We start from the raw sequence: 279,719 nt of genomic DNA on the forward strand, positions 1-279,719 counted from the left end.
TTATATGTAAAGATGCTGGTCTGCCAACAAAAAAACTGTTTGAGTACTGATGCTAACAGGTCAAGTGAAAAGTCCCCGGCCTACCATAATAAAACACTATTTTTTGGCAAAATTAGTTTTTTTATTCAACATAATTCCCTTCAAGGGTGATACACTGATTATAGCGACTCTCCAACTTTTCGATACATCAATAGGCCTCAGTTTCAGCGATCACCTCTTCATTCGACGAAAATTTCTTGCCAGCGAGCATTCTTTTGAGATCTGAGAACAGGATTTTTGATATGGAAAAAGAAAGTTTTATTTTTCCACAGTTTATTATATAGCCTGTTCAAAGTTATTTTGTATATACGTTATTTAAATTTGTGACATCAAAATGGCGCAAAGTTGCCGCATCATCACTGAGTTTTAGTTCAGTTTGGTTTTGATGTACAACAAAATTCTAATCTAAATAAAATAATTGAACAAATATATTATCAAATTTATCTCTACAATGACGTAAATCTTGAAATGTATTTGTCTGAAAATTTAAAATAATATGGAACAGATTGTAGTACTTTACGAATTTGTGTATTGCACTATTAATAAAAGTTTATGGATGAAATTAAGATCTAACAATAAAATCTAATTCCATGTAAACCGTACTTTTACTACCCTTACACATAAAGTTGGGATCGATGAAGCAATTCCTAAAAATTCCCAATAATGGAAGGGTGGGCTGCTTTTAAGATGATCATAGAGACATTTTTATAGCATAGAGTGAAATAGGTCAGAGAAACAAATCGTCAAAAGAATGCTAGAATCTTTAGGTTGCCTAATGAGTCTAAAAATACATTTTCTTCATTCCCATGATTTTAATGCCACTAAGCCGGCCATTTTCTTTGGCGGCATTTTTGAGATTAAGATTACCCTCACTTATTGCTTATTTTTTCTATGAATTAAGTTTGTTGTAAACCCTTTACCATTAAATTAACATAATATATATGATTTTATAGATTAAAATGAGAGTTGGGAACTATCGACTGTTTTTTACTATCGATTGTTTCAGTTGCTATTTTCAGCTCGACTGATTTGACTACTGTTTACGATCGACTGTTTCAGTTGTGTATTTAGTTGACTGATGTTTAAACATTCTGGCTTTTCCGTCCTAGTCGCGATCTTGAAAATAATATGCCGAATTTATGCTTACATAGATTTATATGTAATATAAATGGTTTTATGTTCTGCTTGTGATATGATTGTAAATAACAATATATTGTACATTAATATATCACCATTATCAACTCCATTTTCAAGATTATTTATTAACATTAAACAACCTTTTGATTCATAAATAGAAAAATAATTTTGACTGCATTTATGTTAGCTTGGTAACTATTGGTTCTTTTTCTATTGGCTTTTTCGTTTTTCTAAGTTTTTCGATCTTTGTTCAAGCGTTTTGAATGTTAACTTCTTTTATTCAAGCTTCAAGGAATAATAATAATAGCTGCTCTGAATATTAGTATGGACACGGTCACAGAAATATCTCAAAAAATGAGAAATATATTCTTGACTTCATCAAAAAAAACCGTCCTCATACGAAGCAGTTAACAAATTAAGATCGTCTTGATGTTAGCTCTATCAAAGGTTAAATAAATGTAATTTATAAAACAGTGAGCAGTTTTTCAATATAAACACAATTTAATACAATTATTTCAGAGGAAACTGTTAGTCTGAAAGGTATCGAAGAGGTCTTTTGGAACTTCCGAATATTGCTTTTTAAAAATAAAATTTTTAAAAGCATATAACACAATGAAGAAACACTTATTATTTTATTTTATGTATTTAAATGAGACATGGATATTTCAAAATGGGACCAATATATCCAACGGTCACTCATGGCAAGATGATAATAAAAATAGTGTTATGAGAAGAAAAGCAGATAGAAAAATGTTAATGTTAGAATAACAATTGATTAGGCTGTATTAGACGTAACATTTATTAATAGTTCATTGAAAATATGTTATACTTCCTGTTGGAAACAGAAATGGTTAATAACACATTCGATTTGGATGAATTCGATAAAACACATTGAAGAAGAAATTGACAAATGATGAAATTGTTAACAAATGTTAGATAGATTAGAAATAACATCTTAGTGGAAATACTTGAATGAAACTTTCTGAATATGATATGAATCAATTCTGCCAATTTCTAAGACAGGGTGATGAGAATGAAAACTAGTAAAAGTGAGTATATAATTAATATATAATAACTGTAGGCAATCTTATTGGAGAGGGTGAAAGATCTTGGTGTACATCAGGAGAGAAAGAATAGTAACTGTTTTCAGATATGGCAAATGGTTAAAGTCTTGTTTTATCAAGGAAAGTGTAACAGAACAAACGAAAGAGAAATATAGTGATATAAAAATGTCTTTGCAAGAAAACGTGGTACCAAAGGACACAAGAACTAAGCGTAGAAGGAACATATGCTTTTTAATGAAAGTAAAATTTGTTCTATGGATATACAATTGTTAATTAGGTTTATTGTGCCTCTAGGGGATACAACTACAAACGCACCTAGAACTCTCAACTCATAGGTGGTATGGAAAAGAGTTCAATGTAAATATAATCAAACACAACCCTAACCTACAAACTGTTAAAACTGGGTAATTGTAGTTTTAAGTCCTTTGATACTATATGCATTAGATTTACTATAATATTATATTTATTTAGTTTAGAATTTTGTTATATGTCAAAGCCAAACTGAACTAACACTCAGAGTTGATACGGCAACATTGCAACGTTTAGACGTCACAAATTTAAACGACGTATGTACAAAATTACTTTGGATAGTACTTTGGATAAATTATAGATATATATGCTTCACTTATGGTAGGGTTGAAAAAAAAAGCACCTGTTGGAATGAAATAGAATAAACCAATACCAATTTTGTTATATTATGTCACTGTTAATTTCCGAATGTTAAAATACGATTAAATATATTCGGTATCATTATTCTATTCCTTTTTTAACACTACCGATTTAACATTAACTGACTTGTATATCACAGAGAATAAAACAAATATTTCCGTCCTTGTCTCGAGTATTGTCTCCTCTCTCAATATTAGTACGGCAAGGAATTCGTACATGCCCGTCTGTTAACACGAATAAGTGTGCATTTGAGTGAAATAGTTTTCAGCCGGTAGTTTTTATACTATTGGCAGTTATTTTATAATATTGATAGTTCCCGACGCTAATTAAAATCAGGTTAACGTAGCATTAACTTCCAAACTTTCTCAGTTCAATACAACTGCTACAAATATTTACGGAGCTAACAGTACACTTTTCTGAAAAAATATCGCTCTCATTCTGATTATTAGTACCTACGTAATTCGAACCCTGTTATTATCGCCCTCGTTCAAAGGAATCCCTTTAGAGGCAACTACCGTCTTTAGCCATGTCTGAGTTTTGTTAATAACCTGCTAAATAGTTATCATTAAACTGTGTCAACTATGAAAGCTCATTCCAGATTTTTGGTCCGTTTTTTGTCCTCATCTTCACCTCTTGGTTCGATCTTCTACGAAGTACTTTTAAGAGGGTTTCGTGAAACCAGTTTTATTGGGCCATCAGTTGGTAAACTGTTAAATCACGACGACAAAGACACCAAAAACGATGGATTTTTATATTTTTACGATGTCCGTTTATGACCCGATGTCGTAACGCTACCGACAGGCCAAAAGAGATCAGCTTTTCATGCCGTTCGGACCGATCTAGCTTGAATATTGTAACTTATGCCATAAATAAACGCGAGACAGTTTCTGAAAGACTTTTAAAATATTTTTTATTTGTATATGGAACCAATAACTACGCCAATGGTAACCGACAATCGTCTAATAACGTCTCTACTAAGACCAGTTAGCCTAATAACTAAATACGAAGCCTTGTGGTCCAAAATATTGTTATTAAATTAATTATGTTTCATCAGTTTGAAGATGATGTCAAGCCTAAACTAGTTGAAAAACTACTTACTGTTTTCATACATCACATATATTTAAACTCTGACAGAGCTAACATCAAGCAAATCTTGATTCGACATCCGTTTGTTCATATTGTTCAGATTTTGAGATATTTTAGTGACCACGTCCATACTAATGTGCAGTGCAGCCGCAACACTCTTAAAAATACTTTCAATAAAAATCGCAGCAAATTAATGTTTAACAGTAAAAATGCTTACCTATCGAACTGGAACGAATTTTACTGGCAAAAGAGCCTCCATGATGTCGTTCCTGTTCAAAGTAACTGATTAAAGACGCAATCTGCTCTGTGTGGCAAAACAAGCAAAGCATTAAAATAATATTTCCTGGTTTATAATTTTTTATCACTATTGTTTTGAAGAATTTGCATACGTTTGACGTCCGGGCGACTTTGACAGGCTAGTTCGGTTACATATTCGAACTAATCAGACAGCAGTGGGTCTCTTTTAAACTAGAATAAAATGAGAAGGAAAATGTTGTCTGCTTCTAAAACGCACTTAGAAATTGCGACAGGCAACACATTAAACATCTTGATGACTTATGTACCAAATACATTGGAAATACTTCCAGTATCTGCTTTACACCACTTATGTACCGTCAAAAGAGCTATATAAAACACGTGTTGACGACACAGTCATTAATGGCATATATCTCCTACACATAACAAGATCCATAAACAGACCAAGAAATACAGTTTAATAGCTCGAAATCTGTTCATGCCAACTGGAGGGTTATCTGATTCCTCAAGCAGAATCAACGAAATATCTCGGCATCTATCTTGATTGTAAGCTAAATTGGAAACATCATATTAGACCAAAAGTAGAGCAGATTGTTTTAGATTGGAATAGTTTATTAGTTTATCAATCAAGTGTAAAACCTATTTAGATTTATGAGTTGTTAATATGGGATTGTACAAAGAAATTAAAATCAACTAGTAATCCAACGCTGTGAGAGCAATATTCTTCTATTAATTACCAATTGCCTATCGCTGGGCAACCAACGGATGTCATAGAAACCAAACCGATTTGCGAAGTTATGCAAGATTTCGTCTTAAATATGGAATAATGTTACTAAATCATAACAGCATGAAGGCAATACAGCTACAGAACAATACAGCACACTAGAAACATTCCTCATAACATTTTATTTTGTGCGATGTTTAGTCTTCGAGTCCTTGAAAGAAAAGTTAACCCCGACATAAGGATTCACCAAGGGAAATAGCTATTACTTGCCAAATATGGATGTGTTAAATTCTATATTGTCCAGGTCATGGATATAGGATTGAAATTAGATGTTTAACAGAAAAAATGTTTTAAAATAAGGTATGTACATAATAATCGTTGTAATAACTGAGTAAAAATAGACAAAAAACTAAACCTATCTACTACACGTATTTTATATTCTACTATATACACACAATTTAGCTTAATACCTACCTAAACCTGTTTAACTATTTACAATATTATTTTAACTACTATCTACTGATTAGTTTGAAGTCGGTGTCGGTAATTAATATATGATTACTGTAGCAAATAGTACTGTAGAGTGTGATAATCTAATAGTTCAGAATATACATGCGTATTTAGTTAAAGTGTGTGACGAGAAAAAGAATACTGTTTTGCAGATATGGCAAATATAGAGTTTAAATTTAGGTTTATGTTTACAGGAAAGATTTATACAACAAAAAGATGTATTCAGGTAGTAATAGAACAAACTAATCAGAAATACCGTGATATCAAAATGATTTTACAAGGAAACACTGTACCGAAGGAAACACCAACTAAACGTTAAAGGTAAGTATGCTCTCTAATGAAAGTAAAATACAATATTCGGGTATACAATTGTAAAATAGGTAGATTTAGGCCTCCAAATGATACTACTACATAAAAATTGAGCCTAGAACACTGCATAATTGCCTGTATAATTAATTTTAGTCGTTTAAAAATATACGAATTAGATGTACTATAATCTTAAAATATATTAGTTTTGTTTCATTATTTAAGCAATCGAAGCGAGCAAGTCGTGTTTGGGTACATTATTAATAAATAAATATTGTGTAAATGCCAGGATTTCATATTTGTATTCATTTTTGTTATTTATTTATAAAAAAAAATATTAAACGAAATCAATGGCCTCTTTTAAATATATTGACAAGTTATATGAACACAAACAGAATAATGGCGAGGATTACAAAAAGAAACTGAATTTGACCACCCATAGAAAAAATCGCTATAGATCCTGATGATTAGCAACGGGCCTATTGGCAGCGATAAATGAGATCTATAAAGTCTACTGAAGCGACGCTTTCTAGAAATTTGGCTTTTTTGGACATGGATACAATGATATTTCAGCATTCCACACTTCCAAAAATTTGGAAATATGCACACATAGTCGTGATTCCGAAAAAAGGAGCAGATTCTTCACCTTCAGACTACAGGGCCATCAGCCTGCTTAGTTCAATGTCCAAGATTATTGAAAGAGCGATCCTGTTTAGATTAAACCGGTTCACTGAGCAGAACCATATCATACCAGATGAACAACACGGGTTCAGAGCCAAACATGTGCACATCAGACCACTAGATTGGCCGCAGAAATTCACTTCGCTATGAAGAAAAAGCACAAGCTCTGCGCGGTCTTTTTAGACCTAACAAAAGCGTTCGACAAAGTTTGGCACGACGGCATAATACACAAAGCCATCGACGCAGGTTTACCCGAAGACCTGATAATTTTACTGCGTTCCTTTTTGTTGGAAAGGTCCTTTGAACTAAACATCGGTATCGGTAACATCGGTAAAGTATCGGTTCACTCTCTAGTCCTAAATCAGTCAAAGCAGGAGTCCTCCAAGGTTCCCTCTTCATATTTCATTATTCAACCTCTTCATATTAGACATCCCAATGAAGAGAGATATTGAAAACGCCCAATACGCAGATGACACAGCTTTCTTCGCCAGTTCCCTTTCTGTAGATGACGCTCAGAGGAAACTTCAAATTCAGTTAAATACAACAGTCCAGTGGTTAAATTTCTGGAGGTTGTAAATCAACCGCCAAAAACCCAGGCCATAATCTTTCACAAACAGGGAGACATCCACGTCTACCAGCTGAGAGTGGAAAAAGTTTCAATCCCGTGGCGACAAAAAGCCCATATATATCCCGGCCTCATCTTTGACCGTAGATTCCTATGGTCAACATAGATAAATAAAGCAATCTCCAAAGGCTACGGTGTCACCAGAGTGCTTAACCCTCTTATCTGCAGAAAAAGTAAATTGTCTCCGATGATAAAAGTTTTGCTTTACAAGTTGCTTATCAGATCCGTCATGTTATATGTAACTAACACTTGGTATCGGTTTGTCAGACCGGAACTAGAGGAAAAGCTTCAGGTAATGCAAAATAAACTTTTCAGGCAAACTCTGAACGCCTTATGGTTGTCAGAAATACCCAAATTCACCGGGAAACTGATACACCAGGCATAAGACGGTTCGTTATCTCATTATACAAAAAATTCCATGCAATCTCAGCTCTTTCCAAAAATTCCCACATCACATCACGTTCCCAATCTGGTAACCCCGAAGATTATCCCCCCAAAAGCGGTTCTCCAAGTCGCCAAAGGTTCTCATACCCCATTAAAGCGCATTCACGGGCTAGAGGATTGCCAGAAAATGAGTTACCATGAGCAAGGAAACCTTTTCAGCTGGTAAATCAGGCCCAAAAACAAAATAATAGCGAAGATTACAAAAGGAAACTGAATTTGGCCACCCATAGAAAAGATCGCTATAGATCCCGATGATTAGCAACGGGCCCATTTGCAGCGAGAAATCAGATCTATAAAGTCTAACGAAGCGACGCTTTCTAGAAATTCGGCGTTTTTTCGGTACCTTGACCCAGTTGTCGAATTCCGAAATTTGGAAGCAGTTCGACATCATTAGTCGTCAATACGTCTGTCGGCCGCACGCTGTTTTACTGCTGACTTCTGTCAAAATATTTTACAACATTGTTCTTGGGAAGGTCGAGCGTGCCGAGACCGGGGGGTCGCTTTTGTAGACCGTACCGCCCGCAGGCGGTGATTCAAATCGGCCGGGGTTGGTCTTGATAAGCGTGCCGATACGACAGAGCGTCGTTGAAGGTCGAATTATTGTTAGTAACGTAAATTAGGATGTTTTCGAAAACGCTTTTCATCGCGCGCAACATAAATTTGTGTCAGTAATTTGCATGAAGAGGAAAGACTTTCTTACGCTATAGTCATTGGTAAAATTCGGAGTTATATTATCGGAATCGTTCTAAATTATTATATATTAGAGGTGTGAAAAAGTAATTTCAAATGTAATTGTCTTACGACGGAATTGGCAACAGCAACGAACTGAAGAGAATAAGGGAAAATTTAATAGAGCAATAAAAGAGCTGAAAGAACTAATTCAAAATAAACAAAGCCAAGGCATACAAGAATACCTAGATAATTTGACACCAACTGAGGCTACAGACTATTCGTTGTGGAAAGCAACCAGAAAACTTAAGAGACCCCAGCAGCATAACCCACTTATTAAAACAAGCGAAAATAATTGGGCTAGAAGCAATAAAGAGAAGGCCGACATTTTCTCAAGACACTTAAAAAATGTTTTTAAACCTTTCCAGTCTCAGCTACATAAAGATGACGAAAACAAAATGACTAGTTTTCTGGATTCGCCATTTCAAATGGACTTACCGCACGAGAAATTAACGGTCAAAAATGTTAAACAAATAATAATGAGAGATTAATATTAAAAAAGCTCCTGGTTATGACTTAATTACTGGTAAAATTTTAAAAGAACTATCAGAAAAGGTTATGAAACTGTTAACATTTATATTTAATGCTATGCTACGAATTAATTACTTCCCTAGTATCTGGAAAGTATCTAAAATATTAATGATTCTTAAACCAGAAAATATACCAGAAGACGTGACCACCTACCGGCCTAAAAGTTTACCGATAATCTCGAAAGTTTTCGAGAAAATATACATCAAGAAGCTAAACTATATAATAGGAAAAAGAAAAATTATTCCAGAACATCAGTTTGGGTTTCGCAATAAGCATGGGACTATAGAACAAGTGCACAGATTTGTAAACAAAATAAATACTGACTTAAATGCCAAAAGATATTGTTCGGCTGCTTTTCTAGATATATCTCAGGCTTTTGACAAAGTATGGCATACGGGCTTGCCGGTTAAACTAAAGAAACTTCTCCCTCATCCGGACTATCAGTTACTAAAAGCGTATCTCACTGACAGACATTTTATTGTAAATCAAGGCGATGAACATATCGAATTAAATCCTATATATTCAGGAGTTCCGCAAGGTAGTGTACTGGGTCCAGTACTGTATCTTCTGTATACGGCCGATCTGTCCACCACTAAAGTAACTACTGTGGCAACACACGCAGACGACACAGCAATCTTGGCATCCCAGTAAGATCCGGTCATAGATAAAATACAAACCCAGAAGAATACAATACAGAATAAACCTACAAACCCACCTGGATCAAATACAATTATGGTTGAAGACATGGCGCATTAAAGTCAATGAAACAAAATCCACCCATGTAACGTTTACCCTGTGTAGAAGAACATGTCCACCAGTGAATATCAATCATCAACTCCCCCAAGCAGAGCAAGTTAAATATCTTGGTATACACTTAGATCGACGCGTAACCTGGAAGAAGCACATCATCTGTAAACCAAAACAACTGGGACTAAAATTATATCAAATGTATTGGCTCATCGGGCGCAAATCCAAGTTATCATTAGATAACAAGATGTTGCTGTATGAGTCTATACTCAAGTCTATTGGTCATATGGAATCACACTATGGGGTACCGCTAGCAAATCTAATATATCCATCATTCAACGGTTCCAAAATAAGGTGTTGCGTGCCATTGTTGGTGCTCCGTACTATATTTCAAATAAAGTGATACAACGCGATATTCCTTTAGAACCTATAATGAGTGTAATTCAACGTGTTTGTGTGAAGTACTTCGAAAGAGTATCGGTGCATCCCAATGTACTCGTTAATCAGCTAAATATGCGACGTGGTAGTGAAGTGCGTAGACTAAAACGTTTAACACCACCTGATCTGATTACTGGACATATATAAACTTTTGAATAAGCTTTAGAATAAGACTAATTAATTAAGATAATATTTTATACAGAAGATCGCTTAATGAAGTGATTTTCTGCATACCATTTAAATATAATATAGACATAAGGAATACTTAGTGCCTATAGGACAGATTGTGGAATCACAAAGAGTAAAAAAAAATGTAATTGTTTAGAGTAAATTTCTGTTGTTTTTATAATTATTTATAGGGATTAGACTACTGTGAATTCCTTTTTAAACTTTTCCTCTAAGAATGGCATTCAAAATCTGCTTTCGAAAGCCATACACATTTTTTTAGCTTGTTGTCCGAGATCTTAAAAATATCTTACCGAAACTTCTTAAAAAGTTGTACGATTAGAAAAAATGCAATAAATAAAGTTCAGTGAATAGTTCAGACTTTTTTAAATATATTTTAAAGTCTCTTTTTTACCAACGAGGGTTTTTCTGTAGACTGGACCTACTGTTTAACGCGGGCTGCGAACCACGGTCCTCGGCATTAAGCCTACGGACTGTCGAGTGACCAACTTAGAACAATCACAAACATTAAACAATCACAAACAAAAATTTACAACCATGCCCCAGCAAGATTCGAACTCGCGACCATCGCAACAGTAGGTGGACCGTCCTGTCGCCTTTTTTACGACTGCGGCAACCAAGTCGGAAGTTCAGACGGCAGATTAAATCAAAATGTCAAATAAAACATGTTTAAATTGACCACTTTTTTAATTAGGCATATTTGATGCAAAATGACGGAAATATCTTGAGAAATTATATTTTTCTAACTTCTACTTTTAAATAATTCGTTAAAAAAAAATTAATATATAACTGCTAGAAAAAATGTACTGACTCTATTGAAATAATAGCAGATTTTTCTAACTGCTAAAGGCCAATCCTAGATAGTAAATAGTCTTTAATTAATTTTATTTTAGGGAATGATCCCGCAGTTGTAGCTAAAGAAGTTGGTATAGCTTGTAATATATGTAATGAAATAGTAATATTTGGTAATGAATGAGTTAAATTATTTATTATAATGTATTTGTGTTTTCTACTACGGGCCACGTTACATTTTATCACAATCTCGAAGAACTTGTATTCATGTAAAAGTTTTTTTTCGTCTATATATTTTTCGTTTAGGTCCTTGTCGGTTAAATATTCATCAAGTTTTCTACAAAAATTAATTTGGTCTTGAGAGAATATTTTGCAAAATTCTTAATATTCTACAAAAATTTGAAAACATCAGAATAACAGTTGATGGCTCATATCTTTCATTTACAAACGAAAGTGTAATGTCTAGTACAGCAACCAAAGAATTCACTTTAAATTTTAACTCTGCGTTTTCAAGTGGCTGATCTTCACTCTCATAGGAACTTTTTACATTTCGTGATTTAAATTTCTGATTATTTTAATTACTCATATATTTCCACTCAAGATACTAATTCTTTGGCATCTACGAGAGCACGTTAATATACTCTCTATATCTGATCAGCATTTCTTTAAAAAAGCATTCATTCTTCACACTATATATACATAATATATACATGATTTATGAAACATCCAAACTTAACTTAGAATAATAAATAAAAAAAGACATAAAAAATCTCCAACAAATAAAAACGTTTTAAAAACATAATTACATTTTCATGCACCTAATAATTGGTCGAGAACTTTCTCTTAACGGCATTAGCTGGAAGTCCTATTTTACGGCACGCTTAACCTTGTAAAGAACAATGTTGTAAAATATTTTGACAGAAGCCGACAGTCTGAACAGCATGTGGCAGTGGAACGTATTGACGACTGATGATGTCAAAGAGCTTCCACAGTCGAATAATCGGTGTCGTTAAATTAGGTCAAGGAGCCTGGCTATTTTCAGCACTGGGGGGTGGTATTCAAAGAAATTGTCTTCGTTCGAAGTTGATCCAATTTTGTCGCACTTATTGTTCGATGACTATTAATAACAATTGTGACGTCTTGTGTTGACAACCATATCAGTGTTATTCTTGTTCATTATTCAATAATGGATATTGTGTTTTCCTTGATGGAAATACGAAGGTTAACTTTAAAATTTGGAATCAATGGAATAACGAATATTTGTTCATTGAATTATTTTTTCATAAGTTTAAATATATTTTGTTTTTTTTTCCGTTTGTATCAACATCTAGAATACCTAGTTGTGGAGCAAAACTTGAATTTACAAGATTTTTACTAGTATTTTATTCAGTGTTTCAGGGTATGTCTTTAATTTCTCTGTGAATTCTGCTATTTGAAATTGGTACTTTATAGACACATTTGATTTCATAAGGATGTTATAGGAGCTTCTTCAGATACATCAAATTGCTTTACAAAGCGTGTATTTGTTTGAATTATGTAGATAATTATTTTTAAATATAAAGTATGTTTCTAGTTCAAGTGAACAATGCAAAAGATTTTTTTTTTTTGTATTTGAATTGAACGAAATAAAACTGAGGTAGTCCAGCGCTACCAAAACAAATTGCTTCGATTATTTACCAGTCCTTATCGCTAGCAGGTCAATTAAAAACTGAAATTGAAGCCAGCAATCCAACCCCATGAAACAGCATCATACCGGCTAATATCACTATTTCCAACAACGTCCAAATTATTTGAAAAACTTCTATTGAACAGGATAAAAACAATGATTGAGGGAAATCCTTTTATTCCGGATCATCAATTTGGTTTCATAAAACAACATTCCACAATTAATCAGGCTCACAGAAGCACCATTGTCATAGAAAAATCACTAGAAGAAAATTAAGTTTGTTCTGCAATATTTTTAGATACTACTCAAGTTTTCAAACAACATTCGACAAAAATGCTTTTCCCGGTCGATATTCAAACATTTTAGCGTCATATAACAGGTCAATTGAAAAGTCCTCGGCCTGACACATAGATGGCGCTACTAGAATTAAATCCATATGTTATTGTGAAGTAAAAAATACAGTTGAAGTAAAAACTTGACTTGAAGCCGAGTTTCCGGACACTGCCCCAGGAAAATTAACCATCAAGGATTGGTATGCTAAGTTTGGACGTGGTGATAGGATGAACCCGCTCCAAAGCGTGGGAAAACGCAACAGTCGGTTGGCAAGGTTATGGCGTTTGTATTTTGGGATAAGCATGGAATAATTTTCATTAACTACTTTGAAAGAGGAAGGACCATCAACAGCGGCTATTACATAGCATTATTGGACCGTTTGAAGGACGAAATCGTCGAAAACGGCCGCATTTGGAGAAAAAGAACGTGCTACTTCAACAAGACAATGTACCGTGTCACAAGTCAGAGAAAACGATGGCAAAAATCCATAAATTGGGTTTCGAATTGCTTTCTCATCCACCGTATTCTGAAGCTCTGACCACCAGCGACTATTTTTTGTTCCCAAATCTCAAAATAATTCTCGCTGGGAAGAAATTTTCGTCGAATGAAGAGGTGATCGACGAAACTGAGGCCTATTTGGAGCAAAGGACAAATCGTACTACAAAAATGGTATCAAAAAGTTTTGAGATCGCTATAATCAGTATATCACCCTTGAAGGAAATTATGTTGAATAAAAAAAAACTAATTTTGCCAAAAAATGTGTTTTATTATGGTAGGCCGAGGACTTTTCAATAGACCTGTTAGAACCCATAACGAGTGTGATTCGGAGTGTTAGTGCGAAGTACTCTGAAAGACTGTTAGTGCATCCCAATGCACTCGCCAAACAGTTAAATGTATGCGCTGACAGTGACGTGCATAGGCTCAAACCCAAACTACCATACAAACTGATTAATAGACACATAGAGTGAGATTTAATAATCTCTAGAATAGTCTTTAAAATAAGTTAGAATAGTATCTAGAAGAACAGATTGTTGAAGTTGTAAAAGATTAATAAAAAAATTGATCTATACCTTACTAGCCAGTTGTTATCAGTCCAATATATCACGAAATTAATGATGCAATGAAAGTTGAAAGGCGTTACAACTCCGGCTAATATTTTACGATTACCTCCCATTATAACCCTCTCGCAGCACTTGTTTAATCCAAACAAGGCGACAACTTACGAAACAAAACAAACCCGTCGTTCCGTGACCATTCCCCGGGGTCCTCGCACCTCCTCCCTCCTCGCCCTTCGACCGCCCTTCCGTGAACGCTTCGCAACATATGTAAAGACAATTAAATTATAATCTCGGCTACGTTGTAATCCTATCGTCATATCCCGGACCCTTTGTTGTTCCGTCGCATGGGGTCGGGGGATGGCTCGCGACTTTATGCGGCTTATCTCCGTTTTTATTATATCGATATTCGGCAATAAAAAGACGGTCTTCCCTGCGAGGGGTTCGAATGAAATTGGTTCGTTACCGATTTTTGATGAGGAACGAATCGTTGTCCGAAGCTGTTCCGGGGACGTTATCTCGAGCGGGGATAGGGGATATGAATTTTTAATGTTTCGCGGATGGGACTGGTGCCATTAGATTTTATGATAACGTCGTCAAATTTAAGAGATATGCATTGAGGAGATATATAATTGTATTATAGGGGCTAGAGAAAATAATATGCACACCTCACATTTCCTCTGTATGTAAAAATGAATTGTTGTTCGTTAATCTTGCTAAAACTTGAGATTTGCTGGACCGATATGGTTAATTTTGGCTTTAATATATCCGTGGATGTCCAGGGTAGGTTTATACTGTGAGAAAATATGGAGTAATTTCAAGGAAAATAGTAATAAAACAATTTTATTTTGTCATTAATAGTTTCGCTATTATAAGGGATCGATATTTCTGTTGGTAGTGAAATATTCATGGAAGAATGAATAGAATCAGACAATATTTTCCTTCTCATTTTATTACTACTTAAAAAAAAAGGATATGTTGGAGGCTCCGTCTTAAAAGGCTTGTAAAATACATTGGAGTATATTATGCATCTGTAGGAATGTTCGTCTGGTCGGTCGGAATGTGTGGCTGTCGATACAGTCGTTTGTTCGAACACTCACTACTATTTTGTGGAAGGAATTCGCACGAGAGCTGGCTGAGGAAATACTTGTATATTAAGTACGGTAGCGCTGTGGAAGTAATACTGTTACAAGGGTGTAGAAAAAAATAAAAGAAAGCGAGACATCGCCGTGGTGGCCTTTTATAGCCGGAAACCACATGGTACTAATCCAACAGCATTGCCAAACTTTGACGTTGATGTAGGTTGATGCGTGGTGGTCTAAAGGGTTGTAGCGGCCGCTACACATTGAATATTAGTATGAACATAGGAACTTGTATATCTCAAAAAATGAAAAACCATATAATATTGGATTCACCGAAAAGAAACCGTTCTCATACCAAGCGGGTGACGAATCAAGATCAGCTTAATGTTATCACTATCAGAGATCAAATGTATAACATGAATAAAAACAGTGAGTAGTTTTTCAATATAAAAACTATTTAGTACAATTATTTTAAAGGAAGCTGTTAGTCTGGAAAGTATCCATTGAAAGTTTAGAAATATGCAGTTATTTGGGAGATGTATAACATCAATTCATAGACTGTTGAGTAGTATAGAATTTAAATGGTATAAAAATAAAGCACGAAGAGGTCTAATGGAACTTACAGACGTTTATTTATTTTATATATTATATATTTTATAACATTCATTTATAGAAAAAGGTAAAAGTTAGAATAACATTTCATCAGGTTTTGTAAATCATAATATTTTTTAACAATTCATTGCGGTTATATTCTTTGTCATGCGACAAAAAGGAATCCAACAAAATGGTCTCAACAAGAGGTCAGCAAAGGCTGTAATTAAGGAATGACTTGAATGACTTGTTTTATGTAGTTTATTTGTTTAGTAATAGGCCTGGAAGACGATACACATTAGTTCAGCTATTTGGACAATATGGCCACATATGGTGACGTCTTTCTCCCTACCACTGCATATTTAATCAACCCGAATTGTTATGTGATGTAGCAAATAATAACTACAGAAAGGTTTGGCTGTAATAACACAGTTTGGATGAACTGCATCAGACACACAGAAGAAAAAAATGACAAATGGTGGAATTGTGAACTGGTTTTTAAGAATTAGTAGCTTAGTTATTGTCTTTCATAGTGGTTCATAATGTGATGGTGAAACTTTTTGTATGTGGTATTATGATTCAATGTTGACAAGACAGGGTGATGAGAGTGGAAACAGCTAAAGGTGAATTTGTAGTTAACTGTAGCGAATAGTATTGTAGAATGTGAAATATTTGTGTGCACAAATATGTGTGTATATGTTCAAAACATATATGAGCATTTGGTTAAAACATACGAGAGAATGAATACTAACTATTTTAGAGATATGTCAAACGAATTAGGGATAACGCGGTGGTTAGATCTAATTACACCAAGAAACATTTACACAGGAAGCAACTGAAGAAATTAAGCGGAAATATAGTGATGTTAAAATAATTTAACAAGAAAGCACAGCAAGGAAGGAAACAAAACTAAAAATAAACAGTTAAATATGTTCTCTAATGAGAATAAAATATATTACTTATATATTTTATTCTCATAAAATATATGACATTTTATAACATTTTTGTTTCATTGCTTTATATTAGAATATTGTTATATATCGAAGCTAAAATAAACTAAATGTTGAAGTTAATGCGGCAATATTGCGACGTTTTGATGTCATAAATTAAGTTGACGTGAGTTCGCTGCTACTTCGGCTAGACTATATTAATACCATTGAGACGAGTAAGAAACTGTCCAATTGAACAGTGATCGACGTGTATTAATCCTATATCCTACTAATTAAATATTTCGCATTAATAGGCTTGGTCAATTTGGTTCGTTGTGGCCTGTATCCCCCCCTCCCCCAAATCCCTTTACCGCCCGTCAACGGTTTCACGTTTATTTACGGACCAATTGCGTCAAAGCGTTTTTAATAAAAGCCATTCGCGTCCTGTTCCAGGTGTTTTATGACCTGCCGCCCCTCCGCTCGTCGCCGCCGCCCGACGAAATAGACTTACGGCCGTTATTTAGTCGACGATAAATCGACTCTATCGGTTAATTTAACCGCCAGTTTAGCCGCGCGCCCTTATTAGGCAGTAAATTACTCTTAACCTGTTCTTTTACGTCTGGGAAGATTGCGAAACGACAGTGGGCGATCCGGGGATAGGCGGTGGCGGCGGCGGCGGCGGGAGGACGAAGGAGGTCGGCGACGGGGTCTGCACGTTCAGGGTGTGGTTAATTTTTTTAACCTGTTTCGGCTGAATCCATTTATTTTCATTCGCATCTATTATTCTTTGGGGTAGAATTTATAACATACGTTTTTCATTTAGTACTTATCCATACAGACGTATAGTCTATTCAAAACAGTAATGACACACGTGACTTGTCAAAACGTCACGATGTTGCCGTAGAAACCCTGAGTTTTAATACCTATTGGCTCTGACATATAACAAAATTATAATCTAAATAAAATAATGAAACAAAAATGTTATGTATTATAATTTACTAGCGACCCGCCCCGGCTTCGCACGGGTGCAATGCTGATACTAAATTAAATACACTACAGAAAAAATATGAACGTTGTATATAAAAACATAGCGGCCCGCTCCGACTTTGCACGGGCATAAAATATATATGCCTATGTCACTCAATGAAAACATGATTAAAATCGATCCAGTATTTTTGGTTCATTCATTACTGCCCTTGGCCTGCACGCATTAAATTTGGAGTAAAACAATTCCTCTTCCCCTATACTTACTATGAAGATTTCCTGCTATCTTTGGAATATCTAAATTCATACAATTTTTATAACATTACACATTTTTAAACGCAAATTTTAAATTTGTAATATCTCCGAAAATATTTGTTTAATTTACATGCTGTAAGGAACCATATTGATCTATATTAATTGCACACTGTATTTAAGGTACTTAATTCGATAAGGATTAATGCCGTATTGCTTAAAATAGCTTCGTAAATAAGCCATTTTCTCACGTAAAAAGTAAACAATAAAAATGGTTAATGTGGGTTATCCCTAAAAGATAAACATATACCATCGCGGACTTTTTTGTAGACCTTTTTATGGTGTACAATACTGTAGTACATTAATTTGATCTAACTCGTAGGGTTAGGCAGCGTTTTTGGTAATTGCTAAATAAGCCTAAAAAATAGGTTAATTTACGACATCACGTTAGAAACCTCTAAAATTAGCAATGTTGCCTTAGTATATTATGCATGTATTATACATATAAACCTTCCTCTTGAATCACTCTATCTATTGAAAAAAACCGCATCAAAATCCGTTGCGTAGTTTTAAAGATTTAAGCGCACATAGGGATATAGGGACAGAAAAGGCGACTTTGTTTTATACTATGTAGTGATATATATACAATTAGGCATGTCGGTCCAGCCGCTTTTGAGTGAGGTGTGTAATATGCAGCAATACACATTATACATCTTGATGACCTGAGTTCACTGTCACTTTGGATAGACTATTTGTATTAAACAATGACGTACTTTTGCTAGTGAAAGCACTTATATGGATGGCGATGATGATGATGGTAACGACATTGTATTTGGAAACAAATAATCAATACGAAACTGACTCTGAGTTCAAATTCATTACCAAATAAACAAAATAGATACTATACGACGTATAACATAATAATGCGAAATGATAGGAGCCATGTTACATGTTACTGGCCGGGCGCCATCCGACCATCTCGCTGAGATCCCCGCCAGTTCGATCCCAGTTCCCCGGAACAAGCCAATTATAAACTCAATTATTTCCGCAGTAGTTTTCTGGAACGACGAGCGCCTTTATTAATAACCGATGGCGGCGGCGGCGGTAGCGGTGGCGGCGGTAGAGGCGGCGGCGGCGGCGGGCTCCGGGCCCCGTCGGATTTATGGGCAGCTCTCCGTCCCGACCGGTGCAGCCTCACCATCATGGCCGATAATGGAACCGGAGTATTTTTATCGGGCCGAGCGCCGCCACGATTGGTCCGGGCCGACGGCTCCGGCGATACGCCATTGGCCCGCGGAAATTGCCACGGAAAAATGACGGCGGTGGAAAGGCACGCGGGTGGGGGCTGCGCTCGTTCGCCGTCGCTTGCCCGTGTGTTGATTTTAGCTCGGTTGTGGATGGAAACTGTTGGATTGTACGAATTCTTATTGGTGAATGAGAAAATAATTGTTTCAATAAATTAACTTTATACTTCGATGTTTTAATTGCATTGTTTCAAAATAAAGACGCCCTATATTACTATAGTTATAAACTACGATATCCCCCTGGAAACCATAACGAGTGTGATCCAAAGTGCCAGTTAGAGTTAGTTTATTGTATTTACATTATTCCCTCCAGGCTCAGTCCGCTCTCATCAACCTGTCTCTTTATTGTCACCATTAACTCACAATCTCACACCCAGAAAATTTCACTCAGTCACTGTCACATTCTGAGCTATTATTCCAATCAATAACTGACTAATTTTAATCTTAATATCTTAAACTAAATATCCTAATCTTAATATCTTGATCTTAATATCCTAATTATAATATTTTAATCTTAATATTTAATCTAAATATCCTAATCTTAATATCTTGATCTTAATATCCAAATTATAATATTTTAATATTAATATCTTAATCTTTATTATCGTCCTATAAGCCTGTTACCAGTGATCTTTAAACTTTTTGAGAAACTATACATTAAGAGATTAAAAATAATCACAGAAGAGCGAAATATAATTCTAGACCATCAATTTGGCGTAATAAAAACGCAACAACAGCACAAATACATAGATTAGTCAACCAAATTAACAAAAACTTAAACGATAAAATATATTGCTCCGCTGTATCTCTATATTTCTCAGGCCTTCGATAAGATATGGCACACTGGACTGCATGTTAAATTGAAAGAGCTTTTGTCCCATATGCTCTTTCAGCAGCTGAAATCATACCTTACAGACAGACATATTATTGCCAAGTAGGGTGACGAATACATTGACTACACTCAATATATTCGGGTGTTCGGAAGGGCAGTGTTTTTGGCCTATAGTTATATCTATTGTATACAGGTGACCCACCGACTTCAAGAAACACTACTGTTGCAACATATGCTGACGACACTGCGGTTTTATCATCACATGATAATCCAATATCAGCCACAAGAAACCTCCAACTTCATCTTAAAAAAGTTGAGTGCATTTTGAATGACGTTTGACTGAATTGACGTTTGAATGAAAGACTATTAGTGCATCCCAATGTACTCGCCAAACAGTTAAATATGCGCGAAGATAGTGTAGTGCATAGGGTCAAATGCAAACTACGATAAGGACTGATTAATAGACATGTATAGTGAGCTTTAATTATCTCTAGAATAAGCTAGAGTCGTCTTTAGAATAAGTTAGAATAAGTTCTTAATCTTAATATTTTATTCTTAATATCCTAATCTTAATATCTTAATCGTAATTTCATATTCTTAATATCTTAATCTTAGTATCTTAATCATTATATTTTATTCTTAAAATCCTAATCTTAATGTCATAATCTTAATATATTAATCGAGTTTGCGCATGTAGTAATCATGTACAGAAACGTTATTAAAACTTGTCAATTTTAATCAAAGGCTTCAAGATATTGGACTATTGTCAAGTTAGGTTTGGTCAAATTTGTCAACGACTGTGGTCGAAGTCAACAACAGTTTATAAATGATTAGTTACTTTGGAGCACTAGCAGTGTTTTGATCTTAGTCGGTTAGGAAATATACAAGATATTGGTAGCCTAATATACAAGGACTTCAATTAAGAGTCGCAGTTTATTGTTCTATACAAGAGTCTATTTTAGACGGCGGTAGAAGCGAAGCCTGAGGTAAATAACTTTTTGTACCCACGGAATGGGAACTTTCTTCAATAAGCAAATTGATTTCAATACTGAAACGTTTACATTGGTTTCTTGTTGATTAATTTTCAACTTCCAAGACTCCCAAATCATTTGATTGTTATATTTATATACCGGAAAGCTCGGATAGATCAACAAATATATAAATAATTCATGTGTTAATGTATATACCATGGAAAAAGATTTTTTGTATAATTTTTAAAGTCTCCTTTGGCTAACTAGGGGTTTATCTGTACCGGACCTACAGTTTAAAGTGGGCTCCGAATCACGGTCCTCGGCATTAAGCCTGCCAACCGGCGATTGACCGACTTAGAAATTATTTCAGAAGATATCCAGTCCTAGAATAATCACAAACATAAATTTACGACCATGCCCCAGCAGGATTCGAACCCGCGACTATCGCAACAGTAGGTGTACCGTCTGATTGCCTTTGCCTGAAGCGTTTAAGCATCCTTTAAGCTTCTATTACGGGATTTCGAAACGTACGCCGATCCGGGCGTCGTACCGGGCAAGCTACAGCGATCGGACCGGCGGCTGCGCCACGTTGCCGGCTCGTATTCGCAATTTATTGCCGCTATTTATTTTCCGGACTAGATTACATGCATATAAACGTTGTAGGGCGCCCCTCCCGCCCCCGCCACCCGCTCCCCTTTATTCCGGGGAGACCGACCGGCTTCGTCGTTCCCCGCCTCGCGCTTCTCCCCCATCCGTCGGAACATTTCGCAGTTCACAAATAGGTTTCCATAAAACGGCAACCCCGGGCGTTTCATTTTGCATTTAAAATGATATAAGGCGGGCTCCGTTTGCATTTTGCACATTATTCAGGATAACGAGGCGAATATAGCGGGGCCGGGCGGGGTAGGGGGCCGGGTGGACGGCCGGGAAATTGGTTCGGTTGTTTTTCTTATTGTTGTTGATGCGCCGGGATCGTTTCGATTCTCGTCTGTCGGACAGTGAATCGGAGGCGGAGAAGCTCACCCTTGTCATCATCGTCTTATCTGCGATCTTTGTATTCTTCGTTTAATAGCGTTTTTGACTCGTGATTTACTGTTTATCGGGTGTTTTGTTCGTGGGTCTGACACATCGGCTAGAAAATTACTTGTCTAATAAGAAAAATAGTTTTTTTAATGCTTGATACACTGTCGTTAGCTCCTATCGTATCTAACTTGCCACTCGTTTCAACTATATGTTTATCTATCTGGCAGGGCATGTTGATCCAAACCAGTAGTGAACACACGTCATCTCAATTTATGATGTTTGTTTTAGCTTCGATATATAAGAAAAATAAAATAATAAAACAAAAGTGTTATGAAATACAATTTATTTCAACATTATATTATCGAAGGACTCTTATATTTACATTAAATTCTTTTCTAAACCTCCTATGGTATCCTATAGAGGCTTCATCCTCCAAAGTAACCATTTTACATCTAAGTAATGTATTTTATTTTCATTAGAGAGCATATTTACCTTTTTATGCTTAGTTCTTGTTCCTTCGCTTTTGTGTTTCACTGTCAAATGATTCTGATATGACTATAATTCTTTTAAGTTTCTTCTGTTACTACCCGTGTAAGTTTTCTTAATAAAATTATATTTATTCACTGCTTTCTCCTTAATATATTTGCCATATCTGCAAAAGAGTTAGTATTCATTCTCTCCTCGTACATTTTAACCGAATGCTCATATATATTCTGAATAATTACACATATTTTTAAACAGGTACATTTTTAAAAGTACAATACGGTGTTAAGCCACCTTTAGTTGTTTTCACTCTCATTACCATGTCTTGGTATTGTCAGATTGTATTGTGAATCATCATCCCACAGCCAGAAAGTTTCATTCACTCACTGTCATATTATGAGCCACTATTCAAGTCAGTAACTAAGCTGTTAATTTCCAATATAACACTAATTCACATTTCTATCATTTGTCAATTTCTTCTTCTGCTGAACTGATGGAGTTAATCCAAACCGAAGGATGTTATTTTAGACACTCTTTTCCATATATCCCAACAGCTCTTGCTTGTATATTTTGTATGTAAAACTGTATTTGTATTTTCTAAGTTATTTCTTAGTTACAGCCATTAACTCGTGTTTTTCAACCAGAGTAATCACAAATATTAAGTAGAAATCCTTGAAATTTATCAAAATACGTAGACACTGCTACTTTGGATAAACTATAAGCTTATCTATATAATTATACTGCTTTCAATAAAACAGCACATTCACGTTATCAACAATTATAATGCAAGGTTGCCGCATCAATTGAAGTTTTTACTCACTTTGAATCCGACAATAAAATTCTAATATATATAAAATAATAAAGCAAAAATAACGTTTAATTTATTTGAACATTTTACTACATCTAATACATATAACAGGTCAATTGAAAACTTCCCAGCCTGACACATAGATGGCGCTTCTAGAATTAAATCCATATGTTTTTTAGTTAGCCCAAATCCTCAAAAGATGCGTGTATAAATTTGACAGCTGTTGGATTATTAGTTTGTGAATTATAGTATTTTGAGTGAAGCAACTTTTGTTATTGTGAAAAAATGGATAAAAAGGAATATCGCGTGTTGATAAAATATTGCTTTTTGAAGGAAAAAAATACAGTTGATGCAAAAATTTGGCTTGATGCCGAGTTTCCGAACGCTGCCCCAGGAAAATCAACCATCAAGGATTCGTATGCTAAGTTTAGACGTTGTGAAATGAGCACCGAAGACGAATGAACGCATTGGACTCTCAAAAGAGCTTCTTACATTTATTCTACAAACATTAAAAAAATTCACAAAATGATTTTGGAACACCGTAAATTAAAATTGAATGAAATAGCAGACACTCTAAAGATATCAACTGAACGTATACATCATATCATTCACGAATATTTTGGTATGAGGGAGCTCTGTGCGAACTTTTGACCAAAAACAACGACGAGTTGATGATTCGGAGCAGTGTTTGAAGATGATCAAGAGTAATAAATCCGAGTTTTTATATCGATATGTGACAATGTATGTATCACCCTTCACTTCAGTGTATCACCCTTGAAGGGAATTATGTTGAATAAACATAAACTAATTTTGCTAAAAATATGTTTTACTATGGTAGTCCGAGGACTTTTCAATTAACCTATTATTATCAAAGAACTTAAACTACAGTTAGTTAATCAGTCACAATTATTTGTTGAATAGGGTTATTTTATTATATTTACATTTACGTTTACGTTTTTATGTAGTGACATCCTCTGGAGGTCTAATCTACCTAATGAACAATTGTATATCTGAGTAACGTATTTTACTTTTATTATTACCATATATTAAGAGCATATTAATCTTTGTAGGTTTAGTTTTTGTTTCCTTGTTATGTCGTTTTAATATCACTGTATCGTCTTTAATGTATTTACCATTACATGGTGATTTCATTTAGAAAATATCCAAAATAGCTTTACTAAAGCTACTTTATGTCGAAGTTTAAAATAATAAAATGTAGTGAATTCTTTTCTGAATATTAATAATATTTATTTGTATTATCTGAATATTTGTAAAATTCATGAAAAGATTATGTATAGCTTAGACATTAATTTGTTAAATCAATATTAGAATATTGCTGTTTTTTGCTAAAATGATCAACTTCACAATTTCCATGATACTCTTATTTTTCTTGTCTTTTTATCGACATCGCTCGTTTCAGAGCCATTATTAAAATAAACTGGAGGTTTAATGTTAAAATATTCAACGAACCTACTTTACTGCTCTATAATTGGGGGAAATGTTCTCGTTTTTTTGCTAAGTTATAGCGTTTTTATAACTTGCATTAAATAGTTATGCCTGTTTTATATTATTAAAACCCAAAAATTGTCTCTGTTTGACGTGACCACGTATTTCATTAGCTTATTTGGTAGAGGTGACTGAGCTGTCATTCTACTATTATTTATGCTTATAATTATTAGTAGATAAATTGTTTAACGTAATAGTTTTTTTGTTCAAAATTGGCTTTATTTATCAACGTAATTTTCATCAAGATCCAGCGTCGCTCTAATATTTCGATACCACTTTCGTGGAACGATTTATCTTTTGGTTCAAAATAGGCCTGTCACTAGTTGCTGCCCACCCAGATGACGATCTTTTTGATTCCAGAGTGAGATGATGGAGCCATGTTTCATCCATTGTCAGATATCGACGAAAAAAATCCGGTTTTGTTGCGTGACGGTTTCTTACGTTTAAACATGGCCAACCACTGCTCAGAATCATCATAGAATGTATATATATATGTATGAATGTATATATATAACTACTGACTGTTTCGACTATTTTCAGTAGATAGTTCCCAACGCTCATAACTAGTAATCATACATGTAGCCATATCTGTTATATTGATGTAAGCGGCATTCGTTTTTTTTTAATTAATGTAATTGTTATATTCTAAAACGTAATCAACTTTAATAACCTTTGTAACTTTTTCTGAATATAAACGTTTTGGGGACACAGTTCCTTAGACTTTTTTTTTATTCAGTTTGGCAGATAACAAGAGCATTCATTCATAGTTATGATTCAAATATATATTTGTTCCATATTAACTTATTTCATATTAACGAATATCGAATTCATGGAAAGTACACAGCTTGTCTGTCATTATTAATGTCATTAAATCAAATTTCATGATTTCGGTTTTTAATGTTTATTGGCAATACTATGTTCCAAAACAACTAATGAGGGTATGTTTTTTCTATATTTATTATAGTATAGTATTTAAAAATAGAAATTAACATATTACGATAAAACATTTATGGCGTTATTATTCCATTCCTTTTTACGGATCCACAGAACATTCAAATATTATTGTAATTCTACTTTCTTTAAAATGAAATTATTGCATGGTAATATTATTTAGTTAATTATTTCTTTCATTCTCCTTTTTAAAATTAGTACGTGTAGGAATATATACATCTCGGTCTCGTTAGATAAGCACATTTGAAATTAACTGCCCCAAGCAATTATCTCCGTTCTTTGCTTTCTCACAATTTACACTGGAAAGAATTCGTACTGAAGAATATTCGTCTGACATCACGAATGGAAAAAAACAGTTGAACCGTGCATCTGACTGAAAATAGTAATTACTAAAACTATAACGCTTATAGTGCGGTTTTATAGTAATTACTATTTTCAGTCGCTAAATTTTTTACTACTGACTGTTTCGACTATTTTCAGTAGATAGTTCCCAATGCTCATAACAAGTAATCATGAGTGTTCCGTACCTGTTATATTGATGTAAGCGGCATTCGTTTTTTTTAATTAATGTGATTGTTATATTCTAAAACGTAATCAACTTTAGTAATCTTTGTAACTTTTTCTGAATATAACCGTTTTGAGAACACAGTTCCTTAGTCCTTTTTTTTATTCATTTTGGCAGATAACAAGAGCATTCATTCATAGTTATGATTCAAATATATTTTTGTTCCATATTAACTTATTGCATATTAACGAATATCGAATTCATGGAAAGTAGACAGCTTGTCTGACAGTTATGAATGTCATTAAATGAAATTTCATGATTTCGGTTTTTAATGTTTATTGGCAACAGTCTGTTCAAAAACAAATAATGAGGGTTTGTTTGTGATATTGGGATGAAACTGCCGTTACAAGGCAAGATTGAACAAAAAAAAGAGAATTTCGAAGAATTTTCGAAAAATTCGACCAGATAACGGTAAATTAAAGGTTAAACTTTTACGATACTTTGTGTAAACCATCCAAATTAAATAATAAAATGGTTAATTGCCGTCGTCATTCAAGATCCTTTTGTTCTGGTAAAGTCCTATTTGAGGTAGGCAGTTCGTGGAGGGATTAGTGACGCTCAAAAGTTGTCTAGATAATTTGTCCCATAATAAGCCATGTAGTGGAAGGCGTTTTTAAGGATTAGGTGGGTCAATATATGAATAATAGACTCGTCATATTTATCGGTTGTAACTTTGAACCATAGGATGGGTCGGACCGACTATTTTTCAGACCTTTTGGATCCCCAATAAACGTTTATCTGTATAATTTGTCAAATATAATCGTGGGAAATGTATTGTGATTAGAAGTTACACGATGGGCTTCTTACGGTTTCTCCGTTGGTTCTGACAGACTTCATATTCTCGGTGTCGTGCGTTTGCAGAGAGAAAAGTTCCGCGTATAACGTACGTTAGCGGCGTTTGGCTTTTGATATTTGCTGCAGCCCACACTCGTTGATGATGGTTTTAATACCACCTTATAGTGTTAATTAGCGATATTTTTTTACACTCTTTTTGATGAATATTAATAATGGATTTTTTTGTTTTAATGATTCATTTGTTTGACAGAATGATGCAAGATCAGTATGGTATTTATGTAAAGAAACAACCAAATAAACGCTGACCTAAATGCCAAAAGATATTGTTCGGCTGCTTTCCTAGATATATCTCAGGCTTTTGACAAAGTATGGCATACGGGCTTGCAGGTTAAACTAAAGAAACTTCTCCCTCATCCGGACTATCAGCTACTAAAATCGTATCTCACTGACAGACATTTTATTGTAAATCAAGGCGATGAACATACCGAATTAAATCCCATATATTCAGGAGTTCCGCAAGGTAGTGTACTGGGTCCAGTACTGTATCTTCTGTATACGGCTGATCTGTCCACCACAAAAATAACTACTGTGGCAACATATGCAGACGATACAGCAATCTTAGCATCCCATGAAGATCCAGACACAGCATCAATAAACCTACAAACCCACCTGGAGCAAATACAATTATGGTTGAAGACATGGCGCATTAAAGCCAATGAATCAAAATCCACGCATATAACGTTTACCCTGCGTAGAAGAACATGTCCACCAGTAAATATCAATCATCGTCAACTCCCCCAAGCAGACCATGTTAAATATCTTGGTATGCATTTAGATCGACGCCTAACCTGGAAGAAGCACATACTCTCCAAACGGAAACAACTAGGACTAAAATTATATCAAATGTATTGGCTCATTGGGCGCAAATCCAAGTTATCATTAGATAACAAGGTATTGCTGTATGAGTCTATACTCAAGCCCATTTGGACATATGGAATTCAACTATGGGGTACCGCTAGCAAATCTAATATATCCATCATACAACGGTTCCAAAATAAGGTGTTGCGTGCCATTGTTGATGCTCCGTACTATATTTCAAATAAAGTGATACAACGCGATATTCCTCTAGAATTCCTCTACTCGAAAGAGTGTCAGTGCATCCCAATGTACTCGCTAATCAGCTAAATATGCGACGTGATAGTGAAGTGCGTAGACTAAAACGTTTAACACCACCTGATCTGATTACTGGACATATGTAGAGTTTAGAATAAGCATTAGAATAAGATTAATTAATTAAGATAATATTTTATACAGAAGATTGCTTAATGAAGTGATTTTCTACATGCCATGTATATATAATATAAACAGAAGAAATACTTATTGCCAATAGGGCAGATTGTGGACTCACGAAGAGTAATAATAAAAAAAAATGTAAAGAAACAATCCTCGTTTTATTATCATCACCATCAATCCATAATCGGTGCTTTGGGAAAGTGTCTACTTCCAAAAAAAAAGCGTTAAAACGTTTGGCAATTTGGAACACGTAATTATAATATTTTGAAGGATTTCGGTAACATGATCGAATGATAAAAAGAAAAGGATAATATTGTCTGACTGTAAAACGAATTTACAACTTTAGACAGGCACATATTGACACACGTGTCACTACGATTACACGTGTCATTACGTTAAACAAAGCGAACGCATTCAGCGAGTGTGATTTCGGATATTAGCTGAGATTAAGCCCAGCAGTCGGCACGCCACTGACCAATTAGCAGCGCGGGTCTATTACTCACACGCCACTAAACCTTGTGAGCTAAATAGTTCAGACGTCCCCGGTATATTTAGGGCTCTGATTGATTTTATGGGGTTTTATGCCGCACGGGGCGCACTTCGAGGGACGTCCGACGGGCCAATCCATCTTCGGATGCGTCGCTATCCGACGCCGCATCGCTCCTGATTGAACCGATGATTTAGTATCATCAAAATGGGAGCTGTCAAAAGGACGGCTCCGATTGTCTTTGATCGGACCGAAGACAGGGAAGGAAACGCTTCTAGATTAAAATTTATAAGTGGGTAATTGATTATTAGGAGTTTGTATCTTTGTTTTTATTTGTTTTATATCCCTGGTTTACGATAGGTACGTGAGAAAGTAATAAAGTTTCATTGGTTATTCTTTCATTAGTTGATAAGAATCTTCAAGTCATTTTATAAATATTAACAGTTTTATAAATGTTGCCGCATGAACTCTGAGTTTTAGTTCATTTTGGCTTCATTTTGACATACAACAAAATTATTATAATTCTAAATAAAATAATTAAACAAAAATACTGTTATAAAATTTATTTTATTTTGATATTACAGTACATTTAATGCCTATTATTACTTAATAACGTAAAACTACAATTAATTATACACTTATAATAGTTTGTAGATTAGGGTTATGTTTTATTATACTTATATGGAACTCTTTTCCACACCACCTATGAGTTTAAGTTCTAGGCGCGTTTTTTTTTATTTAGTTATTCCCTGGAGGCCTATTCCACCTAATTAACAATTGTATATCCAAGTAATTTATTTTACTTTCACTGGAGAGCGTATTTAACTCTTTTTTTTACAATTAGTTCTTGTTTTTTTTGGTACAGTGTTTCATATAGTCATATTAATATCACTGTAATTTCCCTCAGTTTCTTCTGTTACTAGTTGTATACAAGTTTCTTCATAAAACTAGATTAAATCTTTTTTAATCTAATTTAATCACTCAAAAACAGATAATATTCTTTCTCTCTTCACTATATACTCCTCCTAAATATAAGTATCTTCTCAACAAGTACACGCATATCTGTGCACATAAATAATTCACACTTTATAATAAGTATATACGAAATGTAAAAAACAGTAAGTAGTGTTTTCAATCGAAACATAATATAATACAATTAATTCAGAAAAAATTGTTACTCTGGAAAGTATCCATAAAAAGCCAAAACATATACAGCTATTTGAGGGACGTAGAACATCCCTTCATACTCTGTTGGGTAATATAGGATTTAAGTGGTGTAAAGATAAGCCACGAAATGGTTGAATGGAACTTCCAGAGATTGCTTTTAAAGAATGCAATTTTAAAAAAATAGGAATAATATAATCAAGGAAGAATTATTATATCAATTTATATATTAAATGAGATATAAATATTTCAAAATTGTACACTGTGTCGCTCATGGCAAAATGATAATAAGTATAGTGAACAGACAACCAAAGTTGATGAAAAAAGGTAAACGTTGGAATAACTATCGATTAGGTCTTGTTAGTCATAACACTTATTAATAACTCATTGCAGACATATAGTTGTTCCTGCTGGAAACAGGAATCGTTTAATTCCTGGTGCAGAGTTGTTGTTTTCCCTCTAAGTCGAAGGATGACTACCATGGAGAAATGGACCATAACTTGTTTTTGTAGTAGTTTGAAAATCAGCTTTTAAAGAACCTGAAGGAACAAACAACAAAATTATTATAATTCTAAATAAAATAATTAAACAAAAATATTGTTATAAAATTTATTTTATTTTGATATTATAGTACATTTAATGCCTATTATTACCTAATAACGTAAAACTACAATTAATTATACACTTATAATAGTTTGTAGATTAGGGTTATGTTTTATTATACTTATATGGAACTCTTTTCCACACCACCTATGAGTTAAAGTTCTAGGCGCGTTTTTTTTTATTTAGTTATTCCCTGGAGGCCTATTCCACCTTATTAACAATTGTATATCCAAGTAATTTATTTTACTTTCATTGGAGAGCTTATTTAACTTTTACAATTAGTTCTTGTTTTTTTGGGTACAGTGTTTACTTGTATAGTCATATTAATATCACTGTAATTTCCCTTAGTTTCTTCTGTTACTAGTTGTGTACAAGTTTCTTCATAAAACTAGATTAAATCTTTTTTAATCTAATTTAATCACTCAAAAACAGATAATACTTTCTCTCTCCTCACTATATACTCCTCCTAAATATAAGTATCTTCTCAACAAGTACACGCATATCTGTGCACATAAATAATTCACACTTTATAATAAGTATATACGAAATGTAAAAACAGTAAGTAGTGTTTTCAATCGAAACATAACATAATACAATTAATTCAGAAAAAATTGTTACTCTGGAAAGTATCCATAAAAAGCCAAAAGATATACAGCTATTTGAGGGACGTAGAACATCCCTTTATACTCTGTTGGGTAATATAGGATTTAAGTGGTGTAAAGATAAGCCACGAAGTGGTTGAATGGAACTTCCAGAGATTGCTTTTTTTTAATAAATATTTCAAAATTGTACACTGTGTCGCTCATGGCAAGATGATAATAAATATAGTGAAAAGACAACCAAAGTTGATGAAAAATGGTAAACGTTGGAATAACTATCGATTAGGTCTTGTTAGTCATAACACTTATTAATAACTCATTGCAGACATATAGTTGTTCCTGCTGGAAACAGGAATGGTTTAATTCCTGGTGCAGATTTATTGTTTTCCCTCTAAGTCCAAGGATGACTACCATGGAGAAATGGGCCATAACTTGTTTTTGTAATAGTTTGAAAATCAGCTTTTAAAGAACCTGAAGGAACCATCGGTTATTGTTATGTACAATGCACCATTTCTGATATATATATATATATATATATATATATATATATACAGTGTATAATATATATGAAATATTATATATATGAATATATATGAATATCTATCAGAGCCAAAATGTACTAAAACTCAGGGTTGCTGCGGTAACATTGCAACATTTTATCAGGTCACCCAGGTCACTACTGTTTTGAATAGACTATATAAGTTCAGATGGCGTGTACTTAATCAGGCAAAAATTAACGTAGAACCAGACGGCATGTGACCTCTCGCCCGTTCCTCTCACTAATCGATTATGCGACTCGTTGTTATTCGGGCGTAGGCCTCGTTTCCAGGGCGATCCCGCAACCGACGGCCCACGTCGACTCCTTCGTCCATCCGTTCGGGCGAAAAAAGGAACAAAAGACGGCGGCGGCGGCAGAACCGAACGAAAAAGGAGAAGCAGGCCGTGACTTTTCCGCCGCTGAATTATTTTCGTCGCACGCGTCCCCATTTTCCGCCATAATTCACGGCACACCTGAAATTTTCAAGCGGGCCCGATATGCCGTTAAATCGAAGTTTATTCCGCCTCTGGGAAATCAGCCTCAGCCGGTCGAGACTTCCCCCCCTCCGCCGCCCCGCGCTTCCGGCCGCCGTTCCTTCGCCTTTCGCCTCCTACATTATTTCGTTTTCAGTTTTATCCGATTTTAATAATGCAATTTGGACCCGAACCGGGGACTTGTCACCGTATCGCACCGACACGGTCTCGGAAACCGACGTCGGAAAGACGACGCCGATATACGATTGATGAATTCGAGTAAAACCATTCATTGATTCAAAAAAGCTAGTATAGAAATTTGAAAATCCACTTTTTTTATTCTTCCGATCTGTAGTACAACTTGGCATACAGATCGCATTGCGTGCGGACTGTCTTAGCCATCGATTGCATCGACTGTCTATACAATCTATAGTGCAACTGATCGTACCACAAACTGCACAACGTGCGGGTCGTTTAACGGCCCGATTGCATCGGCTGTCTCTCCAGCATGTAGTACAACTTATCATACTACAAATCGCGTGGTGTGTGGCCTGTCTAAGCGACCGATTGCATCCAATGCCTGTCTATTCTGTAGTACGATTTGTTGTACTACAAATCGTATGGTATTTTCCTTCTTCATTGTTCGCATATTCAAATCAAGGTACACGCATTTATTGCTTATGTACCACGAAGTATTAAATATAGTTCTCATCGTTTTGCTTTGAAAGCTTTCTAGTATTTCGATGTTACCGTAGCTGGTTGTGCCCCATAGCCATTTGAAATACGTCAATAGAGGCTTCAGCATATACTAATGGTCATTTTACTTGTGACTGACAATTGTGACTTCCTGGCCAATTGTGTCTTTTTGGTCCATATGTGTTTGCGTCAATTGAGACGCCAGACAAAATATTCATACGATGCTGTAACAGTATGAGTGTGAGTGGGTATATCTGCTGTGAATATTAAATAGTGAACTGGACCGAATCCTTGTGGAGTGACTTAATTTCGTGTATTCGATACATTACATACAAGACGTGCAACCTTTCCAATCCATATCAATATTCGATTTTAATTATTCAATTTGGACACGATCCGGGGACTTATAATCATAACGCACCAACACGGTCTCTGAAGCCTACACCGGCAAGACGATGCCTATATACCATTGACGAATTCGAGTAAAATCGTTCATTGACTCAAAAAAACTGGTAGAGAAATTTGAAGATCCACTATTGTTTATTCGTCCGATCTGTACAACTTGGCGTACCACAAATCGTATAGAGTACGGCCTGTTTTAGCGACCGATTTCATCGACTGTTGATACAATCTGCAGTGCAAGTTGTCGCACTACAAACAGCACAACGTGCGGGTCGCCTAATGGACCGATTGCATCGGCTGTCTGTCCAATCTGTAGTAAAACTTATCATTATTATCAACTACAAATCGCATATTGTGTTGCCTGTCTAAGCGACCAATTGCATCCATTATCTGTACAATGTGTAGTACGATTTGTCGAACTACAAATCGTATAGAGTGCTTAGCGACCGATTGCATCTACTGTTTATACAGTCTGTAGTGCATGTTCTTGTACTACAAACTGCACAACGTATGAGTCGATGAACGGTCCGATTACATCGTTCAATCTGTAGTACATCATTTTATAAATCGCATAGTGTAGCCTGTCTAAGCAACCGATTGCATACAATGTCTGTCCAATCTGTAGTACAACTTGTCGTACTACAGATCGTATAATATTTTCCTTCTTCATTGTGTGACTTCTTTGAACTAAGCAGGAAAACTAAAGTTTATAACAAAACTTATATTGTTGGAAATGGCTGCATATCGTTTAAGTAACATTGTACATTATTTATTTCTTCATGGTTTTATTACTTTTTACTTTGTTCGAAATCAATTTTAATCACTCGGTCTATTGAACTTTTACGGACGTGTTTAATTCTTTTATAGTCGGTCTTTTAACACCCACGAACCCAGTTCAAACATCTGCCCGTTATCTGCTCGATATCCCCCGGCCGCAAATTGACCAACAAGACGCTGTAATGGACGCGTACCAACACAATTGTTTTGCCACCGCACAATTAAACGGTTAGTATCGACACCCCGCCGCCTGGACAATGGACGGCACGCGCTAATGTCTCATGACAGATGCGCGACCACAGCCGCCCACGATTCCACGGGCTAAATTGACCATTATATTCGCGCTTAAATTCCCTCCAGTCAATTAGCAGGGGTGCCGATAGGGGGTATTGGCCCGCTTTGGATGACGAATTTTACGGGAATTTTAGTTACTTTAAACATATCTTTCATAAAATAATAGGAATTTTGGACTACTCTGTATTAAATTAATTAATATATTAGTTTTAATTTTTAATAATTGTAATGAGTTTACCTGCTTTTACCAAAAAAAAGTCATAGTCTTCGGTAGTATAGTGGTAAGTATCCCCGCCTGTCACGCGGGAGACCCGGGTTCGATTCCCGGCCGGAGAGAACTTTTTTTTAATTTATAATACTGATTCAGTGGTATATCGAGCCGAAAGAAATTTGATGCTTTATTTAAATTTTATTATATTACTTCTGCTTGTTCGTTTTTGTTTTTTTTATACAACTTAGTTTACCAGTTGTGTCGATAATTACTTTCCGGTTTTTATAACAGATTTAATCTTAATAATCTAAGAGTGTTTAATATTCCTTCTTATAAAAACTTTTCTGCAAGGAAAATGTAAGAATATTTAACATTCAAATGGTTTGAACAAACAACGAATGATCGAAAAAATTGAAAACTTTAATAGAGCATTTACTTAATGTTTGTTCAGTTGGTCATTTACTTATAAATGAACACGTATGATGTTGAATAAATGTTTTCTTTCCAGGATATATTAAAAGTAGATTATTGGAAAAACAAAAATCACACAATCAGTATAGTAAAACATATGAGATATTTAACAGTAATACTTTTACAAAATTTAAAAAGCAAAAATATTAACTAGAAATAAATAAAGAGAAATAATTAATTATTAAACATCAAGGATATTGGAGTAAAAAAGCGAATATTTTCGAATATCTGGAAACGATTTCACGTATTTTTAGGGACTGATCCTATTGGTGTTCTAATTGGTTGTTAGCACCTGTGTGTCTGCAAGTGTCTTAAACATTGTTAAATGGAGTTATTTCGTTTTGAGTTAGTTATTCCCGTATCGTTGAAACTATTAAAGAGTTATGGCAAGTTTGGAAACGATTAAGAATAGTAGTTAAGACATGAATAAAGTAATGAAAATATTAGCGTTCGAAACTATCGACTGAAAACAGTCGAAAAGAATTGCTATTTTTAAACAATATACTATAATAAATATAGACAATACAATAGAACTTAATATAACAAAACCTAAAAACTAAAGATGTACAATAACCATAAATACTAAATAAGCATTAAACATATACCTAATCATTGGAAAAAGTAATTCATGACACAGTTAAAACTGATCACAGCTTTTTTATTATTAAATGAAATATTACCTATTATGGTCTAAAATAGTCAAAAGTATTTTACTATTTATAATTCACAATTTTAATCTTTTTACCCCATGACATTAACAATCTGGAAAAATATCGTTCGAAAATGCTGCTATATTAATATATTGGTATTTACAAACAAACTACCAAATAAATCATAAAACTATATTACATATAAATCTATGTAAGCATAAATTGGGTACATTTCTGTCTAGGTCGCGGCTAGGACGGCAGAGCCAGAACGTTAAAAATCAGTCGAATGAAAGTGGTAGAACCAAAAATGGTAACTAAAAGTACACGACTGAAACAGGGGCCAGATTTAAGAGTGAAGTAAATAACATTTGTGATTTATCTTATGCCTGGTGTATTTATTGTTTTATTTGATTTATTGACTATATTTTCATATATTGGCTATAATGAAAATATGCATTAGTTGATTTTTTTTATTATTTAAATATTACATTGTTACTAGTCGTTTCCAACTAACCTACAATTTGTCTTTATAATAGTTTAATCTAGGCATATAACTAGGAGGCCCTATCTCAGTCTCTGGTGAACTAATGTTTATACATATCACTGCTGTATATTTTGCATTATATGCACCTCACTACAGAACACCACGCAAGATCAGATGGTTTGATTCTTTTGAGTCTGTGTCCTGCTCTGGTGGCAGAAAATGTTGCATTACTTCAATATTCTTATGAGAATGCAGTCTTTCCTCATGCCCCCTTGCAATTCTCTTGATTTCTTTACTGACTGTGGGTATCCGAAGGTCTCGATGTAGGTAATCAGTCTTATAGTATTTGGGTGCGCCCAAAATACCTCTCAGGACTTTGTTCTGAAAAATATTTATTTTTACTCTTTACAGAACATCCCCCCATAATTGAATTCCGCTTGCGCATATAGGTTTCAGTATTTGCTTCTTTAATAGCAATTTATTATTAGTATTACTTTTTTTTATATATATTTAAAAGTCTCCTTTTACCAACTATGGGTTTAGCTGGACTGGGCCCAAAGTTTAACGTGGACCCCGAACCACGGTCCTCAGTATTAAGCCTACCGACTGGCCAGTGACCAACTTTAGAAATCATCCCAGAAGACATCCGGTTTACCCAGCCTGGTTACTGGCGTGACTGGGATCATTTTCCTTTTCGGATTTTACACTTTTGCCTAGAACATCCACAAATTTTAAACAATCACAAACATAAATTTACGACCATACCCCAGCAGGATTCGAACCCGCGGCTATCGCAACAGTTGGAGGATCGCCTTTACCACTGCACTACCAAGCCGGCTTGTTATAGTTCTGAAAATAGTTTTACTTATGATACATTGAGTGGTATAGTAATTTAAACTTATCAGTATTTTGTTGTTCATCAGTTTTAATGCAATTTGAAAAAGTTTAGTGACCTTAATTATATTAGACTGTTAGTTCCTAAGATAGTTTGCATATATTTTAATATGTTTTACTATACAAACATTCTTTACCTTAATTAAAATTGTATATCAAATATATTTCTAATCTTTGTTGAAACTGTTGTGAAGAAAGCTTTGGTAGAAGAAGGAGGAGGTTCTATAATCGGCTGTATATATATATATATATATATATATATATATATATATATATATATATATATATGTATATAAATAAATATATATATATGTATATATATATATATATATATATATATATATATATATATATATATATATAATATAAATCGATGGAAACGCTCAAATTTTAAAGGCACGTACAAAGTTTTCACAGATTTTTTATCTATAATAATCTACATTGTGATATTTGTACTTAATATTATTACTAAGCAGATGTGACGAAAAATCGGAAGTCATTCAGTTCTTTTTAATCACAAACTATAACATATATGACGTATATGTTATAGTAACATATATGACGTATATGCTTCAATAGCTTTTTGTTGTTGTTTAGTTAGAACATTTATTATATCACTTAGACTAGGTAGCGGACTCATGGGCGTGAAGTGTTCCTTAATTTCAGTCATGGTTTTTTCATTCGTATTTCTCCTCACACGGGCTGCACTTTTACTCGGCCTACCCATCGTAAAATTAAATAAAATAACCGCGAAATTTATTGAATAAATATATAACGCTAAAAAATGAAAAATAAAATATTATTAACAAAAAAATTGAACCGATTTCGAAAAATAAATAAGGAACTCACTAATAATTTTAAGATAATCAAATTTATTATGATTTCTAACAGAAAAAAAACATTTTAAAACAAAATATGTACATAATAAACGTTGTAATAACTAAATTAAAGATAAATTAAAACCTCATTTAACCTATCAAATATACCTATATTATATTTTAAAATATACACAAAATTTAGTTTAATACCTACCTAAACCTAATTAGCCATTTACAATTTCCTTTTAACTACTACCAACTGATAACTTTGAAGTCGGTGCAACGCCAAATAATACAACAATAATAATGTAATTTTGGTACATATACAAATAATTAAATTACCAACAAAACAAATTTATATTAACCTAACTGTCTGGGTTCGGCACATTCAATTGGGTCCCAATATTACAATGTTGCCGCATCAACTCAACAAAAAAAAAATTCTAGCCGCTTGGTGGAGCAGTAGTAAAGGCGATGGGACCGTCCTCCTACTGTTGCGACAGCCGCGGGTTCGAATCCTGCTGGGGCATGGTCGTAAATTTATGTTTGTAATTGTTTAATATTTGTGATTTTCCTTAGGCAAGAGTGCAAAATCCTACAAGGAAAATGATCCCAATCACGCCAATGACCAGGCTGGGTAAGACCGGATGTCTTCTGGGATGATTTCGAAAATTGGTCACTCGCCAGTGGGTAGGCTTAATGCTGAGGACCGTGTTTCGGAGCCCACGTTAAACTTTAGGCCCAGTCCAAATAGACCCATAGTTGGTAAAAGGAGACTTTAAAATATATAAAAAAAATCTAATTAAAAAAAAATAATTGAACAAAAATGTTACTAAATATAATTTATTTTATCATTATAGTACATCTAATACACATATTATCGAAGGACTTAAAACTACGTTAAGAATACAGATATAATAGTTTGTAAGTTAGATTTGTTTTGTTTACATTGAACTCTTTTCCACACCATCCATGAGATAGAGTTTTAGGCGCGTGACTATATGTTACAGATTGTATTGTTTGTACTATATGTTACAGTACTATACTCAGTTTGTTAATTAACCAGGAAATATCTTTTGTAGGTATATTAAAATACTGTTAATCCAATAGACATTTTTATCACTCTTATTATATACCATATTGATTTTTATTTACTTTTGTGTACCTAACCTGTAATAATATCCCTTTTAAATAAGAGTTATAAAGGCAATATAAAAAGCATTTTGAAATAATACCCATATCTTAATGATTCTAACCTTTTCAATTTTTGTTACAATCGTAACTTCTTGTATTACGCCAAAATTTAGAGTCACAGAAATTTCGAGAAGAAATCGACTATTTGTTGGTACCGTTATCCTCATTTATAGGTTTACGACTTTTTATAATCGTTTTTGTCAACATTAGTCAGTTAACGCGCAAGGTACATAAAACCAAAAATATTAGGGGTTATTGTTTGTTTTATGATGGGAGTTATTTTGCTTCTAATGCACAAATTATTTTTATATTAAAACTTGGCCTGGCGCAGTGGTGAAGGCGACAGGACGGTCTACATACTGTTCCGATTGTCGCAGGAAAATGATCTCAATCACGCCATTAACCCCGCTGGGTAAGACCGGATGTCTTCTGGAATGTTTTCTAATTTGGTCAGTGGCCAGTCGGTAGATGTAATGCCGAGGACTGTGGTTCGATGCCCACGTTAAAATGTACTATTTGTTGGTACCGTTATCGTCATTTATAGGTTTACGACTTTTTATAATCGTTTTTGTCAACATTGATCGGATAACGCGCAAAGTACATAAAACCAAAAATATTGGTGGTTGTTGTTTGTTTTATGATGGGAGTTATTTTGCTTCTAATACTCAAGCTATTTTTATATTAAAAGTTGGCCTGGCGCAGTGGTGAAGGCGACAGGACGGTCTACATACTGTTCCGATTGTCGCAGGAAAATGATCTCAATCACGCCATTAACCCGGCTGGGTAAGACCGGATGTCTTCTGGAATGTTTTCTAATTTGGTCAGTGGCCAGTCGGTAGATGTAATGCCGAGGACTGTGGTTCGATGCCCACGTTAAAATGTACTATTTGTTGGTACCGTTATCGTCATTTATAGGTTTACGACTTTTTATAATCGTTTTTGTCAACATTGATCGGATAACGCGCAAAGTACATAAAACCAAAAATATTGGTGGTTGTTGTTTGTTTTATGATGGGAGTTATTTTGCTTCTAATACTCAAGCTATTTTTATATTAAAAGTTGGCCTGGCGCAGTGGTGAAGGCGACAGGACGGTCTACATACTGTTCCGATTGTCGCAGGAAAATGATCTCAATCACGCCATTAACCCGGCTGGGTAAGACCGGATGTCTTCTGGAATGTTTTCTAATTTGGTCAGTGGCCAGTCGGTAGATGTAATGCCGAGGTCTGTGGTTCGATGCCCACGTTAAAATGTACTATTTGTTGGTACCGTTATCGTCATTTATAGGTTTACGACTTTTTATAATCGTTTTTGTCAACATTGATCGGATAACGCGCAAAGTACATAAAACCAAAAATATTGGTGGTTGTTGTTTGTTTTATGATGGGAGTTATTTTGCTTCTAATACTCAAGCTATTTTTATATTAAAAGTTGGCCTGGCGCAGTGGTGAAGGCGACAGGACGGTCTACATACTGTTCCGATTGTCGCAGGAAAATGATCTCAATCACGCCATTAACCCGGCTGGGTAAGACCGGATGTCTTCTGGAATGTTTTCTAATTTGGTCAGTGGCCAGTCGGTAGATGTAATGCCGAGGACTGTGGTTCGATGCCCACGTTAAAATGTACTATTTGTTGGTACCGTTATCGTCATTTATAGGTTTACGACTTTTTATAATCGTTTTTGTCAACATTGATCGGATAACGCGCAAAGTACATAAAACCAAAAATATTGGGGGTTGTTGTTTGTTTTATGATGGGAGTTATTTTGCTTCTAATACTCAAGCTATTTTTATATTAAAACTTGACTTGGCGCAGTGGTGAAGGCGACAAGACGGTCTAAATACTGTTCCGATTGTCGCAGGAAAATTACCTCAATCACGCCATTACCCCGGCTGGGTAAGACCGGATGTCTTCTGGAATGTTTTCTAATTTGGTCACTCGCCAGTCGGTAGGCGTAATGCCGAGGACTGTGGTTCGATGCCCACGTTAAACTGTAGGTCCAGTCCACGTCGTTGTATATAATTACCATCGGGAACTATCGACTCCAAACAGTTCAGACAGTCGATAGTCGCAAAACAGTCGAAACAGTCGAAAAATATTAATTACTATATTCAGTCAAGAATGGAAATTTTCTATGGAATAGAATAATACCCCAAAAGTATTTTATCGTATTTTAATATGTTAATTGCTATTTTGAAATAATATACCATAATAAATATAGACGATACAATAGAACTTAAACAAACCCTAAAAACTAAAGAAATACAATAACCATAAATACTAAATAAAAATTAAACATATATCTAATCATAGAAAAAAAAATTTTATGACAATTAAAAATTATCGCACAATAACTACTAGAGCTTTTTAAATAAAGTAAATGCCTTATTTATTATTGAACGGAAATATTTGTTCATAAACATATATTCGCAGCTTAACTATTTGTTTTTTTCCTATTGCCGAAATATAAATAGTGACCCTCGTAGACTAGACATTCTTTGGTTTTATTCTTACGTCCTACTGGTAATCGGTATTGTTGACTTTATTATTCCTATCATATTCGAGAACCAAACAGTACCCACAGTACGTTAGGGCATGAACTAAATACATCATTCTAGTCGCTACATTCTTCGAAGGTCAAACAATGAATCTGTGGTTTCTAAGTAGCTCTTCGGCGACCGATCAGTTAGTAGGGAATCCTTGAAGTATATCGATTCATCACACATTCAAATGACAGGTCACTGTCGGTGACGTAGCCTGAATAATACGTTTTTGGTCAATTCGGACCACATAAATATCAAGCGTGGCAAATCTCTTTCTTAGCTAGGAGTTTCGTTTACATACAGCGGCATTGTCTAGACGACCAATTAGTTTTACGACGGCCCATCATGGGTGCGGAATGGTTTTGGCAGCGTTTTAAAGCGCGAAACCCATAAAACCATCATGCTGTCAGCAGTGGTAACTATGATTTTATATCGGAACTAATTCTCCATATTTTGAAATGCGTTTTAAAGGTAAATTATTGTTACAGATTTGGATTTGAAACAGTTCAATTGAAAAGTCCCCGGCTTACCATAGTAAAAGACGTTTTTTTTTGCAAAATTAGTTTTTTTTATTCAACATGATTCCCTTCAAGGGTGAAACACTGATTACAGCGACCCTCCAACTCCACTTTTTGATACCACTTTTGTAGTACGATTTGTCCATTGCTTCAAAATAGGTCACAGTTTCGGCGATCACCTCTTCATTCGACGAAAATGTCTTCCCTGAGAGCATTCTTCTGATATCTGAGAACAAGAAATAGTCGCTGGGAGCCAGATCTACAGAATACGGTGGATGAGGAAGCAATTCGAAGCCCAATTCGTGGATTTTTGCCATCGTTTTCACTGACTTGTGACACAGTGCATTGTCTTGTTGAAGTAGCACTTTCTTTTTTTCCAAATGCGGCCGTTTTTCGGCGATTTCATCCTTCAAACGGTCCAAAAACACTATGTAATAGTCGCTGTTGATGGTCCTTTCTTTTTCAAGGTAGTCAATAAACATTAATACATGCGCATCCCAAATACAGATGTCATAACCTTGCCAGCCGACTGTTGCATTTTCCCACGTTTTGGAGTGGGTTCATCGTGTTCAGTCCACTCGGATAACTGTCGATTGGACTTCGGAGTGAAATGATGGAGCCATGTTTCATCCATTATCACATATCGACGCAAAAACTCGAGTTTATTACGCTTGATCATCTTCAAACACTGCTCCCAATCACCAACACGTCGTTGTTTTTGGTCAAAAATGAGCTCGCGCGACACCCACTTTGCCCAGAGCTTTCTCATACCTTAATATTCGTGAATGATATGATGTACACGTTCAGTTGATATCTTTAGAGTTCTGCTATTTCATTCAATTTCAGTTTACGGCCATTCAAAATAATTTTATTGAATTTTTTAAATTCTTTCGTCGGTAACAACCTCTTTTGGGCGTCCACTGCGTCACCGTCTTTGGTACTCATTTCATCACGTCTAAACTTAGCATACCAAGCCTTGATGGTTGATTTTCCTGGGGCAGTGTCCAGAAACCCGGCTTCAACACGCATGTTCTGTTACTACCTGCATAGAACTTTCTTGATAAATCTACATTTAACCACTGCATTCTCCTTAATTCACTTGAACTATCTGCAAAACAGTTAGTATTATTTCTCTCCTCACACATTTAAACCAAACGTTCATGTATGTTGTGAACAATAACACACTTGCTCATAAAGCTTTCACATTTCTATAATACAATTTCCTATAGTAAAAGAATATTAATTATTATAAGTATATTACTGACCTTTGTTTTTTTCTTCTTTTATCACACTTTCTTGGTGACTGTCAGCATTGAATCATAAACCAACATTCATAAAGTTTTATTCAATCACTGTCACTTTCAGAAACACTAATCAAGTGAATAACTAAGCTGTTTATTTCCAATATATCAAAAATTTGCTCAAGTTTCTACCATTCGTCAATTTCTTCTTGAATGTGCCTGATCGAGCTCATCCAAACCAAAGGTGTTATTTTCGACAATGTCTCTTCCCATAAATCCAGACCGTTCTAGTTTGAATATCCTCCGCGACCTGAATGTCTATTATTGTAATAATTCTTTGCATTAAACCAGATCAACTCTGTTGGATTGAATATGCTGTGACAGGGAGGAAGACGTAATACTCCGCGGCCATAACGTTCAGCAAACTGATCTACCATATATCTCTTCTCAAGTTTATTTCTAAAAAAAGTAAATTACATAAAACAATTAAATATTTCATTTATATTTACCGAGTAACAATTTAAAATAGTTCATTCTTTAACATGGTTTCTTCAAAATTTATTGGCTAATTGCAGCCTTTGTTAATGCACTTGTTGGCATCTCCACCAGTTTACTATGATATGGTGCATTGTCAATAACAATAACTGATGGTTCCTCCAAGTTCTTTTAAAACTTTTCAAACCACTGCACAAAAAGTTGTGGATCATTTATCCATGTTAGTCACCCTTGAAGAACTATATGTCTGCAATGAATTATTAATAAATGTTACGACTAACAAAACCTAATCGATAGTTATTCCAATGTTTACCTTCTTCCATCAACTTTTGTTGTCTTTACATTATATTTATTGTTATCTTGCCATGAGTGACCCAATATACAATTCTGAAATATCCATGTCTTATCTAAATATACAAATTGATATAATAATTCTTCCTTGATTTTATTGTATGTTTTTAAAAATTATATTCTTTTAAAGCAATGTCTGGAAGTTCCATTAAACCCCTTCATGGTTTATCTTTACACCACTTAAATCCTATATAACACAACAGTGTATGAAGGAAGTATTTTGGCTTTTTATGTATACTTTCCGGACTAACAATTTTCTTTGAAATAATTGTATTAAATTATGTGTCGATTGAAAAAACGACATACTGTTTTTATACATTTTGTATATTTGATCTCTGATACAGCTAACATCAAGCTGATCTTGATTCTTTTTCGCATAAAGACGGTTTCTTTTTTATGAGTTTAAGGTTACATTGTCTTTTATTTTTTGAGATATTTTAGTGACCGTGGCCGTATTAATATTCAGTGAATCTGCAACGCGCAAAAATATGTTCAATAAAAACCGCGGCAATTGAAATGAAATGTTTATAACCCGTAATTATAATATTTAGTAGAATTTTGAACATGAGAAAGAAAATATTATCTGACTGTAAAACGAATTTACAGCTTTAGACAGACACATATTGATGACGTACACTACTGTGAATAGACTATATATTCATAATTTATTTGCCGTGATAGAAGAGTATATAGAAAAACAAAATTGTTGTTTTTACTGTTAAAAAACAAAAGTCTTACTTTTAGCGAGACTAACTAACACCAATTCATTTTTATCTATGTAGATTATCCCTAACAATAAAGGAAAATCAAAAACTTGAAAATCTGTCATTAGTTGTAAGGAATAATTGAATTCGAATTTATGAATGATATTCATCGGTAAATTATCATCCGTTGGAACATCCTGTTAGAAATCTAGATGATTACGCCTTTTAAAAACCTGCTTGATCTTTAACACCGTCCCGAAATATGTACCGTCAAGATTCATTACATACATCGAAAGCGTCAGAACACCAATCCGAAAGCTCGAAACAATTGGCCGAAATATCCTTCATCGGCCCCGTCCGGACCCTCGGTCGACAACGGCACGGAATTAATTAAGACTGCGTATATCCATTTAATTCGTTTAACAGATGTACGAGAGATACGGTCGGTCCGGGTCGACGGGGATACGCGGCCGGCAATACAGATAACTATGTTATCATTCGCGAGGGCACGACAACGGGGAAATGTGACAAATTGTTCGGATTCGCTTCCAATGTAATTCCTCGTAGTCAGCAATGTAATAGATCTAAGATTAAGCGGTATTAGAGCTGGAGACTGGAGGACGATTTTATTCAGCGTTAAAAATAGACAGGGCCGTACTGATACATTTTTTAAATTTATATTATTAGGTAGAGATGCCGAAAATAACTATAGTGCTATTTTTCGTTCATATTTTAATTTCTGACAATTTTTTTTAGAGTTGTACTAGCACAGGATAAAAGTTGATATACAGGTGTAAAATGTGAACAAAATCCTTAATTTTTAAACAATAATAAAGATACTTTTAAAATTTTAATGCATTGTAACATAGCTGATGCCTATTTGGCAGGGTTTAACGCAAATAAAGTATTACCACTGGATTCAAAAATTGGAATTTACAATATTAACTTCTTGTGTTCAGAACGAGTCATTTAAAAACTTACATTATTTTTACGAATCGCACATGTATAGAATACGTATCGAGAATAGATACTGATGGATAAGGCGATAATACAAAGATTCAAGCTCAGTTATAAGAGCTTGAATGCCACTACAGCATCTATAGTCTATTCAAAGTTTTTTTAGTAATGCGTCATGGATATTTGTGATGTCCAAACATTGTCCAATGTTGCCGCATCAACAAGAATTTTAGTTCAGTTTGGCTTTGACATACAACAAAATTCTAAATAAGATAATTGAACAAAAATATCATCAAATATAATTTATTTATACATTATATATATATATATATATATATATATATATATATATATATATATATATATATATATATATATATATATATTATTCTACTGAAAAGTTATAAAATAATTTTAAAAAATGTATCTTTCTTACCTGCTGATAAAATAAATCCTAACCAAAAAGTGTCGCGACCATCATTATTTTCTTGTATAATAAGCCAAAATAAAATTGAATATTAAAGAAGAGTTTTCCCATTAGAAAATGTATTTATTAGAAATATTTAGTCTAAATACTGAATATAGTTTATCACCTTTTTACCGCTAATATTTTTTTTACGAAATTTAACTGTTACTGTAAAAACTTCTTCAAATCGTTGTAATTTCTGGAACCTTTCGAATCTAAATTTAATTTTCAAGATTTTAGGAAAGTTTTGACAATCAAAATCAAAAGGCTTGAACGGAAATCAAGAGAGTTAGATCGAAATAAAAAAGTCAATCAAAACAATATTACATGTTATTGCCATAGAAAATGCTGCTATATTAATCACTACATAGTATAAAACAAAGTCGCCTTTTCTGTCCCTATATCCCTATGTGCGCTTAAATCTTTAAAAGTACGCAACGGATTTTGATGCGGTTTTTTTCAATAGATAGAGTGATTCAAGAGGAAAGTTTATATGTATAATACATGCATAATATACTAAGGCAACATTGCTAATTTTAGAGGTTTCTCACGTGATGTCGTAAATTAACCTATTTTTTTAGGCTTATTTAGCAATTAGCAAAAATGCTGCCTAACCCTACGAGTTAGATCAAATTAATGTACTACAGTATTGTACACCATAAAAAGGTCTACAAAAAAGTCCGCGATGGTATATGTTTATCTTTTAGGGATAACCCACATTAACCATTTTTATTGTTTACTTTTTACGTGAGAAAATGGCTTATTTACGAAGCTATTTTAAGCAATACGGCATTAATCCTTATCGAATTAAGTACCTTAAATACAGTGTGCAATTAATATAGATCAATATGGTTCCTTACAGCATGTAAATTAAACAAATATTTTCGGAGATATTACAAATTTAAAATTTGCGTTTAAAAATGTGTAATGTAATAAAAATTGTATGAATTTAGATATTCCAAAGATAGCAGGAAATCTTCATAGTAAGTATAGGGGAAGAGGAATTGTTTTACTCCAAATTTAATGCGTGCAGGCCAAGGGCAGTAATGAATGAACCAAAAATACTGGATCGATTTTAATCATGTTTTCATTGAGTGACATAGGCATATATATTTTATGCCCGTGCAAAGTCGGAGCGGACCGCTATGTTTTTATATACAACGTTCATATTTTTTCTGTAGTGTATTTAATTTAGTATCAGCATTGCACCCGTGCGAAGCCGGGGCGGGTCGCTAGTATACAATATATTGCTATTTACAAGAATACTAGAAAAAATCATAGATCTATATATATTATATAAATCTATGCAAGAATAAATACTGTACATTTTTGTCAAGCTCGGGGCGAGTACGACAGAGCCAGAATGTTAAAAATCACTCGAATGAAACTAGTAAATGTACACGATTGAAATAGTTGATAATAAATATTAATAAAACCAGTCGAACCAAAAATAGCGACTGAAATATTTGATAGTAAAATGTAGTCAATTACTGAACAATCGATTTTCAATTTCAGTCGATAGTTCCCAACGTTAAAAATAAGCAATAAACTATAAACGTCCTAAGTGCGGACCTGCATCTAGGAACAAGCAACCACCCCAATATCTGCTGGTTGTGTCCTTTAATAGAGAACCGATCTGGACTGGACGTGATTTATGATGGTTTTATTAATGGTTGTCAGATATTCCGAACTGGATCCATGGGTGTATTATATAAATGGTCTATATCAGAGTGATCGCTTTTATTGGGTTATTGAGATGGCATAGATTAGATAGTGTTCCGATTCATGTAACTGTCATAATAGGAATTGGGCGGATATGATGTCCGAGCGGTCTTGTCCCTTATGGTCTCTCTTCGTTCGTAAATGTAAACATGTAATGTCAATTATCAGTCAGTAATTATATTAATTTATTATTTTATTTTTATAAAAAAATTTAACGGACTTCAAAAAATAAATAAGGAACTAACCAAGAAGTAAAAAATTATTAAATTTAGATTTTTAACACACAAAAAAACGTTTTAAAATAAAATATGTACATTATAATCGTTGTAATAACTAAATAAAAAAGAACAAAAACCTTATTCAACTTATCAACAACACGCAACTCTACCCGTTAAAGGATAGAAGCAGTTGCCTGTAGTATTTCTACGCCTTTTCATATGATATGGTTCGTGCTTAAAAAGAAAACGTAATGGCTTTTACACTGGTCTGTAATGGTTTTATCACACTTTTATCAGTTCAACAATAATATTATACACAAATATCTGATTATTTTAGATTTCGGCGCTACATGACAGTTCTTTTTCTTGTATTGCTGATTCAAAGGAGTCAATTATCAGTACTTTGGTCTTTTTTCATTAATTCTCAATGCGTATAGTACTGCGTTGAGGACTGCTAGATGCCTCAACGTCCGTATCAGCGAAAACCAAATCGGTCAACTTTATATCGTTATATTGAATTGTTGAAAAGTAGTGATACAACTTATACTTAGCAAGCACCAGCTTGCACAAAGATAATAGAACCATCGTAAAGCGCCTTATAAAGTTTATTATCTTTAGGGGACTATGTTCGACTTCCACAGTTCGGCTGTTCAAGGTGAGTGCCTTTGTATAAAGTTAAATTCAGAACTGCAATCACAAGATTTCCACATCGAATATATTCCTCCTTACGGAACTACTACGGACTATTTGCAATATCCTGTCTCACTAGACGCAATTGAAATAATATATGGCCCGACACCACTAATAGGTGCTTTTTTAATAATATACCCTTCAAGTACGTCATTCAGGGAATGTTTAGAACATCCATGTCTGGTAACCGAGTCAGATTTAAACGGTTTTATAAAAATTTATCAGAAAACAAGCCGTATTTATTTTGTTTGCCATTCCATCACTCGTTTTATTCTTTATTGTTTAATATTTTTCCAAGAGGTTTCGTCAATATTCCTGTTATTTTTAAAGTTATAACAAATATTGTGTGGTAGAAAATCATTGATCTGGCCCGCTAAACCGAATGGAACAATAGGCGGTACTGTGTATCTACATGAGAACGAACTTCTTTTCGAAACTCCTTTATACTCCTCCTTATATACAAAACTAATATGTGTACAGAAACTTAAAACTATAACGAATCTTCATATTTTAAATATATTAGTTGTAGGTGTTCACAAATTTGTCCAATACACAATAAATATTTCTTATGATAATTTATACATAAATGACGTACAAAATCATTTCATTAAGTCTATATATGTAAATTAATCAGATTGGATGGCATTAGCTCATTGGCAAGCACGTTAATGTGTAATAACTGCTCCTTCGAAATATTTAACGCAATGTCGAAATCGAATTTTTAAAATTGTGACTGTTAGGAATTCGTACATTTGCATTCAGGTGGCGCGTAAGTTCGAAGTGACCACTCTGAAATGCCAGTTTGTCCCGTGTTCTAACGCACTTCAATAAATTAGGAGGTTCTAGGTTCAGCTTATTGTAAACTGAAGGTAAATTCAGTTTAGCGCATGCGCATTTTCATTTTTTTCATTAATTGATCCGCGCAAGCGCATATACTTTGTTTTGCTTATATTTTTTTTTTTGTATATTGAAATTTAGCCCTATGAAATTAAGAAGCAATAGTCAAACATATATAAATCATTTAACGACTAGCAAAGTTAATTTTTGATGACATATTTTAAATTAAATACTAATTAAAATGCACATTTGAGTTGAGTGTTGTATTTTTGTATACCGTTTAAATAAAAATTGGGAGATATTTGAAGACACAAAGTCATATTCTATTGGATTGCAATATCTTTAAAAAACCGTTGCCGAGCCTGAAAAATACAAAAATAATAATATAATTTTGTCACATTACAAAAAATTAAATTACCAACAAAACAAATCTAATTTATTGTTCGCACCGACTTCAAAATGATCAGTTGGTAATAGTTAAAATAATATTGTAAATAGACAATAGATTTAGGTAGGTATTAAGCTAAATTGTGCGTATATAGTAGAATATTTGAGGAATACATACTGATGTATTTTCTCGTACTCGTCTTGCTTGCTAATTAATCCAAGCACATAGGAAAAGTAGTAATAAATTAATTGTAATAATAATAATAATTAAGATTGTACTAAGCGTATCTAATAAAGATGTTATAAAAAAAATATATAGTAAAATATAAAATACGAGTAGTAGATAGGTTTTTCTACCACATAATATTTGTTATAACTTCAAAAATAATAGGAATATTGACAAAACCTCTTGAGAAAATATTAAACAAAATTCTTGACTTTGAAATTATTAGATAGTAACCATACGGAAGTCAACGAAGTAGCTGAAGTAACCAAATACTTTTATAATATATATATATATATATATATATATATATATATATATATATATACATATATAGGTTTATTGAGGTATCTAGCAGTCTTCAACGCAGTACTATATATATTGAGAATTAATGAAAAAAGACCAAAGTACTGACAATTGACTCCTTGGAATTAGCAATACAAGAAAAAGAACTCTCATCTAGCGCCGAAATAATGTTTTATTTTGGTTCTTTATTTGAAAGAGTGCACTTCTAAGGTGGCCCAATTGGAACCAAGTCAGGTTCAGATTATCGAGGGAAAATCTCAAATTTCAAAGATACGTAGAAAATATTCACATATTTTTTTATCTAAAATAATCAGATATTTGTCTATAATCTTATTGCTGAACTAATGAGACGTAAAAGCGGAAGTAGATGATGATTGATAGGTATAACATATCGTTATTTTAAACAAAAGTTTCTTAAAATTTTATATATTTTAAAGTCTCTTTTTACAACTATGGGTTTATCTGGACTGGGCCTAAACTTTAACGTGGGTTCCCAACCACGGTCCTCAGCCTACCGACTGGCGAGTGACCAACTTTAGAATTCATCCCAGAAAACATCTGGTCTTACCCAGCCTGGTTACTGGCGTGACTGGGATCATTTTCCTTCTCGGCTTTTACACTGTTGCCTAGAACATTCACAAATATTAAACAATTACAAACATAAATTTACGAACATGCATGCAGGATTCGAACCCGCGACTATCGCAACAGTAGGAGGACCGTCCCTTCGCTATCACCACTGCGCCACCAAGCCACTTAAAGCTTTTAGGATTATAATTCAATAAATTTGAAGTGATTTTATAAAGAATAAATAACATAATAAAAGATTAATTTATTAAATATATTTTTTAGTAATTTATTTGTGTTAAAAATATGAGTTTGATTATTTCTTTTTAGTGAGTTTCTTATTTATCTCTTGAAGTCCGTTCAATTTTCTTGTTAAATATATTTTATATATAGCTAATTTTTTTATGAGCACCATCCACTTCGCTGAAACTCGCACGAATTTCGTTCAGTTCAGTTCTCTTTATTATTACTATGTAAAGGTAATGTAGCATTATACTGCTTCTTTGAAAAGTCACAAAATAATTCTTCAACAACTCTGTGATAATTTATACCTCAAATAGTCCATTATATAACATAATTTCAGTCGTTCGGTTTTATGATCCCGACCAGAAATTATCCGTTCGCTACTGTCAAACAAATTCCGAACGATTTTCTGCAACTGACCATTTCGAAAAATGCGTCCGCGCCATTCAAAATTAGTTCTGATATAAAACCGGCAATTCTACCGCTGACAGGGATGATGGCTTTATGGGTATTGCGCTTTAATGTGCCGATACTGACCGCATCAATTGGTCCGACGCTTTACTAGGTCCCATAAAACCGTTACTGGTCAAAGGAACAATAAAAATGTACCAACTAGTCAAGGGATATTCTGTAACATCCCGTAGGGCAATGTGTTGTTGTGGAAAATTGAACCAAAACTAATTTTTGATGGACTATGAAGGAGTTTAAAAACCTTAAGTTTTGTATTAGGAAAATCTGCTTAAAAAAAATATTCAATAATTATAGAATAGTAAAAAATGCTTTGTACCTATTTTTTTGTACCTTATGTAAATGTTAAGCTTCAACAAAATGTATTATTAAACATCTTAACTCTAGTAATTAAACAAATATATATTTTCAACATATTTTTATTATTGCTTAATTATTACATTGTTACCAGTCGTATCCGACTAACCTACAATTTGTCCTTATGACAATTTAAATTTAAGTATATTACTAGGAGGACCCATCGGCCTCATCTCAGTCTCTGGTGAAATAATGTTTATACATGTCATACATGACACAACATTACACAAGATCAGATGGTTTGATTCTTTTGAGTCTGTGTCCTGTCCTGGTGGTATCCAAAAGCTGCAATACTTCAATATTCTCATGAGAATGGAGTCTTTCCTCGTGCCCCCTTGCATTCTCTTGATTTCTTGACTTACTGTGGGTATCTGAAGGTCTCGATATAGGTAATCAGTCCTATAGTATTTGGGCCGCCCACAATACTTCTCAGGACTTTGTTCTAAAAATTTTGTATTTTATTTATGTTACTCTTTTCAGAACGTTCCCATTATTGAACACAGTATGTCCATATAGGTTTCAGTATTTGCTTATTTAATAACAATTTATTATGTACTGATTGTTATTTTCTTCCAATGTACTGGTTAGTACATTTTCCTGTATTTCAATTCCAGTTCGTTTCTTTTCTTCTTTATATGTTCCTTCCAGCGAAGTTTTGCATCAAGATTCATTCCGAGATATTTAGCGTTGTTGCTATATGGAATGATAGTATTATTTAATATTATTGGTGCTTGTACGGTCCGATTTTAGGTGAACTGTGCTTGTGTCCAATTATTTATATTGTCACTTGCCTGTTGTAATTTTCGTGAGGCTTCTTCACTATTGTCTCGAACAGTTATAATCGCAGTATTATCAGCAAATGTAGCCATCGTAATATTCTTCATTTGTGGTATATCCCAAGTGTAGTGTAGATAAAGCATTGGCCCCAGTACACTTTCCTGTGATACACCTGCTTTAGCTTCTTTTTTTGTAGAGTAAGCTTCTTCCCATTATTTGCTTATTTTACTATTATTTGTAGTTTTATAAATAAAGATCCACTAAAATTTAACTTAAATAATTTAACCAAGTGAATATTATATAATAAAAAATTGCATTTTATGCCTCATAATTGGTTAGGTGTATTATGATTAGTGTGTTTTTTTCTTGTCCCATGTGTAAATTCCTCATCCTTCTTGTTTAGTTTTACATGATATTTCAATTAATTAATTTAGTGTTTAGAGGATTAGTGAATCTATAGTGTATTACTAATTTCTCAATTTTTATACACACATATTTAAATGCATTCAGTTGATCTATTTTGACATTCTCAGTTTGATTTCTTATTTATGGCTCTTCAATCACCATTGATCTCGTTCTGGTTTTATTTGTTATACCGTGTGATACCTTAATAACATTAAATTTAAACAAATTAAACATAAAAATGAACATTAAGTACAAAAATCCATGAATTACTTTATTTAGAGATAACTAAGCCGCTAAATCGTTCAATGAAAATCTTGTCTATCGAATTCATTGTCTCTTTATAAGAGTTCTTGTTTGTAGTGCAACAAAAATCCTTCTTTTAATCTAGCACAGTTTTCAAATAAATACATTCTTTATTATTATTATCAGTGGCCTTGACTATATTTTCCATTAAACTAAATTTTATATGTAAGGGTGGAAGAATCACATTTTATTGTGAAATTTGTACAACAGATCACCTACTGCAGTTATCTTCTTACATATTAGGCAGATTGTTGAAGTTGTAATAGATTAATAGAAAATGGTTCATCAAGCTTCTGACCTCACAAAAGAACTGTGTTTGAGAACTCATCCATTATCGGTTTTAGCCCTGTTTTGTCCGACCGCATCAAAGCCAAGCCGTGTAAAATTATTATTTTACAGATCAGTTTCGTTTACATACAGCTCTCGGTTGGATATTCGAAAATATTTCGTCGTTTTCGGTGACGCGGCATTGTTCCATCAACCGATGTCGGTTTTATGAGATCTGTTAATGGGATCACAGTAGATGCGGTCAGTACCGGTACGTTAAAGCGCAAGACCCATAAAACCATCATTCCTGTCAGCGATAGAACCTCCGGTTTCGTATCAGAACTAATTTCGAATGGTACGGAGACCATTTCGACATTGTTAACTGTGGAAAATCGTTCGAAATTTGCTACAGTAGCTGAAGCATAATAAGGTGTTTTCGATTTGGAGCTATTTGGTCAAATTGTAAAAATGAATGGCTGAAATGATGTTATATAACTGAAATGCTCGTATAATGGAGGATTGTGCTAATTTTTTCGTGTATTAGTTAAAAATAATATATCCACATATCAATCGGCTTAACGAAAATATTTCCACATTTGTGGAGGAAAACGGTGACACCTGGAGGTGTGAAATTTATCACGATTAAAGCTTATATTGAGGAAACATTTCTAAGCCTAAAATGATTGTGTAATCTGCCCTAGAAATAATGAATTCCAAAAAAAAAAACGAAATACGCCCAAATCAAACAACCAGGAATAACCATCATATCAGTGACACAAGCAATATATAGTCTATTCAAATTTTTATGCGTCATCGATATTTGTGACGTCCAAACATTACAATGTTACCGCATCAACTCTGAGTTTTAGTTCAGTTTGGTTTTGACATACAACAAAATTCTAATCTAAATTAAATAATTGAACAAAAATGTTATCAAATATAATTTATTTTAACATTATAATACATCTAATACTTATATTATCGGAAGACTTAAAACTACAATTAAGAACACAAGTATAATAGTTTGTAGGTTAGATTTGTTTTGTTTATATTGAACTCTATTCCACACCACCCACATTCTATTCTACCCACATGAGGTAGAGTCTCTAGGCGCGTTTTTTATGTAGTAGTATCGCTCTGGAGACCTAATCCACCTAATTAACAACTGTATATCTGAGAAACGTATTTTACTTTCATTCTAGAGCATATTTACCATTTTACGTTTAGTTCTTGTTTCCTTCGATGATGTGTTTACTTGTCAAGTCATATTCGTACCACTGTATATTTTATTTCTTCTGTTACTATCTGTGTACACCATTCTTCATAAAATTAATCACTGAATTTTATCTAATGCATGTTTAATTTGAATTACAATCATATCTGTGCACACAAATCTTTTACGCCATACAATACCATTTTCTACAGTTATATTCAATTAATTATGTGCATACCTTTAGTTGTTTCCACTCTCATCACTCTGTCTCGGGAATTTCCAGCATTGCACAGCATTATCACATATCCTAAAAGTTCCCTTCAGTCGCTTTCACTTCCCAATTCAATCTCTAAACTGTTAATTTCTATTCTGTCTAAAACATGTTCACGATTCCACTGTTTATTGTTCCAAGTGCTTCCTCTCTATGCCTTATCGAGTTCATCCAAACCGACGGTGTTACGATTGACAATGCTTCCTTCCACATATCCAAACAGTTTTTGATGGAATATCCTTTTCAACCAGAAATATATCTGCAATTAGTTATTAATAAATATAATGACCAACAAAACCTAATCGAATGCTATTGTAACTTTAAATTTTTTTCATCAGTCACAATTTTTTTGCTATTATTTTGCCAAGAGTGTTGCCATGAACCATTTTTGAAATATTCAAGTTTCATCAAGATATATAAATTCAAATACTTTATCTTCCTTGCTATCTATTTATCTTTATGCCTCTAAATATTGAATTATTTTTAAGGCAATATCTGGAAGTTCTATTAAAACTCTCTGAGGATTATCTTTACACCATTTAAACCCTATGCCCTCTAAGAGTGTATGAACGAATAGCTCAAAGAGCTGCATGTCTCTAGCTCTTTTATGTATACTTTCCAGACAGACAATTTCCACTAAAATAATTTTATTAAATTCTGTTTATGTCGATAAAATAATTTGTGTAATGTAATGTGTAAAAAAATAATAATGTTCTTATACATTTCGTATATCTGGTCTCGAATACAGCCAATATCAAGATGGTCAAAATTCGTTACCCACCTTATATATAGACGGGTTTTCTTGGGTGAAGCTAACGTATTATTCTTCATTTTGTAAGCGATGTTATTTACAGTATCCACACTAATATTTAGCGAGGCAACAACCCGCTAAAAACATTTTCAATAATATTGTAGGGACTTATACTGATGCGGCAACATTGCAATGTTTCGACGTCACAAATATCACTATATAGTCTATTCAAAGTTTATTTGTATGTGATGTCATCAAAATTTTTTATGTATTGTCTGTAGCAACTTGCAAATTTGTTTAAGAATCAAACAAAAGAGATATAATGCATAAGACCAGACGTTGCTGCTGTTGAAACGTTGTTTTACGGCTTTGTTTCCAATTGCCGCGGTTTTTATTGAACATATTTTTAGCGTGTTGCATCTGCACTGAATATTAATACGGCCACGGTCACTAAAATATCTCAAAAAACAAAAACCAGTATAACCTTAAACTCACCAAAAAGAAACCGTCTTTATGCGAAACGGATGATGAATCAAGATCAGCTTGTTGTCAGCTGTATCACGAGTTCAAATATACGAAATGTATAAAAACATTAAGTATTTCTTCCAATCGAAACATAATTTAATATAATTGTATCAGAAAAAATATATAAATCAGAAAAAAGATATGCGGATATTTGAGGAACGTTGAACATGCCTTCATACATTCTTGGGTAATATAGGATTTCAGTGCTGTAAATATAATCCACGAAGGGGTTTAATGGAACTTCTATACATTGATTTTAAAGAATACAATTTTTAAAAACATACAACAAAATCATGGAAGAATTATTATATCAATTTATGTATTTAAATGAGACGCGGATACTTCAGAATTTTTTAATTTCATTGCAAGATGATAATAGATATAGTGTAAAGACAACAACAGTTAATAGAAAAGAGTAATCGTTGGAATAACTATCAATTAGGCTTTGTTAGTCATAATATTATATTCAGCATATGTTAATACACTGGTGGAGCAGATCCCAACAATTGCACCAACAAAGGCTGCAATTAAGGAATAGCTTAAAGTACATAAAATAAGTTCTGAAGGAACTATCTTAAAGAATGAACTATTTCAAATTGTTACTAAATAAATATATATGCAATGTTTCATTGCGTTTTTATGCAATTAACTTTTTCCGGAATAAGCCAAAAGCAATACATACAGTAGATCAGATGGCTGAACAATATGGTCACATAGTATGGTAGTCATTTTTGATTCATGATTTTTATCGTCAGCTACGACATGCATATTTTATAAAAAATCTTTTCAATGTTTGTTTGGATTTGTTAAATGAGCCACATAATTGCATAGTTGTTATTACTGTTACAGTTGTAGATGTATAAGCTTCGATATGTCCGTATATCATTTGCACTTTCAAAAAGTCCGAGTATATAAATATTATGTACATATATACATATTTACATGTAATTTTTTTCTTTTTCTGAAACAATCTTTTAACGGCTTAAAACACAATATATAAAACAGAAAATAATAAATTAAACGTTATTGCATCAACGAGCGTTTTTACCAAAGGAATTAACTAGAACGAAGAATCTCGAAGGAACATCAACAACGACATAAAATCTTAAAATAAATTATTTTTTATCATTTTTGATTAATGACTTTTGTCATCAACAACTAGATACATATTTGATATGTATTGAATGTTCAATGGTATTTGGGGTGATATTGAAACAACAGTATTAATGTATTGGCTAGGGGAGCCATATAATGGCATAGTTCTTATCACTGTTATAGTATCGATGTGTCCTTATATCACTTGCACTTATAAAATGTCCACGTATATAAATATTATGTACATATATACATATTTACATGTAATGTTTTTTTCTATATTTTCTCTTTTTTTTTGGTAACAATCTCGATATAAGAGTTAAAATATATAAAATATAAAATAATAGTTTATATGGTTATTGCACAAGATGGTCTTTTCACCAAACCAATTGACTAGAACGAAGTTTTTCTAAAGAATATCATAACGACACTGCCTAAACTTCTGGATTGTAGGGCTTAAACAGTTTCGGTTTGTTCGTCGTCCGGATCTGCACGTGTTGGGGGGACTCTACTCTCGAAGACATCACCAAGTGATCGGACGCGGGGGGACTCAGACTGATATCCGAGCGATGCGACCCGGTGGGCGATACCCTCGCCGGCATCTGTTGCTGGTAGCCGGTCGAGTCCATGAAGTTCATGTTGAGACTGAGCCCCTGGTTGTGCGGCAGCGGTTGGGGGGCCATCGACGGTTGGAATCCCAGAGCTTGAGGATGGTGGAGCAGGTTGGGCGCGGGAAGAGTCATGGCGGCAGACGGGACAGGGAAATTGTGATAGGGATGATAACGTTGATAGGGATGCGGGTACATGTGGGGTGCGGTTGGGTAGTGTACGGTGGAGGCGGCGGCCTGGAGGAGAGACGCCGCGAACATCGGATCGCTGTAGACGGCGGCGTAGGGCCAGGCGATGGCCATCCGTTGTCTTTTATCCTTCATTCTCCTGTTCTGAAACCATACCTGGAACGGGGAACGACGTATTAGTACGGGACGTTTATGATTATTGACATTAAGAGCTCGATAAACTCATAAGCGACGATTATTTACACAGACGTCGGTACAATGAAAGGCGCGGAATCCATTAAGACTCCGAGCGGCTATCGTCTGATGCCGTTAAAAGCTCAATTAGTGCCTTCCTTTGACCGGACGAAGTGCTAATTACACCGTCTATTAATGCCGAAACATTCTTACCTTTATTGTTGCCTCGGGTAAGTTCAGCAGATTGGCTAGTTCGACTCTTCGAGGCCTGGACACGTAGTTCTCTCTATAAAATTCCTTTTCTAACCGAGCCAGCTGTTCCCTAGTGAACGCCGTCCGATAGCGACGTATATTCCCATCGTTAGATTGGTTCGCACTCTGAGGACTGCTGTTCAAGTCGGTTGAAGTTGTGCTGTCATCTGCAAGGAAAAAAACACCAAAAATAAACCGCGACTCTTCAAATTTTACGAATTATTTCGAAATCCCACGCGGCGAGAATATTTCTCCTTACCTTTGAAGGCATTGTTCGGTGGAACCGGCGACAGTGGCGGACTGGGTTGCCCGTGATGGCCGTTTTCCATATACTGAGGAGGTATCAGGTCAACGACGACAGGTAGATTGGCTGATTCCGTTTGTTGCGCAAACACTTTGAATCGATCGGGCGAGTGCATAGCAGTAACACAGACAAAAGTCACTGACACAAGAAACAAACACTGTAAAACCTACAGATCACAACGTAAACATCGACTGAAGATGCTGAGGGAACCGGCGTTCTTTTAATCTGTGTGTGGGTGGGCGTGGCCGTAGCCGAGTGCTATTGGTCGACGCGAAAACGATCGGTGATTGGAGCCGCCCGCAGCCCGTTCTTAAGCGCCTCCTCCTTACGGACGAGATTCGGTCGCTACGTCTTTATGGGCCTTTATTAGGTGTCCGGGTCTATTAGGGTATATACGGAAGCTGAATTCTGTTTCTAATGAGGGAATTCTTTCGGTCGGGCCCTGATCCCCTAGCCGTACGTATTGATTAACTTTATACTCATCTTGTAAATGGCCCGGATTGCGGATATTGGGCCAGTTTTACGACCGCCTCGGCCTGAAAAATTAGCAGATTGTATGGGTGTTCTGTGTGTGTGTGGGTGTGCGTGTGTTTTTTTTTTCGTTCTATGGTCGTTCAATAAAGCTTTATTATTGCTTTATTATGTTCGAACAGGGTGATTAAATAAAACTACTGATCTCATCCATAAATATATGCAAAAGTAATTATATTAAACTAATAGGATCTCTTTATTACTAGACTAATTTCTGTTGTTTAAATATCTCTAATTTCTTTATTCTGTGTCATATTTATATTCGCATATTTAATTTAAATTTTAAAATTTGGCTAGAAAAAATATATACAAATATGGGCCCATTTTATCCCTTTAATATTAGAAGATTTTTTGCATGTTATGTTTTGCATGGGATTTTATTAAGTTCGAATAGTGTAATTACATAAAACTACTGATGTCATCCATAAATATATGCAAAAGTAATTATATTAAAGTAATAGGGTCTCTTTATTACTAGACTATTTCATTTCTGTTGTCTAAATATCTCTAATTTCTTTATTCTGTGTCATATTTATATTCGCATATTTAATTTAAATTTTAAAATTTTGCTAGAAAAAATATATACAAATATTGGCCCATTTTATCCATTTAATATTAGAAGATTTTTTGCATGTTATGTTTTGCATGGGATTTTATTAAGTTCGAATAGTGTAATTACATAAAACTACTGATCTCATGCATAAATATATGCAAAAGTAATTATATTAAAGTAATAGGGTCTCTTTATTACTAGACTATTTAATTTCTATTGTCTAAATATCTCTAATTTCTTTATTCTGTGTCATATTTATATTCGCATATTTAAATTAAATTTTAAAATTTTTCTATAAATAATATATACAAATATTGGCCCACTGTATCCATTTAATATTAGAAGATTTTTTGCATGTTACGTTTTGCATGGGACTTTATTAAGTTCGAATAGTGTAATTACATAAAACTACTGATCTCATGCATAAATATATGCAAAAGTAATTATATTAAAGTAATAGGGTCTCTTTATTACTAGACTATTTAATTTCTGTTGTCTAAATATCTCTAATTTCTTTATTCTGTGTCATATTTATATTCGCATATTTAAATTAAATTTTAAAATTTTTCTAGAAACAATATATACAAATATTGGCCCACTGTATCCCTTTAATATTAGAAGATTTTTTGCATGTTACGTTTTGCATGGGACTTTATTAAGTTCGAATAGTGTAATTACATAAAACTACTGATCTCATGCATAAATATATGCAAAAGTAATTATATTAAAGTAATAGGGTCTCTTTATTACTAGACTATTTAATTTCTATTGTCTAAATATCTCTAATTTCTTTATTCTGTGTCATATTTATATTCGCATATTTAAATTAAATTTTAAAATTTTTCTAGAAACAATATATACAAATATTGGCCCACTGTATCCCTTTAATATTAGAAGATTTTTTGCATGTTACGTTTTGCATGGGACTTTATTAAGTTCGAATAGTGTAATTACATAAAACTACTGATCTCATGCATAAATATATGCAAAAGTAATTATATTAAAGTAATAGGGTCTCTTTATTACTAAACTATTTAATTTCTGTTGTCTAAATATCTCTAATTTCTTTATTCTGTGTCATATTTATATTCGCATATTTAATTTAAATTTTAAAATTTTTCTAGAAAAAATATATACAAATATTGGCCCATTTTATCCCTTTAATATTAGAAGATTTTTTGCATGTTACGTTTTGCATGGGACTTTATTAAGTTCGAATAGTGTAATTACATAAAACTACTGGTCTCATCCATAAATATATGCAAAAGTAATTATATTAAAGTAATAGGGTCTCTTTATTACTAGACTATTTAATTTCTATTGTCTAAATATCTCTAATTTCTTTATTCTGTGTCATATTTATATTCGCATATTTAAATTAAATTTTAAAATTTTTCTAGAAACAATATATACAAATATTGGCCCACTGTATCCATTTAATATTAGAAGATTTTTTGCATGTTACGTTTTGCATGGGACTTTATTAAGTTCGAATAGTGTAATTACATAAAACTACTGATCTCATCCATAAATATATGCAAAAGTAATTATATTAAAGTAATAGGGTCTCTTTATTACTAGACTATTTCATTTCTGTTGTCTAAATATCTCTAATTTCTTTATTCTGTGTCATATTTATATTCGCATATTTAATTTAAATTTTAAAATTTTTCTAGAAAAAATATATACAAATATTGGCCCATTTTATCCCTTTAACATTAGAAGATTTTTTGCATGTTACGTTTTGCATGGGACTTTATTAAGTTCGAATAGTGTAATTACATAAAACTACTGATCTCATGCATAAATATATGCAAAAGTAATTATATTAAAGTAATAGGGTCTCTTTATTACTAGACTATTTCATTTCTATTGTCTAAATATCTCTAATTTCTTTATTCTGTGTCATATTTATATTCGCATATTTAAATTAAATTTTAAAATTTTTCTAGAAACAATATATACAAATATTGGCCCACTGTATCCATTTAATATTAGAAGATTTTTTGCATGTTACGTTTTGCATGGGACTTTATTAAGTTCGAATAGTGTAATTACATAAAACTACTGATCTCATCCATAAATATATGCAAAAGTAATTATATTAATGTAATAGGGTCTCTTTATTACTAGACTATTTCATTTCTGTTGTCTAAATATCTCTAATTTCTTTATTCTGTGTCATATTTATATTCGCATATTTAATTTAAATTTTAAAATTTTTCTAGAAAAAATATATACAAATATTGGCCCATTTTATCCCTTTAACATTAGAAGATTTTTTGCATGTTACGTTTTGCATGGGACTTTATTAAGTTCGAATAGTGTAATTACATAAAACTACTGATCTCATGCATAAATATATGCAAAAGTAATTATATTAAAGTAATAGGGTCTCTTTATTACTAGACTATTTCATTTCTATTGTCTAAATATCTCTAATTTCTTTATTCTGTGTCATATTTATATTCGCATATTTAAATTAAATTTTAAAATTTTTCTAGAAACAATATATACAAATATTGGCCCACTGTATCCATTTAATATTAGAAGATTTTTTGCATGTTACGTTTTGCATGGGACTTTATTAAGTTCGAATAGTGTAATTACATAAAACTACTGATCTCATCCATAAATATATGCAAAAGTAATTATATTAATGTAATAGGGTCTCTTTATTACTAGACTATTTCATTTCTGTTGTCTAAATATCTCTAATTTCTTTATTCTGTGTCATATTTATATTCGCATATTTAATTTAAATTTTAAAATTTTTCTAGAAAAAATATATACAAATATTGGCCCATTTTATCCCTTTAACATTAGAAGATTTTTTGCATGTTACGTTTTGCATGGGACTTTATTAAGTTCGAATAGTGTAATTACATAAAACTACTGATCTCATGCATAAATATATGCAAAAGTAATTATATTAAAGTAATAGGGTCTCTTTATTACTAGACTATTTCATTTCTATTGTCTAAATATCTCTAATTTCTTTATTCTGTGTCATATTTATATTCGCATATTTAAATTAAATTTTAAAATTTTTCTAGAAACAATATGTACAAATATTGGCCCACTGTATCCCTTTAATATTAGAAGATTTTTTGCATGTTACGTTTTGCATGGGACTTTATTAAGTTCGAATAGTGTAATTACATAAAACTACTGATGTCATCCATAAATATATGCAAAAGTAATTATATTAATGTAATAGGGTCTCTTTATTACTGGACTATTTAATTTCTGTTGTCTAAATATCTCTAATTTCTTTATTCTGTGTCATATTTATATTCGCATATTTAAATTAAATTTTAAAATTTTTCTAGAAACAATATATACAAATATTGGCCCACTGTATCCCTTTAATATTAGAAGATTTTTTGCATGTTACGTTTTGCATGGGACTTTATTAAGTTCGAATAGTGTAATTACATAAAACTACTGATGTCATCCATAAATATATGCAAAAGTAATTATATTAATGTAATAGGGTCTCTTTATTACTGGACTATTTAATTTCTGTTGTCTAAATATCTCTAATTTCTTTATTCTGTGTCATATTTATATTCGCATATTTAAATTAAATTTTAAAATTTTTCTAGAAACAATATATACAAATATTGGCCCATTTTATCCCTTTAATATTAGAAGATTTTTTGCATGTTACGTTTTGCATGGAACTTTATTAAGTTCGAATAGGGTGATTAAATAAAACTATTGATATATGTATATATGTATGTAAAATATATATATAAAAATATATATATGTAAAACTAAATATATGTAAAAGTAATTATGAACGCGAAAACCAACTGATGAAAACCTATTCGTCATCGGCGGTAGATAATCAACTTTGCTTGTTCAAACAAAACATGTCTTGGGACTATCGACTGTTTCTAGCTTAAAACTTTGGTTGATGATTATTTTATTTAAACTCTAAACACATACTCTTTTAATTTTAGTATTCATTTTATATGGCAAATTTTCTTGAAGATATTTTATTACTAATTCTATATTAGCATCACTTTTAAGTCCCCCTTTTTTATATTGATCATATGAACTATATTTTACTATATGCCTTCTATGATTTTCTGATTTCTGTTGTTGTATGTGTAATTTCTAAAGTCACGATGGCCAAAACAATTTGAAATCTACGAAAATGTTTCTTTTAATTTTCATTTTACACTAGAAATTGACTATCGATTATTTCAGTGGCTATTTTTGGTTCGACTGATTGTATTACTATTTACTATCGATTATTTGAGTCGTGTTCTTTTAGTTACTCTTCTGGTTCTACTAGTTTCTGCCGAACTTAGGCTTATATAGATTTAAATGTAACATATATAGTTTTATGATTTTTTTGGTAGTTTCTTTGTAGATAACAATATATGGTATATTACTATTATAGCATTTTGGTATGATATTTTTCAAGATTGTTAACGTATTAAAGTAAACTAATTAAAACTGTGAATGATAAATAATAAAACACTTTTGATTGTTTTTATGGTATTTTTTTTTTGATTGATTGATTTTGAAAATATTTGATTATATGATTTTTAATTATGTTTTTTTCTGGACTAGGTATATGTTTAATATTTATTTAGTATTTACTGTTATTGTACATTTTTAGTTTTTAAGTTTTGTGTAAGTTTAATTGTACTATTTATATTTATTAAAATATGTTATTTAAAAACAGCAATTAACATATTAAAATACAATAAAACATTTATGGGATGTTATTCCATTCCATAGAAAAATTCCATTGCTTTTTACAGATCCACAGAACGTTCAAATATAAAAATAATTCTACTTCGTTTAAAATGGAATTATTAATAGCATGTAAATAATGTTCAGTAATTATATTTATCCCTTTATTTTTTAAAGTTAGTACGTGAAGGTATATCCCTCTCCTAATTTTTACGGAGAAGCATTCGTTCATCTTTGTCTGACATCATGAATTGAAAAAAGACAGTCGAACCCAGAATATTGCTAGTCTTTTGATTATCGACTCTTTTCCGACTATCGACTCCTTCGACTGTTTTCATTCGATAGTTCCCAATGCCACTAGAAATTGTGTAAACTAGCGGATTATCCTAGGATATTTTATTTTTATATTATAGTAATAACTGATAAATTGAAAATAATCTTTATAATTTTCTCTGCTTATTTTGAAGGGGTTTTATGGTATTATTCGCGTTTCTAGCGATCAAAACGTAGAAAGTGCGTTTAAAGAATATTCGTTAGCAGGTTTTGAATATGTTTCAACCTTAAATAATGACGTTTTGAGTGTAATTTTGTTTATTATCTTATAAACAATTTACTTATATGTGTTTTAATTTATTATTATACAGGCGATTTGATTATAGCAACATTTCATTATTCAATTCAAATTCAATTAATCATTAATAAAGTAACTAGGATTTTTTTAATATACTATATATATATATATATATATATATATATATATATATATATATATATATATATATATATTTATATATATATATATATATATATATTTATATATATATATATTTATATATATATATATTTATATATTTATATATATTTATATATATTTATATATATTTATATATATACATATATATATATATATATATATAATATATATATATATATATATATATATATATATATATATATATATATATATATATATAATTTTAGCAATAGGTCCAGTCCAAATAACCCCTCTTTTGCCATCGTTGGTAATGTTATCTTCGTTGGATGAGTAATACTTTAAATAAAATACATTCTGTCGTTTTTTCACGAATTAATAAAGAAATCCTTTGAAACTAATTAATGGACATTCATATAAGCATTAAAAATATTTTTCAAAATCCTTACTAAATCAAAAAAAATAGTTAAAATCAACCTCTGACCATCCCAGAAGACAAACTTCAAAGTCTTAGTCAGCTTGGCTACTTTTGTCATTGCTTTAGGTTGTCAAAATTTACTTTTAATATAAAACTACCATCGAACTAGTAGAACTAGTAGAAGTAGTGTCCTGTCGCCTTGGACTATTGGCCAACGACTGTGATGTTAATTATTATTTACTATAGAACAATCACTCGTAATATGTACTCATTCAGCTACCCTGTATAAGCAGAACCATTTTAATTCGTAATATTTAATGACTATGCAATAACATTGACTATTTATTGTCATTTTTTCTTTATTTACATTATATTGTTAATACTACCGCTTAAAGGTTTGGAAACATCTTATTTTTATTCGATGCAATATACAATTTGTTCTTTTTATGACCGTATTATACCGCAAAGGTTATAACTACACCCCCATTTATAGATTTCTTAGAATTGCTAATCCTAAATTTACAACATGATTATATTGATTATTTTGGATATTAATTTAATTGTCTAAAAAATAAATAAAACTCGTCAATAAAAATTTAAAAGTAAAGTCAAGCAAATATATTTAATGTTAATGTATAAGGAAAATTATATATTTCTTATAAGTATGCATCGGTAATAATAAAACTTTCCATATAATTGGAACTGAACAACAAAGGTTATATATAAAATATTCTAAAAAAATATGTCCTTTTTGGAATTAATTTAATTACTTAAAAAATAAATAAAATTTGTAAACAATTAATTAAAATTAACATAGTAAATGTGTATATAAGTAAATTTAATTAATATTATACTTATATAATTTACGAATCTCTAATATATAATATATATAGCAACACCTCATAATATCTCGGAATGAATTAAAGCAAAACTTCGCTGGAAGGGACATTTTAAAAAATAAAAGAAAGGACTATAGTTCAATTATAGAAAAATGTATTGGTTAATATTTTACTATTATACTATTTATATAATTACTATTATACAGGCAAGAAATGAAATCCATATGGACATATAGAATTCAAATAATCACTACATAGTATAAAACAAAGTCGCCTTTTCTGTCCCTATATCCCTATGTGCGCTTAAATCTTTAAAACTACGCAACGGATTTTGATGCGGTTTTTTTCAATAGATAGAGTGATTCAAGAGGAAGGTTTATATGTATAATACATGCATAATATACTAAGGCAACATTGCTAATTTTAGAGGTTTCTAACGTGATGTCGTAAATTAACCTATTTTTTTAGGCTTATTTAGCAATTAGCAAAAACGCTGCCTAACCCTACGAGTTAGATCAAATTAATGTACTACAGTATTGTACACCATAAAAAGGTCTACAAAAAAGTCCGCGATGGTATATGTTTATCTTTTAGGGATAACCCACATTAACCATTTTTATTGTTTACTTTTTACGTGAGAAAATGGCTTATTTACGAAGCTATTTTAAGCAATACGGCATTAATCCTTATCGAATTAAGTACCTTAAATACAGTGTGCAATTAATATAGATCAATATGGTTCCTTACAGCATGTAAATTAAACAAATATTTTCGGAGATATTACAAATTTAAAATTTGCGTTTAAAAATGTGTAATGTAATAAAAATTGTATGAATTTAGATATTCCAAAGATAGCAGGAAATCTTCATAGTAAGTATAGGGGAAGAGGAATTGTTTTACTCCAAATTTAATGCGTGCAGGCCAAGGGCAGTAATGAATGAACCAAAAATACTGGATCGATTTTAATCATGTTTTCATTGAGTGACATAGGCATATATATTTTATGCCCGTGCAAAGTCGGAGCGGGCCGCTTTGTTTTTATATACAACGTTCATATTTTTTCTGTAGTGTATTTAATTTAGTATCAGCATTGCACCCGTGCGAAGCCGGGGCGGGTCGCTAGTAATATATATAGCAACACCTCATAATATCTCGGAATGAATTAAAGCAAAACATCGCTGGAAGGGACATTTTAAAAAATAAAAGAAAGGACTATAGTTCAAACATAGGAAAATGTATTGGTTAATATTTTACTATTATACTATTTATATAATTACTATTATACATTCAAGAAATGAAATCTAGAAAAAAATTCTGGAATGTATGGTAGGTGTGCCCAGATTATACAGAACCCATTTGATGTTGTTTTCGGTAGGGTAGGTCCATTAAAAAGCGTTAAAAGATAACAGATTTAAATTATTGTAAAGATAAGTTGAAGGTTAGCAATGTAATAATTTTAAAAAATACTGTATAATAAATCCGAAAATCTGCTATACCCCGAAATGGATATAAGCATGAGTTTCGAACATACAATGAGGTCTTACAAAATATTTATAAAAGGGTAAGGGTAATATTTTAGTCAGTAAGTATAACTCTGCTGTTTTGCTCTATTTATTTCATATAACAGATTAATTGTAATCCATATGTTTTTTAGGTAGCTTTTTATAGCATTTAGAGAAGCAACTTTTGTTATTATGAAAAAAATGGATAAAAAGAAATTCTTTGTGTTGATAAAATATTGCTTTTTAAAGGAAAAAAATTAATTTGAAGCAAAAACTTGGCTTGATGCCGAGTTTCTGGACACTGTACCAGGAAAATCAACCATGAAGAATTGGTATGCTAAGTTTAAACGTGGTGAAATAAGCACCGAAGACGGTGAACGCAGTGGATGCCCAAGAAAGGTTGTTACTGATGAAAATATTTAAAAAACATCCACAAAATGATTTTGAATGACCGTAAATTGAAATTGAATCAAAGAGCAGAAACTCTAAAGATGTCAACTGAACGTGTACCTCATATCATTTACGATTATTTGGATACGAGAAAGCTCTGTGCAAAGTGGGTGCTGCGCTAGCTCACTTTTATCCAAAAACAATGACGACTTGATGATTCGGAGTAGTATTTGAAGGTGTTCAAGGGTAATAAACCTGAACTTTTACGTCTATATGTAACAATGGATGAAACATGGCTCCATCATTTAACTCCGAAGTCCAATCGACAGTCATCCGAGCGAATTGCACACGCTCCAATGCATTGGAAAACACAACAGTTAGCTGGCAAGGTTTTGGTGTCTGCATTTTGGGATGCGCCTAGAATAATTTTCATTGACTACCTTGAAAAAGGAAGGACCATCAACAGCGACAATTACATAGCGTTATTGGACCGTTTGAAGGCGAAAGCGCAGAGAAAAGGCCGCATTTGTAGAAAAAGGTAGTGCTGCTTCGACAAAACAATACACCGTGTCAAAAATCCATGAATTGGGCTTCGAATTGTTTCCTCATTCGCCGTATTCTCCAGATCTGGCCCCCAGCGACTATATACGTCAATTATGGTTAGTACTAATTGGAGATATTAACAACTGTAAGATAAATTTGAAAAACTAAACATATAAAATAGAGCTAGAGTAGCTTTCATTTATTTTTATTTATTTTCACATAAGCTGTAAAAGGAACATTATAGCCGCTTGAAATGGTTTTACTGATTGGTTAGGAAATGTATTTTCATTATATATAGTTATTTATTATATATAAAATTACTGTAAATTAATGTTATTAAAAAGAATTCGAAATATTCTAGAATTCAAACAAAACGGGATGTCGAATCGCATCCTTACAAATAACCTATTGCGCTTTGTAACTTTATCATGAAAACTATTTATTTAATTATATGGTATATGAACAAACACTAAAATCAATATTCATAAAAGATATAATAAAACGGGCAATTAACTAGATCCTTTCTATTTTAATTAAAAATGCATTGTAAAATAGATAACCTAATAATTATAAATCATAGAAAATTAAAATAGTAATGCAATTTTAAATTCATGGTTAAGAACAAAGTATTTTTTAATTATAATGCAATAATAGAACTCGTGAAAACTTAATATGAATGATAATAAAATATTTTTAACAAAAACAATCGAACCGACTTCAAAATATAAATAAGCACCTAACTAAAAAATAAAAAATAATTAAATTTTAATTTTTAACAAAAAAAAAGCATTTTAAACAAAATATGTATATAATAATAATTGAATAAAAATAAAAAATTAACCTTGTTTAACTTATCTACTACACGTATTTTATATTCTAATATATGCCCACCACAAGAAATAACTACTGTGGCAACATATGCAGACAACACAGGAATCTTGGCATCCCATGAAGATCCAGTCACAGCATCAATAAACCTACAAATCCACCTGGAGCAAATACAATTATGGTTGAAGACATGGCGCATTAAAGCCAATGAAACAAAATCCACGCATATAACGTTTACCCTGCGTAGAAGAACATATACACCAGTGAATATCAATCATCGTCAACTCCCCCAAGCAGAGCATGTTAAATATCTTGGTATGCACTTACATCGACGCCTAATCCGGAAGAAGCACATACTCTCTAAACGGAAACAACTTGGATTAAAATTATATCAAATTTATTGGCTCATCGGCCGCAAATCCAAGTTATCATTGGATATCAAGGTATTGCTGTATGAATCTATACTCAAGCCCATTTGGGCATATGGAATCCAACTATGGGGTACCGCTAGCAAATCTAATATATCTATCATTCAACGGTTCCAAAATAAAGTGTTGCGTGCCACTGTTGATGCTCCGTACTATATTTCAAATAAAGTGATACAACGCGATATTCCTCTAGAACCTATAACGAGTGTAATTCAACGTGTTTGTGTGAAGTACTTCGAGAGTGTCAGTGCATCCCAATGTACTCGCTAATCAGCTAAATATGCGACGTGATAGTGAAGTGCGTAGACTAAAACGTTTAATACCGCCTGATCTGATTACTGGACATATGTAGACTTTAGAATAAGTTTTAGAATAAGAGTAATTAATTAAGATAATATTTTATACAAAAGATTGCTTAATGAAGTGATTTTCTACATGCCATGTATATATAATATAGATATAAGAAATACTTATTGCCAATAGGGAAGATTGTGGACTCACAAAGAGTAATAAAAAAAATAAAAAATATTGTATTTTTTGGATTCGGCACCGACTTCATAGTAACAATTATTGGTAAATAAAATAAAATTGTAAATAGTTAAATAGATTTAGGTAGATATTAAGGTAAATTTCCGGTATATAGTAGAATATGGTAGTGGATGGATAAAACAAGGTTTTCGTTTATTTTTTTTAGTTATTACATCGATTATTATTTATATATTTTGTTTTTAAAAGGTTTCCGTTTTGTGACAAAAATTTTTGAAACTTTTTGAAGTCGGTTCAATTATTTTATTAAAAATATTTTATTTATATCAAAATTGACCACTATGAAATAAAAGACCGTTTATTGCTTGTTTTATTCTCATTATTATTGATGATATTGCTTTTTGTTCATATTCATTCGACATTTGATAATATATTAATCTTATTTTGATTTGATTACTATTACAGTTGGTCAATTGCTATTTGTCAAGACTATGTAATTAAATATTTTTTATTTAGTTTTTAACCATATTAAATTTCAATAGTTATAATGATATAATCACATTTTTTTACATAGCTATAATCTTCTTTTATAGCTTATGTCAAGTAAGTAAAAATATTTAGCATTTTTTCATGCGTTTTCAATATATACACTCAAATAAACGATATTTTATTATTCTTATGTGTTTTTATTGTTACTATTATATTTTATATTTGCTTGTTATTCATATTTGGCGCCATCTCTCGGCAAATATGTAAGCATTTGATGAACTGACCTGAAATATTTGTAACTTAAAGAAGGAATTTTCTCATTTTTTATCAAATATTTCATTTTTATCAATTGAAATTTCTGGAGACAGTTATTAACCATCTAACGGTTGCCTCAGTTCTTTTTAAATGCATGAATTAATTTAAAAGAATGACTATGGAACGGTGTATGTCATGTAATGGTCCGATTATGATGACATCTCATAATAGAATTTTTTAATTATATCTATATAGAGCAATAAACTACGATAATTAGTTATAAGTAATAAAATAACACTGTTTGCTCAGCAATATGTGTGGCACTGAATATATTGGACAAATACTACGTCAAGACAATTTTTGCAAACATTACATTAGACAAAAAATTTTTATGAATTTAGAATGTCGAACTGAGTTTAACGACTTGTCGTAGAGCTTGCAGCACAGCTTCTCGTACAAGTTATGATGCAACTTCTCGTACAACTGTTGGTACAACTCGATGTACAGCTTCAGATGCAACTTGTGGTACAGCTTGTCGTACAACTTGTTGCACACCGTGTCGTACAGCCTGTGATACAGATTGTCGTACAACTTGTTGTACAAGTTGCGATACAGTTTGTCGTACAACTTGACGTACAGCTTGTCTTACAAGTTGTCGCACAGTTTGTCGTACAGTTTGTCGCTCAACTTGTCGTACAACTTTTCGTAGAGCTTGTGTTACAGCTCGTATAGCTTGTTACATAACTTGTCAAACAACTTATCATATTATTATAATAGGAACGATATTTTAATATTCTTATGTGTTTTTTTGTTACTATTATATTTTAATGCGCTTATGAGCAATAAATGCAAATTAATATTATTACTAAAAGAATATATCTATGAATTAACTACGATAATTAGTTATGAGTAATAGAGTAATACTGTTTGCTAAGCAATAAATTAATAATGTACTTACGATCGAGGATGTGGCACTGAATATACTTGACGAATACTACGTTAAGACAGTTTTTGCAAACAATTAACGTTAATTAACTTACGATTGAGGGTGTGGCACTGAATATACTTGACGAATACTATATCGCAGACTAAATTAGGCACCGATTTAGATTTCACCAACCAACTCAGTTAAGTGGTCACTCGGATCACGTTCCGATACGACCAGAACACCGCAATGGATGGAATTTGTTTTTTCCCTTTGCGATATCAAAATATCCCAGCTAGAATAAAGATTTAAACATATGATGGAATTTAAATAATGTGATATTCGTTTTCTATATTTAAAAATATTCAAAATGGATTTCTATCTGAAGTTTTTCAGTGCTGTATCGATCTGAATCCGAACAAATTATAATCAAAGGGCACTAGGTCTTGTGAATACGATGGATGTGATAAAAATATCCATTAGAGCTGATACAGTGTATCCTTCACAAATTTTTCCGAGTGTTGTCATAAAAGAGAATAATTTTTGATTATTCCAGGCACATTAATCATAAAATGTGTAGAGCTTGAAGAACATTAATTAAAATTCTCATCAGTACAGCACTTGACAAGAAATTGTATTAATTATAATATGTGCAATATATTTAATAAGTACAATAAGTAGAAACCAAGTGACTTTTTTTTTTTTTTTTGTGTGAAAATTTTATCGATGAAAAACCTACTGAACATTTTTATGATAATTTGAAGACATAAATGCAAATGTATTTGGCAGGACTGACTGATTAATTTTCGATTGTTGGTTGAAACTACAACAGAAAAAAAAAGCCTTGCAAACATATAAGCATGTGTCACTGCAACATTTCATCAAGTACATTACAAGATCTTTGTTTAGACATATTAAATTCTCCTGTCAATTCTTAAACTAGATCTCTGCTAAGTTTCTTTTACTTTACATGACTTCAGTGACTACATTTGGATTCATTCATCGTCCATACATAAATATTGTTCAAATTATTTTAAACTTTTCTTTATCATAACGCATACATACTAAAGTTAATAAAATCAGACTTTTCAATGAAATATGTATTAAATAAATATTTAGTTTACAGAAATAATTTGTTTAATTAAGGTATTTTTACATGACCATACCCCAGCAGGATTCGAACCCGCAACTATCGCAGTAGTAGTAGGGCCGTCTTGTTGCCTTTACCAATGTGCCGACCCAGCCGGCTAAGATAATTTTTTAATTATTATAACAGATTTGAGGAAAGATTAAGGAAGTCAAAAGGGTCCTAATGCTTTAATTATTATTGTTGATTTGAGATTTTCTCTAAATAATTATGATAATATGATATCTTGTTGATCTAATGGTTTTTAAGGTTTTTGGACCTTTCCTTCTATAATATAATGTAAAGCTACAATAATTTCCACAGATGTTGCTTTATGGCATCAATTAAATAACTATTAATGTAAAATATTTTATTTTCTACTCTCAACGTTGTAAATGAATTATTATATTATATTTTCTAACCCTATATAAAATAGAATATCTCTAGATCTGTCCGTCAATAATTTCTATACCATTCCGATGATGCTTCTGACTGTAACATAAAAATTCTCAATTAATTATTATATATTAAAAGGACACCGCTGTGCAATAAACCAATAAAATAAATATTGCCATAAATCCATTAATATCTTATTAATATTTCACTTAAGTTTCTTTAAAATGTCATTTCGTGAATGTCGTTGAAATAATTGCATTTTTAAGTTTAACATATTTGTATTTATAATTAGTTTGCATTTATTTCACCTTCTGTCCACGTTAATTTTGCATTGAGGCGAAATAATCACTTCATTATATCACTCAATGGATGCCCGATTCCTCAAGCAGAATCAGCTAAATACCTTGGAATCCATCTTAACGATAGATTAAATTGGAAGCATCACGTTAGTATAAATGCAAAACACATTAGAACCAAAATAAAACAACTATACTGGTTAGTCGGAAAATACTCTCAACTTGATCTAAAATGAAAGAGATTGATTTACAATACAATTATAAAACCAATCTGGAACTATGGGGTGCAAATATGGGGTTGCACTAAAAATTCAAATCAACTAGTCATTCAGCGTTGTCAAAACAAGGTTCTTCGATTGATTACCAATGCCTATCGCTACGTAACCAACGAAGAAATGCACGATGACCTGGAAATCAAAGGGATTTGCGAAGTTATTCAAGATTTCGCCTTGAAACACGAAAAAAGATTACTAAATCATACTAACGTGGAAGCAATATAACTGCTGGACAGCGCGCAGGATGTCAGGAGATTGAAGCGAACAAAACCATACGAACTTATATAAAGTGTATACATTTAGAGTAAACTATAACTAATAAATAATTATAATTTTATAACTGAGGAATACATACTGATGTATTTTCTCGTACACATCTTGCTTGTTAATTAATCCAAGTACAGAGGAAAAGTAGTAATAAATTAATTGTAAATAAAGATTGTACTAAGCGTATGTAATAAAGATGTTATAAAAAAATTATTCTACCTGCTATTTTTGAAAAGGTAATGTATCAATATAAACTGCCAAACAATCTAATCTAACTATTACAGTAATGAAGCTGAACGAAAATAGCAACAGGCAAAAGTGAAAATTCAAATAATTAGACCCAAACCTGGAAAGTTAACGAAAGTAAACCTGTGCATGTGCAGTTCACGTGTAATAAAACCTACAACCAGCAATAATAATAAATAATAATAGGATTCCATAGAAAAACAACGCTAAGTATCTCGGAATATATACAGTAAACTATATAATAAATATTCCCACAATTTGTTTTATGGCCTTCATAAAACCCTTATAGATCTATTTAATTTTCATACGGTTAAATATCGATTTCGATTATTTGACGAATATAATGTAATTTTAAGCTATAATAACCATTTATATAATTAAAATATGAATACACTACATTTTCGGGTTATTGACCTGAAGGGCTTGGGGCTTGATAGGATAATAGTTATAAGATTGCGAAGCTATAATAGAAACTTCTGTCTATGGACTAACCAAAAGGATGGTTTTCAGCACAATAACTTAATTTGTACTATTTATTTTATGGTCATCCCTTTGTGTAATAAATTTCACTTGCAGATTATGTTATACCGTCTAAACGCTTTAAGCAAATTATTTTCTTTATAAACGTACAAAATGTAAATATTTTCTTCATCTTTTGTGGGTTTCATAAGATATAATGAAATTGAATATATCTTTTTTTTTTATTATTACTCTTCGTGAGTCCACAATCTGCCCTATTGGCAATAAGTATTTCTTCTGTTTATATTATATATACATGGCATGTAGAAAATCACTTCATTAAGCAATCTTCTGTATAAAATATTAATTATATTATTAATTAGTATTATCTTAATTAATTAGTCTTATTGTAATGCTTATTCTAAACTCTACATATGTCCAGTAATCAGATCAGATGGTGTTAAACGTTTTAGTCTACGCACTTCACTATCACGTCGCATATTTAGCTGATTAGCGAGTACATTGGGATGCACTGACACTCTTTCGAAGTACTTCACACAAACACGTTGGATTACACTCGTTATAGGTTCTAGAGGAATATCGCGTTGTATCACTTTATTTGAAATATAGTACGGAGCATCAACAATGGCACGCAACACCTTATTTTGGAACCGTTGAATGATGGATATATTAGATTTGCTAGCGGTACCCCATAGTTGAATTCCATATGTCCAAATGGGCTTGAGTATAGACTCATACAGCAATACCTTGTTATCTAATGATAACTTGGATTTGCGCCCAATGAGCCAATACATTTGATATAATTTTAGTCCTAGTTGTTTCCTTTTAGAGAGTATGTGCTTCTTCCAGGTTAGGCGTCGATCTAAATGCATACCAAGATATTTAACATGGTCTGCTTGGGGGAGTTGACGATGATTGATATTTACTGGTGGACATGTTCTTCTACGCAGGGTAAACGTTATATGCGTGGATTTTGATTCATTGGCTTTAATGCGCCATGTCTTCAACCATAATTGTATTTGCTCCAGGTGGGTTTGTAGGTTTATTGATGCTGTGACTGGATCTTCATGGGATGCTAAGATTGCTGTATCGTCTGCATATGTTGCCACAGTAGTTATTTTTATGATGGGCAGATCAGCCGTATACAGAAGATACAGTACTGGACCCAGTACACTACCTTGCGGAACTCCTGAATATATGGGATTTAATTCGGTATGTTCATCGCCTTGATTTACAATAAAGTGTCTGTCAGTGAGATGCGATTTTAGTAGCTGATAGTCCGGATGAGGGAGAAGTTTCTTTAGTTTAACCTGCAAGCCCGTATGCCATGCTTTGTCAAAAGCCTGAGATATGTCTAGGAAAGCAGCTGAACAATATCTTTTGGCATTTAGGTCAGCGTTTATTTGGTTTACAAGTCTATGCACTTGTTCTATAGTCCCATGCTTATTGCGAAAGCCAAACTGATGTTCTGGAATAATTTTTCTTTTTTCTATTATATAGTTTAGTTTTTTTATGTATAATTTCTCGAAAACTTTCGAGATTATTGGTAATAAACTTATAGGTCGGTAGGAGGTCACATCTTCTGGTATTTTTCCTGGTTTAAGTATCATTGATATTTTAGCTACTTTCCAGATACTAGGGAAGTAATTAATTCGTAGCATAGCATTAAATATATATATTAATAGTTTTATAGCCTTTTCTGATAGTTCTTTTAAAATTTTGCCAGTAATTAAGTCATAACCAGGAGCTTTTTTAATATTAATCTCTCTCATTATTGTATGTTTAACTTTTTTGACCGTTAATTTCTCGTGCGGTAAATCCATTTGAAATGGCGAATCTAGAAAGCTAGTAATTTTATTTTCGTCATCTCTATGTAGCTGAGACTGGAAAGGTTTAAAAACATTCTTTAAGTGTTTTGAGAAAATGTCGGCCTTCCCTTATTGCTTCTCGCCCAATTATTTTCGCTTGTTTTAATAGATGGGTTATGCTGCTGGGATCTCCTAAGCTTTTTTGTTGCTTTCCACAACGAATAGTCTGTAGCCTCAGTTGATGTCAAGTTTCCTAGGTATTCTTGAATGCCTTGGTTCTGTTCGATTTGGATTAGATCTCTCAGCTCTTTTATGGCCCTATTAAATTTTCTTTTATTCTCTTCAGTCCTTTGCTGTTAACGGTAAGTTTAGAGAGATATTTTGGTCTAAGTTTTCTCTAAATGAGGGCCAGTTAGTTCTATTATTGCACAGAGAAGGGGGTTTATCTTTGATGGTAATTTTTGAAGAAATTGTTACTATTATTGGTGAATGATCAGAAGACAGGTCGAAACATGATTCTGCCTGACACTTTTTTGGATCAATATTTTTTGTAATAGAGAAATCTATTGTATCTGGTTTTTTATTTCTGTCTGAAGGCCAATATGTTGGTTCACCAGTAGAGATATGTTGTAAGTTATCTATCCTTATGGCTTTGAGCAGTTCTCTACCTTTTGAGGTTATTATTCTTGAACCCCACATTAAGTGTTTTGCATTATAATCTCCTCCTGCTATAAATCTATTACCTAACGTACGGAAGAATTCTTGAAATTGTTCTGCCTTGTTGTTATGTTTGGGTGGGCAATAAATCGCAGAAATTGTTAATGGTCCATGGGCTTCCTCTATGGTTATACTGGTGGCTTGCAGGTAGTCTTTGCGGAATTTTTCTTTTTCGAAATGCTTTATATCATATCGAATTATTATGGCTGTACCTCCATGTGCTTTATCATCAGGGTGATTTGTATGATAAAGCTTATATTTAGGAACTTTCAAATAATTTTTGTCCGTAAAGTGTGTTTCGGAAACCATCATAACGTCAATATTTTGTTCAATTACGAACATTTTTAGTTCCCTGGCGTGTTGTTGGAGCCCATTGGCATTCCAGACGGCGATTTTGTAGCTATTGGTTTCAGGCATTAGGCAAGTTTGCTTACGACGGTTGTGAGTAGACCAAGCATCGTACTCATTTGATCCATTAGTTTGGCCATCATATTTTCTAATCTTGAGATGTTGCTAGTTTCAGTAGGTTGAGATATTGTCTCTCGTTTTTGTGCTGAACCATTTTCAACTATTTGGGCATAAGTTATGTCTGGTTGACTTGTTCTGGTGGGTAGATTGGCAGTAGTGGATTGTTTTTGTTGATGCCTTTTTTCCCTTAAGGCAGGATAGAGTTTCTGCTGTAGTTGCTTGTGAACTGCGCAACCCTTGTAGTTCGCTGGATGATTTCCGTTACAGTTAACACATTTCACTTTTTCATCGCGAACTTTACGTGTACAATCTCCTGTCTTATGTTCTCCTGCACATTTTACGCATCTATATGATTTGCGACAGTAAGTCTTTGTGTGCCCGTGCGCTTGACACCTTGTGCATTGTGGTATAATTCTTTTTATATGTGGTGGTTCGCATTTAATAATATTATTTTCCAATTTGGTGATTTCATACACCGCCTTATTGTTTCCATTAGGTTTTATGTCTGTATAAAACATAGGCAGAGGTTTTTTTGTCGTGTGATGTCGTATATTGTGAATATTTACGACCTCGTGGCCTTTTTCAGCTAGTGCTACCTTGATGGTCTTAAAGTCCGTCCCGTGATGTAATCCTTTTAATACGAATTTAAATGTTCTCTCGGATTTTGGCCTGAATGTATGGTATTGGGTGTTTCTTTCATCTAATTCTTTTATAAGAACTTTAAAGTGATCCGCTTCGAACAATTGGATTTTAATTGTTTCATAGCTCACTGTTTTAATTGTGTAGTTCGTAGTAATGGTTTTTAATAAATCATGGATGTTTTTTATTATTCCTACCTTATAGACTGTTATTGGTGGTGGTTTGGGAACAACTTTTTCAGGGCTTGGTTGTATGTTCTCTTCAATTTCTTCCGACAGGTTGCTAAAACTGTTTTTTGTCTCTATCGGTTTCTGCAACCAATAGTCACTGATTCTTGTTTGTTTCCTCGCGATTTCTTCTTCTGGACTTCTCAATCGTTTTTTGTTAATGACTGTAGTCCATTCTGATGGTGGAGTTTGCGTTATTGCTGTTTGTTCTAATCTTATATCAAAGTGTGCAGGTGATTTGGTTGAATCGCTATGGTTTGCCATTTTTTAATTTTTAATATTTTATTTAATTTACTTCCAGAGGATAAAAAAATAAAATAAATACATTGTTTATTTCACGCACTTCATTTTTCACTTACGTTATTTTAGCACTAGTTTTTTACTATAAATACTATAAATGAATTTCAAAAGGACTGTTGCAAAATAAGATGAAATTATTTTAAACACTAATAAAAATGAGATGCAGTCCTTTTGTCTGGTCACGTAAACACGTATTCACTACACTTTAGGTCCACTGAGAGACGGATAGCCGCATCTGTTATGCGTTTTTAACACTCAATTAAATAACCGTAATAAAATACTGGGTTTTTTTAAAGAAAGGTATCTTTTTATAGCTTTTACCGTATTGAAAATACGTCTTCACCCTACGAAGGTTGGAACTGAACTAAATTGAATATATCGATATCGATTTGTTTTTTGGACGATAGATTTAAAAAATATCTTAAATTACAACCAGAATGTTTAGAGTCAAACAAATTCTTGCTGTCGGAGAAAATAGCAAAGAAGCCACACGAACATTGCAACAGGCAAGTAACGATATAAATAATTGGACCAAAGCTCTGGATAATAAAAATGAACGAAAGTAAATCTATGCATGTGAATTTACGTATAAGCAGACAGTACAAGCACCAATAACAATAAATAATACGAACAGTCTATATAGCAACAACGCCAAGTATATCGGAATAAATGTGTTAAAAAATTGAAAAATATATTAATTATGTTAGTGGGAAGCAAATCATAATTATCAGTACATAATAAATTGCTATTACACAAGCAAGTATTGAAACCTATATGGGCATACGGAATTCAATTATGGGGATGCTCTGCGAAAGGTAATATAAATTCAATACAAGGTTCCAAACTCCTGAAAGGTATTACAGATATCCAGTTACCAGAGGACTGATTAATTATATACCTAGATTTAATTTATCATGAAGACAAATTATAGGTTAGTCGGAAACGTGTAATAATGTAATAATTAAATAATAAAAATTACACCGGAGACTAAGATCACGCCAATGGGCCCCTCCTAGATATATACCTAGATTTAATGTATTGTAAAGACAAATATTAGGTTAGTCAGCAACTACTAGTAACAATGTAATAAATAAATTCATAAAAATATTTTTCAGTTCACAAGGAAATGCTGTTTTCTGCCCCAATAATTTTGTGAACAAAACTTCAAAACCTACATTTCGTTTACGTTTATTTAACTAGTGTTTGGATTTCACAACCCTTAAGTAGACTTGCTGGTGATAAAAATTATTGAACTGAATCGAAAATATGATTAATTTCCATACTATTTGGTATTTTCGATAAATACTTATTGCTCTACGATCAACCTTCGGAATATAATATTTTGATAAATCGAATACGTACACACATATCGAACGCAATTGTACAATAAATGTTTTGATTGGCCAAACGTCCAAATGATTGTTGTACAATAGATTATTTATTGTTACAAAGACAGTTTTTGCAAACATTACATTCGACAACTACTTTTTATGAATTTAGAATATCGAACTGGGTTGTACGACTTGTCTTACAGCTTGCAGCAGAGCTTGTCGCACAGATTGTCGCACAGCTTGTAGCACAATTTCCTGTACAGCTTGTGGTAGACTTTGTCGTACAGCTTTTTGTACAACTTGTGGCACAGCTTCACGTGCAATTTATCGTACTTGTCGTACAACTTGTCTGACAGCTTGTCGCACAGCTTGTGTTACAACTTGTCGTAAAACTTGTCACACAGCTTGTTGTACAGCCTGTCGTGCAACTGGTACAGTTTACCGCACAACTTGTCGTACAACTTTTCATACAACCTGTGGTACAGTTGGTCATATAGCTTGTCGTACAACTTATGGTACAACTTGTAGTACACCTTATAGTACAGCTTGCCTTTCAACTTGTCTTACAGCTTGTCATACAGCTTGTCGCACAGCTTGTGTTACAATTTGTCGTACAGTCTGTCCTATAGCTTGTTGAACAACTTGTCGTACAACTTGTAGTACAGCTGTCGTACAACTTGTCTTACAGCTTGTCATACAACTTGCCGTACAACTTGTCGTATGACTTATCGTACAACTTATACAACTAGTCGTACAACTAGTCGTACAACTGGTCGTACAACTAGTCGTACAACTTGTCGTACAACCTGTCGTACAACTGGTCGTACACCTTGTAGTACAAATTGTAGTACAACTTGTCGTACAATTTGTCGCACGGCTTGTCGTACAACTTGTCGCACAGCTTGTCGTACAGCCTGTCGTACAAGTTCTAGTCCAGCTTGTCGTACAACTTGTTGTAAAACTTATCGTAGAACTTGTACAGCTTGTGGTATAACTTGTAAAAGCAACATGTAGTACAGTTTGTCGTACAACTTGCCGTACATCTTATCGTACAACCTGTCGTACATCTTGTCGCACAACTTGTTGTCCATTTTGTCGCACAGTTTGTCGCAGAATTTGTACAGCATATAGAGAATGTATATAATAAGACAGACGACACCAGTCAAGAGATCTAAAAGTAACTAAATGGTAAATGGCAATTTCTTGTGCGCCTTGAGTATTCACCTGACTTGGCACCTTTTGATTACGCTTATGCTAATGTAATTAATAGTACAGTGACTGATTGATCTTAGGTAATTATATGATTGGGTGAATGGTGATAAAACGAAATAAAACGGTGATGGTTAAATTATGTGGCCGTTATTTATTGACGTTACAAAAATATATAAATAACAATAGATATTAGATAAAAGACAGCGGAGCAGTTTTACCTGACTAGACGATTGGGCGGCCAACGGTGGCGCGTCTGAACTGAAAGATGGTCAATAATTAAATTATCTAAAGTGTCCTTCAAAAATATTCCATATCAACATCGCGGATTTGTTATATTTGATCTTCGTTATTGTTTACTGGACGTCGCTGCTGGCACTATATATTTTTATACAATATTTTTTGGGTATTTTGTAGGCCGCTATTCTAAGTTGAAAAATTCGACATGACCCAAAGTCGCTACAATTTATTTACTAACTACTTGTCATAGTCTTGTCGCATCTCGTCGTACAGTTTGTACAACTTGTGGTACAGTTTGGGGTATAGTTTGGAGTACGACTTGTGGTATAATTTGTCATATATCTTGTCGTACTGCTTGTCGTACAACATTTGTACAAATTGTCGTACCGTACAACTTACTGTACAACTTACCGTACAACTTGTCGTACAACTTGCTGTACAACCTGTGGTATAACTTATCGTACAGCTTGTGGTATGCCTTGTGGTATAACTTGTTATACAACATTCGTACAAGTTATCGTACTACTTATCGTACAACATTCATACAACTTGTCGTACAATTTGCCCTAGAACCTGCCATACAATTTGTCGTACAACGTGCTGTACAACCTATGGTACAACTTATCGTACAGTTTGGGGTACGTCTTGTCGTACAACTTGTCGTACCTCTTGTCGCCCAACTTGTTGTACATCTTGTCGCACAGTTTGTCGCAGAATTTGTACAGCATATAGAGAATGTGTATAATAAGACAGACGACACCAATCAAGAAATCTAAAAGTAAACTAAATGGTAAATGGGAATTTCTTATGCGCCCTGAGTATTCACCTGACTTGGCGCCTTTTGATTACGTTTACGCCAGTGTAATTAATAGTACAGTGACTGATAGGTCTTAGGTAATTATATGATTCGGTGAATGGAGATAAAACGAAATAAAACGGTAATGGTTAAATTATGTGGCCGTTATTTATTGACGTTATAAAATATATAAATAACAATAGATATTAGATAAAAGACAGCGGCGTAGTTTTACCTGAAGAGACGCTTGGGCGGCCAACGGTGGCACGTCTATACTAAATGGTTAATAATTGAATTATCTAAAGTATCTTTCAAAAATATTTCATATCAAAGTCTCGGGTTTTCCAGATCTTCGTTACCGTTTACTGGACGTTGATACTATATATTTTCTATACAATATTTTTTTGGGTATTTGGGTATCTAAAATAAAAATTTCGACATGACCCAAGGTCGCTCCAACTTATTTTCAATTATTGGATGAGAATGAGTTTTCTGAGTCGATTAAGCACTTAATGCACTAAAAGGGCATAGAGCAAGAGCTAGTTACCCGTTCAGAAGCCATATATTTTAATCAATGAGAAATTACTGGATTAGTAACCTTTAAAATCTAGTTTATAAGTTCGTACAGGAGATGAAGCACTCGTTTGAAATAATGACTGAATTCCTGACTTTTATATTATAACGAAACGAACAAATCAATCATCTCCTGTATACTCCAATTATACTTAACCATATTAATTAATATGTTTACAATCTCAATCAATAAACCAACATTCGACCACAAATAAATCATATAAATGTAGATATCTGACGTATCATATGTTGATAGAAAAAAGAGCGATAACGTTATCAGCGCACAAACGTTCCTGCATTGTCGGGCAGTTCACGTCTTATTAATCGTTGCTCATTCCACGTGAATGGAACAAAGTTATATTCTCGAAGTGTCTTGAGAGTGTACTGTACGACCCATTCGGTATGGTAAATGGCGGGAAGTGGCGTTATTATCATATCGATTCCCACCGAGAAACACGAGAAATGCCTGCTACAAAAGAAGAAGAAAATCACTATCGTTGAAAAAGGCATATCGCCGTTGGAGAACGACGAACATGATTCGATGGAGAAGGTATAGTTTTTTTAACTTACTTTTTCAAATAATGAACAAAAATAGTTATCCTCTAGATAGACTGAACAACTCAATAACTATATGGAAAATCTCTATTTTATTTAGAAAAATATCAACACTCAGTTACTTCGCATTTTCACCAATAAATTTCGCTGATCAAAATACATACAAGCGCCTAATGGTAAAAGTTTCAAAATAATTTTCAAATGGATTCCTTATTTGCTATATTCATTTCAATTAAATCTAGCTTGATGTTGTTGGTAGCGATTTTTCGAGTTTAGAGAATATTCCAAAGTTAATCAGAGGTAAATCAGGCGAATAAGGTGAAGGTGGCAGGTGAATCATTAATAAAAAAAGATACAAAAACTGATATTGTGTGACATGGCCCATTATCATCGTGGGAAAATCATGACAATTGATAAAAGATTAATGGATACAAAGCGTAAGACATAGATGATTTTCCTAGTAGTTTTCTAGTAGATTCTTCGTGGATTAAACAATATTTTAATCACGGTTATTGTCTAGATTATAAAGCTCACCTTGGAACAATTGGATATCACCAACACCACATGGACAAAGACGGACGACAAGAACCATTACCAGGTGATGTTCCCGATTGAATGCGGTACCAAATGCGAGGACATCCTGACGATTCTACGAGAACACGACATCGGCAGGAAGCTGAACTCCAAAATAAGCGTGCTGCCCTGCTCTATTTACTATCACGGCAACAATTTGGATGAGAACGAGGAGTTTTGGGAGGACGAAACGATGCTGGACAAGTACGAATACTTTGTGGTCAGTTTTTGACGCAAATTCCGTGTACTTATGTTACAGGGAAAATGAGCATAAGAACAGCGGCTGGAATATATTCGTTTCATCAGTGAAATCCAGACTGACCGTGGCACAAGTAGTTGAGAACGTGAAGGCTCATGCTGCGATGACGTTCGATTTTATCATGCTGTTATTAATATCGACGTAAGTATTAGAGATAACATTAGAGTAAATATTAAAGATATTAGAGATGTAAGTAGAGGTAATTCAGATATTGAATGGATGAATTCACAAGAATGTTGAAATATATTTTTAGTTAATTTTGGGAAATGCATACTAATTTATAGTTCTAAAAATAAAACAGTCAATGCACATTATCAACACCGTCGATTGTGTTGCCAAATTCAGTTTATAAAAACGTAAAATCCCTTTTGAACCGGCTTCAAAAAAGGAGGAGCTCAAACAATACAAAAATAATAATATAATTTTGTGACATATACATATAATTAGATTACCAACAAGACAAATCTAAATCAATATAACTGCTTCGGTTCGTCACCGACATCAGAGTGATATGATGAAAAAGGCGACACTGCATTATCAGAAATAAATCGTATCATCAGGTTCATGGAGAATATATATCAATAACTATTTTCATATAATAACAATAATATTTAACATTGAGAAATAAATTAGATCCAAAATATTATCAATATAACGTAATTTTTCATTATACATTTACTTTTCTAGGACACTGTGTGCACTTGGTTTGGTTGAAAACGACAAGTTTTGCATGTTATCTAGCATGCTAATATCACCGATGATGGTAAGTGTACTAGAATTCATGGACGAAAACGATAAAAATATGAACATATAAAATAAAATCAACAGGGTCCTGTAATGGCCGGTACGTTTGGAACCGTCATCGGCGACAGACACCTGCAGAAAATCGGAGTAAGAAACGAGCTAATCGGTTTGGGAATCGCCATGTTGGTCGGGTTCTGTTACGGCTCCACCATTTGCATCTTCACCGACCGTTATGGTACTCAAGACTGGCCGACTTACGAAATGTACTCGAGGTATTGTATGCCGCTAAATCGTGGAGATTAATTCTCTGAAACGTCAATGTCGATTTTAGAGGAGCTTTCAGATCCCTATGGGTTGGAGCATTAATAGCTATTCTGTCAGGTGCCGCAGTGGCATTAGGGATCCTCAGTGACAATATAGCTTCTTTGGTGGGTGTCGCTATATCCACTTCATTGATGCCGCCAGCTGTCAACACAGTACGTAGTAGGGATGCAGAAAAATATCGATATATCGATATTTTCTGAAAAAAAAAATTGTGGTCGTTTTTTTTTGGCCGATATATCGATATTTTCCGCTATTTTTTCAGAATAGATTAAATATAATTTTTAAAAAACTTTAAAGTTGGTACTTAATTTTTTTTAAATATCGATATCTCGAAATATCGATATTTTTTTTCAGTGTCCAACACCCCTAGTACGTAGTTCAAAATATTGTTCTACTTTTTAAAGATATTTTTGGGTAATTTACGTTTTAAGTTACAATGTTTTAATTAATACGTTATTAGAGATAATTTTCTACGTTGTGATTCTCTCCCAGCATCGTTGACCTAAATACGTGATAACACTGTGTGATACAAGTTTTCTAACATAAATAAGAACACGTATGAATATTATTTACGCTTAAAAGCTATATTACTCCACAATGGTAGTCGATATCCTTCCATGCCTATTGTATATTCATTGATTTTAAAAGAAACGTATGAAAACATTAAACTTATTTTAAACTTCATCAAATACAAAGTATAAACCTGGAAAATTGGCGCTGATTTAAAAGTTGTTGCTATATTGCTTTGACTATAATGATGTTTCACGAAATAGTATTGTTCTCTCTATTTGAGGGACAGTAGAAACAGGAAAAGCCACTATGAAGTTAAAGATTGGCTAAAAAGAACTGACTGACTTGTTTGTGGTAAATCAAAAGTTAAATGTTAACCTTCTATTCCACAAGAAAATTCTCCACCCTTAAATATAAAACTTGGTTTAAAGAACAACTTCATCAAGGCCATGATAAATATGGTAAAGGATTTTTGTATTTGAAAGCTCTTTTCTCTAAATTAAGCGATGCTAAATTAAAAGAAGACTTTTTTGTTGGATCACAAATAAGAAAACTATGAATTCGACGAAAATCTTACCGCAAAAGAGTTAGTGGCCTGGTTATCTCTAAAGAAAAAAGCATCTTAAGCTGAAGGTGCGGAGTTTTTAGCGAATTACTTTTTACAAACATTTAGAACTATGTGGTGCAACATTTCTCAAAAAAATACATTTCTTGCGTTCCTATTTCTATTTTGCCCCCTAATCTTGGAATGGTGAGTGATGAACAAAGTAAACGCTTTCACCAGGATATAAAATAGATAAAAGAGCGTTATCAAGGAAGATTGAAAGCTGAAATGCTAGCAGATTTCTGCTGGTTTATAATGAAAGCAGATTCTACTGTTCACAAGAGAATAAGTTGATATTTCGTCTTTTTCTTTCAGAATATATGGCTCATTTCTTCTATTGACCATTTAAACCTGATTTGTTTTGATTCATTGTGTATTTATTAATATATATTGTTATCATTTCTATAAAATTAGTAATATAAATAAATAAGTATGATTTAAAATTTTCATACAGTTTTTATTTATTTATAGTAATTCAATTTATCACAACACTAAAATGGTACGTGTTAGAAAAAAATCGTTTAAGTTTTTGTGTTCAGCAGGTAAAACTTGACCAAAAATTCGGTTTCTTTGATATTATAGAACAAAAAAAAATTGTCACAGAGTGTAATCAGAAAAATGAAGAATGCGAGAACTTGCGTGATAGGATAACAATTGTGTCAGACCAAATTTCAACAAACTCAGGTCTCACCAGTGAGTGTTTTATTCAGTTTTAATAGCTCCGATTGCCTCATTCCTTGTTAACTGGACCAAATGTCAAGCATAGTTCGGTTTAACCAATAATGTTCATCACTTTGGACTGTCATAATAGAAAACGTTGAAATAATCGCATAATTTGCACTAATTATTTCCACATTTAAGCTGAGTTCTTTATATTTCTATCAATACATTTACTATGAAAAACATTAATAAATGTATTCTTCTCCAGCACATTATATTACGCCATTTTCATTTAGAATTATTTTTTAAAAAATTATGTAATGTTTTAAATGCATATTCTTGATGCTCTATAAATATCACCATTGCCGGCTTGGTTGACGCAGTGGTAAAGGCAACAAGACGGTCTACCTACTGTTGCGCTGGCCGCGGATTCGAATCCTGCTATGGCATGGTCGTAAATTTATGTTTGTGATTGTCCTAGGCAAGAGTGTAAAATCTGACTAGGAAAATGATCCCAGTCACGCCAATATCCACGTTAAACAGTAGGTCCAGTTCAGATAAACCATCGTTGGTAAAAAGAAGACTTTAGACTATAATAAAAAAGTCCCCTTCTAAAGAGAGTACAAAGATATTAAAATTTATTATTGTACAACCATAATTATTTTGCTGGGCAGCATTAGCAGAGTTATGTTTCTCTATAACTATAACATAAGGAAAAAACGTGTGAAATTTTAAACCCAAATAAACAGATACACCGGAGATGAAGTTTATTTCTAAGAAGAAACAACGAAAGTAAAAAAAGAACTACTTATCATACCTAGTATTTGTTCTTGACCAATAAGGTTATCGACCAAAAACTCTACGGACCTTGTTTACTTGTTAATGATTTCTAATCTCCCAGGGTTTACACAAACTGGTCTTCACTTCAATATTAGTAAACTATAAATAGTTGTTAATATTTTAATGATAATATTATGAAGTCCTTTTGTTACTTTGAATATTTTTACAGATAACTGTGGCTCCGTTGTTATATAGTTATAGATATTATATATTACTAGCATTGTAAATTAGTTTTGATTGATTTTTTTCAACCTCTCTTATTCTGATACCGTAAGAAAGTAGATTCAAGGGGCAATATCTAGTGAATTGGACGGGATAAGGGTGTAGCAGAGATGGACATTATGGTCTTCACCTCAATATTAGTAAACTATAAATAGTTCTTAAAATTTTAATGATAATATTATGAAGTCCTTTTGTTACTTTGAATATTTTTACAGATAACTGTGGCTCCGTTGTTATATAGTTATAGATATTATATATTACTAGCATTGTAAATTAGTTTTGATTGATTTTTTTCAACCTCTCTTATTCTGATACCGTAAGAAAGTAGATTCAAGGGGCAATATCTAGTGAATTGGACGGGATAAGGGTGTAGCAGAGATGGACATTATGGTCTTCACCTCAATATTAGTAAACTATAAATAGTTCTTAAAATTTTAATGATAATATTATGAAGTCCTTTTGTTACTTTGAATATTTTTACAGATAACTGTGGCTCCGTTGTTATATAGTTATAGATATTATATATTACTAGCATTGTAAATTAGTTTTGATTGATTTTTTTCAACCTCTCTTATTCTGATACCGTAAGAAAGTAGATTCAAGGGGCAATATCTAGTGAATTGGACGGGATAAGGGTGTAGCAGAGATGGACATTATGGTCTTCACCTCAATATTAGTAAACTATAAATAGTTCTTAAAATTTTAATGATAATATTATGAAGTCCTTTTGTTACTTTGAATATTTTTACAGATAACTGTGGCTCCGTTGTTATATAGTTATAGATATTATATATTACTAGCATTGTAAATTAGTTTTGATTGATTTTTTTCAACCTCTCTTATTCTGATACCGTAAGAAAGTAGATTCAAGGGGCAATATCTAGTGAATTGGACGGGATAAGGGTGTAGCAGAGATGGACATTATGGTCTTCACCTCAATATTAGTAAACTATAAATAGTTCTTAAAATTTTAATGATAATATTATGAAGTCCTTTTGTTACTTTGAATATTTTTACAGATTACTGTGGCTCCGTTGTTATATAGTTATAGATATTATATATTACTAGCATTGTAAATTAGTTTTGATTGATTTTTTTCAACCTCTCTTATTCTGATACCGTAAGAAAGTAGATTCAAGGGGCAACATCTAGTGAATTGGACGGGATAAGGGTGTAATAGAGATGGACATTATGAAACAGTAAAGAAATAAGAAAAGACCTCACTATTGAAACTATCGAGAATTATATAGAAAAGAAACAATTCGGTTGGAGACGACTCTGATAACTTCGTGTCTTGTTTCTTGCCGAAATGTCTTGAAGACAGTAACTATTTATATTTTACAATAAAGAATTTAATGTTTTTACTTTTCTCAGGGCTTATTATGGTCACTCAGCTGTATATATTACTTAAAAGGAAGCGATGCAACTACCAGATATTCCTCCCTCACTCACACTGACTACTATTCGAAGAACAGTACCATCGAGCTACTAACACTGGGAGGCGTTAGTATATGTTTGACATTCGTCAACATCATATGCATTTACGCGGCAGGCATTTTGGTATTTAAGGTAATTATTTAAAACAATAAAGTAAAGTTTATTCTATACGGTAAGTAATTCAACACTTTGCAATACTACTTAACATTATATTAAGGTTCAATAATCATTCACTGCTTGTCAGTAAATATAAACCGACTATCTAATAATATTTACAAATTCGATTCCGTTCTTTTTCTGTAAATAAAGGTAAATTTAATTACATTTCATGTATCCAAACGAAATAAAAGCCTACAGATCTATAACATCGCTGCCAGTAACATCTAAGGTTTTTGAAAAACTCTTGTTAAAAAGACTAAAACCGATCATAGAGAGAAAAAACCTAATATCAACACACCAGTTGGGGTTTATTAACAAGCATTCAACAATTGACCAGGTCCACAGAACAACAAAAGTTATTGAGAAAGCCTAAAAAGTAAAAAGGTATGCTCAGCTGTATTCTTAGATGTAAGACAAGCCTATTCATAAACTACAGAAAATGTTACCAAAACAACACACCGAACTATTAAAGCCGTTCATTACAACCAGAATGTTTAGAGTCAAACAAGAAGAAGCTTACACTACAATGAAATAAGTTAAAGCAGGTGTACCACAAGGAAATGTACTGGGACCAATGCTTTATCCACTCTACACTTGTGATATACCACAAATGGAGAATATTACGATGGCTACGTTTGCTGATAATACTGCGATTATAGCTGTCGAAGACAATAGTGAGGAAGCCTTACGAATATTACAACAGGCAAGTGACAATATAAATAATTGGACACAGGCTTGGAAAATAAAATTAATGAAAGTAAATCTGTACATATGCAGTTCACCTAAAATTAAACCGTACCAGCGCCAATAACATTAAATAATACTATCATTCCATATAGCAACAACGCTAAATATCTCAATAAGAACAAAAGAAAAGAATTGGAATTGAAATATGGGAAAATGTACAGGTTAAATGGAAAAAAATCACAATTAGCAGTATTAAAATTCAGTATTTTATATGCAAATACTGAAACCTATATGAACATACGGAGTTCAGTTATGGGGATGTTCTGCAGAAAGTAACATAAACAAAATACAAATTCTTCAGAATAAAGCCCTGAGAGGTATTATGGGCGCAACCAAATACTATAGGACTGATTACCTACATCGAGACCTTCAGATACACACAGTCAGTAAAGAAATCAATAGAATTGCAAGGGGGCACGAGGAAAGACTTCATTCTCATGAGAATATTAAAGTATTGCAGCTTTCAGATACCACCACACAGACTCCAAAGAATCAAACCATCTGATCTTGTATAGTGTTGTGTAGTGAGGTGCATGTAATAAAAAATACAGCAGTGACATGTATTAACATTATTTCACCAGGGACTGAGATAGTGCCGATGGGTCCTCCTAGTTATATACCTAAATTTAAGTTATCATAAAGGCACTAGTAACCATGTAATAATTAAATAATAAAAAAAAACATTTCATGTATTTCCGACTGCATTATAGTATTTCAACATTTAAGTGAAAAATATCATCTTAGTAGTCTTTAATCGTAGACACTAAAAACTAAAAATAGATTTTATTGAAAACTGTAATGAAAATATTATCATATCTCTAGCTATAATTATTCAACTAAGCCATATTAAAGAATGTTTAAAAGGTAAAAAGACAAAGACAACAATATTCGTTAACTCTGTCAAGAGCTATTGTGCTTTGGAAATAGAGATGTCAGAAGGTTTCATCGTCATATCATCCTTTTTTTATTTTCTACAAGAGAAAAATGTAGTGCCGGATGAAAATTGTTGATGCTTTGCCTTGATGCATCCACCCTATAGCCCGGACCTTACACCATCAGACTAGTATTTATTTCGCCAAGATATTTCTGAGTTACAGTGACCGAAAAATGTGAAAAACCCATACATTTATTTCTTTCCAACCTCTCGTATATTGCATACAAGCAGAAATATGTGGGATATACCTTTTAAAAGACTGAATCATATTTGTGTACCAAGTATTTCACGTATTGTTAAAGTATAATTATAGTATAGTTGAAACTAAATTAAGTAATTCAAATAACATTTCATAAAACATACTAAAAAACAAAAATATTATCTATTAATATATATTTCAAGTATTTTATGATCGCAATGTTAATACGTAATAATAATTGAAATAGTTCGTATGTCTGTTAAAGATACAGAGACGCTGAGCATTTGCAACTTATTATTAGTCAGAATTGCGGTTAAAACATTTTTTGTCACGTAACAAATTTTGAAATAAACCAGACGTCTTCTTACTAAGTAAAACATAATCAAGTTTAAGTGTTTGGAGTGTTAATGTTGTAGGATTACTACATAATAATTCCATTATACAGTATTATTATATATTAGCGATTTATATAATTAGAAGCCTTATTTAACTATAAGCTGTAAAAAAACAAATATATTTTATATGGACATAAATGTGATATGATAATTTATATCGAATACAGAAAATATGTATCTATCAGTCTATTCAAAGTTATGTTGTATAAACGTCATATAAAGTTGTGACATCGAAACGTCGCAATGTTGCCGCATCAACTCTGAATTTTAATTGAGTTTGGTTTTGACATACAACAAAATTCTAATCCAAATAAAATAATTGAACAAAAATGTTATCAGACATAATTTATTTTATCTATATAGTACGTCTAAAAACAACAGTTATACAGCCACAATAGTTTATAGGTTAGAGTTATCACCTCTTATCACTATTGCTTTCAAGAATTTTGCATACGTCTGACAACCTGGCGAGTTTGACAGGCTCATTCGTTTACGCGTTGGAACTAATCAAATTGCATTGTGTCTTTTTTTAACTGGAATAAAATGAGAAGGAAAATATTGTTTAATTCTGTTGTAAACGAATTTACTAATTGCGGTAGGCAATACGTTAAACATATTGATGACGTATACATAAAAAAAACTTGACGTAGTCTATATATTGAAAATATTTTCTACTGATATAAATATAATAATGATATGGATATAATACAAATTTTATTACTGTATACGATTTTTTGGATGGTTTCATTAAAATAACACAAAATAAGTTCTAATATCAACTTTTAATATAAACCTTCTCCACAATAGATCAAAGAAGTGGCACCGAATTCATCCAAAGACCAGGCACGGCGTAACTTCTGGAAGCGCGACATCCAAATCACCAGAAACTATAACAGAACTTTCCAGACTGACTGGAGTACCCGCGACGCCCACAGGAACCCTAACATCGGCGACATCCTCCATTACTCCACCGACCTCTCCAAGGAGAACCTTAAGGTAAACGTGAAACGCCCTCAGTACACCTGGTCGCCCTCCTCTCGGATAATGAAGGAGAAATACAATGGAATCTCGAAAGTACTCAATCCAATTGTTAAGATACAGCAGGAGAGCAGGTATGGACAGTACCGCAGATTGTCTCAGATCTTTCCTAAGCAACCGATCGAGGAGAACTTGAACGTCATCAAGGAGGCAGCCACTGAGAAGTCGCCGTTACTGAAATCCTCCACGCCCGGTCGTTCTGGAGTCGTCGGGAAGAAATTCATCGTGACACCTTGCGAGATAGATCCCTTATTAGATAAAGTTTAGGATTAGGCTTTTGTTGTTATTTTATGTAGACTGATTTTTAATGAACATTATTTTTTATATATTTATATGTTTATTATTGTCTTAATAAAAATTTATGGGTTTCATCCGTCATTCTTTTTCCTTAATCCTCAAAATTCAATTACTAAAATCTTATCTCAAGGATAAACAAAGTTATCTATATTTATGACGTCAAAACGCAGCAATGTTGTCGCATTTATATATATATATATATATATATATATATATATATATATATATATATATATATATATATATCCATATTTAATTATTATTTATTTATATATTCAATATTATATACTTATATTTTAGCTTTTTGATACTGTATACTATTTGTATTTATATGGAATTTTATATTAATAAATAGTTTTGAAAAATTACATTTTAGTTTTATTTGAAATTTAATTGGTCAGTAAAATGTGACGTCAGAGGTTAGTCACGTGATGCATATGAAATCGTCGACCAATGAAATGATCTCCTAATAAAATGTTTTCATTACAGATGCCTGTAATGGCAAATTAAATTAACCAATGAAATTCAGCGAAATGACGTTCTCAGCGCCTTCCTGCTGACACCACGCAAAACCATTCTGAAATAATTTGTATTAAGTTAACACTCTATATATTACTCTATGGCTAAGACTCTTCTCTATTACTCTATGATCACTGCATGGATAAGCACTGAAGAAACAACATCTTAATGAACATCATCTTGTGCAGTAAATATATGTTTATATTGTCATCTGTCACTGTCATGAATGTCAAATTTTACTTAATTTTCCTTTTATTTTCCGTGGTCTCTCCCCAGGATCCCTCGAACGATGAAGACAGAAACGCGGGTTCGGACAAAAACCAAAACGGAACCGATAACGTCGAACCGACGATATTTGAAGTAAAAGCGATATTCAGCAAATGCTCCAGGTGTAATTCAAAGAAGCACACCACAGAAACCCAAGGAGAGTACGAAGATGGAGTAGAACCACTAAAAAATTGCGACAAGAAGATTTCCCTCATATTAAGGATTAACAACAAGGGCATCACCAACTGCAAGCCTCAGTATATCGTGCTGGACCACGTGTTTGACGCAAAGACCGACCAGAAACTGAAACTGTTGAACTCCTACGTGTTGAAGATTATGCAGAAACCGGTGATGCAGTCGTACCAGCTTATTTTCGAGAATGTGGTCAACTCGGGACCGGTGGAGAGGATACTGAAGCAGAATAATGAAGGTTTCGGAGGATGTGCGGACGATTCTAACAACTCAGCGTGCAAGAAATTTAAATATGGTGACGGTGAAGTAAGTTTTAATCAGAATCGCGATAACGTAAACACTCATTCAACATCACATCACAACAACAACAAGAAGAAGGGGTATTACTAGTATTTTACTGGAGATAAAACCACACAACTTTCGACGAATATTCGACGTGTTAAGTCAAACACCTATAAGAAGCACTACGAAACATTGACGTCACTTGTTACTTTATTGTACTTAGATCCCTTATAGCAACGGTTTCTGCTGTTCCTGCAACAATAATCAAGATAATCTGCCGTTGAATAATCCAAACAACCTGGTGAACATCATCCTTCCTCCGCCAGAACCGGATATCGAAGCGAAACCCATGGAAGATTTTACCCAGAAGATCACCGTCGACTATGAAAATCCTAATCCGTTTCTTAATAATTCCAGTTGGGCCAACGTTTCTGAGTTCGATGTTAGCGGTGTCTCTGATCGGTGGATGAGATCGGAAAAAGTTAAAAGAAATGGTAAGTTACTCTGGGAAAAGGTTGTTGATGTATCAGAGTCTTGTACTGACTCTCAACAAAATAAAAAGGCTGTCATGAATATAACCCTCAACTATTGACGATTCTGCATCAGCAACGCATTTATGTTTTCAATTCTTCTATTCGAGTGTTGGGTTTCCTTTTAGTTCGAGGTTATTTTTCTTCTTTAACTTGAAAAAATCTGCAAATAAAACACGTCAATTGTTTTTAGAAATATATAATAATATTGACTAAAGCAAAACAAATTTATGAGCTAATGATAAACAATGTTTTGAATACCAATTATTTTTAAATATAAATTTATAATAAGCATTAAAAGTTACAAATAAAATTTCAAAACTTACTTGTATATTCTATATAATTGTATAAATATGACTGTTATTGTCTTCAGTACCTATGTAATCCGAAATTTCTTTTCTTTTCTGCCGTTGGAGGAATAGGTGATAACAGGTCAATTGAAATGTCCCCGACCTGACACATAGATGGCGCTACTAGCATTCAATCCATATGTTTATTAGTTAGCTCTAACCATCAAAAGATGCGTTTATAAGTTTGACAGCTGTCGGATCATTAGTTTGTGAATTATAGCAGTTTGAGTGAATCAACTTTTATTATTGTGAGAAATATGGATAAAAAGGAATTTCACGTATTGGTAAAATAATCCTTTTTGAAGGGAAAAAATACAGCTGAAGCAAAAACTTGGCTGAATGTCGAGTTTCCGGATACTGCCTCACGAAATGAGGTGAAATGAGCACCGAAGACGGTGAACGCAGTGGATGCTCAAAAGATGTTGTTACCGACGAAAACCTTAAGGAAATCCACAAAATGATTTTGAATGACGGTAAATTGAAATTGAATGAAATAGCAGACACTTTAAATATATCAACTGAACGTGTGCTCAGAACGCGCGAGCTCACTTTTGACCAAAAACAACGACGAGTTGAAGATTCGGATTTGTGTTTGAAGATGATCTATCCTATTTTGAAGCAAAGGACTAATCGTACTACAAAAATTGTAACGAAAAGTTGGAGGGTCACTATAATCAGTGTATCACCCTTGAGGAGAATGTTGAATAAAAAAAAACTAATTTTGCGAAAAAGATATGTTTTACTATGGTAGGCCGGGGACTTTTCAATTGACCTGTTATATTTAAAGGTTTAATGGAAACTTTCAAGAACTGAGATGAAAAACACGACAATAAGATAAAATTAAAGCTAATAAAACATTAATATTTCAGGAAATAGAATGCTAGATCAGTACAGATCCAGTCGTCTAAATTGCAGGGACGCTCGAGACCAATCGGACAGCTCGCATTGCATGGAGTTCTCCGATTTATGGTACTCGGTGTACCACATCAGCAACCCCCAGGTCGAATTCACGATATCGATCCAGATATTCGAGAAACTCTCGACGAAACGCGGGAGGATCATTTGGCGGGACCTGACAGGTACTGAACCTATCCTGGTAGGTACCAGTAGACCACAGTTCATCAACAGAAGGCGTAAGGACCAGTAATTCGCGATAATTAAACCTCTATCGATGAGTTTTGGTGGAATTTTAGGAAATATCGTGGCGCGGTACGAGGGGGACTCGAAAAATGAACGGGAATTTTCCTTAGACCCCAACACTCAGCTCCTGCTCATCCCGGACACCAAGGACAAGGAGGAGGACCTGGATAACTACCAGGAGGCTCGCGGGGGGGCGGATGAGTATCTGGTGGTTCAGGAGAGCGACTTGGACTTGAGCGGACGGACCTGCAACAAGGCTGGTAACTTTGCGACGGCGACGTCAAGGGTTCGGGCGTCTAGTTGGTTTTGCACAGGTGTGGGGTACGAGGCCTTCGCCCGCCAGCCGCGCAAGTGCGATGCGAGTCCGAATTCCTGCCTCCAGAATCAGCCCAGGGACTTGTGGAAGCGAGATCACGACCTGGAGGCTAGTGGTAGAAAGGGGAGTTACTTCTTAAAGCACTACGGAGCCCTTCCGGAAGACCCGGTCAGGAGCGGTCAGCGGAACGGCAGCAAGAGCAACAACAATTGCAAGACGCTGTACATGTATTACACATCCTGCTATACGAGTGTGGTCAACATTCAGTACCCTGATAATTTTAATACTGTTATAAGATCAAATCAACGTGCTATTATTACAGGTATTGTATATAGAAGATATGCCAATTAAATGGTTTAACATTTATTTGAAATATACATAAATAAAATAGTTACTATCGATAATATAGAGTATATCAAATAAAACAACTAATGTTTTATGATGACTCTGCCATCATAAAATACAAATATAAATTAAATAATTAAAACAAATCATTATGATTCTTAAATCTGGGAAAAAAATCAGAAGACGTCTCCTCTTATCGTTCTATAAGCCTGTGATCTCTAAACTTTTCGAAAAACTATACATTAAGAAACTCAAAATAATCGCACAGGAGAGAAATATCATTTCAGACTATCAATTTGGTTTCCGTAATAAACACGGAACAACAGAACAAATACATAGATTAACAGGGTGGCGAATACACTGATCTACACCAATGTATTCAGGTATTCGACAGGGTAGTGTTCTTGGTCCATTGTTTTATCTATTGTATACAGCTGACCCACCGAACGCAAGAAACACTATTGTCGCAACATATGCTGACGATAGAGCGGTTTTATCATAACACGAGGATCCAATATCAGCCATAAGAAACCTCCAACTTCACTTACTGAAGTGATCTACAGGTCAGGATGGTTTTATTGCGTAACGTATTATTATGTATAAAATGATGATACAAAAATGTTATCAAATATAGTTTACTTTAAAATTATAATACATATAAAGAATATATTAACGAAGAATTATACAGTCAGAATAGTTTATAGTATTATATTTACATGGAACTCTTTTCCACACCACCTATGAGGTATTTATTTGCGCTTTTTTTATGTAGTGATGTACCCTGGAGGCCTTATCTACTTAATTAATAATTGTATATCCAAGTAATGAATGTTACATTCACCAGAGAGCATAGTTACCTCTGTAAATTTAATTCTTCTTTCCTTTGTTGCTATGTTTCCATGTGAAGTCACTTTGATATTACTGTATTTCTCCTTAGTTGCTTCTTTTACTCCCTATGTACATTTTTCTTAATAAAATTAGATTTAATCACTGCATTCTCCCCAATGCATTGTCTTCTCATACATTCTAACCAAATGCTCATGTATATCCTGAACAATTACACACATATCTATGCACATAGATCTTCCACACTTTACAATACAATTTTCAATAGTTAGCGTATATTAACTATATATTCATATTTAGTTGTTTCCATTCATCTTCACCCTATCTTGCTAATTATCAGCATTGGATCATGATCCCACATCTGTGACTTTCTGAATCACTATTCAAGTCAATCAATAAACTGTAATCTATGTATGTATCTATTTCTTCTATGTGTCTGATGGACTCCATCTAGTTTAAAGATATTATTGTAGACAATTATTTTTCCACGCATCCAAACAGTTCGTATTTGTATATCCTTATCAGCCTGTAGTAGTACTACTTTACCACACCCCAAGAATACTTTATATTTATATTTACTGCTTAACAATTTAAAGTAGTTTACTCTTAAACGCATGGAAGAATTCATGGAATGAACATTTGTTAGTCAATTTAAAAAGAAAAAAAATACAATTTATAAAAATAATAAATTAAAATTATATTATAAACTGGAACAAGCCCTCATAATGATTTTCATTCTCGGAAGACCCATCATCGTTTTCAATCTTAACCTTTTCCCACTTCCCACTGAATATCGTGTAAATTGTCAATTTCAACCCTTAGGCTTTCGTTTCCGTATTCATTAAGACTCTTCTAACCTAACCTAGTTTTTTTTTCTTAAGTGAATTTTCTTTCTAGACAGCTACTTCTTTAACTCTATTATTGTTATTTTTGTTTTCCATTATTTTTTATTACTTTTATAGTCCTTCGATGTTACTAAACTAAAATAAATATTTTCTTCTTAAGTTTTGGCCAAAATGTTTTTAGCGCCGAAGATGAAATGTCCAATAACTTCATGGAGGTTAATAACTGTGAGTTAATTTTGGTAGTACATTTATAAGCTCAATGTTTTTTTGGTGAAATATCATGCCAGCAAAATAATTTTGTCGCCTTGTTGCTTGTGAAACAAGTCATCCTTCCCATAGTTGCTTCAGACATATTAATCACATTCTACCTATTATGATGTTTCGTGTAGTTTGAGGATTTTTCAACTATCAGTATGTTCATTGTTGACATGCCAAGATATTGAACTCATAGCTAATGATGGATAATCATGAATATACATAAAATATATTGTGAAAATTCTCTTAATAAATCCTAAAAATTATGACGACAACCAACCAAACCAAAATGTACTTTTATCCCAACAGAAGTCAACATCGAAGCTTTGAATCCCAAGAAGACCACCGTCGTGGTGAAGGTACTAAATTCCGCTTTAACTACCAGCGTATATCAAGTGGGCCTCGACTCCTGCCCCATGGAACTGCCCGCCAACTTCGGCAGCATCACGTCCAAGCCGGCACGGATCCCCCCTCAGCACCAGCACATGTTCACCCTGGAGATTTACTGCGAATTGCCGCTGAAGGATTTCTTTTGTTCGCTGGAAGTGTTAAACCTCAAGAACCAGCTGGTGGCGGTCAGGAGAATACGATTTCGACGAATGGACCGGTGCGTGTGTTCGTGGTATTGTCAGTGTAGCTGCTGGGCAACCGATTATGGTTTAAGTTGCACTCCATTGGAGATCGATCAGTTTCATTCTGCTGGTTATCAAGGTATGCATCTTTATTTTCTAGAATAATAACATGCCAATTGAAAAGTCCCCACCCTACCATAGTAAAATAAATTTTTTGGCAAAATTAGTTTTTTTATTCAACATAATTTCCTTCAATGGTGATACATCGATTATAGCAACCCACCAACTTTTCGATACCATTTTTGTAGTACGATTTGTCCTCTGCTTCAAAATAGGCCTCAGTTTCGACGATCACCTCTTCATTTCGACGACTTGGTCAAAAATGTCTTCGTTGGGGGTCAGATCTGAAGAATACGGTGGATGAGGAAGCAATTCGAAGCCCAATTCATGGATTTTTGTCATCGTTTTCACTGACTTGTGACACGGTGCATTGTCTTGGTGAAGCAGCACTTTCTTTTTTTTCAAATGCGATTCAAACGGCCCAATAATGCTATAAAATAGTCGCTGTTGATGGTCCTTCCTTTTTCAAGGTAATCAATGAAAATTATTCCATGCGCATCCCAAAATACAGACGCCATAACCTTGCCAGCCGACTGTTGCGTTTTCCCACACTTTGGCGCGGGTTCATCGTGTGTAGTCCGCTCGGATGACTGTCGATTGGACTTCGGAGTAAAATGATGGAGCCATGTTTCATCCATTGTCATATATCGACGCCATAAAACTCGGGTTTATTACGCTTGATCATCTTCAAACACTGCTCCGAATCATCAACTCGTCGTTGCTTTTGGTCAAAACTGAGCTCGCGTGACACCCACTTTGCAAGAGCTTTCTCATACCCAAATATTCATGAATGCTATGATGTACACGTTCAATTTTAATTTACGGTCATTTACGTAGAATTATTTTGCGTATTTTTTTAATGTTTCGTCGGTAACAACCTCTTTTGGGTGTCCAATGCGTTCACCGTCTTCGGTGCTAATTTCACCCCGTCTAAACTTCCTTGATGGTTGATTTTCCCGGGACAGTGTTCGAAAACTCGGCATCAAGCCAAGTTTTTGCTTCAACTGTATTTTTTCCCTTCAAAAAGCAATATTTTATCAACACGCGAAATTCCTTTTTATCAATTTTTTTCTCAATAACAAAAGTTGCTTCACTCAAAATGCTATAATTCACAAACTAATGATCCGATAGCTGTCAAATTTATACACGCATCTTTTGAGGGTTAGAGCTTACTAAAAAAGCATATTTAATTATTAAATAAACAAGATTTAATTCTAGTAGCGCCATCTATGTATCACGTTGGGGACTTTTCAATTGACCTGTTAAAATCTACCTATTATACTTAGACACTCAGATACTGAATAACTGAAAAATTCTGCTGTAGAAATTACTGCAAATGTTATTATCATTATATTTTAATTCTCAGGAGGAATGCCAGTTCCATTTCAAGTCGTCGACCATTCGACCTATGACGACACCGTATCCATCATCCTTCACATTGTGTTGCTGTTTTGTCTCACCTTGTGGTATATGGGTCTAATAAAAGCGTTCCTGGGGTGCTGCGTCCTCTCCATCGGACTCTGGGGACTAGATAAAATTCTAGACCTTCCCAAAAAATTAAAAAGGTAACAATATTAATTGGGATAATGAGATTAACACTAACAAAAATATAATATTTAACGAAATTGGATTAATGGACTTACTGATTTTAATTTTTAAAAAATATAAGCAAATAAAATATGTTTAATAGAATAAATTGAAAACCGAAACCTTCAACAAATAAATAAGAATCTCACTAAAAATTAAAAAATAATCAAACTCAGATTTTTAATAGAACAAAAACCTTTTAAAACAATATATGCACATAATTATTTTTTTTGTTAAAATAGTTTGATGATTTTTTACTTTTTAGTGAGTTTCTGATTTATTGTTTGAAGTCGGTTAATTTTTTTTGCTAAAAATATTTTATTTTTCTCTTTTTAGTGTTAAATACTTACTCAATAAATTACGCAGTTATTTTATTAAGTATAACAATGGGTAGACCAGTAGTAGTAGACTTATTTTAATTTGTACAGACTACATAGGTTACCTTAAACGTTTACATTCTTGTTCTTTTTTTTTTGATGCTTACTTTTTCCCCCTTATATTCTAACTTAACCTAACTTGTTATACATGTTAGTCATTACAACTAATTACGTCGAAGACATCCGAACTATTTTAACCATCGAAGAAAGAAATATTGCCCATCGACGTGTAAAACCTAAATAATAATAAGCGTCTTTACATATAAGGACGCAACAATCACATTAGTTCAGTAATAACATTATACACAAATATCTAATTATTTGAGGTAAAAATATGTGAAAACTTTGTATATGCCTTTGAAATTTGAGGGTTTGCCTCGATTCCCCCTCCCCCCTCCTTCCTCCAACAGATCCTGACTTGGTTCCAATAAGACCTCCTCAGAAATGAATTCTTTCGAATAAGAAATAATTTTGAATATTGATCCATCATTGATAAAGAAATCGGCGAATATACATTAAAAATATTATATATATATACAGTCCAACATAGAACCTCCTCCTTTTTTGAAGTCGGTTAAAAAGCACACCAATTCACTATGACAAGTTATACATAATTACTTCAGTGTTTACCTCACGACCAAAAAAGATCCTTAATATAGAAAATAGAATGATTTGTTAAAAAATATCATCCTTGATACCTTTTCTATGTTCAGAAAAATATAGATATATAATTTACTATATCTATATCTATATATACGGCTAATTATCAGCATTTGGGGAGAATAAACACTGTTTTTAAAAACACTTGTAATGATTACTTGATAAATTGGCCGGTCTGTTCGCTGCTACCTGCGATATCAACATTATTTGAGAAACTGCTGTTAAAACGTATTAAACCATTTATAGAAATACCCGATTTCCAGTTTGGATTTCGAAATCACCACTCCACAATCGACAAAGTGCATAGAGTAACAGCGGTTGTTGATAAGGCATTTAAAGAAAATAAATACTGCCCTGCAATGTTCCTAGTCGTTCCATAAGTTTTTGAGCGAATTATTGTCGAGTATGAAGAAGCAACACTTATTTCCGCTGGAGTTATACAGGCTAGTGTCTTGGGTCCACTCGTGTATCTGCTCTGTACAGCTGATATCCCAAGAATAAAAGAAATAGTAATTACACGATCTGCAGATCGGAGATTGAGGCATCCTTAAGCATTAGTTTCACCAGCATATATGCGATTTTACATGAACATTTACTCAAGACAAGAACAAGACTCGTGTCGATTGATGTCAAGAAATGAAAAGAAATTCAATCGCGGTGCTCCGAAAGACGTTTATAAAATCGTGAAAGTAAGCAGCAGTCGACTGTATAGGTGTTCCAAGATGCACCAAATCCAACTAAAGTTGTTCGCGCACGAAGCACTTCAAAGAAAATGCTGGCCTGTTTCTTTGGGAAAGCTGATCAAATTGCAACAGTGTCTCTAGAGGATCGTAGAACAGTAAATTCTGATTGGTACACAACCATTTGTTTGCCAGAAGCCTTCGGTGAAATAAAGAAAACAAACAAGAGACGCCTGATTGTTCTTCATCATGAGAATGCGAGCTCTCACACATGGGCTCAAACAAGAGACTATTTGAGCACTTAAAACATCGAGTTGATGGGTCATACGCCGTACAGCCCTGATTCGGCGCCCAATGCCTTCTTTTTGTTCCCATCCGTGAAGAATAAACTGCGTGGTCAACGATTTTCATCGCCCTAAGAAGCTATTGAAGTGTTCAAAAACCATGTTTTGAAGATACCTCATTCGGAATGGAATAAATACTTCGAAAATTGGTTTAAGCGTATACAAAAGTGTATCGATCATCGTGGCGAGTACTTTGAAAAAGAATAAAAATATATTCACAGCTTAACTATTTGTTTTTTTTTCCTATTCCCGAAATATAAATAGTGACCCTCGTAAGCATTCTTAACTTTAGCTTAATTAGATTAGTTTTATTCCAATTTGGGAAATACATACTGATGCATAGTAATACATTAATTTGTAAATTAAGATTGTACTAGGCATATCTGATGTAAGATGTAATTAATATAAAAACCTTGTAATGATCTATAAAGGGACCTAAACAATATGAATTATACAAATCTATATTATTTTATGGTTTCTCCATTTATAGATAACACTACTACACTATACAAAGTACCCTAAATTAAAAAATTCAAATTTCAGATATTACGAGCCGGAACTGCAACACCAGAAGGTGGTCTACGACGCGGACGGCTGGCCCGTCCACCCCCAGAGCGGCAAGAAGGTACACGACATAGCACCCGCCACTCAGTTCGCCATCAACATGGCGTTCTTCTTTGTGTTCCCCGTCGTCTTCCTGATCGACACTGTTCGGAAGCTGGTGGCGCCTAAGCACTCGAGGGTCCGGATGTACGACGACCTAGACGTGTGTAAGTGCACGGCGAGCGTCATCAGCCTGGCGAACGATAACGGCTTACAGAAGAACGTCAACAGGAAGTCGAGGATTGGTAAAATTATATTACTTACTTATGAAGTGCTTCATCTAAATAGGACCGGCCCGAAATTTAACGAGAGTCTCGTTAAAGTACATTAACACCGCTCAAGTAAGGCATCTGCCTAAGACATTCTTGGAGAAAATATCAATTTATTCGTAAATATCGTTTTTTCAAGAGATTTTCTCCCATGTTTCTGTTTACAGAGCAATAAATCTTTATAAATGAGGCTTGCGACGTGGCACAATAAAAAAAACCTTTTTTTATTATATTAATTTTCGTCAACAACAAAAATTGATACTAAATTGCTAATTCTAAATTATACTTTCTTACATTAACAATATTAATAAATTAAATGCAAAATAATCAAATGCATGATGGGAAAATGATAGAATATTCCCTAAGTAGATAAGTCGTTAACAAAATTGCAGAATATTTGCCGAAAAGAAAGGAGTAACAATATAGCACCATATTTATAATATATGACAACTAATGTAAAAATTTAAGGCACCCAAAAAAACAGATATACCTAGCATTTATTAATTTGTAAAAGGAATTTTACAAAGTAAGAAGAAAAACACTGTTTATTACATTAAAACAAAGGAGCGGTAAGAAATGCGTAAGAATAATTCATAAAATTTACAAGATAAATACAAATAACAAATACATTATGAACAACAACATAATAGCAAATGACAAATATTTTGACATAGACAATAAGAAATATGAACAAGACGGAACTTTAAGCCCAACCTTATTAATAATATTAATGGATAAAATTATAAATAAATAGGGTAAAACAGGTCAATTGGAAAGTCCCCTGTCTGACACATAGATGGCGTTACTAGAATTAAATCCTTTTTTTTTCAAAAGATGCGTGTGTAAATTTGACAGCTGTCGGATCATTAGTTTGTGAATTATAGCATTTTGAGTGAAGTAACTTTTGTTATTGTGAAAAAAAAAATGGATAAAATCAAACTAAAACTAAAACAAGCAAAGTGCGTGTTGATAAAATATTGCTTTTTGGAGTAAAACAATACAGTTGAAGCAAAAACTTGGTTTGATGTCGAGTTTCCGGACACTGGTTCAAGAAAATCAACCATCAAGGATTGGTATGCTAAGTTTAGACGTGGTGAAATGAGCACCGAAGACGGTGAACGCAGTGGACGCCCAAAAGAGGTTGTTACCGACAAAAACACTTAAAAAATCCAAAAAATGATTTTGAATAACCGTAAATTGAAATTGAATGAAATAGCAGACACTCTGAAGATATCAACTGAACGTGTATATCATATCATTCACAAATATTTGGATATAAGAGAGCTCTGTGTAAAGTGGGTGCCGCGCAAGGTCACTTTTGACCAAAAACAACAACGAGTTGATGATTCGGAGCAGCGTTTGAAGATGATCAAGTGTAATAAACCCGAATTTTTGCGTCGATGGGTGACAATGGATGAAACATGGCTCCATCATTTCACAAGGACCATCAATAGCGACTATTACATAGTGTTATTGGACCGTTTGAAGGGCGGAATCGCCGAAAAACGATCGCATTTGAAGAAAAAGAAAGTGCTGCTTCTTCAAGACAATGCACCGTGTCACAAGTCAGTGAAAACGATGACAAAAATCCATGAGTTGGTCTTCGAATTGATTCATGATCCACCGTATTATCCAGATCTGGACCCCAGCGACTATTTCCTCTTCTCAGATCTCAGAAAAGTTGGAAGGTCGCTATAATCAATGTATCACCCTTAATGGGAATTATGTTGAATAAAAATTAACTCATTTTGCCAAAAAAATATGTTTTACTATAGTAGGCCGGTGACTTTTTAATTGATCTGTTAACTCGGTTACGTTGGGTTCTTCTATTATGCAGTTTCAATTTACACTTCTTAATTTTCGAAAGCAATATACGGAATACATGCAATATCAAACGAAACATTATTGAACAATTTCTTTTTTGTTCATTGGTATGATATACTTTATGCTCCGATTCCAAATAAGAACAACACAAATTCATTTTTCATTTTCATTCACGTTCACAACATTACTGTGAAACTTTTACAGCATATATAACGAACCCAAGAATTTCTCTATTTTTATAATAAAACACCAATGGTTTGCCATAAGCCATAAATAATCTTTACTATAAAACGTAAAATCTAAAAATAATGCATTTTATACAACCGTAAACACAAAAATTACGTTTAGAAACATTCGACTTCAGTGACTTCTGATATATGTTTCTTTCAAAGAAAAGTACATCAAGAAGGAAACTGTCTGTATAACAGCTTATTAATCCCAAATATCATCTTTTGTTGTCGAACATTTAACTACATTTTTACATCTTTATATCTTTTCTCTTAATATTGACATTAAATCAACTTTAATTATCTTCATTGGTTTTTGACCGCTGTTGGATAAACATTTCTACACAGATGTCACTCCAAAGTATCGTTTACAATAAAATTCTTCATCATCAATCGTCATCAAAGTTACTTTATGTGCTTAAGAACGCTCGATGATCTAAGAAATAATTTTGGCATTATCGACTATAATTTAATATTTGTTTATTGTCTGTTTCAGATAATACCGAGGATGAAAATAAGAATGACTAGAACGAATATATACATATGTTATATAGTATGATGAAAATATTAACTACAATTAATTTTATTTTTATCTAGCAATAAAGTTTTTTTTAGTAATACAGATGTCTTACTTAATAACATTGAATTATCCAGTGTAACGTATATTTAAAGAAACCTGCTGTCGAACCCCATTAAACACTTTTAGAAATTTACAGTGATATTTCTCCGTCATATATCAATTGTCGGTATTAGTCTTAATTATTTAAAAATGGTAATTTTGATGTCAATAAGTAAAAACGACACGGATGGTCAAATAATGACAAATACAACGAATTCCAAGACTTGTTGGAGTCTCAAAGAAATTTTAGAATATCTGTTTTCCAGTATGTGTATTTTTCACCAGGTTGAAGGTAAGTGTTATATATTGGATTGAATAAAGTGATTTTATTAAATGTTTACAGCCTGCGATGTGTGTGTTGTGTCAAAAAGAATTTTCAAACATTTAGAGCAATACTTACGTGCAAACACTAATGTTAACATTGAAGTCAAGTAACGTAAAAGAAACTAAATAGAGATCCAGTTTTTAAGTATGTATAGAAGAGCTCAATAACAGGTCAATTGAAAAGTCCTCGGTCTGACACATAGATGGCGCTACAAAAATTAAACCCATACGTTTTTCAGTTAGCCCTAATTCTCAAAAGATGCGTGTATAAATTTGACAGCTATCGCATCATTAGTTTGTGAATTATTGCATTTTGAGTGAAGCAACTTTTGTTATTGTGAAAAAAACGGATTAAAAGGAATTTCGCGTGTTGATAAAATATTGCTTTTTGAAGGGAATAATATACAGTTGAGGCAAATACTTCAACCTGAAAAAACTTGAAAAAAAATCAACCATCAAGGCTTGGTATGCTAAGTTTAGAAGTGGTGAAATGAGCACCAAAGACGGTGAACGTAGTGGACGCCCAAAAGAGGTTGTTACCGACAAAAACATTTAAAAAATCCACAAAACGATTTTGAATGACCGTAAATTGAAACTGAATGAACTGAAGGTGTATATCATATCATTCACGAATATTTGGGTATGAGAGAACTCTGTGCAAAGTGGATGCCGCGCGAGCTCATTTTTGACCAAATGCAACAAGAAGTTGATGATTCGGAACAGTGTTTGAAGATGATCAAGCGTAATAAACCAGAGTTTTTGCATCGATGTGTGACAATGGATGAAACATCCATCATTTCACTACGAAGTCCAATCGACAGTTATCCTAGTGGACTGCACACGATGAACCCGCTCTAAAGCGTGGAAAAACGCAACAGTCGGTGGCAAGGTTATGGCGTCTGTATTTTGGGATTCGCACGGAATAATTTTCATTGACTACCTTGAAAAAGGAAGGACCATCAACAGCGACTACTACATAGCGTTATTGGGCCGTTTGAAGGACGAAATCGTCAAAAAACAGTCGCATTTGAAAAAACAGAAAGTGCTGCTTCATTAAGATAATGCACCGTGTCACAAGTCAGTCAAAATTATGGAAAAAATCCATGAATTGGGCTTCCAATTGCTTTCTCATCCACCGTATTCTCCAGATCTGGCCCCAGTGACTATTTCCTGTCCTCAAATCTCAAAAGGATGCTCGCTGGGAAGAAATTTTCGTCGAATGAAGAGGTGATCGCCGAAACTGAGGCCTATTTTGAAGCAAAGGACAAATCGTATTACAAAAATTGTATCGAAAAGTTGGAGGGTCGCTATCATCAGTGTATCACCCTTGAAGGGAATTATGTTGAATAAAAAAAATTGCCAAAAAAATGTGTTTTACTATGGTAGGCCGCGGACTTTTCAATTGACCTGTTATATTAAAGCATGTCTAAACACAGATACTGTAAAGTACTTGATGAAGTATGTGCTTATAAATTTATAGGCCTGTTATATATATATATATATATATATATATATATATATATATATATATATATATAGGCTTCAAGAGACTCTTAGAAACTATATGTTGTTGACGTAATTGATAGCCGAATGTTATTGTAATCACCGTTGTAATACCTCGTATAGCATGAAGATAGTGACTAATATAAAGTTTTGTTGAACATTTGTATTTTCTTTGTCAAGAAATAAAAGTATTTCTTACATATAGCCTTTTTACGAACTGTTAATGGCATGCTACGTATTACATTGTCGAAACGATCTCTGACCAGACGGACCTAAACATCAACACATCTCCCTCGTACCCATTACTTAAACCATAATCAGATTTAACTACATTTCACGAGACCAATTCTAAGTGCATCCGACATCTTGACAAAATACACCGATGACGGTCTTCTATTTTCTCCTTTCGACGCGATTCCGATCGTAGTCGGCGCTGATTTAACGACGTATTTCTTTTTATCTCGGCCCAATAACCGTTTAAAAGTCGTTCTCGGAGCGGTGCCTTAAGTGTCAAGTGCGGATACGGCCTATGGGAACAACCCCACAAATAAAAATCCAATTTGGCTAAACGACAGAGTGAACGGAAACCTTCCGCCTTCCAGTCATTATAAACACTCTAGTCGGCTACGCGCCCTCTATCAATAAACAATGATAAAAAAGTCGTGTCAGATGCTCGGGCCCGGGAGAAATATGCTCCATTAGTCCGGGCGCGTATGCGTCATATTCAGAACTTTGTATTCTCGATATTTATTTAATCGATTATAGCGCACATATTACCGAATTCCGTACACCACTTGAATAAAAAATCATCAATTTTGATTATTTTCCTGTAAAGTGCGTGTACTTTTTTCTTAAAATTTCATTTCACACATTATATTCAGTTTGAACACACGCCACTTTTCGACATTTAAAAGCTATTGCACTTTTAAAAATATTGTATAGTCTAATGAATATATTATCGAAGGACTTAACTACAATTAATTAAAATAATATAGGTTAATAGTATATAGGTTAGAGTCCTTTTATTCTATTACCGAACTATTTTCTATACAACCTAGTATCCCCTTGAGCCTTAATCAACTTAATGAATAATTTTACATCCAAGTAACGTATATTATTTTCATTAGAGAACATATTTACCCTTTTCTGTCTAGTTCCTTTTTCATTAATTTTTATATTTTCTTGTCAAATCATTTTGATATCACTGTATTTCTTTTTGGTATTTTCTGTTAATACATGTGTACATTTTTCTTGATAAAATTAGATGTAATAACTGCTTTCTCTCTAAGGCATTTGCCATATCTTCAGAACAGTTACTATTCACTACCTCCTTGAAAATTTTAACCAGATGCTCATATATATTGTAAACAATTACACTCATATCTACGTCCAAAAATCTTTAACGCTCTGAAATACGATTTTCTACATTTTTACTCTTATCATCCTGTCTTAGTATTGTCAGATCCTTTTGTTTTTAGTGTGAAGGACAATATATCTACAATGAATTAGTAAAAAATATAATTTACAAAACCTAATCAAATATTATTCTAACTTTTACCTTTTTCCAGCAACTTTTGTTTCCTTTTTATTAGTGTTTTGCCAAGGGTGACCCAACGTTCCATTTTGAAATACCTATGTATGTACACAAGTGATGACTTGTATCCCTTAAGGAGCTAAACGTACCTTAAAAAAAACTACTCACCTTTTTATACATTTGAATAGAGCTAACATCAAGGTATGTAGGATACTGTATTTTCGGTGAATCCAAAATTATATTATTTCTCTATAATGTTGGAGATTTTAGATATAGTGACCATTCTAATATACACTACAGCTGCTACGTCCTTCCCAGTAAAATGCCTTAAAGAAGTAAGTATCGATACTATTAAACATTAAACTGCCGGTATTGTATCTATTTTAATTGGAATGAAATGAGAAGAAAAACATTGTTTGGCACTAAAACGAATTTACAAAAGAGGAATTTTAGAGAAGTAAACAATTTACAATTTTAAATTGCCACGCTTTTTATTGAAAGTATTTAGCGTGTTGCAGCCGCACTGAATATTAATATAGACATCTTCACTGAAATACATCAAAAATGGAAAATATAGTCCTGCGTTCGCCGAAAACAATCGGTCTTCATACGTAGTGGGTGACGAATCAAGATCAGCTTGATATTAGCTCTATCCGAGATCAAATATGTGAAATGCATAAAAACAGTGAGTGGTTTTTTTCAATTTTAACATAATACAATTACAAATACAATTATTTCAGAGGAAACAATATGGAAAGTATATATATCTTCCATTACTTGGATATATAGTTGTTGATTAAGCGGATTAGGCCTCCAAGAGATACCATAGGTGGTGCAAAAAAGAGTTCAATGTAAATATATTAAAATAACTCTAACCTATAAACTATTGTGATTGTATAATTAACTTTAGTTTAAATTATTCAATAATATATACACTAGAAGTACTATAATGTTAAAATAAATTATATTTCATAACATATTTTTTTCATTATTTTATTTAGACTAAAATTTTGGTTCACTGTTACTTTGGATAGACTACAACACATGGGGTAAAAGTTCCGGTCACTTTTGTAGAACGATTTATCTTTTGCTTCAAAATAGGTCTTTCACCAGTTGCTGTCCACTCGGATGACTGTCGATTGGACTTCAGAGTGAAGTGATGGATCTATGTTTCATCCATTGTCACATATAGACGCAAAATATTCTCTTTTGTTATGTTTAAACATGCCACTTTGAGCTTTATCATAGTCAAATTCTCATACAATATAAAACCAAAACGTTCTTTTGATATCTTTACGATGTTAGCTCACGCAACTTCACTTTTCGATCATTCAAAACGATTTTGTGGAGATTTTTAATGTTTTCTGATGTTACCATCTCATTTGAACGTCCACTACGTTCTGCGTCATTGCTGTCTTTACGGATACCTTTGATGCCTTCAAATGTATGTATGCTGTATGCTGTCGCATACGATTGTTTGAAGTCATTGCTTCGCTTGAACGATGTTTTTCCCATCAAGAAGCAGTGGAAAATTAAAACACGAAATTGTTTTTGATCCATTGTTTTGAAAATAAAAAAAGTAGTGTTACTCTTGGCAGAATAAGTCACAAACTTATAAGTAGAATATCAACAAATTTTCACAGCTTTCTTTTGAAGGCTAGTACTAACTGAAAAGACGGATAATGGAATTAAACAAGCTCCATCTATATGTTAGGCCCGGAATTTTTCAGGTCATATATTAGTTTACATTTGCTCCCGCACTAAGAGAGATTCCCTTCAAACCCCGCCGCCCGCCCGCCGTAAATCCCGATGTTTTGACTACTGTTCGGTCGGTAATCGGCCGAATAAAACCCCCAATTTAAATAAGTCCCGATATAAAGACGGGAATCGAAAGGAGAGGCGGCAAAAAAAGGAACGGCGACGAGTAAATATTTTTAGATGCCACTCGAACGCGCCGAGCCACTTGCAATTAGTAGCCCTAAGAGGCTGTAAATTTGGTCGTTTCGGTTTTTTTACTCTCTCTTCTGTTTCGACGGAACAGCGCTGACAGAAACAGGCGTTAAATCGAGATCTATCAGGAGACGGTAGCTGACTGGCCTACTTGATGACAATAAAAATACATCACCGTTAATGGATGAGATATTTATAAGTGGGGTGATATTATAAAACGATATAAGTGGTTATTACACCTTTTTTTCCTTGTGAACCATCACATTTGATTCTTATTATGCGCTCTGCTAAGTTACTTATATGAACTATGTTAAGAAATAATATATGTTTATAACTTTTAAAGTTTATAGCATCCGATTGCTAAAATTTGGAATAATTTCAATTTATTGGACAACACAGATCTGTAAAAGCAAATTCTAAGAGCTGATGGGTCCTGTGACGTAATCTTTATGTTTTTGGAGGTGATAAATGCGAAAATGATTTCCTTTTTGTCATAGGACGACACGTTTCTCGTCACTAAAGACACTAACTATGTTAAATGAGTTATAACATTAAAATAAAACAGAATAGACCTTTTTATCTATTAGAATACCTATTTTTCCATTTCCAAAAGCGTTTTTTTTTCTCAGTGACGCTCCAAATATGATAAACTATGTTCGCTACTATTCTTGATCCATAAATCCAATTAAAGAATTGACTACCTCGATCTTTCGATTAACATGTTGTAAATTTACTAGCCTAAATTGAATCGATTATCGTACTTTTCAGCTGAAAGAAATATCAGTCAATACGTCATTATTTTTACAAAACACTAATTTTAATTTTCCTTGTCATTATATCATTAGGGTGTCGTTGATAATTTTAATTTTGTTTATTTGATCCAGGTCTACTTTTGTTAACAAATTTAATTATTTCATAGTATCGACGTACACTGTTCTTACATCTTAGCAAAATGCTGTCTAGTTTCTTCTTCTCTGATTCTCTGAATTTCACATTCTTCGATTTTCACTCACAACAAATTCTAACTACACCTTACTTCTAAAATAAAATTAACAACTTAATAAACATGGCGCCGAAAGAAATGTTTAACCGAGACGCTGATGATTAAACAGTGATGTAAAAATCCCTAAGAGTTCAAAAGAATGTGAAAGAAATAAAATTTGGACAAAAAATTGAAAAAAAAATGATATGTCAATAATGAAATGAAATTTAAGGTCCATTGTTCCAGCACTAAAATAGAATTTAATGAGGAACAAATGTTTAAATGAATGTAATGCTGAACGAATAAAAGTAAAATCGAGGAAGAATAGTTTTAAAAATATTGAAAATGTTAAAACAAAGAGGCAGCCTCCACATAACCAGTCCAACTCGCTTATTCTTGCGGGTCTTCCCGACCAGATATCCGTAACAGGATTCTCCTACCCGGTTCCAGGCCAAAAAAAAAACACCATGTTGCACGTACCCTCCATTCACGAGTCCAAACCCAATTTTGCGAAACATCACGTCGGGTCACCACTTTAGGGTAAATGATATGGCTCGGTGAATGGAGGTAAAACGAAATGAAACAGTGGTGTTTACATTATGTGACCGTTATTTATTGAACTAGTATAAAAATGTGGAAAATATAAAATAGATAAAACGGATGGCAGCGGTGTTACCTGGAGACGAGGCTTAGGCAGTCGATGGTGGCACGTCTAAATCAAACGATGGTCGGGTACTCGGGCTTGCCAGCTATTCGTTATCGGGTAGAACATCTGAGATTAGATTTCTGGGTATTTTGTAGACCGTTATTCCACTATGTAAAATTCAACATGCCTCAAGGTCGCTACAGCATATATTAACGATGTTTCTTGCACAATGTTCTTTTCACCAACTTTAAACTCCCTCTGCGGCCAACCCTTTTTTATTACTAATTTGCTCGATCTCTGCTATCGCATAAACACAAAAGGCAAGGGAATTTCATAAACCTAGCTTATTGCTCGAACAACATGCACAAAATGTTACAATTATCCCACATCTTCCAACCGTCGTCTTCATATTTTAATTTGCTAAGAACCAATTCTAAGATCTTATACATTTTTTTGAAATGTGCGGAGTGACCTACAGCATGGGAGAATGCAAATATTAAAAATGAAGTTGTCAAGCAGAACTTCTTTAAGGATTATTTTTGTTGAATCTTCGAAAACGTATCGTGTCGGATCTTAAACCATCCATCCATTAAATATTGATAAAATAAACCAACTCGTACTCCTAGACAAAATAGGTAGTGTCTGTCTTCTTTTCTAGATAATTTATTTCATTCTGCCATTCAACATTTCTGTAATACCTCTGATTATATCATTTGAAAAACATAAAAAAATATTTTATATCATTTTAATAACCTATTTTATGTTACGGAAAGAAATGGCGACTGTTGAACGGTCATACAGAACTCAGAGCTTATCATAATATGCAGTCTTAACATACACAAAATAATCTAAACAACCACATATAAAAATAAAGCTTTATGGAATACCTACAGATCGCTGTTATAGAAATAATATAATTTAGTTTTATCCAGAAAATCTAGTATTCCTAGAATAAATAATCATGGTACCTTCAAATAGCTCCATGCGGAAGAATCATAATGATTTAATCTACTTTTCAAGATTTTGCCTTTTCACACGCTTTGGAGCGAGTTCATCGAGTGCAGTCGCAGTCTACTCGGATGACTCTCTATTGGACTACGGAATGAAATGATGGAGCCATGTTTTATCCATTGTCACATATCGATGCAAAAACTGGGATTTATTACGCTTAATCATATTCAAACACTGCTCCGAATCATCAACTCGTCGTTGTTTTTGTTCAAAAGTGAGCTCGCACGGCACTCACTTTGCACAGAGCTTTCTCATATTCAAATATTCATGAATGATATGGTGTACGCGTTCAGTTGACATCTTTAAATGGAACTTTAGTGTCTGCTATTGCATTCAATTTCAATTTACGGTCATTCAAAATCATTTTGTAGATTTTTTTAACGTTTTCGTCGGTAACAACCTCTTTTGGGCGTCTACTGCGTTCACCATCATCGGTGCTCATTTCACCACGTCTAAGCCAAGCCACATCAAGCCAAGTTTTTGCTTCATCTGTATTTTATCCCTTCAAAAAGCAATAGTTTATCAACACGCTAAATTCTTTTTTATGCATTCTTTTCACAATTACAAAAGTTGCTTCCCTCAAAATACTATATTTCACAAATTGACGATCCGACAGCTGTGCATCTTTTGAGGGTTAGGGCTAACTAAGAAACATATGGATTTAATTCTAGTAGCGCCATCTATGTATCAGGCCGGGGACTTTTCAATTCACCTATTAGCACTCATTATTAACGGCCCGTCTAGACAAAAATAAGAAGAAAAAAATCGACCTTATCATCGAAACCAACTAACGAGCAGCAACTAAATAAGGAAGCTGTCATCCCCGTATCGTGGACGTTATACGCTCGTCACCTGCATCCCCCACACCCGCTACGGATATTCCCGTCCCGCACAGATTAAAAACCCTTTCCTGGTCGAAAACAAACACGACTTTTACGACGGCCCTACCCTCCGGGACCCGGCTAATAGGGCGCCGGGGACCGGCCACCCCTCCGACGACCCCGGAGGCGGCAAATCCCGTAGTAATCCGTGAAGGACGGACAATTTTTCATCGGGGTTAATTGATAAAAATTATGCTCGTAGCGAGACCCAGCTGAATCTCTAAGTGTTTAATAATATTCTGTAAATTGCTTTCGTGCCGGGTCGGGAGGGGGAGGCGGCCGTGGAAATTACGATGGGGCGTGGGGTGGCGGAGGGAAAGACGCGGGCGGCTCGACTGTTTTTTTTTCGCTCGGACCCCTAATCCGTACTTCACAATTCCACGTAATCTATCATTTTTACGCAATTTTTGCAGCTGGTACCTGGAGAAAAAATAGGCAGGATCTCGATAAAACCGATTTAATACGTTTTGAAATACTTGATGATGTAAATAATGTATTATTCATTGTATAAAATCTTCTATACATGTTGATCACATCTTGTTACGTCTATAAAATATATCTGCTGATTAATATTAACAACAATGGGAATTTTTATGAATTAATTATTCAGAAAAATTAATATCCAGTAATATATTTTATTCGAAACATCGTTGATTCCTTTCAAAATTCTAAACAATTATTGGTTTCTTCCTAGAAAACAGATACATTAAGGCACTATTAGAATAATTACTTACACCCAGATCAACGAATCTCAACTGTCGTTGAAGAAATTGAGTGATACAATTTTGGTTTGACTTTTTTTGACACTAAAATCGGATCAGGTAAAGTTACCCGCGGCCATAGGGGTGTAGTGCAAGTTGTACTACAAATTGAATAGACTTATTTCATATCGGTCAGACAGTCGGTGCAATCGGTCGTTTAAACTGCCATTTGTAATACGATAACTTTTACTACAGATCGGAGAGACAGTCCATGCAATCGGTCGTTTAAACTGCCATTTGTAATACGATAAATTGTACTACAGATCGGACAAACAGTCGATACAATCGGTCGTTTAAACAGCGACTTGCAATACGATAAGTTGTACAGCAGATCCGACAGACAGTCCGTGTAATCGATCGTTTATACTGCCATTTGTTATACGATAAGCTGTACTATATATTGGACAGACAGCCCATGCAATCGGTCGTTTAAACTACCATTTGTAATACGATAAGTTATACTACAGATCGGACAGACAGTCCATGCAATCGGTAGTATAAACTGCCATTTGTAATACGATAAGTTGTACTACAGATCGGACGGAGAGTCCATGTAAGCGATCATTTAAACTGCCATTTGTAACACGATAAGTTGTACATAGGATCGGACAGACAGTCCATGCAATCGATCGTTTAAACTGCCAATTGTAATACGATAAGTTGTACTACAGATCGGACAAATAGTCCATGCAATCGGTCGTTTATTCCGCATTTGTAAAACGATAAATTATACTACAGATCGGACAGACAGTCTCTAATCCGTACTTCACAGTTCTACGTAATCTAACACTTTTACACAATCTTTGCAGCTGGTATCCGGAGAAAAATAAGCAAACTCTCGATAAAACGGATTTAATACCCTTTGAAATACTTGATGTTGTGAATAATTTATTATTCATTCTAAAATCTTCTAGACATTTTATGATATCATGTCGATCATCTCGAAAACGTCACTTAGAAAAACGCGTTTCAGGTAAAGTTAACCGCGGTCGTAGTGGTGTAATACAAGTTGTACTACCAATTGGACAGAGAGCCGATGCAGGTGATCACTCAGATAGGCCATACATAATGCAATTTCTAGTACGACCAGTTGTCCCACAGATTGTACAGACATTCGATGCAATCGGTCGTTTAATGGCCATTTGTTATACAATAACTTGTACTACAGCAATAACATTATTCACCAATATCTGAATATTTTAACAGGTCAATTGAAAAGTCCCCGGCCTACCATAATAAAACACATTTTTTTGGCAAAATTATTCTTTTTTATTCCCCAACCCTCCAACTTGTCGGTACCATTTTTGTAGTACGATTCGTCCTTTGCTTCAAAATAAGCCTCAGTTTCGGAGATCACCCCTTCATTCGACGAAAATTTCTTTCCAGCGAGCATTCTTTTGAGATCTGAGAATAGGAAATAGTCACTGGGGGCCAGATCCGGAGTGCAGTCCACTCGGATGACTGTCGATTGGACTTCGACGTGAAATGATGGACCCGTGTTTCATCCATTGTCACATAACGACGCAAAAACTCGGGTCTATTACGCTTGATCATCTTCAGACGCTGCTCCGAATCATCAACTCGTCGTTGTTTTTGGTCAAAAGTGAGCTCGCGCGGCACCCACTTTGAACAGAGCTTTCTCATACCCAAATATTCGTGAATGATATGATATACACGTTCAATGGATATCTTTAGAGTGTCTGCTATTTCATTTAGTTTCAATTTACAGCCATTCAAAACCATTTTGTGGATTTTTTAAATGTTTTCTTCGGTAACAATCTCTTTTGGGCGTCCACTGCGTTCACCGTCTTCGGTGCCCATTTCACCACGTCTAAACTTAGCATACCTTGATGGTTAATTCACAAACCAATGATCCGACAGCTGTGAAATTTATGCACGCAGCTTTTGAGGGTTAGAGCTAACTAAAAAACATATGTATATAATTTTAGTAGCGCCATTTATGTGTCAGGCCGGGGACTTTCACAATTGACCTGTTACTTATCTGATCGCCCTCTTATACCGCTCAAATACACGACGATTTTTGTTATTAGTACCAGCAGGTTTTCTAAATACTAGATCTCCACGTGCTTGAAGTTATAAACGTGCATGTGATCGCGTAAATTACACGATCGTTACATTACCTAGGCGGGGTGAAGGGGGCGATTGCGGCAAACTCGCTCGCTTAGCGAACATCCCAGATTATACTCAATAATTAAACAATTACGGCACGTTTAGCCGTTCCCGGGGGAGAGCGCGGAAGAGATTGGCTCGTTCCGGCGCGTCGGCTGGTTCCCTTATGATATTAATAACGGACTAACCTGAGATCACGCCCCGCCATGATGGGGTTTAAAAGGTGGGTAGGACGGGGAGGGGTTGCGTTGCGAAACGACGAGAACTCGAATGAGAGCGACGAATAAATAATAAAACTCAGATTACGCGAGACGTTATTAACTGGAAACTTGTTTTTTGGAGAGGCAGACGAGAAACGATGGTTCAGCGGCCAGATTTTGGTATACCGATTTGATGTCTCGGTTCACTGCTTCTAAAATGTAACCAATCGTAAAAATGTAAGCAGATCGAACAGACATTCCATGCAATGGATCGTTTAAACAGCCACTTGTAATACGTTAAGTTGTATTACATATCGGACAGACGATTGATGGAATCAGTCGTTTATACTTCACGTACGTCATGTGATTTATGGTACAACAAATAGTATTATATATCGGATAGACAGTTCACACAATCGATAGTTTAAACTACCACTTGTAATTTAATAATTCGTTCGACATATCGGATAGACGGTCGATGCAATCGTTCGTGTAAACAGCAGGTACCTCATGTGATTTTTGATACGATAAGTTGTACTACAAATCCGTCTGACAAACGGATGCAATCGGTCGCTTAAACTGCCACTTGTATTACGATAAATTGTACTACATATCGGACAGACAGTCGATGCAATCGGTTGTTTAAACTGCCTTATGTAATACGGTAAGTTGTACTACACATCGGACAGATAGTCCATGCAATCAGTCGTTTGTACTGCCATTTGTAATACGATAAGTTGTACTACAGATTGGACAGACAGTCCATGCAATCAGTCGATTATACAACCTCTTGTAATACGATAAGTTGTACTGCAAATCAGACAGACAGGCCATGCAATCGGTCGTTTATACTGCCACTTGTAATACGATAGGTTGTACTGCAGATCGGAGAGGCAGACCATGCAATCGGTCGTTTAAATTGCCATTTGTAATACGATAATTTGTACTACAGATTAGGCAGACAGTCCATGCAGTGGGTCGTTAAAACTGCCATTTATTATAATACGATAAGTTGTACTACAGATTGGACAGACAGTCCATGCAATCGGTCGTTTAAACTGCCATTTGTAATACGATAACTTATACTATAGATTGGACAAACAGTCGATGCAATCGATCGTTTATACTGTCATTTGTAATACGATAAGTTGTACTGCAGATTGGACAGACATTCCATGCAATCGGTCGTTTATACTACCAATTTTAATACGATAAGTTGTACTACAGATTGGACAGACAGTCCATGCAATCGGTCGTTTAAACTGCCATTTGTAATACGATAAGTTGTACTGCAGATCGGAGAGACATTCCATGCAATCGGTCGTTTATACTGCCAATTTTAATACGATAACTTATACTACAGATTGGACAAACAGTCGATGCAATCGATCGTTTATACTGTCATTTGTAATACGATAAGTTGTACTGCAGATCGGAGAGACATTCCATGCAATCGGTCGTTTAAACTGCCATTTGTAATACGATAAGTTGTACTACAGATTGGACAGACAGTCCATGCAATCGGTCGTTTAAACTGCCACTTGTAATATGATAAGTTGTACTGCAGATCAAAGAGACAATCAAAGCAATCAATCGATGAAAATAACGATATATATTTTTTTCGAACCTCAAGCCATTAATTCGTACTTCACATTTCTAAGTAATCTATCATTTTTATTCAATTTTAATACGATAAGTTATAGTACAGATTGGACAGAGAGTCGATGAAATCGGTCGTTTAAACTGCCATTTGTAATATGATAAGTTGTACTGCAGATCAGAGAGACAATCAAAGCAATCAATCGATGAAAATAACGATATATATTTTTTTCGAACCTCAACCCTTAATTCGTACTTCACATTTCTAAGTAATCTATCATTTTTATGCAATTTTCCAGTTGGTATCTGGAGGAAAAATAAGAGTAATCCGATTTCATACGGTTTGAAGTACTTGATAATGTAAATAATGTATTATTCAGAAACTAACGCTAAGATGGGGTTTCAAAGTTGGCGAGGATGGCGAGGGTGTGCGAAGGGTTGCGAAGCAAAACGAGGAGGACTCGAAAAGTAGAGCGACTCATAAATAATAAAACTCAGATCACGAATCTAATTATCTATTTCACAAATAAAACACATATCTTTTTTAATATATTTTATTAACAGACAAGATAAGGCTGGTGGAAATACAGGTACTTATTTAACATACAAAATCAACTAATTTAAACGCTATAGGACTAATTTATATAAAGCCTACTTATATATATAGTAGTATAAATTATTTTCCGCTTCCTATATTAGTGTGTAAGTTTAATTGATGCAATCTGAGATCGGCTAAGTTATCAATACTGGTTAATATCAAGAAATAAAATAAAACTAAAACCGATCAACAATGTGTATAATGTTTAAAATTTTTATATCTCTCTTGGAAGGTATCTTCTTGAGTTTGAATTATTCGACCAGAAACTTGATGTTTTTTCACAAAAATCAAGCAGAAGATATGATGCTTCGAAGGAAATGTTTACTAGATATGTAGGCAATGGCTGAGTATAGTACAAAGCGATTAATACCTATTTTAAATTAAAAACAAGTGGTAGTGTTTTGAGCAAAGCAAAAAATCCACTTTTCTCTTATAACTCAACGTTTCTGAGTGAGTATTTTAGAAAAGCCTGAAATAGGGAGCCATTGGAATTCTTTATTAGACTAGATCAATTTGTATTAGAATTTCTCAAAATCGGTGGGAATTAGTTCTCAAAAACTAATGCCATTTTATGCAATATTGTAGTGTTAGAATTATTTGCTATTCTCTAGTCCTTCATGTATAAATTCGTTCCCTTAATGTCTCTATTTGGTCTTCCTACTTTAGAATTTTTCCCTATAACTCCTATAATATATTTCTCTGATATATCCATGCCAAGTTCACTTAAATTGATTCCCATATCCTCTTTACCTGTCTTATGTTCTCCATACGCTGTAATTATTTCCAACTAAGTTGTCTCCTTTCTATGTATCCTTCCATTTATTCAATATTGAAGTCTTATCGTATTTCTATACTTCTCATCTTGTCCATCTTTGTTAGACCCCTAATTCCTCTAAGACATTACATTTCTGATGTTAGTAATCTAACATTTTTAAGGCCAAAAAATGGTTGTCCGCCGTAATGTCCGTGTCTTTATGTTAGATTTAATCCACTCCAGACAAAATGTTAACTAAAACTTTATTTTTGTTCATGTTTTTATTCGTTACATATCCATTAATGATGTTAATATTGTGCGTGTTTAAAAAAGGACATTCTGATTCCCCCAAGGATGTCGTTGTATTAATATTACGCTTCATACTATAACAGCTGATATGCTCTATCTAAACATACAGAGTGACCCAGAAAAGACAATTTCAGAGTAGTATATCGTTACGCCGACGGATTTTCTGATATAATAAGAAAAGCAAAGTTATAACAGATATACTTGGCATCAACAGAGAGCCCAAGTATTGCACAGTCAGGAGTCCCAATTTACGTTCAATAATGTTCACAAAATGAATGTCCTTCTGAGCCCTCGTGTTTAACAAGCAACCAAAGAATATCTGGTGTGACTAGTCATGTATCACAGAGTTGAAACAATGATCTCGATGCCTATGGTAGTTGAATCACCGAAAAATCGATACCGAAAAATGCTGTTTGTCGAAAAAATAAGTATCTATCAGTGGTCGGTCAGAACTACAACAGGACTTTGCTGTTGTCCTGAATTTTCAGTGATAAGAAGGCAGCTGTAAATGTTAGGGCTACTGTTATTACGGCTGGGAATAACAAGGCGGTGTGGGCTAAGGCTGCGTAGATTGGCATTGCGCATAACGAAGCGATGTGGTATACGGTGCGCAGAAGACCATGAGCGGTACATCTGAAAAACAACACAATTCTTATTTACAATATGGTTATTACGTATTTTTCAAAATATATCCGGACAGAATTACACAAAATAGCACTCTTGATGACATGTTTCGAAATAATATAGTTCAGTTGGATTGGCCTACAAACGCATTTGATTGATTCATTTCTATAACGCCATTGTTTGTTTCAGTTTGTTTAGGTTGCCATTTTTGTGTCTGACATAAAATACAAATACAATAATCACTATTATTTGATTACAATGTATCTTCATCCCCAAAAGTATTGTGTATCCATTGTATGAGCGGAAATAAAAAAACAGACGTAGTTTTCCTTGCAAGAAACAACCCAAGTTAGCTAGATTAAGGATGTGAATGTGACTTAGCATTGCTTTTACCTGGTACGTATACAATTATTTATATATGTTTATATGTTTATATTTTTATATTTACAGGAATACAATAAATCATGAAAATATTACACCAATTTAAATACAAAATGTACCCAAATGGGGTGATAGCAAAGTGACATTGAAAGTAAATGTGAGTATACTACATGAAACGATTTAAGTTATCGTTTAAAAAGTTGCTTGTAAAGTACAAATATATATTCGTTATATATATTAATAAGGATGTTAATAAAATATATTAATATAAAAAAATATGATACAATTTGTAGACCAACAAGATGAGCTTCATTTTATAGACAAGAAATTATCATACCTGTTTTATTATATTGTTATTAATAGATGCTTAAGCTTCTTGTTAATTCCTTGATATTACCATAACAAAAGCACAACAGCAATTATTATATATATGATACATTTTAATTTTTTGTTGCTGTTCTTTCAAGTATTACTTTTTGTTATGTCTTCTCCATTCTGACGTATATGATACGATTTAACTGTTTTAATTATCCATTCCATAATTTTCGCAATAACGTTGTAAATATAATTATAGCTTGACACAATAAATTGTTGTGTTAAACAAGTGAGGAAAATATTCTCAGACACAGACCTTCACCTGTGATGCGCTGCTTTTAATATGAGGTAACAAAAAGATATAAACTTTAATACGTCTTATTTGAATTGATTGCACTAAAGAAATATGAAATAGGGAAAAAGAGCTATAAACAACGTATTTTGATTATATTTTCCACGAGATATGTTATGTTTTCAATTAGATTTCAGCCATTTTTATATTCACATTTAACTATTAATTATTTATTACATATTTCTATTTCATTGTTTTTTATTTATTATATATTACTTTTTTATTCATTAATTATATTCATTATATGCTTATATTTTAGCTATTTAATATTGTATAATATTTGTTTTTATATGGAATTTTATAATAATAAATGGTTTTGAACAATCACATTATGGTTTTATGTAAAATTAAATTGGTCTCCAGAATATGACGTCAGAGGTTCATCACGTGATGCCTATTAGACATTAGACACCCCATCAATCAAAGATTTGAACAATATCATTTCGAGTCAAAAGCATTACAATCTGTATTTATATAATAGTAGCCCCATTATTTTTGAAGGATCTATTATTTCGATCCCGATAAGACCAAAACTAAAATATATATTACAAATCGGTTAAAACTGCCACCTGTGAGCTAAAGTTACATTTATTGCCAAGAAAACATGTATGCTCCATTTATATTCCCCTTCCCGAAAGATGGCGCCAATGTTTTGTCAGCTCACAGAGAAAACTGTATGTTGAATTCAGACTTGTATCAACAGATGGCGCGCAAAATGGCACAAAAAACAACTCTATGAGATCATTATAACCAGAATATATACATATAAAAAGATAGAATGGGAAGTCAAATCAAAACTAAATTCCGTCCTTTTCAACTTTTATCTAGCCAATCCTCCTTATGACTCTCAGATAGAGATCTAAACTGAATCTGTTAATGAACTGGATGTTTCCAAGAACATGAACAGTAAACACTGTTAATAAATATCAGATTAGATAATGTTTTTTGTGTTTTAAAATTAACTCATTTCAGTTTTAACTAATATATGAATAAATTGGTTTGAAAGTCAATAATGCTTTAATAATATAAAATAAACTTAATTATTCAAATAGAGCTTAGCGCGCCCTCTGGTAACTCACACACCCAACTTACTTACAACTTTTTATATAGTCTATTCAAAATTCTTTTGTACATACGTCATCAAGATATTTAATGTATTGCATGTCGCAATTGGTAAATTCGCTTCACAATCAGACAATATTTTCCTTCTCATTTTATTCTAGTTAAAAAGAGATACAATTTTATCTGTCAAAGTCGTCCGGTTGTCAGACGTTAACTCTAACCTATGAACTATAGTGGCTCTATAATTGATTGTAGTTTTTAGATGTACTATAATGTTAAAATAAGCTATATTTGATAACATTTTTGTTCGATTATTTTATTTAGATTAGAATTTTGTTCTATATCAAAGCCTAACTGAACTAAAACTCAGAGTTGATGCGGCAACATTGCGACGTTTTGGCGTAACAAATTTAGATGACGTTTGTACAAAATAGCTTTAATTATACTACAAAATTTATAATGCAACGTTGCCGCACCTAATTTAAGTTTTCTTTCATTTTGGCCCTGACAACAAAATATTATTGTAAATAAAATAACGATACAAATTAACGTTATAAAATATAATTTACGCTAAGATTATACTACATCTAATGAATATTTATTGAAGGATTCTGAAAGGCCACAATAGTTTTTAGGTTAAAGTTGTTTTATTATATTTACACTAACATATCAAAATGATCTCGACTAGTATCAATATAAATAAAATTTTATAGACTATTTAACTATTAACTAACTAAATAGTTATATGTCCGGACGCAACAGACTCCATTCCTTCTCTTTTTAACTAGAGTAATGCTAATTCGTAGAACGAGAAAGAGTTTACTGAATTTGTCAATACATTCGGCGGTGTTGATGACGTGCTTTGGCGGCTTTATTGGAAGGACTATATGAATATTTTATGAATTTAACTCACCTCAGGTGACAGGGATATGCTTCCACCACCACCAAACTGATGGCGTTCAAAGCGCAAACCAGCAGAACCTTGACGATTACTTCCACCACCGTAAAGATAATCGTGGAGTAACCGAAGACGTGGATAAAGAGGATTTCTGCGCCGGCTTGACTGGCCAACAGCAGCACTATCGCTATTATCTTGGACCTGGTGGTAAACTGCAGTAAAAATCCGAATAGGAACAGAGCCGGTATCATGCAGCATGACCTGAAATGATATCAAACTTAGACGATGTAAATGTCTTTCTGTATACGTCACTCACCATGCCAAGGTTTCTCCGTACAAATCATCTAAATAAATATTGTAGTCAAAATCAACCACGCAGTTTGATATCAGGGACAGAAATGAGTTATTGGTGAGGTTACAGTTGAGAAAATGATGATCGGTTAGATCCGTATCGATAAATCTGAAAAAAATTAGGAACTAAACACAGCTACTATGCATTTTTTATTCGAGATTAGATTTATATAGTGAGCAAATATGAAATAATTGCAAGGAAAATAGTAAAAATAACAGTTTTGTTTTCCCATACAATATACCAAAGTCACAAATCATTAATATCTTTATTGGTTGTCAGATATTTATGTATGCTTTCGGAAAATTATTTTGTGTTTAAAAATGTTGAATACCGGTTAAAACTACCAGCCACTATTATTAGATCGCGATTAGATTAGTATACATAACAGGTCAATTGAAAAGACCCCGGCCTACCATAGTAAAACACATTTTTTGGCAAAAATATTTTTTTTAATTCAACATAATTACCCTCAAGAGTGATACACTGATTATAGCGACCCTCGAACTTTTTTGAACGATACCATTTTTGTAATACAATTTGTCCTTTGCTTCAAAATAGGCCTCAGTTTCGGCGATCGCCCAACGAGCATTATTTTGAGATCTGAGAAGAGGAAATAGTGACTGAGGGTCAGATCCGAAGAATACGGTGGATAAGAAAGCAATTCGAAGTCCAATTCATGGATTTTTGCCATCGTTTTTTTTTGTGACACGGTGCATTGTCTTGGTGAAGCAGCACTTTCATTTCTTTGAAATGAATCTTCAAACGGCCCAGTAACGCTATGTAATAGTCGCTGTTGATGGTCCTTGCTTTTTCAAGGTAGTTAATGAAAATTATTTCATGCGCATTCCAAAATACAGACGCCATAACCTTGCCAGCAGACTGTTGCGTTTTCCCACGCTTTGGAGCGAGTTCATCGTGTGCAGTCCACTCGGATGACTGTCGATTGGACTTCATCCATTGTCACATATCGACTAAAAAACTCGCGTTTATTATGCTTGATCATCTTCAAACACTGTTCCGAATCATCAACTCGTCGTCATCAACAAATATTCGTGAATGATATGATGTACACATTCAGCTAATTTCTTTAGAGTGTCTGCTATTTCATTCAATTTCAATTTACGGTCATTCAAAATCATTTTGTGGAATTTTTTAATGTTTTCGTCGGTAACGACCTCTTTTGGGCACCACTGCATTCACCGTCTTCGGTGCTCATTTCGCCACGTCTAAACTTAACATATCAATCCTTGATGGTTGATTTTCCTGGGGCATTGTCCGGAAACTCGGCATCAATCCAAGTTTTTGCTTCAACTGTATTTTTTTCCCTACAAAACGCAATATTTTATCAACACGCGAAATTCCTTTTTATCCATTTTTCTACAATAACAAAAGTTGCTCTATTCAAAATGCTATAATTCACAAACTAATGATCCAACAGCTGTCAAATTTACACACGCATCTTTTGATAGTTAGAGCTAACTAAAAAACATATGGATTTAATTCTAGTAGCGCCATCTATGTGTCAGGCCTGGGACTTTTCAATTAACCTGTTATCCTCAACAGGAACATCCTTGAGCTTACCTTGAATTATTGATGACGGAGTTTTCAAACGTCATGACCGACGTCTTAACGTTGACAAACTCCGAGCTCTGCACCGAGCAGTTCCAGAAATTGACGTGGATCAGGTTCAAATGCGCGAACGTGACATTGTCGAACGCGCAGTCCCTGAAGAAGACGTTCTCAATGGTCTCGTTGAACTTCCCGGTGAAGTTCTGACCCTCCACGAACTTTTTCCTCATCAGGTATTCCCGTTCCCTCAGTTCCTTGATCAGCGTGGAAGAGAAAGTCGAGATCCCCGTGTAGATAAACCCGACCAGGAAGTGAACGGTGGCCAGGAGGAGCGTGGTTCGAAAGTAGATGGGCGAGGACACTTTCTGGAAAGCTTCCCGGAACTAGAACAGAACTAGATCAGCTTCCACAATACGCTCGGTGCCCGCTCCGGTTACTACCGAACAGAAACTCTGGGAGACGATGTTCCTGGTGGGACTGCTGGGCCGATCCCTGTAGGCACTTCGACTGGGAAGCTCCAGCTCCGTCAGCCCGTACTGGGTCCTAGTTTTGTTCAGTTTGTGCAACCGCTGGTAAACGGCTAACGCCTCCACCTCCCTGGACGCTTCCAGAAGATACCGGGGTGATTCGGAGGTCCATATCAGCCCGATCAAACATCCGACAGCTGGTAGGATACTCAGCATCAAAAACCTGCAATTAAATTTAGATATGATCTAAAAATCTCTGTATGGATTTATATTCTAACATCATTTAGTATTACAAGTTATCGTAATTTGAACAAAATGTATTAAATTAATTCTTATATTACGCGGAGCAAAAGTCCCGCTACCATTTCTAAAGATAAGTAAGATTGAAAAAGAATTTTTCAAAAAATTGAAGTATGATTGAAAAATTATATCGGCTAAACGATGACAGCGTTTTGCTATGCAACTTTCACCTCTTTTAAGGCATTTAATAAATTTGAAAATGTTGAATCGCTTGGGGCTTATTCACATAAACTTTTGATTTTAAGAAACCCCATAAGAAAAAGTTTGGTCCTGTTAAATCCAGAGATCTGGCTGGCCATGCTATATCGAACTTAGTCTTCGTGGAAACACGTAATTCAACAATTGATTTGTTGAACGAGCTGTGTGCGCTGTGGCCCCATCTTACTGAAACCAGATGTCATCTAGTCCTTGCTCTACTATTTCAGGCACACGAAAATTTCGTCTTGAATCAATGAATCAATTTTACCACAGAGCGTTAGGATTGCATTACTGTACTCAACTCGTTAATCAGGATCACTCGGTAGCAATTTTTTGACTAATTATATAGAAATAAATCACCTGTGCCAGGAGCTCCAATGTTCCCGGTTGTCTTTCACTATATCGGCTCCTAGAGTGGGCATGGTGATATGAAATATAATTGCGGTGTATAGAGCTCCAACTGGCCACAAAGAGTGCAGAATGGCGACGTATCTCGACCTGGTGGCGCGTGAACATGTCTCAGCCATGTAACTGAATGCAAGAGGGAAGGCTCCAGCTGCACCCACACCAGAACAGAATCTACAAATAACAAAAGGTTAATGTTATTTAAAGTTAAATGATGTTTAATTAAAAGCATTGGTTATCAATAAATTTTAACAAAACGTTCACCATTGTGACAAAATATTAAATTTCAAGGTATTGTTAATCATTAATTTGACACGTCAAAATAATGATATCTTTTGGAGATAATAAAAAGTTACTCATTACCCGACTTAATTTTTTAACTACACGGCCTGACACATAGATGGCGCTACCAGAATTAAATCCATATTTTTTTAGTTAGGCCTAACCCTCAGAAGATGCGTGTATAAATTGATATATAATTGACAGCTGTCGAATCATTAGATTGTGAATTATAGCATTTTGAGTGAAGCGACACTTGTTATTGTGAAAAAAATGGATAAAAAGGAATTTCGCGTGTTGATAAAATATTGCTTTTTGAAGGGAAAAAATACAGTTGAAGAAGTTGGCTTGATGCTGAGTTTCCGGACACTGCCCCAAGAAAATCAACCATCAAGGAATGGTATGCTAAGTTTAGACGTGGTGAAATGGGTATCGAAAAGAGCGAACGCAGTGGACGCCCGAAAGAGGTGGTTAGCGACGAAAACATTAAAAAAATCCACAAATGATTTCGAATGACCGTAAATTGAAATTGAATGAAATAGCAGACACTCTAAAGATATCAACTGAACGTGTACATCATATCATTCACGAATATTTGTGGGTGCCGCGCGAGCACACTTTTGACCAAAAAACACGACGAGTTGATGATTCGGACCAGTGTTTGAAGTTGATTAAGAGTAATAAACCCGAGTTTTTGCGTCGATATGTGAGACGAAGTCCAATCGACAATCATCCGAGTGGACTGCATACAATGAACCCGCTCCAAAGCATGGGAAAATGCAACAGTCAGCTGGCAAGGTTATGGTGTCTGTATTTTAGGATGCGCATGGAATAATTTTCATTGACTACCTTGAAAAAGGAAGGACCATCAACGGCAACTATTATATAGCGTTATTGGACCGTTTGAAGAACGAAATCGCCGAAAACGGCCGCATTTGAAGAAAAAGAAAATGCTGCTTCACCAAGATAATGCAATTGGGCTTCGAATTGCTTCCTCATCCGCCGTATTCTCCAAATCTGGCCCCTAGCGACTATTTCCTGTTATCAAATATCAAAAGAACGCTCACTGGGAAGAAATTTTCGTGAAATGAAGAGGTGATCGACGAAACTGAGGCCTATTTTGAAGCAAAGGACAAATCCTACTATAAAAATTTTATTGAAAATATGGAGGGTCGCTATAATCAGTGTATCGCCCTTGAAGGGAATTATATTAGATAAAAAAAACTAGTTTTGCCAAAAAAATGTGTTTTACTATGGTAGGCCGGGGACTTTTCAATTGACCTATTAATAACTCATACCTGACAGTCATAAACGTCCCGTAAGTCGGCATCACCGATGCAATAGCTGAGAACAAACTTGTAACAATCAAAGCTAGCAGCAAGGCTTTTTTTCTTCCTACGTTATCCCCTAAGAGTCCCCAGGCGAAAGATCCACACGCCATAGCCAAAATTGTGATGGATACTAAAAATAATTGAAAAATCTTCAATCACCGTTTACTCTTTTCAATTTTTCGATGATTTTTTCATTAGATATCATCTGAAGTGATCTTCTATCACGCAAATAAAACGCAATATGAACTTACCCAACCATTCCTTTTTATTTTCTTCAATGCACAACTGCAGTTCGGCTGCTGGCAATATGAAACTTAACATCGTTGTTTCCAGACATTCAGCCGCCAAGGCAAGGCCCAGGACGATGGCTAGTACCACCTGGGCCTTGCCCATCGCCGCTTGAGACAGCGCGTCCTCGTGGAAACCCACCAGGGCCTCTCCATTTGGTGCTGAAACTGTTGAAACTGTTCTCGTTTAATTACACTTCTAGTTGTTAAATAAGAATTAATATTAAGTTCATTTAGTGAACGGTGTTTCCAGTCAGTTGAACATTTTGCACATCATAAACAAATTTATAAGTCGTATTGGAAAATTTAGCCAAAAGATTTACATGGAATAATAACACTTTTTTGTAACATCATGTTTGACAAAAAATTAAACACATGAAACAACTATACTGGTTAGTCGGAAGATACTCTCAACTTGATCTAAAATCAAAGAGGTTGATTTATAAGACAATCATAAATCCAATTTGGACCTATAGGGTGCAAATATGGGATTGAACTAAAAATTCAAATCAACTAGTCATACAATGCTGTCAAAACAAGGTTCTTCGATTGATTACCAATTCCTATCGCTATGTAACCAACGAAGAACTGCACGATGACCTGGAAATCAAATGGATTTGCGAAGTTATCCAAGATTTCGCCTTGAAACACGAAAGAAGATTACTAAATCATACCAACGTGCAAGTAATACAACTGCTGGACAGCGCAGGATGTAAGAAAAATGAAGAGAATCAAACCATACGAACTTATATAAAGTGTGATATATAGTGTAAATTATAGCTATAAGTTATTATAATTTTATAATTGAGGAATACATATTGATGTATTTTCTCGCACTCGTCTTGCTTGTTAATTAATTTAAGTACAAATGAAATATAGTAATAAGTTAATTTATAATTAATATTGTACTAAGCGTATCTAATAAAGATGTTATCAAAAAAAAACCTTTTTTTGTTTGTTTTTTTTTGGGCCATTTTTTCAGTGATCCTAACGCGCTTTCACGTTTTGGACTTGGCCGAGTTATCTAAATTCCGTCGGGTTACTGTCAATTTTCAATCCCTCAGTCCCCGTCGATTTGTTTATTTCTTTCTGCCCTCCTTAGCCACCGAATAATGGCCATTGACAATTGGTTATTACAATTTGTCTGTGTATTTATGTCAACATTAATTATCAAGTAAGGTCCAGATACTCAAAATCTACTTGATCGCGTTAATTGTTTATGACTCTACCGACACTTCTCGTATCTGATATCTGCCTCAGTGTCCTTCACTTCCCTTAATCTAAATCTGCTGATTTATGCAGCCATATTTTCGTGTCCTATTGGTAGTTGTACCGCCTTTCTGCTTAAGCGCAATCTCTCGCATCCCACCCCCTCGCAGAAGTCATGGACAGTTCTGCCATCGCATGAATTGTTCCATGCCAGCTGCCATCTGTCGATTGTTTCGCTTTTTTTCAGATTTGATCTGTCCCTTATTTGTCCATCCCTGGTTATCCATGTCTACTATCGCCTTTCTTGTTGCTTCTTTTACCAATATGTAGAAATCTGGAGAATATCAAAAAGCTTAGCGGGGAAATTCAAAAAAGACATTCCCAACTGAAATCTGAAGGGTCAGGTAATTTCGCTCAGACAAAAATATCATCAGAGAGGCCAACAATCCAATGAACGCCTCCAAACTGTCTCCAAAACCATCTAATGTCACTAAAAGTACTAAAAAAATCACCAGCTATCTTAAATCCAAAAAGGCACCTGAATACGATGAAATGTCAGTATACCAACTCAAAGAGCTTCCACAAAAGCAGCTTTCGGAATTAACCAACATCTTAAATTCCATCATGCGGCTGCAACACTTCCCAAAAATTTGAAAACATGCACGTATAGTCGTGATTCCGAAAAAGCACCAGATTCTTCGCCTTCAGACTATAGGTTCGTCAGCCTGCTTGGTTCAATGCCAAAGATTGCTAAAAGAGCGATCCTGTTTGCAAAATATAACAAGATACTTTCATGGATAATTATTTCCCCTAAACAAAGAATTACTATTATTTATTTATTTTTTACTGGCATTTTAAAAAGTGAGGTGAAAAGAAGAAACTTTGTTTCTAGTGTTGATATTTTCCAATGGGCTTTTTCGTATCCGATGATCTTCTTTTCATCTTCCTCTTCTTCATTTTTCGTTATGGATCAATCAAATCAAAAATGGCAATAAGTTCATTGGATTATTTAATGTGTAAATACCAAAAACGCGGATCATTTTTTCACCGAGACCTTACCTCTTGGTTCGTTGGTTCCATTAGAAGCCGGTTCCAGCGGTGGCACTAGACAAGCGGATTCTTCGCACATATTCGATCGGCAATCATCGATACCGGCTTTGGCTTGGAACCATCACGGTATTCATTGGTGAATTGAAACTAAAACACTGTATTTATCCCGTTAAATCTTATTATTTATTTACTGCACGACAATTTTAGCACCTTTTAATAATTCAGTGCCAAATTTATAAGACGATTTCTACGTCTGAATGTTTACTTTCACGGATACCAGCCCAACGGTGTTGATATTTATCGAAAAACCGCAAACACTATCACACAACCCTCAAATTCCTGTTACCATCGTGGATATCGATCGTCTAGACGAGTTAAACCCTGAACCCTGAAAGCAAAATCGATACAAATAGAGATTTAGAAAACTTCTAGCATATTTACACAATATTATTGTGTAAATATATGTAATAATCAGACTTATATAATTATATTGTATTTATTTTTAGAAGATGTTTTATTATGGTTGTATTATGCTGTAATAAATATGAAAATAATACGTGTATAGTTTAGGTGACCCAAAATACACGTAACTTTTGAATATCAAGTTTTAGATTTCGTATGTTTCTACATAACTCAAAAATTAATCGACATCGACATTAATCTCATGCTTCACAATATTGCTTAATTCAAACGTAAATAATGATATATATATATATATATATATATATATATATATATATATATAGATATGTATATAGATATATATATATAGAAAGAAAACCTTTTTAATTTAGATGACCCAAAATACATATAATTTTTGTATATAAAATTTTAGCTTCTCTGGGTTTCTGTACACATAACACAAAAATTAATTAACATATTAACTCAAAATAACAATATGATATTATATTTTAACAGATATAAGTTGATATGAACATTTTTTATGATTGTTTGATAAAAAGGAAAGAAATATTCTAAACATTTTGGTTGACTTATAACTTATAGTTGCGATTGCAAATTAATGTTCCTACAATACTCTTTCAGAAAATAAAACATCGTTTTTTTTCTCGGAAAAAGAAATACGTGACTGTATGAATTATTTTAATTCAACGTTTAACTTAAATTCGTCGAGCAGCTTTTAACAAAATATAAAGAGCGTCAAAACAGTGTGGGGCTCCATAATAAATGAATTGAAACAAAAAGTAAATTGAAACTGGGTAATGTTTACCTTCATTTCTAGATAATTAACCGTATAATTTGGTTCAAACTCATATAAAACAATAAAAATACGAGATAAGAACCATTCTAAGTACCTAGCGCGCGCACACTGACTTACTCGTCGAGTGTGAAACCGAATGAGTTTCGTTATTACGAAAAATAACTAGAAAGCAACGTCATCTAAAGTTTTTCTAACAATTGTACCGTATCAAAAGAGTGTGTGGTGTGTTATTGTTCACTGTCACTTCGAGACGAAATCATGGTTGTGAAACTGAAGCTGATCTCCGCAGCTTGCGAGAACTTGGGAATTGGAAAAAACGGCGATTTACCGTGGAAATTGGAGTAAGCTAATAAGACAGTGTTTATTTTATAAATTTTAACTTGTTTAGCATCTCTGAAAATAAAATAATGACAATTTTAGAAAGAGGAATACTTGAAACATCTTCTGAAGTACCAGTGAAACATGCGACAGTCCAGTAACAATTATTGAGTATAGAAGTCTAGTTAACTGTGTAAAACACACGGTTGTTTGTTAAATAGTGTAGTCTTTTGATTCTCCATGTAATTTTAATTAGTAAAAATTCGGTTGAACAGTGTTTGAAAATTAATTAATTCAATTAAGATACTCAAAATATAATTTTGCAGATCTTGCACTATCGGGATTATTTATTATAATCAATTCATTATTAAAAATATAATAACAATAGACCCAAAAGATACAAATATGACAGATAATGCCAACAATATGACAGAGAAATGTCAAAAAAAATTACAAACAACTTGCAAAAATTTGACAGAAAATTGTTAAACATTTAACGGAAAAATGTCAAATTTTTGACAGGCAACTGGTATAAACATTACAGATAAATGTCAAAACTATGACAGACAAATGTCAAACATTTAACAGACAAATGTCTAAAATATGACAAACAAATATTAAAAATATGACCGAAAATGTCCACAATATGACAGACAAACTTCAAAAATATGACAGACAAATATCAAACATATGACAGAAAACTATCAAGAATATAAGCGGAAACTGGTAAAAACATGGCAGTCAAATATCAAAAATGTGACAGACAAATATCAAACATTTAACAGACAAATGTCTAAAATATGACAAACAAATGCTAAAAATATGACAGAAAATGACCACAATATGACAGACAAATGTCAAAAACGTGACAGACAAATATCAAAAATATGACAGACAATTCTCAAACACATAAGGGACAAATGTCAAAAATATGACAGGCAATTGATAAAAGATGACAGCCAAATATCAAAAATATGACAAACAAATGTCAAACATATAACAGACAAAAACATCCGATGTTAAAATTATGACAAACAGATATCAAAAATATGACAGACAAAGGTCAAAAATATGACAAACAAATGACAAAACATACGGAGGAGGACTTTACATTCAAAATTACGGTCGACAAATTGTTCTCATAAAAATTTATTTCTGATCCTTATAAAAAATACTATATGATCATTTTATTAGTTAACCCGGACGATTCTTTACTAAAATATTACGTTACAGAAAGGAATACGCTTACTTCGAGCGCATGACAACCAAAACCAAAGATCCCAACAAGAAGAACGTGATGATCATGGGACGAAAAACGTGGGAAAGTTTCCCGGAACCACCAGGTCCCGAGCGGATATCCATTATCCTATCCAGACAGAACCTGGACGTGGGGAAACACGATCAGGTGTTCGTTTACAATAGTATGGAAGCGGCGATCGACGCCTTGGAAAATCAGGAAACATTTAAAAATATAGTTGAAGACGTCTGGGTAGTAGGTGGCACCACTGTCTATAAAGTATAACGTAATTTTCAGAAGTGAATTTATTTAATTAATAATTTAAATCGTACTTTGCAGCAAGGTTTAGAATCAGACCGGTTCTATAGGCTATATCTTACCAGGATATTTAAAACCTACGACTGTGATACTTTTTTCCCGGATTTACCATCAAACCTAGTTAAAGTACAGTAAGTCGAAACAAAGTGCTAATTGAAAAAAAACACGCTTCCTAGCTTCTATAAGATAAAGACTACATAAAATTATATTATTTTCAGTGATCCAGAAGTTCCAGACGATATTCAAGAAGAACACGGTATTCAATATCAGTTTAATGTATACGAAAAGTAATATACGATATTGAAACTCTTATTGTTTTGTTTCTATTTTCAATGGCATATTTTAATATCGAACTTGTATTATTATTTTAATCTAATTGATAATGTAAATTATTTTTATGGATTTATTAGTCATATGATTGTAGAACTATGTGATCGTAAGGCAACTCACCATACACTGTATTTAAACATTTGTGTACGTTATGTGCGAATTGATAAGACCAAAACGAATTATTACCAACCATTTTATTTTAGAGTATTAACAATGGGTGTTAAATTAAACTTAATCGTTGCTGTAAGCGAAAATATGGGTATCGGTAAGAATGGAGATTTACCCTGGCGGTTAAGGTCAGTTTATAATAATATAACCTATAATATTTCACTGATTAACTATTTATCGATACTGTATCGTTAGAAATGAAATGGCCCATTTTTCTCGACTGACTACAAAAACAAATGATCCCAGCAGAAAAAATGTTGTTCTTATGGGACGACTGACTTGGGACAGTATTCCCGCAAAATTTAAACCGTTACCGAATCGTATTAATTTTGTCTTGACCAAATCGAATCTGGATTTTAGCTCGTATGAGAACGCCCACAAGTTTGATAGTCTCCAAAGTGCCATAGATGCTTTGGAGTCAGATAAATATAAAGCATTGGTTGAAAACGTTTGGGTTATAGGAGGAGCGTCAGTATATAAAGTTAGTGTTGGCGATTGTTTTTCTCAAGTTCTGTGAGTTTTGCTTTTTGTAGGAAGCACTTTTGTCAAAATATTTTTATCGTTTATATTTAACGAAAGTTCAGAAATCATTTGATTGTGATACCTTCTTTCCATCACTACCAGAAAATTTAAAGGAAATCAGGTAGATTTGCAATAAATAATTTAAAAAACGTACATATTTAAATAAATTTGTTTTTCAACAGTGAAGCAAATGTCCCTACTGAACAACAGGAAGAAAAGGGCATAACATATTCATATCACGTATATGAAAATATTTCAGAGGCTGTTTAAATCTTAAATCTGACCTCCATCACTAGGAATAAGAGTTTTTATTAAAACTACATACATTTTCACTTATTTTTTTACAAATATATAAATTCTTTATAATATTTGTGTTTTAGTTAGAACAACCAAAAGGAATACTACATAAGTTTGTTACTGAATATATTCTATGTCCATAACTATTATATTTGATTAACAAACTATTCAATTTTTTACAGTAGTAAATAAATTAATTGTCAACAGTTTTAAAAAAATATATTCCTATATTTACGGATGAAAATAAAGAAAAATATAGCATCTTGATTAACTAGAAAAACATTTGAATACAAATAATTTGAAAATTAATTTATATGGTTTGGTATTCAGCATTTACATAATAACACTAATTTTACAGGGCTTTCTTGGTTCTCAGTCCAATTTTATTTACCTCATAGTATTGCTGAAATAGTATGCAAAAGTTATTATGTATTTTATTCCAAAAAATCACGAAAATGAAAAAAGGACAAAATGAATTTCAGCCAAACCTCCCACAAGTTATTTCTGAATCACTAAAATATTTTTAAAAAAATTCAGTTTGTTCCATATATATGCAAACAATGCTGTCTTTGAACCGCATCTTTTATCATACATCCTTGAGAATTATTTATTGATGTAATAGGCTTCTTGATAATATTTCACAAAATATAGGTTACCCAATATGACTTTGTCAGATAAATATAAAGCATTAATTAAAAATATTGCAGTCATAGGACGTCAGTACCTAATGTCAAATCCAATTGACTTAAAGTTTCACTTGTTTTCCAAGAAGTGCTTTTGTTAAAATATTTTCAATTTGGCTGTAATACCTTTTTTGCATCATTACCAGGAAATTAATTTAAAGTTATAAGAAATTATTGAGAACCAAGTAAGTTTGATTTCCGATTTTCAAACGTTAATATTAAACAAGAGGAAGAAAATGACAAAAAACATTCATGTTACTAATGCGAAGAGATTCCAGATGCTGTTTGTTTAAAGTTTCCTCTATGGCTGGGAATAAGAGTATTAAAACTACATATATTTTTACTCATTATTTTTTTACCTTTCGTAAATATATACATTATAATAATTATGTTTTACTTAGAATAACCAAAATAGATACTATACAAGTTTATTACTGAATCCGTCCATAAACATTCCTTTCCAGTAAGGGACTATTACTCAATTGTTTCCAGCAATAAACAAATTCATGGCACAACGCCCATGAAAAAAGAAAACCCATACCTGAATAAGAAAAAAGCACAGTGTTTTTTTTTCGGATTTGTTTTTATATTTACAGATCAAAATAAAGAAATATATACAGTTTTGATTAACCAGAACAAAAAATTAGAATAGTAATAATTCTAAATCATTTTAAAGTTTATATGGTTCGGTATTCAGCATTTATATAACAATGCTAGTTTTACAGGGCCTTCTAGATTCACGAGGCTTAATTTTGTTTACATCTTAATATATTGCCTAATAGTATGCGAGGAGTACCGTGAACTTTAGTCCAGATACAAAAAAATAAAGAAATCTGAGTTCAAAACGAATTTCAGCCAAAGTTCGTAGTACCGACCTCGCACGGTTTGTTATTTCTTAATCGCTAAAAGATATATTTAAAATAAATCAGTTTCTCTCACATATAAGCGAACAATGCAGTCTTTGAACCATATCATGTCTCACAACATTCGCCAAAATGATTATTTGATATCGCAGGTTGCTTGATGATACTCGGTACAATATTATCCGTCCCAAAATGATATGTTGTTATTTTTAATACCCCATTTATTGAGCAAAATAGGTTTTGTCGTAAATGAAAGTTTGTTGGCGCGATATCAAATATTCATCGGTCCGTTCGGTTTTCATTGCTGGAAGTTATACTGAAATTGTTTATAGGGCCCTTGTAAGCGATTCCTGCTGAGAATGGGGCATTTGTTGTTTCTTGGTCTGCATGCTGATCTGTCGGTCTCCGATGTGGGTGGTTTGATTCGACCAGTCGCCGGTTTGCAAAGTGGACCTGTAGAACTTGGAGGTAGCTTTGTTGAAGATGGGTAGCAGTTCGTTGGCCTCGTTGGAAAGAGCCTGGGGAAACCAACGGGTTAAATAGGTGGTGGTTTCTTTGTTAGCTCAGTCAGTACCTTCATGTAGATGACAGCATCCGTGCCGTAGCCTTCGCAGGAGAGCAGTACCAAATCGCCGTGGAAGTACCTGGCGTATAATCTGGAGATGGGCAGGCCATATCCGTAGCCGGCTAGGGGGACTGTATGGGCGTCGGACTTGCTGGGTTGTGGGGCAGTTGAGTACATGTATTTAAATAGCTGGTCAACCGTTGAACGACTAATACCGCCACCTTGATCTGACATCTGAAATTGATTCTCCGTATGAATACGCCAATAAAAGTAATCATATATTAATAATAACGAAGCAATTTGTTTTAACACTATATCAATATTCTAAAACAATTAATCTCACGTTAAACTGTGATGTGTTAATTACAAGAAGTTCTTTCTGGTGAAAATGACCACATCAAGTAAGGTTACCCTTACACTATACATTTCTTTGCTACTCAAAGTGATAGATTTGTCAATAAAGTATTACATAAGATGAAAAAATAAAGTGATAGATAATTCTAGACGATCTAGGCAAGGGATATATTATCACTAACATACAGAAAAGATATTGTCCTTCCAACAAAACAACCATTAAAATTAGCTAACATCAACTGATCACTTTGAAGTCGGTACAAGCAACACGTTTACGTTTTTATAAACTAAATCTGTCAATACCTTCGATGGTGTTGATAACGTGCATTATCCGTTTTATTTGAAGGGTTATATATGGACCTTAGAGACTCAGCTGAAAGTTTTAGCATATCCACCATATAGCCCAGATATTTCTTCATAGGATTTTTATTTTACCCAGTTTTTGCAATAAGCAAGAAATGTCATGAAGATCAATGGATCTTCTAGGAATTATCTATCAATTATTTTGGCACTTACTGATGGGTTGGTTCTGATAGGAGTATCAGATAAAAATTTAAAATATTTAGGTAAAAAAACTAGAGAGAAGAAAAACTAGAAAATTACAAAAATTAAAAACAGAGAGATGGAGGGAAGTTGGGGAAAGAGATGAAGGAAGAAAAAAAAATGAAAATGAGAAAAATAATTGGAAAAAAGGATTTAAAAACGAGGAGAAAACAAAAGAAAATGGGAATAAAGTGGTTACAGAGAAGACAGAGTACGTGTTAACCGAAAACTAAGAAATAATGCAAGAATGAAGCCAAAAAGCAAATAAAACAGGAGAATTGATGAACGAGGACGATAAACAAAACACAAAAAATGCGTGTAAAACGCACAAAAAAGACAGATAAGGACAAGGAGCTGAATAAGGAATATGGAAAAAAGAAATAGCATAGTGTACCACTAATGAAAAAGGGCAAAAAAATCCATAGAAACTTATCCACTCCAAAAAATCTATAAAACCAATAGTAGTATGAAGATGTATCTCCATATGTACTTTTATAATGTTGATTTGCTATAAACATTATTTTGTTGAATAAACTTTTTTTTAAAAAGACTTTCTCATCATACTTAAAACATATCGCATACCCACCTTAAGACAAATATCTTCTTTTCCTCTGGATACAGTCACGGTGATCGGAGGGAACGCTCCGCTAGAATTATGATACTCCATGACGGCCCTCATCGAATTCTTAAACAACTCAAACAGCATATGGTACAGATGAGACGGTACATAGACAATATTGATGTACGGTTCCTTTTCAAGTTCTAGCGAAAAAAAAGACACTCATCAAAGACTCACATCACAAGATAACTACAAAGCACTTTAGCGCACGAATAAACATATATCTTGGTAGAGTATATTTATCTAACTGTCAACACATTCCTTTAATTTGTACCTCTTGATATCATTTTAAAAAAAATTGTTCTATTAAACCTTTTAATGTAATATAAAAATGAGAAAAACTATTACACACTTACTACATTAACCATTTACTAGTAGAGGTAAGTTTACACAATGTTAACGGACTTAAAATTGCTTTACTGAAGTAAGTATTAATATAAATTTTCAAAATTAAATAAATTATAAATGTATCAAGGTTTTCTGGGCAAGTCAAGTTTATAGAATTTTTAATAATCTGTGTATAATAATTGTATTATCGATGATCAAGATATCCAAGTGTAACAAATGAATCAAGTCAGAATATTCTTGACATAACACAGCTTAATAAGGGAATAAGAGCAATAATTGAGATTTTTAGGTGGCAAATGAGTAGTTTACTCAACTTTAGCTTTTAACAAATAATCGACATCATAACAGTTTTGTTGAGAAACCAGAATTGTTTTATCACTGTAAAATATAACTGAATATAGTTTTTCGAAAAAAAACGAGTCTGATATGATTAGAGATATGGAACCCAACGCTATCTTTGATTAAATAAAAACCATAATTTATTTTAGATTTATAGCATATTGGTTTGACAAATAAAATATCGGTGTAATATGTAAGATAGAAACAAATATTAATAGTTCGAGTTACAGTATTAATTATATATACTTGTTAATACTATACTTAGCTATTAAGAACTCTCTACAATAATTATAAAATTGTTACTGTGATATGGTTTTTTATTTTAAGAGTTGTGAGAGCTTATAGATGCAAGAGGATAATATTTTGCAGATGATAAGTTGTTGAAACCACAGAATGGCGCTGTGAAGATTTAAGGGTATCAACTATTTACTGGTGTAATAATATAAAGAGTGTTTAAAAGAGCTTTGTAATGAATGTATTATCTTTGAAGGTCAATTATTACCAACTGAATCAGACAAATACGAATGCAGTCTTTGTTTAAAAACCATACATTCTTCATGGTTAACCAGACTTTAGTTAGATTTTATGTAGATGATAATAACTTAACCAATACACCAAATGATTGTGATAAACAACACAGTGTCATTATTGCTTATTAGATGAACAGGCGTATCATCATTAATGTTTATTCGCGCTGCATGAACAAAAACTATATAAACACTTACGGTTGTGATGGATTTCGTTCAAGATCAGGTCCGGTGACGCCAGATAGTACTGGTCACATAGGAACCTGGCGTTCTCGTATGCGTCACGTATAACACTCACAATATCGCACTGGGTATCTATGCAGCCTATGTACTTGCTCTTGTTGGGGCCTGGGGCCCTTTCCAATTGCCCGCCGAATATCAAAGCTGCAAACAAATGGACTTGTATAAAATTAGAGAGGTTATAACACAAAATCAAGCTAAAGTGTAATGTATGATTGTGTAATGGTGAAGCGGTTGAATACAAGAGAGAGTGTTAGAGATGGGAAAATATTTATATTGATTAGATCTCATTCACGGTTCAATTTTGGATTGTTCTTTATCAACTTTAAAAGTGAGTACTGAATCATTTTCAGCATATTTCACCTGCTATACTCGAATGTGGATTTTTTAAATAACCCTCATATTGAAAACGTAAAAAAGTAATTAATGTTTTCATATTATATTTACTTAAAGAAAAGTTTATCATTAATTCATTTTCTTGGAAATGATGTATTTACTGGAAGCATGTGCGGTTAAAGCTACTTTGTTACTTTCGAGACTCGTATTGTCAGAGTGTTTTTGTAATAACTCAGTCTGAATTATTTTTTGTCTAGATAGAAAGGGGACGGCAGTCGTTCAGGAGGTGGGAGGCAGAAACAGGGGAATGGTCATAAAGTTCGCAGCTTGCTGGGACGCTTGAAGACATCAAGAGGCCATGAGATAAGTAATAGTACCCCAGCCGCTTTAGTTTTGTTGCATGGTAATGGATAGAATAGGAAGAATTCTCTGTGTCTCTGATAAAGGTTTTATTGATAGGATAGAGAATAGACGTTTTCGATAGAGAGTTGAGAGTGGACGACAGACTTCGTGTGAGTGGAGATACGATTGTAGGAGGATTAGAACATTTAAGAAAGCGATCCAGCGAATTGTGGTCAGAAAGGATTAGTCATTTTCTGTACGATTATGTAGGAACATATATTAGGGCCTGGTATAAAGCGTATACTTGTTGTTCTGTTGTTGTGAAAGAGATAGGGTGCTCTTTCTTGGAGTATAGATTAAGGGTATCTATTGAGGGTAAGTATCTATAAATGAAGCGTGATAGGCCAGGTGGGATAATTGTTGGAGGATGAGTCCATGAAGAAACTTGGTAAGATTTGATGCTCTTTATACCACCTACTTTCGCTCAGAGTCAATAATTGAGATCCCAAAGCTTTCACTTTTGTATACAACAACATCTTCATCAATTTATAATACAAATCATGTTTCTCCTAGTGTTTTATTTGTCAGCCCGTTTTGTTTATACATTCTTTTTGATTTGGAGCGTTTATAGTTCGAATAGTTAAAAATATTTACGCGACGAGAAGCTCCAAATTAGAAAATAGGAAGATACAAACCGACCTTTGTCGCAAGTGAAATGACCGGAAAGAATCAACCGATAAGACGTTTAAATGTCGCATAATATTTTTAAATCCAAATGATAGTCGGTCTCCTTCAAATCTACTTCGACGACCTTAAAACCATCACAAGATCTTATGTAAATTAATCGCTAAGAACAACAACATTATTAAATAGTGTTTTCGCGAAAACCGAACATGAATCATATATATAGAGAACCGGATACCATTCATTAGTATTATGAATTATAACAGCACTTAATGGGTTGGCGAAAAAGTAACTTCGGTATTTTTTAATAAAGTGCTTTAATGTCACATAATACCTCTCTAAAGATGCCATAATATAGTATGTTTGAAATGTAGGGTCATTCATTTATTCAGTCAAAAGTTACTATGCTCTGCTCTACGTTTTCCAGTTGTTATTTGAGGACGTTAGGCAATTTATATGTGGATATACTAAACAGTGATGTAGCAAAACATGGAAATCCTTCCACATCTCCAGTACTCTATTTAACACTATTTAAAGTTGAGAACTGAAACGAAATTACTTTTGGGGTCAAATTAACCTAACTTGGTGGCACCACTATTGGTAGACTCATAAGATCTTTGTAGTGGTTTTAGCAAAGGAAGTTCTGTTACACTCACAAAAAAATGTGTTTTTCTTGGCTAGAGCGGAGCTAGGACTTATTGATGTATTAGGAGATTTCGGCGATGTATGAAAATAAGAAGTATTAGCGGTATTAAGTGTATGAAAAAGTAATCCACGTTTTTTAAAATTATAATTTCTCGAATGTATCAACACTTTTTTTAAATATAAAAGATAATCTGTGTTCTTAAATATATTCTTAGCGACCTATGATTGGTTCTGTTAATTTGGCCGAACCTCCTACCCTTTCCAGCCGTGGCATGGATCACAAAAGGACGTTTTTGGAATCTTGAGGGCATAATCCTCGGTACCACTTCGTACAGTTAACATTCCTCGTAATAAACCTATTTCTATTAATATTTACGTGTTTATTGTATCGCTCTCATTATTCATTTTCTTAACACACTGTTCACATTTGGTTTGTTGTAATTATTAATCAAAAGATTAGATTATTAATTTCTAACAACATAATTTAATATTTTGATTTATTGTATGTTGTCATGGAAATTAGCTCTATACTAAAAAAACTCCTGAATCTATTATATCTCAACGGGTTGATTGAAAAAAACTGTTACAAATTCCCTGTGACCCCGTAGATCTGAACAAGGGAGTAGGTAGAGTATAATAGATCTGAAAACACCTAGAAAGCGATGTATAGGAAGTTGTCCACATCAGCTACATAGTCCAAACACTTCTCCATGTCATTGCTATATATTTTTATCTTTGTTCTTATATTTTATCTAATAGGTCAAAACTAAATTTGATCTTTTCCTTGCACCATCACTATTGACATGAACGCTGACAAAAAAATGTTCTAATAGTTATAACTATATTTATCGAGTATTATTTGCTTGTACATATTTTGATCACGGATATCTATTGGTGAAAATATGATGTATCAATGTAAAGAACTGTTAAATTCGATGGTTTTGACAATTCTATACATAAAACAATAGTTTTTCATTTAATATTTTTGAGATATCCGGTGTATACAGACTCTTACTATATAACTCTCAAAGTTGCATTACTTTACATTAACTAGTGTTAACGTTTGATTTGGATAAATCTGCTGCCGAAGTCCGTCAAACACATTTGGAAACTTATAATAATGCTGCTGCTCATTTGTCAGTCTTGATTTAATCGATTTAACAGTGATGAGTTTTGATATCAATGGGAAAGAACAGAACATAGAATATTGATTATGACACCGATAACGTGGATTACTTTTTAATGAACGTAAAAATTAATATTTGCTATTTAGGCAATTTTTAGCAACACAGGAAAAAAATATAGCTACGCAAAATATGTGAAATTATTACTACTTACTGTGTTGGTTGATCAGCATCCTTATTGATATCCTGGACATGTAGAACCTGTCCAGAAAATATTGTATGCTGTGCTCCGTGTGACAGTCCACGTCGTGGGACTCCTTCAGTTCCAGAACTCCCTGTGCCATGGTCTCCACCACGTCCGAGTGTCGATTTCTGATCTTAACCAGTTCGCTGCAGAAATGCTCCAGAATGTCCGGATTGGGATCCTTCTTCTCGAACTCCAAAATCTCCTGAAAACTCCTAATGTACCTACAGAATAAAATCGTTGAATACTCTACGTCAACCTACTGGGTTGATAATAAAGTAATGTCAGCTTTATAAATCTCATACAAATGATACATTTATTACAGCCCCCCCAAATTGTTTAGAGCTCTATGGACACACCAAAAATAGAAAATGTTACTATGGCTACATTTGCTGATGACACTACGATGCTTGCTATTGGAGACAATAGCAAAAAGCAATCAGAAAACTGCAACACGCAGGTAACAATATAAATAAGTGGACCCAGATATGGAGAATAAAGGTCAAAGAGACTAAATCAGTGTATATGGAATTCACCTGCAATAAAATGTTATCAAATAAAGTAATCTATATAAAGTAAGCTATCACATAACATAAAGTAACAAAGCCTAAGTACCTTTGGTTGAAACTTCATCGGCAGAAGCATATTAAAAAGAAAAGAACTTGAATTAAGATACAAAAAATGTATTTGTGATTTGGAAGAAAATTTTACTTAGTATAGTAAATATTAAGTTGCTACTGTACAAGCGAATAATAAAACTGCATCAACATAATACAAGTACGAGGGTCATTATTTATATTTCAGGGATAGGAAAAAACAAATAGTTAAGCTGCGAATATATTTGTATTGTTTTTCAAAGTACTCGCCACCATGATCGATACACTTTTGCATACGCTTAAACCAATTTTCAAAGTATTTATTCCATTCCGAATATCTTCAAAACACGATTTTTGAACGCTTCTTGAATAGCTTCTTCGGGCGATGAAAATCGTTGACCACGCATTTTGTTCTTCACGAATGGGAACAAAAAAGGATTGGGTGCCAAATCAGGGCTGTACGGCGGATGACCCACCAATTCGATGTTTTGAGTGCTCAAATAGTCTATTGTTTGAGAGCTCGCAGTGTCATAATGAAGAACAATCCGGCGTCTCTTGTTTGTTTTCCTTATTTAGATTATATTATCGCAAATATTATTACAAACAAATGGTTGTGTACCAATCAGAACTTTATCGAAGAAACAGGCCACCAGTGCTTCGTGCGCGAACAACTTTTGTTGGATTTGGTTCATCTTGGAACACCCATACAGTCGACTGCTGCTTACTTTCGGGCTTATACGAATATATCCATGATTCGTCACCTGTTACGATTTTATAAACGTCTTTCGAAACACCGCGATTGAATTTTTTTAGCGATTATCAATTTGTGTGGGATCCAACGCGAACATAACTTTCACGCAGCTAAGTGTTCATGTAAAATCGCATATATGCAGGTGGAACTAATGCTTAGGGATGCCTCAACCTCACAATAGGTGACATGACGATCTTGCTTAATCATTTCGCACACAACATCAAGGTTTTCTGGCACAACAGTCGATTTTGGATGACCTTCACGAAACTCGTCGGACAGCGAACTACAACTACAACTGAATTCACTAAACCAGCGATACTCGGTGATTTTTGATGGAGCTTCATCATCAAAAGTCAAGTAAAGTTAATTGATGCACTCTTGCTGTGATAATCCACGTCGAAAATCGTAAAAAATCATCGCATGAAAATGTTCACGATTTAGTTCCATTTTTTGCCGAGACGAAACTTTCAACTAATTATAAAATAATAAACAAAGAGTCCGTGCGACAAAATGTTCTTATTACGTATATCGTCAAAATGTCAAACTTTACAATGGAGCCGTCAGATGGACTCACATGACAACAGTGTTGCCAATTCCCGAAGTATAAATAGTGACCCTCGTATTTCAGAATAAAGTCCTAAGAAATATTATGGATACACCCACATACTATAATATAAGAATAATTAGTTACATAGAGACCTTAGGAACTGTCATAGAGAAAATTAAGAGATGTGGAACGCAACAAGACATGAGGAAAGACTCTACTTCCATATAATCCTTCCATATAATCCAATATAGAAGTACTGCAATTATTGGACTTAAATTCTTACAATCGTCTTCCAAATTGATAGCTTGTCATAAGTGTGTACCATTTTCTTTTAGATAAATATAAAATGACGAACCCAACCGAACAATATTCACTGAACTGCTTTAAAAATATAACCTTACTAAAATTACTTACCAGTCATTAACGGCCACAACAGATGGCATCCGGAGTAAGTTTTCTGGCAGCAAAGCAATCTCTTTCATAATATTGGCCAGTCGTACCGGTAGTTCCTTGCGGAGGAAAATGAACGACTTCTCTTCAGATGCATTAAGACCTATAAAGAAAAATCTTTATTTTTGTTTAATTTAGTTTCGTCTTCTTCGTTCTAGTTTAGTTAAGTTTTTCCTAATAGATGGCGTTAAATGGTGCAAGAAAATTGTTAATTGGATAAAAGACATGAAAAGTTTCTTTATTTATTACCAGTATTGTATACTGGAAAAAAAAAGTATAATTTCAAGAATATGGAAAAATGTATTTATTCAAGGTCCATTTGATTCTATAAATCTTGTCCATCTTTCAGGCAATTAATGGATGTCATTCAGAAAAAACGATTTGTCTTTCGAGCAATATCACTAATCGAGCCATTTTCTAACTTTTTCGAAATTGGCGAAGTGCGCGTATCCCATTGATGCGAGAAGTTGATAATCGGATGGAGCAAAATCTGGAGGGTACGGCGGGTGCGATAATATATCCGATACAAGTGCTTTCAACGCTTCCCTGACCGGTTTTGCTTTATGAAACGCCGCGTTATCGTTCTGTAAAACCACTTTAGAAGTACTGCAATTATTGGACAACACTGAACTACGAGACAGACGCACCAAACGGTATAATATTGAGTAGTTGTATAGTGTAAAAACTAGCATTGAGAACTTTAGACTGAACTCCAATCGAAGAACCTTGTTTTGACAGCGTTGTATGACTACTTGATTTGAATTATTAGTGCAACCCCATATGTGCACCCCATAGGTCCAAATTGGCTTTATAATTGTATTATAGATCAACCTCTTTGAGTTTAGATCAAGTTGAGAGTATCTTCCGACTAACCGGTATAGTTTTTTTATTTTGGTTCTAATGTGTTTTGCTTTTTGTCTAACGTGATGCTATTAAAATTATATGAAATTATTTTATAATTGTTAATACTATTTACAACATTCATTGTAACTCTTGATGCACAAATTTATTTAACACTAGCGACCCGCCCCGGCTTCGCACGGGTGCAATGCTGATACTAAATTAAATACACTACAGAAAAAATATGAACGTTGTATATAAAAACATAGCGGCCCGCTCCGACTTTGCACGGGCATAAAATATATATGCCTATGTCACTCAATGAAAACATGATTAAAATCGATCCAGTATTTTTGGTTCATTCATTACTGCCCTTGGCCTGCACGCATTAAATTTGGAGTAAAACAATTCCTCTTCCCCTATACTTACTATGAAGATTTCCTGCTCTTTGGAATATATAAATTCATACAATTTTTATTACATTACACATTTTTAAACGCAAATTTTAAATTTGTAATATCTCCGAAAATATTTGTTTAATTTACATGCTGTAAGGAACCATATTGATCTATATTAATTGCACATTGTATTTGAGGTACTTAATTCGATAAGGATTAATGCCGTATTGCTTAAAATAGCTTCGTAAATAAGCCATTTTCTCACGTAAAAAGTAAACAATAAAAATGGTTAATATGGGTTATCCCTAAAAGATAAACATATACCATCGCGGACTTTTTTGTAGACCTTTTTATGGTGTACAATACTGTAGTACATTAATTTGATCTAACTCGTAGGGTTAGGCAGCGTTTTTGCTAATTGCTAAATAAGCCTAAAAAATAGGTTAATTTACGACATCACGTTAGAAACCTCTAAAATTAGCAATGTTGCCTTAGTATATTATGCATGTATTATACATATAAACCTTCCTCTTGAATCTCTCTATCTATTGAAAAAAACCGCATCAAAATCCGTTGCGTAGTTTTAAAGATTTAAGCGCACATAGGGATATAGGGACAGAAAAGGCGACTTTGTTTTATACTATGTAGTGATAATTATTACCTGCAGTATATTGTGGTAATTAATAAAATTAAATTAAGATGATTTCCAAATTTTAAATATCTTGTAAACAAATAGAATAGATGTTCTTGTTATTCTCGAATTTTGTTAATCTATGTTGGAACGAAATTTTCGTATATGTTGGGTTTTTCTTTCACACCTTCCGATAAAGCAGACTCATTAATTTCTTTTCTCTACAAAAAACAGTCACTAGATGACTCTCCGTCCGCAAACTTATTTAACAACCTAGTAGGACAAATATTGTTCATAGTTAACCTACACATTCCAAATGAGACACATATTAATTTCATTTATTGTTTAAAAAATGTTACTTGTTAAAAATATATTAATGATAATTTTAACGTCACGATTTCAAAAAAAAGATAAACGCATTTACATTGATTATCATTAATTAAACCAGATTAAGACCTGACGCATTGTTTATTATCCGGTTTTTGTTATTGCACCAGAATACATTTTATAAGATGATGCACGTGATGTTATTGTTAAATTTAAATCATTAGAATGGTAGAGGAAGCTATTAACGATTAAATTAACCTCTTATTGCTGTTGTTTGGATACATAATATATACCAAGAGGGTCATATACAGGGTTGCCAATAATCCAAATCAAATTCCTCAAATTGGGGAAAAATTTGCTAAATCCCCACAAATTCGCCTCAAAATTATTTTAAAAAATGAAAAAAAGTTTCAACCGTTTAAATAGTATTAATTTTTATCTTTTTACAGCGGTTTTATCATCACACGGGGATCTAATATCAGCCACAAGAAACCTCCAACTTCATTTTAACAAGGTCGAACAGTGGTTGAAAACATGGCGTACCAAAGGAAATGAGACAAAATCTACCCATGTCACATTCACCCTTTGTAGAAGAACTTGTCCCTCAGTAAAATTGAATAATCATGCACTTCCGCAAGCAGACAACGTTAAATATCTGGGAATGAATTTTGATCAACGTTTGATGTGTAAAAAACATATAGTGACAAAAAGCAAACAGCTTGGGCTTAAACTAAACCAAATGTATAGGCTGATAGGGCGTAAATCTCAATTATCATTAGACAACAAGGTTTTGCTGTATTAGTCAATACTTAGGCCCATTTGGACCTATGGTATTGAACTGTAGGGTACTACTAGCAAATCTAACATAGATATCCTCCAGAGGTTCCAGAAGAAAGTTTTGCGAGTCGTCGTCGATGCCTCATATTACGTGTCCAACAAAATAATTCAGCGCGATATCCCCTTAAGACCCATAACGACTGTGATTCGAAGTCTTAGTGCGAAGTACTCTGAAAGACTATTAGTGCATCAGAATGCACCAGCCAAACAGTTAAATGTGCGAGATGACAGTGAAGTACGTAGTGCGACAAAGTGAGAATTAACAATCTCTAGAATAAGTTAGAATACGTTAGGAAAGAGTTTAAAATAAGTTAGAATAGTATCTAGAATAAGACTTAGATTATAAGTTGTACAGCAGACTGAGGCACTTACTGATGTGATCTACATGTCAGGATGGTTTTAATTTTGCAAATTGGTGTCAATTCTATACCAAAATCATTATATTTTAGGTATAGTTAACCCTGCTAAAGTAAAAGTACAAATAAATATGACTCGATGTTCTTTATGCGAGTATATCTCATCAAAATCACAGCTCGTTAATCAAATAGTATTTATACAGCATTAAAAATGAACAAGAAACATTGAAGTTGCCTGGCTTGAACATTTTTAAGGTTGGGGGTTCCTATTTCGCTAAAAATATTACCAGTTCTAAATTTGGGCATAATCAATCACGAACTCTTACACTCTTAACAGGTCAGTTGAAAAGTCCCCAGCCTGACGCGTAGATGATACGTTTTTTAGTTAGCGCTAACCTTAAAAAAAGATGCGTGTATAAATTTGACAGCTGTCGGATCATTACAATTAGAGCATTTTGAGTGAAGCAATTTTTGTTATTGTGAAAAAATGGATAAAAAAGAATTTCACGTATTGATAAAATATTGCTTTTTGAAGGGGAAAAAACACAGTTGAAGCAAAAACTTGGCTTGATGCCAAGTTTCTGGACATTGCCTCAGAGAAATCAACCATCAAGGATTGGTATGCTAAGTTTAGACGTGGTGAAATGAGTACCGAAGACGGTGGACGCAGTGGACGCCCAAAAGAGGTTGTTACCGACGAAAACATTTAAAAAATCCACAAAATGATTTTGAATGACCGTAAATTTAAATTGAATGAAATAGAAGACACTCTAAAGATATTAACTGAATGTGTACATCTTATAATTCACCAATATGTGGGTATGAGAAAGCTCGATGCAAAGTGGGAGTCGCGCGAGTTCACTTTTAACCAAAAACAACGAAGAGTTGATGATTCGGAGTAGTGTTTGAAGACAATAGATGAAACATGGCTTCATCATTTCACTCCGAAGTCCAATCGACAGTCATCCGAGTGGACTGCACACGATGAACCCGCTCCAAAGCGTGGGAAAACGCAACAGTCGGCTGGTAAGGTTATGGCGTCAGTATTTTGGAATGCGCATGGAATAATTTTCATTGACTACCTTGAAAACGGAAAGACCATCAACAGCGACTATTACATAGTGTTATTGGACCGTTTGAAGGACGAAATCGCCAAAAACGGCCTCATTTGAAGAAAAACAAAGTGCTGCTTCATCAAGACAATGCACCGTGTCACAGGTCAGTGAAAACGATGGCAAAAATCCATGAATTAGACTTTCTCATCCACCGTATTCTCCGGTTCTGGCCCCCAGCGACTACTTCCTGTTCTCAGATCTCAAAATAATGCTCGCTAGGAAGAAATTTTTGTCGAATGAAGAGGACGAAGCTGAGCCCTATTTTGAAGCAAAGGACAAATCGTACTACAAAAATAGTATCGAAAAGTTGAAGGGTCGCTATAATCAGTATATCACCCTTGAAGGGAAACATGTTGAATTAAAATAACTAATTTTGCCAAAAAAATGTGTTTTACTATGTTAGGCTGGGGACTTTTCATTTGACCTGTTATGCATCAAAAGGTGAAAGGTGAGACTTATTAAAACCAGATAAAATATTGTTTCATTTTCTCCTTCTTCTTTTAAAATTATTTTTAAATGAAAGATGTTCATAAAAGGTTCTTTATATTACAAATTTAATATTATAGGGAACGAAAAATATAACAAAACATTTTAACTTAGGTCTCAATACAAATATTAGATTCAATTATTTTCGGTTACAATTCACAAAATTTTAACAACAGACAACGTTCCAAATTCAAATCCTTGTGCGCTGAAAGGATTCTCCAAAATTAGGCTATTGTATATAGTCTTCTTATACAAAAATGTTAAAAATTGAATTATGATAATTTTAATGTCATACTTTCGAGAAATACAAGCAATTTTATGTTGATTATCATTGTTTATTTTCCGCTTTTTGTTATTGTAATATAATACATTTTACATGATGTCGGACCCAATAATACGACAAATGACCTTGAACATAATAATGGGCTGAGAAAAAATTATTTTCTACAACGTATTTTTTAGTATTGGGAACAATCGACTGAAATCGACTATCGACTGTTTAGTGACTGACTACTTTTTACTATCGACTATTTCAGTCGCTATTTTCGGTCCGACTGATTTTATAACTATTTACTATCGACTGCTTCAGTCGTTTACTTTTAGTTACTATTTTCGGTTCTACTAGTTCATTCGACTGATTTTTAACGTTCTGGCCTTCCGTTCTAACCGCGACCTTGAAAGTAATGCACAGAATTTATGCTTATATAGATTTATATGTAATATATGTGGTTTTATGTTTTTTTTTGTAGTTTGCTTGTGAATAACTATATATTGTAAATTAATATAGCAGCATTTTGGAACGCTAGTTTTCGAGGGCAAAAAAATTAAATTGTAAATGATAAATAGTAAGATACTTTTGACTGGCATAGTAGGTAATACTTTGGACTGGTATAATAGGTAATACTTTTTTGAGAGACTTTTACGATTTTTGTCCAAGCCTCTTGTTTGTCGAAACTTTTTTCCTAAAATCTTGAAAACCAAAATTAGGTTCCAAAGGTTTCAGAAATTGCATAGATCCAAAAGATTTGAAAAATTTTTTGCAGTAGCAGTTGTTAAATTTCTTTCAAAAATATTAACCGTAAAGAGGTGAATAAAGTATATTAAATATTTGCAATAAATACAAATACAAGGAAAATTCTACTTTAATATTCAACAATTTATTTGGTTAGCTATTAAAAAAGCACCACAGTTTTTATTTGTTAACGAATGGACTATCTTAACAGAATGTTTTCAACTTTTAAAGCCCATTGAAATAATGACCACCGAGTTATCTGGAGAAAGATGTTCCAACGATGTCTTTAATTATACGGTTAATAAGAGGACTGCAACATTCCATCAAATCCAGGATTTTAACAAGTGGATGGAGAAATAATGACAAATTTGTCTATTAGATGTCATCAATAAAAGACAGGCAATTTTAGAAATGAATACGATATGCGGGAAATCCACATTTTTAGATCCTAGATTTAAAAAAGCAGGATTTGGTATTGCAAATAATGCTGTGGTGATACAAAAAGGTATCACAAAAGAGGTATCTTCCGTTCTAACTTCAATAAGTACAAATATTCCACAACTCAAAATTCAAGACAAAACTACTGACCAAGAATGTATTGACATCTGGAGATATTCTGATAAAAAATGGCTAGAATGAAAGAAGTAATTACTCCAAGTACTGCAGCAACTTTACAGATTTAGCAGTATTTGGAAATTCCACTTATTAGGCGTTTAGAAAACACATTGGATTTTTGGCAAACCCATAAAATGAAACTACCTGAATTATATCAGTTACACGTAAAATATTCCTCTATACCCGCAACATATGTCCCCTGGGAACGAGTGTTTTCAAAATCTGGGCAAATAATTAACGATCGAAGAGATCGCCTCACGGGTGAAAAGTTGAACATGATAATACACAGTAATTTAAAAATATTTCCGTTCAAAAATAAATAAAACTTTAATTTAAAAGGGGTTTGATAGTTATTGTACGATCATTTTTAGGTTCATCGTGGATTAGATTTTTTAGTGATTAGGTATACGTTTACATTTTATTTAGTAGTTATGGTTATGGAAAATCTTTAGTTTTTAGGGTTTATTTAAGTTGTATTGTACTATTTATATTTATTATGCTGTTATTTAAAAATAGCAATTAATATATTAAAACACGATAAAAAAATTGTGGTGTTATTATTATTCCATTCCTTTTTATACATCCACAGAACATTCAGTATAAAAGTAATCCTACTTCCTTTAAATTTATTTTATTTTTTAACTTTAAATTTATTTTAAAAAAAAATATAACTGCTCCAAGCATTTATCTCCGTCGTTTCCTATCTCACATTTTATACAGACAAGAATTCGTACATCTTCGTCTGACATCACGAATGAAAAAAAAACAGTCGAACCGTGCATTTGTCTGAAAATAGTAATTACTATTTTCAGTCGCTAGTTTTTGACTATCGACTGTTTCGACTGTTTTCAGTCGATAGTTCCCAATGCTAGTATTTTTCATGTCTCCTAAAGTAAATTAATTCATATAAATTACAAAAACGATTCAATCACGTATCTGCTGCTTTGGTCGATATTTTTTGTTATTTTTCTAGTAAAACCATCATTCTGTCGCTTTCCAGTCAAGTCAGTCTCTTTTGAAGTCAACTTAACGCTCTTGAAATAGTTCGGCACAGACCGGAACAAATGTTAATCGAACGGGGCAAGGCCTGGACAATAAGTTGGATGCACCAATCTCTGTCAATGTTTATCGAGGCTAGTCGACAAAGCCTTTAGTAGTGTTCAGTTATGTCAGTTTTTGCCAAGAAATCGAATTATGACGAAAATGACCTTGGCGAATTTCCATTTTCAAACCGCCATAACTTTTCACTGAGTAAGTGAATGACGCTAGTTTTATATCTGATATGTACTATGGACTTTTACCTTTCAAATGTGCTACATTACGGCCAGTGCTGGGCAGTATTTGAATTATTTGTAATTAAAACACGTTATTGAAATACAAATACATATTAGGTATTTGCATCTCAATTACTCCTTAAAAATGTATTTTGTAATAAGTAGTTTGACGCTAATAAGTAGTTAGTATTTTAAATTAAGCATTCATATTGGCCACGAAAATATCATGTCGATATCAAACCCCGCAAAATTCACCTGATCAGTGACGAGTGCAGAAATCCCAAAACAAAAGCTTGATTTGAACTTTCGAAAACCTTAGGCTATTAATATAATATCCATATAATTGTATGGATTTGCGATTAAATGTTTCTTACTCTCAATTACCACTATCGATACTACAATGCCTTGGAAAAAATATCGATATTATGATTTCAAAATACATTAGAACATATAGTCTATTCAAAGTTATTTTGTACATACGTCATCTAAATTTGTGGCGTCAAAACGTCGCAATGTTGCCGCAACAACTCTGAGTTTTAGTTCACTTTAGCGTTGACATACAACAAAATTCTAATCTAAATAAAATAATTGAACAAAAATGTTATCAAATATAATTTATTTTAACATTATAGTATATCTAAAAACTACAGTTAATTATACAGCTACAATAATTTATTAAAAGTTAGAGTTATAAGCTCTTATCGCTATTGTTTTCAAGAATTTTGCATACGTCTGACAACCGGACGACTCTGACAGGCTCATTCGTTTACGTATTCCAAATATTCAGACAACATTGTGTCTCTTTTTAACTAGAATAAAATGAGAAGAAAAATATTGTCTGATTCTGAAACGAACTTACAAATTGCGGCAGGCGATACATTAAACATCTTGATGACGCATGTACGAAAAAAATTTGAATAAAATATACATTTATCTATCTGGATTTGCGAAGTTATCCAAGATTTCGCCTTGAAACACTAAAGAAGATTACTAAATCATACTAACGTGTAAACCCTACAACTGCTGGGCAACGCCAAAGATATCAGGAGATTGAAGCGAACCAAACCATACGAACTTATATAAAGTGTATACCTTTAGTGTAAACTATAGCTATAACTTATTATAATTTTATAATTGAGGAATACATATTGATGTATTTTCTGGCACTCGTCTTGCTTGTGAATTAATCCAAGTACAAATAAAATGCAGTAATAAATTAATTGTAAATTAAGATTGTATTAAGCGTATCTAATAAAAATGTTATAAAAAAAATACATGGGAAATAGTATTTTGTAATTGGTATTTTAATTAAATCAATTAATTAGAGTCATGTGACTTTACGGCCATCTATTAGGAAACGTATTTTCCCCAATCTCATATGATACAACAATATTTTTGCTACGATTACACTTTACTAATGAAATCGATTAACTAGAGTTACGCGACTTTAAATCCACAAAAAAACGTATTTTCGTCAATCTTATATAACATAATATGTTTACGGCGACTTCGTCCTTAAAAGAACACCAACTGACACCGGCTGAATTTAAATCCAGAACAAACGAAATATCCAGGGAAGTTACCTCGTGATCTCAATATATATGTCCTGCGATATCGTGACGTGTACCTTGTGTGAACAGTGGCGGAACAAGCGCAACCGAAACAACAAAAAAAGAAAATGTTGAAAAAATGAAAATTAAAAGACATAGAAGACGTCAGTGTTCTATACTATAATGTTTAAACAAGTACTGTTTTCATATTATTTAACATAAATATACCCTTGTCCCGAAGAAATCTACAAAATTATAATATTTTACTAATAACTCATATATACCGATACACTTATTTTCGCATTGTATGCTGTTAATTTGTTCTATTACATAATAAATCATTACATTATCCCAACAAACTTTTTTAACCTAAAAATTATTTCCTTACCACAACTGTTGTGAACAACAACGCGTAACTGGAAAATCTGACTGCCGATAAAAGGAATAAAAAAACAACAGCTATCGATGCACAATACTTTGAATAAAATACATTGTACCGATTTTTCACAATAAAGTTTCAAATTAAAAATATTTTAAAACTAATTTATAGGCCCAATGAATTATACATCAATTCACAAGAACTGGCAGCGTATCAAAATAATGTCTGGCGTCTAACGTGTACATCAGAAGTCAGGGATATACAGAAAGTAGCCAATTATTAGGGACATTATTCGTATTTATGTGATTTCTAGTTTATTATATTTATTTGGATAAATTGTGTTACTTTTAAAGGGTTATTTTAGCTTAAATAGGTACTGGTATCATTATTACTATTCTTGTGAAGTGGCAACACAGTAAACGCGTCATTTGTCAATTGTGTGACGTTTCTTCTCATTCAGTCATTGTCTAGATATTATAATTTCACTACTTTTAACCAACTTTTTTGTATAAAACAATCAAAAGTTAAGTAATGTAAGAAAATTATCCCTAATAATTTGGCCACCCACTATAGACTGTCGATTAACCAAATGTAAAGCATTAAGTACCAATACCTGAGTTACACTGCTGGAAACTTTGTTTCAAACTTTTTTCTTGGTACTACAATTTTATAAATTAATTGACGAACATTTTCAGTTCTACTTAAGAAATTTTCTTGAGATGTAGTGGAAATCTTCCTTGTATATATCTCCCTCTATATAGATTTCAGAAATTTTGTTTCGCTATTTTTAAACTGTTAATAAGCATTATTTAAACAGGGCAACATTTTTTAAATTGCAAAAAAATCCTTCAAAATCATTTTGTCTTTTGATGTCTTATTTTCTTTTTATTTTTGTTTTTTGTATTCTTAGAGCATTAATAAAAACCTTGCGCAATTGTATAATATGTTACATTTCCTTAAATCGAATTTAAAATCAAATGCATGTTTCAATACGCGCCTCTGGAGTCGGAATCTGATGTTGTTTTCAGAGATCCTAACGGCGACAGACTTTGACCGGGTGACGTATCGACGGAACACTTGTTTACAAAAATAACGCTTTCCGGGAATCGCTCATTGTTTTCGCGATAATTAAAAACAATCCGACAATATAACAATATTGTTCAATCATAACACATGCGATAAATAAAAACACGAAAAAAAATGTTTGCGGACCAACTTTAAAACGTTGTGTGTCCTGTTCACCGGGCCATCAATAAAATGGATTTAACGACCCGCAATCAAAAAATATACAAATGATAAAGTCGACCGATGGTGATACAAGAAGGCCGTTACCCCGTTAAAAAGTTTATCTGAAGTTGTTTTCTATTTTTATATAAATTGCGTTAGTATTTTAAAAATAGGTACAATATAACATGGAATATATATACGAGCTAAATAATTTTATAGCTATTATATAAGATCTTCAAATAATGATGAAAGAATCGTTCACAAAAAATCATAAACAAAATAATATTTTACAAACAATAAACGTTTTGTTGTATTGATTATATTAGTCGCTCCTGTGTTTGATTATATACATTGCTCCTTCAAATTTATGCACAATTTTTAAAATACATTCTCTGTTTTTAAATTCGACTTGGCAATACACGGAAAATTATATAAGAAGCATTAAATAAACTGCATTCAATCATTGTAAAGTAACAGCTGACCAACAATATCAGTCTCACCGATACTATTTACAGGCTAACGTATAAAATTCGAACACTTGCGTTTCAATTGTTTAGGGTTTACTTTAACCCTTCGTTATATTATGAACTTACCAAAATCAATAAACTTTTTTATTGAAAGTGGCGATGGATTGAACTGGGAATAGAAGTCCAGCATTTTGGAAATGCTTTGAAGTCGCGATATAAGCCGCATTCTGACGCCGAGTCGTGCATTCGACCACTCACCCACTAATAAACGATATCAACGTGTAACAAACACTGTATTTGTAACAAATTCTGATTAATACATCGACTTTGGCGATGAATTTGACCTTGTGTTTTAAGAGACGTGACTGAAAACGTCAAATTTTTTACCAGGTTTAGGCCACACGACATACAAGTACTTTGAGTAGAGGGTCATATATCTTAATAGATCTTGAAAAAATATTATTTGGTAGCAAATTTGTGGTTCTAATTGGTTTAACTTTTATATAAAATGAAATATTGTTACTTTTACACTTTATAATTAAAACACAATGTAGGCAAGTAGCTAAAATCTATATATGTATATTATCCATTATGACCGCCCTTCTTCACCAGCGCCCTCGCCATTCTCTTGACGCACCTTTAAAAATGCCTTTAAAGCAGGGTTGTCCAAATTAGATAGGATCTAGGGCCAATAAAAATGACTAAATTGATTGGGGAGCCGCAGAATTTTTGTAAACACAAAATGCAGGTATAATATCATTATTTTATTATTGTATTACTTTTTCATTAATTTATCTTTTACAATTCTGTTCTCTTTTACAAAACATAAGCGTCAATATTGGTAGTAGCTTGGTTAGTTTTAAAAAAAGCGCTATGGCGAATTTTCATTATTTTATTTATATATTTATATTTCATTATTTTTTATTTAAATTCATTATATATTTATATTTTAGCTTTATGAAATTTTATGATATTTGTATTTATATATAATTTTGTATATTATAAATATTTTATATCACTACATAGTATAAAACAAAGTCGCCTTTTCTGTCCCTATATCCCTATGTGCGCTTAAATCTTTAAAACTACGCAACGGATTTTGATGCGGTTTTTTTCAATAGATAGAGTGATTCAAGAGGAAGGTTTATATGTATAATACATGCATAATATACTAAGGCAACATTGCTAATTTTAGAGGTTTCTAACGTGATGTCGTAAATTAACCTATTTTTTAGGCTTATTTAGCAATTAGCAAAAACGCTGCCTAACCCTACGATCATATTAATGTACTACAGTATTGTACACCATAAAAAGGTCTACAAAAAAGTCCGCGATGGTATATGTTTATCTTTTAGGGATAACCCACATTAACCATTTTTATTGTTTACTTTTTACGTGAGAAAATGGCTTATTTACGAAGCTATTTTAAGCAATACGGCATTAATCCTTATCGAATTAAGTACCTTAAATACAGTGTGCAATTAATATAGATCAATATGGTTCCTTACAGCATGTAAATTAAACAAATATTTTCGGAGATATTACAAATTTAAAATTTGCGTTTAAAAATGTGTAATGTAATAAAAATTGTATGAATTTAGATATTCCAAAGATAGCAGGAAATCTTCATAGTAAGTATAGGGGAAGAGGAATTGTTTTACTCCAAATTTAATGCGTGCAGGCCAAGGGCAGTAATGAATGAACCAAAAATACTGGATCGATTTTAATCATGTTTTCATTGAGTGACATAGGCATATATATTTTATGCCCGTGCAAAGTCGGAGCGGGCCGCTATGTTTTTATATACAACGTTCATATTTTTTCTGTAGTGTATTTAATTTAGTATCAGCATTGCACCCGTGCGAAGCCGGGGCGGGTCGCTAGTTCTCTATATTTTGTGAAACGTCTCTTGTAAAAATAAATAAATGGATAATATCCTGGAACTGGTGGTTTTAGTATATCATATTTGATTTTTATTTAAATTTTGCAACTTGAACTCAATTCTAACCGACCAATTGAAAAGTCCCCGGCCTGACACATAGATGTTGCGCTACTAGAATTAAACAATCTAAAGATACCAACTGAACTCGTACATCACATCATTCACGAATATTTGGGTATGAGAAAGCTCTGTGCAAAGTGGGTGCCGCGGGAGCTCACTTTTGACTAAAAATAACGACGAGTTGATGATTCGGAGCAGTGTTTAAGAGTTTCTGTACCGATATGTGACAATGGATAAAATATGGCTCCATCATTTGACTCCGAAGTCCAATCAACAGTCATCTGAGTGGACTGCACACGATGAACCCGCTCCAAAGCAAGGGAAAACGCAACAGTCGGCTGGCAAGGTTATGGCGTCTGTATTTTGGGATGCGCATGGAATAATTTTCATTGACCACCTTGAAAAAGGAATGACCATCAACAGCGACTATTACATAGTGTTATTGGACCGTTTGAAGGACGAAATCGCCGAAAAAAGGCCGCATTTGAAGAAAAAGAAAGTGCTGCTTCACCAAGACAGTGCAACGTGATACAAGTCAGTGAAACCGACGGCAAGAATCCATGAATTGGGCTTCGAATTGCTTCCTTATCCATTGTATTCTCCAGATCGGGCCCCCAACGACTATTTTCTGTTCTCAGATCTTAAAAGAATACTAGAAAAGTTGGAGGGTCGCTATAATCAGTGTATTATCTTTGAAAGGATATGTTGAACAAAAAAAACTAATTTTGCCAAAAAAATGTTTTTTACTATGGTAGACCGGACACTTTTCAATTGACCTGTTATATAAAATTCAGCATGTTTTAGACATGAAATAATAACTCATTGACGACACGATCATATCAACGATATTAAAATTGAACAAGGGACATTAAAATTTGAGGTTTTACTTACTATTTACGTATTCTTCAAGTATACGTATCATTAGTCTCTATTTAAAAATACGTCTTATCCTTAAATCAAATTGTTCTTTCTTTCCGATAGATTTTATTCGATTTTTCCCATTACTAAATTTACTAGAAATAATTGTAAAAGGGGATTATACGAAACTAATCTCTGTGACTAATCGAAATATATATATCAAGTCGACAGACGTAGGAGAGTATAACTGGACTGTCTAATTCCTTTGTTTGCGCTGTTTGTGTAATATAATGGTTAAAAAAAGGGGTAAGTTTAATATTGATTCATTTTAAAGTAATTGACCTATAAATTAATTTCAAAGGATTTTTGTTACAATTTATATTTTTATTGTGAAAAAGCGATACAATGTATTTTATTCAAAGTATTGTCTATCGATAGCCCCTCCTTTTCCCTACCTCTCGGGCAATTTACCACGAAAGAACTATGTATCTTTCGAGATTATCCACGTATCGATAAATTTTTTTGGTATCTCCATAAGTGGGGTGCCGCCCAGGCAAGTCACTCAGTATCAGTCACAAGTAATCATATATCGCAACGATTAGTAATCAAAAGGGGCAACGACTGGAGAATACGGCTGGTAGCAGAATATAGAAAAAATAAGAATATAGAAATAGAAAGAATATTACACATTACTTCACAAATATCTCCGGATTTGGGGTACGCGCAAATTGAAGTGAAGGTATTCAACAATACGAAATAATAAAAATATAAATTAATATATCTCCAGTCATTCTATTTTTATTAAAACATCATATTACACATCATCATTATTTTTATAAATAAATATACGCAAATTTGATAAATAATTGATTTTATCTTGAAACTATACATAATCCCTCCTTATACATAGTTGGTAGTTAATAAACATTGATTTTTTTTTTAATCACACATATTATTTTAAAAAATTATTGAATAAAATGAAATAATTAAAAATATTGCTATAAATAATAATTAATTTACATATTTGACCAATTAACAAGAAGATCGACTAGAAAAGAATATACCGCCATTAGAAAAGGAAGACAATACAGTTTATTCTTTTTTATGGTTTATTCTATGCCTCACGCATGCGCCAAATCCGGAGATATTTGTGGAGTAATGTATCCTCCGAAGAATAACATTGTTGTGTCTTTGCTCGTGTTCCGGCTGTTTTTCGCGCAGTGCTTGGTTTATGCGCATAAATTCTAGTCAATGGTACACCATACGAAGCTGATCCCACCAAATAAGAGCATTAACTGGGGACCGCGAATAATATTTCTGCCGATGTTTTACGATTTAGATTATCGCAAAGGATAAACTTTTTATCACAATCAATAATACGATGCTAGAAAATAGCGTTGTGAACTATCGACTGAAAACATTCGATAGTCAAAAAACTAGCGACTGAGAATAGTAATCACTATTTTTTGTCATATGTCAGTGCATATTTTCAGTCAAATGCACGGTTCCACTGTTTTTTTTTAATTCGCGATGTCATACGAAGATGTACGAATCATTTTCTGTATAAATATGAAGAGAGGAAAGGATGGAGATAATTGCTTGGGACAGTTAATTTTATATGTGGTTATCAATACATAGTATAAAACAAAGTCGCCTTTTCTGTCCCTATATCCCTATGTGCGCTTAAATCTTTAAAACTACGCAACGGATTTTGATGCGGTTTTTTTCAATAGATAGAGTGATTTAAGAGGAAGGTTTATATGTATAATACATGCATAATATACTAAGGCAACATTGCTAATTTTAGAGGTTTCTAACGTGATGTCGTAAATTAACCTATTTTTGTAGACTTATTTAGCAATTAGCAAAAACGCTGCCTAACCCTACGAGTTAGATCAAATTAATGTACTACAGTATTGTACACCATAAAAAGGTCTACAAAAAAATCCGCAATGGTATATGTTTATCTTTTAGGGATAACCCACATTAACCATTTTTATTGTTTACTTTTTACGTGAGAAAATGGCTTATTTACGAAGCTATTTTAAGCAATACGGCATTAATCCTTATCGAATTAAGTACCTTAAATACAGTGTGCAATTAATATAGATCAATATGGTTCCTTACAGCATGTAAATTAAACAAATATTTTCGGAGATATTACAAATTTAAAATTTGCGTTTAAAAATGTGTAATGTAATGAAAATTGTATGAATTTAGATATTCCAAAGATAGCAGGAAATCTTCATAGTAAGTATAGGGGAAGAGGAATTGTTTTACTCCAAATTTAATGCGTGCAGGCCAAGGGCAGTAATGAATGAACCAAAAATACTGGATCGATTTTAATCATGTTTTCATTGAGTGACATAGGCATATATATTTTATGCCCGTGCAAAGTCGGAGCGGGCCGCTATGTTTTTATATACAACGTTCATATTTTTTCTGTAGTGTATTTAATTTAGTATCAGCATTGCACCCGTGCGAAGCCGGGGCGGGTCGCTAGTTAAAAAATAAAAGAAAAAAATAATTACTGAATGCCATAATAATAATATTAATATATAACATGCAATTTATCGTTTAATCTTAAAGGAAGTAGAATTACTTTTATATTTGAACGAATATACTATATTAAATATAAACAATACAACTTAAACAAAACCTAAAAACTAAAGATGTACAATAACCATAAATACTATATAAAAAATAAACTTATACCAAAACATAGAAAAAAACTAATCCATGACAAAAAATTATCTTTATTATTCTTTATTTATGAGAACGGAGATATTTTTTAACAAAAATCGAGAGAGTAATCGAAATATTACCTGTTATTGCTATAAAACAGTCAAAATATTTTACTACTTATCATTCTCAATTTTAATCTTTTTACCCTATTACATTAACAATCGTGAAAAATATCGTACCAAAATGTTATAATATTAATACACAATATATTGTTATTTACAAGCGAACTACCAAAAAAATCATAAAACTATATATATTACATATAAATCTATGTAAGCATAAATCGGTTAAACGTTTTTTGTTCACAATTCAACGGAATGAAAGGCTTCAACATGAAATTGGTTATAAATCTACCCAATGCCTAATATCTATCGTCGTTTAGGAAAGAAGACTCAGTCTGACAAAAAGCAACCGGTTAGTCCAGGCTCCCAATCTGGACAATCATCGGGTCCTCAAGACCGCGGACGGCAAGGTATATTATTTATATTCATAATTTAAAGATTATTTTCAAGAAACTATTTAAAATCTGAAGGGGCCGCAACGCAGCGTCAGAGTCAGACACCGCAAGATGACAACGCACAAAAACAAAAGGCTCAACAAAATCAACGAAAAGGTGAACCATCAAAACAGTTAGGAGAAAGTTTAGAGCTAGCTGGACCAAGTCAACAACAGAAAGGTTTACGGCAGCTAAGAGCAGAACAACCACAACAAGTTGGGCCATCACAACAACAGCTTCGACCACCTATCCAACAGGGTGTACAACCACAACAATATGGCGGACCAACTGTCCAACCAAGTCGACCGCATCAAAAACTTTTGGGGCAAGCACAACTACCACCATCTTGCCAACAGACTCAACAGCAGAGAAGTATACACCAGCAAAGAGGTGAGAAACGACAACAACAAACACCACCTGTTCAAGAGGGTGGACAAAGAGGTTCACCACAAAAACAAGAGACAGCACAGCATCAACAAAAGGATAAAACTCAGCAACAGGGTGAGCTAAGATAAGGAAGGTCATATCAGTGACAATGTGAAATGATATATATTTTTCCTGAAGTCGCGCGCTGTGCAGATAGTGGTGAAGGAAATTCAGTATCCAAAGTTACACCTGGCAGGGAGGGTAAGAAAATCATGGTAGAATCTAACCATTTTCTTCTGGACTTGAGCAAATTAAACGACAAGGCTTACCATTATGACGTTGATATCGAACCTGTGGAACCCAAAACCAAAACTGTTCCAAAGAAGTTGATACGCTCCATCGTCAACGAATTTACAAGAAGAATGTTTCCAAACAGGTAATAAATGTTTCTTATTTATTATTTTATGTATTTAACTGTTAGCAAAGAGAAACAACGTCATATCGAGATTTCGTGTTAAAACAATAAAACTATTTCAAACACAGGTTATATCCATAAAAGATATATCAAGTATGGACTATTACCAGACGTACCGGGAAATCACTACAGGTTAAAAAAACTATATGATTATCAATAAGATGGAAAAATGTATTTATTCAATTATTTATTAAATTTTTACAAATTATAAGAAGCTTTCTGAAGTTTATCATTATTTACTTTTATTTGAACCTTGACATCGTAGACAATAATACTCATATTATGATTTTGCATTTAACCAAATAATATTTACCTTAAATGCTACAAAAATAACCACGTAACAACAACTTTCCGTCATAGAGTAAATATATTACTCTACGCTTTTCTTATAATCTTATGCAAAAATAGAATCATAGTATAAAATAAAATAACCTGTCATATAGATGTCACAAAATTTGAAATCGAAAGAAAGAAAAGAAATCTGTAATTTTTCACTTACGGCCCTCTTATGATTTGGACGTGCAAAACACGTTGGCCGCGCATGCGTAGTCTCAATAGGAAGGCCCCGACAACGTCATTTGGCTACATTTAATTGGTTATTTTAAATTACCATTACAGACACCTGTAATGTAATTTTTAAAAACAATTTATTAAAATAGAATTCTATATAAATCCATATATAAAATTGAAAACATAACATCTCCTGGCAAATATTATCAAATTGTCTATAGGGATGTTTCCCTTTTTAATATTTCTTTAGTACTATCAATTTAAATAAGATGTATTAAAGTTTCTTTGCTTACTAGTTCAACACAAAAATACATTGAGGCAAGTTATAATTATTTTTACAATATTATTGTGAAAATTGTGGAACGGATAATTGAAACGATTAAATTGTATAATCAGAATGGAGAAAACACCCAAAAAGTAATACTTTAAAGAACAGCAACATTACAATTATTACTGATGTGCTCTTATTATGGTAAAATCGTAAAGTTAAAGAGACAGCTTAAGGACCTATTAACAACATAATAAAACAATCATGAGATAATCTCTTGTCTATAAAATCAACCTCATCTTGTTGGTCTACAAATTGTATTATTTTATTTTATATTAATGTATTTTTTAACATCCGTGTTATCTCGGTTAAGGAGCTTTAAGGCAAAATATTGATTATAAGTATCTTAACCAATATACATTTATTTCAAGAAAATAAACCCCTTCAAAACAATTAAGTTTTTAATTGATTGCACTTTACATACAACTTCTTAAATGGTAAAACGCACTGTAGTAAAATCATATTTATCTTTAATGCAATTTTGCCATCGCCCAATTTGCACATATTTTGCTTTTAAAGTATGGGTAATATTTTCATGATTATTTCTGTTGTATTCCTATACAACGTGGGGCAATAGTCCCGATACCACTTTGATTTCCTATAACTTTGCTCAAAGAAAAGATAAGTAAGTTTGGTTTTCATAAAAAGTTTATGTGGTCTTTACATTTTTCGGTATGATTGAATATGAAACTTTTGAATCTTTTTAAGGCATTTTCATGATATCCTGCATCATCTGAGGCTGAATTCTTGAATTTTGTGACGAATATTGTCTTTAAGATGTTGAATCGTTTGGAACGTATTCACATAAACTTTTGATTTTAAAAAACCCCATAAGAAAAAGTCTGGTGGAGTTAAATCCGGAGATCTGGCTGGCCATGCTAAATCGCCACTTCGCGAAATTAGTATTCGTGGAAAAAACGTCATTCAATAATTGAGTTGTTGAATGAGCTGTGTGTACTGTGGCCCCATCTTGCTGAAACCACATGTACTCTAGTCCTTACTCTTCCATATCAGGCACAAGAAAATTTCGAATCATGTCTTAATACCGTTCGGCAATAACAGTAACTGCAACACCTTGGTCATTTTCAAAAAATAGGGACCAATGATGTTTGCAGCATGAATTCCATACCATACAGTTGTTTTTAGTGGACGCAATGATATTTGATGAATTAATTGATGAGAAAATGGACTTCATCGCTCATTATCAATTTAGACTAAAAATCTTCAGTTTCAAAATTACTGTACTGAACTCGTTAATCAGGATCTCTCGGTAGCAATTTTAGGACTAATTTAATTTTGTACGGGAACATTTTCAAATCAGTTTTCAAAATTCGCCTTAAACTGCTTACAGAAATGTGTAACTGGGACGTCCGTTACGAGACGTCCGTTGTCTTCCAGAACGAAGCCTGACTGCTGTCGTACCGTACTGTCGAAAATTCGCATGTAAACGATAAATTGTGGTTTTGTGGGGCACTGGACGATTAGGACGCAATTAGTGCTGAGTGGCGATAATGGAACGATTATTTTGAATAAATATTGTCCCTATTTATGCTTGTTCTTGTGGCGTATACTTATCAATAATAAAATTTGGACGTCTACACAACACAATGGCTAAAGCGAAACTGAGCTAACCGTCAATACCACATGATAGCGGGATTTTTGCCCCACCTGTTATATATCGTTATATTAATTAAAGATATTTCTTGAACATTATACAATTTGTACTTAATTTTAAACGTTTAGTTTTATTTTGGTCCTTAATTTTAAGGGTTTATTAAGACTATGGAAGTTATCGTAAATAAAACATAACGAACATAAGTCGTAGTAGTATTAATTGCAAAAATTATAGATGTTAATTACTCTCTCACATTGTCCTTTAGGAGTCCTGCCTTTGACGGAAAGAAGAACATGTACACTTCCACTCCGTTACATCCAGATTTGGACATGCTGTTTGAGGAGCAAGTTGCTATCGACGACGAGGGCAGAACCAGGACCTTTAAAGTCAGCGTAAAATCTGCAAAAACCAATCCCATTGACATGACGGTAATCAAAAATTGTTTAAGCATTGCTAGTACGCCTAGAGAGGCTCTGCAGGTTATCGATATTGTTTTGAGAATGGCTTCATCGCGCAATTGTCTACCAGTAGGGAGATCATTTTATAAGATAGAAAAACCGATGGACTTGAGCGGAGGTAAATGAATTCTGCGAGTTGCATTTTTAATTTGTTACCATCACATGTATATATGATGTTGTAGGTCTGGAAGCATACACTGGTTTTTATCAGTCAGCCATAAGAGGTTGGAAGCCATTACTGAATGTTGATGTGTCGTTTAAAGCTTTTTACAAGAGCATCCCAGTGGTAGACGCACTGTTAGAGCTTTTTGTTTATCCAGATTTCCAACCACAAGTTGAGTGTCTCGCCAATTTGCGAAGTTATCAATCAACATCTGCAAACAAATACTTAAAAATGTTGCGAGTACAATATGAACTGCCCAATTGCCGAAGCAGTAGGAGAATTTACTCTGTAAATGAATTGTTTAGCAGCGCGAGTAGACATCGCTTCGACTATCAAGGCAAAACTATTAGCGTACAGGAGTATTTTTCCCAACACAAGAACTATCGAATTAAGTATCCCGACATTCCCTTATTGCACGTTGGAGATCCGAACCGAGCGAATAAAACTTTGATACCGATGGAATTGTGCACGATCGTTCCATGCCAACCATTACGTGGAAAATCGAATAACGCACAAACCAGGAAGATGATCCGGTAATCAAATCAAATCGTTCAGTTTTTAACATAGGCTTTTTAGAACTTAATTCATGTTTTGAATGCCATTCCTTGATTACAGCCTTTGTTGATACTATTGTAGAGATTTTTTTCACCATGATATGATGCATTTTCCATAATAATAACTTATGGGTTCATCAGGGCGTTTTAACAATTGGTTCTCAAACCATAACAAAAGCATGTTATGGTTCATTTCTCCATGGTAGTCGCCCTTGGATTTGGAGGAAGACACTAACTCCGCTCCAGGAATAAAATCATGCTTATTCCCTGCACGATTAACAATATGTCTGCAATTAATTATTGATAATGTCCAACAAAACCGAATCGAAAGCTATTGTAACGTTTACGTTATTTATTCGGTTAACGTTAATTTTTATTGTCTACACTTTTTTTGTTACTGTCTTGCCAAGAATGCCCCAATGCACCATTTTGAAATATCCAAGTTTCATCAAGTTACACAAGTTCAAATAATTTATCTTCCTTGGTCTTACTGTATGCCTTTAAAAACTGAATTCTTTTTAAGGTAATGTATGATGTCTTAAAGTTATCTTTACACTATTTAAATCCTATGCACTGTGAGACTGTATGAAGGTATGTCTTACATCCCTCAAAAAGCTGCTTGTCCCTAATTCTTTTAGGTATATTTTTCAGACAGGCACTTTTCTCTAAAATAATTTTATGTTTATATCGATAAAATAGTTTGGGTACTGACTGTTCTTATACATTTCGTATATTTGATCTCGAATAGAGACCACTTCGTATATAGACGGGCTTTCTTGGGTGAATCTAACGTATTGTTCTTCATTGTATAAGTGATGTTATTCACATTACCCACACTAACATTTAGTGTGTCAGTAACCCGCTAAAAAACATTTTCAATAAAATTGTATTAATATCATCAATAATTACCCTTCTAACAGAATTTATAGGCAAAACAGGTCAATTGAAAAGTCCCCGGCCGGCCATAGTAAAACACATTTTCAAGTGTTCACTTCAAGTGTGATACACTGTTTATAGTGACCCTCTAACTTTTCGTTGCCATTTTTGTAGTACGATTAGTCCTTCGACGAAAATATCTTCACAGCGAGCATTCTTTTGAGATCTGAGAACAGGAAATAGTCGCTGGGGGTCAGATCTGAAGAATACGGTGGATGAGGAATTCATGGATTTTTAACACGTTGCATTGCCTTGGTGAAGCAGCACTTTCTTTTTCTTCAAATGCGGCTGTTTTTTTTTTTGGCGATTTCGTTCTTCAAACGGTCCAATAACGCTATGTAATAGTCGCTGTTGATGGTCCTTCCTTTTTCAAGGTAGTCAATGAAAATTATTCCATGTGCATTCCAAAATACAGACGCCATAACCTTGTCAGAAGACTGTTGCGTTTTCCCACGCTTTGGAGCGAGTTCATCGTATGCAGTCCACTCGAATGATTGTCGATTGGACTTCGGAGTGAAATGATGGAGCCATGTTTCATCCATTGTCACATATCGATGCAAAAACTCGGGTTTATTACGCTTGATAATCTTCAAACACTGCTCCGAATCATCAACAACTCGTCGTTGTTTTTGTGAAAAGTGAGCTCACGCGGCACCCACTTTGTACAGAGTTTTCTCATACCCTAATATTCGTGGATGATATGAGGTACAAGTTTATTTGATATCTTTAGAGTTTCTGCTATTTCATTCAATTTCAATTTACGGTCATTCAAAATAATTTTGTGGATTTTTTTTGATCCCTTCACTAAATAGTGGCTAGTTAGTTCTATTATTATACAGATGTTATATTTTTGCTGATAATTTGTGATAAAACTGTTATTATTACCGGCGAATGGTCAGAAGTATATGAAAATATTATACTTTTATCAATATTTTCAGAAGAACCAAAAATGCTGTTGCGTCCGAGCATATATTCGTTACTCTCCCTCAAATGTCTTGGTCCTTAGAGTGTGATATTGTTATTATATTTCATTAAGTTATTTATGACATTGTTTCAAACAACCAGCGTGATGAAATAACATTATAATATGTTATTTTCTTCCTCAGTTATGCGGCTACTAGTACAGATGTAAGAAAGACAAGGATACAAGACGCTCTCAAGACCGCTGATTATAATTCTTCACCGGCTGTGCGTGAGTTCAACATCACTGTAGGCAACGACTTTCAACAGCTTCAGGCCAGAGTGTTGAATTCGCCAGCATTGAAATATGGCAATGATAGAACGGTAAACGTTTTCAAAGGAATATGGAGCAGTTCAGTTTTTTTCAATCCAGCTACCATTAAATTATGGACTATTGCCGTGGCGGTCGAGAAATTCCCACCACAACGTGATCAATTACAAAAAATGCAAAAATTGGTAATTATGATAATCTTCATATTTTTAATAGATGTCCCCGTAAATTTCGTATCACCTATATGTAGTGATTTGTCTGGTGGTCTGATGACGATATTATTTTTAACATTGCACAATCTGCCCAATGGGCAATAAGTATTTGGTGGGATTTATGTTATACAATGACATGTATACTCTATTCAAAGTTTTTTTTAGTAATGGGTCATGGATATTTGTGACGTCGAAACATTGCAATGTCGCCGCATCACCTCTGAGTTGTAGTTCATTTCGGCTTTAACATACAACAAAATTCGAATCTAAATAAAATAACTACAAATAAAATAATCTAAAAACTACAATTAATTATACAGCGACAGAGTTATAACCTCTTATCACTAGTGCTTTCAAGAATGTTGCATACGTCTGAAAACCGGACGACTTTAACAGGCTCATTTGTTTACGTGTTCGAACTAATCAAACAGCATTGTGTCTCTTTTTAATTAGAACAAAATGAGAAGGAAAATATTGTCTGATTCTAAAACGAATTTACAAATACATTAAACATCTCCATCACGAATGTACAAAAAAAACCTTGAATAGTTTTGTTTTGTTTTTTTAGTATTCCGGTTTTTGTTTTAGTTGGTTTCGGAAGCGAATAGAGCAGGAATGAGTTTCAGTAGTCCGGCCGTCGAACCTTTTCCGACTATAGGAGGCAGGCAGACATATGCGGATGTTTTGAAATTTTTCCAACAACAAGAGTCGAAAAAATACGACATAATTTTCGTGGTGGTTCCGGACAGCGGCCCTCAATATTCCTACGTTAAGAGAGCGGCGGAGACTCAGACAGGATGTTTGACGCAGTGCGTCAAACAAACCACAGTCTGTAGTAAGATGAATCAGGCGACGGCGCTGAACATTCTTCTTAAAGTTAACAGTAAGATGAACGGCACCAACCACGCGCTCGGTGATAGGCCACCAATTCTAAGACGTCCAGTTATGATCATGGGCGCTGATGTGACCCACCCATCGCCAGATTCGAAGAACATCCCCAGCGTGGCCGCCGTCACGGCTTCTCACGACAGCAACGCGTTCAAGTACAACATCTGTTGGCGATTACAAGACCCCAAGCTGGAGATAATCGGCGATCTAAAAAACATCGTCATAGAACAGTTGCACTTTTACAAACAGCAAACGAACCTCATGCCCGAAGCGATTGTATTCTTCCGCGACGGCGTCTCAGAGGGTGAATTCAATAAGGTCGTGACCAAGGAAGTGGCAGCCATAAAAGGCGCGTGCAAACAAATACAGAAGGAAGGTTTCGAACCCAGAGTGACTTTCTTGGTGGTACAGAAGAGGCACCACACCAGACTGTTTCCGAAGGATTCGAGAGATTCGCAAGATAATAAAAACAATGTTCCCGCAGGTAGGTAAAAATTACATTATTAAAATAACAGCGTGCATATGTTAATGTTGTGTTAATGTAAAGTCGTAGTGCGCATGCACTTTGTTTAGTTCCCGTGTTCGCCACAACTACTTTCAGCGCTTGGCGACGAGCAGAACGCAGTTCCGTGACCGTTTTTGATTCAGATTCCGTGAACAATTTTGAGCGAACGTGGGAAAAATTGGCGGGATTTGAACGACATATGTTTTGGTTTTGGGAAAATAACCCTGTTTTTCCTTGTAATTTAATTATTACTATAAAGATGCCTTTGAATGATAAATATGTGTTTTATATCTATTAATGATTAATAATAACACATATTATATAAAAACCTTATAAAAAACACGAAAAATTAAGATATTTATATTTTACTTGCAGGAATCTTATTATATCTAAAATAATATTTAACTTTGATTTCTATTTTGCAAATGGTAATTGCAACAAAACGTGTCAAAATGATGAATTTTTTTCTTATTTTTCATTGGAGCAAAGAACATTTACTAATACTCTCTATAGTACAAAATTTGTGAAATAATATGGAAAAAGTATTTCACAACTGGTGAGAGATGTTTAAAAATAATCTCATATAAAATAATTATTAACAACAGGAGACTAAACAATTATTAGAATTCGTAGTGACAACTCCCATGACAACTTCTGAGGCCAAAAGTGTTTCTCAACACTAAAGCGCATCATCATTATTTAACAGTTCTTTCCAATCTATCTATTAAAAAACAGTTTATCCTTGAAATAGGCAATTTTAATGACAAAAATTGCAGAAGACCTTAAAATTTGTATCAGGAGCCACCACTACCTGACAATAAAAATAGGCAAAGTAATATAACGCAAAGGTTAAGAAGAGAAATTATTGACTCTGAAATCGTTCGCTGATCACTTAGAACAAACCTTTAAACGAAATAAAACAGGAGAGTGAAGTGCGAAAATCTATCAATTGAACTTGAGCCAAAAAAGTCTCCAAAGTTATAAAAAGTGATATCAATCCATAGAAAGCGTCAGGCACCAAGTGCTGAAAAAGACATGAGGAAAGACTCCATTCCTATCATAACACCGAAATTCTGCAACCCTTGGACAGCACTAAACTAGAACGCAGATCCAACCATCAAGAGGTCCAAACCAAGTGGTGCAGTAAAGTGACAAAAACACTGGCAAGGCGACGACAAGTGCAAGTGTAACGACCTAAAAATTGTATTCTATCCCAAGAATCAATAGTATTCCGATATTGTTATATAAGTATATATAATAGTATTATATTATTTTCAGAAAAGCTGATTTGACTGTTTATTCAACAAAATATAATTAAAAAGCAACTATTATTAGCATTTTGGGTTTTCGTCTCCCTGTCTAATTTTCGTTTTTATTTTTTAGGGACGTGTGTTGACACAGATATAACGCATCCCTTTATGACAGATTTCTACTTGGTCTCTCACGTCTGCAGCCAGGGTGTGGCTAAACCAACTAAATACTGCGTACTCTACGACGATAATAATATGGATCACGATCAAATAGAGCAACTGACTTATTATCTCTGTCATATGTTCACCCGCTGCAATCGCTCGGTGAGCTATCCAGCCCCCACTTACTATGCTCACTTGGCTGCTGATCGATGCAAAACATACATCAAAGAACACAAAATCAACCTGAAGAATTTGGAACAAGAATTTAGACGCTATCAGATCAAAGACTCGATTCGAAAGGATAAACCAATGTTCTTCGTGTGAATGTGTATTGTTGGATGCAATTAATTTATTATCAATTTACTAGTTCAATAATTGTTTTACTAATTTGAAATAATGTATATAACATAAATATTGTATATATACTTAAAGGAATGCAAATATTATACTACTTTGACATCGACTATTTTAATGATAATGAAAATTATAAAAGTAATAATGCCACCAGGTATATTTCAGAACAAATGAGTAAAGGTAAGTTTAGAACACCTAAGATTAACTTTTGATTATATTTACTGAATTAGCGAATAATGCTATATATTTAATAGGGGAATATATATAACCAGTCGTTTAGATAAACAAATACATCTATCAATTAATATGGTAAGGTATATATAAATGTTATAGTTTCGTAAGATCTACATCCTTAATTTACATATTTTTCATTCGTATATAGGCCACGACACGAAACCCAACAAACATATCATATTGTCGGTCAGTAAACTCGTTTATGTAGCATTATTTTATAATTCAGTAATACAGCATATTCAATTAAGTGCCTAAATTACTCAATTCAAACTTACTGATTCATATTCTCTAAAACGGGTAAAATCTAATCTAATTTAAGTCTAATCTAAATTTTATATTAATGTAAATAACCACAGATATCCAAAATAAAAACAGTTGTTTTCTCCAGATGCCTTGTAGATAAACGTCAAATATTCTATGCGTCAAGCTTATTTTCGATCTCACTCTAAAGACAGACTCAAAAAGAACCACAGAATAGTAATATAAATTGAAAAATGTCAAACACTACAAATGTGATAATATTTTTAATTTAATCAACTTAAGACTATGTGAAATCATACAGTTAAAATTTGATATATCCTTGCAAAACTATGATTTTTCATTATAAAAATTCAATGCATATATTTATATATAGGTTGAATGTTTTCTAGTTTTATAGTATATAACGGATAAATTAATTCGAAAATAAAGAAGTAGCTACTATTACCAATTTACTGCGGTCGGACACGTGCGGCATTGCCAATTATGCTCTCCAAACTATTATATCAAATACGAGTAGGATAGGAAGATTTGTAGGTGGCGGTAATTTTGGTAACATTTGGAAATACAGTAAGCATTTCGCTTTGTGTTCTTAATGGGGGAATCAAAAAGGTAATTTTGGTAATCAAATTATTACTTAGTTAGTCATTCTCTTTTTTATAATTTTAGATAGTACAATTGTATAGAAATATTGTTTAATTAGTTCTTGATTTAAATGTTTAGTTTATTTTTATTATATATATACTAATTTTTTTCTATATAGCTTTGTTTTATATTACAATATTAATAGAATCGAGTAATTAAATAGGTAAATCAAATTGCTATGGAAGGACGAAACATGGAACAGAAGAATCTTTTCTATTGTGAAAACTGCTCGAAGTCATATTCAACCCACTCTAATTTGAATGTCCATATGAAGAGAATTCATTCAGGTAAATTTTTGCAAAATTTTAATTTTTGACTTTCCTGCTGGATCTTATGATAATTTTATATTTTAGAAAAAACGTCTGCATTAAATTTGAATGGTGCATTTATTTTTAAAAGTGTTACTTATGAAAACGAATATAGCAGCAAACAAATACTGAAACAGTATGGATCCAAAACAAATCATCCTGCTATTAATGAAGATACCGATATAACAAAAACACTGTACACATGTGAGTTATACCAACATACTACAACGAAAGCAAATCTAATGAATCATATAGTCATCTCGTAACATAAATGTTGGGAAGGAGTTATTGAAATTTAACACCTTTAAAGAATTTGGAAAAATGATGTGGAACAGATTCATTTGTCAAGAGACGATATATTGTTGTTGAAATACTACTAGATAAGGGTATGCTTTTGGCCATAATATTTATTTTTTTAGTGCCATTTTAATACGAAATTGGCCCAATATTTATATTACAAATAAATCAAGAGTTTTGAAGGTGTAGTTATGCAGATATTAATTATTTCTTAAACTTTTGAAATGAATAGATAGTTTGAACTTAGAGGTAAAAATCATTTCGTTATAACATCAGCACTGATTGTTTGACTTTCCGTGGCAGTGATGATCAAAGCATCAAAAGAAGATTATAAATTAAATTCATATATAGGTGCCGACGGTGCAGACTTCCCTTGATCTGGTCCCCAAACACGGAACCAATCAGAGCGTAGTCTTGAAATGGACATGTGGCTCCATGAGACAGACGGATCAGGTATTGTTCCCTACATATATAGTATAGAAAAAATATATATATCATATAGGAATAATTAATCACCGGCAGGCCTTTTGTCGGATCTGATATATTGATTGTTTTGACTAAATCGTTGTTCTGACGAAGAAACATCTGTAAGTCTTGGCCAGAAGGTGTACTATGAGTTGAAAATAAATGTATATCTAAATAAACTATCATCATACCGAAGAACTATCCGTCAAACTGTCGATACAAGGGTGTAAACTTAACTAACTAAAATTTACCCGCATAGCACCCTATTCCGTACCAGAGCTTCTTGAAAAATGTTCTCACTTAACTAATATAAATAGATCTCATATCCAGGATGAAATATGCAAAAGCATTGCAGTTCAAAAGCTCTACAGGTAGTAGAGTCGGACTGACAAATGAAGCTGTAATCAATCCCCACAAAAAGAGTTTTTTGGTGAGTTAAATTCCATATGAAACTCAACTTTAGTTTTTGACCTTTTATATTATCTTGATTATTATTATCAAATTTTATTATTAAATACACGTGAATAATAAATTAAATTAGTAAAATAATATGAAATATTATTTATTAAAATCAAGACAAACTGGCCATACTTTATATTTTGATAAAGCAGTTAGTGTATTTAACATTTTTATTCCTTAAAACTTAAATATTCTTAAATATAGAACCTACAATACAATTAGACATAAATCCGAAAATTGTTATTAAACATTTAAAATTCAAGTCGGTCTCAACGATTCTTTAACTGAAGAAAATGACGAAATATAATCGAGAAAATTGCAATAGAGCTAGATCAGATTTTTACCCCCGAAACTGTATGGAACTTAATATATTTGGAATAAACGCAACCTATATTACACTCTCCCATAGCATAAATCTTAATATGTTTTCACAAATCCTCTTTTGATGGTATTTTGGGTTTTAAACACGCAAAGAAACAAATTACGTGAAAAACATTTTTAACAAAATATGTAAATTTTGATTTACAAAATAAAATTTAAAATGTACGTATGGAATGCATTGGCATCGTTTTAGATAAAGTTGAACCTTTAACTTTCAGTTGTAAAATAAAATATCACAAATTCAGAAAATCCCATAATTACAAAAACTATGGTACTATTATGGCCAAAAATAAGAAGATAAAAATTAATTTCAAATGATATTTGATTAGATTATCATAGAATATTGTCATGGAATTCACCAATTTGGGTAGTGCCGAAAATACTTGACGAACTAACAAAATGAAATCCATGTTAGATTTCGTATGCCAAGAAATGAAAATGAATTAAAATAAAATTATTTATAGGCCTTTTTAAATATTATGATTTTATTAAAAATTCGATGAAATTGTGAAACCTCTTATAGTACAATAGTAACTTTGTATCCTAACTTTGATAAATAATTCATATGTTTCAAATTTTGTAACTTGTGTAGTTATTTCCGACTTGAGGGATAATGATAAAATTGAATGACCGAAAGCTTCTCGAATATTAACAATACGGAAATAAAATACTCAATAACCGAAATAGGATTATTGTCAATTGTTTGGAACACTAAATCACTTTAGACCTTATCTTATTGGAGTAAAATTTTAATTAGCCAACGATCACAGAACCAGAAATAATTAAAATCTTGAAATACAAGGACATGTTAATAACCTATTTTTAAAATTATTATTTTAGTTACAATCACACAGCAGTTGTTATCGGCGAATCTATTGTAGGCAAATTTAAATTGTCTTGATACATTTTAGTTCAATTTATTAATTTATGTCCTTTTTTGCATTTGGTTGCACAAAACTGATTTTTTTAGAGTCAAATATATAGTAAATAATCCAAATAAAACCGAAGCGCCCTAAAAATTTAAATGTTTCATATAAATCTTACTACTATGCAAAACTATATTTTATTTAATATTGGGATATTTTAGTATTTGCGAAAACTAATTAGCAAAAAAAATTATTTAGTATTATTGTGAATTAGGTTAACGGATTTCAGGCTTCAGATGAACGGCAAAATCTCAATATGCAGCTGGGGCAAATGTGTAAATCCTCCACTATATCAAGGCTTATTTATATTTTCCCTATATGTAAATACTAATTTAACATATCGGCAACGTTGCAGTTCGTCCGACGTCATTTTGTTTTCGAATGACAGAGGTTGAATGGTGTTTCCATCCACTAGTCGAAAATAAAAGGTTATTTATAAGTGTCTATTTGACAGTATTGCATCAGTCTGTAAAATACCGAAATTTACATTTACTGGATTTAGAGAAGTTTTTTGTAGAGCTATTTATTAATAATGGGCAAGAAAAAGGGTAGGTTTGCTCTTAATTTTTTAAAGGAAACTTACAAATAATTTATGATTTAGGAAAGAAGAGTGATAAACAGCCAGCTAGTCAGGGCACCCAGCCTGGACAGCCATCAGGTTCTCAAGATGATGGACAACGAGGTATATAATTTACAATCATAATTTAAACTTTTTTTAACCATTTGAAATCTGAAGGAGACACACCAAAACCTCAGAGTAGGCCACCGCAACATGGCAAAGCACAACACAAAGGCCAACAGGGACCGGCTCAACAACAGAGAGGTCCACAGCAACAGGGTGGACCATCACAACAACAGAGAGGTCCACAGCAACAAGGTGGACCACTACAACAACAGTTTGGACCACCTGTTCAACAACAGAGAGGTTCACAGCAACAAGGTGGACCACTACAACAACAGTTTGGACCACCTGTTCAACAACAGAGAGGTCCACAGCAACAAGGTGGACCATCACAGCAACAGAGAGGTCCACAACAACAAGGTGGACCACTACAACAACAGTTTGGACCACCTGTTCAACAACAGAGAGGTCCACAGCAACAAGGTGGACCATCACAACAACAGAGAAGTCCACAGCAACAAGGTGGACCACTACAACAACAGTTTGGACCACCTGTTCAACAACAGAGAGGTTCACAGCAACAAGGTGGACCACTACAACAACAGTTTGGACCACCTGTTCAACAACAGAGAGGTCCACAGCAACAAGGTGGACCATCACAGCAACAGAGAGGTCCACAACAACAAGGTGGACCACTACAACAACAGTTTGGACCACCTGTTCAACAACAGAGAGGTCCACAGCAACAAGGTGGACCATCACAGCAACAGAGAGGTCCACAGCAACAAGGTAGACCATCACAGCAACAGAGAGGTCCACAACAACAAGGTGGACCACTACAACAACAGTTTGGACCACCTGTTCAACAACAGAGAGGTCCACAGCAACAAGGTGGACCATCACAGCAACAGAGAGGTCCACAGCAACAAGGTGGACCACTACAACAACAGTTTGGACCACCTGTTCAACAACAGAGAGGTCCACAGCAACAAGGTGGACCACTACAACAACAGTTTGGACCACCTGTTCAACAACAGAGAGGTCCACAGCAACAAGGTGGACCACTACAACAACAGACAGGTTCACATCAACAAGGTGGACCACCACAACAGTGGGGGCCACCACAACAAGTACCACAATCTTTCCAAAAGATAGAACAGAGAACTGCACCCCAGCAAAAAGGACCACCCCAGAAACAAGAACCGGTTCACCAAAGACAGGGACCAAAAAGTCAGCAGCCAGGTAAGCTCAGATAATAAAATTGATTATCTTAGATCCAGACTAAAATGTTATTTTATTTCTATAAAAAAATATTTCTTTTATGAAATAGGACGTCCTGAAGATAGGGGCGATGAGAATCTAGTATCCAAGTATAGAAGTACGCCTGGCAAGAACGGTAGAAAAATCCGGGTAGAATCTAACCATTTTGAGCTGAATTTGAGTAAATTAAATGATGTGGCCTACCATTATGATGTTGAGATTGAACCTGTAGAATCCAAGGCCAAAATTGTTCCAAAGAAGTTGATGCGCCCTATTATCAATGAATTTACAAAAAAGTTATTTCCACAAAGGTAATTAATTGTCGTTTATTTTTTATGTATCTAATTACTGCAAGGGGGAGGACAATTGCCTTGGTTTCCTTTTTTAAAATTTGGCAATTGAATTTCTAGAATTATATAAACCTATTTTTTTAATTAATTTCAATAAATGGTATACTAAATTTGTGACGTCAAAACGTCGCAATGTTGCCGCATCAACTCTGAGTTTTAGTTCAATTTGGCTTTGACATAGGACAAAATTCTAATCAAAATAAAATACTTGAACAAAAATGTTATTAAATATAATTTATTTTAACATTATAGTACATCTAAAAACTACAGTTAAGTATACAGCCACAGCATTGTGTTTCTTTTTAACTAGAATGAAATGAGAAGGAAAATATTGTCTGATTCTGAAACGAATTTAAAAATTACGGCAGGCAATACATTAAACATCTTGATGACGTATGTACAAATACACTTTGAATAGACTATATGTTTTTGTTATAGTAAGATAAGGAGAAATAAATAAAATTATTTCTTTTTTATATGCCTCCTATATATATAAGGCAGTACATTTTTATACAGAGTCTCATCCCCCTGCTAGTAAATAATATGGTATAGATAGTGTTGGTCTAATTATAAAATAAACTATCATTGACGTTATTCGCTAGGAATCCTGCGTTCGATGGACAAAAAAATATTTACACTTCCACTCCGTTACATCCAAATTTAGATATGCTGTTTGAGGAACAAGTTGCTATCAACGACGAGGGTAAAACTAGGACCTTTAAAGTTACCGTAAAATCTGCAAAAACCAATCCCATTGACATGACTGTAATCAAAAATTGTTTAAGCATTGCTAGTACACCTAGAGAGGCTCTGCAGGTTATCGATATTGTTTTGAGAATGGCTTCATTGCGCAATTGTCTACCTGTAGGGAGATCGTTTTATAGGAGACCTGAAAGACCCATAGACTTATCTGGAGGTAATTTTACAGTATTTTTAATTTGTGACCGTTACATGTATATATGGTGTTCTAGGTATGGAAGCCTACACTGGTTTTTATCAATCAGCTATAAGAGGTTGGAAGCCACTGTTGAATGTTGACGTGGCCTTTAAAGCTTTTTACAAGAGCATCCCAGTGATAGACGCCCTGTTAGAGCTTTTTGTTACTCGAAATTCCCAACCAAGAGTTTCGGACCTTGCCCAATTGCAAGAGTATCAAGTAGCAAACGCCAACAAATACTTAAGAATGCTGCGAATACAATACGAACTGCCAAATTTCCCAGGCAGTAGGAAATTTTACCGTGTGAATCGTTTATTTAGCAGCGCGAGTAGTCATCGCTTCGACTGTCAAGGCCAAACTATTACCATACAGCAATATTTTTCCCAACACAAGAACTATCCAATTAGGTATCCGGACATTCCCCTATTGCATGTTGGTGATCCAAACAGAGCGGATAAAATTTTGATACCGATGGAATTGTGCACAATCGTTCCAGGTCAACCACTACGCGGAAAATCAAATGAAGAACAAACCAGGCAAATGATCAGGTAAGACACTTTACAGGTTAAACAAGTAAATTAGTGATACTATATCATATTTTGTTTTTTGGTTTCTATTTTTCTACTATCCAGAGTTGGCCAGAATACATGTTTTGCTATAATTAAAATATAATTAAAATATAAAAAATACGAAAATACTATACGAACATTTTGAAAAGAAAAAATCAAACACTGTGTAATTATTTATCAATATATAAGCATTCCAATAATAAACCATAGTTATAGTTCTTGTAAATTATTTATATCTTGAGGAGTATGTAGTATATATTCTCAAATTAATCTAAAATATCACTTGACACTCAAGTTAAAATTTAACTGATTTTTTTTTTATTTTTCTATCTATTATTTTAAGTATATATATTATGTCCAAGTTATTTAACCTTTTATAAACATATTTAATTTTGAAAGGAAAATGAGAAAATAAAACAACAGGCAAGGTAACGAAAAATTTATTTAACAATCTTTAAAATTACTCAACAATATATCTTGCCACGGCACTGAAAAAATACTTTCATTGTCTCCTCATCGAATTTACTCAGTATACAAAAACAGTATAGAAACCTCTCTCTCAATTCATTCAATAGATGCAAAGAATGCAACTCAAATCAATATGCGTTAGATCTTTGTGAAGAATATGCACGTATACAAAAAATATATCGATACCTTTAAGATAAACTAAAAGTAGTATATATAATATAGTATTAGTCTTAAAATTAAGTACCAATTTTAAAGATTTATTAAGCATTTATAGTCTATTCAGAACAGTAGTGACACACGTGACCTCTTAAACTATATATACATTAAACTTTTTCCGCACTAGTATAGGTAGAGTTCTAGTCGTTTTTTTATGTGGTGGTATCCCCCGAAGGCCTAATCCACCTAATTAGCAATTGTATATCTGAGTAATGTAGTTTACTTTCATTAGAGAGCATATTTACTTTTACGCTTAGTTCTTGTTTCCTTCGATGCAATGTTTCCTTGTAAAGTCATTATATTTACTATGTTTGTCGTTAGTTTGTCCTGTTACTACCTGTATACATCTTTCTTGATAAAACTACATTAAAACACTGCATTCTCCTTAATGCATTTGCCATATCTGTAAAACAGTTAGTATTATTTCTCATACTTATTAACCAAATGTTCATGTATATTCTGAACAATATCACACATAGTCATAAAGTTTTCACACTCTATAATACAATTTCCTACAATTAAAGTATATTAATTATATACTAACCTTTAGTTGTTTCCTCTTTCATCATCCTGTCTTGGTAATTGTCAGCATTGAATAATAAACCAACATTCATAAAGTTTTATTCAATCACTGTTACTTTCAGAAACACTAATCAAGGTTATAATCAAGCTGTTCATTTTTAATCTATCAAAAACTTGCTCAAGATTCTACCATTTGTCAATTTCTTCTCCAGTGTGTCTGATCGAGCTCACACAAATTGAAGGTGTTATTTTCGACAATGCCTCCTTCCATAAACCCAGACAGTTCTGGTTTGAATATCCTCCCCGACCCGATTATCTATTGTAATTCTTTGCAATACCCCATATCAACTCAATTGGATTAAAAAGGCAGTGATAGGGAGGAAAAGGTAATACTCTGTGGCCATAACATTACTGAATGACTACCATGTGTCTTTTCTCAGGTTTATTTCTAAAAAAGTAAATTACATAAAATGTAATTAAATATTTCATTTATATTTACCGAGTAACAATTTGAAATAGTTCTTTCTTTAACGTGGTTTCCTCGAAACATCTCTAACAGCATTTTATTTCTTTTTAAATAGAATAAAATGGGAAGGAAAATATTGTCCGACCGTAAAACGAATTTACAACTTTTGACACACACACCTTGGTCACGTGTGTCATTAGTGTTTTGAATTGACTATATATATCCCATAAAACATGTTCGGATACTCGAAGTATGGAGCTTCGGCTTGTATGGTGTTTTTTGTGTGTAAAAAACATAATATGCATCATTGCGGTCACACGGTTTTGATAAATAGTCTACTCAGGAGGATCGCCCTTTTTCCCGATTTTTCTAGATGGAAACAGAATGTGAATCGTTCCATACTATCTTATTTTTCGAGGTTCCATTTTGGTAGTATTTACAATAGATAGTGAGATTATATCAGTTTAAGTTGTAAGAAGGAAACCACTATAGATTTGGTCGCATATTGGACCTATTTTTGGTTCAAGGCTCGTGTTATATTCTTGTATAAAATGTCTTGTTGTTTGGATGCATAAGACTTTTTCAGACAATCACCATGATTAAATAACATGCTAACATATTACTTTCTTCCTCAGATATGCGGCTACCTCTACAGATGTAAGAAAGAAAAAGATAAGTGATGGCCTAAGGATGGCTGATTATAATTCTTCGCCAGCTGTGCGTGAATTTAACATCACAGTTGGCAGTGAGTTTCAACAGCTTGAGGCGAGAGTCTTGGAACCTCCGCCATTAAAATATGCAAATAGAACAGAAAAAGTTGCAAGAGGAGTTTGGAAAAGTTCAATTTTCTTAAAGCCAGCTACCATTAGCTTATGGACTATTGCTATTGCGGTCCAGAGATACCCACCTAGACCTGATGATTTAAAAAATATGCAAAGATTGGTAATTATAATATGATTTTTCATACCTATTAGACCTATAATTTTTTTACGAAGTTTGCGACAGTTTATTGTTATCCCAGTCGAATTTTTTTAAGACTAACGACTTTGAGTCACATTATCATATCCCTCGTAATTTCCCATGCCATTATTGGTTTGATGTATTTTGAATGATATGGTTGCATTTTTATGTACATGGATGATCAACCAGTTAATCTATGATTGCGTTTCGTTTGACAACTCAAAACCAAACTATCGTCCTTCCAATAAAACAAATAAAAATATTTCCAATAAAAACGCCAGCAGCTTATTTAATAGTATCAATACTTATCTCTCTAACTCATTTGACTGGTAAGAACGGGCCCCCATTACCTCGTTTCCGTTCGATGTTATTAATATTTTGTTATTTTAGCATTTTGATGTAATAATTTTGATGTAATTTTTTTAGTTGGTTTCGGAAGCGAGTCGAGCAGGAATGAGTTTCAGTAGTCCGGCCGCCGAACCTTTTCCAACTATAGGAGGCAGGCAGACATATGCAGATGTTTTGAAATTTTTCCAACAACAAGAGTCGAAAAAATACGACATAATTTTCGTGGTGGTTCCGGACAGCGGCCCTCAATATTCCTACGTTAAGAGAGCGGCGGAGACTCAGACAGGATGTTTGACGCAGTGCGTCAAACAAACCACAGTCTGTAGAAAGATGAATCAGATGACGGCGCTGAACATTCTTCTTAAAGTTAACAGTAAGATGAACGGCACCAACCACGCGCTCGGTGATAGGCCACCAATTCTAGGACGTCCAGTTATGATCATGGGCGCTGATGTAACCCATCCGTCGCCAGATTCGCAGAACATCCCCAGCGTGGCCGCCGTCACGGCTTCTCACGACAGCAACGCGTTCAAGTACAACATCTGTTGGCGATTACAAGACCCCAAGCTGGAGATAATCGGCGATCTAAAAAACATCGTCGTAGAACAGTTGCACTTTTTCAAACAGGAAACGAACCGTATGCCCGAAGCGATTGTATTCTTCCGCGACGGCGTCTCAGAGGGTCAATTCGAAGAGGTCGTGACCAAGGAAGTGGCAGCCATAAGGGGCGCGTGCAAACAAATGCAGAAGGAAGGTTTCGAACCCAGAGTGACTTTCTTGGTGGTACAGAAGAGGCACCACACCAGACTGTTTCCGAAGGATTCGAGAGATTCGCAAGATAAAAATAATAATGTTCCCGCAGGTAAGGTTCTAAGAATATGCATAAGATGGCTAATTAGTAGTAGGTATACAACTATTCCACTCTTTTTTCTCAATTCAAGATTTTATTATGAAAAATTATTGATATCTTGTTCAGCAAGTTTCTGTGCACTCACAAGGTTCTAGCGATTTTTCTCCTGATGTCCTTCAAAGCTCTAATCCGTAGGTTTCCATTTCTTCTTACAAGACGAAAAACAACAAACTAATGAACCTCAATTTTGTTAGGGCGTATTTACCATTTTAAAAGAATTTTATCAGTATATGAGTTCTGTTATGACTTGTGATCTAAATGATTGATTGATTATTTACTTGAACTTGATTATTTTTTTGATTTAATGATTAGTGCAGTTTCTGCATCCTCTCTAATAAAATTAATATCAATTTCCGAGGTTCAGAAATCGGCTAAGGTGCTTATATCTTTTTTGGGGTGCTGAAGAAGATTTCCTCACCAATTACCAATTTTAGTCGCCTCAGCCTCCCTACACTATTTCTTCATTTCCTCTTTCATGTATCTTTGCGATCGATGCTGTAAGGGCTTCAACTCAGAGCGTTGCACTTATTTTGTGAGGATAAATTTGATACAAAAGAGAACACCAAAAAATCGTACGAAAACATTTGGGCTAAAAAAATCTCTGTATGACAAAGATGAATTCTCTACACGAGTTTATTACAGGGTTGTGCAGATACCACAACGTACGGGTGCATACGTCATGCATTACTGAAACGAACAAATAATATTTTCATTCGTCTTGTTTACTTAGCTGTATAACTTGGATCCATCCTTTCATTCTTTACACAATACAAATTGTATACTAACAGGTAATTGACCTGAAAAGTCCCCGGCCTGACACGTAGATGGCGCTACTTGAATTAAATCCATATGTCTTTTAGTTAGCCCTAACCCTCAAAAGATGTGTAGATACATTTAACAGCTGTTGGATCATTAGTTTGTGAATTATAGCACTTTGAGTGAAGCAACTTTTGTTATTGTGATAAAAATGGATAAAAAGGTTGCTTTTTGAAGGAAAAAAATACAGTTCAAGCAAAAACTTGGTTTGATGCTGACTTTCCGGATACTGTCCCAGGAAAATCAACCATCAAGGATTGGTATGCTAAGTTTAGACGTGGTGAAATGAGCACCGAAGACGATGAACGCAATGGACGGCCAAAAAAGATTGTTACCAACGAAAACATTTAGAAAATCCACAAAATTATTTTGAATGACCGTAAATTGAAATTGAATGAAATAGCAGATACTCTAAAGATATCAACTGAACGTGTACATCATAATTTACGAATATTTGGGTATGAGAAAGCGCTGTGCAAAGTGGGTGCCGCGCGAGCTCACTTTTGACCAAAAACAACGACGAGTTGATGATTTGGAGCAGTGTTTGAAGATGATCAAGCGTAATAAACCCGAGTTTTTGCGTCGATACGTGACAATGGATGAAATATGACTCCATATTTTCACTCCGAACTCCAATCGACAGTCATCCGAGTGGACTGCACACGTCGCTCCAAAGCGTGACAAAACGCAACAGTCGGCTGGCAAGGTTATGGTGTCTGTATTTTGGGATGCACATGGAATAATTTTCATTGACTACCTTGAAAAAGGAAGGACCATCAACAGCGACTATTGCATAGAGTTATTGGACCGTTTGAAGGTTGAAATCGCCGAAAACCGCCGTATTTGAAGAAAAAGAAAGTGCTGCTTCACCAAGACAATGCACCGTGTCACAAGGCAGTGCAATCGATGGCAAAAATTCATCATCAAATCTCATATCTTAAAGGAATGCTCGCTGGGAAGAAATTTTCGTCGAATGAAGAGGTGATCGCCAAAACTGAGGCTTATTTTGAAGCAAAGGGCAAATCGTACTAGAAAAATGGTATCGAAAAGTTGGAGGGTCGCTATAATCAGTGTATCACCCTTGAAGGGAATTATGTTGAATAAAAAAAACTAATTTTGCCAAAAAAAAAAATGTTTTACTATGGTAGGCCGGGGACTTTTTAATTAACCTGTTGCATATCTTCAATTGGCTGCCTACTTAAACAAAGTACTACTTAAAATTATTAAGAGATTATTACTATTTCGTTTTTCTTCTGATCTAATTATATTGTTTGTTATTTTTTAGGGACGTGTGTTGACACAGATATAACGCATCCCTTTATGACAGATTTCTACTTGGTATCTCACGCCAGTATCCAGGGCGTGGCAAAACCAACTAAATACTGCGTGCTGCACGACGATAATAATATGGATCACGATCAAATACAACAGTTGACTTATTATCTGTGTCATATGTTCACCCGTTGTAATCGCTCAGTGAGCTATCCAGCCCCCACTTACTATGCTCACTTGGCTGCCGCTCGGGGCAAGACGTACATTGAAAATGTCGACATCGATTTGCAAAATTTAGAACAAGAATTTAGACGCTATCAGATCAAAGACTCCATTCAGAAGGCTAAACCAATGTTTTTCGTGTAAATCGAGTAGTGAAATGTAGTTACAGTTTTTCAGAAAGGCTGAGATGATCTATGCGATAGACGTCAAGTTAGTCTCATATCAGCTAACTGGATAGCTTAATTTCTCTCTAATATCTAAATTCTATTATTTTCAATAATATTTTAATAAATAGTTGTTTCGTTAATTTAATACCATGTACGGTGATTGATATAACGGAAATATATTTATGGGAATATAAATATTGCTCTTTTAACTATTCATGCCTTTCTACCAATTAAAAATTTGGATATAAACAATTTATCATTATTATCATGATAATAAACAACTTCCTTATCAAAATCAAAAATAACCGATATCGAATTTCTAATGAATCTGAGATTTGGGTAGACTACAAAAGGTTGAAAGAGGTTGTCTCAAGTACAGAACCAGAAGTTTCAACATATCTGAAGCTATGAAGAAATAAGACGACACGACGGTAATGAGGAAGCCGAAAAATGATGGCCATGAAGAATATTTAACCGGCAACTCCTAGAAAATAAAGAGACTCTCGTCATAATCCTGTGGAGAATGACAAGCTGTATTTTATGTTAACGAGAACTCTAGCATTGGAGACGTGAACAAACAACGGTGGGTTTGGATTGAAAAGTTTATTTAATAGAGAGGAAACACTTCTAGTATCGCTCTTTAATTTAATTTTTGTTTAATGCATAGTTTGGTACGAATATATGTTTTATATATTTAAGTTGCAAAAATATTAATTATAAATCGCAATTATCTGGCCGTAATATGAAACGATTTAAGGTATATCACCAATAATACAACAGTGGTGAAGCACAATTTCAAGTTGATGAATACTCTGGGGCCATTGTAAATTGGAATGGTCTAGAACAGTGGTGTATTCACTGTCTAAATATTGAATAAAATAAAATTGTATTTATTTGTATAAAACCTATATATGTCTGAATTTGTAATGAAAGTTAGATTTGGGTGGGCTACAAGAAGTTGAAAGAAATTGTTTCAAGACAGAACTAGAAGTTTCAACATATCTGCTATGGAGAAATAGCAGGACAGGTTAAACCAGAAGAAACGACTGGTGTGGAGGTTGAGAATGCCGGAAAATAGATGGCCATGAAAAATATTTAATTGACAATCCCTAGAAAATAAAGAGACTATGACGACTGAGATCTATGGAGAATGACAGGCAGTGTTTGGCTGTGTGTTTTATGTCGAACGAGAACTCTAATATTGGACACGTTAGATATTTGTAGTATTAAATACTTTTATTATGAAATTAACACTTATATTAGTGTATAAAACAAATGTGAATCAGCAAAGGGTGGGTTTGGATTGAAAAGTTTATTTAATAGAGAGGAAACACTTCTAGTTATCGCTCTTCCTTTTCATTTAATTTTTGTTTAATGCATAGTTTAGTAAGAATATATGTTTTATTTTAAAATATAGGCGACTTTATTGAACGCATCGAATTATTTAGTTCCACAAGAATTAATATGACCCTTTCAGCTAGATATAATGTTTGGTGTAAATTTACAAAAGTTGCAAAAATATACGAATAATTAGATTACATGTTTCACAATTATCTGGCCGTAATATGAAACGATTTAAGGTATATCACCAATAATACAACAATGGTGAAGCACAATTTCAAGTTGATGAATACTCTGGGGCCATTGTAAATTGGAATGGTCTAGAACAGTGGTGTATTCACTGTCTAAATATTGAATAAAATAAAATTGTATTTATTTGTATAAAACCTATATATGTCTGAATTTGTAATGAAAGTTAGATTTGGGTGGGCTACAAGAAGTTGAAAGAAATTGTTTCAAGACAGAACTAGAAGTTTCAACATATCTGCTATGGAGAAATAGCAGGACAGGTTAAACCAGAAGAAACGACTGGTGTGGAGGTTGAGAATGCCGGAAAATAGATGGCCATGAAAAATATTGAATTGACAATCCCTAGAAAATAAAGAGACTATGACGACTGAGATCTATGGAGAATGATAGGCAGTGTTTGGCTGTGTGTTTAATGTCGAACGAGAACTCTAATATTGGACACGTTAGATATTTGTAGTATTAAATACTTTTATTATGAAATTAACACTTATATTAGTGTATAAAACAAATGTGAATCAGCAAAGGGTGGGTTTGGATTGAAAAGTTTATTTAATAGAGAGGAAACACTTCTAGTTATCGCTCTTCCTTTTCATTTAATTTTTGTTTAATGCATAGTTTAGTAAGAATATATGTTTTATTTTAAAATATAGGCGACTTTATTGAATGCATCGAATTATTTAGTTCCACAAGAATTAATATGACCCTTTCAGCTAGATATAATGTTTGGTGTAAATTTACAAAAGTTGCAAAAATATACGAATAATTAGATTACATGTTTCACAATTATCTGGCTGTAATATGAAACGATTTAAGGTATATCACCAATAATACAATAATGGTGAGGTACAATTGCAAGTTGTAGAAAATAGAAAGAATATTTGGGGCCATTGCAGATTGGATTGGAACAACAGCTGAAGGTTATCAATACTGAGTGTTGAAGTGGCTAACAAAGAACTTTAAAAGGCTTCTATGGCCTTATCATCATAATCTTAAACAGTAACAAGGAATTAAAAAGTACGGTAATTTGGCTCCGAAGCTTGTTAAATTAGCCCAATACATTTCGTGAGCATTCCAAATGATAAAAAGCTTTAACAACAAAAATCATTTCATCGTGTCATTTTTGTATTTCAATATAAATAAATGAAAAAAGGTTATAGTGTCTGAATGTGAAAAACAAAGTACTATTCTGTATAAACGATTATCTTCAAGTCAGCACAAAAGCTATTATACGCTTTTCCAAAATACTGGCTAATGCATTATCCACGCGAGATCCTGATTGGGTCATCATTAGGAGTCCATGATTATGTCTACGGGTTTTCGGCAGACGAAGAACACGCTGTCGTATTCGTACTGCAGCATGGACAGGGGGTTCTGGCAGTATTTCGTCTTGATGCCCGTGCTGCACTTCTCCATCTCGAAACCGACTTTTTTAATCACATCGCAGAGCACCTTGAAGCTAGGCTCTATGCTTTTTTCGTTCCTCATGTCGGAGTAATGATAGAGCAGAGGCCCCAGGTTGATCCACAAACCGCCCGGTTTGAGTATGTCGTAGATGGTCTCGATGAACTGTACCACGTTGGGGGCGCAGTCGATGAAGAAACACGTGGCCACGCAATGCCACTCGTCGTTGTTGGTGTAGACCTCCAGGAAATCACCGGCGGTCATTGAAAAATTGCCCTTCGGCGACGGCATCGGTTTTACATCAGGAAATCTGTAACGCAATAATTAGATTAATGCGGAGATAATGGGCATGGCGACAGCACCAAAGACTCACAAAAAGTTTGGCTTTTAATAATAATACATATATACATAATATCAATATACAGTCTATTCAAGGTTTTTCTAGTAATGCGTCATGGATATTTGTGACGTCGAAACATTGCAATGGTGCCGCATCAACTCTGAGTTTTAGTTCAGTTTGGCTTTGACATACAACAAAATTCTAATCTAAATAAAATAATTGAACAAAAATGTTATCAAATATAATTTATTTTAAGATTATAGCATATCTGAAAACTACAGTTAATTATACAGCCACAATAATTTATAGGTAAAAGTTAAAACCTCTTAACAGTATTGCATTAAAGAATTTTACATACGTCTGACAAACTTATTCAAAACATTAGTTATTATTACTACAGATTAGGCCTGTGGCCCCAAAAACCCGAAATGGCAAATAAAAATATCCGGATAGCAATTTGGAATGCTAATGGAATCCAGCAACATCACGCTACCCTACAAGTATTCCTAGATATGCAAAAAAATTGATATTTTCCTAATATAAGAAACCCATTTAACAACACAATCCTTTACAAAATTTAGAGGATATATTTTTTATCATGCCATACATCCAGCTAACACCGCAAGAGGAGGAAGTGCAATAATAATAAAAAAAGAACCACCATCAAGAACCTGGGCTCAGTACAGCAGAAAATCAGGTAACAGCAGTAACTATTAAATCAAGCAGATACAAAGTTACAATAGCCGCAATTTATTGTCCTTCAAAATAAAATAAAATAAAGGAAAATTATTTGAATGTAATAAGCAACCTGGGAGAAAAAATTATAATTGGAGGTGATTTCAATTCAAAAAATACAAGATAGGGATCCAGAATGACAACAACTAAATGCAATTAACTGCATAAAGCAGCTGTTGAACTAAGATGCAGTTACATGTCAACTGGAAAACCAACTTATTGGCCGACTGATCAAGAGAAAACCCCAGACCTGTTAGATTTCTTCATAGTAAGAAATATAACATCCAACTATATAAAAGTCGAAGAAAATTTTGAGTTAAGTTCAGATCATACGCCAGTGATTCTGACGTTGAGCGAAAATATAATAAGAAAAGAAAGAAACCCAACGTTAACAAACAAGAGAACAGACTGGGAAGGATTTGCTGAAGAATTGAACAAACCAATTCAACTAAACGTACCCCTCAAGACAACTGAACAATTAAATTGTGAAGCAGAAAAATTCGTAGTAGATATTTAACAAGCTGTTTGGAATAATACTCCAAAAATTAAGAGTACAACTAAAGGAATTAATTATCCAAAAGAAATGAAGGAAATGGTAGCTGAAAAACGTAAATTACGAAAAAAATGACAACAAAACAAAACACCCGAAAATAAAAATAGTTTAAACAATATAACCCAAACATTGAAAAGAGAAATACTGGAAATTAAAAACAAAACTATAAATGACTATCTGAGAAATTTAATACATGATAGAGAAACTGATTACTTACTCTGGAAAGCCACAAAATATCTAAAGGGCTCATGTCTACACAGTCCACCTATAAGAGACTTATGTGGGAAATGCAAAAGCATTTGCTGAATATCTAGAAAAAACCAAACGAAACTAATATTGAACATAATTTGCCGGACATAGAAGCTGAAAATTCGATGATTGAATTAGTCACTTAGTTATTAAAACTGACATTAATTCCAGGAAATCACCAGGCTACGATTTCATAACACGATAATTACTACAAAAACTACCAAGAAAGAGAATTATAAAACTCACCAACCCAGACATTTGGAAGATGGCGGAAATTATAATGATCCCAAAACCTGGGAAGTCAGCAAACGAAATAAATGCTTATAGACCTATATCACTGCTGCCAGTAATATCTAAATTTTTTGAAAAACTCCTGTTGAAAAGAATGAAACCGATCATAGAGAGAAAAAAAACTATCGGGTAGCGGTCCCAGCACCCGCACGAACCTCATGTACTGGCAGAAAGCGTAGACCAGCATCCAGCAGAACTTTCACAGCACCACGTAGTGCAGCACGAAGCCGGTCGCCGTGCAGTTCAAGTGCCAGGTGTCGTTGACGTACATGAAGACGATCTCGAGGAGTATGGCGACGGACAGGTGCAGCAGAATCTGAGTGCCGGCTTATTATTGGGTTTATTGAGTCAATTAAACGTGACGTCAGGACTGTCACGTGCCGCACCTGCGTGGTCAACTTTATCAAAGTACCAATCAAATGTTCTTAATTGGCTAATCAAATTACTTGAATGGTCCATTATGGCACCCTCTGGTTGTTGGGCAAGGCAAAACTTTTTCGCCAAAAATCCCTATTGAGTTCACTCTCTATCACTCTATGTGTATAGTTTTGAAGCCAGATGTGTATAAAATGACATGTGTCAAATCATAACATTGTATACTTAAACCTAATGACATCTGTTAAGAAACCGGTAAAGACTTTCTGGTACACCTGATATAATATAAAAAAGAAAGATCCTATATACTTATATTTGATGCTCTGACCTTGTTATAGTTCCGAAAATAATCTTAACAGGTCAATTGAAAAGTCCCCGGCCTGACACATAGATGGCGCTACTACAACTGAATCCATATGTCTCTTTAGTTAGCCCTAACCCTCAAAACATGCGTGTGTCAATTTGACAGCTGTCGGATCCCATTTTGAGTGAAGCAACTTTTGATATTGTGAACAAAATGGATAAAAAGGAATTTCGCGTGTTGATAAAATATTGCTTTTTGAAGGGAAAAAACAGTTGAAGCAAAAACTGGGCTTGATGCCGAGTTTCCGGACACTGCCCCAGGAAAACCAACCGTTAAGGATTCGTATGCTAAGTTTAGACGTGGTGAAATGAGCATCGAAGACGGTGAACGCAGTGGATGTCCAAAAGAGGTTGTTACCGACGAAAACATTTAAAAAATCCACAAAATGATTTTGAATGACCGTTAATTGAAGCTGAATAAAAAGCAGATACTCTAAAGACATCAACTGAACGTGTACATAACATCATTCACGAATGGTAAGAGAAAGCTCTGTGCAAAGTGGGTGCCGCGCGAGCTCACTTTTGACCAAAAACAACGAGTTGATGAGTCGGAGCAGTGTTTGAAGATGATCAAGCGTAATAAACCCGAGTTTTTGCGTCGATATGTAACAATGGATGGAACATGGTTCCATCATTTCACTCTGAAGTCCAATCGACAGTCATCCGAGTGACAAAGCGCGGGAAAATGCAACGGTCGGCTGGCAAAGTTTTGGCGTCTATTTTTGGGATGTCCATGGAATTATATAAAAATGGAATAACTTTCATTGACTATCTTGAAACGACGACGACTTCTTGAAGGAAGAACCATCAACGGCGACTATTAGATAGCGTTGTTGAACCGTTTGAAGGATGAAATCGCCGAAAAACGGCCGTATTTGAAGAAAAAGAAAGTGCTACATCATCAGGACAATGCACCGTGTCACAAGTCAGTGAAAACGATGGCAAAAATCCCTGAATTGGGCTGCGAATTGCTTCCTCATCCATCGTATTCTCCAGATCTGGCGCCCAGGGACTATTTCCTGTTCTCAGATCTCAAAAGAATGCTCGCTGGGAAGAAATTTTCGTCGAATGAAGAGGTGATCGCCGAAACTGATGCCTATTTTGAAGCAAAGGACAAATCGTACTACAAAAATGGTATCGAAGAGTTGGAGGGTCACTATAATCAGTGTATCACTCTTGAGGGGAATTATGTTGAATAAGAGAAATTAATTTTGCCAACAAAATGTGTTTTACTATGATAGGTCGGGGAATTTTCAATTGACCTGTTACTTACGATACTTTTGTAAAAATGTTTTTGTTAGTTTTTGAGATAGTTTGCGTTTATTTTAATATGGACATATATTACTTCAATTAATGTTATATATCAAATACATTTATGATCTTATGTTGAAAATATTCAACTCTCAACTCTTCCGGGCTTTAATAACAATGTAAAGAAACAATTACTAGAGAGTTGTAGCTAATTATTAATTGTAATATGTGTGCTATAAAAGGGAATAAAAAATAAAACTACGACATATATTAAAAGCAAGTATTTAACGGAGAAATTAAAATTACAATATGAAAATTGACTCTATGAAACTAGGGACATGGACGTGCCGCCCTTGGAGGTTGCCTTGGCCTTATTCAGTACGATCTTGTCCCAGAACGATTTGGTTTCTGGATTGAACACAACGTAGAACAGGAACATGACGAACCCTTGCAGCACGGAGCTGATAGTGAAGATGTAAATGAAGACGGTCTTGACGGTTCCCACCGGCAACACGTTGAACAAGAACCCGATGATCCAGGGAATGCCGAGCACGGAACAGAGCAGTACCGCCAACTTGATATGCTGGGATCTGGCGGTATTGGTACGGCCCTTCTCGAACTGCCCCTTGTTGATGTCGACCAGGATCTTGCAGAACACCGCCAAGTTTACGGACAGAATGAACAAGACGGGCAGATAGACGCCCAAGTATAGGGACAGACCGGTCGGGTAACAGAACCGTATGTCAGAGTTGTAACTCTGGGGATCAGCCAACAGTACCGCCATCGAGGGCATCAAGCCGACACCCCAGCCGACCACGGCCGATTTGAGCACCAGCTGATCGGGTAGCGGTCCCAGCACCCGCACGAACCTCATGTACTGGCAGAAAGCGTAGACCAGCATCCAGCAGAACTTGCACAGCACCACGTAGTGCAGCACGAAGCCGGTCGCCGTGCAGTTCAGGTGCCAGGTGTCGTTGACGTACATGAAGACGATCTCGAGGAGTATGGCGACGGACAGGTGCAGCAGAATCTGAGTGCCGGCCTTGGAACGCCAGGATTTGAAAGCGAGCGCCGTAATGAAGATGCCGGCGATACCGAAGCAGCTCAGGATACTGCCCGTGGCGGTGATCACGGACAGGGCGGCGTTGGTGGTGGAGTCGATGGCCACGGCGTCGCTGATCCTGTCGCCGATCAACAGAGCCAGATGGGTGAGGTGGGAGTAGGAACACAGCTGCAACTCGGAGTCGTTGACGAATTGGCCGCCGTACAGACCCCCCAGGTCCGACCAAGCGCCCTTCTTCGGCTGGGAGGCGTCCCCGTAATCCCAGAAGGCGCAGGTCGAGATCGTCCTGGTGAGAGAGGCGACGCGCACCAACATGGGAACGTCGTTCCTCAGGTAGTTGTCGTAATTGGGTATGTTCAAGTTCACCACGATATTCGGCGCGACGCTGACGTTTCCACTGTGGAAGAAGGCGCTGTTCAGATAGACGACGGCCACGATGCTGGCGTTACCCGCCGCGATTACGTCGCGGATGTCCTCTTCCGAGAGGCACAGCGCCAGGTCCACGTCTGTCCACTCCTCCACGTCGGTAAAATTGCGGATGTCCCGGAAGGTTTGGTTGCGGAACATCAGGAAACCCGACACGTTGTGTGTCAGGGGATTGAAACTGTGCGTCAAGATCCGCTTCTTCTTGATCGTGATGGTGTCTTTGACGGACTCCGTGCGGTTGGTGACCACATACTCTACAGCCCGCAGATAGGCGTCGGTGAGATTGAACAGGTCTTGCGCGTCGGCTAATAGCGTGGAGTTGGTCGATAATAGACCGTCGATCAAGTCCAGGGAGGAGTCGAAGAGGGTGGCGTCGGACGTGGCGTTGGCGGAGAACCTTTCCAGGATCTGGGACACGTAGAACAGGTCGGTGACCGAGACGTTTCCGCTTCGGACGATGCCGGTCACGTTGTCGACTATGTCCTTGGTGATCTCTTGGGAGGTGATGTTCTGCAGCAGCGTCGTCTGCTCGCTCAATTCGGTCACGCTGCAATCGCCGCTCACCTCCATCCAGTCGTAGCCGTGCAGGAAGTCGCCGCCGCACATCCTATAGATAGGCAGGCCGTTCTCCTGCAAACACAACTCCTCCGGCAACACCGATTGGTGAGGCAGCGACGTCGGCCACGTCAGATTGCGCGCCACCTCCCCCACGCAGTGATCGCTGCTCTTCATATACAGCAGCTCGCAATTGTCCAAGGGCCAGAGGACGCCTCTCAGCATCTGGTAGTCCCGCTCGATCGAGTTCGGCGAGTACATCGAGAAGTGCACCAGGATGACCGCGTCAGAATCGACGTCGAACTCGAACACCTTCATCAATCTCGCTTTAGCCACGTCCTTAAGAACTATTAGGTCCAAAAATTCCCGTACTGTCTCTTCTACGGAACTATCGCAATTAACTTGACTGCAAATATCGTCGATCTTCATTTTGGCGGCAATCTCGTTTCCCGGCTTTCTCCTGTAGGCGGTCACGTTGTTGGAGACGTACCCTGTTACGTCGTTAACATCGACGGAACGAGCCTCGCACCAATAGTTCCCGATGAACTCCTGCAAATATAGCGAGTAAACAATCGAGACATTCCTCTTTTGGTACATGTATATGTTCTTGTCGACCGGTTTCTTCAGATCATCGGAGGCGTCGGTGAAACAAGACACGTATGAAGCATCGGCGTGGTTGTAAATGCACTCCGGCGAATAAATGGCTAAATACAAGGATCTCCGTCTCTCGTTGAAGGTAAGCACCATCTTCACCGAAGATGTGCAGGTCGAAGTATTGAAACACTGGGGGCAGAGCAATCGCCGTTCACCGGACACATCATAGGGCGGAGAGAAAGGCGCAAAATCTCCGGTTGGGATCACATCGGATTCTGAAAGGCATATCGATGCGTTCTGCCTGCATGTCGGACAAGCCGAACAGTAGGGGATGAGGTATTGGGCCATTTCAGACGACGGGGCGACGCACTTCACCCTATGATAGGAGCTGCAGTTTGCCGGTATCAAGCGATTGGATTCATAAAGTTTTACCAAACAGTTCGTCGATAAACTGCTGATATTCAGGTCCTTAGTTACTTGGGACCTTCCATACGACCAACCCCATATTATGTCTTCGTAGGGTCCATACGGAATAACTCGTTTTGCACTATACCAGAAAGTATCATTTTCCTTAACATCCATGGACCGATACAACGTCCTATTCCAATCTGCTCCCGAGCAATGTGTGGTACTATCAAATGGCTGCGGCTGCGAATCGTAAAAGAACACATCCGAGTACACATTGTCGCGTGTAATATCTTTGAGGCAATGTGAATCGCACTGCTCCTGTCCATAACCCTGCTCAAAACAAATCGTTACAAGATTACTATACGAAAAATACACTGCGAGAGTGCAAAACTAATCCACATTTTTTTAAAATCACTTTAAACATAACAATATCTATAAAAATGAGTATTCATTAAACCACAGACCCTGTGCATTCGGGTAAAATCGGATTCTGCAATCGGAAATAATCGCCGAACGATCGCCATTTTTGACGCTGCCTGGGAGTCGGTTAGATCGCTGAGCATATTTTTGATAATAAAAGCCATAACAATTGGTTTTAAAAATGGAAGTCCAAAAGTAAGTATCCTTTGATTTTATTTAAATTATTTTGAGTAAATTTATTAAAATAAATATTACATTTATAGGAAAATTTTTTATAAATGTAATAAAGAAAGAAAACATTCCTGGGTATAATCCATTGTTTCAATTAACATTATGAAAACACATCTACAGTACGTCAGCCACCAGCCAGAGGATTAATATTTTTCATTAGTGGAGTTTGTCCGTCAAGAATAATAACAAAAATTGTATTGACTGGTAACAATTAGAAGTATATTTTAGTAGTTATATGTTTTAGTAATAACATCTATTTTAGGTAAAGTATCCCTTGAATACACTGAGACACAGGCCGGGCATAAATATGAGATTCGTTACAAAAATGAACAAAAACCGAAGATCAATTGACTGCAGGTCTAACTGTTGATAGGATTTTGCAGAATGCTGGAGAATAATACTCTTAAAAGGATAAATGTGCTGACAAGAGTTCACAAATCGTTTAAAACACAAAAAAAACACAAACACAAAAACACATAATATTAATTGTTAACGATACTCTAATGATCTAACAGCTACTACTCTAAAGGTAGAAAAGTTGAAGAAAGAGCCTTTCTATTTAAAATAAAATAGGTAATGGTTCATGTTTTGTGCAGTAATGTCTTGACTAATAATTTAATTACTTTTATAGATTAGATACAACTAAAAGGATTTGTAGAATTATTCTAAAAGCAAATTGAAAAATAACTTTTCCATTTTCATAATTTTTTGCAGATTACTATAAAACTTTCCATGAATATTTGTTAAATCTCAATAAAATTTTACAATTCAAAATGTGTTTTTATCCTTGTTATTCATTTACTTTTGTAATTCTACCCTTGTGAACTATATAAAGTGATATATCATTCTTTAGTTAAAATAACAATCAAGTCAACATACATGTTACTTTAATACACTTCCATTCATGTTTACAATTTGATAAATTTATTGGTCTTCATGTCAATGTTTAAATCAAAAACATATTTAAATAAAACCAGATTAAGATGTTGCCTTTGTCATCACATTTAAATTGACACTAGGAAAATCAACCATCAAGGATTGGTATGCTAAGTTTAGACATGGTGATAGAGCTCCGAAGACGGTGAACGCAGTGGACGCCCAAAAGAGGTTGTTACCCACGAAAACATTAAAAAATCCACAAAATGATTTTGAATGACCGTAAATTGAAATCGAATGAAATAGCAGGCACTCTAAAGATATCAACTGAACGTGTACACCATATTATTCACAAATATTTGGGTATGAGAAAGCTCTGGGTAAAGTGGGTGCCGCGCGAGCTCACTTTCGACCAAAAACAACGAGGAGTTGATGATTCGAAGCAGTGTTTGAAGGTGATCAAGCGCAATAAATCCGAGTTTTTGCGTCGATATGTGACAATGGATGAAACATGACTCCATCATTTCACTCCGAAGTCCAATCGACAGTCATCCGAGTGGACTTTACACGATGAATCCGCTCCAAAGCGTGGGAAAACGCAACAGTCAGCTGGCAAGGTTATGGCGTCTACATATATTTCTATATATATATATCTATATTTCGGTATGCGCATGGAATAATTTTCATTGACTACCTTGAAAATGGAAGGACCATCAACAGCGACTATTACATAGCGTTATTGGACCGTTTGAAGGATGAAATCGCCGAAAAACGGCCGCATTTGAAAAAAAAAGAAAGTGCTGCTTCACCAAGACAATGCACAGTGTCACAAGTCAGTGAAAACGATGGCAAAAATCCATGAATTGGGCTTCGAATTGCTTCCTCATCCGCCGTATTCTCCAGATCTGGCCATCAGCAACTATTTCCTATTCTCAGATCTCAAAATAATGCTCGCTGGGAAGAAATTTTCGTCGAATGAAGAGGTGATCGCCGAAACTGAGGCCTATTTTGAAGCAAAGGACAAATCGTACTACAAAAATGGTATCGAAAATTTGGAGGGTCCCTATAATCAGTGTAAAACTAATTTTTCCAAAAAAATGTGTTTTACTAAGCTATTGGTGAATACTTATTTCCAATTAAGTAAATTGTTGAGCCACTAAAAGGTAATTTAAAAACTATCGACCCGCCGTTATGGAAAAATCCTATGATCTAATTAAAAGCTCTTTGTTGCTCCACAATATCATATTGTACTGTCCACCATACGGTCCAGACGATTACAATTTATTTTTATCTCGTTCAACTTTTGGTTAAAGCTGTATTCCTTGATTCCAAGAATCAACATATTTAGGAATTTGACAAGGTGATACGATATGACGTTTTATATATAAACGTGGATTAGATTCACACACATAACATTGAAACCAACACATATCATTTTAAAGCCAAAAATTTCAAGAAATTCTTGTGCTGTTAAAACAGTATAGGAATATATTTGTTGTATTAGGTTGGCAAGCAGTTTAACATCAATTTTAACAGGAATATTTTCGGGAAATTCAAACAACAATTGATGGAAAAGCAAACACTATTTACACCGAGTATATGAGGGTAGTTTAATAAGTTCCTTAAAATTCGATACATTTAGTCCGATGTTTTATGCCCCCCAAACAAAACATTTTCTCAAGAACTTCAAAAAAATTTTAGCGAAAAAGATAAAAAATTAAGTGTTTACGTGGTAAGTTTTGGCGGATGAGAAGTCGCTAGTATTTCAAAGGACAATTCTTCATATAAAATCTTTCATATTAATGGAAAATTGTTCAGTAATGTTGAATGAAGTCCATTTATAATAAATCATATTAATGATATGTTATATTTAATGTTTTAAAGAATAAAAGTTTCAGAATATGAACTTCTTCCAATGAAAATCTCTTTATCTTTCTTTTAATTCAGGGTATAAATGTTACGATCTTATATATCGGAGGACGTCTTCTATGTCCTTAATCTGTGATTAAAATACAAATACCTATTTGACCGATAACAAATTTTTGAATAATATCAACATTACGAAACCGAAAATTGTTTTCTTGCCAACCCAATCCTTCTAAACAAGATTTCATGTGGATATTTAACACCGTGTTTGAATTTCAAAACCAGTGTTCCAGCACAAACTGCTGATCATGATGTTTTTTTCTACGAAACTCTGCCGTATAACATTTAAAATTTAAGATAAAGTTAAAAGAACGTACGTACGTACGTACTGCATGCTTTAATGTAAAACATATATAACACGTCCGTAATTATATTATCTCATCGTGAAAATACAATAATATAATGGTTTTATATCGAATATGCCTTGGTTGTAAAAGAAAGGCATATCGAAACAATTGATGAATAAAAACAATTTCATTCGAACTACCAGTAATCAAATTGAAACACCCCGTAATGTTTACACGATACGAAGAGTTAAAATACATGAAATCTTGTTGAATTTGAATAATGTCTTTATTTACCTGATAACAACTCCCCAGTACAACTACCAACACTAACCGAATCATTCTAAGCTAACAAGTAAACTAGATTTCGGGATTATTATTAAAAAATACGCATAATCAACACTTATTGCCGTAGATATGGGATTAAGTTATATGAGCGTGTTTAAAAGGATACACCAACAAGACTGGAGCGCATGTACTATTGTACTATTTGCAGTACAAATAATTGTTAATCGCGCGCGTATTGTACCACACATAATCGTTCCTTAATTAATAAAAGTTTTAAAACGGCCTAATATTGTTATAATCATAGTGCGAAATTTCTAAAATATTGTATCAAAAAATTATTAATTTATATTGCCATGAGACAAAATATAGTATCAAAATTTAAATTTTAATTATTTATTTATTTAGCATTACTTAAAGTAATAAAATCAATATCATAAAAATAAAATTTTTTCTTTGTACAGAATTTAGTACAACCAAAGTATCTGTTTAAAAACAAAATATTTAAAATATTTGACAAATAATTATAATGAAATTCGTTGTTTAAAATAGATGCGGTCAGATTAAAGTTATAAAAAGAAAATTGATGATTTCTTTGTTTTGCAAAAGAATCATTTCATCTGTACCAAAATCACAATATCCACATGGAAATGGTTTTCGAAATTAATATAGAACATCGTTTTATAAAATGGTTGATTAATAATGATATGAAACAGTATTATAAATAAAACTGGTGATATTGTTTAGTATTTGGTATAAATTAATCGTCATGGTACAGCATATATATAGAACAATAATAAAGTTATACCAAATCTGATATAAGTTATGTTTAACATATAACAAATACAAACATAATAATTAATTAAGTAAATAATATTTATAGTAAAATTAATATACAAAAGAAAACATTTTAAATTTCATGAGCATCAGTATACTAAATTATTTTTTATACACTGGGTATAAAATACAATTAAGTTTATTTACATCAAATAGCCTTTGTTTGCAGAACATATTACTCTCATCCAACATATGATAAAACCATATCTGATATGCTCATTAATTTTCATATTACATATGATTAGGTACCTTATATTGTCAATATTAGTATGAAAATTTAATACATCCCGTTTAAAATGATAAAAAGATTTTTTTTTTTATTATTACTCTTCGTGAGTCCACAATCTGCCCTATTGGCAATAAATATTTCTTCTGTTTATATTATATATACATGGCATGTAGAAAATCACTTCATTAAGCAATCTTCTGTATAAAATATTAATAAAAAGATATAAACACAAAAATTACTTACCTTGCGGTTAGCATCTGATCTTCTACACTTATATTATTACAATACTGATGAATCCAAGGGTATATTTCATATTCGTCAACATTCTGACATAGATTCAATACATAGAAGGAAACAATCAACATAAATAGGTTAAATTCATTTCCTTGGCATTTGAATCCCCTAGAGGCTATTTCAAACGCTAGCCTACCCAGGCCAGCTCCAGGTACTAATATTTGAATTTGACTTCTATCAAATTTGTCTTCAGGATAATTAGCTATTATCTCCTCAATAATAGGTTCGTAGCATTGTTTGCGCTCTGCAGCTCCCAGAGAGCTCCAGTCTCTCATTAATTGTTTAAAAACAGACTGGACTTTATCTAAACCTGTGGTAAAATATAAATGTTAATCAATTAACAAGTTTTTTTTGATATAGGATACCATCTGCCAACAAAGGTACTTCATCGTCCTTTTGAATAATGTCCATATTTGAGTACACATTATCAAACATTGTGTAAGCATGTTCCAAAACTAAAGGTATGAAATTTGAATTCTTCTCAATACCTTCTTTCAACTTTTGAAGATCTGCATTATATTTCTCTAGCCATGTTTTATGGTCATTGGGTAACGATACAACACATCTTTCTTTGCTATGAATTTTTTTTAATGACTGGTCTCTAAAATTAAAATTTTATATCAATAAAATGAACATATTCTGTAGACATCATAAATATTATAATATTCTAGTATAAATACTAGAATTCCATATTTTTATTGCACTTACACACATACAACGTTAAATTACCCACTTACTAGAGTACTAAATAGTAGCCAACTATATTAAACAATGAACACAATTTTATTTCAATTTTACCTGTAACTTTTGAATGTTTTTATTACGGATAGAAAATATGCTCTTTCTTCCCTAACCCCTGCTTCCGTATTCATTGTTAATTATTAGAACTACTTTAGATACTAATGAAAATCAAATAATATTTTACGATTTTCCCTTATATAAACATACATTCAACTTTCTTTAAGAGAGGCCCTAACCTACATTTTAATAGTGAAATGTCATTTTCGATGCATTGTCTATAAGTTCATTTCAATTGGTACAAATTAACTGATATAATTCAATTTCAATATGTTTTCAATACTGATATCTTGAATATGTTATGATATAATTACATTAACTCTATACTTTGAAAATTTCTAACAGTCAATTTTAATTATTATCCTCTATAGTATTAATTCTGCAGCACTTCTGTTAAATAAAAACTCTTAAAATGTCAAAAATTGACGTTCATATAAATCGGTTTAATCTTTTATCACATTTTTACAATTTTGACGTATATTCAGAACATAGAGTTCTGTATACTTTAAATTATATATTTTTGAAACAACTTTTGTGAAATACTTATACAGTTAAAGTAAGTAAAATATAGCAGTATTTAAGTTTTGCTACTTTTTTGTTTCATTAAATTTTTTATATATTTTAACATATTAGTTAACATGTGATCATGATTGTATTGGAATATTATTTATTGTTGTTAGATGTCGAGTCGAGAAGGTGGAAAGAAAAAACCCTTAAAGCAACCTAAAAAAGGACAAAAAGAAATGGATGACGATGATATGGCATTTAAACAAAAACAAAAAGAACAACAAAAGGCTTTGCAAGATGCCAAGAATAAAGCATCTCAAAAAGGACCCTTGGTTGGTGGTGGAATAAAGAAATCTGGAAAAAAGTAATGTAGTATTAACATGAAATGTTCCGTTTTGTTTCTTATTGTTACACTTCAAATGACAAAATATGAATGTAATATGTGTAATTTTTGATACAGATCCAATAAAATAATAGTAATTTTAATAGTTTTGTGTTTTATTTTTATGATACCGATAATTACATTAATATAATAGTGCATAACAAGGGTGCATTAATGTTAATATTGTGGTTTACAATTATTTAATTAATGAGGGTATTTTGGTATGATTTGGCAACCTCGGTCGGTTTCAAATATCCCGCTGTCTATCCCCACTATTTTCGCCATCCTTTCGTTATTACCAATAGGGAACGAGCTTATTGACAAACAGCTGATTAGTGCGAGAGCAACCTCCTGCTCGTTTGGTTCTGTCATTGAGTCCTGGTGCTTTGTTCACTAAAACAACCCACAAGTACCATCCAATTTATTTCATGATGTATACGAAAAAGTTGAAAAAAACAGAAAATTGTGCTGTTATATAGCATATGTGCGAGTTTGTTGGTGAGTTTCCACGAGACAATTGAATGGTAAGTTGGGAGCAATATCATTGTTTTGCATGTTATAAAATTAGGTGCTGCCATTTTGTCTGATTTTAAATTGTTTGGCTTTGTTTATGTTTCATACGGGCCTTTTACATTAATAATAATTATTAAAAATGTATAAGGGACAACATGTCATATATAAACTATACATACACGAACGATGTCCTAAATTATTGTTAATAATATTGTGCAAATTAGTTAATTAAACTCAATAATGACTAATTCGTCCGTAAATTATCGGTATAAAGGCATTTTCGTACTTATTTTTCTTCACATCTGTTACGATCTGTTCCACATGGCAGGTAAAGAGATGAAAAGTAGGTTTTAGTGAAAGCCGCTACGATTCTAATATCTGACCGTTGTTTTTCGTTCATTTCAGTTTTATTTCTCTTGTGCAATTTACAAAACGTTATTTAATTGCTAAATAATTTCGATTCGATATATCTTGACCTGTCGAAAAATGGTTGTGGTGAATATTTGATATTTTCGAAAGTTTAATTAATAACTCATGAATCGCCTACATTGACTGTATGTTGTAGATTAGATAAATAGCAGTTGGTTATTAAAGGCCGATAATGTCGAAGCTGTTTACCCAAATAATAATATTTTGTTTAATTTGACAGTTGCCACCGAACCACAAAATATTGAGAAACCTCTGTATTTTCTGCATCGAACCTAATCATAGCACATTTAAATTTCTTACGGGAATAATAAAATTTTAATTTTTTTGAGGGTTGCCGCTGAATCCCAATTTTTTTTTGTTTTATTTGAATTCGTATTTTATTATCTAACTAGCCATAGTCCACTTTTTTTGGTTATAGAAATTGTTTCAATATGTGTCATCTGAAAATAATCAAATGTGTTGTCCACGCTGTGATAATCCTTGATTAAATGAAGGTGATTTTTGTTTTTATTTTAACGTTCTTTATTATCAAACAATATTGTTGAAGTCCATTTAAGTTTCCCCATTGTTTTTATCCGAGTATTTTAAGATCACCTCAGGTTAAAGTATCGATGACCCTTCAGTAGGTGTTTGAAAAAGTATTCCATGTTGTTTCAGATGGAGTTTTATTTTAGGTACCGCTCTGTTTTTTTTTTGCGTTTTTCATAGATTGAAATAGTTCGATCAATAAATGTCTTATATTTACTATCAATCATACGTCAAAAATTGAAAATTTTAAAATGCATTGCTTTGTTTTCGTTGGATGTCTAAATAACTGTACAAGTGATTAAACGTTTTTCCATATTAACATAAAACATTATTATACAAAACAGTTAATGATTATATTAATATAGAATATTTAGAAGGAAATATTGAAAGGAGGCGAGATATAGATATTAATTTTACTGTATTATTTAAGATATCTGGAGAAAATTAAAGTTCTAGGAAAATATTTATGATTTCAAAATAACTCATTGTAAATTAGAATTCAAATTACAACTGACTTTGATATAAAGTTGGTTGTAATTATAAACTATTAACATAAAAGTAATACTATAAAACAATAATTACTGTAATATATTTATAATCAATTGTTTAAATATTATAGAAAAAGACATATTTTTCAATATTAATTTGGGTTATTTTAAAAATTTCAGAAGACATCTTTATATATAAATTAAATAAAGTTTTGATCAAAGATTATCGAGATGTCTATTTTGCTTTATCGCATGCTTATTATAATTTATTTGGTACGTATCAGAACATATACCGAGACAAAAACGTGAGTGTACGAAAATGCCATGGCCTACTTCAACGATAATTTCACCGTCAGCAACAAAAGAGAGCGGAAAAAATAACCAGGTGCCAAAACGCCGAAAATTATTTCGACTTCAAGATTTAGACGGATACATTGGCACACGGATGTTTATAGCACGTGTCTACCTGTCTTATTCCGTCCATTGTACCGTCCTTGGAACATGACACACACCCAGGCAGGTCGAAATCACGACGGTGCGGTGATGGACCCGGGGCTTTAACCTGATGGGGGAAGGTCATCACACCGATCTGCCAATGTAAACAACCCAGACGGTGGCTGGGTGAGGACGTTCACTCGGCGGGGGTGACGGGGTCACGGGACGGACGAAAGGGTGCGGATAATTTCGGATTGCAAGCTCGCGAAGCAGCAGATGAGTTTTTGCTGGGAGTTGATGGCGAGTGTTGGCTGTAAATGGGTACACGACTGACTGTTGCGGCAACCTCTTTGTGGTTTCCTGCTGTGTATTCTACTGAGCCGTTTGTAATTGATTGTTTCCACGGTCATTATATTTATATAGTATATCCACAGCTGCAGTAAACTCATGTCATCTCAATCTATGACGTCAAAAGGTCGCGGTGTTGCCGCATTTAGCTTTGACATTTTACGCATTTTAGTTTATTTTAAGCCTTGATATATTACAACATTCTAACATTCTATTAATAAATTAATACAATAAAAATGTTATAATATATAGTTATCGAAGGACTTAAACTATAGTCAGTTAAACAGCTACAATAGTTTGTAGGTTAAAGAATTTCCCAGACATTTGACAACCGAACGACTTTTGCTCTGCCGGCATTCTGCAAATTCACTATATTAGGATTGGAGTTGGCAGTTGGTCGGCCAGGTCCAATGAAGATGGTATTACAGTCTATTCAAAGTTTTTTTTATGTATGCGTCATGGAAGTTTGTGACGTCAAAACATTGCAATGTTGCCACATCATCTCTGAGTTTTAGTTCAGTTTGGCTTTGATATACAACAAAATTCTAATCTAAATAAAATAATTGAACAAAAATGTTATCAAATATAATTTATTTTAACATCATACCACATCTAATACATATATTATCGAGGAACTTAAAACTACAATTAAGAATATAGGTATAATAGTTTGTAGGTTAGAGATTACAGCCTTTGTTGATGCTATTGTTGGGATTTTTTCCACCAGTGTGCTACGATATGGTGCACTCTCCAAAATAATAACTGACGGTTTCTCCAGGTTTTTTAACAACTGATTCTCAAACCATAACAAAAACAGGTTATGCTTCATTTCTCCATGGTAGTCGCCCTTGGATTTGGAGAATAACACTAATTCTGCACCAGGAATAAAACCATTCTTATTCCCTGGATGAATAATAATATATCTTCAATTAATTATTAATAATAAACAAATACTAATTAAATGCTGTTGTAACTTTTAACTTTTTCCGTTAATTTTTTGTTGTCTTTGTACTTTTTTCGTTACTGTTTTGCCAAGAGTGCCCCAATGAACCATTTTGGAATATCCAAGTTTCATTAAGATACACAAATAGTTTATTTTCCTTGGTCTTATTGTATGCCTTTAAAAATTGAATTCTTTTTATGGCAATGTCTGGAAGTTCCTTTAGACCTCTTCGAGGGTTATCTTTACAGCATTTAAATCCTATGCCCTGTAAGAGTATATGAAGGGAATGTCTTCATCTTTCAAAAAGCTGCACGTCCCTAACTCTTTTATGTATACTTTCCAAACTAACAATTTTCTCTGAAATAATAGTATCAAATTATGTTTATATCGATAAAATAGTTTGTGTACTCACTATCAATATCATCAAGTTTTCTTAGTTGAATCTAACGTGTGCAATACTGGTGCATGCCGAGGTGGTCCCATTGGAACCAAATCAGGCTCTTCTGGGGGAAAAGGGGAACGCGCTAAATCGAGGGAAACGCGCAAGTTTCAAAGGCACGTACACAGTTTTCACATATTTATTGAGTAAATAACTAACACCAAAAAGAGAAAAATGAAATATTTTTAATAAAAAATTAAACCGACTTCAAAATATAAATAAGGAATTCACTAAAAATTAAGAAATAATCAAACTTAGATTTTTAACACAAAAAAATTGTTTTAAAATAAAATATGTACATAATAATCGGTGTAATAACTAAATAAAAATAAACAAAACCTCTCTACTACAAGTATTTTATATTCTATTATATACACACAATTAAGCTTAATACCTACCTAAACCTGCTTTTCTATTTACAATTTTATTTTAACTACTACCAACTGACTACTTTGAAGTCGGTGCCGAGCCCAAACAATACAAAAATAATAATATAATTTTGTCACATATAGAAAAAAATTAAATTACCAACAAAACAGTCAGTTCGTAGTAGATAAAATAATATTGTAAATCGGTAAATAGGTTTAGCTAGATATTAAGCTAAATTGTGTATATGTAGTGGAGTATAGTTAAGTGTCACCATAAACTATGACAACGATTAAATATGACTTATTAAACAACCTAGGACTAAAGATGAAAACTAAGAACGATTTTTTCTCCATAAACTTTTAAGGACCATTATTTTTATTATCCTAAAATGTACCTGTCATCCGGCCCGAAAAATCTTCGATTTTCGGCAAATGACAAAGGAAACAAGTACAACTGAAAAAGAGCCAACAATTTTCGTTTTTGTAACGGTTGTCTCTAATTACGCAGCTGCAAACGACGGCATTGAAAAGCCATTTCATTTAAAACTACCTGACGGTGTCTATATTTTTCCCTCGTTGGCCTGGCACCACACAGACCGAACACAAAAGATCTCGGTGGCTTTTTCGAAACGGGAATTTTGAGCGAGTACGAGAAACCACAGGACTGGTGTTTCGTAGAATTAGTTGAGGTTTACGGACTGGACCTCGTTCAATATTAGATCAGGATTCAAGAAACTGTCGCTTATACTTTGACAAGAGTTTAATTCCCAAGAATATGGAGTAACAACATAACAAGTATTCTCCCGCGGCGTTTTAAGGCTGAGACAAACACTTTACCTCAGTAGTATTCCCCATCAATGTTATCTTTATGAATTTCAAGCCCATATTTTGTGACTGCTTTTTGTCTGCTTGAAGTATTGAGATATAAAGGGTCATTCGATATCCATTAATTGCATAAAAAATATTTTCAAATAATTATGTAGGTATTTCTTGTAGAAGTGTTCCGGGCCGAACTGTGAATATTTATGATGGGATGTCAAAATTACCGCGTTTTCCTCGCATAATGCCGATCCCCAACCAACATGATATTCCCCGCATACTGGGGAATTCCCCACAAGGTGGCAACATTGCTCTCGGCTCTCAAAATGTAATTATCTTGATAGGAATTTTACCTCAAGAAGGGAAAAAGTCTTTTAAATAAAGTCCGAGAGTTTTCACATCCACGCGTCCTTTTCTATATACGGCTTGTTGTTTGTCACAGTTGTGGTTAGAAGTCACTTTAGGTTAACTTTTTATTTACATTTTATTGAGGTAATATAATTATTTCATAGGCAAAATTAGCGGCAGACATTGACACAGACACAAAATAACTGATTAGATCAAGTGCGCATGTGCAGTTCTAGCCAATCGAAACTTGTGTCGTCTCACTGACTGACAATTTCGAAAAATAGGGGATTTCGATATCTGCCGAACGGGAGTATTATTTCAATAAGGTCACACCTCCTGGGGTCTGTGAAGGTCATCGTACCGAAGTCGCTTTTAATAATAGTACTTGGGCGCTAGCGGGAACGTCATTAATCATCGGCGAATGGATTGAATTCGGACGGACGTCGGTGATGAGTAAGAAACGTCGGGGAAAAAGAAGGCCATTGTCAGTCAGCACAGCTCTGTCGGGTCGGTTTACTGCCGTGCTTCGTTCGAGGAATATGATTTCTGGTTCTTAAGGCTTCTGTCAGAACGACCAAGACGATTGATGAGCCTTCGTTGATTTTGTTAAAGTAAATATTATTTCCAATTACACATCATATGAATTGATGACGTCAAAACTTCGCAATGTTGCCGTATAAACTCTGAGTTTTAGTTCATTTTGGTTTTGACATACAATAAAATACTAATCTAAATAAAATAATTAAACAAAAATCAATGTTAATCAAATATAATTTATTTTAACATTATAGTACATCTAATACATACATTATGGAAGGACTTAAAACTACAATTAATTATACAGTTATAATAGCATTGGACTCTTTTCCACGCCACCGAAGAGTTAGACTTCTAGGCGCGTTTTGTTATGTAGTGGCATGGAGACCTAATTCACAATAGTGTCCAAGTAAAGTATGTTACTTTCATTAGAGAGCATATTATCTTTTACGCTTAGCTATTGATTCCTTCGTTACAGTGTTTCCTTGTGGTTATTTACATCACTGTATTTCTCCTTAGTTTGTTCTGTTACTACTTGTACTACTGTACTACTGTGTACATTTTCCTTGATAAAAATTAGATTTTATAACTGCATTATCCTTGATGCATTTTTTCCATAACTACAAAACAGTTAGTATTCTTTCTGTCCTCACACATTTTAAGCAAATTCTTGAATCAACATTTGAAATAGCGTTGGGAACTATCGACTGAAAACATTCGAAACAGTCGATAGTCAAAAAACTAACTACTATAGAAATTACTGTTTTCAGTCAAATGCACGGTTCGACTGTTTTTTTTTCAATTCGTGATGTCAGACGAAGATGTACCAATCCTTTCCTGCATAAATTGTGAGAGAGGAAAGGACGGAGATAATTGTTTAGGGTATAGGGTTAGTTAATTTTATATGTGGTTATATTTTCCAACCGTAGTATAAGCGATACGGAGATGCACATATTCCTTCATGTACTAACTTTAAAAAATAATAGGAAAAAAATAATTACTGAATACTATTAACATACAATTTATAATTTAATTTTAAACGAAGTAGAATTACTTTTATGTTTAAATGTTCTGTGGATCAGTGGAATGGAATTTCTCTATGGAATAGAATAATACCCCACAAATGTTTTATCGTATTTTAATGCGTTAATTGCTATTTTTAAATAATATACTATAATAAATATGGACAATACAATAGAACTTAAACAAAACCTAAAAACTAACTATATACAATAACCATAAATACTAAATAAAAATTAAACATATATTTAATCATAGAAAAAAAGTAATCCATGACATAATTAAAGATGATCTGAATGAAATGATGTAAATGCTTTATTTATTATTGAACGGAAATATTTTTTAACAATAATCGAGAGAGTAATGGAAATATTACCTATTATTGCCATAAAAACAGTCAAAATATTTTACTATTTATCATTCCCAATTTTAATCTTTTGACCCATTTATTATTACATTAACAATCTTGAAAAATATGGTTCCAAAATGCTGCTATATTAATATACAATATATTGTTGTTTACAACTACCAAAAAAATCATAAAACTACATATTACGTATGGACGACAGTTTATCGTATCAGTTTTGATTACGTATGACGCTAGGACGACAGAGCCAGAACGTTAAAAATCAGTCAAATGAAACAAGTAGAACCAAAAATAGTAACTAAAAGTGTACGACTGAAACAGTCGATAGTAAATAGTAACAAAATTAGTTGGACCTAAAATAGCGACTGAAACAGTCGATAGTAAAAAGTGGTCAATTACTAAACAGTCGATAGTCAATTTCAGTCGATAGTTCCCAACACTAATTTGAAAGATCACACACTCCACTGATAGCTTGTTTTAATGGCTGTCTGAAATATAATACAAGTATAGACGATTTGCCATGATATACTTCAGAATATTCATCGTCTTGTTTTATTGTAATTTGTTATATTTATGTCTTTCTATGTATGTTTCTCAGAACTTTGAGAATATATACCAATTGTTAACACTGTTTATGAAACTCGAACTCTATGTTTCCTCAGGCATTTCTGGAATAAGAACAGCCTTAATAGTTATACCAGGCAAACATCATTATATCCACATGTGGTTTACATGAAGAGGCTTTCTCTAACCTTATTTATTTTAAAAATAACCTGATAGAACCTGATGAATTTATTTCTTTAAAAAATTTGAATAAAAGATCACCATTACATAATCTATTAGTCATTGATGTCCAGAGAGCAATTTTCGCTAAATTAAAGAACAACGTGCGTCTAGACGGGGAAATTACTCTAATAATTTGAATGAATCAACAGCCTACCAAGTAAAAAAATGTGTTCGAAAATTTTTATCAGAATAAATCTAGGAGAAATATTAGAATGTACAGAAAAATGTAGAGGTTTCAGTGAGAATTTGGAAGATTTCGTTTAATTTTGTCAATTATTGTTATCCATCTTTTCAATTATTCATTCCAAGTACTGTGCATCGTCATATTAAGCGTTTCAATTAAAATTGGGTCCGGTGAAAGTTCGTGCCATTTTTTTTCAATAGAGGGCGTTAGTTACCAATAATTCTGGGAATTTTTGCTGCTATTGTGTTTTTTAACATTATTATTATTATTATTACTAACTACTAATTTCTGATTGAAATTCCCCTTTAACCATATGAGTTTATGCATTTTTAAAGATTTTATAACCGTATTTGTAATTATCATAGAAAACGTAAGCGAGCTGGCACAATAATGATAGTGATATAGAATTTCGTCAGCTTATTGATTTTAGGATAATAATTGTTTGCTGTTTTTAATAACAGCTCAATTGAAAAGTCCCCGGCCTACTATAGTAAAACAAACTTTTTTTGGCAAAATTAGTTTTTTGTTCAACATAATTCCCTTCAAGGGTGATACATTGATTATAGCGACCGTCCAACTTTCGGATACCATTTTTCTAGTACAATTTGTCCTTTACTTCAAAATAGACCCCAGTTTTGGCGATCACCCCTTCATTCGACGAAAATTTCGACATCTGAGAACAGGAAATTGTCGCTGGGGGCCAGATCTGGAGAATACACTGGATGAGGAAGCAATTCGAAGGATTTTACTTTCGAATTCATGGATTTTACTTACTATTTTCAGTTGCTAGTTTTTTTTACCATCGACTGTTTCTACTATTTTCTCATCGTTAGTTTTGTGTTAAATAATTACAATACAGCTTACAATACCGCTTGACCATCGTCTAAAATCATACTTTTTTATTAAAATGATTTTTTAATCATAAAAGTAAGATTATCATAGCCAGAGTGCTTCGGTTAAATTACGGTTCCTGCGTCTAGACGTCCAGACGGATAAGCGTTATCTTTTTTACTCCGTTTTCTCGCCCGGTGGAACGAACCGAACGGCCGATGTCTGCAGGTACACTCTCGTAACGCGATCGCCGTCTATTGTCTTCTCCTGCGGCTTCGCCGCGTTCTCTGATGTCGTTCGCCACTTGCGTATATATACGGTGCGTACGTTTCGGCATCTAAAAATAATCCGACGGCATTTTCTGTCTTAATAAAATCGGTGTTATTCTCCTCCTGCGACGCAGTTGTCAAAACGTTGAACACGTCTGGGATCCTGATTAATTTATGTTAATGATGACTTAACCTTCGTGTGACGCTACCGGGGTCCTCGCGAAAGTATACTAGGCAGTTTTCGGATTTTTACTACAGACACAACAAAGTGTATTTGCTCTTTGTTAAATGTCGATGCTATATTAACACATGGGTTGAAAAGTCCTGGGCGTAACAAAGATAACACGGTTTTTTAACACCAACACACTGTAACATTTCAACACCAATTTTTTAGAAGGATTTATCTTTTGCCTCAAAATAGGCCTCAGTTTCAGCAATAACCTCTTCATTCGAGCGAAATTTCTTATCGGTGACCATTTTTTGAGGTCTGTGAACGGCCAGTAGTCGCTGGGAGCCAAACCTGGCGAATGCGATGGATGTGGGAACAATTCGAAATTCAATTCATGTAATTTTGCCATTGTCTTGATGAAACAAAATTTTTTTGTTTGCCATATAGGGTCGTTTCATTACAATTTCAGCCTTCAAACGCTCTAATGACGCTATATAATATTTGCTGTTGGTGGTATTTCCTTGATCAAGGTTCATCAATTGCTGTCCATTCAGATAACGATCGTTTTGATTCCGGAGTGAAGTAACATATCGACGCAAATTCCACTTTTTTACGTTTAAACATGGTCAAACACTGCTCAGAATCATCAACGCGTTCTTGTTTTTCGCCAACAGTGGCAAACCACTTTGAAAAGAACTTTCTCATAGTCACATGCTCATGCAATATAAAACCAACACGTTCTTACGACGATATCTAACTCACGCAACTTCACTTTTCGATCATTCAAAACGATTTAACATTTTTCACACTATTGCTTCGTTTAAACGGTGTTTTTTCTATCAAGAAACAGTGTAAAATTAAAACACGAAATTGTTTTTGATTCATTGTTTTGAAAATAACAAAAGTAGTGTTACTCTTAGCACAATAACTCACAATTTTATGAGTAGAATGTCATGAAATTTTTACAGCTTTCCTTTGAAGGTTAGTACTAACTAAAAAAGCGATGAAGCCAATAAAACTAGCGCCATATATGTATTGTGTTACTGTTTAGTATGTTTATTTACACCATCCTAAGTTATTAAGAGTCTTAATCTTCACTATTTTGTACACAGTAACAGTCACAGTCACATTTTGACAGTAATAGTTCAAACCTTATATCATAATCTATCTTAAACTACATACCATAACTCCTGATGTTTTTTTACCATCTTGTAATTATATTATGGCAATTTTATATCTGTTTTTTGTTGCATCATTTTATATCTGTTTTTTGTTGCATCATTTTATATCTGTTTTGTCTGATTCTGAAACGAATTTACAAATTGCGGCAGGCAAAACATTAAGTATCTTGATGACGTATGAACAAAAACACTTTGAGTAGACTATAGAACAAGTGCATAGACTCGTTCATAGACAAAATAAATATAGACTGTAGAATTGTGATTTGGCGCTTAGAACAGGACATTCTATACAAAGGACGCGGAGAAACACAAATGTTTTTGTGTATAAATAAAATTTTGGTATATATAAAAAACACTAGGCGTAGCCCTGATTGGGCTCTGAAATTTTTCTAATTTCTTTGTTCTAATATAGCCTATAGTGTTTCTATTCTTATTCTGTCAATTGTCTGTTCCAAATCAATAAGAGCTATAACAGTTTTTTCAGGTTAAATTTTGTCTACTATTTGGCTTATGTTAAATATATGGTCCTGTTTATTTCTTTTAATCGACTCTGGATTCTGTTACCGACTTTTCTATTACTGATTTAAACGATTTTCTAACAATTCGCCGGTATATCTTCACGACAGTGCACAAAAATTAATCTCTCCATAATTATTACAGTTTGTGGTAGTGTCCTTTGGTTGATTTCAAGTAGGTGCGTATTTTTTTTCTAATTGAAATTCATCTCTGAGCGATAACAATGTATATAATCGTCACCATTAAAAAATCATCAAGTAGGCCGGATGGCAATTAATTGAAATCTAGTTCCAACTAACCACGCGACGGACTTTTATCTCGAAACGTTTTTTAGATATGAACGAGACAATATGCGACAATATCGTCGATAAAACGACGTTCTGCGACCAAGAATAACATCGATTAGGTAACATATAGATACTGCGAGGCGTTTTTTCTCTCGTGGTGTTGCGTTTTACGACGTGGCGGACGTCGTATTGCGTCGAAACCGTTATGCGAAAAGTCACTTGCTTTATTTCCAGTATGGCTGGAGGACGACCTTAATTTCTTCCAGTAATGAATGAAGAATGTCTGGTACAGGGTGGGCAATTTGTTTTTTTGTCATTTCGAAGCTTCGTTCGGGGGAATTGATGTTGTGGACTTCATACGATACGATACAGAATTGTGATTTGGCGCTTAGAACAGGACATTCTATACAAAGGACGCGGAGAAACACAAATGTTTTTGTGTATAAATAAAATTTTGGTATATATAAAAAACACTAGGCGTAGCCCTGATTGGGCTTTGAAATTTTTCTAATTTCTTTGTTCTAATATAGCCTATAGTGTTTCTATTCTTATTCTGTCATTTGTCTGTTCCAAATCAATAAGAGCTATAACAGTTTTTTCAGGTTAAATTTTGTCTACTATTTGGCTTATGTTAAATATATGGACCTGTTTATTTCTTTTAATCGACTCTGGATTCTGTTACCGACTTTTCTATTACTGATTTAAACGATTTTCTAACAATTCGCCGGTATATCTTCACGACAGTGCACAAAAATTAATCTCTCCATAATTATTACAGTTTGTGGTAGTGCCCTTCGGTTAATTTCAAGTAGGTGCGTATTTTTTTTCTAATCGAAATTCATGTCTGAGCGATAACAATGTATATAATCGTCACCATTAAAAAATCATCAAGTAGGCCGGATGGCAATTAATTGAAATCTAGTTCCAACTAACCACGCGACGGACTTTTATCTCGAAACGTTTTTTAGATATGAACGAGACAATATGCGACAATATCGTCGATAAAACGACGTTCTGCGACCAAGAATAACATCGATTAGGTAACATATAGATACTGCGAGGCGTTTTTTCTCTCGTGGTGTTGCGTTTTACGACGTGGCGGACGTCGTATTGCGTCGAAACCGTTATGCGAAAAGTCACCTGCTTTATTTCCAGTATGGCTGGAGGACGACCTTAATTTCTTCCAGTAATGAATGAAGAATGTCTGGTACAGGGTGGGCAATTTGTTTTTTTGTCATTTCGAAGCTTCGTTCGGGGGAATTGATGTTGTGGACTTCATACGATACGATACAGAATTGTGATTTGGCGCTTAGAACAGGACATTCTATACAAAGGACGCGGAGAAACACAAATGTTTTTGTGTATAAATAAAATTTTGGTATATATAAAAAACACTAGGCGTAGCCCTGATTGGGCTTTGAAATTTTTCTAATTTCTTTGTTCTAATATAGCCTATAGTGTTTCTATTCTTATTCTGTCATTTGTCTGTTCCAAATCAATAAGAGCTATAACAGTTTTTTCAGGTTAAATTTTGTCTACTATTTGGCTTATGTTAAATATATGGTCCTGTTTATTTCTTTTAATCGACTCTGGATTCTGTTACCGACTTTTCTATTACTGATTTAAACGATTTTCTAACAATTCGCCGGTATATCTTCACGACAGTGCACAAAAATTAATCTCTCCATAATTATTACAGTTTGTGGTAGTGCCCTTCGGTTAATTTCAAGTAGGTGCGTATTTTTTTTCTAATCGAAATTCATGTCTGAGCGATAACAATGTATATAATCGTCACCATTAAAAAATCATCAAGTAGGCCGGATGGCAATTAATTGAAATCTAGTTCCAACTAACCACGCGACGGACTTTTATCTCGAAACGTTTTTTAGATATGAACGAGACAATATGCGACAATATCGTCGATAAAACGACGTTCTGCGACCAAGAATAACATCGATTAGGTAACATATAGATACTGCGAGGCGTTTTTTCTCTCGTGGTGTTGCGTTTTACGACGTGGCGGACGTCGTATTGCGTCGAAACCGTTATGCGAAAAGTCACCTGCTTTATTTCCAGTATGGCTGGAGGACGACCTTAATTTCTTCCAGTAATGAATGAAGAATGTCTGGTACAGGGTGGGCAATTTGTTTTTTTTGTCATTTCGAAGCTTCGTTCGGGGGAATTGATGTTGTGGACTTCATACGATACAGTGCTTGGTTTAAACGTATCAGTTTTGATTTATGGTGAACGATGTATGGGTATTTTTTTAGAAAATCAAATATCAATTAAATCAAAACGGAACTAGGTTTATTATACGAGGGCGGTTTGATGTTTTTTTTTAATGTATTTTTGTACTCTTTCCAAATGTTAAGTTTTCTCAGTGCCCTCGAAACACCAAGTGTACCGGAAAGTAATTAATTTTTTTTTTCAAAAAAATACATAAGCTTTAAGACTATGGAAAATATATTTACTCAAAGTATTGGCCTATAAATTAGTTTTAATCTTTATAATATGATTATCAAACCAGGAAAACACCATAATATGTCACCTCCTACCGGACTATATAAGTTTGTTACTGATTGTCTCGAAAGTTTTTGGGAAATTGTGCATAAAAAATACTATTCAAAGTTATTTTGTACATACGTCATCAAAATTTGTGTCGTCAGAACGTCGCAATGTTGCCGCATCAACCCTGATTTTTAGCTTTGTTTGGTATTGACATACAACAAAATTCTAATCTAAATAAAATAATTGAACAAAAATGTTATCAAATATATTTTATTTTAATATTATAGTATATTAAAAAACCACAGTTAATTATACAGCCGCAATAACTTATAGGTAAGAGTTATAACCTCTTATCACTATTGCTTTCAAGAATTTTGCATACGTCTGACAACCGGACGACTTTGACAGGTTCATTTGTTTACGCGTTCGAACTAATCAGACAGCATTGTGTCATTAGCTTTTTATAACTAGAATAAAATTCGACGGAAAATATTGTCTGATTCTGAAACGAATTTACAATTGGCGGCAGGCAATACATTAAATATCTTGATGACGTATGTACAAAAACACTTTGAATAGACTATAGAACAAGTGCATAGACTCGTTCATAGACAAAATAAATATAGACTTAGAAGGCAAAATATTTTGTTTGTCTGCATTCTAGGGCATATCCCTGGCTTTTGATAATGTATGACACATAGGGTTGCAGGTTAAATTAAATAAACGCCTCATCTCTCATTTTCAGTTACTAAAATCTTAGCTAACAGACATTTTACTATAAAACAAGATGATGAATATGACGATAATATTATCAAAGGACCTTCAAACATACCTGAAACCGGAAAGAAGAATCCAATCGTGGGGTACTGTTAGCGAATCTAATATATCCATCATTCAACGGTTCCAAAACAAAATGTTGCGTGTCATTATCGGTACTAATGTCTTTATGAAGTGATACCACTCGATAGGATTTTAGAATAAGATTAACTAATTAAAATAATATTTTACACAAGATCACTGAATAAATTAATTTTCTACGTGCCATGTATATAATATAATCATAAGAAATGCTTGTTCTCCCCTGGAAAAATTGTTGGACTACGAAGAGTAATAGTTAAAAAAAAAACAAATCTTCATATAAACTATAAAGTCCTCCCTTAGTTGAAATGCTCACAGTATCAACTACCTTACGTACATTCATGCTCCGATCATCCAATATCGTGCTATGAATTTCATTTCATCGACTATTTCTGTCTCTTGGAACGACTCAGTAAACCGCTTCTTAACCAATGAAATTTACGATGAGAAGATACTTTACGCTTTTGTTAATACCGAAGTACAAGTAACAATATATCAATAAAAAAACAGCATGAGAATGTCTGGTTACATCTTGCAAATCCTTAAAAATCTACATGGAAATACGAAATCGTATTCACCAAACACTGCCCATTCTCATTTTCCGTTTTCTACAAGTAAGTTCAACTCTCGGATTACCTCAAAAAACGAGATACAGAATCCGTAAAGGCCTGAAAGATTGAAGGTAGACTAATACAGTTACAAAATAAGCCCTCAAAACATCATGACCCGGTTATTGAGTGAGAGGGAAGCCTTCAGTTAAATTTTTAAAATACGCTTCACACCCAAAAAATAAGGTGTGACGTTCTATTAACTGTACATTATCCAGTATAAATCGTCCCGCATTTATTATCTGATACGTATCGCTTATGAAAACGAAACGAAAATCAATTAAATCCATGTCATGATATCCAAAAGAGAGAAAAAAATCGAGGTGGGTGAACAATCGCGAACGGTAGCCGCCGATGCGGTCGTTCGAAATAGGAACGGAAAACGCAAGAAAGAGACAAAGGAACGGTGGATTTTGAAGTAACCACCGCGGCACACGTGTGTTCGTTTTAAACCAGAAAACCTTGAGCTTTTACGCCTCGCAATCTTTGTAGTCCGGTCGGTTTGGTGCCGAAATCGCAATCGCGTCTGTTCGATCGCCACGTGCACGTGGTAATTGGGTCACCTCTAAGGAAGAGTCTAATTCTGGAGAATCCTATCATGCTCAAAAGGATTTAAATTTACAAAGTAGCCAGTTCTGTCAAATCATACGTGCATTTAAGAGTATAATATAGAGTAAATTATGTTGAATTCAAAAATTACAACATCTTGAGAAATGTACAAGAATAAATAAACTATAAACAACAAAGTTCTTAACCTTACTATGGTCAAATCCAAAATGACTACTGTAGTTCGTTGGATTCTATCTCTCGATAGCTTGTAAATGGCAACATCGCCACACATTTATTATTTGCAACTAATAATACAATAGCATTAATATAATCTTTAGTATTTATTAGCATTCTGGTAGAATTTGAAAAAGTTCAAATTAAATTTTGCAGTGTTATCGGTTCTTGCCAATTGTATGTAAAAAGTAGGCGAAAAATTATTTTCGTTCTTTTTTTAAACATGAAAAACATTGATTTAACTTTTGCCGCTTTTCTGGTAAAATAGTAACTCCGTTGGTATATATCTTCTGAGATTCTTCTGAATTTTAGTCTGAAGTCTTTTTTTAAGCCGGCTTTACATCAAACAGTTTTGTAGAGAACGAAATAAATGGTAGTCAGCTGGGCTATACGGTGGATGACTTATCTTAAAATGTTGATGTAATAAAAGCATAATAATAGATTAGAAAAGTATATTTAAATTATTTATTTTTAAATATTATTAAATGTAGATACATTTCTATTAGAAATCTTACTTTCTAAAGTGTATAATATTATAATTAATACCAGCATATTTCTATTGCCACGTATAAAATATTATAATAAAATCATATTGCACTTGCAAAATTATATTTATAATATAATATATATAACCCTCAGCCTCATGAACTTTTATTTATTTGTATTAATTGTAAGTATTTATACTTAACAGAAAGTGAAATAAAACTTAACGTTGACGTATGATCAGTTTTTCCAGAAACAAAAACATTGCGCTTAGATAACATGTTCTAAAGCAGGTTATTACGGTCACATGCGGTAGTCATTTGGCAACACACGACTTTTGTTTTATATTTGCTTATTTTCAATCCAAGGTCTGTCCATTATAGTGTTTCCTAAATCATAGTGTTCAAACGACGAACAAAATATTTTTAGTTTTTTTTAACAATTTAGTATTCGATAAAAATGTGCATTACGTACCTAATACATTATTTAATTTCTAACTATATAATTAAATATTAATTTCGGAATTGTCAGGGAGCAAGCCTAAAATATATTATAAAATATGGTAGCGGGTGTTTTTCTTCACTTCAACCTACCGTTCATTTTAAAATTCATATTAACCGTACTAATAATAACTCCTGTCAAAATGATATCGACTCAGCTGGCTTGGAAATCAGCTGAAACCTCCAACGAACCCGACCAATCGCCGCGCTCCCCTCCATTGACGTCAACGGTACGGCCGATGGTGGGGCGCGCTAATCAGCTGTTAGAAGCTCGTTGCACGGCTCAATGTTGCCAGTTTGTGACGAAGTTCCGACATTGTACGGTCGACAGCCAAATAAACGTGACTTTTTGTACGATTTTCAACTAATAAATGAACATATCAAGTCAGTTTCCCGTCGCTAATGAATTATGTAATTTAAGGTGCATTATGGTGTGGCCGATGTTTGACTTTTCCTTTTTGTTGCAGTTTATATACGCTCGGACAGTGTGAGATGGCAGAAGGGCTGATACAGGGTGAGTCCAAATATTGTTCAGTAATCAACGTTCACGTCCTTGTCAGGTCGAATCGCGTTGAGGGAACAAGACCTTGGAACTAATGACGTAGAATAACAAGAACGGCCCTTTTTTGGACGCGATGTTGCCTATGTTCTCATAGTCGACACCACGGCAATTTAAATTTGACCCACTTAACATTTATTTATATTCTTATCGCAAACCTTTTTTGTTTTGCTCGAGATTCCGTACACTGACACATTTCAGCGATTGCAAAACCGTTCGAATGGAGAGAAAGTCTTTTGTGGGTCCGATTTTTGTTCTCCCCTCTTACCCGCCGTTAATTTTTTTCGCTTTCGGTGGTGTATAGGTAGTTTTTGTAAATTTCTTGGTCGTCAATTCGATCAAGGTGGTACACCTTCATACCACATTGTATTGTTGTAACTATTTTAAAAATATTACTTGTTTGAAAAAATATTGTTTGATATTGTATTCTTTTATCAAACATTTAAATAAAGATGATAAAAATGATAAAAAGTTACTAAAAAAATACTCGTAAAACGCGAATTACTTATTCACTTATCTAATATTTATGAATGTCACTGGCTTGGACTCCCTTGTACAAGACAACCAAATAAGTGCAACGATGATAGCCTTCTATATGTACATTTTTAAAATAACATTAATCATTGATTAAACATTATTACGTAGAACTACCAGCTGAAATAATAATCACTAATAACCAAGTCAGGCTATTGTAGCATGAGTGTGGTTATTATCAAAATCTTTCTTGGAACCTAGGAATCCATTTAGTGATTTTGGTTTTACGCCACTCCTGTCTCTAAAGACGAAAATGTTTATCAGTTAAGATCATCATAATATCCTCAAATCCGTTTTATGACCATTAAATCAAATTATTTTGACTGTAACATTTCCCGTTTACTATTGCCTCATATACACAGTTAAATGTGTGTACATATTGATTACACAAACTCCTATGGTTTGGTTGTTTTTAATTTTATTTCATCAGCTGGACATAATAGATGATATTATACCCTTGTTTTCAGGTATGGCGGATGCGCGATATAATTTCAGCGCATTCACGATTTTTCAGGAAATCTGAAAAAGCTCTTTACGCAAATGTACAGGCAAAAATTTATAGTAGGACCACGTATGGTGTTCTATTTAATTTTTTTCATCACTGGAATATAATAAAATATAAGTGTAACATTTCAGAGCGCCTGCACCATATTTCAAAGATCCGAAGAGAGTTATGAATAATATTCATTTAACCCTTATTATTGTAGAACCTATTTTATAGTGTGGTTTGGGTCTTTTTAACTTTCTTTCATAAGCACAAACAACAAAATAAATATTATTTGGAAATATGGCGAATGCGTCATATAGTCCTGCGCATTCACCATAGTTCTAAAAAATTAAAATAAGTTAGCTACATATACATTTAGCTTTCAAGCATATTCTTATTGCAAAGCCTGGTGTAGTCTTGTTCTCTCTCCTTATATTCATCACAGGTTTTAATAATATAAGTATGCAATATTTTAGGCGTATTCACCATACTTCAAAAATCGGAATAGAATTTCAGGGCAGTTTTATGTCATGAGTGTGCCACGATAAAACGATATAAATATACTTATTTGTAAATATGGTGGATGCGTCACATACTTTCAAATGTATTTACCCTGTGAGAGCTGAGAATAATGATATATTTTATTTTATAGATGCATAGCGCCACGTTAAATCAAGAAATCAGTATCATTCCAAATGACGTCGAGGTATTGTCCGCTGTTGCCACGCTGGTAACGGAGGGACGAATCCCCGGACCATCCGACGAAGACGTTCCCAAATCGAAACACTTCCACGAGGGCCCCCACTGTCCTTTCCCCAAGAAGGGTCAAGTGATTCATCAGTGCAATCGTAAATCGCTTTTGGTGAGTATTAACGACGTGCACGTCACCGACCACTTGTTAAAATATAAACTGTTTCAGTGTCAGAAGTACAAAGCTACGAAGGAGACAGTTTCGAAATTGACCAAAACTTCTGTACCACTCTGCGTCGAAGTATTCCTGACTTGTCCCTGTAATAAAACGGGGGGAATAGAAGTATCCGATTTTGACGACATTTTTCTTTTGGAACAGTGGAATTTTAGCATTAACGATAAAAAGTGAGTCGTCATCCATTATTTCGTGTAACATTAGAATAAGGAATCGATTCTTATCAATGCCTATGTTTTGTCAGTCAAAATAAATTTAGTCCCAATCAGTATTAAAATATTCACAAACTAGAAACATTTTGCACAGAAAATACAGTATAAATTCGTCAATCTAAAGATTCCTAATGTATAATAATCAATATCAACATTATAAATATTGATTGATTATTATTGGACCCTACACTAAATTATTCAAACAATTAAAACCTGATTTTTTTATACTAATTTCGATAGGATATAAGGTATCTATTAGATGTTACAAGGTAAGAAGCAAGTTAAATATGTTTACTAGATACACTACCCAGTTGGTTGTAAAAATGGAATGTGTTTTTAAATTTGAATATTGATAAGATTACATCATTGATGGTGTAAATATATAATAATTTCTCTGATACTAATCAAGGATACAAATATTATCTATTTCCATAAAGTTCTATTCAAATATCTTACAATGCTTTTTATTATCAAGCTAACAAGATAGCTTGTTTATTTGTTATTTTTGTTTTAGTGAAATATTTAAAATTATATACAAATAACAAAAGAACACTTTTTAAAATGTATAACATCGTTGGCTTATGTTATTTTGTCATCTTCATGATTTGTTGAACATCTGGCTCTTTTGCAAACAATAACCTAAACCAAATATAGGTCAAAAAGTGGCAAATTTCTAAATATGTTATATGATCAGATGGTACCAGTTCACGAGTATTTTGAGAGGGATTATGGATAAATATTATTCACTTGTGGTTCACCAAAAACAATGTTATGTTATGACAGAGTAAAAAAGGCCTTTTTTAGTTCAAGACATTTTAAAGGAGGGTATGTGATTGTTGTCTAGCTTGGACAATTTATAGTTTTAGTAATTTTTCCGTTAGTTTGCCTTTGATAACCTGAATAGTACTGTTTTTAACCAAATTTCTATGATATACCCTGTATATGATGGTTTCCCAAGTTTTGATGACTCCAAATACTAATGGTCTACTGCTGAGAAATCAAGCTATTGTTAAATCTAACTTTGGTGGCCTTATACCCTGAACTGCGATGCTTCTGCCAGGAATCTACGGATTAGGAGTATTTTTCAAAGCATGGTTGTTTCCTAATTGTAATAGTTTATAGCTAATGGTCTTTGAGCACCTTCAAACCACATTTTGTGATCTTACAGTTTCAGCTGTGATATTTTTGCCTAAATTCCACTTTACTGTACCAAAGAAATGCTTTTGAGCAACTGCGGAACCATGAATGAAAGCAATGCCAATCCAACATCAGAATTTCTTATTTTGTTGATAAGTAATTTGATTCCGGTTAATTGAATGAATTCAAAATCTTATGAAAAAACTTATATAATTAAATATAGTAATGTAATTGAATAATTTTACTACAAATATTATAATGATTTTTCTTTTTCAGAGATATCCCTAATATACCTTTCAATTTCCACCAATTGGTCAGCGCCGTCCGTTCTCAGTTGTATTTCTCTCAGCTGACCGCCTGGCTAGTCACCCAGGACCAAACGGAACCTCGCATAACCGGGGACAATCTACGTTACCGTCTGACCACGCCGGACCACCTGGAAGCGCCGCCAAAGTTCGGTCTGACCGCCTCCCGACATGACTTTCCCGTGGCGGACCTCGGAGACGGCAGGTCGCTGAACGCGTTCTTTTTCAGCGCCCCCAGGAGCCCTGCCGTGCCCGACATCAGTTGCGCGCAGTGCAGGAATACGAAGGCGACGACGGTCATGGAGGAGAACTCGTCGAGCCTGGTGGACGACCGGATGTACAGCAGGTGTACGTTGAAGGGGAAGCATCGATGCGACGACGTGGAGGAAGGCGAGAATAACGGCCACGAGCCGGGTACCTGCGCGAACAACAAGCGGATATGCCAGTTGCACAAGAAGGAGCAGGGGGAACCGTCAGAGGACAGAGCCATGCTGGATCTCAAGTGGCCGACAGACAAGGGCCAGTTGTTGCTGGATGCGATCGAACGCAGCGGTCGTCATGACCATTCCCATTGTGATATGAATGAACGTGATATCTTTAGCGTTAAGGAGAAGATTAGTAGCATTAATGTACCTGTAAATAAACATTGTGATAACGAAGTGCCGGTGTCGAAGACCGGCGCTCGGAAGAGGATCAGCTTCGAGGGGGAGGACGACGCCGAGGGGAACAAGGTGGGCGGATCTCAGGCCTGCGACATACCGAGCGCGACGGAACAGGCCAAGTTCAGGAGGAATCTGGGAAACGCGGCGTCGATGGTGTTCCACTCGAGGACGGGCCTGCCGTTGACGAGCAGTCCGGCACCGGTGCGCAAAGGCCAGACCAGTTTCGATTTCGATTCCACTTTAAATTCCGTCTCTGCGATAAAAAGGTACATCAGAATTCATTCTAACAACTAACGTTGGGAACTATCGCGGATAGTAAAAAAACTAGCGACAGAAAATAGAAACTACTTGCGTTGGGGACTATCGACATGTACATTTCAACTATTTTTCTATTAACAGGCATCAAGGAATTCCTTCCCGTACTAATTTCAGAAAGAGATAATTGCTGTAATTTGTTGCCTTCCGAAATAATAGAGTTCCAAAATGCTGCTATATGAATGTACAATATATTGTTATTTACAATCATAGTGCAAACAAAACATAAAACCATATATTACATATGCAAGCATAAATTCGGCACATCATTTTCAAGGTCGTGACTAGAACGGCAAAGTCAGAATGTTAAGTCAGTCGAATGAAGTCAATTACTAAAATGTCGATAGTTCCCAACGCTACTAATAACTTACACCGTTTTCCGTAATATTTTAATTTTTTATAAAACTAAATAAATGACTTGTCTAGTAGGCTCATTATTAATAATTCACTGGAGTCTTTTTGAGTAGGCACGCTTTCCTACTAATTTAGCTGCATATTCTTGATAAAAAAACTTCCTTAAAAGTAGAATTCGATGCACACACACAAATGACAGTTTTTCCTCATGTGCAAAAATTTTCTATGGTATTGCATCTAACGGTTGATAAAACTTTTTGATGCCTGTAGATATTAGATGCAGAAAATCTTCCGATTTTTACTGCTGGAGCAGTAGTTCTGTTGGCTCGATTATTGAGTGACTTCCAAGGTTTCAGCGAGTTCCTTTTGAATTTCGTACGAAACTGCTTCGAACTTTATTATCATATCTTCAAGGTTGATATAGTTATGAAATTACATTGATTTTTGTAGAACGAGACGGTTAGGATGACACTTTAACATGGTAGCGTTTTAGTATTAGTTACGCCATCGTTTGTAAATATCTCATATTTACTAGTATACGTTATAGTTTGACAATAATTAAGAAAAAATCAAAAGTGTACTACAAAAAGTGATTAAATTAATCTGTCTGAACCAAGCCAACGATGGCATTTAATCAATGAAAATTTTCATTTTTTCACAGTATCATAAAAAATAAACCAACGGATGCCGTTGTTAGATATCTTAACGAGTTAAATTCAAAACCGAAAGCAATCAACCAACTGCTGGAGTTTCATCTTAATTCGTTTTTCTTTTCTGTAGTGCCCTGTTCTCTAACAGCTTCTCAACGGACGACGAGAGCGAAAGCGAAGGTAGCATCGTGTCGCCCTGCAGCCCCGAAATCTACATCGCCGCCAAGAAGAACCAATGCGCCGCCGTCTATAAACGCAAGGGACAGTCGTCCAGTTTGTTAGGTTGGTAATACACGTTAAGGGATATGCGGGTTTGGCACCGATACGACCCTATGTACGTACTTGATGATACTTTTGCTTTGCACTTATCAGTATACCAACATAACAACCGAAATATCTAACTATAAATATCAGCGAATTCAAAAAACAAAATAGATTCAATAAGATTCGCTATTTTAATAAACACTCTGTATATCTATATATAAATAGGATGCAATACAACAATACCCTAAAACTGAATTATATTGTAACTAGTAGACGCGTGAAAAAATATTCCATATTTTTTAAATTCAATTTCTGATCAATCATGAAATAATTATTGCTTCTAATCAGCTCTAATAAAAATATGAAGTTGATTCTAACACTGCTAAACTTTTTATAATCACCAAACTAAAGAGAAGATATTTTTTTCAATGAAGTCATTATGTTAAACACCAGGTTCATTAAAGATTTGGTTGAGTGACGTGATGATATGGCAAAAACAATGACCTTTGAACACTTGCCACTCAATCTTGAGCACAACTACACCACCAGTTGGAGGAATACTTAAATTATTGTAGACCAAATTAAGTGATTTTTGTCTAGAACCACTGTTTCTGTAAAGAGCCATTTCAATAAGGGTTAAAGTATCAAACACCATTTCTAAGTGTTTCTTCATCTAATTCAATTTTTATTTTTACTGAATTTCAAAAATCTCGGTTTTTGCGAAAATATGACGTTTTAGAACTTGAGAATTAATGTGAGACTCCATTTAGACATTAGAGCAATTAAATAAGATCTTGAAATGCATAAACATAGTCCTTGAGCTGAAAATATTAAGATAAATACTTCTCTCTATCTAGAAAGTTCCAACGGTGGATTATTTTTTCACGCTAATAGATTACATTAAACTAATAAACTTTATTTCCCGATATATACGAATTAAGAACGACGATCTGCTCATATTAAGTAAGATACACTCCAAAAAACATCGTTTTCCCCTAACTGGAGTCCTTTCTTGAATCCGCAGGTAGTTTTGAGGAGTCAGTGTTGAACGGTCGCTTGGAGCCGGTATCCACGGTACACGGTTTCACCGCAGAACTAGGAGCCAGCGGATCGTTCGTTCCCAAACATGTGTTCTTACCGGTTACCGTGTTTTTCTATAGTTTCGGCGACAACGATCAAGTATCGTCCCCATACTTGGTTTGTACACTGCCATTGTTCCGAGATACGCTAAAGTAACATAGCTTGGTGTTTGTTTTTAGGGTCACATCAACCTGGGCAAGAAGGGATACAACGTCCCCAAATCCGGGACCGTGCAGGTGACGTTGTTCAATCCGCTGGGCACGGTGGTGAAGATGTTCGTCATCATGTATGACTTGTCCGACATGCCGCCCAACTCTCAGACTTTTATCAGACAACGCACCTTGTACATGCCCACATCTTGTCAGGGGAACGGTTCAGAATGGGGCTCCAAGTGGCTTCGATATGTGATACATTTACGGTGTGTATTTTTGTAATATTATACATTACTTAAAGTTCTTTCATGTTTTACATATATATATTATCAAAATATTTCATATATATCTAGGTGGATTCGGCCAAGCTTAGCTTTAAATTCAGTATCTGACATTATCCTGTTGGGAAAAATTTCAAATTAAACTATTGGCTGGCTACTGTCCAAGTTCTGTTAGTGTAAATGGGATAAAGCAAGGCAATTTAAAAGCTATTCTCTAAAACATTAAACTAATAGCAACACCATACAATGTTTAATGTTGACGTCTAAAAAGAGTTAAAAAATTAGCACCCTAAACAAAATGAAATATGCCAATAGATGGTATCCATTTTCAGCTAAGAGCTCCTGAAACCGAATTTTGATGTTATGGTTTTATTACTGTTTATGAACACCGTCTGGCTATTGAATAATTCAAAAGAATGACGACCACCAATAGTGAGTAAGTTTCAGTATCATATTCTCGCAGAACAACGTTCTTTTATTACTCGAAAAAAGGTATGACGCATTCACAACGTGATATTTGATTATTATTAGTTCGCATTGGCGTAGAAATGAAGAAGCATCGTGAAAATGAGTACAAGAATGGTAAAAAGTTGTAGAAAATACTTTCATTGAACTTGTTGTCATCATTGAGTCACCATTTCTCTCTTTATCTTAAAACAAAATAGCTTAAGGTTAATTAAAACCATGTGTTTTTTACCTTGTACATTTCATAAATTTTAGACAAATCTTCTAAATCATTGATTCACTATAATTGTGTGATCCGATATCATTAAATTAATCATTTACATAAATTATTAACTCTTGATGAGAAATGCTGATTGTGTGTAATTTTCCAGGTTTATGAGCTCAAAATCGAATAAGATATACCTCCACAGCGACATTCGAATGATCGTATCCAAAAAGTCGGACATGGACACGGCCACCGCCCACGGCATCGACATGAGCTACGAGCTGCGCAGCTTCATCCATTCGCCGACCAATCCACGTTTTTCCCCACGGAAGTAACTAAGAGGCGCTTCGTGCAGAGCCTTCTTCTCGCATCGAGACCAAGACGAGACAACTGCTTCAGCTCTGAAATCGTCCGCCAAGTCAGCGCGTTTCTTCACCTACATGAAACGGTTGCTTCTCGGTTGTTTCGTACAAAATTACACTGCTGTCCAACTATAATGAGGTGATATCTGCACGACTGTTCAGAAATTTGAAATACATTCCTGATCAAACCGTAAACGTTTTCGCTCTCGACGTACTTTGACTTGACCTGAAGAAGCCGCAGCACAAGATGCAAATTTTTGAACAGCAGTGTATGTATTTTAATTTGTTGATTTATGTTAGTGTTATTTTTGTCTGGGCAGGAGTTATCTAATCTATATAAATATATTGAATATCTGACACAAATATATAATAAAAAATCTTGTTTAACATGGTATTTATTTAATAAAGTGTATCCAGAATATAGTATTTCACATTGAACCTTTTCAAGAGGGATCTCACCTGAAATAAAATATTACATTGTGGATACTCTTCAGATAATGTCTGGGGTGTTTCCAGAAGCTGTGAATTGTGACAAAAATAATCTTGCAAGACTAGGATCATAATTACTATATACCTCACTGGAAAGATAGATCTATGAATATTAAGAGTGGTAATTTTGATTAGTCTTGTGAGTTTTCTTAGAACTTTTCATTTTATTCAATACCTTACACACCAGACAGTACTGTTCCTCATAGAGGTATGTTTGGTAGATTACTATCTAAATGGGATAAGATCTAGTGTCTGTAGGAGTGTCTTTTAAACAGTTGCAAGTCACCCAAAGTAATTTCATTCGCATTTTTCTTAGAGGAATAGCTCATTTAACTGCCATTTTCAAATTGTAAATATTTTTTTATGATATGGAAAAAGGAAAAAAAAGTGAAACAAATAATACATATATATATATAATTTGGCAATTTTATTCGATAGTATAGTTTCATAAATTTAATATTAATTGATTGGGTTAAAGTTTTTTGAAAGGAGAATTGTTTTTTTTCTGTTTTCACTATATAAAGTTTTAAGCTCTATTATATGTATATAAACCAAAATGACATACTAATTTTTTATTAGATATTGAACAATAAATGTGTGTAAAATATTACCTTGAGAGTTTTTTTTTTCTAGTGCAGTATATTAATTACATTAGAAGCATTCAGGACTTTGTTGGATCTCCTGAAATAGTCGTTCCTCCACTAGCGGCACTAAGACTTTATCATCATCCAAATTGAAACTCAAATAAACAGGTTTCTCTAATTTCTTGGAAAGCCGGCTGGCAATATTATTTCCCACAAGTTCAGTTAAGTTACCCATTAATGTGGTACTGCACGGAGTATCGCTGAATCTTGTCTTCATCGCCATAACTATATTATCGCAGTTCATGACATCTTGATTGTTGACGAATATCATAACGCTGCTCTGCATCTTTATTACTTGGAAAATAATCTTTTTCTCCGATATAACATCGAAAAATGCGTGAAGTTTCGTTTCAGGCGGCACAAATTCGATTTTAGGATTAGTACTTTTAATTACCATGATTGCTGATTATAAAAACCATTCAACTTCAAGAAAAACGTCAGTTAATGTTTTTTTAATTACAATTTTTAGGGGTTAAGGTATCATTCTTCTACATTATTGATCGACCTCGAACGTTATGAACTAAATAAACGAGGCGACCGCTATGTTTTGAATCAGATTAATAATGACGCTACTTATAAAACAATGTTAACATAGTGGAAAGGAAAATTGCTGTATAGCATTGAGTATTGCATAAAACATTTAACAACATATATAGAATGAAATATATAAATTAATCTATATATTGTGTATTACGAGCTGCATAAACTTATATTATAACAATAATATCAAAATATTAATTAATTGATTCTGTTATGTAATAGGATTAATATTGGAAATACGCTTTCCTTTTTCAAGTCGTGGAGTTAATATATTCGAAATTAGCTAATTATTACTTGAAACCACCTTTTCGATTATTTAGATTTTGCCCAACGAGTTACTATTCTGCAATTGATCTCCAATTTGATGCATGTTATAAGTTGTTTATAATTTATGAAACTATTTCAACTATGTCAACAAACTGTCATCGGTATTGTAATAAATATTTGTACTACGATTTTATCACTCTTATACGAATGAAATATTTGTTTTAGCTTAAAGATAAATATTAAATTTAATTTATAATTTGCTTTTAAAAGGCTCGGTGGTTCTATATGCCATATTAAATTCTTTTTTGGATATGTTAAGAGAAAATAGCCTAGAGGATATAAGAGAGGAGTTTACTGACATATTGTCGAATATGCATGGGTACCCGTTGAAGATACTAGTCCTGGCTAACATGATCCCAATGGATGACTTGTTAGAACCGAAATTAAATTTCTGACTATTGCAAACAATGTTGATGTCCTCGGTGTCGGCAGATCGGTGTTACGATATAATACAACGTTTTGCAGCAAAACTACGGTATTGCGAACGATGGATATTCCAGAAAGGTTGAGCGAAGTCGTGGGGTGGTCATACCCCCATACCTGCAACCCCATTGTTGTATTAGTTCCCCATCTTGAGGATGTAGACGAGTTTTCGTTGAAACTGATAGCGATCCTTCTACATTTCTGTTATGGTACGATGCTTTCCTGCGTCATGGCTTCCTTGAACGGGATTCTTACTTCAAGTCGCGAGGCCTTCTCCGAACAAGTCATGCACTGCCTAGCGGTGCTCTATAGAAACAACGTCGGAGCTTCGAGTAACTCCAGAAAAACCTTCATCTTCACTGGGTGGTTGCTGTTTTCCTTGGTGATGGGAGCGATCACTGAAGTGGGCTTTCTACAACAGATGTTGACCTCATCATCGTCCATAAACATCAATACTTTACAAGAACTGTTTGCCAGTGACATCCCCATGGCCACCTACATTCGGTTTAATTTCACCAACGAGCACGTCCTATCCAAGAGGAAATGGATTCAGAAAATCTTGACCAACAAAGGGACCGAGGCTTTTATCGGTCCTTTTTACGAAATCCAGCTGTTCGTGAAGTACTTCGCGTACACGAAGAAGCAATTTAAATATCGGGTCATGGAGGAGGTGGTATCGCCCACGATGGGAGCTTACGTGGCCAGGCGTCAGTCTCCGTACTTGGCCAAGATCAACTCGCTTCAGATCAAGGTCAAGGAATGGGGGATATCTAATCTCGACCCGATTGAAACGAAGAAGATCATCTTGAGGAGCTCGGCCGTTACATTTGAGAGTATTCGATTTATATTTGTCGTATATCTCATTGGATGTGGTATGAGCGTCAGTGCGTTTTTGTCGGAACTACTGTATCAGAGATGGTATAAGGAAAGGTGGATTCGGTCCAAAGTTGGAAAAGTAATAATCTGGTGGAAATAAAATCTTTATCAACAGAACAAGAAAATATGATAAAAATAGTTATCTGATTTTAGATATTAGATATATATAAAATCGCATCATTTTTTTGCACTAATTCGTTAAATAATCATGTTAGATTTTTAAAGTCTAAAGATTTTGATGTTGTGAATGACAAAGGACAGCGTGGAGATCAAAGAAGTTTGAAAACAATCAATTACATTTTTTTAGAATACTGAACATGTGTTAAAATGAATGGTTGACAAACTGACATCTTTCTTTTGACACGGTATCGCCATAATGCCACATAGATGCACTAATAATCTTTCAGAGTACTTCGCACTAACACTTCGAGACTTCGAATCACAGTCGTTATGGGTTTTAAGGGGATATCGCGCTGAATTATTTTGTTGGACACGTAATATGAGGCATCGACGACGACTCGCAACACTTTCTTCTGGAACCTCTGGAGGATATCTATGTTAGATTTGCTAGTAGCACCCCACAGTTCAATACCAAAAGTCCAAACGGGCCTAAGTATTACCTTATAAAACAAAACCTTCTTATCTAATGAAAACTCAGATTTACGCCCCATCAGCCAAGTGTTTTGTCACTATATGTTCTTTCCATATCAAATGTCGATCAACATGCATTCCCAGATATTTAACGTTGTCTCCTTGCTGAAGTTCATGATTACTCAATTTTACCGAGGGATAAGTTCTTCTACAAAGGGTGAATGTCGCATGAGTAGATTTTGTCTCATTTACTTTGATAGCCCACGTGTTCAACTACAATTCGACTTTGTTAAGATGCCACAAAGATGGGGAAAAATTATAAAAAATGAAGATTAGCATATTTTATACCAAAAAGTCTTCAAGTTTTCCCTCAATAAATCTGGCGTGCTTCGAAATCGCAGCAAATTCATGGTTCTTGGTAATTCCGCAATTGTTATAGTGAACGTTCTAGAGCAGATCATATTCATCAAAGCTTTATCAGATTAATAGGTTGATCTGAAAACATACTAAATAATGTAACAATAAATAAAGAGGAATAGTGAAATGTCAAATAAAAAAACTGGAATAACTACATACAAATCTTCATGATCTTGTGGTGGTTCTTTGGTGATATGAGCAATCTGTGATTTTCTTAGAAGGTGTGTTGGGTTTTTCTCCAACGTTCATCAACTATTTAATGATACAATGTGTGTATTTTAAAACGTATGTAAGAAAACATAAACAATGAATGAATAAGACTGAATTTATTACTAAATTATAGTAATAGTGGAAGAAGATATAGTGAACATAACCATACCATACTTAGTATATTTCATAGAGTAATAGACATCGAAAATATGGTGGGATTATTAGGGAATAATGTATGACGAGCTTGAATCCAAACGAAACTGTTATTGCTGAACTGCAAACCAATCAGGAATTTAAAAAAAAAATAGAATGTGAGGTTTTTATGTTAATGTGTTACGCTTTTGTGTTTATATTGATGTATACGTTTTTGTAAATCAAATTAGTCTATAGTCTATTCAAAGTTATTTTGTATATACGTCATCTAAATTTGTGACAGCAAAACGTTGCAATGTTGTCGCATCAATTCTGAGTTTTAGTTCAGTAGGGCTTTGATATACAATAAAATTCTAATCTAAATAAAATAATCGAACAAAAATGTTATCAAATATAATTTATTTTAACATTATTGTACATCTAAATTATACAGCGACAATATTTTATTGGTTAGAGTTGTCATAGAGTAATAGAGATGCAACTCAATAGGGGACTCTGGCGCAAAGTTTTGTTTTGCCCAACATCCAGAGGGCGACATAATGGGCCATTCAAGTGATTTGATTGATCAATTTAAATCTACATTATAGGTACCTGTAAAAATATTTTACTGTGAAGACATTTGATTGGCTCATTAGTAATGTTTGGCACGTGACGGCTTTGACATCATGTTTAATTGACCAATGAAATTTAAATAAAAAACAATTTTTTTCTGAAATATAATTTATTTAATAAAATTCAATTAAATATAAATGTAATATTTAAAAATAAATAAATATAAATATAATATAAAACAATTAATATAATATATAATTTATCTACATAATATTTATATACATAAAAGACACAGCTCAAAGACCTACTGGCAGTATTATAAAACAATTTTGTTGGAGTCTGGGGCACGAGATATTGTCTTGCCTCTATAGAATCAGTCTCAATTTGTGGGTCTACTGATTTATTCATAATTGAACGTAAACAAAAAGCACATTTAATTTCTTTTTTCAAAAGTTTTACTAAGTAACCTGAGATATACACCACGGTACAACGTAAAAGTTTGCTTGCTTTTATAGGAACATGTGGAATGAAATAATAGAGTCAAATAATTAACGGTAAGAATGGAAAGAAAAGGCGATACTGACTGAATGAATACAAACTTTACCATTACCTTATGGAGTTTGTTCAAATGTCGATGACACTTGCTTCGAACCAGGGTGGTTGTGGGCCTGGAACGATGGAAATAGGCACTATAAGTACAGTTAGACAGTTTAGAAATTAATGGTAATAATTATGAACAGAAATGTGACTGACTCCTTCAATTTACCTTCTATATCATTTTGATTTTGATCCACTTTCATTTATACATATTCTGGGCTCGTGGTATTATTTTTACCATCACTAAATTGTTCGTAAGTACTTAAAGGAAAGTTTAAATGTATTAAAAAAATGTCTCTGACATGTTAACGATCATAAATCTGTTCCAACCAGTTTAGGATTTTTAATGTTTTCGACTTATTTCTTAAAGATCACCGGGTACTTTTAATGGAAAACGATGATGCATTTCCTCACTATCTGTGCATTCGGGCACACAACACTTCCTAAAACGAGAATGTATTTCAACTACCGACTTATATACTAATAAAATAAAATAATAATTTAATGTATAAACATTATAAGAAGCTAACCACACTGTTCTCTATATGAGGCACATTGAAAATGGTGTAACAAATAAACAAACCATAGAACGAAAAGAACCAATCAGATCCTGTCGCGGCTCTTAGCATAACGAATAAAACAAGTAATATGTTAAAAGTGGTATCTACATGTTAGACGTCGCGAAACATTTCCCCAAAATTTCTTATGAAGTTAAATCTCTATTTCTCTATGCCTCTTATCACTAGTGCTTTGAAGATTTTTTCATACAATTGACAATTGGACGACTTTGACAGGCTCATTTGTTTTGCGTGTTAGGTGTTAATTAGATAGCGTTGTATCTCTTTTTAACTAGAATAAAATGAGTAGGTAAATATTGGCATTAAACATCTTGATGACGTATGTACAAAAAAACTTTGAACAGACTATATATCTAATAGCATTATTAAAAAGTAATAGATGGACGGTCCTTTATTAATCATGTTTAAAATATATTTAAATATTCTTTGTTTAGTTAGATTTTTATTATTCAAGACTCATCGTATTATAAGAAAAATGTACACGGTTCTAAAACAGTTTAGATACAAATCGCTTTGTGTAAAGTGTTGTATACAAATAAAGTTAGGGCACAAGCAAACGGACTATTTGTTTTCTCATAAATACAAATCATTTGTCATTTTCTTTCAGTATCGTATATATGGCTGTGTTTTTCTTATGCATTATGTAGTATGTTGACACGTAATATTCAACGGTAAGTAATATTTAAATACGGATTTTAATTTATTTTAAATTTATTTTAAGTTTTATATTTTAGAGTCTCTTTCATAGCAAGAAGGATTTAAGTGGACAGGACCTATTGCTTAATATGGGCTTAGAAAGTAGTGTTCGGCATTAAGTTTTCGAAACATTAAACTTGGAGATTATCCCAGAAGACATCCGGTCTTAACCAGCCTGGTTACTGGAGTGACTGGGATCATTTTCCTTATCGGATTCATCGAAATTATATTATAATTGAGATCACAAACATCAATTTTGACATTAGAGTAATTAATAACTAATTAAAATAAATTTTTCCTAACTGGGCTTATTGATTAATGTGGTCTAAAAACGCTACTAATTCTACGATGGGGTTGGAATCCGAGACAATCGCAGTAATACGAGGACTAATCAGTTGTCTTCATCAATTTTTCTAAGCTGGCTATTTTGCAGTAGCCATAAGAAAGAGAGAGAGAGAGAGGTGGTAGATACACAAAGAGCGAAATAGATAAAAAGGGGGTGAGAGAGAAATTATCTATTTTTAGGAATAGGAGAGAAATAGAGAAACAGAAAACGATAGATAGAGATACACAGAGCAAGATAGGCAGAAAGACAGTGAGATGAAAACAGAGAACGAAAGCCAGATACAGAGAGGGAGATAGATAGATATAACAAAAAACGATAGATAGAGATAAGCAGAGAAAGATATACAGAAAGACACTAAGAGAACGAAAGAGAGATACAGAGAGAGAGGTAGAAATAGAGGGAAAGAGAAATAGAGAAACACAAAACGGTAAATAGAAATAATGAGAGAAATATAGACCGAAATGCAGTGAGATGAAAATAGAGAAAGCAAGAGAGATACAGAGAGTGAGTGTGCAAAGACACAGAAAACGGTAGATAGAGAAAAAGAGAGAAAGAGAGATAAATAAAGAAATAGAAAACTGTAGACAGAGATACGTAGAGCAAGATAGACAGAAAGATAGTGAGACGAAAACAGAGAACGAAAGAGAGATACACAGAGAGAGGTAGAAATAGAGGGAGGGAGAAATAGAGAAACACAAAAGGGTAAATAGAAATAAGGAGAGAAATATAGACAGAAATACAGTGAGATGAAAATAGAGAAAGAAAGAGAGATACGAAGAGTCAGATAGAGAGAAAGAGGGGGCGAAATTTACAGAGAGAGATATAGAGAGAAAGAGAGTGAGAGGAAAACATAAAAGATACGGAGAGTCAGATAGAGAGAAAGAGGGGGAGAAATTTACAGAGAGAGATATAGTCAGATACGGAGATAGTACAGATTACAGATAGAGAGATAGTCAGATACAGAGATACGGAGAGTCAGATAGAGAGAAAGAGGGGGAGAAATTTACAGAGAGATATAAAAATGGATATGGATATAAAAATTTACAGAGAGATATAAAAAGAGATATAAAAATGGAAAGATAGTTGGAGAGAAATAGAGAGAGAGGGAGAGACTGTAAGAGAGTGAAGAAGAATCGCTAGAGAGTACCCAAAACGTTCTTGAAAACGAATTTTTTCACGAATCATGGAGATTGATTATTCACAATTATTCCCTTACCGAAAACCGAAAAAAGTTTTTGTTAGCCCTGTCTCAGATTACAATCAATACGGTAACAAAAATCAAACTTCGGTCATTAGTAAATAAAAATATTCGGTAACAACATTTTCGATTTCTAGATATGTATGTTTTTATTTACACTATGAAAAAAATGTTTCCTTATTTATTTGGGAATCTGATAATATATCGTTAGTTGGTTTTATTGCTGCCCATTGTGTTGGGTATTAAGCGATTATCTCAATGACGATTAGTGGCATTGTTCTATCAATGTTTTTGTTCATTGCATCCTGTCGATGTAAATTGCAGCCTGTGACATCCACAGGAGTAGATGCACTGAGCGATTACTTCGGACAAACTCACAAATTCTCTTGGTGCAACATTATCAAACCACATTATCATGACGAATGTGACAATACGGTCACTCGCTACCTGAATAATAAGTCGCCCAAATTTATATCAGATATCCGGCATATGGATCGTGTTTTCAGAGATTCCACCACCGCACTTCTTTGGGTGACCATTCGAGACCTGAAGGACTTCAAGCATGTCCTCGTCGAGCTATACAAAAGCAGTTTCTTTGAGAATTTTGGAAAAATACGGTTTTTGCTGTGCGAATCTCAGTTTGACTTAATCAAGGCGTCTAGGGAGGCTTGGCTATTTGGACTGCTGGATTATGTATTTGTTTTTGAGTCTGATCAGTACCAGTTAGCCTCTTACAACCCGTTCTATGATCGACTTACAGTGAGGAATCTAACGGATGTGAGCGAAGAGGATGAGTTTCCTAACATGCTGTCGAATATAAACGGTTATCCTCTGAGGCTGATGACCTTACCGGACGTAAATTATATTGCCAGCGGGCTTAGGATTAAAACTAGTTTTGATCGAGTTGTTAAAGGTTCCTTGCGTAAGTATTTCAATGCAACAGTTGTGAAAATCGCCGTAAAAGATAACCTGGATACTTTTGGGATACGGCGTCATTTAGCGCTGACCAAGTCTGACTTCTGCATTCAAACGACCATCATGAGAAGGTTTAATATACCACGCGACCTACAGAGAACCACCATTTACTCATCTCCCCATACCACTGATCCCTTGGTGTTTTTGGTGCCCAAGTACTACCAGATAAAGGACTTCGACGTCAGACTGCTGCTTCTCCATCATTCCGTTATAATTTGCGTCGCCTTCATCGTCGCCCATTTGGATACCGTGTTGAGGCTTAACAAAAAGAAGACCTCCACAAATTTTCTATATTACGTCGCTGTACTTTACCGAAACTCATTAGGAAACACTCACCTGAGAAAATCCTTTGTTTTGGCCGGTTGGATGATATTTTCCGTAGTGATGGGAGTAATCACCGAAGCCAACATCCTTCAACAAATATTAACGTCCACCACCAGCAGCACCATCAACACCGTCAAAGACCTGGCGGCCAGCAATCTTTCCGTGATTACTTACGTACGATTCAACGTCTGCAACGAGGTGGTGCTGTCGAAGACCCACTGGGCCGAACGGATCCTCGAGAACAAGGGGACGGAGGCCTTCGTCGGGTCCTTCTACGAGATGCAGCTGTTCATCAACTTCTACGCCAACCTCAAGATCAAGTTCAACTATCGTATAATGGACGAGTACTTGCTGAACACGATGGGGGTTTATGTGGTGAAGCGTCGGTCGCCGTACTTGGACCGGATCAACATGCTTCAGATCAGGGTGAAAGAATGGGGCATAAAGAATCCAGATCCGCTGAAGACTCACAAGATCACGCTGAGGAATACGATCGTCACTTTCCAGAAACTGAAGATGTTGTTTTGCTCCTACGTCAGTGGAGCCTTCGTCAGTTGCATCGCTTTTATGGCGGAACTATTTCTGAAGGGCGGAAACCAAGGAAAAAAATAAAGATTTTTTCCAGCTGTTCAGAATTATCAATGTTATGAATGCTGCAAAATAAATAAAAACTTTCTTGTTACAGAGTTAAAAAAAATCCTATGCTCACTATGTCAATGTAAGTTGTAGCAAACTTCGACGCACTGAGCACTCATTTCAGAAAAACTCAAACATTTTCTTGGCGCCACATCATCAAACCACATTAAATCGCCCAAATTTATATCAGATATCTGACATATAGATTGTGTTATCAGAGATTGTACCACTGTACTGTCTATAATAACCATTCGAGACCCGAAGTACTTCAAGTATGTCCTCATCGAGCTATATAAAAGCAGATTTCTTGAGAATTACGAAAAAATAAGTTTTTTTCTGTGCAAATCTCAGTTTGATTTAGCACAAGACGTCTAGGGAGGCGATTTGGACCGCTAGATGCATTTAGCCCCTTATAATCCGTTCTATCACAGATTAACAGTGAGGAATCTAACGGGCGTGAGTGAAGAAGACCAGTTTCTTAACATGACATCGAATATAAACGGATATCCTTTGAGGCTGATGACCTTACTGGATGTATATTACATTGCCAGTGGGCTTAGTATTAAAAATAGTTTTGATCGAGTTGTTAAAAGTTCCTTGCGTAAGTATTTCAAGGCAACAGTTGTGAAAATCGCCTTAGAGATAACCTGGACACTTTTGGGAGGCGTCAGTTAGCGCTGATCTCTGCATTCAAACGACCATCATGAGAAGGTTTAATATACCATTCGTCCTACAGAGAACCACCATTTATTCATCTCCCCATACCACTGATCCCCTAGTGTTATTGGTGTCCAAGTGCTACCAGATAAAGGACTTCGACGTCAGGATGCTGCTTCTCCATCATTCCGTTATAATTTGCGTCGCCTTCATCGTCGCCCATTTGGATACTGTGCTGAATGTTAACAAAATTAAGATCTGTGCTTTACCGGAACTCATTAGGAAACTCGCCTGAGGGAATCCTTTGTTTTGGTCGGCACGGGAGTGATCACCGAAGCTAACATCCTCCAACAAATATTAACATCCACCACCAGCAGCACCATCAACACCGTCAACGACTTGGCTGCAAGTAATCTTTCCGTGGTCACTTACGTATGATTCAACGTCTGCAACGAGGTGGTGCACCAACTTCTATGTCAACCTCAAGATCAAGTTGCCCAAGCATATTATTACCCGATAAAGGATTTAGACATCAGCCTTCTGCTTCTCCATTTTTGAAAAGTAGAAATAGAAAAGATATATTTTTTTCTCTGTTATTAGCAATATGATAATAATGATCATTAATAAAAAAATTAATGTGTCTTTGTCTAGTGACACTGCATGAAATCAAATCAAATTCTCTTTTCAAAATGATTCACGAACATTTCCATTATGGTTTATTGTTCATTATTGATCTTATACGTTACAATGTTGCAAAATAAATGGATTTTTTAATATGCCAAGAAGAATCACTTCAATACACGTTCACTAGCACGCACTAAAACCTTTTTTCCCAACGAAATATCACTATTTGTACATATTCGCCTATGGGAAGTATCCGGAAGATCTCTCTGAACTGTCTCTATTATCAGACCTGTTTCATATCGTTCATATGCTCCATTTTTCCTAGCATCTTGTCTGCATCTTTTTAATGTCCTGATAATATCGTTTACCTTGCTTTTCACTCACATTTCCCAAAATTTCCGGAAAATAGTCTAGATGGGAAGAAAGAATAGTTTTTGACTTTTAAACTCTAATTTTAAACTAAAGCTTAAAATGTTTTTGGTACTATTTGAACGGATTTTTTTATAGTTGAGTGTTTATAACTGCCAAAAAATTCTCGATGAGCTCCTTAAAAGCAATCAAAATTTCTTATTGAGGATCCGTCATCGTTGCTATGACTTCTGGGTCAGTCATGTATATGCATGCTAATGTCTTTTCTGATATAAACACCTTTCTTCGCCTATGCCTGAGAGGTTTGGAAACTTTGAAATTATGCGTTTGAAGCAATCTCCATTTTTGAGAAGTGATTTTAAGAATCGCTTCATTGATCTCAACTTTATGTGATGTTAAAGGAATTTTATGTGGTACCAATGTTTATTGGAGGACGACCTCTTATGGGTGGATTTATGAATGTGAGAACATTGAATTAACTCTAGGTTATAGAATATAGCGGAAGACACGACGCCTAATTGGAGTGCAAACCAAACGAAACGATCATGGCAGATCGATTTATATGGTAATTAATGTGTTTCGGATGAGTATTGAAATAAACAATCATTTTTCCTAGATGACCTTTCAGCTCTTACCCTACCTACTATATTTGCCGGATACTGTTCCTTCTGATTATTGAGTTTTCCGATGAATGAAATGAAACTTGAATCGCTTCAAAAGGTGAGATAATTTTTTGACATAGAATGCGATAATTGCTTGAATAATGGACTTTAATTTTATTTATTAATTTATTTTGTTTTAAAATAAGTTTATTTTTGTTTATTATTCAATTATTACTTTGTTACTAGTCGTTTCCGTCTAACCTACAATTTGTCTTTATGATAACTTAAATCTAGGGATATAACTAGAAGGACCCATCGGCCCTTCTCAGTTTCTGATGAAATAATGTTTATACATGACACTGCTGTATTTTTTATTATATGCACATCACTACACAACACTACACAAGATCAGATGGTTTGATTCTTTTGAGTCTGCGTCTTGTTCTGGTGGTATCCAAAAGCTGTAAAATTTCAATTCTCTCATGAGAATGGAGTCTTTCCTTATGTCCCCATGCAATTCTCTTGGCTGACTGTGGGTATCTGAAGGTCTCGATGTAGGTAATCAGTCATATAGTATTTGGGTACCTCTCAAGACTTTGTTCTGAAAAACTTGTATTTTATTTATGTAACTTTTTGCAGAATATTCCCATAATTGAACTCCATATAGGTTTCAGTATTTACTTATATAATAGCAATTTATTATGTATTGATAATTTCGATTTTCTTTCAGTTAGTCAGTACATTTTCCTATTTTTCAAATCCAGTTCTTTTCTTTTCTTCTTTATATGTTCCTTCCAGCGAAGTTTTGCATCTAGATTCATTCCGAGATATTTAACGTTGTTGCTGGCCAAGCACCAATACGGTTATTATGGTCTGTTTATAGGTGAACTGCACATGTACAGATTTACTTTCATTAATTCTTATTTTCCAAGCTTGTGTCCAATTATTTATGTTGTCACTTGTCTGTTGTAATTTTCGTGAGGCTTCTTCGCTATTGTCTCCGACTGCTATAATCGCAGTATCATCAGCAAATGTAGCCATCGCAATATTCTCCATTTGTGGTATCACAAGTGTAGGGTAGATAAATCATTGGTCCCAGTACACTCACTTGTGGTACACCTGCTTTAGCTTCTTTTATTGTAGAGTAAGCTTCTTCTTGTTTAACTCTAAACATTCTGGTTGTAATGTATGATTTTAATAGTTCGGTGTGTTGTTTTGTTAACATTTTCTGTAGGTTATGGACAAGGCCTTCATGCCAAACCTTATTGAAGCCTTGTGCTACATCTAAGAATATAGCTGAGCATACATTTTTACTTTCGTAGGCTTTTTCAATAACATCTGTTATTCTATGGACCTGGTCAATTGTTGAGTGCTTGTTAATAAACCCAAACTGGTATGTTGGTATTAGGTTTTTTCTGATGTTGATTGGTTTTATTCTATTCAACAGGAGTTTTTCAAAAACCTTAGATATTACTGGCAGCAGTGATATAAGTTTATAAGCTTTTATGTCGTTTGGTGACTTTCCAGGTTTTGGGATCATTATAATTTCCCCCATCTTCCAATATGCCTGGGACATATTTTAATCTAAATGCTGTATTGATCAAGTTGGTGAGTTTTATAATTCCCTTTCTTGGTAGTTTTTGCAGTAATTCTCCTGTTATTAAATCGTAGCCTGGTGATTTCCTGGGGTTAATGTCAGTTTTAATAACTGTGGTTAGCTCTTTTGGCGTGACTAATTCAATCATCGAATTTTCAACTTCTATGTGCGGCAAATTATGTTCAATATTAGTTTCGTTTGTTCACTATACCACGACATCAGGTTATCACCACAAGACGAACATATAAAATACTTGAGACTTTACTTAGATTATAGATTTTGCAACTTTGCAGAAGCACATCTGGACCAAGCGGAAACAACTCGACAGCAGGCTCTGTAGTGTACATGGGCTAACAGGTCATCATTACCAGTTAAGTAGTGAGAGCTAAATGATGAGCCACCATCAAGCTAGTTTGGAAATACTGCATTCAACTATGAAGCACAGTAAGCACTATCAATATTGAAATACCAGAAGGGTTCCAGAGCAAGGCATTAGGTAATATACTCAATATTCTCCAAAGCAACAGATCTCAATATGAAAACTGTGAAGCATATATACAATCCACTAAGAACATACAACGAACTAAGCTGACACTGTACAGTGCGCAAGACTGATATGAAAAGATATGTTGCCCCTGCAGATGCCCGTCCACAGTTGGGATAATTTCCAAAAACATAAGACCAAAATATTTAAAAAACATGAATTGATGTTACAGCTTCAAAATTTGTACTTGACGGAGGAAAATCGATATGTAATTATGATTCCGACCGCAACGATGAGGGTACTAATCTATAAAATCGCCGAACTCGATACATATCCAATACCCGCATCATCCTGCATGTTAAGCACCTGTCAAAGTATATAAGGCCGTACGCGACGAAGTACTGTCGTTATATCCAACGCTGAACCAGAGCATCATCATGATACGAGCGGTGGTAGCAGCTTTCATTACCTGCGCAGTCATGATGGTCATCGCTGAGGATCCCGATCCGTTTTTTCTGACGGCTGCCAAGAGCGTGCCGAGGATCGGTCGCAGTCCCAACAGGAACCCCAGCTTGGATTTTGAGAAGTTCTTCTTGAAAGCCTCCAAATCCGTACCCAGAATTGGAAGAGGGAATGATGTAAGTATAGAACTATAATCCGTTCAATAAAACAGTAAACTCACCTCATCTGAATTGATGAGATTTAATTTTAGTGCATTTTGGCTTTGACATACAACAAAATTCTAATCTAAATGAAATAGTTGAACAAAAATATTGTTATCAAATATTATTTATTTTTATATTTATCGAGGGACCTAAAACTTCAATTAATTATACAGTTATAATAGTTTGTAGGTTACGGGTGGGTTTTATTATATTTATATTGAACTCTTTTCCATACCACCTATGAGTCAGAGTTCTAGATGTGTTTTTTATTTAGTGGTATCCTTTGGAGGCCTAATCCACCTAATTACCAACTGTATGTCTCAGTAATATATTTTACTTTCATTAGAGAGCATATTTTACATACTTTTACGCTTAGTTTTTGTTCTCTTAGGTACAATGTATCCTTGTAAAGTCATTTTGATATCAATAGTTTCTTTCCTCATATTTTTTAACCAATTGCTCATGCATATTCTGAACAGTTACACACATATCTGTACATATAAATCTTTCACCCTCTACAATAAGATTTCCTATAGTTATAGTATATTAATTATGTACTAACTTTTAGTTGTTTCCACTCTTATCACCCTGTTTAGAAAATTATCAGTATTGAATCATATATTGATTTCAAATTTATGTAATATTTATTCAGGATCCCATTATTTCTCAATTTCTTTTTCAATGTGTGTGATTGAGTTCATCCAAATCGAGGGTGTTATTAACCATTACTGTTTCCAGCATGAAGTGCAATATATTTGTAATCAATTATTATTCCAACATTTACCTTTCAACCAACATTTCCATCAACTGTTGTTTTCTTAGCCCTATTTTTAATATCATCTTGCCATGAGTAACCATTGTGTATATAGGTCACATTTTAAAATATGTCTTTCTCATCTAAATACACAAATTGAAATAAAAATCTTCCTTGATTTTATTATATTCTTTTAAAAGCAATATTTGGAAGTTCCATTAGACCTTTTCCTGGGTTATCTTTACATCATTTATATCCTATATTACCCAACACTTTATGAAATAATGTTCTAGAACCCTCAAAAGTTTATGCGAATAAGCCCAAACGATTTAACATCTTAAAGACAATATTCGTTACGAAATTGAAGAAATTAAACCTCAGATGTTGGAGGATGTCATGAAAAATGCCTTAAAAAGAGCCGAAAGTTGCATAGCTATTCGCGGTCACCATTTAGCCGATATAATTTTTCAATCATAACGAAAAAAAAATTTAAAGATTACATAAACTTTTTATGAAGACCAAACTTAATTATCTTTGCTTTGAGCAAAGTTTTTGCTTAAAAATGCTTACCTCTCAAGTTTTTCGGCGGTTTGAAATTTAGCAATTTTTGAAATTTAGAAATTTTAAACTGTTTTCAGACGATACTTCCCAACCTTAATTATAATATTAGTATTATCATATTCATTATATTATTCCAGTTACAGAAATCTTTAATTACATACCATAGCTCCAAGATAAACTGTATGAAATTTTCCATACATTATTTTATTTAAATAAAAGTGAATTTAATTCTTGTCTATTACGCTCATATTTATTTTAAATTCAATTGAATAATTTATTATTTAATCTATTACAGATTTCTTTAATATTCTTTATAAGAACGAAGAACTTATAATATCCCTACAGATATCTATAATACATATCCAAAATATAGAAGGAAACTGCAATATAATGTACCAACTAATATGCGGTTACCTGCATAGGTGGCGACACTAGTTACACAATTTCATTTCAAATGCCTGGAATATTTTTAATTAAATTTAATAATTTCCCGGAAAGATATTTTTAGAAATTCTTATTATAATAATAATACAGAGGTAATATTAAACGAATAACTAATAATATCATTACAGATATCTATAATTCATAATCCAGGTGTTAACGGAAACTATAATGTACTTCCCCAGTTAATTTACAGTTACCTCTGTGGATGTCAGCATAGTTGCTCTGTTTCATTTTGTTCCTATATTACATAAACTTTTTATGAAACCCAAACTGAATTATCTTTCCTTTGAGCAAAGTTATAGGCGATCAAAACGGTAGCGTGACTTTTGCCCCCACTTTGTAGTAAAAATGCTTACCTCTCGAGTTTTTCGGCGGTTTGAAATTTAGCAAATTAAGCAAAGTGTTAAACGTTTGCCAGTTTATAACTTGCAGTTATTATAATTAATATTTTGAAGACACTTACAGACGTTTGACAAATGGACGACTTTTACAGACAGCACTGTGTCTCTTTTTAACTAAAATGAAATGGGAAGGAAAATATTGTCTGAATCTAAAACCAATTTACAATTTGTGGCAAGCAATACATTAAACATATTGATGACGTGGCTTCACTGTTATTTTGAATAGGCCATATAATAGATTACTTTTTATTTATATTTAAACTGATGTAACTATTCGGGCCATCTCGATCGTCATCATGACACAAGATTACGAAGTTTATTTTTCAGGTTCCATTTCCCAATGATCAGGACATTTGGGACAGTCCAGTGGCGTGTAAGAATTTTAATCATAAAATGGCGACGGCGAATAGTAAATTTTTATTTTTTTATAGATCGAACATGGGGAGATATAGCTAATTTATATGAGTATCATCCTGAATTGTTCACCAATTCTGATTTGGGCGCTCAGGACCTTTTGAGCGATCGTGTCTCTGAGGGAGGACGGTTCAAACGAAGCGCCCCCACCAAATCAAAAACAACTTGATCACGAAGCTGTTTTATTTTTAAGGAAACTGGCTTTATTACATTGTTGCATTATCGATTTAGTTGCTTATGTGTAATGGTTTAGTGTATTCTGGTTAATAAACTTATTGCAAATGTATAATAATTGTCGTTTCATTTAGTTATATTTTATATATCACAAATTATTCATGATATATTTCATTTAAATTATCTCTTCATATGACGACACAGTCTTATTCTTGTTTGTATTACTATTTTTTTATATATTTGTTTAATAAACTAACAATATATTTTATAATTTTTCAGATTGTTATAAATTAATATGATTATAACTAGTATTGAGAACTATCGACTGTTTAATTCGTACTTTTAGTTACTATTTTTGGTTCTACTAGTTTCATTCGACTCATTTTTAACGTTCTGGTTTGGTCGTCCTAGCCGCGACCTTGACAAAAATATACCCAATTTATGCTTACATAGATTTATATGTGATATATGTAGTTTTTTAATTTTTTTGGTAGTTTGCTTGTAAATAACAACATATTGTATATTAATATTATAACATATTGGTACGATATTTTTCAAGATTGTTAATGAAACTTGGTAAAAGATTAAAATTGGGAATGATAAATAGTAAAATATTTGACTGTTTTTATGGAAATAGGTAATCTTTCCATTACACTCTCGATTTTCGTTAAAAATATTTCCGTTCAATAATAAATTATGCAGTTATATCATTTCATTCGGATCATTTTAAATTATGTCATGGATTTTTTTTCTACGATTAGGTATATGTTTAATTGTTATATAGCATTTATGCCTATTGTACATCTTTAGTTTTTAGGTTTTGTTTAACTTCTATTGTATTGTCTATGTTTATTATAGTATATTATTTATAAATGGAAATTAACACATTGAAATACAATAAAACATTTGTGGGGTATTATTCCATTCCATAGAAAAATTCCATTCATTTTATAGATCCACAGAACATTCAAATATAAGAGTGATTCTATTTCCTTTAAAAATTATTAATTGTATGGTACTATTAACATTCTAAAACTTTAGTAATATTTCTTTCCTTTTCTTTTTTAAAGTTAACAACAAGTTAATACACAATTAACCGCTCCAAGAAATTTTTCCTCCAAGTTCTTTCCTCTCTCATAATTTATACAGGAAAGGTTTCGTACATCTGCGTTTGACATCACGAACTGGAAAAAATATTGAACCGTGCATTTGACTATCGATTGTTTTAATTATTTTGCGACCATCGACTGTTTCAATTGTTTTCAGACCATAGTTCCCAACGCTAATTATAATATTACTATTATCATAATCATTATATTATTCTAATTAGAGAAATCTTTAATTACATACCACAGCACCAAGTTAAATTGTATGAAATTTTCCCTACATTATTGTATTTAAATAAAAGTTAATTTAATTCTTATCTACTACGCTCATATTTATTTTAAATTCAATTGAATAATTTATTATATAATATATTACAGATTTCTTTAATATTCTTTACAAGAACGAAGAACTTATAATATCCCTACAGATATCTATAATTCAGATCCAAAATATAGAAGGAAACTGCAATATACTGGACCAACTAATATGCGATTATCTACATAGATGACGCCACCAGTTACACAATTTCATTTCAAATGCTTGGAATATTTTTAATTAAATTTAATTATTTCCTGAAACACATTTTTAGAAATTTTTATTATAAAAATAATATAGATGTAATATTAGACGAATAACTAATAATATCGTTACAGATATCTATAATTCAAAATCCAGGCGTTAACAGAAACTGTAATGTACTTCCCATGTTAATTTACAGTTACCCCTGTAGATGTCACCACAGTTGCTCTGTTTCATTTTGTTCCTATACTACATAAACTTCTTATGAAAATCAAATTTAATTATCTTTCCTTTAAGCAAAGTTATAGGCAATCAAAGCGGTAACGTGACTTTTGGCCTACTTTGTAGTAAAAATGCTTACCTCTCGAGTTTTTCGGCGGTTTGAAATTTAGCAATTTTTGAAATTTAGAAATTTTCAATTGTTTTCAGACGATAGTTCAAAGGCTAATTATAATATTAGTATTATCATATTCATTATATTATTCTAGTTACAGAAATCTTTAATTACATATCATAGCTCCAAGTTAATGTGTATGAAAATTTCCTTACATTATTGTATTTAAGTAAAAGTCAATTTAATTCTTATCTACTACGCTCATATTTATTTTAAATTCAATTGAATAATTTATTATATAATATATTACAGATTTCTTTAATATTCTTTACAAGAACGAAGAACTTATAATATCCCTACAGATATCTATAATTCAGAACCAAAATATAGAAGGAAACTGCAATATACTGGACCAACTAATATGCGGTTACCTACATAGGTGACGCCACCAGTTACACAATTTCATTTCAAATGCTTGGAATATTTTTAATTAAATTTAATTATTTCCTGGAAACATATTTTTAGAAATTCTTATTATAAAAATAATACAGATGTAATATTAGACGAATAACTAATAATATCATTACAGATATCTATAATTCAGAATCCAGGTGTTAACGGAAACTGTAATGTACTTCCCCAGTTAATTTGCAGTTACCTCTGTAGATGTCGCTATAGTTCCTCTATTTCACACTCTTCCTATAAATATTCTTTTTAAAGCTGTTTCTTTATATGAAATACAATGTTGACTAGCAGATTATTAGATGAATTGTAATTTAAATAATTTTAAGCGTATAGTGTTAGATTCTTTGACAAAAATATGCATGAAAATAATGTATTAACTTTATAAATTGTTTTGAATTTTTAGGCTAAAAATATGGATACTAATGGCAACTAGGCGTGAAGAAAACTGTATTATCAGAAATACAGAAAACTGTTATATTAAAATTAAGATTGTATAATCAATAATTAACTAGTTTTTGTGTATATTGTCTGAGACATGAACTATGGTAATAAGTGAGAAATTGGTTAGTTGTCTGTTTTACCAATAGATGTTGCTTTTGTTACTCTAATTCGGTTGGAATACTCGGAACGTTTTTATAGGTTGCAGGGAGGTTATCAAACTGCAGCATTTTCGTTCGTAATTTATTAACGTCCATAAAATAAATCGTTAAACAGATTCCTGGTTTTATACGCCCACAATTTCGAATGGTATGTCCGGCTTACTCGCCAGATACGGGGCCGTTATATGAACGGCAACCGATCGAGAAACGCGAACGGCGAAAAAAAGAAAGACCGACACGTAACAACAAGAAGAAACAAAAAATACCCACCCAAAAGCGGTCCATGTTTTTTCCAGTTGCCATGTTAAATCGTCGTTGCCATGTGCATATTCGCGACCAATGAAAGGGCTCCGTGCTGGGTCGGGCGGTCGAGGACGTCGTTGATAGGAAGGGAGACTCTGGGTGTTGGGCGGGGTTGCTGTCCGTTTTGTGCGCGATGAAAGTGGGGGGATAGGTCTGATTTTCCTGTCTCGGTCGATAGATGGCGACAGGCATCCGGATCGAGACGCGTACCGCGGCCAACTACGGGAAAACGAACGGAGTAATTGCGGGGAATTAAGTTATTAGTATTAAATGGAAATTATGATATTCGACGTTCACCTTTGGCTTAGTTTGGGCAGCAATTGTCGTCGCTAATGGATAGTTTTGTAACAGTACAACTTGCGAGAGGTGCGAGTGGATCCTATGATAATACGTCCTAATTTCTGGGGTCGTTTATCATTGTTTATACTAATTTATTTAAATTGACGTCGAATGGTGAATTGTTGGACGTGTCCAAAGGATACCGGTACTATTAGAAAGTGGTCTAAGACTAGACGAGCACAACACATTGATCCTAATCGTCATTGATTGTATTATCGTTATTATATTGTGTATCACTGTCGTCTACAGTACCTCCATTAACCCAGAAATTAAGAATAGACGATTATTTGTTTAAAATATGGGGTACTAATGATATTATTAACAGGATCTTTTATTTTATTTTTGAAAATTGGTTTTTCTCATGTTATGTTTAATTTTATTGGATGGGATATCAGTTTTTGATAGTAATTTTGAAATTAGGCGCATAACTTATTAATACAACAGTACAGATTTCAGTTAAACGGCTATCGTGGTAGTAAGTTGTTTTTTATTCAATTTTGAAACACATTGTGGGTGGTTTGTTGCTCTACTTTACATAATGCTTGATTAATATATTCTCTAAGTGCCTCAGTTGTTTGTGGAATAAATATTTTATTAAATTTTTAGAACTTCGACAATCTGCCCGTATATTGACATGTAGAAGACCGCTGTACAGACTTATAATCTAAATCTTAGTGTAGACACTGCTCTTTTTCTAAAGTCTGTTCTAACTTATTCTAAAGAATATTCTAATTTACTCTAGAGATTATAATATTTTATTCTATGTGTCCATTAATCAGTTTGCGTTTGAGTCTACGTAATTCACTGTCATCGCAAAGATTTAACTGTTTGGCGAGTGCATTGGGATGCATTAACAGTCTGTCAGAGTACCTTATACATCTCGAGTCACACTCATTATGGGTTCTAAAGGGATATCGCGCTGAATTAGTCTGTTGGAGACGTAATATGGGGCATCAACGATGACTTGCAACACTTTATTCTGGAATCTGTGAAGGATATCTATGTTAGATTTCTTATTAGTACTCCACAGTTCAATACCATAGGTCCAAACGGTCGTAAGAATTGACTTATACAATAAAATATTGTTATCTAAGGATAATTGGGATCTACACCCTATCATCAGCCAATACTTTTGGTTTAGTTTAAGCCCAAGCTGTTTGCGTTTTGTTACTATATATTTTTACATGTTAAGCGTCAATCAAAATGCATTCCCAGATATTTAACATTGTTTGCTTGCGGAAGTTCATGCAAGGGCAAGTTCTTCTACAAAAGGTGAATATCAAATGGGTAGATTTTGTCTCATTTGCTTTGATACGCTACGTTTTCAACCACTATTCGACATTGTTTAGATGAAGTTGGAGGTTGTAATGATAAAACCGCTATAGGTCGGTAGGTCAACCGTATACACTAGATATAACAACCAGGAGCTTCTTTAGTATTGATTTCTTTAACTATTGTTTGTGTTACTTCCTTAATAGCAAAGTTTTCATGTGGCAGATTTATTTGAAATGGAGTGTTAAGAAAGTCATTTATATCTTTTTCTTTTGTTGCGGATAATTCAGACGGATACACATTAAATATATTTTTTAAGTGTTTAGAGAAAACTTTGTCTTTATCATTGTAGAACAATAGTAAATTTTAGTTGTTTGTTGATCAAGGATCACCGATTATCAAGCTTAAATGATGGGTTATTTAGAAGTGATGCTATATGTTATATCATGCGGCTAAAACAAGAATTTGTTTTAGTCTCAGTGGTTTAGAATAGGTCACTCAAAACTGATCTAATTCATTTCTTCATTTTTTCTCAAAAATCCATTTCAGACAAGAAGCAACCGAAGATCAAAAGGAGAGGATTATCAGTCAATTTGGACCTAAGGGTGTAAATATGGGTCTGCAGTAAAACATCAAACTGACTAGTAACTGCCTACATTGCTGTGTTTCGATAAATTATCAATGTCTATGACTACGTAACCAACGAAGAACTGAATGATGATATCCAATTCAATTTCGTCTACGAAGTTATCCAAGATATCAGCCACAGGACAACTCACAGGAAATCAGAATATTCCAAGTAAGAAGATGCGGAAAATCAGATTCCATATCAAAAGCCAATATATTGTTTTTATTATTCAACAGGAACTTAGTGGTAAAAATGTCTTTTTTTTCATTATATCTGCTATTGTATAACTTTATTTTTAATTTTTTTTGCAAGTGTGATCTTTCTAGAACGTAAGTAAGCAAATGTACTTTCGTGATAAAACAACAGTGTTTTCAGTATAATTTATATTTTTATCTGTGAGTTCAAGTACGTAGAAATCTACTATTTATTATTAAGGTCTTGCAAAAGTTATCATCAAACAGAAGAGAAGCAAACTATTAAAATACGAGGTCCCAGTGAATTTTGGCTTTCCTAACAAACAAATTAAATGTGACTATAATTCATAATATTTTAAATACTTTATTTCAATCTTCATGGTATTAATATTGAATAATGTAGAAATAAAGTTTAAAATAACTAAATAATCGCAAACAGATTTTAATAATAAGATCAAAAAATATAATAGTATATATAAATAGTTCAAAATAAAGTAAATTAACTACAAGATGAATTCTATTATTAATTATTTATATCATAAATTTCTAAACAGAGATAATTCATATTTTTATAACATTTATTTTTCATTGTATAAGAAATAAATAGTCTTTTGTAAATCTAAGAAGATTGATACACATAATAAATATTGGATAACATAATATCCGTCATTAAAATTAGTCTTATAATTTTTCTATTATATTTTACATTAGATATGATTAGTGCAATCTTAATGTATAAGTGAATTTGTGACTATTGTTACAAGTTCGTGTGTTTTGGTTCGTTTTAATCTTCTTATTTCGTGGCGTTATACATTAGCTGCGTATGCCTTCATGTTGCAGTGATTTAGTAAACTTTCCTTATTGTTTTAAGATGAAATCTTGGATAAATTCGTAGAAAAGAATTGCTAATTAATCAAAGAACTTTGTTTTAGTACAAACCCATATTCGCACTACTTAAGTTCAAATAGTCTTAATAGACAAAGAGAAATAAATCAAAAACAATCCTAACCTACAAACTATTATAACTGTGTGCTTAATTGAAATTTTAAATCCTTTGTTGTATATCAAAGACAAACTAAACTAAAACTCAGAGATGATACGGAAATATCGCGACGATTTGACGTCACAAATTTAGATGACGTATGTGCAAAATAACTTTGGATAGACTGTAACTACATTTGCTAATGATACTGCGATTCTTCCAGTCAGCGACAACAGAGAAGAAGGCACACGAAAATTATAACAGACAATGGAAGACGAAATATGGAAAATGAAAATTAACGAAAGTAAATATGTGCATGTGCAGTTCCTTTCAGATCGCACAAACACTAATAACAATAAATAATATCATTCGATTAGCAAAAACGCTAAGTATCTCGCGATGAATCTTGATCCAAAACTTCGCTAGAAGAAATATGTACCAAAAAAATAACTGGAGTTAAAATATAGGAAAATGCATTGGTTAATTGGAAGAAAATTATAATTATCAGTACATATTAAAAGGCTACTATCCAAGCAAGTATTAAAATTTACGAAAATACGAAATTCACTTGTGGGTATGTTTCGCAAAAACTAATATAAATACAATACAAGTTCTTTAGAACAGAGTCCTAAGAAGTATTGTAGGCGCACACAGATACTACAGGACTGATTACTTACACCGAGACCTTCAGATACTGGCTGTGACTCAGGAAACTAAAATAATCTTGAGGATATATGAAGAGAGACTCCATTTTCATGTCAATATTGAAGTATTATGACTCTTGGATAACAATAGAACAGGACACAGACTCAAAAGAATCAAACCCTTTGTTCTGGTGTAGAGTACAGTACTGAGGTGTATTTAATTAAAAAAAAACAGTAATATTAATAATACATCTCCTAGATATACCTTGATTTAAGTTAATGTAAAGACAAATTTCAGATTAATCGACAATAACTAGTAACAGTATAATAAATAAATACAAGAACCCAATATATTAAGATGAGATGCTAAATGTTACCCTAAATAATTCGATACCATGCGAATAATCAAGAATGGACCGAATAAAAGCATCCAATCGCCATGCTTCATATATCTACGTGGGTTCCGCAGTCATCGACGCTTATCCGAGAGTGTCGACAGGTAAAAGGGGTCCCCTCCGTAGAGTACCCCCAGGTATATAGCGGTCGCTTTATTCGCAGCGTCACTCTCTTTAATGAATGTCGATTTGGCCGCGCGATGATGATGACGCCGCTCTCTAAGCCCGGTAGCAACGGCCGGCGTGTTTTTTTCTTTCTTTTTTGGTTCTCTGCGTTCTTATCTTTGTCGGAAATAATTGATTTGACGCCGCGGTACCCATAGCCCCGGGGCCGCGGGGACGGGGGGGTAGGTTCAACGGTGGTTTCATTGGTCGGTACAGTCGACAGCGACCATTCAATAAATTCGTGGGGTTTTTGGATGGTGGAAGGCCGTGTCCGTTCTACTGGTATAGGTTAGATGACTGTAATAAGGCATCACAACAATATTGATTTATTAAAAATACATTTGTTTCAAAATTAAAAGTGGGATTGCTAAGATTTTAACAGAAATAAAAATACGACATTTCAAATTTGGCCATTTTTGGCCAAACACCTATCATAATTGCTAGGAAACATTGACGTCAGTTATCATTTCCTAATCATCATTTCCACAACCCAACATTTAAACTTTTTAGTGCGCTTCGATTTTATTGGATTATTTATATTATATTTTACAGTTAAAAAATGGTACCAAACCCATAGTTCCTTCTTTGCTCAACATCTAGATGGGGTTATAACGTCCATTCAAGTAATTTGATTGGTTAATTTTAATCTCCATTATAGGCACCTGCAAGAGAAACATTGTGTTGTTAAGATATTTGATTGGTACTATGATAAAGTTTGGCACGTGACAGCTCTAGCGTCACGTGTAATTGACCAATAAATATTAAATAAAAAACCATTCAATTTCCGAAATTTTCAAAGCAAACTTTGAATCTTTCCCTGTTAAAATTCTTTTTATTTTATACAAAAGTATACCTTGTTATTTTTAATATTCTATCTGCAAGATCACATCATGTAGTGCAACAGGTCAATTGAAAAGTCCCCGGCCTGACACATAGATGGCGCTACTAGAATTAAATTCATATGTTATTTAGTTAACCCTAACATTCAAAAGAAGCCTGTATAAATTTGACAGCTGTCGGATTATTAGTTTGTGAATTATAGCATTTTGAGTGAAACAACTTTTGTTATTGTGAAAAAAATGGATAAATAGGTATTTTGCGTGTTGATAAAATATTGCTTTTTGAAGGGAAAAAATACAGTTGAAGCAAAAACTTGGCTTGATGCCGAGTTTTTGGACACTGCTTCAGGAAAATCAACCATCAAGGATTGCTATGCTAAGTTTAGATGTGGTGAAATGAGCACCGAAGACGGTGAACAACCTCTTTTGGGCGTCCACTGGCCCAAAAGAGGTTGTTGCCGACGAAAACATTTAAAAAACCCAAAACATTATTTTGAATGATTATAAATTGAAATTGAATGAACGAATCATATCATGACGAATATGTACGAGAAAGCTCTGTGCAAAGTGAATGCCGCGCGAGCTCACTTTTGTGCAAAAACAACGACGAGTTGATCATTCAGAGCAGTATTTGAAGATGATCAAGCGTAATAAACCTGAGTTTTTGCATCGATATGTGACAATGGATGAAATATGGCTCCATCATTTCACTCCAAAGTTCAATCGATAGTCATCCGAGTGGACTGCACACGATGAACCCGCTCTTAAGCGTGGGAAAACACAACACAACAGTCGGCTGGCAAGGTTATGGCGTCTGTATTTTGGGATGCGCATGGAAAAATTTTCATTGATTATCTTGAAAAACGAAGGACAATCAACAGCGACTATGACATAGCGTTATTGGACCATTTTCAGGACAAAATCGCCAAAAAAAACGGCCGCATTTAAAAAAAAAGAAAGTGCTGCTTCATCAAGACAATGCACCGTGTCACAAGTCAGTGGAAATGATGGCAGAAATCCATGAATTGGGCTTCGAATTGCTTGCTCATGCATCGCATTCTCCAGAACTAGCCCCCAGCGACTATTTTCTGTATACGGTGTAAAAATACGATGGATCTGCAACGATCATAAATGTATTTGATACTTTATCCAGTCAGTTTGGAATTTTTAACATTATCAACCATGTTTTAAGACAGCCGAATAGTTCTTGGAAGTAAAACGATTCTGCCATTCTTGACTATCTATGCATTTTGGTACACAACACTTGCTAGATCGAGAATTCACTTTATGTTACTTATTGAACTACAACTACCGACTTATATATACTAATGAACTATTAATTTAATCTCTAAATATTATAAAAGTCTAAACATACTATTCCTTATGTCAGGCAATATCAGATCCTGTCGCGGCTCTTAGCATAGCGATTAAAGCAAGTAATAAGTATAAACTAGCGACATCTAGATGTTGGAGGTGGCGAAACATTTCCCCAAAATTTCCTATAAAGTTAAATCTCTATTTCTCTGTGACCAAATCAAGAAAGAATAAATAAATGAAAAAAAAATTACTGGGATTTATTGAGGCAAATAACTTAAATTTGTCCACCATCGATTCGTCGATAATACAGTTGTACCCTGTGACCGTAACTGAAATAAAAATTTTAAAAAGAATATTAGAACTTTCATGGAATTGAAGTGAGTGAAATGTGGTAGAATATTGAAGAACATTAAGTAAAATTACTATCAGTATAATATTTAACAAGAAAATTAATATATGCAAGCAATAATAGCACAATCGCCACATGCGAACTGTGGAATAATATTCTTGCAATCAAGCGTTCTAACATATATTTGCTAAGACAAATAAAAATTGTTTCGATGGCAAATCTACTGAAATATTGTATGATGATAATATGAAGATACAGATGTAAAGGTATTTAACAGGGCTACCAAAATATTAATATTTCATAGTTAAACAAAATTATTAGGGACTTATAATTAGACACAATGAACAACATAAATGAGGTCCAGTCTAAAATATCATCAATAGTGTTATTTACACCAACACAAAAACGGTTTAAATTAAAAAATACCTGGTAATATTTGGATAAATAAAATGTATAAATTGTAATTTTGAAGTTAATTCTAATAATAGTCTAACAATGTTATAACTATGCGTAACTACAATATTTTATTAAGCACTTTACAAAATCTGTGTTTAGACATGTTTTAACATATCAATTTTTTCTATACATTCTTCAACTACATATCTGCTTAGCTTATGTTATTTTACTTGACAACATTTGGTTCATACATTGTCAGTATGTAAATATTGTTCGAAATTTTTGTTTGCTATAACATATATAAAAATTTAATATGAACTGTAAACATTGTGACATGCTGACATCATGTGTGTTGTTTCATCACAGTTAATTTAAAAGAGTAGATATAAATTAGACTATCTAAAAAAAAGACGAAGTTACAATTCATGAACGTTTACAGAAGAAGCTAGATCATGCGGTCAAGTGGTTCAAATTTTGGAGGTTGCAAATCAACCCCCTGAAAACCCAGGCCATCATTTTCCATAAGAAGCGTTACGCACTGCGCGTCTCGCAACTTAAGATCGACACCGCAATGACTCCATGGCTGGATAACGTCACGTACCTAGGTCTTCACTTCGACCGGCGTTTCGGTTGGTATTCCCAAATCCAGAAAGCAATCCAAAAAGGTTCGGGGATAGCAAACCTGTTATTTTCTCTGATCTGCCCTTCTAGCAGGCTTCCCATCTCCATCAAATGCTTATTTTACAAGATGTTAATTCAGTCCGTACTCCTCTACGGATCTAATGTCTACTTCAAGTTTGTCACACCCAACCAGGTCAAACGGCTTCAAGTTTTCCAAAATAAGCTCCTCAGGAGAATATTAAACGCTCCATGGTTTGTCAGAAATAATCAAATTCGTAGGGAGACTTACATTCCAGAAATCAAGCACTTCATATCTCACTCATTCCACAAACAACAACTCAGCTCAAGTTCTTCTGAAAACGCGCTTTAATTTAATTTAGTTTTTAAAAAAGATTTTAAAAACACCAGAAGGTGACAGTGCTACATCACACAGATGATCAAGCGAGAGACAAATTATAATAATCACATTGGTAAGTCACAATTGCGTTGTGAATTGAAATGAATGATAACAAGAAAAGAGGAGATAAAATTGAATGATAACAAGAAAAGAGGAGATAAAAGAAATTAAATTGAAATGAAGAAGAAGAAATGATTCTTGTTGTGTTGAAAGTAGTCAAGTTATTAATGAGGTTTGTCCATCAGAAATAGTAGCAAAAATTGAAGTAACTGGTAATAACTAGACACTTATTTTAAACAGAATATAATTCACTAATGATATAAACTAGAATTTGTTGAGAGTGAAAGTCGAATAATGTGAAATTCAGGGAGTCAGAGAAGAAGAAATTATACAGCATTTTGCTAAGATGTAAGAACAGTGTACAGTGATACTATGAAATAATTAAATTTGCTAACAAAAGTAGACCTAGATCAAACAAACAAAATATAAAACTATCAATGACACCCCCTAATGATCTAATGAAAAGGAAAATACAATTCATTATTATATATAAATAAATAAAATTAATAAATTATGGTTGTGTAAAAATAATGATGTATTGACTGAGATTTCTTTCTGCTTAAAACTACGATAATCCATTAATTTTAGGGTAGTAAATATACAATATGTTAATCGAAAGCTTGAGGTAGTTAATTCATTAATGGGGTTTGTGGATCAAGAATAGTGGCGATCATAGTTGATCAAATTTGGAGATTTTTAAGAGAGTTTCACTGCTTTCATATATAGTGGTGGCTTTTTTGTTTGGTTTTAACTATATTGGCTGGGTTTGATCTAAAAGATTTTGACCTTTTTTGTGGTAATGGTTATTTATTTGGTTCTTGGACTTCTTGTTAATTGTTCAAATATGTAAATTAATTTATCAATATGGTGTTTTTATAAAAATAGAAAGGCATATAGAAATTATTTTATTATTTAATTTTATTTAATAATTTTTTATATAAAATGTATTATTTCAAACAAATTTCAATGTTAATTTCCCCCCTTGCCGGCTTGGTGGCGCAGTGGTAAAGGCGATGGGATAGTCCTCCTACTGTTGCGATAACCGCGGGTTCGAATCCTGCTGGAGCATGGTCGTAAATTTATGATTGTGATTGTTTAAAATTTGTGAATGTTCTAGACAAGAGTGTAAAATCCGACAAGGAAAATGATCCCAGTCACGCCAGTAACCAGGCTGGGTAAGACCGAATGTCTTCTGGGGTGATTTCTAAAGTTGGTCACTGACCAGTCGGTAGGCTTAATGCTGAGGACCGTAGTTCGAAGCCCACGTTAAACTTTAGGCCCAGTCCAGATAAACCCATAGTTGGTAAAAGGTGACTTTAAAATATATATAGAAAAAAATCCTCTTTATATATAGTTTAAACATTAAATCAATTATTTATCAAATTTGTGTATATTTGTTTATAAAAAATAATGATGTGTAATATGAAGTTTTTATAAAAATAGAATGGCCGAGCATATATTAATTATATTTTTATTATTTCGTTTTACTCAATATTTTTTAAATAAAATGTGTTATTTCCAATCTTTTACCATTTTTATTTGCCCCCTGAACCTATTTACCAGCTTATATATATTTTCGACATCAAATCTAATAATCACAATAAAAAAAATTAAGTAAATAAAGCTGTATGTACGCATGCGCCAAACTCGGATTATTATATGTTTTAAATCGAATCCTAAAGTCAAATCCCAAGATATTTGTGGACTATTGTATCGTCCTATACTCTCCTATGAGTTCCATTTCAAGGAATTTTCAGTTGAAATTGTTTGAAGTCTGCATTGTTGACGTCGACATAAATTTGTTATATCCTGCAAAGATTTTTTTGGAAGGTTCGAAATAAATTTGCAAAAATTCGTTTCATTATTTTTAATAACGTTTGTTCAATTTCTATTTTGCAGATTATTGAAATTCTAATGGGAGAATTCTACTGTAAAAATTACTAATTTTCTACCCACTGAATGTTTATGATGAAACCTTTTATTAAAAAAAAATTGACGTGTTTTTTTCCTTGTAATTGACAAGAGTATTGTCTTTTCGCTTCGGTCGTGCATTGTTACACTTCACACCAAAAAAAGATCACTGATTTTATCACTTGATATCCATCGACAAGGACGTTCAACAAAAGACCTTCGCATAGATAATTCTTTTTTTCATTTAGAATATAATTGGCGTTTACATATGTATAAGGGTGAAAAATTATTCTACCAGGGGTACCGGAAAGTCATTACCGTTTTTTCGAGAAAAAAAAACTACATAATTCTCGAGAAAATGGAAAAATATATTTATTCAAAATATACTTTTAAGGAATTGATGGATATCATCCCAAAAAAACTGTTTGCCCTTTGAACAAAATCATTCATCGAGCTATTTTGTAACTTCTTTGAAATCGGCAAAGTGCTGCTCATCAGGTGCGTGTCACATTGATACAAAAAGTTCATAGTCGGATGGGGCAAGGTCTGGAGGATATGGCGAGTGCGATAATATGTCCCATTGTATGCGGCGCGTTATCGGGCTGTAAAATCTCTTAACCGTATCTTCGAGCACATTTTGGATGATTTTCGATCAATTCATGGATCAAATTGATCATTGGTTGTCGGTAACGAACACTATTAACTGTTTTACCAGGTTTCAACAGTCCGTAATATACCATGCCAAGTGTGTTTTTATGAATCTATCGGCCGGCTTCGCCAGGTAAAACCAGTGATATTTGCGTTTAGGATTTTCAAAATAAATCCACTTTTCATCACTCGTCACTAGTCGATGCAGAAATTACTTCCGATCATACCTTTGACGCAGTATTTTACAAACGGTTTTCCCATTTTCCATTTTTCTGTTATTCAATTGATGTGGCGCCCACCTTTCCATCTTTTGGATCTTCTTCATTATTTGTAATCACTCACTAATCGTTTCCTGGGCTACACTTAATGCTTCTGTTAATTAATTTTAACTTTGGATTGAGTCTTCATCTAATAACTCTTAACCTTGTAGGAATGTTCGTTTGGTCGGTCGGTCGGAATGTGTGGCTGTCGATGCGATTGTTTGTCTGAACACTCACTACTATTTTGTGGAAGGAATTTGCACGAGAACTGAAAACACTGGTTTAATAAAAAATTGTTTATTATGATGATAAATTGTTTATTAAAATGATATATGTTGTCGACGGGAGAATGGACAGGATATTAGGTTAGGTAGAGGAAATACGATAGCACTGTGGAAGTGGTAATGTTACAAGGGAGTAGAGAAAAGAAAAGAGAGCGAGACGTCGTCGTGATGGTCTTTTATAGCCGAGAACCGCATGGTACCAATCCACCAGCGTTGCCAACCTTTGAACCTGCTGTAGGTGAATGCGTGGTAGCCTAAAAGGTCGTAGCGGTCGCTACATCACTACCCTCCTAGTGGAGCTGCCATGGAACGTACCTCTATGTGGTGCAGGTTCCAGAGTGCACCCGCAATTACGCAATGAATCGCCTAGGGACTGCTTATGAGATGGGGATTCCAACCTAACCGAGGAGTTTTATGGGATCAGCTGCCATCGAAGTTGTATGCAAGGGTGTTCATGTGTTTGTGTTATGCCTGATGGTTTTCTGCGGTTTTTGTCCATCAGACTAGTCTCGTGGGATAACGTCGACCATGTGATATTGATGGGTCACATTCCTCATGCTATCCTTCCATGCACGTGTCGAGCACATGTCGAGTTACTTATGTTGAGCTGGTTTACCTGTTAGGCAATTCGATCGCCTCAGAGTCATCTATTGTAGGAATTTGCACGAGAACTAAAAACACTGATAGAATAAAAAGTTGTTTATTACGATATTGAATGATACATGTGGTCGACGGAAGGATGGACAGGATATTAGGTTAAGGTAGAGGAAGTACGGTAGCGCTGTGGAAGTGGTACTGTTACAAGGGGGTAGAGAAAAGAAAAGAGAGCGAGTTGTCGTCGTGGTGGTTTTTTACAGCCGGGAACCGCATGATACCAATCCACCGGCATTGCCAAACTTTGAACTTGCTGTAGGTGAATGCGTGGTGGCCTAAAGGGTCGCAGAGATCGTTACAACCTAGCTTAGCCTAGCGACAGCTGTTGAAAAATTTCTTAAATTGCTACTATATAATTGAAAAGTCACTTTTTTTCTGTTTGTATATATGTTTTCTGATATATAAAGGCATTATGATTTAGCACTTTGGGTTTTTCTTTATATATTCGTCTATATAAAAATTACCTATTATCTGTTTGCTTCTTTTTGCCCTGAAAAGAATTCGTTTTATTGTTTGACTGAAACTGAGATAGATGGGCTTTGACATGATCTGTTAGTCTTTGTATGGTTTTATTACTAAAATTCAAGTTGTCCTACACAATACCCCTATATTGTTGGAAACTATTTAGCTTATTATCAGAATTTGTTCATTATTGCTATCAAATACTCACTGTATCAAGGCAAATCAAGACTGTCAAAATGAATTTAAAACTTTCGACAGGCGCATATTGATGACGTATGTCGCTACTGTTTTGAATATACTATTGATTTATACTATCAACTATCTAGTAATACTTAATTAATATTTTTCTTAAAGTTCAGATCTAAGATTTCTGGCCCAAACTTTATTAGCATTTGAAGGCTCAATCATGCACTTCACACAAGTTTAAAATATGGTATAGTTTTCAAACATAGCATAATTGTACTACTTCAAAAGGATATTGTCCTTTCAACTTCCTGATAGGTCCACTGTTTGACAACCGTTTGCAGTATCTTGACGTTTTAAGAACAACTCATAGAATAATTTGAATGATTGATGGCACTAATAAAATATGATGTTTTATCGTTGGATCAAAATGACACAGGAATTGTAATAATTTCAGCAACCTTCTATTGCATAGGCAGATATTGGTATGTGACAACAAATGGAACATGGTTTCGATGTCTAAATTAAATCAGGCTAAGTCAAAAATATCATTAACTGAATGGAGAGTAGCCAGCAAAAGCCGCCCAGAGCTATTAAAAACAAGTGGTTGTATAAAAACGATATCTAAAAGCTACAAAAGCTTTGTTTTTCTTAGTTACGGGAAATTAATCGAGCGATATATTATGGTATTTTATATTTGAACGCTTAAAAAATGGACTATTCTTTCACCTAACGTTTGTGAATGATATCGTTCCAGATAGGAAGCAGCCAGTAGAGAAAAAAACGGTCGTTTCGTCGCGCTATGAATTAGTTGTCCGCATGTCCCGGCCACCGCGTATGACATAAGACATAAATAATTTTAATAGACCAAATCCGCCAAGATGCAGCTAATAAGGAAGTTTCTGTTAGTCGAGAACGTTATAGGCGGAGGTGTCTCTATCTGTGTTAGTGATGGCAAAGCGGTGAAATTAGATTAAGGTTCTGGTCGGTATTTTTGCCCATTTCAATTAGCCGACGTATTTATACCACTTCCTATTTAGATCGGCGCGAGGGTGCGTCAAGTAAAATTCCGCATACGGAGAGTTTTTAACTTTATACTGTCGCGACTGAAACTGAAACCGGGCTGTCTTTAAACGGTTATACTTGATTGGACGAATTAATTTAATTTCAAATAATTAGTTTGGTCAAAATAAAAACCTTTCCAGTGCTAGTGCTTTCATATTAGCGTCACGTGTTTATTATTAGGCCTTAGGTTTAATATTGGAGAAGACTGTGTTAAACACATTAAAGTGTTAGACCTACTGGATTTTTACATTTGGAAAGGCATCTCATAAAATGACATAAAACTCGAGAGATTTTGGGAACTACCAATTGATATTCCTAACACTAGTCGCGAGAAGAAGAAGCCTAATCCATTTACTAACTAGGACACGTTTAGACTTATAATGCAGGAAAAAATAAGTTTAAACGTAATACTCAAAAGTATAGAGGTTCTTGAGCAGCAAACCAGAAATATAATTGAATAAATTCGGTTTGCTGCACTAACATCAAGAGAGAAATCAGAATTTGAGGTAAATTAACCCTTAAAATTAAGGAATTGATAAAAGAAAGACGAAAAGCTGGAAGATTATGGTACAGAGCCAGAAAGAGCTGTAGTCAAAACAATGTTTAATAGAGTTAGTAATCAAACAAATCAAAAGTTTAGACAATATAAAAATTGTTACTTCGAAAAATATGTGAGAAAATTAAGCCCGAAAAGTGATAAAAACTACTCGCTATGGAAAACAGCTCGGACATTTAAACGATCAGTTATCAGAGAGCGATGAAAAAGCTGAATTATTTGCAGAATAAGAAAGAAAGAAATAAGGAAATAAACTAATAAACTAAGAAAACAAATACTCTCCTGCAATATTCCTGTACATCTCACAAGATTTTGACTATGTAACAGATCAACTGAAAAGTCCCCAGCCTACCATAGGAAAACACATTTTTTTGTTTCTCTTATTTAACATAATTCCCCTCAAGGGTGATACACTGATTATAGCGACCCGCCAACTTTTCAATACCATTTTTGTAGTACGATTTGTCCTTTGCTTCAAAATAGGCCTCAGTTTCGGCGATCACCTCTTCATTCGACGAAAATTTATTCCCAGTAAGCATTCTTTTGAGATCTAAGAACAGGAAATAGTGGCTGGGAGCCAGATCCGGAGAATACGGTAGGTAAGGAAGCAATTCGAAGCCCAATTCATGGATTTTTGCCATCGTTTTCACTGAATTGTGACACGGTGCATTGTCTTGGTGAAATAGCACATTCTTTTAGATATCTTTAGAGTGTCTGCTATTTCATTCAATTTCAATTTACGGTCATTCAAAATCATTTTGTGGATTCTTTAAATATTTTCATCAGTAACAACCTCTTTTGGGCGTCCAGTGCGTTCAACGTCTTCGGATCTCCTTTATGTCTAAACTTCGCATACCAATCCTTGATGGTTGATTTTCCTGGGGCAGTATCCAGAAACTCGACATCAGGCTAAGTTTTTGCTTCAAATATATTTTTTCCTTTAAAAAGCAACCTTTTTATCAACACACGAAATTCCTTTTTATTAATTTTTTTCATAATAATAAAAGTTGCTTCACTCAAAATGCTGTAATTCACAAACTAATGATCCCACAGCTGTCAAATATATACACGCATCTTTTGAGGGTTATGGTTAACTAAAAAACATATGGATTTAATTCTAGTAGTGCCATTTATGTGCCAGGCCGGAGACTTTTCAGTCGGAGACTGGAAAATTGAAGCAATGGGCGGAAACAGACCATTTTAAATTATGCTATGAATCTATTTTGTGAAGCTATTTTGAGAGCTAATGTTAGTTCAACTTAATGCATGACACAAGTTTACCCGATTTTGCAACTGAGCAATCTAAAGTTGTTGTTAAGATAAAATGGGTGCTGAATCCAAATCAGTAGCCCGTTTTTTAATTGGTTGTAAGTTTTTACTACAGCAAAACCAAAGTAATGCAAATAACACATATTTGCATAACATCTCGAAAAGTAAAACTCATAACGTCAAGAATCGTTCTCATCTGTTACGGTCCAAAAGTCGATACGAATTTGTAACTTGGTTTAATTATTCCCATTTAGTCTTTAGAACAAGGTTTAGAATAATTTATTTTATACAGGGAATCACTTACCGAAGATATCTATCTTCTACATATCAAGTATATAATAATTATAATAAGGTATATTTATTGCACATTGGCCGCATTATATTATTATACTAAAGGCAATAAAACTATGTGTATACTCTATCCAAAGTAGCTGTGAACTGAAATCGTTTCAATTCAAGACATCGAAACGTCGCAGTGAGGATACATTAAAAACCATCGTGGTCCGGTAGATTGAATGTACTGTGCGCTGGCTACTATATATATATATATCACTACATAGTATAAAACAAAGTCGCCTTTTCTGTCCCTATATCCCTATGTGCGCTTAAATCTTTAAAACTACGCAACGGATTTTGATGCGGTTTTTTTCAATAGATAGAGTGATTCAAGAGGAAGGTTTATATGTATAATACATGCATAATATACTAAGGCAACATTGCTAATTTTAGAGGTTTCTAACGTGATGTCGTAAATTAACCTATTTTTTTAGGCTTATTTAGCAATTAGCAAAAACGCTGCCTAACCCTACGAGTTAGATCAAATTAATGTACTACAGTATTGTACACCATAAAAAGGTCTACAAAAAAGTCCGCGATGGTATATGTTTATCTTTTAGGGATAACCCACATTAACCATTTTTATTGTTTACTTTTTACGTGAGAAAATGGCTTATTTACGAAGCTATTTTAAGCAATACGGCATTAATCCTTATCGAATTAAGTACCTTAAATACAGTGTGCAATTAATATAGATCAATATGGTTCCTTACAGTATGTAAATTAAACAAATATTTTCGGAGATATTACAAATTTAAAATTTGCGTTTAAAAATGTGTAATGTAATAAAAATTGTATGAATTTAGATATTCCAAAGATAGCAGGAAATCTTCATAGTAAGTATAGGGGAAGAGGAATTGTTTTACTCCAAATTTAATGCGTGCAGGCCAAGGGCAGTAATGAATGAACCAAAAATACTGGATCGATTTTAATCATGTTTTCATTGAGTGACATAGGCATATATATTTTATGCCCGTGCAAAGTTGGAGCGGGCCGCTATGTTTTTATATACAACGTTCATATTTTTTCTGTAGTGTATTTAATTTAGTATCAGCATTGCACCCGTGCGAAGCCGGGGCGGGTCGCTAGTATATATATATATATATATATATATATATATATATATATACTAGCTATATATATATATATACTATATATATATATATATATATATATATATATATATATATTTTTTTTTTATATATATTTTAAAGTCTCCTTTTACTAACTATGGGTTTATCTATACTGGACCTAAAGTGGACTGTTGTTCGGAACTCACGTTAAACAGTAGGTTTAGTCCAGATAAACCCTCGTTGGTAAGACTTTAATATATATAGAAAACATGTTTATATAGCCAGGAAGCCAGCTATAGCTTTTAAGCCAGGAACATTGGCGGCCGAATAAATATTTCGATTTCTTCTATTGCAGATCGGTACGTAGAAACGCCCACACTTCTTTCCGCTCCCTTCTACCCGCGGGTTCGACAGTCGCGCGACCCGACCGCGCAAGATTTCCTGCTGTTCGTCGTCGCCGTGTGTCGTTGTCATTTGCATGTCGATCCGATTCGCATGAGAGCATCGTGAGCCGAAATCGGCCGACGAGAACGAAACTCGAAAAATGACGGATCGCTCGCCGGTACGACCGACGCCGCTGCCGCCCTGCATTGCTCCCCGCCGGCCCCCCTTCGACGACCGTAAAAACCGTCGACGCATTGTCACAGTCGACGGCCTTCTGTGCCGCCAAATTGGCCGTGAGAGGCGTATTGTTTCGAGTCAGTTTGTTGGTAAACAGCAGAAATGTGTCATATTGTGTGTGTGTGTGTGTGTGTGTCGTCGGAAAGGATGACGACAATTATGTGGCCTCCTTGAGAACGATGTAATGGTCGAGGACGCTCCATACTCGCTTGCATAACCAACATTGTTTCTATATATATATATATATATATATATATATATATATATATCTATATATATATATATATATATCTATATATATATATATATATATATATATATATAGATATATAGATATATATATATATATATATATATATATATATATATATATATGTATATATATATATATATATATATATATATATATATATATATAGATATATAGATATATATATATATATATATATATGTATATATATATATATATATATATAGATATATATATATATATATATATGTATATATATATATATATACATATATATATATATATATCTATATATCTATATATATACATATATATATATACATATATATATATATATATATCTATATATCTATATATATATATATATATATATATATATATATATATATATATATATATATATATATATATATATCTATATATATATATATATATATCTATATATATATATATATATATATATATATATATATATATATATATATATATATATATATATATATATATATATAAACGGAATAATAGGCGCTTGTATAGTTAAAAAAGTTACATTATTTTCCTTAGCCCAGTCTAGTAGATCGTTCAACTGAGTTTAACAGGTCAATTGAAAAGTCCCCGGCCTGACATATAGATGGCGCTCGGACTATTAGTTTGTGAATTATACCATTCTGAGTGAAGCAACTTTTGTTATTGTCAAAAATATGGATAAAAAGGAATTTCGCGTGTTGATAAAATATTGCTTTTTGAAGGGAAAAAATACAGTTGAAGTAAAAACTGGAATTGATGCCGAGTTTCCGGATACTGTCTCAGGAAAATAAACCATCAAGGATTGGTATGCTAAATTTACACGTGGTGAAATTTGCACCGAAGACGGCGAACGCAGTGGACGTCCAAAAGAGGTTGTTATCGACGAAAACATTTAAAAAATCTACAAAATAATTTTGAATGACCGTAAATTGAAATTGAATGAAATAGCAGACTATAAAGATATCAACTGAACGTGTACATCATATCATTCACGAATATTTGGGTATGAGAAAGTGTATGAGCTATGTAAAGTATCATCATGTCACCTATTGTGAGAGTGAGGCATCCCTAGGCATTAGTTCCACTATCATATATGCGATTTTACATGAACATTTAGCTGTGCGAAAGTTATATTCGCATTGGATCCCACAACATTTGACAATCGCTCAAAAAAGGCTCGTGTCGATTGGGACAAATAAATACTTAAGAAATTCAATCGCGGTGCTTCGAAAGACGTTTATAAAATCATGAATATATTCGTATGACCCCAAAAGTAAGCAGCAATCGACTGTATGGGTGTTCCAAGATGAACCAAATCCAACAAAAGTTGTTCGCACACGAAATACTTCAGAGAAAATAGTGACCTGTTTCTTCGGGAAAACTGGTCATATTGCAACAGTGCCTCTAGAAGATCGTAGAACAGTAAATTCTTATTGGTACGCAGCCATTTATTTGCCAGAAGTCTTCGGTGAAATAAGGAAAACAAACAAGAGACGCCGGATTGTTTTTTCTCATGACAATGCGAGAGGTCGGCTAAAACAAGAGGTTATTTGAGCACTCAAAACATCGAATTGATGGGTCATCCGCCGTACAGCCCTGATTTGGCACCCAATGACTTCTTTTTGTTCCCATCCGTGAAGAATAAACTGCGTGGTCCATGATTTTCATCGCCCGAACAAGCTATTGAAGCGTTCGAAAATCATGTTTTGAAGATACCTCATCCGGAATGGACTGAATGCTTTGAAAATTGGTTTAAGCGTATGCAAAAGTTCATCGATCATCGTGGCGAGTACTTTGAGAAACAATAAAAATATATTCGCAGCTTAATTATTTGTATTTTTCCTATTCCCGAAATATAAATAGTGACCCTCGTATCACTATCACTAGTTGTGAAAAATCTTGCAGACATTTGACAACCGAACGACTTTTGCGGCATGATTCGGCAGCAGAAATAGCGGCAGGCAATTCATTAGATATCTTGATGGCGTGATTTCGCTGCTACTTTGGATAGACCATAGTTCGATTTCGGACGTTACATGAATGGAACTCGGATCCCTCAACGATAACATCACCAATTATATAAAGATAGCCCAACCATAACGCCTTTATTTATTGATTTTTAATTGACGGTCGACGTGGAGAAACGAAAGAAAGAAAGAAAGGGAAAAAAAAGGAAACGGTAACATACATCAACGGCTAATTGAAGATCCGGCGGGGACCCGAGCGGCGAGGGCCTCGCTCATCTCTTCACTACCTGGACGACGGCGGCGCCAGCTGAACACACCTCCAGGCCTTTGAGAGGGTCCGACGCCGCCGGAGGTAACCGCCGTACCTACACCTTCGTCTTCGTCTTTAATACGCGATATCGCGATATCATGCCTCTTGCGTCGTCGGTTTGTGAATACATTTTGAAGGATAGGGTGTTTTAAAAGGTTTTATTGTGAAAATTGATTGATGATTGTTGTTATAGTTTAGAGTTTCTTTTAAACAGTTAGCAATTCTGGTAAAGTAAAGGCAAAACAGACAAGTATATCTCTAGTAAATGTCTATTCAATAAAACCACTGTAGGAATGTTCGTCTTTTGTCGGTCGGAAAGTGTTGCTGTCGACACGATTGTGTATTGGAACACCTACTACTATTTTTGTGGAAGAAATTCGCATGGGAACAGAAAACACCGGCTGAATAAAAACTTGTTTTTTTCATCTGTTAAATACTACATGTGTTCGACGACAGGATATTAGGTTAGGTAAAGGAAGTACAGAAACGCTATGGAAGTGGTACTGTTACAAGGGAGTAGATAAAAGAGACGTCGTTTTTTATAGCCGGGAACGGCATGGTACCAATCCATCAGCGTTGCTAACCTTTGCACTTAATGTAGATACCTGACAAACTTAGAGAACAAGTCGAATCTTACAGGCCTATTATAATAATACTAGACTTCCAGTTTGGTTTTCGATATCACCACTCAATAATCAATCAAGTGCACAAAGTAACTGCGGCTATTGAAAACGCGTTTAAGGAAAAGAAATACTGCTCTGCAATATACCTTGGCATTTGGCATTAATTTGTAAGATGAGCAAATTGTTACCGCGTAACTATTGTCAATTGCTGGGTCATATATTTTCGGAAGAAAATTTAGAGTGTCGCACGAAATGGCGTTCTCGACATTTAAAACTATTTCAGCTGGAGTTTCACAAGGACCTCTCGTGTATCTACTCTACATTGCTGATATCCCAACAATAGAAGAAACAGTACTTGGAACCTTTGCTGACGACACAATTATTATGGCAAACGACATATATCTGCCTAGGGCAATAGAAAAAGTACAAGTGGCAGTCAACAAAATCTACAAATGGACGAAAAATTGAAAAATTCAGACAATAGCTCCAAATCTGTTCATGTTAATTTTGCATTGCGGCGAAATAATACAAACTTAATTTTATCACTCAATGAATGTCCGATTCCTCAACCAGAATGAGCTAAATACCTCGGCATCTGTTTTAACGGTAGACTAAATTGGAAACATCATGTTAGACAAAAAGCCAAACACATTAGGACCAAAATAAAACAACTATACTGGTTAGTCGGAAGATACTCTCAACTTGATCTAAAATCAAAGAGGTTCATCTATAATACAATTATAAAGCTAATTTGGACCTATGGGGTGCAAATATGGGGTTGCACTAATAATTCAAATTAATTACTCATCCAACGCTGCAAAACAAAATTCTTCGATTAATTACCAATACCTATAGCTACGAAAAACTACACGATGACCTGGAAATCAAATGGATTTGCGAAGTTATTAAGATTTCGCTTTGAAACACGAAAGAAGATTACTAAATCGTACTAATATGGAAGTAATGCAACTACTGGACAACGCTCAGGATATCATAAGATGGAAGCGAACCAAACCATACGAATTTATATAAAGTGTATATCTTTAGTGTAAACTATAGCTTAAGCTATTATAATTTTATTATATTTATCTCGCACTCGTCTTACTTGTGAATTAATCTAAGTACATTGGAAAATTAGTAATAAATTAATTTATAATTAAGATTGTATTAAGCGTATCTAATAAAGATGCTATCAAACACAAAATTTAAT

General features: G+C 33.9%; 16 protein-coding genes, 1 long non-coding RNA gene and 1 other non-coding gene across 38 annotated transcripts; 11 read left to right on the top strand and 7 right to left on the bottom strand.

Annotated features, from left to right (window-relative positions):
• Nucleotides 1-34,683: 34,683 nt before the first annotated feature.
• Nucleotides 34,684-34,755, top strand: TRNAD-GUC (transfer RNA aspartic acid (anticodon GUC)). The gene has a single exon. It is a non-coding gene; the product is annotated as a tRNA-Asp (tRNA).
• A 20,379-nt stretch (nt 34,756-55,134) lies between these two features.
• Nucleotides 55,135-56,039, bottom strand: LOC143196025 (uncharacterized). The gene is made up of 3 exons (XR_013005643.1): nt 55,638-56,039; nt 55,400-55,533; nt 55,135-55,340 (listed from the first exon to the last, which is right to left on the bottom strand). It is a non-coding gene; the product is annotated as an uncharacterized LOC143196025 (long non-coding RNA).
• Nucleotides 56,040-58,338: 2,299 nt separating this feature from the next.
• Nucleotides 58,339-59,823, bottom strand: eve (homeobox protein even-skipped). The gene is made up of 3 exons (XM_076401669.1): nt 59,524-59,823; nt 59,226-59,431; nt 58,339-58,994 (listed from the first exon to the last, which is right to left on the bottom strand). The coding sequence occupies exons 1-3, from the start codon at nt 59,681-59,683 to the stop codon at nt 58,476-58,478; spliced, it is 885 nt and encodes a 294-aa protein (XP_076257784.1). The 5' UTR covers nt 59,684-59,823; the 3' UTR covers nt 58,339-58,475.
• Nucleotides 59,824-84,865: 25,042 nt separating this feature from the next.
• Nucleotides 84,866-95,145, top strand: LOC143196408 (uncharacterized). The gene is made up of 8 exons (XM_076404073.1): nt 84,866-85,124; nt 85,650-85,906; nt 85,962-86,102; nt 86,649-86,724; nt 86,790-86,977; nt 87,037-87,181; nt 91,240-91,434; nt 94,544-95,145. The coding sequence occupies exons 1-8, from the start codon at nt 84,984-84,986 to the stop codon at nt 95,039-95,041; spliced, it is 1,641 nt and encodes a 546-aa protein (XP_076260188.1). The 5' UTR covers nt 84,866-84,983; the 3' UTR covers nt 95,042-95,145.
• A 553-nt stretch (nt 95,146-95,698) lies between these two features.
• Nucleotides 95,699-108,819, top strand: LOC143194880 (hapless 2). The gene is made up of 9 exons (XM_076401655.1): nt 95,699-96,355; nt 96,555-96,825; nt 98,081-98,344; nt 98,405-98,611; nt 98,666-98,989; nt 101,268-101,669; nt 103,017-103,215; nt 105,842-106,146; nt 108,718-108,819. Exons 1-9 carry the CDS (start codon nt 95,759-95,761, stop codon nt 108,747-108,749), a joined length of 2,601 nt encoding a protein of 866 aa, XP_076257770.1. The 5' UTR covers nt 95,699-95,758; the 3' UTR covers nt 108,750-108,819.
• A 15,156-nt stretch (nt 108,820-123,975) lies between these two features.
• LOC143194883 (synaptic vesicle glycoprotein 2B) lies at nt 123,976-135,574 on the bottom strand. 3 transcript variants are annotated; one of them, XM_076401659.1, is made up of 10 exons: nt 135,312-135,574; nt 135,111-135,256; nt 132,807-133,010; nt 132,523-132,685; nt 130,901-131,119; nt 130,016-130,265; nt 129,588-129,958; nt 127,971-128,114; nt 127,670-127,915; nt 123,976-124,655 (listed from the first exon to the last, which is right to left on the bottom strand). In XM_076401659.1, exons 2-10 carry the CDS (start codon nt 135,178-135,180, stop codon nt 124,475-124,477), a joined length of 1,848 nt encoding a protein of 615 aa, XP_076257774.1. In that variant the 5' UTR covers nt 135,181-135,256; nt 135,312-135,574; the 3' UTR covers nt 123,976-124,474. The 3 variants fall into 3 exon arrangements, with proteins under 3 accessions (XP_076257774.1, XP_076257775.1, XP_076257773.1); XM_076401660.1 differs by having other exon boundaries at nt 124,326-124,655; nt 132,807-133,004; nt 135,312-135,450; XM_076401658.1 differs by having other exon boundaries at nt 124,326-124,655; nt 132,807-133,019; nt 135,312-135,450.
• An 856-nt stretch (nt 135,575-136,430) lies between these two features.
• Nucleotides 136,431-138,505, top strand: LOC143194891 (dihydrofolate reductase). The gene is made up of 4 exons (XM_076401671.1): nt 136,431-136,661; nt 137,872-138,154; nt 138,215-138,324; nt 138,412-138,505. The coding sequence occupies exons 1-4, from the start codon at nt 136,579-136,581 to the stop codon at nt 138,482-138,484; spliced, it is 549 nt and encodes a 182-aa protein (XP_076257786.1). The 5' UTR covers nt 136,431-136,578; the 3' UTR covers nt 138,485-138,505.
• A 157-nt stretch (nt 138,506-138,662) lies between these two features.
• LOC143194890 (dihydrofolate reductase) lies at nt 138,663-139,579 on the top strand. Its single transcript, XM_076401670.1, has 4 exons — nt 138,663-138,819; nt 138,887-139,172; nt 139,225-139,334; nt 139,396-139,579. The coding sequence occupies exons 1-4, from the start codon at nt 138,737-138,739 to the stop codon at nt 139,481-139,483; spliced, it is 567 nt and encodes a 188-aa protein (XP_076257785.1). The 5' UTR covers nt 138,663-138,736; the 3' UTR covers nt 139,484-139,579.
• A 951-nt stretch (nt 139,580-140,530) lies between these two features.
• Pdk (Pyruvate dehydrogenase kinase) lies at nt 140,531-162,206 on the bottom strand. Of its 2 annotated transcripts, none has more exons than XM_076401664.1 (7): nt 161,951-162,206; nt 150,275-150,413; nt 147,937-148,190; nt 144,550-144,750; nt 143,105-143,280; nt 141,631-141,855; nt 140,531-141,574 (listed from the first exon to the last, which is right to left on the bottom strand). In XM_076401664.1, exons 1-7 carry the CDS (start codon nt 162,048-162,050, stop codon nt 141,383-141,385), a joined length of 1,287 nt encoding a protein of 428 aa, XP_076257779.1. In that variant the 5' UTR covers nt 162,051-162,206; the 3' UTR covers nt 140,531-141,382. The 2 variants fall into 2 exon arrangements, with proteins under 2 accessions (XP_076257779.1, XP_076257778.1); XM_076401663.1 differs by having other exon boundaries at nt 144,550-144,735; nt 161,951-162,191.
• A 2,682-nt stretch (nt 162,207-164,888) lies between these two features.
• LOC143194878 (protein argonaute-2) lies at nt 164,889-178,041 on the top strand. Of its 4 annotated transcripts, none has more exons than XM_076401651.1 (10): nt 164,898-164,990; nt 167,812-167,901; nt 167,962-168,426; nt 168,490-168,727; nt 171,485-171,795; nt 171,860-172,372; nt 172,794-172,917; nt 174,437-174,746; nt 175,362-176,145; nt 177,550-178,041. In XM_076401651.1, the coding sequence occupies exons 1-10, from the start codon at nt 164,975-164,977 to the stop codon at nt 177,900-177,902; spliced, it is 3,204 nt and encodes a 1,067-aa protein (XP_076257766.1). In that variant the 5' UTR covers nt 164,898-164,974; the 3' UTR covers nt 177,903-178,041. The 4 variants fall into 4 exon arrangements, with proteins under 4 accessions (XP_076257768.1, XP_076257766.1, XP_076257765.1 ...); XM_076401650.1 differs by having other exon boundaries at nt 167,812-167,900; nt 167,958-168,426; XM_076401653.1 differs by lacking the exon at nt 172,794-172,917 and having other exon boundaries at nt 164,889-164,990; nt 171,860-172,373.
• An 868-nt stretch (nt 178,042-178,909) lies between these two features.
• Nucleotides 178,910-182,454, top strand: LOC143194893 (uncharacterized). Of its 2 annotated transcripts, XM_076401674.1 has the most exons (5): nt 178,910-179,036; nt 179,233-179,356; nt 179,423-179,581; nt 180,026-180,127; nt 182,261-182,454. In XM_076401674.1, exons 2-4 carry the CDS (start codon nt 179,248-179,250, stop codon nt 180,049-180,051), a joined length of 294 nt encoding a protein of 97 aa, XP_076257789.1. In that variant the 5' UTR covers nt 178,910-179,036; nt 179,233-179,247; the 3' UTR covers nt 180,052-180,127; nt 182,261-182,454. The 2 variants fall into 2 exon arrangements, with proteins under 2 accessions (XP_076257789.1, XP_076257788.1); XM_076401673.1 differs by lacking the exons at nt 180,026-180,127; nt 182,261-182,454 and having other exon boundaries at nt 179,423-179,643.
• LOC143194876 (protein argonaute-2) lies at nt 182,315-192,205 on the top strand. Of its 12 annotated transcripts, none has more exons than XM_076401645.1 (11): nt 182,315-182,453; nt 182,507-182,587; nt 182,642-183,316; nt 183,356-183,403; nt 183,443-183,769; nt 183,858-184,098; nt 184,740-185,053; nt 185,109-185,622; nt 187,951-188,257; nt 188,702-189,485; nt 191,635-192,205. In XM_076401645.1, exons 1-11 carry the CDS (start codon nt 182,438-182,440, stop codon nt 191,985-191,987), a joined length of 3,660 nt encoding a protein of 1,219 aa, XP_076257760.1. In that variant the 5' UTR covers nt 182,315-182,437; the 3' UTR covers nt 191,988-192,205. The 12 variants fall into 12 exon arrangements, with proteins under 12 accessions (XP_076257760.1, XP_076257762.1, XP_076257761.1 ...); XM_076401647.1 differs by having other exon boundaries at nt 182,642-183,277; XM_076401646.1 differs by having other exon boundaries at nt 182,642-182,782; nt 182,846-183,403.
• A 2,499-nt stretch (nt 192,206-194,704) lies between these two features.
• On the bottom strand, nt 194,705-208,597 carry LOC143194886 (carnosine N-methyltransferase). Its single transcript, XM_076401665.1, has 4 exons — nt 208,385-208,597; nt 207,952-208,187; nt 207,536-207,896; nt 194,705-195,311 (listed from the first exon to the last, which is right to left on the bottom strand). The coding sequence occupies exons 1-4, from the start codon at nt 208,456-208,458 to the stop codon at nt 194,888-194,890; spliced, it is 1,095 nt and encodes a 364-aa protein (XP_076257780.1). The 5' UTR covers nt 208,459-208,597; the 3' UTR covers nt 194,705-194,887.
• LOC143194879 (adhesion G-protein coupled receptor G6) lies at nt 199,425-206,421 on the bottom strand. Its single transcript, XM_076401654.1, has 2 exons — nt 206,239-206,421; nt 199,425-202,534 (listed from the first exon to the last, which is right to left on the bottom strand). Exons 1-2 carry the CDS (start codon nt 206,281-206,283, stop codon nt 199,481-199,483), a joined length of 3,099 nt encoding a protein of 1,032 aa, XP_076257769.1. The 5' UTR covers nt 206,284-206,421; the 3' UTR covers nt 199,425-199,480.
• A 201-nt stretch (nt 208,598-208,798) lies between the features above and the next one.
• Nucleotides 208,799-209,377, top strand: LOC143194894 (translation machinery-associated protein 7 homolog). Its single transcript, XM_076401675.1, has 2 exons — nt 208,799-208,940; nt 209,065-209,377. Exon 2 carries the CDS (start codon nt 209,065-209,067, stop codon nt 209,257-209,259), a length of 195 nt encoding a protein of 64 aa, XP_076257790.1. The 5' UTR covers nt 208,799-208,940; the 3' UTR covers nt 209,260-209,377.
• A 211-nt stretch (nt 209,378-209,588) lies between these two features.
• On the top strand, nt 209,589-236,866 carry atos (atos homolog atossa). 3 transcript variants are annotated; one of them, XR_013005401.1, is made up of 10 exons: nt 209,589-209,797; nt 227,286-227,332; nt 229,051-229,260; nt 229,318-229,493; nt 230,949-231,905; nt 233,089-233,240; nt 234,247-234,419; nt 234,482-234,720; nt 235,068-235,167; nt 235,572-236,186. XR_013005401.1 is itself a non-coding variant. In XM_076401656.1 (9 exons), the coding sequence occupies exons 3-9, from the start codon at nt 229,051-229,053 to the stop codon at nt 235,738-235,740; spliced, it is 2,076 nt and encodes a 691-aa protein (XP_076257771.1). In that variant the 5' UTR covers nt 209,589-209,797; nt 227,286-227,332; the 3' UTR covers nt 235,741-236,866. The 3 variants fall into 3 exon arrangements, 2 of the variants coding, with proteins under 2 accessions (XP_076257771.1, XP_076257772.1); XM_076401656.1 differs by lacking the exon at nt 235,068-235,167 and having other exon boundaries at nt 235,572-236,866; XM_076401657.1 differs by lacking the exons at nt 209,589-209,797; nt 235,068-235,167 and adding an exon at nt 225,193-227,229 and having other exon boundaries at nt 235,572-236,866.
• LOC143194892 (proteasome assembly chaperone 4) lies at nt 236,663-237,378 on the bottom strand. The gene has a single exon (XM_076401672.1). The coding sequence runs from the start codon at nt 237,295-237,297 to the stop codon at nt 236,908-236,910; it is 390 nt and encodes a 129-aa protein (XP_076257787.1). The 5' UTR covers nt 237,298-237,378; the 3' UTR covers nt 236,663-236,907.
• A 13,691-nt stretch (nt 237,379-251,069) lies between these two features.
• Nucleotides 251,070-254,203, top strand: LOC143194721 (uncharacterized). The gene is made up of 3 exons (XM_076401371.1): nt 251,070-251,310; nt 253,825-253,870; nt 253,929-254,203. Exons 1-3 carry the CDS (start codon nt 251,110-251,112, stop codon nt 254,078-254,080), a joined length of 399 nt encoding a protein of 132 aa, XP_076257486.1. The 5' UTR covers nt 251,070-251,109; the 3' UTR covers nt 254,081-254,203.
• Nucleotides 254,204-279,719: the final 25,516 nt, after the last annotated feature.

This window comes from Rhynchophorus ferrugineus, unplaced genomic scaffold, assembly GCF_030347505.1.
Source record: "Rhynchophorus ferrugineus isolate W39M unplaced genomic scaffold, kcgeb_rfMv2 rfM4, whole genome shotgun sequence".
Taxonomy (NCBI): domain Eukaryota; kingdom Metazoa; phylum Arthropoda; class Insecta; order Coleoptera; family Curculionidae; genus Rhynchophorus; species Rhynchophorus ferrugineus.

Bases quoted from the DNA above. Each gene is read 5' to 3' on its own strand.
- Pdk (XM_076401664.1), bottom strand. From the start codon at position 162,050: ATGCGGCTTATATCGCGACTTCAAAGCATTTCCAAAATGCTGGACTTC. The intron at 144,751-147,936 runs GTAAGTAGTAAT...ATTTTATACAAG, and splicing joins GATGCTGATCAACCAACACA to TCCATTTGTTTGCAGCTTTG. The intron at 143,281-144,549 runs GTAAGTGTTTAT...TTTTTTCGCTAG, and splicing joins GAACGAAATCCATCACAACC to AACTTGAAAAGGAACCGTAC.
- LOC143194893 (XM_076401673.1), top strand. From the start codon at position 179,248: ATGGAAGGACGAAACATGGAACAGAAGAATCTTTTCTATTGTGAAAAC. The intron at 179,357-179,422 runs GTAAATTTTTGC...TTTATATTTTAG, and splicing joins TATGAAGAGAATTCATTCAG to AAAAAACGTCTGCATTAAAT.
- atos (XM_076401656.1), top strand. From the start codon at position 229,051: ATGCATAGCGCCACGTTAAATCAAGAAATCAGTATCATTCCAAATGAC. The intron at 229,261-229,317 runs GTGAGTATTAAC...AAACTGTTTCAG, and splicing joins GCAATCGTAAATCGCTTTTG to TGTCAGAAGTACAAAGCTAC. The intron at 231,906-233,088 runs GTACATCAGAAT...TCTTTTCTGTAG, and splicing joins TCCGTCTCTGCGATAAAAAG to TGCCCTGTTCTCTAACAGCT.
- LOC143194878 (XM_076401650.1), top strand. The intron at 168,728-171,484 runs GTAATAAATGTT...ATTGTCCTTTAG, and splicing joins AGAAGAATGTTTCCAAACAG to GAGTCCTGCCTTTGACGGAA. The intron at 172,373-172,793 runs GGTAATCAAATC...TTTTTTGTTACT, and splicing joins ACAAACCAGGAAGATGATCC to GTCTTGCCAAGAATGCCCCA.
- LOC143194721 (XM_076401371.1), top strand. From the start codon at position 251,110: ATGATACGAGCGGTGGTAGCAGCTTTCATTACCTGCGCAGTCATGATG. The intron at 251,311-253,824 runs GTAAGTATAGAA...TTTATTTTTCAG, and splicing joins GAATTGGAAGAGGGAATGAT to GTTCCATTTCCCAATGATCA. The intron at 253,871-253,928 runs GTAAGAATTTTA...ATTTTTTTATAG, and splicing joins TTGGGACAGTCCAGTGGCGT to ATCGAACATGGGGAGATATA.
- LOC143194892 (XM_076401672.1), bottom strand. From the start codon at position 237,297: ATGGTAATTAAAAGTACTAATCCTAAAATCGAATTTGTGCCGCCTGAA.
- eve (XM_076401669.1), bottom strand. From the start codon at position 59,683: ATGCACTCGCCCGATCGATTCAAAGTGTTTGCGCAACAAACGGAATCA. The intron at 59,432-59,523 runs GTAAGGAGAAAT...TTTTCCTTGCAG, and splicing joins ACCGAACAATGCCTTCAAAG to ATGACAGCACAACTTCAACC. The intron at 58,995-59,225 runs GTAAGAATGTTT...TCCCCGTTCCAG, and splicing joins TACCCGAGGCAACAATAAAG to GTATGGTTTCAGAACAGGAG.
- LOC143194880 (XM_076401655.1), top strand. From the start codon at position 95,759: ATGAACATCATCTTGTGCAGTAAATATATGTTTATATTGTCATCTGTC. The intron at 98,612-98,665 runs GTAACTTTGCGA...GGTTTTGCACAG, and splicing joins ACGGACCTGCAACAAGGCTG to GTGTGGGGTACGAGGCCTTC. The intron at 103,216-105,841 runs GTAACAATATTA...TTCAAATTTCAG, and splicing joins CTTCCCAAAAAATTAAAAAG to ATATTACGAGCCGGAACTGC.
- LOC143194894 (XM_076401675.1), top strand. From the start codon at position 209,065: ATGTCGAGTCGAGAAGGTGGAAAGAAAAAACCCTTAAAGCAACCTAAA.
- LOC143194879 (XM_076401654.1), bottom strand. From the start codon at position 206,283: ATGATTCGGTTAGTGTTGGTAGTTGTACTGGGGAGTTGTTATCAG. The intron at 202,535-206,238 runs GTAAATAAAGAC...TGTTTTGAGCAG, and splicing joins TACTGGGGAGTTGTTATCAG to GGTTATGGACAGGAGCAGTG.
- LOC143194886 (XM_076401665.1), bottom strand. From the start codon at position 208,458: ATGAATACGGAAGCAGGGGTTAGGGAAGAAAGAGCATATTTTCTATCC. The intron at 208,188-208,384 runs GTAAAATTGAAA...TTTTAATTTTAG, and splicing joins AAAACATTCAAAAGTTACAG to AGACCAGTCATTAAAAAAAA. The intron at 195,312-207,535 runs GTAAGTAATTTT...ATTGCGTTACAG, and splicing joins GATCAGATGCTAACCGCAAG to ATTTCCTGATGTAAAACCGA.
- LOC143194890 (XM_076401670.1), top strand. From the start codon at position 138,737: ATGGGTGTTAAATTAAACTTAATCGTTGCTGTAAGCGAAAATATGGGT. The intron at 138,820-138,886 runs GTCAGTTTATAA...CTGTATCGTTAG, and splicing joins GATTTACCCTGGCGGTTAAG to AAATGAAATGGCCCATTTTT. The intron at 139,335-139,395 runs GTAGATTTGCAA...GTTTTTCAACAG, and splicing joins GAAAATTTAAAGGAAATCAG to TGAAGCAAATGTCCCTACTG.
- LOC143194891 (XM_076401671.1), top strand. From the start codon at position 136,579: ATGGTTGTGAAACTGAAGCTGATCTCCGCAGCTTGCGAGAACTTGGGA. The intron at 136,662-137,871 runs GTAAGCTAATAA...ATTACGTTACAG, and splicing joins GATTTACCGTGGAAATTGGA to AAAGGAATACGCTTACTTCG. The intron at 138,325-138,411 runs GTAAGTCGAAAC...TATTATTTTCAG, and splicing joins TCAAACCTAGTTAAAGTACA to TGATCCAGAAGTTCCAGACG.
- LOC143194876 (XM_076401637.1), top strand. The intron at 182,588-182,641 runs GTATATAATTTA...TGAAATCTGAAG, and splicing joins TCAAGATGATGGACAACGAG to GAGACACACCAAAACCTCAG. The intron at 189,486-191,634 runs GTAAGGTTCTAA...GTTATTTTTTAG, and splicing joins AAATAATAATGTTCCCGCAG to GGACGTGTGTTGACACAGAT.
- LOC143196408 (XM_076404073.1), top strand. From the start codon at position 84,984: ATGGCGGGAAGTGGCGTTATTATCATATCGATTCCCACCGAGAAACAC. The intron at 85,907-85,961 runs GTACGAATACTT...CTTATGTTACAG, and splicing joins GACGAAACGATGCTGGACAA to GGAAAATGAGCATAAGAACA. The intron at 86,978-87,036 runs GTATTGTATGCC...TGTCGATTTTAG, and splicing joins ACTTACGAAATGTACTCGAG to AGGAGCTTTCAGATCCCTAT.
- LOC143194883 (XM_076401658.1), bottom strand. From the start codon at position 135,180: ATGTGCGAAGAATCCGCTTGTCTAGTGCCACCGCTGGAACCGGCTTCT. The intron at 132,686-132,806 runs GTAAGTTCATAT...AATTATTTTTAG, and splicing joins AAATAAAAAGGAATGGTTGG to TATCCATCACAATTTTGGCT. The intron at 128,115-129,587 runs GTAAGCTCAAGG...AATTTTTTTCAG, and splicing joins TCCGTCATCAATAATTCAAG to ATTTATCGATACGGATCTAA.